This window comes from Rhinopithecus roxellana, chromosome 5 (genome assembly GCF_007565055.1).
Source record: "Rhinopithecus roxellana isolate Shanxi Qingling chromosome 5, ASM756505v1, whole genome shotgun sequence".
Classification (NCBI taxonomy): domain Eukaryota; kingdom Metazoa; phylum Chordata; class Mammalia; order Primates; family Cercopithecidae; genus Rhinopithecus; species Rhinopithecus roxellana.
The window spans coordinates 48691842-48980199 of record NC_044553.1 but is presented as its reverse complement, the minus strand read 5'-3'; the positions used below and the strand labels follow the sequence as shown (position 1 = coordinate 48980199).

General features: G+C 41.0%; 2 protein-coding genes, 1 non-coding gene and 4 pseudogenes across 7 annotated transcripts; 2 read left to right on the top strand and 5 right to left on the bottom strand.

Moving 5' to 3' along the window:
* The first annotated feature begins 1345 nt into the window (after positions 1–1345).
* LOC115897553 lies at positions 1346–1835 on the top strand (annotated as a pseudogene).
* A 17149-nt stretch (positions 1836–18984) lies between these two features.
* CFL2 (cofilin 2) lies at positions 18985–23336 on the bottom strand. 3 transcript variants are annotated; one of them, XM_010377375.2, is made up of 5 exons: positions 22948–23039; positions 22185–22415; positions 21765–22072; positions 21573–21649; positions 18985–21490 (listed from the first exon to the last, which is right to left on the bottom strand). In XM_010377375.2, the coding sequence occupies exons 2-5, from the start codon at positions 22185–22187 to the stop codon at positions 21378–21380; spliced, it is 501 nt and encodes a 166-aa protein (XP_010375677.1). In that variant the 5' UTR covers positions 22188–22415; positions 22948–23039; the 3' UTR covers positions 18985–21377. The 3 variants fall into 3 exon arrangements, with proteins under 3 accessions (XP_010375677.1, XP_010375675.1, XP_010375678.1); XM_010377373.2 differs by lacking the exons at positions 22185–22415; positions 22948–23039 and adding an exon at positions 23060–23336; XM_010377376.2 differs by lacking the exon at positions 22185–22415 and having other exon boundaries at positions 22948–23321.
* A 24796-nt stretch (positions 23337–48132) lies between these two features.
* Positions 48133–48705, bottom strand: LOC104673367 (annotated as a pseudogene).
* A 9547-nt stretch (positions 48706–58252) lies between these two features.
* On the bottom strand, positions 58253–189338 carry BAZ1A (bromodomain adjacent to zinc finger domain 1A). Of its 2 annotated transcripts, XM_010377369.2 has the most exons (27): positions 188829–189051; positions 188193–188363; positions 173322–173600; positions 138893–139036; positions 123857–123958; positions 119755–119842; positions 114814–114948; positions 113028–113127; positions 112176–112342; positions 103249–103344; positions 102333–102471; positions 100348–100494; positions 93839–93934; positions 93489–93713; positions 91834–91999; positions 91187–91300; positions 88303–88427; positions 83438–84034; positions 81868–82031; positions 81112–81266; positions 79053–79201; positions 70649–70896; positions 70335–70561; positions 67431–67897; positions 64694–64836; positions 60467–60554; positions 58253–59230 (listed from the first exon to the last, which is right to left on the bottom strand). In XM_010377369.2, exons 2-27 carry the CDS (start codon positions 188303–188305, stop codon positions 59034–59036), a joined length of 4671 nt encoding a protein of 1556 aa, XP_010375671.1. In that variant the 5' UTR covers positions 188306–188363; positions 188829–189051; the 3' UTR covers positions 58253–59033. The 2 variants fall into 2 exon arrangements, with proteins under 2 accessions (XP_010375671.1, XP_010375672.1); XM_010377370.2 differs by lacking the exon at positions 93839–93934 and having other exon boundaries at positions 188829–189338.
* Positions 75396–77467, bottom strand: LOC104659313 (annotated as a pseudogene). Its single transcript, XR_747574.2, has one exon. The product of XR_747574.2 is annotated as a serine/threonine-protein kinase 16 pseudogene (transcript).
* Positions 157753–157814, bottom strand: LOC115897840. Its single transcript, XR_004057620.1, has one exon. It is a non-coding gene; the product is annotated as a U7 small nuclear RNA (small nuclear RNA).
* A 53455-nt stretch (positions 189339–242793) lies between the features above and the next one.
* On the top strand, positions 242794–243804 carry LOC104673363 (annotated as a pseudogene).
* Positions 243805–288358: the final 44554 nt, after the last annotated feature.

Here is a 288358-nt window from a genome sequence, read left to right as displayed (position 1 = left end):
ACCAATAATAAGCTTGTAACTACTGTTTCTCTGTGACTTGTTTGTACCCCGCTATAAAAGAAACCCTAAAACAGCAGCCGGGGCCTCTCTCTTTACCTGCCATTGTATAAAGCGGAGAGGTCCGGGTTCGAACTCGTAATAAAGCGACCCCGGCTATTTGGCTTTGACTCTGGACTCTGGTGGTCACTTACTGGGGTCTCGTGACTTCAGGCACAACAAAATCAGTCCAGTTAGAGAAAGAAGAAAGTGAAGAGATTTATGAACCACTAGAGTCTTTTTATGCTAAAATATTATCTTAAGGTTTGAGCTCTATGGAGGTCAATTCTCTTTCTTCTGTGGTTATGGTGATATGGAAGGGGAGTGCTGGGAAGGGAAGAGCATGGTCCCTTTAAATGACACAGAAGAAGGGAAGGGAAGTGCTGCGGAGGGGGAGGGCGTGGTCTCTGGCTAGGGCTCCACCCCCAGGGACCTAGGTGAGGACTGGCATTTCCTGCCCAATTGTTGCATTTCTTAAGACCACCCAGGCCTGCCACGCCCCCATTCTGTGCCAGTAAAAACCCGAGACCCTAGCAAGGCAGAGACAGAAGCAGCTGGACCCGGAGAAGAGCACCTCGGTGGAGAAATACACAGGCAGCTGGACATCTAGAGGAAGGCACCTACAGGCACCAGCATGCAGGCAGGACACTGGCCAGCAAAATAAGGTGGAGTTTGGCTGGGGTAGTCGGAGGAGCATGCGCCAGACTCCAGGGGAAAACCATCTCCCTTCTGGCTCCCCCATCTGCCTAGAGCACTTCCACTCAATAAAACCTTGCACTCATTCTCCAGGCCCACTTGTGATCCGATTCTTCCCTTACACCAAGGCAAGAACCTGGGATACAGAAAGCCCTCTGTCCTTGCGACAAGGTAGAGGGTCTAATTGAGCTGGTTAACACAAGCTGCCTAGAGATAGCAAAACTAAAAGAGCAAAACTAAAAGAGCATCCTGTAACACCCACCCACTGGGGCTTCAGGAGCTGTAAATATTCATCCCTAGACACTGCTGTGGGATCGGAGCCCCACAGCCTGCCCGTTTGTATGCTCCCCGAGAAGTCTGAGCATGGGGGCACTGAAGAAGCGAGTCACACCCCCATTGCACGCCCTGCAAGGGGGACAAGGGAACTTTTCCCATTTCAATGGCTTGGTCCCAAACCTGATAGTCCTTTGTTAATGTATGCCCTTGAAGAGGGAAAGGAAGGTAAACCAAGAGACAAATCCATTACCAATTTTGAAAGAAAATCCTCAAAGTACAGTTCCTATTGAGCAAAGGTCAGTGATATAATTTTTGAAAACAGGACCCTTTTCACAAGATGGCGCCAAAAGCGAAGAAGGAAGCGCCTGCCCCTCCTAAAGCTGAAGCCAAAGTGAAGGCTTTAAAGGCCAAGAAGACAGTGTTGAAAGGTGTCCACATCCACACAAAAAAAGAAGACTCGCACGTCACCCACCTTCCAGAGGCCCAAGACACTGTGACTCTGGAGGCAGCCCAAATATCCTTGGAAGAGCGCCCCCAGGAGAAACAAACCTGACCACTATGCCATCATCAAGTTTCTGCAGACCATTGAGTCCGCGGTAAAGAAGATAGAAGACAACACCACACTTGTGTTCATGGTGGATGTTAAAGCCAACAAGCACCAGATCAAACAGGCTGTGAAGAAGGTCTGTGACATTGATGTGGCCAACGTCAACACCCTGATTTGGCCTGATGGAGAGAAGAAGGCATATGTTTGACTGGCTCCTGATTACGATGTTTTGGATGTTGCCAAAAAATTGGGATCATCTAAATTGAGTCCAGCTGGCTAATTCTAAAATATATGTATATCTTTTCACCCTAAAAACAATTTTTTTTTTTTAAACAGAGGGGAACACTTTAATGCACTCAAAGACTGTGAAAAAATGATGGGCCTCCCAGATGATTTCTCCCTGAGAAATCTCTGCCTAGAGGCAAAATACAGAGGCTAAGTGAGGCAGGATTTTCTACTGTAAAATCTAGAAACACAGGACCTCTTCTTCCATAGTTCACATGAAACTTCACTCATTTCTTCAAAAACCTTTTAATTTGAATACCTTCTATGTACCAAAAACTATTTTAGGTGCTGGAGATCCAAATTAAGGGTTGAAAAGGATGCAAAGCATGAAGAACATCAGGAGATACTCAGAGAAAGTAGCCACCTGGCATGGTGGCTCATGTCTGTAATCCCAGCACTTTGGGAGGCCAAGGTGGGAGAATCACCTGAGGTCAGGAGTTCGAGACCAGCCTTGCTAACATGGTGAAACCCCCATTTCAAGGCTGGGTGCAGTGGCTCATGCCTGTAATCACAGAACTTTGAGAAGCTGAGGCAGGTGGATCACTTGAGGTCAGGAGTTCAAGACCAGCCTTGCCAACATGGTGAAACACCATCTCAAGGCTGGGCACAGTGGCTCATGCCTGTAATCCCAGCACTTTGAGAGGCCAAGGTGGGTGGATCGCCTGAGGTCAGGAGTTCAAGACCAGCCTGGCCAACATAGTGAAAACCCATCTCTACTAAAAATACAAAAATTATTTGGGAGGCCGAGGCAGGCGGATCACCTGAGGTCGGGAGTTCGAGACCAGCCTGACCAACATGGAGAAACTCCGTCTCTATTAAAAATACAAAATTAGTCGGGTGTGGTGGTGTGTGCTTGTAATCCCAGCTACCCAGGAGGCTGAGGCAGGAGAATCGCTTGAACCCAGGAGGTGGAGGTTGCAGTGAGCTGAGATTACACCACTGTACTCCAGTCTGGGTGACAGTGAGACTCCGTCTCAAAACAAAAAAAAACTCACCAGATAAACTTTTTTTTTTTTTTTTTTTTTTTTTGAGACGGAGTCTCGCTCTGTCGCCGGGGCTGGAGTGCAGTGGCCGGATCTCAGCTCACTGCAAGCTCCGCCTCCCGGGTTTACACCATTCTCCTGCCTCAGTCTCCCAAGTAGCTGGGACTACAGGTGCCCGCCACCTTGCCCGGCTAGCTTTTTGTATTTTTTAGTAGAGATGGGGTTTCGCTGTGTTAGCCAGGATGGTCTCGATCTCCTGACCTCGTGATCCGCCCGTCTCGGCCTCCCAAAGTGCTGGGATTACAGGCTTGAGCCACCGCGCCCGGCCTAAACTTCTTAAAATAAAACCTCTGCTACTGTACAGAGTTGACAATAAGCATTTAGAAACTTTTACAGCCATTTGACATGGCCATGACATCCAAACCTGAAACCAGTGGACTTGTCAGGTTGAACAGACTATAGACCAATTTGATTGTTGCCCAGCTCTAGGGATACGTTGCATCTGGTGCAAGCTGCATACTAGTCATGAACAGTAGGACCCTGTTGTCAATCTATGACAGATTGAAAATTAAAGAAGTGCTTCATCATAGACATTTGAAAAGCACTGGTCTACACCACACTGTTCTGCTTCATCTCTTATTCAGTCTTCAAGCCATTTCAGCCTGGTATCTGCCCTTCACCTGCTGAAAATACCACAAGAAAGGTCACTGACCTTCGTAGGGCTAAATTCAGTGTATTATTTATTTGTCCCCATTGTATGTGACATCTCTGCAGCATTTGGCACCCTCTGCTTTATAACATCACAGAAGGTATGTTCTTCTCTTACCTCTTTGACAATTCTTTCTTTTTTCTAGGCTTCTCTTCCTTTGCCCACTCTTGGACTGTTTCTCTTCTTCTATGATACAGATTTTTTCTGCGTGTCTTATTCATGCTCCACGATTTTAACTATATACTGTTGATTTCCAATCTCTATTTCCAGGGTTATAAACTTGATGGTACATTAATGTGCTTAAGACATTTACAAAAGAAATCAGTTTAAAGGTGGTTTTTTGTTTGTTTGTTTTTGTTTTGCAAGATAAGCAGAGAATCAGGTTTTTTTTTTTCACTTATCTTTTTAAAAAGTGCTTACTTATTTTTTAAGAGAAGGGGTCTCACTCTGTCACCAAGGCTGCAGAAAAGTGATGCAATACTAGCTCACTGCAGCCTCTGACTCCTGGGCTGAAGTGATCTTCCCACCTCAGCCTTCCGAGTAGCTGGGACTACAGGTGGATGTGACCACATTGGCTAATTTTTTAGTTTTTGTGGAGACAGGGACTCATTATGTTGCCCAGGTTGGTCTTGAGGAGGATTACCTGAGCCCAGGAATATAATCCTCTCACCTCAGCCTCCCAAAGTGTTGGGATTATAGGCGTGAGCCACTGATCTTGGCCTATGATTGTTTTCAAAATTATACATTATTTAGCTCCAGAAATCATTTTTATTCCAAATAAAATCATATATGGAATTCTATATATAAAATGTAATAAAAGCAATTGTTTTAAACTGGAATGGATTTGAGAGGTCCTGAGCTCTATCCACTCAGTCTTTTACTTTCTGGGGCTTCTCAGGTAATTGCTAAGCCACAGAGATTCTTAACTTAGGGTCTCTGGACCACCAAGGAATCCATGGAAATAATTACATCAAAAATTCCATCTTGCTGGGCATGGTGGCTCATGCCTGTAATCCCAGCACTTTAGGAAGCCAAAGCAGGAGCATTGCTGAAGCCCAGCAGTTTGAGACCAGCCTGGGCAACAGTGAGACCCCTGTCTCTACACATAATTTAAAAAATTAGCCAGGCGTGGCACCGCACTCCAGCCTGGGTGACAGAATGAGACCCTGTCTCAAACAGACAAACAAAAATCCCCACAAAAATTACATCTTTATTTTAATTAACTACTGACCAAAACCTAGCTTTCCTTAAATTATGTGTATAGGCAATAAGCCACAGCTATCAGTAGTACCTATGGTTCCCTCATGGATAGAAATCCCTGACACAGGCCAGGTGCAGTGGCTCACACCTGTAATGCTAGCAATTTGGGAGGCCAAGGTGGGTGAACTGCTTGAGGCCAGGAGTTCAACACCAGCCTGGGCAACATAGTGAAACCCCATCTCTACCAAAATAAAATAAAATAAAATAAAATAAATATAAAAATTAGCTAGGTGTGGTAGCACACACCTGCAGTCCTAGCTACTCGGGAGGCTGAGGTGGCAAGATCACTTGAGCCCAGAAGGTGGAGGCTGCAGTGAGCTATGATTATGCCACTGCACTCTGGCCTGGGTGACAGGCAAGATCCTATCTCAAACAAAAAAAGAAAAAAATGAAATCTCTGACATATTCATGTCATGCTATGTTGTTGCAGAGTATCTCCAAGTATTATTTACGTTCATCCACATATTAATGGTAGTTATCAGACTGCCACTAAATATTATGTAATTTGTTAAAGAAACATAACGTATTGTGGTATCACAAGTTTTATATATTAATATAAAAATGTATATTATTCAAAAACATTATTCTGAAGAGGAGTTCATAGTCTTTATCAGATGGCCAAAGGATCTTTGGAAAAAGGTTTAGGAAGGCTGTAGAAACTCATGCCTCCTTGACAATACCCATGTGGAACACAGAGCTCTCAATTGGTTTTTACTGTGGCCCTAAGCCTTCTCCCAAATGATTCAATGGAAGTGGTGGTAAAAAGGTCCTTTTTGTTCTTGATATTAAGGAGATTCTTAGTGAAGAAAGCCTGTTGGAACATTTCAAATAACAATTCTAGGCTGGGGTCAGTGGCTCATGCCTGTAATTCCAGCACTTTGGGAGGCCAAGGTGGGTGGATCACTTGAGGCCAGGAGTTCAAGACCAGCCTGGCCAACATGGCAAAACTTTGTCTCTACTAAAAATACAAAAATCAGCTGGGCATGGCGGTGCTCACCTGTGGTCCCAGCTATTTGGGACGGTGAGGCGTGAGAATCGCTTGAACCTAGGGGGCGGAGTTTGCAATGAACCAAGATATAGCCACTGCACTCCAGCCTGGGGGACAGAGTGAGACTCTGTCTCAATAAATAAATAAGTAAATAAATAAATATTTGATATTTGAAGGGAAATGCCATTTATTTCCTCTACGTGCTGTTTAACACTCACTTCTAGGCTGGGTGCAGTGGCTCAAGCCTATAATCCCAGCACTTTGGGAGGCCGAGGTAGGAGGATTGCTTGAGCCCAGGAGTTCAAGACCAGCCTGGGCAACAAAGTGAGACCCCATCTCTAAAAAAATAAAATATACAATTAGCCAGGCATAGTGGTGGACTTATAGTCCCAGCTACTCAGGAGGCTGAGGTGGGAGGATCACTTGAGCCCAGTATTAGGTTGCAGTGAGCTGTGATGGCACAATCACACTTTAGCTTGAGTGATAGAGCAAGACCCTGTTTCAAAAAATTAAAAAATAATAATAAAATAAAACTCAGTTCTAGAAAATCTTTCCTCTTTTGGATCCTTCTTTTTTTTTCTTGCATTCCATTGCTGCTTATTCAATTGCTTATCACTGTATACTTGTTAGTTTACAGGTCTATTTTGTCTCTGGAACTGGATTATAAAAGTGCCCTTGAGAAGTTTATTTCTCAGGATGACCAGGACAGTGTTCTACAAATAGACACTCAATAAGTGCTTCCTGATGAGTGCAAGGCCTCTCAGAAAAGTGAACTTATTTATCATAAAAGCAAGATGAAAAAACAATAAGGTTAATTACAAGGAGGTAAAAAAGAGGAACCTTTGATTCTGGATGGTACTTGTGAAAGGAATTGTGTATTTATAAACATTGTGTTTATAAGTAGCTTGTATTTACTAGTGAGGATTAAAAATCTTCTTTAATAGAAAGTGATCTTTTAAATGACCTGAAAATTCCATTTTCTGTCACCAGCGAAGAGTAGGCCAGGTTTTGTCTAACGAGCAGATTGTATGATGAAAGAACATTGCTAAATTAAGTTCTTTCTAAAATATTTGATACGGGGCTGGGCGCGGTGGCTCGTGCCTGTAATCCCAGCACTTTGGGAGGCCAACACGGTTGGATTACTTGAGGTCAGAGTTCGAGACCAGCCTGGTCAATATGGTGAAACAGTGTCTCTACTAAAAATACAAAAATTAGCTGGGCATCGTGGTGGGTGCCTGTAATCCTACCTACTTGGAAGATTGAGGGAGGAGAACCACTTGGATCTGGGAGATGGAGGTTGTAGTGAGCCGACAGCGGGCCACTGCACTCCAGCCTGGGTGACAGAGCAAGACTCGTCTCAAAAAAAACAAAAAACAAAAAACAACAACAACAAAAAAAATCAAGTTTCTGAAAATTTCACCAGATGGGGAAATGCTGACAATATGCTAGTTAAATTTAGTATTCATCTCAATGTAAAATCTGTATTAATCTCCATGATGTTAAAAATGCATAAAAAAATTTGATAGAGGAATTCGGCCATGCCTTATATCTGGACAGACAAATTTTACAGTAAAAGCAAAAGCACAGAATAACAGAAAATATAACCGTGACTTTTTAAACTATAGGATATTCCATTTCAAAGATGCTATAGCTATGGTAGTTTTAAAAATTTCTTATCTATTGAAACCATTGTTACATGTTGCTGCAAAGCAGGCTTACCAATCTAAATTCAGATACAACACATGATTTTCCTAGTCAATGATTTATTTCATGCTATCAAAATGTTATCTTCATTAAAAATGTTTTTAGGCCGGGCCCGGTGGCTCACGCCTGTAATCCCAGCACTTTGGGAGGCAGAGACGGGCGGATCATGAGGTCAGGAGATTGAGACCATCCTGGCTAACACGGTGAAACCCCATCTCTACTAAAAATACAAAAATTAGCTGGGCGCGGTGGCGGGCGCCTGTAGTCATGGCTACTGGGGAGGCTAAGGCAGGAGAATGGCATGAATCCGGGAGGCGGAGCTTGCAGTGAGTGGAGATGGCGCCACTGCACTCCAGCCTGGGCGACAGAGCCAAACCTGTCTCAGAAAAAAAAAAAAGAAGTCTTTAATATATTTTTCTTTCACATTTATAAATTTCCTGACCCAATTCTGAAGCTTAGTTGATCCTAAATGTCGACAATACTAAAAATATAGTCAATATTTTCCAAATAATTATTAAAGCTCTGCATCCTTTCATTTAATTATAAAATTAATCAAGTCCTATCATTTCTCCTATATACCTCTCAAATCCACCTACCCCAAATGTATTTGCCACTGCCTTGATTCAGGCTTCTTAATCACCTCCAATTTCTTTCTCCTTACATGTATTCTTATCATGGTCATAAAACAATCAGGTTTGTATTTCAGAAAGATCATACCACTCCTTTGCTTAAAACCCTGCACCAGCTCCTTAGCACACAATTTTACATGGTATCCATGGCCCTCAATGATCCAGCTCATACCCACCTCTCCTGCACTTCTGTCATCATGGTGCCTCACGCTTGACTCAGCAGCTGTAATGAAACATTTGCAAGGCATCTGCGGTTTTTTTTTCTCTAGGACAATCCTTTCATACTTATTTCTGGTGAACTCTATCATCCTTTACAACCCAGCTCAAACATTACTTCTGGAAGGCCTTCTCCAAGCCCATCTCAACTCCAAAGTTAAGCACTCCCTCTTCTAAATCTAGTAGTAATATATGGTTGTACTTATCACATTGTATTATATCATAATTATTTGTTTATATGCTTGCTTGCCTTCCCTATATCATGGAAAGCTTTTTGAGACCAAGAAAGGTGCTTCATGTTTGTTGAACTGAACTGAATCTGATCTAATGATCTGAGCTGAGTAATTGGGAAACAGATGGGATGTTTCCAGAGTGATTCATAGTAGCCAGGATGATCATGTTTCTCCACAGCAAACATAAATCATGTTTCTTTAATCACAAGGATTACCAGACTTTGTTGGAATAGCACACAACATGCAACTCTCTTAGTTAAATGAAGACTGAATATCCACGAGCCAATTAGTCAATGTATGATCTGCATAATTTGAGCCAAATTAGTAAATATCACTTTTCCATCAAATATAGATTGAGTGCTTCTGGCTTAGTGCAAAATATATACATTTTATCTTACATTTTTATATGAAAGGGACAAAGTAGATTAGAGGATGGATTATTTACACTGTGCACCAGGAACTAGCAACTATTACATTTTATCATACAAATACAAGTGGAAAAGTAGAAAGCTGATATATTGGAAACTATTTATTTTGTAAAATAATTCCTTTGGGAAACAGTAAAAATAATGTATATTATCAATTCCCAATGTAACAAAAGCAGGTGGCACAAGAAACAGAAGAAAATTTTGTGGTTTCAGATATTAATGGTAGATGGCACTAAGTCATGCAGCGAGCATTCAGGTATGTGCAATGCATAATTTTCAAGATTCAAATCTGTTGTGACTAGAGCCATAACAGTTCTTTCTGGGATGAAAAACGCTAAGGAATCTGCACAAAGAATATTTGAGTAAAGTTTCTCTCTTACCAGCATATACTGATAACTTAAAACCAGTTTTAACTACAGGAATCTTCCTATTAGTCATAATAGCTTAACACAAGTAATTTATAGTGTTTAAAGCTAACTCACGATTTAGCTTTCTTATTTGTTCTTTTCTATATTTTGCAGAGGTTCCCTACCAAACATGTTATTTTTGAAATAAAAATAAATACAATTTTCTGAGAAATATGAATGATATTCTTCTTTCATATTATCATTCATATTACTTAATGATAGTAATCATATCTATCAGCCCATTTTTAGGATGTTATGAGAATGTCATTAGGCTGTGTTTTTAACTCAAGGGCCATTTTCTTTTTTTTTCTTTTTTTGAGACGGAGGTCTCACTTTGTCGCCCAGGCTGGAGTGCAATGACGCAGGATCTCGGCTCACTGCAACCTCTGCCTCCTGGGTTCAAGCGATTCTTCCACCTCAGCCTCCTGAGTAGCTGGGATTACAAGTGTTCACCACCATGCCTGGCTAGTTTTTGTATTTTTAGTAGAGATGGGGTTTCACCATGTTGGCCAGGGTGGTCTCGAACTCCTGGCCTCAGGTGATCTGCCTGCCTTGGCCTTCCAAAGTGCTGGGATTACAGGCGCGAGACACCACGCCCAGGCCATTTTCTAGAATTCTATTTACTTATTTCATATATTGCAAAGAGGAAATCAGAAAGAAAACATCCAGTTCAGAACAGGAAGCTGTTTTGTTTGTAGTGGCAATGATAATGAATGACACTTGAATTAACTCCAAAACATTTTCTTACAACCACAGCACAAGACACCTATCTAAATCAGTCACATGGTATTTCTTAAGAACTGCTATACTGTGATAAATATAATATAAAACATTTTCCTCTAGCAGGTAGATTAAAACAAGTATTTAAATGCTTTCAAAATAAAAATAAACAGAATCTGTTTTGAAGTTAAAAAAATAAGGAGAGGGCCAAGCGCCGTGGCTCATGCCTGTAATCCCAGCATTTTGGGAGGCCGAGGTTGGCGGATCACTTGAGGTCAGGAGTTTGAGACCAGCCTGGCCAACATAGTGAAACCCCGTCTCTACTAAAAAATAAAAACAATAGCTGGGCATGGTGGTACGCACCTGTAATCCCAGCTACTCAGGAAGGCTGAGGCAGGAGAATCGCTTGAACCTGGGAGGTGGAGGTTGCAGTGAGCTGAGATCATGCGACTGCACTCCAGCAAGGCTCCATCTCAAAATGGTAATAATAATGAGATGGCCGGGTGTGGTAGATCATGCCTGTAATCCCAGCACTTTGGGAGCCCCAGGTGGGTGGATCACTTGAGGTCAGGAGTTCAAGACCAGCCTGGCCAACATAGTGAAACCCTGTCTCTACCAAAAAACACAAACAGTAGGCAGGCGTGGTGGCGCGTGCCTGTAGTCCCACCTACTCAGGAAGCTGAAGTGGGAGAATATTCTGAGCCCTTGGAAGCGAAGGTTGCAGTGAGCCGAGATCACACCATTTTACTCCAGCAGCCTGGGTCACAGAGTAAGACTCCATCTCAGAAAAAAAAAAAAAAAAAAGAAGGCTAGGCACAGTGGTTCATGCCTGTAATCCCAGCACTTTGGGAGGCTGAGGCGGGCAAATCATGAGGTCAGGAGTTTGACACAAGCCTGGTCAACATGGTGAAACCCCAGCTCTACTAAAAACACAAAAAAATAGCTGGGCGTAGTGGTGGGCTCCTGTAATCCCAGCTACTCGGGAGGCTGAGGCAGGAGAATCACTGAAACCCAGAAGGCAGAGGTTGCAGTGAGCCGAGATGATGCCACTGTATTCCAGCCGGGGGGACAGAGTTAGACTCTGTCTAAAAAATAATAATAATAATAATAATGAGAGAAGTATTGCAGTCAACTTCCTAATAATAAATAATTCTACTATGGCAAATATTGAACGTAGACATATTACTCAATACATGATAGTATTTTTTAAAATTATTAATCAACAATTTTGTTTTCCTTTTCTTTTAAGCCTAAGAAAAAGGAAACCCACGTACTTTTTTTGCTTTTTAATTTTTTTTTTTTTTTTTTTAAAGACAGTCTCACTCTGTTGCCCAGGCTGGAGTGCAGTGGGGCCAACTCAGCTCATGACAACCTCCACCTCCTGGGTTCTAGTGATTCTTGTGCCTCAGTCTCCCGAGTAGCTAGGATTACAGGTGAGCACCACCGTGCCTGGCTAATTTCTGTATTTTTAGTAGATATGGGGTTTCGCCATGTTGGTCAGGCTGGTCTCAAACTCCTGGCCTCAAGTGATCCGCCTGCCTTGGCCTCCCAAAATGCTAGGATTACAGGTGTGAGCCACTGCGCCTGGTCCCCAGGTACATTTTTAAAACTTTTTTTTTTTTTTTGAGATGGAGTCTCACTCTATTGCCTAGGCTGGAGTGCAGTGGCATGATCTCAGGTAACTGCAACCTCCGCCGCCTGGGTTCAAGGGAGTCTCATGCCTCAGCCTCCCGAGTAGCTACGATTACAGGCATGTGCCACCATACCCAGCTAATTTTTGTATTTTCAGTAGAGATGGCGTTTCACCATGTTGGCCAGGCTGGTCTTGAACTCCTGACCTCATGTGATCCGCCCACCTAGGCCTCCCAAAGTGCTGGGATTGCAGGCCTGAGCCACCGTACCCGGCCACATTTTAAAATCTAAATATAACCAGGTGTGGTGGCTCATGCCTATAATCCCAGCACTTTGGGAGGCCTAGGCGGGTGTATTGCTTGAGCTCGGGAGTATAAGACTAGCCTAGGCAATATGGTGAAACCCTATCTCTATTAAAAAACAAAAAACCAAAAATAATAAAATCTGAATATATTTCAAATTAGGAAAATTATTAACACCAGTTTTGTTAGTTTATTATCCCTTTCCCTCTTACGTGTCTGTATATTCCTTCATAATATAATTATAATTGTCATCAATATAATTGTCATCAATAAACAGTCATGAATAAAGGGAATCTCACTTTTTCTCTCCATGTTTGATCTATTACTATTTTACACATAAAAGGTTAAAACATTAATCTTTACATAAAACTCTATTCCACTTATTTCATGAGTCAGGACATGAGACACCTTTCGTATCTTCTTATTTCTTGTGTGTATAGTAAAGTTTTATGATTTCTGGAACAAAATACTCTGTTGCCATTTCTACATTTTATATTTATTTATTATTTTTATTTATTTATTTCGAGATGGAATCTCACTCTGTGGCCCAGGCTGGAGTGCAGTGGTGTGATCTCGGCTCCCTGCAACCTCCACCTCCCAGGTTTAAGCGATTCTCCTGCTTCAGCCTCCCGAGTAGCTGGGATTACAGGCACAGGCCACCACACCCAGCTAATTTTTGTATTTTTAGTAGAGACAGGGTTTCGCCACGTTCCCTAGGCTGGTCTCAAACTTCTGACCTCAGGAGATCCACCTGTCTCCTGAGTAGCTGGAATTACAGGCATGAGCCACCACGCCTGGCCCATTTCTACCTTTTGTAAAACTAGGTCTAGGCCGGGCATGGTGGCTCATGCCTGTAACCCCAGCACTTTGGGAGGCCAAGGCGGGCGGATCACCTGAGGTCAGGAGTGGTGGCGTGCACCTGTCATCCCAGCTACTCGGGAGGCTGAGGCAGAAGAATCGCTTGAACCTGGGAGGCAGAGGTTGCAGTGAGCCGAGATCGGGCCATTACACTCTAATTTGAGTGACCAACAAGAGCGAAACTCTGTCTCAAATAAATAAATAAAAATTAAAAAAATAAAAATTAGAACTAAAACTAGGTCTAATTATGCCAATTTGAGAACTACCTTTCTCTTTGCCTGGTGATTTAGTTTGCAGTTTAAAAAAAATAAAGTCCCCATCAGCTCACAGGAACACATATTAAGGAGGCTTTGGGTTACATGCCCAAGATTTTTGTAATTCACTCAGTAACTATCAAGTTTCCAAGGGAAATATTTGAAATTCTACTATTAAGAACACATAAAATGAGAGAAAATGTGCCCCAATAATATACCATTAACATAAGTGCTTTTTCGTATGTAAGGGAAAAATGGCTACTCATTTGAATGAAAATGTTTCAAATTTTTCTGTAATGCCAGATAAACTACTAAATTGCTCTGTATGCATAATCAAATTAGCTGTCAGAAGTCAAGAGTAAATGAAAAATGTCTAGATAAAGGGTAATCAAAACTACTTCCTGGTGAACACGTCCAGAGTACGTGTAAGAAAATCTAGGCCTGGCGAGGTGGTTAACGCCCGTAATCCCAGCACTTTGGGAGGCTGAGGTGGGTGGATCACTTGAGGTCAGGAGTTTGAGACCAGCTTGGCCAACATGGTGAAACCCCGTCTCTACTAAAAACACAAAAATTAGCTGGGCGTGTTGGCGGGTTCCTATAATCCCAGCGACTTGGGAGGCTGAGGCAGGAGAATCGCTTGAACCTGGGAGGTGGAGATTGCAGTGAGCCGAGATCGCGCAACTGTACTCCAGCCTGGGCAATAGAGCGAGACTCAGTCTCAAAATAAATAAAATTAATAAATAAAAATACAAAAATTGGCCGGGCGCGATGGCTCACGCCTGTAATCCCAGCACTTTGGGAGGCCCAGGCGGGTGGATCACGAGGTCAGGAGATTGAGACCATCCTGGCTAACATGATGAAACCCTATCTCTACTAAAAATATAAAAAATTAGCCGGGCATGGTGATGGGCACCAGTAGTCCCAGCTACTCGGGAGGCTGAGGAAGGAGAATGGCGTGAACCCAGGAGTCGGAGCTTGCAGTGAGCAGAGATTGTGCCACTGCACTCCAGCCTGGGCAACACAACGAGACTCTGTCTTAAAAAAAAAAAAAAAAATTGGCCAGGCGTGGTGGCGCAGGCTTGTAATCCCAGCTACTCCAGAGGCTGAGGCATGAGAGATGCTTGAACCCAGAGGCCGAGGTTGCAGTGAGCCGAGATCACACCACTGCACTCCAGCCTGGGCAACACGGCGGGACTCTGTCTCAAAAAAAAGAAAAGAAAATCTAATACACTAAACTAAAAAAATAAGTCAACTGGCTTTTTTTTTTTTTTTTTTTTTTTTTTTTCCTGAAACAGGGTCTCGCTCTGTCGCCCAGGCTAGAGTGCAGTGGCACAATCTGGCTCCCCTGGGCTCAAGTGATCCTCCTGGCTTAGCCTCCCAAGTAGCTGGGACCATAGGTGTGCGCCACCTCACCCAGCTAATTTCTGTATTTTTTGTAGAGATGGGGTTTTGCCATGTTGCCTATGCTGTTCTTGAACTCCTGAACTCAAGCAATCCACCCACCTCGGCTTCCCAAAGTGCCGGGATTACAGTTGTTAGCCATCGTGCCCAGCTGGCATTTAATTTTTTTTAGAGTACTTTGCCTATCAAATTCTTGTTCTTACAACTTATTACTTGTTTCAATAATGTAAAAAAAAAAAAAATAGTTTGGGAGGCTGAGGCGGGCAGATCACAAGGTCAGGAGATCGAGACCATCCTGGCTAACACAGTGAAACCTCTACTAGAAATACAAAAAAATTAGCCGGGCGTGGTGGCAGGCACCTGTAGTCCCAGCTACTCGGGAGGCTGAGGCAGGAGAATGTCATGAACCCAGAAGGCGGAGCTTGCAGTGACCCGAGATTGTGCCACTGCACTCCAGCCTGAGCAACAGAGTGAGACTCCGTCTCAAAAAAAAAAAAAAATACAAAAAATTAGCTGGGTGTGGTGGCAGGTACCTGTAATCCCAGCTACTCAGCTACTCACGAGGCTGAGGCAGGAGAATCGCTTGAACTCCCAGGAGGTGGAGGTTGCATGAGGTGAGATCACACCACTGCACTCCAGTCTGGGTGACACAGCGAGACTCCCATCTCAAAAAAAAAAAAAAAAAGGAACAAATTTCTTTGTGAGCCTTTAATGATACAGGTACTGTCAACGGCAAGTATGAGTTCCCTAAATACTAATAATACTGCTGACACCTCCGAGATACAGTAATGCCTAGTTACAGTTCAGCTCTTTTATATACCTTTTATTTAAAACAAAAACAAAACCAAATCCTGAAAGTACACCACAAAGTTATTTAAACAGCGCCAAAAAATAAGGTTCATGTGTTCAGGCATTTTGCTCTCAAGCTTTCACTCTGGGCCTATTTATTTGCTTATACACAATTATAACAAACCTGGTTTTCGAAATCCACGAGACAAAAAGCAACTATTAGCAGAAGCTGCTATAGACAAAGCATACTGATAGTAGCAAAATATAATATCTGACAGTTTACAATTATGAAAGTCAAAAGGAGGTTCACACCTGTAATTCCAGCACTCTGGGAGGCTGAGGCGGGCGGATCATGAGGTCAGGAGATCAAGATCATCCTGGCTAACATGGTGAAACCCTATCTCTACTAAAAATACAAAAAATTATCCGGGCGTGGTGGCGGGCACCTGTATAGTCCCAGCTACTCGGGAGACTGAGGCAGGAGAATGGTGTGAACCTGGGAGGTGGAGCTTGCAGTGAGCCGAGATCGTGCCACTGCACTCCAGCCTGGGCGACAGAACGAGACTCCGTCTCAAAAAAAAAAAAAAAAAAAAAAAAAAAAAAAAGTCAAAAAAAAAAAAAAAGTCAAAAGGAAAACTATTAAAAAGGCTTAAAAAGCCAAATTCAATCTTTCTGAGGTTTACTTAAGACCACTCATATACTTCGTGAGATCCTCAAGTCAGTATGCTAATACATTATATAATTAAAATTAATAAATGATATTTAGTCTTTAATATAGTTCATTCTATTTAAATATTACATTTTAATATTAGCCTATACTTCTGGACGACACCTCCTGGTTTACTTGGGATTGGCCTATCTCAAACCTGTTGTCTTGGCATAATTAATAGCTCCCCCTTTCATTTTCAAAAAGTGTTCTGGTTTGGACTGTAAATCTTAGGATCATCCTACTGAGCCCTTATTATGTGCTAGGAACTATTCCAAGTGCTTTCAGTTATGCTCACAATCTTATGAGATGTAGTACAATTATCCCCATTTTATAGATGTAGTAACTAAGCTTCCAAGAGGTTATATGATTTGTCAAATCTATCCAATTACTAAGTGTTAAAGGGCTCTATGTAAACAACCAGGCAATCGAATACCAAAGTCCTAGGACTTAACCACTATAACATAAAGTACTATGTCTTCTTAGAAAGATGGGTAGGGGAGGGAGACATCCAAGTTTCTGGAAAAGGATTAAGAGACACCAGATTTCTGTGTCTATACAATCCTTGTTTCCCACAGATTCCATAAGTTTACAATACTGAAACATTTCAGAACATCTTTGAAATAAAAAACTTTTTAGATTTTTATGAGCATGAGCTTTTTAAGAAAACAATCTTAGGATTGTTTTTCAAATATTCTTGAAAGATGCTACTTTTAAAATATACTAAATAGGGCTGGTGCAGTCGCTCAAGCCCGTAATTCCAGCACTTTGGGAGGCCAAGGTGGGCGGATCTCCTGAAGTCAGGAGTTCAAGACCAGCCTGGCCAACATGGTGAAACTCCATCTCTATATATACACTAAATAGGCTCTGCCCAATGGTTCACACCTATAATCCCAGTGCTTTGGGAGGTTGAGATGGGTGGATTGCTTAAGGCCAGGAATTCAAGACTGATCTAGACAACACAGTGAGACTCCGTCTCAACAAATTAAAAAAAAAAAAATTAGTTGGGCAGGCCGGGCGTGGTGGCTCATGCCTGTAATCCCAGCACTTTGGGAGGCTGAGGCAGGCAGATCACCTGAGGTCAGGAGTTTGAGACCAGCCTGGCCAACACGGTGAAATCCTATCTTTACTAAAAATACAAAAATTAGCTAGGTGTGGTGGCATATGCCTGTAGTCCCAGCTATTTGGGAGACTGAGGCAGAACTGCTTGAACCCAGGAGGCAGAGGTTGCAGTGAGCCGAGATCACACCACTGCACTCTAGCCTGAGTGATAAGAGTGAGACTCTGTCTCAAAAAAAAAAAAAAAAAAAAAATTAGCTGGGCATAGTGGTGCATGTCTATAATCCCAGCTGCTCAGGAGGTTGAGGTGGGAGGATCACTTGAGCCCAGGAGTTCAAGGTTATAGTGAGCTATGATTGTGCCACTGCACAGCAGCCTGGGCAATAGAGTGAAACCCTGTCCAAAAAAAGAAAAAAAAATGTGTGTATATATATGTATACATATGTGTGTGTGTATATATGTACACACACACAGAAGTTATAAAAATAGAGGTTCAATGATTTATAATACATCTTACTTTTAACGAAAACATTTAATATTTATCTACTTACAGTTATTAACAATGAATAAACATATTATTACATTTACATAGCATTTTCCTGTTTTCAAAAACCATTTCCCTATTTAGTGCTCAGGAAACATATGGTAAACAGATATTATCGTTCCCATACTATGGGTTAAAAAACTGAGGCTTAGAGATTTAATTTGCCCAACTGCATTATGAGAGGAAAATTAAGTGGAGAGATGATTCCTCTAATTCTACATGGAAATAAAGCAATTAGTTGGATGCTCCAGAGCAAAAGAAAAGCCTCAGACTTCTTTATGGGCTAAGAGGAGACAGAACATCCATAAACTCATGCTGTCTTCAAAAGCAGTATTTGAGCAGGGCGTGGGAGCTCACGCATGCAATCCCAGCACTTTTGGGAGGCGGAGGTCAGAGCACAGCTTGAGCCCAGGAGTTGGAGATCAGCCTGGGCAACATGGTGAAACTCAGTCTCTAGAAAAGAGATACCAAAAAAAAAAAAAAAAAAAAAAAAAAAAAATTAGGCCTGGTGGTGCATGCCTGTAGTCCCAGCTACTTGCGAGGCTGAGGTGGGAGGATTATCTGAGCCGAGGAGGTTGAGTTTGAAGTGAGTTGAAATTTTGCCACTGCACTCCAGCCTGGGCAATAGAGTGAGACCCTGTCTCAAAAAAAAAAAAAAAAGGGCAACATTTACTGGGACCTGCCTGCACATCTCTAGTAGCTTTAATACTATTCATAGAAAAATGAACATTCACATTGTTTTGCATCTCCACTTACTATTAAATTTGCAAGCTAAAACAGGAACTATGAAGAGCAAAATGAGATTGTTTTTTCTGAGTGGCAAACCTAATGGAGTGCTCTTAACCTCTTGATGATTTACCATTGTTGAGATTATTCCTTAACAAGAAAACACTTTTAAAAGAATTTCCTCCCAAAGCTTATTTGCCAGATTCCATAAATTAGCTGCTACAAATGTTCTGTATCAAAGAAACTCAAACCCAGTAAGAGGCTTCTCTTCCAATGTACGAAAAAGGCACATTTCAATACACAATGCTGGCCACACTATTTTAGATAATGATGGAAAATGACAGCTGATAGCCAGTTTGGGACACATGCCAACTGTTCCTATTTGTCTGAAAATGCTAAAATTAATTGCTGTAATAGTTTTTAAAGAAAATTGGTATTGATAACTGAGAAATTATCAACTAAAATCCTTAAAAACAGAATATAGATGATGCCTCTTTGATCTGAAACACCAGTTTTTAAACTTTTAATGTTCTGAAGTGTAAGTAAACACATCTCAACAGCTTTAAATATTTTCATATATTTTATTTTTTAAACTCTTCATGTATTTTATTTTTTAAACTCTCATAACTTTGCAAGCTAGCAGTAAAATATTGCCTTCAATATTTTACTAATTAGCACCGTATACCTTTTAAAGCTAACTGGAACATTGATTCATTATAAATGATTGTAAAATAAAATGATCATTTCAAATGCCAAATTAATCTCAAATAACAAGGGAACTATTATTATCTTTTTTTTTTTTGGCTCTACGCACAAAGATGTATTTCAAAGATGAACTTAACTATATTAGTATCAGTTTTGCCAATCTAGCAAATCAAAGTATCACAGTTTAAAGCAATATTTAATCTCTGAAATTACTAAAGAGGCATACAAGAAAGTTAAGGAATCAGCTACAAAAACAAAAGATACTACATAACTGATTTATAGTCCCTTATTTTTTGAAAGAATGAGGAAATAACTCAATGAAAAATTCCATGGTGCAAGTATCAGTTACAGATATGGTTAAGTATACATCAGTATTCTCTGTTTTGCTTATTAGAGTTTGGCCTTACCAAAAACTACCGAAATGTCCAGGATAACTCACAGGGACAACTGGAAGCCTGAAATAAAATTGCTCAGTGCAAAAAGATCCCAAACCATTCATATAATTTTAAATGGAAGCCTATTTTTAATGTTCACATCTGAAAAATCTTTCAAAAATATGGGAAAAGATCTAATTATACTAAAATTACTTCCACACATTCAAAAAAGCTTTTTAAGGGATATTTTCTTTCCTGTTTTCTGATAAAAGCATTCCTCTGAGCTATGGGGTTAAGTTCTGAGCCACGACTGACTGCTTACTAGCATGCCTGTTTTGCATACCAGTAGAATCAAGTCCAGTTTTGCCATTTGTGGATAACTATGACAAGATACAAAAGCATGTGTTTGCCATAAATAGCCCTGGCTAACAGCAAACTGCTCACACTGAGCAGATCAAATTCTCTATAAGGAGCACAGTCTGGACCATAGCCAAATCCCACTACTAATGTTTAAGACTGCTATATCAATTCCTATTCCAATTCAATTTGCAAAATATATTCAGAAAGAGTAGGTGAAATGACTGTTCCGAAACATCGGAAGTATCATTAAACTTTTAAAGGAATTTTACAAATTATTTTCATTATGACCAAATAAGCAATAAGAGCTTCCTGCTCCTACTACACAACTACTTAGAAATGTTAATATGAATAAAAAAATAACTATGCTAATTTATCCAGAGAACAAATCAGATATTGAAAAGTATTTATGCCAAAGTGCAAAAAATAATTTCTGATCTTCACATTAACACATAGGAAATAAATAATGTTTATAAAAGTACCATTCTTTAACAATGGTATTTTATATTAGTTGGCTTTAAGATAGAATATTTTTTAAACCAAATAAATCCAACAAATCTGGAAAATATCACACATGAATGTTGTACAAAAAAAATTCTCAAATGACCAGTGCAGAGATTAATAATATTACCCTAGAAGTTGTTTCACATAACATTTTGCAAAATTTCCAAGGAAAACAAGGCAACGTTCTCTAATATGCCACAATTTTTATTGCAACGTGGCCATTTTTGGAAGGGTGGGGAGTTTGATCTCAAAACAATGTTCCATTTAAGGCTCTTTTATACAGAAATTGCCATCATGACTGATATTCAAAATATCTTTAGTGGTGCAGGACTCATATGGTAAACATAAAAGTCCTACACTTATTCAGTAGTGTACACTCAATGGAAAACAAAAAGGCATTAATAACAGCTATTTCTTTTAAGAAGGTATGCAGGTAACAGGAATGAACACTGAGGTACTAGGATAAGTTGATGACACAGTTAACAAAACAAAACTTAATTGGCATTCCTTTTAGGATATTAAACTTGTTACAAAAAGTGCTTTTAATGCATAGTGTTATATCCGTGCTGCCATGTCACAAAAATAGGCTTGCCAAGGCAGGTGAGGTGTATGAATGCTCAAGCCTCACAGAACTGCAATCAAGTGCAACTATAAATAATACTGAAAAAAGTTGACCATCTGACCAGTGGATAATACTTTCAAGGCATTCAATTAGCTTATCCTTTGCAGTATTCTAAGCTATTCACATTGACGATCACATACATTGTAGTGCTTGCTGCAAGGGAGGCATATAACCAGTTGTTTTGGCTAAAATATGACAGGAAGGCATTCCTTGGGTTCTGCATAAAAGTAACAGTATTAAACAGTCTAATGGCAATCACTGATAGGCTGCTTAAATAAATGATATTTCCTTCATTCATTGTGTTGGAAGGGCCCAGTGGAAAGGGGGAAAACAAAACAACAACAAAAAAAAAACCTAATACTATTCCAATGGACTGAACTGGAGAAATGCAAGCTCCTTAAGATCCAGATGGCACTTGACTGTCATTTTATAATGGTTTTCCTTCAAGTGAAACTACTACATTGCCTCCCAATTTCTCTCCAAGTGTCGAACGGTCCTTAATATCATCCAAGCCATTTACTTGCCACTCATGTTTAATACCTAAAAAGAAAAAACATTATGCTATTACTTTATTATAATGAATAAAGAATAATTTCTCTGCACAAAATAATCAAGATTGTACCTGTAAATTTCTTTTTAATGGCATCTTTAGAGCTAGCATAAATCATCTTGCTTTTTAAAGGTGCACTTTCAGGAGCCCTACAGAAAAAAAAAATTATTGAATCCCATTTATAAGAAAAACAAAGGTAAGACTGACTATGATAACAACAATCCTTGCATTTTAAAAGTACTTTTTTCTTTTGTTTTTACACACCAGAATATAAATACTAGGTCTTCTTTCTTAGACTCTTTTGTTTCGTATGTGGCATCGTACAAAGCATATCGGCAATCATTCAGAGGTAGCAACTTCACAAAAGATGTGTAGGGGTCCTCTACAGTATCACCAATGTCACCCACCAAGATCTGCTTTGCTTCCTCTACAATTATTTGTCTTTTGTCATCGCTTAAACAGAAGAGAACTGCTTTCTTTCTCTTTTTGATCTCCTCTTGTGTAGAAGATTTCCTTACTTTCATATCATTAAAAACTTTTATGACTTCATCATTCACTGTAACTCCAGAAGCCTGAAAATAAACACAGAACAGTAATTCAGAACACGTATTTTGGTTTTAACCAAAATTACTGTTTGCCTAGAGAAGACTCACTTTAGTCTGGACATCAAAAATTGCACCGTACCATGTAAGTCGTCCAATCAGATTTGTCACATTTTAAGAATCAGTAGACGATACAGCGAAGGAGTCTAACTCATCCTGCCCATTCATCCTTCTTAAAGGGGTTTGGACGTGGAAGCGAAAGGGACAAATACAAGTTGTCCCATCCCTGAAATGTTTCCTATTTCACTGGGTGATGTCAGAGCTTCAGGACCGGCAGCAAAAATACCTTCTGTATTGTGTCAACTCGGCTGGCCTTAAAAAAACACTTTTGGATTTCAGTTAATGCTTCTACTATTTTTTTCTTTAAAGTCATCCTAGCCACTGACGTTTCCTCATAAGGAAAGAGAATCAAGTGTAAACTCCAAACCGCCCACGGCCCACAGCTCACATGCAGACACTCCAAAACTAACGGAACGAGTGTAAAAGCATTTACGGCGAGAAAGCATTTTAAAAAGTGTTTTCCCTCTTCCCTAATCTCCCCGTAAGGGTTTCATTACAGGCCGTCCAGACCCTGACACACACAGCGTTCGCAGCACGTACCAATTTTAAAGCCTCGCGTGTTAAGTAAAATTAGGAAGCGAAGGGCAAAGGCGGCGCGAGCGGCTGCAGTCCGCAGACCCTCTCGCGCCCCAGCCCGCCTGGACCCAACCCCGACCCCCAACCTGCGCCGGCGCCCGGGCCCTCCCCGCTCCCCAAAATCCAAAGAGCAGCAGGGCAGGGCCTGACGGCCGGAGGGCAGGCCGGTCGGTTGGAGAGCAGCGGAGCCGCAGAGCAGAAGCGCCCACCTTGGAGGCCAAAATCAGGTTAAAATGGCGGCCCCACTCCCGGGCCGTGCGGGGCCGTGCGGGGGGCTTTTCTCGCCACGCCGCGGCCTCCCGGCCAGCGCGCTCGTCTTACCATAGTGCCCTCAGCTGTGGCTGCGGCGGCAGCTCGGGCTCCGGCTCTGTGGCACTGGGAGGAGAAGGAGGGGCGGGCGAGCGGGTGGGCAGCGGAGAGTGCGGGGCACGCCGGGAGCTGCAGCCCGAGGGAGGCGGCGGGGCTCGGCGGGCCGCAGGCGGCGGGCGGGGCGGTCACGTGGGCACGCCCGGTCCCTAGCCGGCGCCGCCCGCTCGCAGGCCGGCCCTCTGTCTCGCGGCCCCGGCCCCCCGGCTGCCCGCGTCCTCAGCCTGACCCCAGAGCGCGAGCCCTGCAGGCCCGGGGGGCGGCGCGGCGGTAGCGAAGCCCGGGAGCCTGGCAGAGTCGCCTCCAGCCCCCGGGCACCACCCGTCAGTCGGCGGGAGAAAGTGCTGAGCTCCCAGAGGGGCGTTTCCACCGCCTCCATGGGGCCCTGCGCCAGGGGTGTGTGCGTGTGAGGGTAACTCCTGCGAAGGTATCTTTCCTTAGTTACCTGTGGTTTCCCCGAAAGAGGTTGGATTTCGTCATTTTGAGTCTTTTTGGAAAACCCCCAGTTGTTTAGAGATAAATGAGAATAAACACTGCACAGGATTGCCCCAGTTGATAGTACTTAGCAAAAACAAAATGATACGCAGTTTTGGTAAATCACTTTTCAAAACTCTAGTTGAAATAATAATGATGGTAAAAAAAATTAGGTGGTAGCATTCCTTGGTAATATCCTTTTACATTTTAGACTTCATAGGAAATGGATTGTACTCTCTCTTAATAGACATTTCATGAAGCTCCAGCTGTGACAGCTGACATCAAATAAGCCGAGGCAGCCTCTTCTAGCAAAGTCCATACAACTGCGCCAAGGCAGTTTCTCTCTCTCTCTTTTTTCTTTTTTATTTTAACTCCTCCATACCTCAGGGTTCTTCATCTGTAAAACAACTGTTATTAAATTATCGTTAAGGCCCTTTCCAGCTTTAGATTTCAGTTTCTGAATATATCAATGTTCAGTAGGAAATGGTGTGTTTGTGGTGGTCTCAGGATTGAGGTTAGGCAGGAAAATCATGAGATGGTGTTTGCCCTAGATTGTGTGATAAGTGCTTTCAGCCAAAATTTACTGTATTTTAAATGGAACATGCTAGGCTTTGAAACATAGACCTACTTTTCTGTCTATATCTTGGGTTTGTTTTCTTAATTGGAAGATAGACTTCGTTTAGCGACAAAAATTGAGAAGGAATTTCCCAATGTCTAAGCATGAATCCCAAGCAAGTGGATAATACTTTATATCTAGCTGGTACATTACAATTTATGGAGCCTTTCACTTTATCTGTTGAACTTCCAAGAAGTCATGGAGAATGTCTCTCCAGACTCTGATCATCTGCTATGTGTAGGTATTAGCAAATTCCTGTTGGCTTCATCCTGGGGTCACCTTCCCTTCCCAACCTCAGAGATTTGCTGCAGCCTCAGCAGAGACCAGGTCTGATGACACTGGGACCTACAGTGGGTGTCAGAACCTTACTCACTAAAGCTGGGGATTCCAAAGATATTAGTCACCCCCTAGCTCGGACTTCAACCCCTTTCCAAGCTTCTCATTACCTCTTACCCTCCCCAGGCGGAGATGGTAATTCCTATGTTCTGGGATTCTTTTCCTGAAGTTATTTTTGTCTTGCATATATTTTGTTACCTTATAATAACTTGTTTATGTCTTCTGCCACCCTACTGTGCTGTAAGCTCCTTAAGGATCTGAGTCCTAGTTACCTTTGAATTTCTGGAACCTGACACATAGTAGGTGCTTAATAGATGCTGAAATAATAAATTTAAGATGCTTTAGTGCTATAAAGAGAATGAAAAGGAAGCTTCTGAAGGTTGTGAAGGCTTTCTACATGCCTTTGTGAGGATGGCTCTGAGAATGTCAGGGCCAGTAGCAGCTTCCTGCCTTCACCCCTGTGAGTTATAACCAGAACTTACCACCACTTGGTAAAGGGGCAGCATTGCCAATCATCACTGCATGAATTTTGGTCACTGTGTAGTGGAGGGATCTGAGTGTCAGATACGACGTGTATTAGTGTTCGCTTGTTGCTATAACAAATTACCACAAAATTACTTGCTTAAAACAACAAAAATTTATTATTTATTGTCTTACAGAGTCAGAGAAATAAGTCTCTCTCTATATATACATATGTTTTTAAGAGATAGCCTCTGGTTCTGTTGCCCACCCAGGCTGCTGGAGTACAGGGTGTGATCATAGGTCACTGCAGCCTCAAACTCCTGGCCTCAAGTGAGCCTCCCACCTCAGCCTCTTGAGTAGTTGGGATTACAGGCATGAGCCACCACAACTGGCAGAAATAAGCCTGATGGGGCTAAAGTCCAGAGACTGTAGTGGGATACTCCTTTGCCTTTTCCAACGTCTAGAGGCTTCCCATCTTTTTTTTTTTTTTTTTTTTTTTTTTGAGATGGAGTCTCACTCTGTCACCCAGGCTAGAGTGCAGTGGCGCGATCTTGGCTCACTGCAAGCTCCGCCTCCAGGGTTCACGCCATTCTCCTGCCTCAGCCTCCTGAGTAGCTGGGACTACAGGCATCCACTACCATGCCTGGCTAATTTTTTGTATTTTTAGTAGAGATGGGATTTCACCGTGTTAGCCAGGATGGTCTTGATCTCTTGACCTTGTGATCCGCCTACCTCGGCCTCCCAAAGTGCTGGCATTACAGGTGTGAACCACCGTGCTCCACCTGCCCATCATCTTTGGTCTGTGGCCCCAAGCAGCAATTGTATCACTCTGACTTCTGCTTCAGTCACCACCTTTCCTCTGACTCTGTCTCTCCTGCCTCCGTCTTTCACTTATAAGGACCATTATGGTTACCTTGTACCCCACTTGGTAGTTTAGGATAATTCCCCCTCTCAAGATCCTTAACTTAATCACATCTGCAGAGTCCCTTTTGCCATATAAGTTAACATTCAAAGACTTTGGAGGTTAGGACAGGAACATCTTGGTGAGGAGGGGTTGCATTATTCTACCTACCATACAACTGTTCTGAGCAATTTCAAGCTCAAGCAAACAATTAACAGGTGTGACAGAAGGACACCGAACAATCTAGTACTAGATACTTTGTGCTGTAAACAACTAAGCTATAATTATCCACTTACCAGACCACACATAGATGGCAGTAACAACTATTAGGAACTTTGTGAGAGTAACTTCTGAATGTAATCTCAGCTCAGATACTAGTAGTGGTGCAGTTTCAGGCCATTGATTTAGCTGCCGTAAGGCTCAGTTTCCAAATCATGTGTAAAATAGGGATTCTATGACCTCTCCCCTCTCAGGATTATGGGGAGGATCAAGAGAGATAATGTATGTAAAGCCCTTGTCCAGCACAGAAATAGGAACCCTGGAGCTATTATTACCACCAGTGCAGAGTGAAGATGAAAGCAGTGATTTTATCAACTCATAGGCAATAGTCATGAAGCCGTCCCAATCCTCATTGATTCTGAAGGCTCAGCTAAAGTTTGTTTACTCAAGATTCTTTAAAAAATTGGAAAGGTGATCATCCCTTAATATATATAATATATTCCTCCAAAAACAATCTATTTTTATTACATATGTATTTATTTACTTACTCACTTGTAGAGATGGGGGTCTTACTATGTTGCCCAAGCTGGCCTCAACTCCTGGGCTCAATCCTCCCGCCTCAGCCTCCTAAAGTGCAGTAATTACAGGCGTGAGCCACCACACCTGAGAAACAATGTGGATGGAGTTTCTGTGGCGTGTAAAAGTTTGAAAGAACTATCTAAAACAATGAATCTGGAAGATTATGGTGTAAGCCCTACTCCCTGTCAAGAGACATCACATTCTCAGCTCCCACAGCCACTTTCTGACAAAGACAAATGTAAGCATAAAGATACTACCACTTCAAAATGTACCTTTCTACTAACATGCCTTCCTAACTCTGACATATCCTTGCTAACCCACGCCTGAGCTAAAAGACTGATGAGGAGTCAAGTCGTGTATTTTTCTAAATCCAAGTTTGAATTTAGACCTAGAAAATAAACACAGTGGGAGGTGTTTTTTGGAGTCCAATCACTGTGACTCACTCACTGATCCACAAACTCACTTTGGGTCTTACATGTCCCGTCTCTGGTTCTTTCTAATTTAGGAGAATGACCTCACAATAAAGGAATTTATCAGTAATCTGTGTCACATGAAGTGGTAATGAAGAGGTAGCAGTATTGAAATGCAATAATTAGTGAAATGTAGTTCAAAATGGTCTCAAACTATAATTACCAACTTCAATGGTATAATACATACCAGCTTCAATTTATTAACTCAGACACAATTTATCAGATTCACCCACCAGTTATTTGTAAAACCTCAGTCACAATGTTAATTAATAATGCATTGATAGTAATTGAATTGTGATAGTAAATAGCAACTGGTTACCTAAATTATACAATCCATATAAAACATCATCTGATAAACTTGCTAATAATTTATTAAACACCCCTTTGTTTAACTTACTTTTTTACAAAAGCGGTAGATTTTGGCCGGGTGTGATGGCTCATGCCTGCTATCCTAGCACTTTGGGAGACCAAGGTGGGCAGATTGCTTGAGTTCGCGACCAGCCTGGGCAACATGGTGAGACCTTCATCTCTACAAAAAATAAAAATATTAACTGGGTGTAGTGGTGTGTGCTTATAGTTCCAGCTACTTGGGAGGGCTGAGGCAGGAGGATGGCTTGAACCCAGGAGGTCGAGGCTGCAGTGAGCTGAGATTGAGCCACTGCACTCCAGCTGGAGTGAGACTCTCTCTAAAAAAAAGTAGATTTTATTTTTGTTTTTATTTTTAAAATTTATTTATTTATTTATTTGAGACAGGGTCTTACCATCACCCAGACTGGAGTGTAGTGGTGCAATCATGGCTTACTGCAGGCTTGAGCTCCCTGGGCTCAGGTGATGCTCCCACCTCAGTCTCCTGAGTAGCTGGGACTACAAGCGTGTGCTACCACGCCCAGCTCATTTTTGTATTTTTTGTAGAGATGGAGTCTCCCTCTGTTGCCTAGGCTGGTCTTGAACTCCTGGGCTCAACGGATCCTCCTGCCTCAGCCTCCCAAAATACTGGGATTACAGGCATGAGCCATGACACCTAGCCAAAAGCTGTAGATTTTAAAACCATAGGCTAATCATACAGACATGAAAAATGTAACATATAAAAACTATATGTTAAGAGACATGAGTAAGAGTTGGAGAGAGATCATAAAATGAATACAGGCATGAAGAGTTTATTCATTCCATCCATTAATTCCTTTATTTCGTTTATTGAGCACCTCTGCTGGGTGTTGGGAATGCAAAGATAAACATAACATAGTCCCTGCCTTGAAGAAAGTCAGTCCTGTAGGAGCACAGCAAGGAAGCTGACATTTATGAAACAGTCCCATGCATGCTACAATGGCATATGCACAGGATGTCTTGTGAGCACTAAAGAGGGCCACCAGTGCAGTGTGGAGTGAGTTCGGTCTTAAGGGACAAGTGGGCATTTACTAGGCAGATGAAGGAAGGGTACTCAAAGCAAGGAGAACCAAATGTAGAAAGCTACAGTGCATGAGTGAAGCAGAAGAAACCCCAAGTAGTTTGTTGGAGCCTCTGGGTTTGGAGGGAATAAAGAAGGAGTAGTAGGAAGCATCAGATCTTATGAGCCTTATAGACAATCTTACAGTCAGAACTTTATTCTGCAGATCATGAAGGAGACATGATTTTTCAAATGTTTTTAAAATAATAGGTATATTGAGATACTCACAGACCAAGAAATTTGCCTTTTAAAGTATACCATACCATGTTTTTTAGTATTGTGCAATCCCATCACAACTATCTAATTTTGAACCTTTTTATCACCCCCCAAAAAAAAAACCCATACCTATTAGCAGTCACTTTACATTCTGTCTTCCTCTGAGCTCCTGGCAACCATTAGTCTACTATCTTTGCAGATTTCCCTGTTCTGGACATTTTATATGAGTGGAATTTTATAATATGTGATCTTTGTGACTGGCTTCTCTGACTTAGCCTGATGTTTTCAAGATTCGTCTAAGTTGCAGCATGTATCACTACTTCATTTTTATAATCAAATCATATTTTGTTGCATAGAAATACCACACTTCCTTTATTCATCAGTTGATGGACATTTCAGTTGTTTGTACTTTTTGGCTATTATGAATAATGCTGCCATGAACATTCATGTACGAATTTTTGTGTGAACATATATTTTCATTTCTTTGGGTATATACCTGTCAGTAGAATTACTGGGTCATATGGTAACTTTATATTTTAACATTTTGGAGAGGTCTCAAACTGTTTTCCAAAGTGACTGCCCCATTTTATAATCTCATTCATACGTTTTATAATCCCATTCATACATTTTATAATCCCAGTGTATGAGGATTTCAATTTCTCTGCATCCTTGTCAACATTTGTTATTGTCTGTCTTTTTTATTTTAGCCATCCTAATGGCTGTGAAGTAGTATCTCATGGTGGTTTTGATTTGCATTTCCCTAATGTCTAATGATGCTGAGCATCTTTTCATGTGCTGCTTGTATCTTCTTTGGAGAAATTCCTATCTTTGCTCCATTTTTAAATTGAGTTATTTGTCTTTTTATTCATTTGTAAAAGTTCATCATATATGCTGGATACAAGTCCCTTATTGGTTATTTAATTTGCAAAACATTTTTCCATTTTGTGGGCTGTCTTTTCACTTTCTTAATGGTGTGCTTTGAAACCAAAAAGTTTTGAATTTTGATGGAGTTTATCTAATTTTTCTTCTGTTGCTTGTGCTTTTGGTGTTACATCAAATAAATCATTGCCTAATCTAAGGTTATAAAAATTTATTCACATATTAAGGGTTTTAGAGTTTTAGCGCTTATATTTAAGTCTATAGTCTATTTTGCATTAATTTTTTAATATGGTCAGGTAGTGGGCCAACTTCATTCTTTTGCATATGTATATCCAGTTGTTCTAGCACCATTTATTGAAAAGGCTATTTTTTCTCTAATTTTTTTTTTTTTTTTTGGAGAAGGAGTCTCACTCTGTTGCCCAGGATGGAGTGCAGTGGCGGGATCTCGGCTCACTGCAACCTCTCCCTCCTGGGCTCAAGTGATTCTCCTGCCTCAGCCTCATGAGTAGCTGGGACTACAGGCACGTGCCACCACATCTGGGTCATTTTTATATTTTTAGTATTTTTAGTTGAGATGGGGTTTCACCATATTAGCCAGGCTGGTCTCGAACTCCTGGCCTCAAGTGATCCATGCACCTCGGTCTCCTCAAGTGCTGGGATTACAGGCATGAGTCACTGTGCCTGTCCTCTAATTTGTTTTTTAAAATGTCATTATAAGTATGCTGGCAATCACATTCTAAGATGCCATGAATTTTTAGATTTATAATTGCTTATTGATGAACTGAACTGCTAACAAGAAAGGAATTTCTCTTGTATTTCACAACTGGATTACTTATGCATCTGGAGATTAATTTATTAATGAATGTCAGTGGAAACATATTTTAATTAATTAATTTATTTTGTTTTTTCTTTGAGGTGGAGTCTCTCTCTGTTGCCCAGGCTGGAGTGCAGCGGTGTGATCTTGGCTCACTGCAACCTCTGTCTCCTGGGTTCAAGCAATTCTCCTGTCACAGCCTCCCAAGAAGCTGGGATTACAGGTGCATACCACCATGTCCAGCTAATATTTTGGATTTTTAGTAGAGATGGAGTTTCACTATGTTGGCCAGGCTGGTCTCAAACTCTGGACCTCAGGCGATCCACCCGCCTCGGACTCCCAAAGTGCTGGGATTACAGGCATGAGCCACTGTGCCGGGCCAGAAACGTATGTTTTTAAACCACTTGAGTTTCTACTGTGTGCCAGGAACTGTGCTAGACACTGGGTGTAAGATGGTCTAGAAAACAGACATGGTCCCTGCCTTCGTGGAGCCTGTAGGCTAGTGAGAGAATAACAGGGGTCCCTGATATAAACTAGAAGAAGTAAAGAAAGCTTTTCCAGTTGAAAAGTCCTCCAAATGAAGGCAAAGCATGAAAAAAGACTAAGAAGGAGCTTGGCTCTTTTGGGAAAATAAAAGGCCAGTAGAACTGGAGTGTAGTGAACAAGGAGAACAGTGGCAGATAAGGCTGAAGAAATGGTCAGGGGCCAGTTAATGCAAGGCCTTATAAACCATGTCCTAAACTGTGTTTTGAGGCTCCCTGGGGTGCCCCAGCAAACTCACCAGGATGCCTTGGATATTTTTAAAATTTGAGGGAAACACAGCGACATCTGTCGAACATCACAGGAACGACTACCTCGAGCTAGTTTCCACTTTAAATCCAGTTATGTTCCTTTGGATGTGTTTTTCCCTCCTTGCTGTGATAAAAAGCAAGACCTAAGGGAAAATCGGTGTGGAGCAAAAGATGAGGATGGCTGTGTCCAATACAGTTCTAAGGTTTGAAAAGTTATGCAGTGCCCAGTAGATGCTAAGTTGTTAGGACATGAATATTTATTGTTTGGATCTAACTACTTAATAGACCAAGATGTTAGTTATTTCTTTTGGCCTGCGTGGGCCTTGAAAAAAACTGCTGAGACACTGTGAGCACCTTGAGCCAAGAAAATGTGGGAGTCTTTACTGTTAAGGATTTTGGGGTTTTGTTCCAAGGGTTACAGGACGTTCTGGAAAGGTATATATGTATGTATGTTTTATTTATTTGACACGGTCTCACTCTGTCACCCAGGCTGGAGTGCAGTGGTGTGTTCTTGGCTCACTGCATGCAACCTCTTCCTCCTGGGCTCAAGCCATCCTCCTGCCTCAGCCTCCCGAGTAGCTGGAATTACAGACGAGCGCCACCATGCCCGGCTAATTTTTGTATTTTTAGTAGAAACAGAGTTTCGCTATGTTGCCTAGGCTGGTCTTCAGACTCAGTGATCTGCCTGCCTCGCCTCCCAGAGTACTGGGATTACAGACATAAGCCACCATGCCATGCCTGGCCTGGAAAGGTTTTGAAAAGAGGAGAGTGCTGTGGAGGCTTTAATATTTTCTAGTAAAACAATATTTTAAAAATCTGGACATTTTACCTAAAGTGATTTTTTCTTTCACTTATTTGTTCAGTTATCACAATGTCTTACTTAGGCTTGAATTTCAATACTCTAATTAAAGGCTGTAATGTTTTCCTCCTTAACAGATAATTTTGCCCCACAGCTAGTTAGAGACCAATCAAGAATGGAAGCAGAGTCGACTTACCTGGCTTTTAAATTGTTTCTTCTTCCACAAACTGCCTACAAAAGGGTGAGGGGGATGTGGGAAGGACTCACTACTTTTCTGATGTCCCTGGGGTCACTTAAAGTTCGAAAGGATAGAACAGATTTCCTAGGCCTACAAAGCTGTCTCCTTTCCAAGGTGCTTGACATTTTTATCCTCTCAAATGGTTTTTGTTTTTTAAAGGCAGCGTCTTCCTCTGTTGCCCAGGCTGGAATGCAGTGGTGTGATTATACCTCACTGCAGCCTTGCTCTCCTGGGCTCAAGTAATCCTCCCACATCAGCCTCCCCAGTAGGTGGGACTACAGGTACATGCCATCACGCCTGGCTAATTTTTAATTTTTTTGTAGAGACGGGGTCTCACTGTGTTGCCCTAGCTGGTCTCAAATTCCTAGTCTCAAGCAATCCTCCCACCTCGGCTCCCAAGGTGCTGAGATTGCAGGCGTGAGCCACTTTGCCCAGCCTTTCTCACATGGGTTTGAAACACTATAGCAGAGATTGCCGGGGCCACCAATGTCCATTCTTCCCTTGCACTTTAGTAAAAGAATGTCAGTCCCCACTTTATTTGGAGCTTATGTCCCCAGCTAGAAGATTGAATTTTTCCTCCTCTCTGACAAGAGATATGGCTATGTGACTAATTCTACCAATATCAAGTCAACTTCCTAGGAGGCTGCTTTAAAAGGAGCTGACTCAGTCCAGGTGCTGTGGCTCCCGCCTGTAATCCCAGCACTTTGGGAGGCCGAGGTGGGCGGATCACGAGGTCAGGAGATCGAGACCATTCTGGCTAACACGGTGAAACCTCGTCTCTACTAAAAATACAAAAAAAATTAGCCGGGCATGGTGGCGGGCGCCCGTAGTCCCAGCTACTTGGGAGGCTGAGGCAGGAGAATGGCGTGAACCCTGGAGGCAGAGCTTGCAGTGAGCCGAGATCGCACCACTGCACTCCAGCCTTGGTGACAGAGTGAGACTCTGTCTCTTGAAAAAAAAAAAAAAAAAAAAAAAAAAAGAGCTGACTCAGCTGGCAGGTGTGTTCTCTCTTGCCTTTCTGTTGTTCCTTCTTTTGGCTTGTGTCACAGACTTGATGGTTAGAGGGCCACCAGCCCTCTTGGACCATGAGGTGATCTTGAGAATCAGTGCCAGTAGTTAGGATGATGGAGCAGAAAGAGGGGACCCTGGATCTCACATGATTATGGAGCCACCATGCCAGTCCTGGACAGCCTTCCTGTGGACTTTAATGTGATAGGGAAATTTCTTTTCTTTTTTTTTTTTTTTTTGGCAGGTGGGGAGGGAAGGACAAAGTTTCGCTCTTGTCCAGGCTGGAGTGCAGTGGCGCAATCTCAGCTCACTGCAACCTTCACCTCCCGGGTTCAAGCAATTCTCCTGTCTCAGTCTCCCAAGTAGCTGGGATTACAGGCATGTGCCACTGCACCTAGCTAATTTTTTGTATTTAGTGGAGATAGGATTTCACCACGTTGGCCAGGCTGGTCTTGAACTCCTGACCTCAGGTGATCTACCTGCCTCGGCCTCCCAAAGCGCTGGGATTACAGGCATGAGCCACTGCACCCAGCCAGGAAATTTTTAAATTTTTATTTTTTTCACTCCTTGCAGAACTTCCAGTGTATGAAAGATAAATTTCTGTCTCATTCAAGACACTGTTACTTGGCTTGAACTCCTCTTTGTTTTATGTAAGCAGCTCTATCTTAATAGTTGTGATATATGATTACCTGAAATAAGGTTCTAGCCATTGAGCCCTCTGTCCAGGGTGGGGACTGACACCTGAACAGATGATTTATTTTGTATTAAAGGATAATTTTTTCTTTGGGCACAATTTCAGCCCCAAATTTATTCTCAACATTTTTAGCCAGGGCCCTTCTTTGGCATTACTTAGGCAGTTTAGCAGAGTAAATTTTTTTCCTCTCTCTTCCCTACCCCCATTTATATATATCCTGACCATAAAAATAATTTCTCAATTTATAGATTTTATAATCCATATCCAATAACAATAATTCTATAGCCCTCTTGAACCAGAAATGGAATTATAAATTGTCATGGATAGGAAAGGTAGATAGAGAGAGATGTAATATTTATCAGTATCATGTGGAAAGTGCAAAAGGAAAAACAAGTAAAGAACAGCTAAGGTAATCTTAAAGTGAGCACATTCAATCCTAACAAGGTAAATATTGTTATTTCCATCTTCACAGATGAAGAAACAGGCTCAGGCAGTTAAGTAACTTGTCCATAAGATATATGTCCATAAAAATCTTAAACTCAAGACTTGTTGATTCTAAAACTTATAAACTTTTTTTTTTTTTTTTTTTTTTTTGGAGACAGAGTCTTTCTCTGTCACCCAGGCTGGAGTGCAGTGGCGAGATCTTGGCTCACTGCAAGCTCCGCCTCCCTGGTTCACGCCATTCTCCTGCCTCAGCTTCCCCAGTAGCTGGGACTACAGGCGCCTGCCACCACGCCCGGCTAATTTTTTTGTATTTTTAGTAGAGATGGGGTTTCACCGTGTTAGCCAGGATGGTCTCCATCTCTTGACCTCGTGAGCCGCCCGTCTCAGCCTCCCAGAGTGCTGGGATTACAGGTGTGAGCCATCACTCCTGGTCTAAAACTTTTCCTATGAACCTTTTAATGTGTTAGTCATGTGTTTATAAAAATATATTGAAAGATTTTGTGATTAATTTCGACCCCACTGTAGAGGGCTACAGAGCTTATTCGTGAGAATAAGGTGTTAATTCACTCAGTTGGTGGATTGGTACACTCCCCAAATCTCATCCTCACGGGCCCACCAGGAGATGGGAAGTGATAGTTCCTGAGGCTGGAGGGGATCAAAGACAGGAAAGAGCGTATTTTATGTGGTACTGAGTGAAATCAGTTCTGTTTTATCATAATCCACCCAAATTTAGAATGTGTCATGGGTAAGGTCTTTCAATAGGAGTGCTGATAATGAAGCCTCTGTGGGAATGACATTTTAAGAACCTTTGTGTGTAAGACAAAAGGAGAAATCTATTCCCTCACCTAAAACATGCCAAAATGGCAATTTGTCTGTTCTCACGCTGCTAATAAAGACATAGCTGAGACTGGGTAATTTATAAAGGAAAGAGGTTTAATTGACTCAGAGTTCCACATGGCTGGGGAGACCTCACAATTGTGGCTGAAGGCAAATAAGGAGCCAAGTGATGTCTTACATGGCGCCAGGCAAGAGAGCTTGTGCAGGGGAACTCCTACTTATAAAACCATCAGATTTGGTGAGACATATTCACTACCACGAGAACAGTATGTAGGAAACCACCCCCCCATGATTCAATTATCTCCACTTGTCCCAGCCCTTGACACGTGGGCATTATTACAATTCAAGATGAGATTTGGGTGGGGACACATCTAAACCATGGCAGCAATCAAGTGTTGGTCCAATGTTTACTATGAAAACCAGACATTTGCTCTGAATCATGGAGTACTTGACATTGTATTTATTATATTCCCTCAGAAAGCAGGTATCTTTTCCCAGAAGGCATTTTTGTCTCTGAAGGAATAGTTTCAGTCCTAGAGATAGTTTTCACCTGAGACAGGCCACAGTTGAAATTCCGAGGTCTTTATATTACATCCAGGTTTACTGATTGTAGTATAAATATTCAATGTAAAACAGGGTCTTGCTATTTTGCTCAGGCTGGATTCAAACTCCTGGGTTTAAGTGATCCTTTTGCCTCAGCTTCCCGAGTAGCTGAGACTAGAGCCAAGTGTCACTGCACTCAGCTTCAATATTATTATTGTTGTTGTTTTAATGAAGAACATTCTATTATCTTCTAGTCTGTGACAGTTCATATTATTTACACATTTCTGGCGAGGCACAGTGGCTCATGCCTGTAATCCCAGCACTTTGGGAAGCTGAGGTGGGTGGATCACTTGAAGTCAGGAGTTCAAGACCAGCCTGGCCAACATGACAAAACCCCGTTTCTACTGAAAATACAAAAATTAGCCAGGCATGGTGGCACATGCCTGTAATCTCAGCTACTCGGGAGGCTGAGGCAGGAGAACAGCTTGAACTCAGGAGGTAGTGGTTGCAGTGAGCTGAGATCATACCACTGCACTCCAGCCCAGGCAACAGAGTGAGATTTCATCTCAAAAAAAAAAAAAAAAAAAAAAATTTCTAACTAAACATTTGAATCTTTTAAAATTAGAAAATAAACTTATAATACTTTTATGAGATTAATATAATCCATATCACTAAACCGTATTCTTCCAGTCTAGCTGAAACTTCGTACCCTTTGATCATCATCTCCTCTATCCCCATTCCCTTCACACACCCACCCCACCTCTGGTAATCATTTTTTTACTTTGTTTTTATGAGATCAACTTTTTTAGATTCCACATATAAATAAGATCATACAATATTTGTCTTTCTGTGTCTGGCTTATTTCACTTAACATAATGTCCTCCAGATTCATCTATATTGTTGCAAATGACACAATTTCCTTCTCTTTTGAGGTTAAATAGTATTCTTTTGTGTATATATGCACCACATTTTATTTATTCACTCATTTGTTGATGGACACTTAGGTTGGCTTCTGTGTCTTGGCTATTGTGAATAATGCTGAAATGAACATGGAAGTGCAGATATGTCTTCAACATACTGCTTTCAATTCCATTGGATATATACCCAGAAGTGGGATTACTGGATAATAAGGTAAATCTATTTTTATTTTTTTGAGGAACCTCGATGTAGCCCTTCTGACAGGTGTGAGGTGATAGCTCATGATTTTATTTGCATTTCCCTATGCTTAGAGATGTTGAGCGTTTTTTAAAAACATCTATTGGCCATTTTTATGTCTTCTTTTGATACACGTCTCTTCAGGTCCTTTGCCCATTTATTAATTGGGTTATTTGTTATCTTGGTATTGAATTGAGTTCCTAATGTATTTTGGATATTAGACCCTTTTCTTTTTTTTCTTCTTCTTTTTTTTTTTTTTTCTTTTTTGAGACGAAGTCTCACTCTGTCACCCAGGTTTGAGCGCAGTTGCTCACTGCAACCTTCGCCTCCTGGGTTCAAGTGATTCTCCTGCCTCAGCCTCCCGTGTAACTGGGATTACAGATGTGGACCGCTATGCCTGGCTAATGTTTGTAATTTTAGTAGAGACGGGGTTTCACCATGTTGGCCAGGCTGGTCTGAAACTCCTGCCCTAAAGTTATGCGCCTACCTCACCCTTCCAAAGTGCTGGGATTACAGGTGTGAGCCACTGGGCCTGGCCTAGCCCCTTTATTAATGTATGGTTTGAAAATATTTTTTCCCAATCCTTGGGTTGTCTCTGCACTCTGTTAAAAGTTTCCTTTGCTGTGCAGAAGCTTTTTAATTTGATATGAGCCATTTTGTCTATTTTTGCTTTTGTTGCTTATGCTTTTGAAGGCCTATTCAAGAAATCATTGCCCAGACCAATATGCTGGAGCTTTTCTTCTATGTTTTTTTCTAGTAGTTTTACAGTTTCAGGTCTTATGTTTAAGTCTTTAATCCATCTTGAGTTTTATTTTATTTTATTTTTTTTTGAGACAGGGTTTCACTGTTGTCCAGGCTGGAGTACAGTGGCAGAATCACAGCTCACTGCATCCTCAACCTCCCAGGTTCAAGCAGTCCTCCTGCCTCATCCCCACAGATAGCTGGGATTACAGGTGCACACCACCACACCCTGCTAATTTTTTTATTTTTTGTAGAGATGGTTTTGCCATGTTGCCCAGGCTGGTCTCAAATTCCTGGGCTCAAGAGATCTGCCCACCTCGGCCTCCTACAGTGCTAGGATTACAGGTGTGAGCCGCTGCACCTGGCTTTGATTTGATTTTTGTATGTGGTGTGAGATAAGGGTCCAGTTGCAGTTTTCTGCATGTGGATATCCAATTTTACCAAAATTTATAAAGAAACTATCCTTTCCCCATTGTGTGTTCTTGGTACCTTTGTAAAATATCAATTAACCATAAATAGTTCAGTTTATTTCTGTGCTCCTGTTCCAGTGTGAGTGTTTTTATGCCAGTACCATGCTGTTATAACAACTTTATAACATGTTTTGAACTCAGGGAATATAATGCCTCCAGCTTTTTTTTTTTTTGCTCAAGATTGCTTTGGCTGTTTGGGGTCTTTTGTGGTTCCACTTGAATTTTAGAATTTTTTTCTTCTATTTCTGTGAAAACTGGCATTGGAACTTGAGATTACACAGAATCTGTAGCTTTCTTGGGTAGTGTAGACATTTTAACAATATTCTTCTAATCCATGAACATAGGATATCATTCCATTTATTTTTATCTTCAATTTCTTTATCAATCTTTTATTGTCCTCAGTATACAGGTCTTTCATCTCTTTGGTTAAATTTACTCCTGACTTTTTTTTTTTTTGGTGGTATTGTAAATGGGATTGTTTTCCTATTAATTTCTCTTTCAGATAGTTTTTAGTATATAGAAATGCTACTGATATTTGTATTTTTTTTTTCTTTTTTGAGACAGAGTCTTGCTCTGTTGTCCAGGTTGGAGTATAGTGGTATGATCGTGGCTCACTGCAACCTCCACCTCTGGGTTCAAGTGATTCTCCTGCCTCAGCCTCCCGAGCAGCTAGGACTACAGTCGGGCACTACCACACCCAGCTAATTTTTGTATTTTTAGTAGAGATGGGGTTTCACCATGTTGGCTAGGCTGGTCTCGAACCCCTGACCTCAAGTGATCTGCCTGCCTCGGCCTCCCAAAGTGCCCTCCTTGGCCTCCCATGCCAGGCCTTATACCAAACATTTAAAGAAGAACTAATATCAACCCTTCTCAAACTCTTCCTGAAAATTGAAGAGGAGGGAATACTTCCAAACTCATTTTACAAGGCCAGCACTGCCCTTAGGCCAAAGGCAGAAACCTACAAGCCAGGCTGGGTGTGGTGGCTCACGTCTGTAATCCCAGCACTTTGGGAAGCCAAGGTGGGTGGATCACCTGAGGTCAGGAGTTCGAGACCAGCCTGGCCAACATGGTGAAACCCCATCTCTACTAAAAATACAAAAATTAGCCAAGTGTGGTGGTGCATGCTTGTGGTCCCAGCTACTTAGGAGGCTGAGGCAGGAGAATCACTTGAACCTGGGAGGCAGAGGTTTCAGTGAGCCTCAGTCGTGCCACTGCACTCTAGCCTGAGTGACAGAGTGACATTCTGTCTCAAAACAAACAAGCAGAAATCCTTGACAAAACATTAGCAAACCAAATTCAACAGCACATTAAAAAGTTTTTTCACCATGTTCAAGCATGATTTATCCCTGTGATACAAGAATGGTTCAACATACATAAATCAATAAGTGTGATACACCATATTGACAAAATGAAGGACAAAAACCACATGATCATCTCAGTAGTTGCAGAAAAAGCATTTAACAAAATTCAGTATCCTCTTATGATTAAAAACTCTCAACAATTAGGCATAAAAGGAACGTACCTCAACACAATAAAAGCCATATATGAAAAGCCCACAGATAACATCATACTTTTTTTTTTTTTTTTGATGGAGTCTCGCTCTGTCATCCAGGCTGGAGTGCAGTGGTGCGATCTCAGCTCATTGCAACCTCTGCTTCCTGCATTCAAGCGATTCTTCTGCCTCCACCTCCCAAGTAGGTGGGACTATAGGCATGCGCCACTACACCCCAGCTAATTTTTCTATATTTAGTGGAGACGAGGTTTCACCATGTTGGCCAGGCTGGTCTCAAACTCCTGGCCTCAAGTGATCTGCCTGCATCTGCCTCCCAAAGTGCTGGAATTACAGGTGGGAGCCACTGCATTAGGCCGCCTTTTTTTTTTTTTTTTTTTTTTTAAAAAAACGTGGGCATTTGTTGCTATAGACTTCCCTCTTCTCACGACTGCTTTTGCTGCATCCCTTAAGTTTTGATATGTTGTGTTTCCATTTTTGTCTATCTCAGGACATTTTAAATTTTCCTTTTAATTTCTTCTTTGACCCATTGGTTGTTCAGGAGCTTGTTGTTTAATTTCCATATATTTGTGAATTTTCCATGTTTCCTCCTATTATTGATTTCTAGTTTCATACCATGTGGTCAGAAGGGACACTTGTTATGATTCAGTCTTCTTAAATTTGGTAAGACTTGTTTTGTGGACTAACATGTGGTCTATCCTGGAGAATGTTTCGTGTATAATTGAGAAGAATTTATATTGTTTGCTAATAGAATCTTCTTTATGTCTAGGATTAGAAGCAATTTATTAGGTTGATGGAACTATAGGGTTTTTGTTTAAGTTTTTAAACTTTTTATGATACAAAATGGGAGAAAAAAGCTAAGTTTTTTATAGTATTAAATGATGCACAGAGATTTTGCATTTACATTTAGAACTCTTTTAAGAATTTCAGAGTGTAAGCATGAATGAGGCTTGTTAAAAGAAAAACCTTAGACAAATTAAATTTAACAGTTTAATTGAACAAAGAACTGTTTGTGAATTCGGCAGCCCCCTGAACCAGAATAGATTCAGAGAGACTCTGGAGCTAATGCATGGTCAAAGATTGATGGACAGGAAAAGGGAAGTGACATATAGAAAATGGAAATGAGGTACAGAAACAGGAGGATTGGTTATAGCTCGGTGTTTGTCTTATTTGAACACATTTGAACAATTGACCTCCTGTGATTGACTGAGACTTGGTGATTGGCATAGGAGTAGGTTGTGGTCTGTTTACACATCTAGTTAGGTTACAGTTCACTCTGTATGGAGCAACCTTTAGCCCAAACTTAGGATATGGAAGGAGGTAGCTTTAGGCTAAACCTAGTTTAACATGCTCTACTGATGTCATGAGATTAAAAAAAAAAAGAGCTGTGTTCCCTGTGTTCTTTTCTCATGAATATAGTTTAATATAGACTATTAGACCATTCATTCAAAGATACTGGCTTCCTAGGAGTATTGTACTTATTTTTCCAAAGGACTCGCATTGGGTACTCATTTTTGGCAGCCTCCCTCGTTATAGGACATCCCTTCAAAGTTACCCATTAACCAAATTCCATTTTGGAATCTGCAGTTATAAACCAGTCTTACTAGTGTAAGGATAAACTGCATTCCAAGAAACTGAGCCACAATAATAAAGGAATCCACAGCTCTTTGTTTCCCCAGATTTATAAATTTTCTTGGATTTTGGTGAACTCATAAATAGGATCTTTAGTTCTCTAGCAAAAAAGATTATGAAAACTATTTGTTGGCTTTAGTACCTGGGAGAGTGTGTTAGAGAGTTCAGTGTGGAGTGAATATTATCAACTCTTGAAAAAAGAATTATGTTGTTAATTATGGCATGAGCTTAATATCCATTTAATTTTATATCAAAATGCATTTTCCTGGCCCTGAGAGTTTTTCTGCACTGAATTCGGAATTGAAGTACAGTTGACCCTTGAACAACATGGGGATTAGGGGTATCAACCATCAGCCCTTCACACATTCAGAAATCCACATAGAACTTTTGACTCCCCAAAAGCTTAACTGCCAATAGCCTACTGTGGACCAGAAGCCGTACTGGCAACATAAACTATCACTTTTTTTAATATATGTGATATGTACTATATACTGTATTCTTACAATAAAGTAAGCTGGGGAATAGAAAATGTTATTAAGAAAATCATCTGGGGCACAGTGGCTTATGCCTATAATCCCAGCTCTTTGGGAGGCCAAGGCACGCAGATCACCTGAGGTCAGGAGTTGGAGACCAGCCTGGTCAATATGGCGAAACCCTGTCTCTAATAAAAACACAAAAATTAGCTGGCATGGTGGTGCGTACCTGTAATCCCAGCTACGTGGGAGGCTGAGGCGGGAGAATTGCTTGAACCCAGAAGGCGGAGGTTGCAGTGAGCCGAGATCGCACCACTGCACTGCAGCCTGGTCAACAGAGGGAGACTCCATCTCAAAAAACAGAAAAAAAAAAAGAAAAGAAAATGTTATTAAGAACATCATAAGGAAGATAAAAATATATTTACTATGTATTAAGTGGAAGTGGATCATTATAAAGCTCTTCATCCTCCTCATCTTCATGTTGAATAGGCTCCGGAAGAGAAAGAGAAGGTGTTGGTCTTGCTGTCTGTCTTGGGTGGCAGAGGCAGAAGAAAATCTATGTCTGATAGACCCACGCGGTTCAAACCCATGTTGTTCAAAGGCCAGCTGTATATTCTTCCTTTGAGTATTTTAATTAAGAAATTTGTTTTTAAATTGACTTACTTATGTTTTACAAATTTGCGTGCTAGAAATTTCAGCTAATAAAAACTCCACACCATACCTGCCATTATTTATTCCAAATCCTTAGCCCTGTTTGGTCTGTTGAACTTCTCTGATTTTGATTTTTAATTTCTGGGCAAATGGCTTTCCCACAGTTGACAACACACACACACACACACACACATTTATATATGTGTGTATATATACATATATTTATGTATTAAATGTATATATATATTTTATATGTGTGTGTATATTTATATATTTTTTCCTGCTGCTTGAATCAGCATACAACGTACATTTTTTTAAATGAAATATTGCACATACGGGGAAATAGGATAGCACATAGTATTCTCCTATTTTTCCAATTTGCATGGGAAATGGAGGGGGTACATTTGCACTTTCCATATTTCCTTTTTGTCATATTTGTGTGAGCTTTGTTTTTAACTACAGATACAGTTGAAGTCCACTTTGTACCTCCTCTAATCACAGAGGCAAATATATAATCTTCCTGTCCTTGATTTTACGCTTTTACTACAAATGTATTTTGTCCCTAAACATTTATTACAAATGCATTTTGCCCCTAAATAGTATGTAAAACTAGCCATTCATGGTGGCTCACGCCTGTAATCCCAGAACTTTGGAAGACCAAGGTGGGAGGATCATTTGAGCCCAGGAGTTCAAGACCAGCCTGGGCAATATGGCGAGACCTCGTCCCTATAAAAAAATCCAAAAATTAGCCTGACATGATGGTGTGTGCCTGTAGTCCCAGCTACCCGGGAGGCTGAGGTGGGAGGATCTTGTGGGCCCAGGATGTCCAAGCCACAGTGAACTGAGATCCCGCCACGTGCCACTGCGCTCCAGCCTGGGCAACAGAGCAAGACACCATTTCCCTACCACCATCCCCCTCACCAGCCCCCTACCCCCCAATGCCAACAAAGAAAATACTACAGTTGTTTGGTGTAGTTAAAAATTCTACATACACATGTATTACCTGCAACCCACTTTTCCCATTCAATATTAAGTCCTTAAGAGTCACCTACATTTACTTTTTTTTTTTGAGATGGAGTTTTGCTTGTTGCCCAGGCTGGAGTGCAGTGGCATGATCTCGGCTCACCTCACCCTCCACCTCCTTGGTTCAAGCAAGTCTCCTGCCTGAGCCTCCCGAGTAGCTGGGATTGCAGGCATGCACCACCATGCCTGGCTATACCTTTTTTTTTTTTTTAAAGACAGGGTCTTGGGATGGGCGCTGTGGCTCATACCTGTAATCCCAGCCCTTTGGGAGGCCCAGACAGGCTGATCACCTGAGGTCAGCAGTTTGAGACTAGCCTGGCCAACATGATGAAATCCTGTCTCTAAGAAAAACACAAAATTAGCCAGGCATGGTGGTGTGTACCTGTAATCCCAGCTACTTGAGAGGCTGAGGCAGGAGAATCGCTTGAACCCAGGAGGTGGAGGTTGCAGTGAGCTGCAATCGCGCCATTGCACTCCAACCTGGGCAACAAGAGTGAAACTCCGTCTCAAAAATAAAAAGAAAAAAGAGACCGGGTCTTAGTCCATTGACTAGGCTGGCCTTGAACTCCTAGGCTCAAGCCATCCTCCTGCCTCAGCCTATCGAGTAGCTGGGACTACAGGCATGCACCACTGTGCCTGGCACACATTCACTTTTGTAAATTTAATATATGAATTTGCATTTCACTGTGTGAAATTACCACCATTTATTCATTGTCTATTTATGGACATTTGGTACGAGTCCCCATTTATCACATTATTTCAGTGCTTCTTAATATTTGACTGTGATTTTTGCCAGTTTGGCTGTGTGGACCAGCATTTCACCATGATTTAAATTTTTGCTTCCCTGATTACAATGGTGAGGTTGACCGGTCTTTTTCTTTTCTTTTTTTTTGAGACAGAGTCTCACCCTATTGCCCAGGTTGGAGTGCAGTGGCGCAATCTTAGCTCACTGCAACCTCCGCCTCCCAGGTTCAAGCAAGTCTTCTATGTTAGCCTCCCGAGTAGCTAGGAGTACAGGTGTGTACTACCATGTGCAGCTGACATTTGTTTTTTTTTTTTGTTTTTTTTGAGATGGAGTCTCACTCTGTTGCCCAGGCTGGAGTGCAGTGGTGCTATCTGGGCTCACTGCAACCTCCACCTCCCAGACTCAAGTGATTCTCCTGTCTCAGCCTCCAGAGTAACTGGGATTACAGGTGCATGCCACCACGCCCAGCTAATTTTTTGTATTTTAGTAGAGACAGGGTTTCACTGTGTTGCTCAGGCTGGTCACAGACTCCTGAGCTCAGGCAATCCACCTGCCTCGACCTCCCAAAGTGCTAGGATTACAGGCATGGGCCACCAAACCTGGCCTAACAGTTGTATATTTTCAGTAGAGATGGGGTTTCACCAAGTTGCCCAGGCTAGTCTCGAACTCCTACCTCAAGTGATCTGTCCACCTTGGCCTCCCTAAGTGCTGGGATTACAAGTGTAAGCCACTGCGCCTAGCCCTGTATACACATTTCAATACATCATGTAATATATACATATAATTTGTATTAGTCAATTAAAAAAATAAGAAAATGAAAAAGAACCACTGCAAAAAAGAAAAAAGATTATGGCTTTTGAATTTCTCCCTTCAAAGTGACATACACATTTAGAGAGACTAAGAGCTTCTTCTGAATTTGGGAGGTGGAGTGACATACTTTTTAAAAAATTTTATTATACTTTAAGTTCTGGGGTACGTGTACAGAATGTGCAGGTTTGTTACATAGGTATACACGTGCCATGGTGGTTTGCTGCACCCATCAACACGTCATCTACATTAGGTATTTCTCCTAATGCTATCCCTCCCCCAGCCCCCCACCCCACGATAGGCTCCAGTGTGTGATGTTCCCCTCCCTGTGTTCATGTGTTCTCATTGTTCAACTTCCACTTCTGAGTGAGAACATGCAGTATTTGGTTTTCTGCTCTTGCGTTAGTTTGCTGAGAATGATGGTTTCCGGCTTCATCCATGTCCCTGCAAAGGACATGAATTCATCCTTTTTTATGACTGCATAGTATTCCATGGTGTGTATGTGCCGCATTTTCTTTATCCAGTCTATAACTGATGGGCATTTGGGTTGGTTCCAATCTTTGCTATTGTGAATAGTGCTGCAATAAACATATGTGTGCATGTGACTTTATAGTAGAATGATTTATCATCCTTTGGGTATATACCCAGTAATGGGATGGCTGGGTCAAATGCTATTTCTTGTTCTAGATCCTTGAGGAATTGCCACACCATCTTCCACAATGGTTGAACCAATTTACACTCCCACCAACAGAGTAAAAGTGCTCCTATTTCTCCACATCCTCTCCAGCATCTGTTGTCTCCGGACTTTTTAATGATTGCCATTCTAACTGGCGTGAGATGGTATCACATTGTGGTTTTGATTTGCATTTCTCTAATGACCAGTGATGATGACCTTTTTTTCATATGTTTGTTGACTGCATACATGTCTTCTTTTGAGAATTGTCTGTCCATATCCTTTGCCCACTTTTTGATGGGGTTGTTTGATTTTTTCTTGTAAATTTGGTTAAGTTCTTCATAGATTCTGTATATTAACCCTTTGTCAGATGGATAGATTGCAAAAATTTTCTTCCATTCTGTAGGTTGCGTGTTCACTATGATGATAAAAGTTTCTTTTGCTGTGCGGAAGCCCTCTAGTTTAATTAGATTCCATTTGTCAATTTTGGCTTTTGTTGCCATTGCTTTTGGTGTTTTAGTCATGAAGTCTTTGCCCATGCCTGTGTCCTGAATGCTATTGCCTAGGTTTTTTAACTAGGATTTTTATGCTTTTAGGTCTTTTTTTTTTTTTTTTTTTTTTTTTTTTTTTTGAGATAGAGTCTTGTTCTGTCGCCCAGGCTGGAGTGCAGTGGAATGATCTTGGCTCACTGCAACCTCCACCTCCCAGGTTCACGCGATTCTCCTACCTCAGCCTCCTGAGTAGCTGGGATTACAGGTGCACACCACCACACCCGGCTAATTTTTTGTGTATTTTTAGTAGAGACAGGGTTTCACTATGTTGGCCAGACTGGTCTCGAACTCCTGACCTCGTGATCCGCCCGCCTCAGCCTCCCAAAGTGCTGGGATTACAGGCATGAGTCACCGTGCCTTTAGGTCTTACGTTTAAGACTTTAATCCATCTTGAGTTAATTTTTGTATAAGGTGTAAGGAAGGGGTCCAGTTTCAGTTTTCTGCATATGGCTAGCCAGTTTTCCCAGCACCATTTATTAAGTAGAGAATCCTTTCCCCAGTGCTTGTTTTTGTCAGGTTTGTCAAAGATCAGATGGTTGTAGATGTGTGGTGTTATTTCTGAGGCCCCTGTTCTGTTCCATTGGTCTATATATCTGTTTTGGTACCAGTACCATGCTGTTTGGGTTACTGTAGTCTTGTAATATAGTTTGAAGTCAGGTAGCATGATGCCTCTAGCTTTGTTCTTTTTGCTTAGAATTGTCATGGCTATGCAATCTCTTTTTTTTGGTTTCATATGAGATTTAAAGTAGCTTTTTCTAATTCTGTGAAGAAAGGCAGTGGTAGCTTGATGGGGATAGCATTGAATCTATGAATTACTTTTGGCAGTATGGCCATTTTCACAACATCAATTCTTCCTATCCATGAGCATGAAATGTTTTTCCATTTGTTTGTGCCCTCTCTTATTTCCTTGAGTAGTGGTTTGTAGTTCTCCCCCTTGTAAGTTGTATTCCTAGGTATTTTTTTCTCTTTGTAGCAATTGTGAATGAGAGTTCACTCATGATTTGGCTCTCTATTTATTATTGGTGTATAGGAATGCTTGTGATTTTTGCACATTGATTTTGTATCCTGAGACTGCTGAAGTTGCCTTGCATCCCAGGGATGAAGCCACCTTGATCATGGTGGATAAGCTTTTTGATGTGCTGCTGGATTCAGCTTGCCAGGATTTTATTGAGGATTTTCACATCGATGTTCATCAGGGATCTTGGCCTGAAATTTTCTTTTTTTGTTGTGTCTCTGCCAGGCTTTGGTATCAGGATGATGCTGGCCTCATAAAATGAGTTAGGGAGGATTCCCTCTTTTTCTGTTGTTTAGAATAGTTTCAGAAGGAATGATACCAGCTCCTCTTTGTACCTCTGGTAGAATTTGGCTGTGAATCCATCTGGTCCTGGACTTTTTTTGGTTGGTAGGCTATTAGTTACTGCCTCAATTTCAGAACTTGTTATTGGTCTATTCAGGGATTCAACTTCTTCTTTGTTTAGACTTGGGAGGGTGTATGTGTCCAGGAATTTATCCATTTCTTCTAGATTTTCTAGTTGATTTGCGTAGAGGTGTTTACAGTATTCTCTGATGGTAGTTTGTATTTCTGTGGGGTCGGTGGTGATATCCCCTTTATCATTTTTTATTGCATCTATTTGATTCTTCTCTCTTTTCTTCTTTATTAGTCTGGCTAGCGGTCTATCAATTTTGTTGATCTTTTCAAAAAACCAGCTCCTGGATTCATTGATTTTTTGGAGGGTTTTTCATGTCTCTATCTCTTTCAGTTCTGCTCTGATCTTAGTTATTTCTTGTCTTCTGCTAGCTTTTCTAGCTTTTGAATTTGTTTGCTCTTGCTTCTCTAGTTTTTTTTCCCACCAGTTGTCAAATGATCCTTGTTGAAGTATTTTCCTTTGTGGTTAACTTGGCTGCGCATTCCATAGCACCACTGTTGATGTCATCTATGATGTCATGAGGGTGGCAGCCATCAACATTACAGCCCACGGACTGGGCGGTCCCCAGGATGTCTTTAATGGTTCCAGAGAGTTCTCTGGCTAAGGATCGGTGCCACATCTGTCGAGCAATGTTGATAGTCTCATCATAAGTGATATTCCCACTGTGTTTAATGTTTTTCTGTTTCTTTCTGTCTCTTGGTGGTTCATTGAGAGCTTTGATGATCAGGGCAGAGGCAGAAGGCACCACTTCACTCTGGGCCTGTCTGTTCTGAACGGTCAGTTTCACTGTAATCCTCAGGCCCTTCCAGTCACCCGTTGCGTTGGCAATGTCATCACCATCCTTTTATGGAGACAGACCCAGAGGGCCGATCTTGGGGGCCAGGGCAGAAGTGGCACTGACTTCACCTCTGGTGCACCTCAGGTATACGACTTTGATCTCGTTAGGGTCAAACTTTGGCAGCATGGTGGAGGCAGCTGGTGTCGGATGAACGCGGATTCGGGACGACCGAAGAAAGTTGCACCTTAGCCTCCTCTGAGCCAAAAGCTGAGACCTCTCTAGTTCTTTTAATTGTGATGTTAGGGTGTTGATTTCAGATCTTTCCTGCTTTCTCTTGTGGGCATTTAATGCTATAAATTTCCCTCTAAACACTGCTTTAGATGTGTCCCAGAGATTCTGGTACATTGTGTTTTTGTTCTCATTGGTTTCAAAGAACTTATTTATTTCTGCCTTAATTTTGTTGTTTACACAGTAGTCACTCAGGAGCACGTTGTTCAGTTTCCTTGTAGTTGTGTGGTTTTGAGTGAGTTTCTTAAGGGAATTGCTGGCAAGATGGTCAAATAGGAACAGCTGCGGTCTGCAGCTCCCAGCGAGGTCGTTGCGTAAGATGGGTGATTTCTGCATTTCCACCTGAGATATCTGATTCATCTCACTGGGACTGGTTGGACAGTGGGTGCAGCCCCCAGAGGGCGAGCCAAAGCAGGGTAGAGTGTCGCCTTACCCTGGAAGCACAAGGAGTCAGGGAACTCCCTCCCCTAAGCCAAGGGAAGCACTAAGGGACTGTGCCGTGAGGAACACTGTACTCCAGCACAGATACTGCGCCTTTCCCATGGTCTTCACTTTTTTTTTTTTTTCAAGACAGGGTCTTGTACTGTCACCCAGGCTGGAGTACAGTGGCGCAATCTCGACTCACTGCAACCTCCGCCCCCCGGGTTCAAGCAATTCTCCTGTCTCAACCTCCTGGGATTACAGGTGCATACCACCACGCCCAGCCAATTTTTGTATTTTTAGTAGAGATGGGGTTTCACCATGTTGGCCAGGCTGGTCTCGAACTCCTGACCTCGTGATCCTTCCGCCTCAGCCTCCCAAAGTACTGGAGTTACAGGCGTGAGCCACCATGCGTGGCTGAGTGACATACATTTTTAGCTCTATTAAGAAAGAGTTAAAGCTAAGAGTCTTTGATCTGCTAGGATTTCTAACATGTGAACTCTGCATGCTTTCTGTAAGTCTACCAGATGTAGCCAAATTGTTCATAGTGAGTCCATCAACTTCTGACTAGCTTTAGTTACAGATCCCTTGCCTCCTAATATTATACAGGATGGATTTTCAGATGCAGGTGTTCTTTTGATTTGTGGTTTGCCCATTTCCCTCTAAGAAGTTGTCAAAAATGGCCTGAACTGGTGGAACCTTTACCATAGTTTATGCTGAGATAGTATTATTATTATTATTATTATTATTATTTTTTGAGATGGAGTCTCGCTCTGTCACCCAGGCTGGAGTGCAGTGGCCAGATCTCAGCTCACTGCAAGCTCCGCCTCCCGGGTTCACACCATTCTCCTGCCTCAGCCTCCCGAGTAGCTGGGACTACAGGCGCCTGCCACCTCGCCCTGCTAGTTTTTTGTATTTTTAGTAGAGACGGGGTTTCACCGTGTTAGCCAGGGTGGTCTACGATCTCCTGACCTCGTGATCCGCCCGTCTCGGCCTCCCAAAGTGCTGGGATTACAGGCTTGAGCCACCACGCCCGGCCAAGATAGTATTATTATGCCAGTCAGTAAGTTAAACAAATGCAGTACTTTGAAGACTCTGACCTAGTTAGTTTAGACTTTAGAGTGAAAAAAGCTGAAATGAAATAGAGGAAGAGTATTAAGGAAGAAGCATATAGCTTGGGGAAAAAGATATCTATTTTTTCATTCTGTTTATTGTATTCTTTTTCTCTCTCTCTTTTTTTTTTTTTTTAACCTCCTCTTTGACCCACATATGATCCAAAAGTATTTTGTTTAGTTTGGAGATTTTCCTGTTATGTTTCCATTATTGATTTCTAGTTTGATTTCATTGTGGCCACAGATTACATTTTACAAAATTTCAGTTCTTTTAAATTTAAGGTTTGTTTGATGGCCCAGGATATGATCTATCTTGGTGTATGTTCTGCAGGAACTTGAAAAGAAATTGTGTTCTGTTGTTGGGTGGGAGTGTTTCCAAACCTAAATGTTACTGGTTGATGTTATTGTTTAGTTCTTTTATATCATTGCTGATTTTCTGCCTAGTTGTTCTAGTCATTGTTAAGAGGGAAGTGTTGAAGTCTCCATCTGTAATTGTAGGTTTGTCTTTTTTTCCTTTCAGTACTATCAGCTTTTGCTTCATATGTTTTGCGGCCCTAAATGCGTGCACACTTCAGATTAACATTCTTGGCTGAATGCCATCATTGCTTATGCCTATAATTCCAGCACTTTGGGAGGCCGAGGCGGGTGGGTCGCTTGAGCTGGGGATTTTGAGACTAGCCTGGGTAACATGGTGAAACCCCATCTCTACCAAAAATACAAAATCTAGCCAGGCATGGTGCTGTGTGCCTGTGGTCCTAGCTACTCAGGAGACTGAGGTGGGAGGGTCACTTAAATTGGGGGAGGTTGAGGCTGCAGCGAGCTGAGATTGTGCCACTGCATTCCAGCCTGGTGACAGAGTGAGACCCTGTATTTAAAAAAAAAAAAAATCCTTTGCACTCTATTTATTCAGCCCTCCCTACCCACAGTTCATAGTTCTTGGCCAGTTTCTTTCTTCTTTTTTTTTTTCAGACAGGGTCTCTGTCTAGTGTCCAGGTTGGAGTGCAATGACTGGATCTCAGCTTATTGCAACCACTACTTCCTGGGTTCAAGTGATACTTCTGCTTCAGCCTCCCTGGCAGCTGGGGCCACAGGCGTGAGGCACCACTCCTGGCTAATTTTTGTATTTTTTGTAGAGACAGTGTTTCACCATATTGCCCAGGCTGATCTCAAACTCCTGAGCTCAAGTGATCCTCCTACCTCAGCCTCCTAAAGTGCTGAGATTAGAGGTGTGAGCCACTCCACCCAGCCTAGATAACTTCTTTTTTAAATTTATTTTTGTTTTTTGAGACGGAGTCTCGCTCTGTCGCCCAGGCTGGAGTGCAGTGGCGTGATCTCGGCTCACTGCAACCTCCGCTTCCCGGGTTCATGCCATTTTCCTGCCTCAGCCTCCCGAATAGCTAGGACTACAGGTGCCCACCACCACTCCCGGCTAATTTTTGTATTTTTAGTAGAGACGGGTTTTCACCATGTTAGCCAGGATGGTCTCGATCTCCTGACCTCGTGATCCACTCACTTCGGCCTCCCAAAGTGCTGGGATTACAGGCGGGAACCACCGTGCTCGGCCTTTTTTTTTCTTTTCTTTTTGGAGAAAGAGTCTCACTCTTGTTGCCCAGGCTGGAGAGCAATAGTGTAATCTCGGCTCACTGCAACCTCTGCCTCTGGGTTCAAGTGATTCTCCTGCCTCAGCCTCCTGAGTAGCTGGGATTACAGGTGCATGCCACCATGCCCGACTAATTTTTGTAGTTTGAGTAGAGATGGGGTTTCACCGTATTGGCCAGGATGGTCTTGAACTCCTGACCTCAAGTGATCCACCCGCCTCGGCCTCCTAAAGTGCTTGGGATTATAGGCATGAGCCACTGCACCTGGCTGACAGTTTTGTTCTTGAACAAAACTTGAACAGTTTGTTCCTGAAAAATATTTTGCCATTTCTTTCTCCCACCATTTTCTACTGTGTTCTGATTGGTTTCCCCTTATAGGTAGAATGTCACTCATTTTATGCTGGCTATTTTCAACATTTTTTTGTCTTTAGTTTTCAGAAAATTAATTATAATGCCTTGGCATGGATTTATTTGGGTTTATCCTTGTCAGAGTTTGCTCAGCTTCTTGAATCTATGGGTTGTCTCTTGGGGAATTTTGAGTCATTTCTTTGAGGGCTTTTTTAGTCCCACCTTTTTCCTCCTCTCCTTCAGCAGCTCTGATGACATGAATGTTAGTTTTCTTTGTTGTAGTTCCCTGAGGTCCTGTTCAATTTTGTACAGTCTGTTTTTCCTCTGTTGCTCAGATTGGGTAATATGTATTGTTCCACTTTCTAGTTTACTGCTTCTTTCCTCTCTCTCCTCCATTCTCCTGTTGAGTCCATCCACTGAGTTTTTTTTTTTTTTTTGGTTATTGTGCCCTAAATTTTCCATTTGGTTCTTCTTCATATCTTCTGTATTCTGAGACTTTGTATTTCTTTGCTGAGTGCGGTAGGCAGAATGGCCCTCCAAAGATGTCCATGTCATAATCCCTGGAACTGTGAATATGTTACTCTATGTGACAAAAGAAACTTTAAAAATGTGCTTGAGGATTTGAACAGGGAGATTAGCTTGGATTGCCTGGTGGGTGCAATCTAATTACATGGGTCCTTAAAATAGAGAACCTTTCCTGGTTGTGGTTAGAGGAAGATGCGACAGAAAGGCACAGAGATGTAATGTTGCTGGCTTTGAAGATGGAGGAAGAGGGCCACATGCCAAGGAATGTGGGTAGGAGCTGGAAGGAGTGAGGAAATAGATTCTCCCTTAGGGTCTCTAGAAAGTGACAGCCTTGTGGACAAATTGATTCAGCCCAGTTAAGACCCATGTCAGACTTCTAATCTACAGCTAACAAATCTGCATTAAGCTGGTGAATTTGTGGTGATTTGTCATGGCAGCAATAGGAAACTAGTACACTGAAGCTACTTTATTTGTTTCAGGGATGTTCATAATTGCTCATTGAAGCATTTTCATCATGGCTGCTTTAAAATCTTTGTCAAATTATTCTAACATGTCATTTTGGTGTTGGCATCTTTTTTCATTCAGTTTGATATCTTCTTGGTTCTCGGTATGAATGATTTTTTATTGAAATGCAGACATTTTTATATTGTTATGAGCCTTTTATTTTTTGTTGCAAAAAAATAAAAATAGTCTCATGACAATATGAAAAATATGAAAATGTGTGGGTCTCAATCTGTCACTCAGGCTGGAGTGCGGTGGCTTGCTCTCAGCTCACTGCAACCCCCACCTCCCATGCTCAAGCGATTCTCCTACCTCAGCCTCCCCAGTAGCTGGGACCACAGGTGTGTGCCAGCATGCCCAGCTAATTTTTATATTTTTTGTAGAGACAGGGTTTTGCCATATTGACCGGGCTGGTCTCGAACTCCTGGGTTTGGCCCACTTTGGCCTCCCAAAGTGCTGGGATTACACTCATGAGCCACCATGCCCAGCCCATGATGAGACTATGTCTTATTTAAACCTAGTTTACCTGGCTTGCTCTGACACCATTCTGGCAAAGAAAGCTGGGTTGCCTCCTTGTGACTGCCAGATACAAGTAGAAGTCCAAGTTCTCCTGTCAGCCTCCTTGACACCAGAAAGGGGGTGATCCTTGCTATTGGTGGGCAGTTGTGAGAATCAGCCCCCCAGATGGTCTGTACTGACACTGGGAGGGATTGGGGGTGTCTCATTTCTACCAGCAGGGATGAAAGGCCTGGTTCCTTATTTGGCCTTTCTTGTTCCTTACTTCTCTGGCACCACCCCAGTGGGTGCACTGTACTGCCTCATTTTATGCTTCTGAGGATGGAAGTGGTAGACTCCCTGCTTGTTCTTTGTTGGTGTGGATATGGGTAGGGCCAGTTTTTTTTTTTTTTTTTTTTTTTTTTTTTTTTGTGGTGTGTGGCTGGGATAGTGGTTATTGTCTAGGTTTTCTGTCTTATTAGGCTGCCCCTGTCCTAGGTCTTTGGCTAGCGAGGCTTTTGTTGTGGCTTTACACTTTGTCTGTGCCACTTGGCTTTTTTAAGTTGCCCCTTCTTTAGCATCAAGTCTGATATATGAGTCAAAAAGAAAACTTAGGGAACTTACCACTGTCTTTCCTCTGGTCCCAAGGTCCTTTAGTCAGTCTGACTTATTGTCACCTTTCAGTCTTATTTTTGTTTTATATAGAACGTCCAGGGTTTTTAGTTATACTGAGTGGGAGGAATAGGAAAGAAGACGCCTACTTCGTCCTACCAGAAGTGGAAGTCTGTCTGAAGACCACTTACTTAAATAATTTTTTGAGATGGAGTCTTGCTCTGTCACCCAGGCTGGAGTGCCGTGGTGCGATTTCGGCTCACTGCAACCTCTGCCTCCTGGGTTCAAGTAGTGCCACCACACCTGGCTAATTTTATATAATAAGAGATGGGGTTTCGCCATGTTAGCCAGGCTGGTCTTGAACTCCTGACCTCAGGTGATCTGCCTGCCTCAGCCTCCTAGTGCTGGGATTACAGGCGTGAGCCACCGCACCCTGACCTGGGACCAGGTGTTTTTTTTTTTTTTTTTTTCTTTGCAGTGAGCCCAGAGTAGCCAGGACCACTTTTTAAAGCAGATTTTCTCCTAGGTTTTTGGACTACATATTGGCAGATTTTTTTCCAGCACACATTTTCAATAAAGGCATCCTCCTACGTGGGTTCCAGTTTTATGTGGGTTTTCAGTTCAATACTGATATGAGTGAGCCCAAGGGCCTATCTCCTGTCTCCACATGGGTTTTAAAACCTAAGTCCCTGGAATGTTGAGACTATCTAACTCCCCTTAATGGGGTGTGGCACCTGCCACTCCACAACCAGGAGAGCATCGGCTTCAGCTCATGTGAGTACTAGAATACTTTCAGTCTCTCAAGTGCACTTAGCTATGAATTTAATTAGATAAGATGCTTGTAGTATTTTACTTAGCATTTCTAGGTATTTAAAAAATTTAGGCTGGGCACAGTGGCTCATGCCTGTAAACCCAGCACTTTGGGGGGCTGAGGCGGGCAGATCACCTGAGGTCAGGAGTTTGAGACCAGCCTGGCCCACATGGTGAAATCATGTGTCTACTAAAAATACAAAAATTAGCTGGGCATGGTGGCGGGCGCCTGTAATCCCAGCTACTTGGGAGGCTGAGGCGGGAGAACTGCTTGAACCTGGGAGGCAGAGGTTGCAGTGAGCCGAGATAGCGCCATTGCACTCCAGCCTGGGGGACAAGAACAAGACTTTGTCTCAATAAAAAAAAAAAAAAAAAAAAATTAATTTAGGCTGGACATGGTGACTTGTGCCTATACTCCCAGAACTTTGGAAGACTTGTGCCTATACTGCCCAGAACTTTGGAGGACAGCTTGAAGGCAGGAGTTCAAGACCAGCCTGGGCAACATAGCAAGATTTCATCTCCACAAAATATTTTTAAAAATTAGCTGGGCATGGTGGCATGCACTTCAGTCCTAGTTACTGGGGAGACTGAGGCAGGAAGATTGAGCTCAGGAGTTTTGAGGCTGTAGTGAGCTATAATTGAGCCACTGCACTCCAGCCTGGGCAACAGAATAAGACCCTGTTTCATAAATAAATCAATACATTTACCACTTTAATTATCTTATTTTTAAATATTTTTTTTGAGATAGGGTCTTGCTCTGTTGCCCAGGCTGGGGTACAGTGGCACTATCACGGCTCACTGTAGCTTCAGCCTCCCAGGCTCAAGCAATTCTCCCACCTCTGCCTCCTGAATAGCTGGGACCAGAGGTGTGCACCACACTGGGCTAATTTTTTGCAGAGACAGGGTTTTGCCATATAGCCCAGGCTGATCTCAAACTCCTGGGCTTAAGCGATTTGCCTGCCCCAGCCTCCCAAAGTGCTGGGATTACAGGTGTGATTTAATCATCTTAAAGTGTACAATTCATTGGCATTAAGTATACATTGTTGTGCAACTATCATCACTATCATTTCCAGGACTGTTCATCATCTCAAACAGAAACTCTCTTCTGGGTGTTTTTAAGAGGTTTTTAGGTTATTTGCTTCCTCCTGGTGAAGTGGAGGTAGAAAGACATTTCAGGCAGAAAGCACAGCAAGTCAGAGGGCATAGTCTTACAAGAGTCCCAATATCCAGAAACAAAAGAGTCCAGTGTGCAGGAACTAATACATAGGTGATATGGCGCAAGGTGATAGATGAGGCCTGCAGAATGGTGTCAGATCATGCAGGACAAGATAAATCCCATTGTAGGTGATGGGGAAAAGAATTTTACAAATAAGTTGAGACGAGGTGCAGTGGCTTATGCCTCTAATCCAGCACTTTGGGAGGCTGAGGCAGGTGGATCACTTGAGGTCAGGAGTTTGAGATCAGCCTGGTCAATATGGTGAAACCCTGTCTCTACTAAAAATACAAAAAATTAGCTGGATGTGGTAGCACATGGCTGTAATCCCAGCTACTCGGGAGGCTGAGGCAGGAGAATCACTTGAACCTGGGAGGTGGAGGTTGCAGTGAGCCAAGATCATGCCACTGCACTCCAGCCTGGGCAACACAGCCAAGACCCTATCTCAAAAAAAAAAAAAAAAAAAAAAAAAAAAAAAAGGTAATGTCTTATTTTAACTCAGTCTGAGAAATGGTAAATAAATTGCATATTTTATGACTGACTTGCAGACTGAATAATTTCATAGTTGGTTGGAAATAGTTCCTTAGTGTTAATTGTGTAGAAGAAAAGCTAACATAAAAATTGCTTGTTATTAACATTAAAAAATGAAGAATATTGACTGGGCACAGTGGTTCACACCTGTAATCCCAGCACTTTGGGAGTTCAAGGCAGGCAGATCGCTTTGAGCTAGGGAGTTCAAGGCAGGCAGATCGCTTTGAGCTCAGGAGTTCAAGACTAGTCTGGGCAACACAGCAAGACCCTGTCTCTATTCTAAAAAAATTAAAATTTGGCCGGGCGCGATGGCTCAAGCCTGTAATCCCAGCACTTTGGGAGGCCGAGACGGGCAGATCACGAGGTCAGGAGATCGAGACCATCCTGGCTAACACTGTGAAACCCCGTCTCTACTAAAAAATACAAAAAACTAGCCGGGCGAGGTGGCAGGCGCCTGTAGTCCCAGCTACTCGGGAGGCTGAGGCAGGAGAATGGCGTAAACCCGGGAGGCGGAGCTTGCGGTGAGCTGAGATCTGGCCACTGCACTCCAGCCCGGGCGACAGAGCGATGAGACTCTGTCTCAAAAAAAAAAAAAAAAAAAAAAAATAAATTAAAAAAAATGAATATTAAGTAATCAGATAATTTACTATTAAAATGTAATTGTATTTCCAGAATTGTCTTGATATTTAAATGCTATTAAGTAAAATTTTCTAAGAAATTTAATTATGGCATATAAAATTATACAAATATACCAAAAGTTCTAGTTGTAGATATATTCATGTGAAGAATCTAGAAAACTGCTAATCTCAAACTATATGAGAAAGATGGATACACTTCCAAGTAAATTAATTAAATAATAATGCAGTATCCTCAGGATTTTAAGGAAATAGAGGGAAGGTTCTCTCCCGCCTACCAAAAAGTCCTAGAGAATAGGGAAGACACCTGCCTTTTGCATCCTCAAAAGGAAAAGTAGGCTACAAAACTGAAGCCCCTGTATGTCTTCCATACCTAAGAAATCTCTCCTTTTATGTGTATATATGCATAAAAACTTCAATTTCCAGAGTGTGTCTTAACTATGTAAGTGTATTCCAAACCTTCTCTCCTCTTTTTAATGAGAATCCATGCACATCAGATTGTTACTGTTTTTGATGAAATGGATCTGACTCCTCAAGGGTTTGGGCAGAAAAAGCAGCAAATTACTGATATAGAGACTCAGGTACAACAAAACGTTGGTTCCTATGGTCTGTTTGTATCACGTGCAAAAGTCCAAATCTGATTACAGAATTCCAGATTTCTTGAAAAAATGTTATTTTATTTGTACAGTTAAAAAGTTGTACATAGAAACTTATAATACAGTTCTGTAAAGCTGAAAGAACTGTCAGGGAAAATGGAGGGTGTTACTTTTTTTGATTGATCATTAAGGAAGTTAGAGGAATAAAAACACAGTAAAAGGTTTAAAACATTAAGGAACATTTTCCAGGTACAAATTTTATAAATACAAAACAAATTCACAAATTACTTTCAATACTAAATAAATATCTAGTTAACAAACTTGGACTTAATACCTGCAGCCAGCACTGGTACAGCACTTCAAGGATGTAAGACTGGATTCATTCATGTATAGTGTTGAAAGAATGTACTCATTAAACAATTAAGACATAAACACTAAACTGTGCTATAGCAGAAGACTCATCCATATAGATAACTCTCCCTTAATACCACAACTTTAAAAAAATCATCAATAACAAAATAAGTCATGGGTGAAAAAATATTTTCCAAGATCTCTGGACACATGAATGATCTCAAAAATGTACAACAACCTCTGTAAACCAGTACTGTATCCAATACATCTATCAAACTTACTAGATACTGAACAAAACTGTAGCAAAGGACATCTTTCCTACATTCTCCTGAGTGCTTAATATTAAAACTGAGAATACAGTGCAGGCCACACTTTCATGTGGTCGATCAGCTGTTATTGCTTTATACATATATGTCTGCTTTACAGCATGATTTAATGTTCCATTTTCATGAACAATTTGTTTTTCTTCAAATATATCCTTTAGAAGGACAAACTTAGATTCGTGACTTTTTCGCAGCCGGTGGTGTGCTAACTTGGTCCACATTACTGGGTGTGATGTGGAGTCCAAGCTTTTGAGCCTGAATATGAAAAAATGCTTGAAGTCTAGTTCCAGCTTTTGCCTCACTTGTGTTACGAGGGTTGTACTCAAAGCAGTTCGAAAACATTAACTCAATATCATCAATAAACTCAGCTAGAAAGGGAAAGAGAGCAAAAAAGATTACAATGAAACTACATAAATTACAATAAATATAATTATTGTATCATATCTGGAAATCTTAATAAAATGGAAGCCCACTTTTTTCTTTAGAAAGAGAAGACTCTGGCTAGACATGGTGGCTCACATCTGTAATCCCAGCACTTGGGAGGCTGAGGCAGGAGGATCACTTGAGCTCAGGAGTTCAAGACCATCCTGGGCAATATAGCAAAACCCCATCTCTACAAAAAAAAGAAAAATTAGCCAGTTGTGGTGGTTCAAGCCTGTAATCCCAGCACTTTGGGAGGACAAGGCGGAAGGATCATTTGAGGTCAGGAGTTCGAGACCAGCTTGGGCAAGACAGTGAAACTGCATCTCTACAAAAAATTAGCCAGGCATGCCAGGCACGGCGGCTCATGCCTGTAATCCCAGCACTTTGGGAGGCCGAGGCAGATAGATCACCTGAGGTCCAAGAGTTCGACAGCAGCCTGGCCAACATGGTGAAACCCCATCTCTACTAAAAATACAAAAATAGCCAGGTGCGGTGGCAGGCATCTGTAATCCCAGCTACTTGGGAGACTGAGGCAGAAGAATCACTTGAACCCGGGAGGCAGAGGTTGCAGTGAGCCTAGATTGCGCCACTGCACTCCAGCCTGGGCCACAGAGCAAGACTCCATCTCAAAAAAAAAAAAAAAGAGAGAGGCATGGTGGCCTGCACCTGAGGTCCCAGCTACTTGGGAGGCTGAGGTGGGAGGACAGCTTGAGTCTGTGGGGTCAAGGCTGCAGTGAACCAAAATTTTGCCTCCGCACTCCAGCCTGGGCAACAGAGTGAGACCTGTCTCAGAAAAAAAAAGAAGAAAAGAAAAAAGATTCTGAAACAAGGTAGCAGAACTGAGGCTTAAAACTGTTTAACTGTAAATACTTAAAAATTATTTTATTGAAAGTATCCAATTATGTGATCATATACATCATGTGATTATAAAGAACTTCTTTGAGTAAGATCAGATCTATAAAATATCTTGAACTTACTTGATCCTAATCCACCTTTTATCCCCACATACACTAATAAGTACTTGTGGAACCTCACGGGATGCCATCTACACAACTGCATCAACACACATCCTTTTAATAAGAGAAAAACAGCCTCTACCTCTTTAAGCAAAAATAAGTATCAAAGATGCTATAAGAGAATGCCTTAGAAAAATAAATATCAAAGAAAAACAAATTACTTACATGCTATTTTATATTCACATTTATTCACTTTTTCACGAATTATATTTAAGGCAATGGGCTTTTTGATGATGTCGTAGTAGTCTGGGACCTGCAAAATAATTCAAATATCTCTCTCCACACAGAAAACTTAACTGGAAAGAAGTGTTCAAATAACTAAAAGTTTTGCACTAAAAAAGCAACTCATTATTAACCTCTGAATACTAGTGGTCTGCTAAAATCATGTAATATATTTTCAGTAAATACCATATTGTAGAAGCCTATATGATATCATTAAAAATGTTAACAATTTATTGTGAAAAGAAAAAATGATCTTGCTCATGACTCTCTCCTTCTATGTAGATATATATATATACACACATACGTCTATATGTCTATAGATATCTTTCTATATATATCTCTCTATATGTATCTATATATGTATATATACACACACACACACTGTCGCTTGTGACCAAAAGAAAAAAAAAATTCTTCAATGAGCATTACTGCATTTGTAATAATAAAATGTATGTAGCAAAGTGTAACTTAGGACGAAAATTACCCAGGCAAAATGAGTCAAACGAGTCAAACTAAGATTTAATATTTTATGCTATTCAATATGTAATTAATCCTTCTCATTCTTGCTCTAGAAATCTCAAAGTAGAATTCTGATGATGTCATTTCTTCATTCAGAAACCTTGACCTCACACTGGTGAGTGAGGCCCTTTATAATACAGTTGTGTGTCTGAGACTTTCTAACCCAGCCTCATTCAAACCATCCACCATTCACCATATTCTCATTTCTGGGTGTCTACCGTATAGTATATTCCTTTTTCCCTGAAACATCCTTACTCCATTTCTTACTGTTGAAATTCTGTCTTTCTTCAATGACCAGTTCCAAATAGTTCTCCTTAAAAAGCATTCTGATTATTATTTTGTCCCTCTGAAATACTCAAATCACTCTGTCCTCTCTACTTCTGTAATACCATGATAACTTCTATTACAGGACCATAACACTGTTCTATCTTTGCTATATAACAGATCATATTCTGCCATATATATATAACCTAACTACAACACCATCTCATATCCTTCAGTTTGATTACGCCATCACTGTTACCTAAGAATACCTATCTTTTTTTTTTTCCTTTGGAGACAGGGTCTTGCCCTGTCACCCAGGCTGGAGTGTGGTGGTGTTATCTCGGCTCATTGCAACCTCCACCTTCCAAATTCAAGTGATCCTCCTGCCTCAGATTCCCAAGTAGCTGAGACTAAAGTCATGCACCACCACACACAGCTAATTTTTTTTGTGTGTGTGTGTTTTGTAGAGTCAAGGTTTGACCATGTTGGTTAGGCTGGTCTCAAACTCCTGGGCTCAAGCGATCCACTTGCCTCAGCCTCCTAAACTTTTTTTTTTTTTTGAGACGGAGTCTCACTCTGTCGCCCAGGCTGGAGCGCAGTGGCACAATCTTGGGTCACTGCAAGCTCCACCTCCCGGGTTCATGACATTCTCCTGCCAGCCTCCCAAGTAGCTGGGACTACAGGTGCCCGCCACCACGCCCGGCTAATTTTTTGTGTTTTTTTAGTAGAGACGGGGTTTCACCATGTTAGCCAGGATGGTCTCTATCTCTTGGCCTTGTGATCCACCCACCTCGGCCTCCCAAAGTGCTGGGATTACAGGTGTGAGCCATTGCGCCCGGCCCCAAAATGTTGAGATGACAGGTGTGACACATTGCACCCAGCCAGAATACCTATTTTTTTTTTTTTTTTTGAGACAAGAGTCTTGCTCAGGCTGGGGTGCAATGGTGTCATCTCGACTTACTGCAACTTCCGCTTCCTGGGTTCAAGCGATCCTCCTGCCTCAGCCTCCTGAGTAGCTGCGATTACAGGCATGCGCCACTATGCTCAGCTAATTTTTGCATTTTTAGTAGAGATGGGGTTTCGCCATGTTGGCAAGGCTGGCTCCTGACCTTGGGTGATCTTCCGCCTTGGCCTCCCAAATTGTTGCGATTACAGGCGTGAGCCACTACACCTGGCCCAGAATACCTTTTATATCAGTGTTTCTCAAAATGTGCTCTCTGGACCAGGACCATCAGCATCATCTGGGGACTTGCCAGAAATCCAAGTGTCAGACATCATTCCAGACCTAATGAATCAAAAACTCTGGGGCTCAGGAATCTATGTTTTTAGCAAGCCCTCCAAATGATTCTGATGCATGCAGTAGTTTAAGAACCACTGCTTTACATAAGAAAAATATGATTAATGGTACTCAGTTAACTCTATTCATATTCATTACATAGAACAAAAACATTGAGGTCATTGTAACACACCATCATTATTTATAAAGAATCAGTCCTGGCTGACTCATTACATGGTGGCTCACGCCTGTAATCCCAGCACTTTGGGAAGCTGAGACGCATGAATTACCTGAGGGTAGGAGTTCGAGACCAGCCTGGCCAACATGGTGAAACCTGTCTCTACTAAAAATACAAAAATTAGTCAGGTGTGGTGGCAGGTGCCTGTAATTCCAGCTACTCGGGGGGCTGAGGCAGGAGAATTGCTTGAACCCAGAAGGCGGAGGTTGTAGTGAGCCGAGATCGTGCCATTGCACTCCAGCTGGACAACAAGAGCAAGACTCTATCTCAAAAAAAAAAAAAAAAGGCTGGGTGCGGTGGCTCATGCCTGTAACCTCAGCACTTTGGGAGGCCGAGACGGGCAGACCATCTGAGGTCAGGAGTTCGAGAACAGCCTGTCCAACATGGTGAAACCCCGTCTCTAATAAAAATACAAAAATTAGCTGGGTGTGGTGGCAGGCCCCTGTAATCCCAGCTACTCAGGAGGCTGAGGCAACAGAATCGCTTGAACTCGAGAAGCGGAGGTTGCATTGAGCTGAGATCTCGCCATTGCACTCCAGCCGGGGGACAAAAGCGAGACTTCATCTCAAAAAAAAATCAGTCACAAAATTAGAAGGGACTGAGCTAACTCTATTGTTTTCTTTTTTTTTTTTTGAGATGGAGTTTCACTGTTGTTGCCCAGGCTGGAGTGTGGAGTGCAATGGTGCTATCTTGGCTCATTGCAACCCCTGCCTCCCGGGTTCAAGTAATTCTGCCTCAGCCTCCCGAGTAGCTGGGACTACAGGCGTCTGCCACCACGCCCGGCTAATTTTTAAAATATTTTTAGTAAAGATGGGGTTTCACTGTGGTAGTCAGTATGGTCTTGATCTCCTGACCTTGTGATTTGCCCATGTCGGCCTCCCAAAGTGCTGGGATTATAGGCATGAGTCACAGCGCCCAGCCAACTCTATTGTTTTCAATATAGGAACTGACGTTCAAGACCAGTCTGGCAATGAAGTGAGACCCTGTCTCTTAAAAAAAAAAAAGGGCTGGGCACGATGGCTCACGCCTGTAATCCCAACACTTTGGGAGGCCAAGGCGGGTGGATCATGAAGTCAGGAGATCGAGACCATCCTGGCTAACATGGTGAAACCCCGTCTCTACCAAAAATACAAAAAATTAGTCAGACATGGTGGAATGCGCCTGTAGTCCCAGCTACTCGGGAGGCTGAGGCAGGAGAATCGCTTGAACCCGGGAGGCGGAGGTTGCAGTGAGCTTAGATCACGCCACTGCACTCTAGCCTGGGCGACAGAGCAAGACTTAGCCTCACAAAAAAAAAAAAAAAAAAAGCTGGACCTGGTGGCATGTGCCTGTAGTACTAACTACTCCAGTGGCTAAGTTGGAGGATCACTTGAGCTCAGGAGGTTGAGGCTGCAGCAAATCAAAGTATGCCACTGAACTCCGGCCTGGGTGACAGAAACCCTGTCTCTAAAAACACCTAAGAAATAGACATGGTCAGGTGCAGTGGCTCACGCCTGTAATCCCACCACTTTGGGAGGCCAAGGTGGGCAAATCACGAGGTCAGGAGTTCGAGACCAGACTGACCAATATGGTGAAACCCTGTCTCTACTAAAAATACAAATATTAGCCAGGTGTGGTGGTGTGCACCTGTAATCCCAGCTACTCAGGAGGCTGAGGCAGTACAATCGCTTGAACCCGGGAGACAGAGCTTGCAGTGAGCTGAGATCACGCCACTGTACTCCAGCCTGGGCGACAGAGCGAGACTCCATCTCAGAAAAACAAAAAACTAGACAGTGAGTAACAGGTGTTTTAGGTGTTTTGACTACTTCAATGTTGTCATGTGGACTAAATCAGATAATATACATGAATACATTTTATCAAGTCTAGTAATTACCTGGATTTTAGAAACAAGTTTCAAAAAAGGCCAGCTGTCATCATGTCGTACCAATTCTACAAGAAGTTGTTCAAAAGCAGATAATTCATGAACTCCTCCCTGTCGGCCAGAACTCCTTCGACCCAGTGTCACAGGCGATGACTCTGAGTAAATAATTACAACATTTTAGGTGACAACAAAGCAAAATATTTGTTCACTACAAGCCAAACTGGATATATAAATACCAAATTCCAACAGAAAACAGACGCTCCATACACTGAGATGTTAACTATTTTCTGGGAGACACGAAAATCTGACCAAAATCGGACCAAATATTAATTATTTCCTTTTTGATCTTAAAAATGTCCAATTGCAATACACATTCATTGGGAACAGATTTTCAGAGTGTAATGCAAAAGAAAAATCTAGAACACAAAGTTTTTGGATTATTTTTACTCAATTTTATTAAAAATACTTTTCAGCTACAGTTAACTGAAACTAAGCAATTCTCTAGTATTTCCTAAAGCATATCCTTCAGAAAGTAACCTCTTCAGATCTAGAAACTAGGCTTACATATAAATTACCTTGCATAATGGAAAAGCAATTCTCACTGGTAAAGTAAAAGATTATTCTTACAGATCTTAATTTTATTTATTTATTTAATTTAATTTAATTTTATATTTGAGACGGAGTCTTGCTTTGTTGCCCAGGCTGGAGTGCAGTGGCATGATCTTGGCTCACTGCATCCTCTGCCTCCCAGGTTCAAGCGATTCTCCTGCCTCAGCCTCCCGAGTAGCTGGGATTACAGGTGCCTGCTACCACACCCAGCTAATTTTTGTATTTTTAGTAGAGACGGGGTTTCACCATGTTGGCCAGGCTGGTCTCCAACTCCTGACCTCAAGTTACCCGCCCACCTCGGCCTCCCAAAGTGCTGGGATTATAGGTATGAGCCACTGTTCTCAGCCACAGATATTAATTTTAATATCTAGATAATGTTCTAAAAGCAAAATGCTTTCTCACAAACCTCAGACAGGTATAGTATAATGACATCTAAAGTATATGCATTGGTAGAAAGGGTAGTATAGTCCATATATATATTCAGATGTATAAATTCTCTCCTTGCAGTGTAGATCCACACATTTCCCCTTTTATTTCTCCTTAGTACCAGGCTTAGCAATTTCACAAATCAATGAAAACAAAAAAATTTTCTTCCTAGGTTTTTGAGTAAAAATGTTTCAAGTATATTATTACTCCAAATAGCTTGGAGAATTAGGGAAAAGCAAAACAGATAAGGGGATAGGAAAAGCCAAATTAGATCCTGACTGGTGCAAAATTATGACACTTCCCCTAAAAAACTTGACAATCTGATGACTGCATTAACAGATTACGTGCCATTCTTTCACCAATGAATTCCTTAATCCTGCTGCATATCTGAATAATGCAATATAATGTTATCTAAAATTCTTTGAAGAACAGTGGTTTTTTTTTTTTTTTTTGAGAAACAGTGGCATTTTTTGTGTTTAACTTCATTTAAAAAACAACAACAAAAAAAATAGGGCCGGGCTGGGTGTGGTGGCACACACCTGTAATCCCAACATTTGGGAGGCCAAGGCAGGCAGATAACTTTGAGCTCAGGAGTGCAAGACCAGCCCGGGCAACTTGGTGAGACCCCGTCTCTACAAAGAATACAAAAGTTAGCCAGGCTTGGTGGTGCATTCCTGTAGTCCCAGCTACTCGGGAGGCTGGGGCTGGAGGATTGCTTGAGCCGGGGAAGCAGAGGTTGCAGTGAGCTCAGATTGTGCCGTTGCACAGCAGCCTGAGTGACTGGTATAATTAATAATAACAATAAAATTAAAAAATCAAAATTTTATTACCACTTACATTAAAAACAAGGGAAAGGAAGAGATTACAAATCTCTTCATGAATAAAGAGATTAGTCTATGAATAATGATTACTATAAATAAAAATGAGAATTAAAAAGACAGCTGAGGCCAGGCGCAGTGGCTCACACCTATAATCTCAGCACTTTAGGATGCCGAGGCGGGTGGATCACCTGAGGTCAGGAGTTCAAGACCAGCCTGGCCAACATGGCAAAACCAACCCGTCTCTACTAAAAATACAAAAATTAGCCGGGTGTGATGGTGCACGCCTGTAATCCTGCTACTTGGGAGGCTGAGGCAGGAGAATTGCTTGAACCCAGGAGGCAGAGGTTGCAGTGAGCCGAAATCACACCACTGCACTCCAGCCTGGGAAACAGAGCTAGAGCCTGTCAATCAATCAAATAAAAAATAAAAAGACAGCTGGTCATCGCTTCCTAAAAATATTACTGCTTCCAACTCTCCCTTTCCCCCAAATTCAGTATGAGATGGGAACCTTACCAAATAATCTGATGGAGCTTGTCTAGGTGATGCTGAGTTTGTGTGTTTTGAAGGAGGAAAAGGTAGGAGAGAGTGAAATGTGTTATAATGTAGTATCCTGACACTGGTGAAATATTGGCTAAATATCTCCATTAAAAACAGAACGTCATTTGCAAGTTTATTACCCTGCTACAGTAGTAGAAACACTAGTAATAAAATTTACCTTTATTCATTAAATAGTTGCCCCTTCAATGACTATTATACTTCAGGTCAGATTGTTCCCTAATAACTTTGTGTATCTTAGTGACAGACTTTAAAAAATGATCAAAAGTATCTCAACATTCAATATTTCCAAATTATTCAATCTTCCTAGGGAAGGAAGAGTTTAGATTTCTTCATACCTGGAGATTGTCTTTTTCTGCATCTTCTTGTGGATTCACTCTCTTGGAGAGAAAGTTTTGAAGCAACATTTAAAGATCTTGACTGCTCACTTGACTTTGTGGCAATGACTCTGAAGTTAGGGAAGTTGGGACTATTTTCTGGTGTATTATTAGCACTTTTCCTGCCTCTGCGTTTTCTACGAGGACTAAGCAATTCCACAAATACATCTGCTTGCAGTGGACCATGACTGTGGCGAGTAGAACGACTGGCAATTCTTAAAGATTTTGTTTCTGTAGGAGGAGCAGAGCTTATCTTTCTTAGGCTTCTACCAGTTTTAGAAGAAACAGTTGTTTTGGGTGTGCTCTGCTGACTCCTTGAAGGGTATCTTCCAGGTTCTTGTCGCTGGCCACGACTTGAGAAAGAAGAGCTAAGTTTCCCTCTTGTTTTAACGGGCAATCTAACTTGTGGTCTTCCTCGTTTGGGTAGGCTATAAATATTGTTAGAAAACACAATTATTGTACAGAGCAATGATGAACACATGATTAGCTTTATTTTCCTTGTTGTATTTAGCCAATGAGTTTATATAAATTTTCTATATAACAGACTTATCCTAGACTCAATTCCTTAAAGAGTCAGTAAGTTTTAAGTTTTCAAGGGAATCTAAAATGTGCTTTCATGTATTTCCTTGAAATGCGAAGAGAATTATCTGCAAAGAGAATATTTTATATTTTCTTTTCTTTTTCTTTTGAGACAGAGTATCACTGTCACACAGGCTGGAGTGCAGTAGCACGATCACGGCTCACTGCAGCCTGACCTCCCTGTGATCAGGTGCTCCTCCCATCTCAGACTCCTGAGTAGCTAGGTGTATACCACCATGCCTGGCTAATTTTTGTAGTTTTTTGTAGAGATGGGGTTTTGCTATGTTGCCCAGGCTGGTCTCAAACTCCTGGACTCAGGCGATCTGCCTGCCTCGGCCTCCCAAAGTGCTGGGATTAGAGGCATGAGCCACTATGCCCAGTTGATATCTTCTTGGTAACTTCAGGACATCATTATGAAAATTAAGTCCTAAATTCTGATAAATTGTAATAAAATGCTCAGGAGAACCAACAAATAGACTTAGTCAATCATGTTGGAAAACTTAAAGAGTAATGAAGTAATCTTAAAATGAAATTCTTTTGTTTCCTTTTGCTACAGGAGACTACGACTTTTCATTATCATTGATACTGAAGTAACCTACAGTTTTAGTCAATGGCTGCCAATGAAGTGGGCCTTGAACCTGTGGTTCCTGAATACCATGCCAAGAACCTCTCTGTTGTCTTCTGATTCTGACTATAAAACTGTATTTAATCTTTTAACTGTCCTTAATTAAAAGAATGCAACACCTCCATTAACTCATTATCCCTCTCCCCATATACCTGGACTTCCAGTTTATCCCATGTACTTGCAAGAATTTTCCACATTCTTTATTATCTTTATGCCTAACATAATACTGCCTTCACAAGCTACAGGGAAGATGGCTCTTCTAGCTGGTATTTCTTAAAACCTTGTTTAGAACAGATGGGGTGGCTCTATCTTAACTTCTCCAGCTGTGGTCCTTTTGTACTTTTGACAGTTCTAGATTGCTTTGCTTCATACTCATTTTCCTGCTTCCACAAGAATGGGGTTCAAATGTTTAAAAAAAAAAAAACAGCCAGGGGGAGGGAGATGATAAGAACAAGGAGCACAATGACTTCCCTGATGTGACTGGCTATGGTCAGGCCTGCTGACAGAAAACCCCTAGTAGATCTGTCTAGCTTATAGCTACCGGTTAGACACAGGCACACCTCATTTTATAGTGCTTTGTGCTTCACTGCATGCTACAATTATAAAGTTTTTCTTTTTTTTTTTTTTTTTTAAACAAACTGAAGGTTTGTGGCAATTCTGCATCAAGCAAGTTTATTGGCATAATTTTTCCAACAGCATGAGCTCACTTTGTCTCTCTGTCAGATGACTGTTAGCATATTTTAGCAATACATTATTTTTAAATTAAGGTATAGAAATGTAAGACATAATGCTACTGCACACTTAGGAGACTATAGTGTAATGTAAACATAATTTTTGTATGCCCTGGGAAACCAAATAAATTTGTAACTTGCTTTATTGCTGTGGTCTGCAATTGAAATGGCAGTATCTTTGAGGTATGCCTGTATATCTACCTTGTGGATATAAATATCCCTTTATTTCAGCCCTCAACCAGGGTCAAGTAAAGGGAGATTGCCCCAGTAGGAATATCCAGGCTCCACACTCATTCACTAGACCTGAATGACACAGCATGCTAAGCTGCAGAATACTTAGTTATATGGTAGTATAGAAACTGTTTCTAGGTGCTAAGGTGGCAGAAGTATAAAAATACAGTGTGCTTCTTGGCATTTATCACTCTGAGATTCCCCAAATTATCAATACTCCCTTGGGAATATTTTTGAATGTTTATAATACATAAAAAGCAAGGGTAACTTCAGGCCACTGTATGTTAGTTTTTTCGTTTGTTTTGAGATGGAGTCTCGCTCTTGTCACCCAGACTGGAGTGCAATGGCGTGATCCGTTAGCTCACTGCAACCTCCGCCTCCCAGGTTCAAGCAGTTCTCCTACCTCAGCCTCCCGAGTAGCTGGGATTACAGGTGCCCACCAACACCCTGGCTAATTTTTCTATTTTTAGTAGAGACGGGGTTTCACCATGTTGGCCAGGCTGGTCTCAAACTCTTGACCTCAGGTGATCCGCCTGCCTCGGCCTCCCAAAGTGCTGGAATTACAGGCGTGAGCCACCATGCCCAGCCTATATATTAGTTTTAAACTAAGTTACAGACCCTAACTATTCTATTTGTATTTGAATAGTGGAGAAATTGTCTAAGACCTACTGACTCATTTTATTGCATGTTAGGACTTACCTGACTTCTTCCTCTTCTTGAGAGTCATCTTCATCTTGTTCTACCTCATACTCTTCCTCCTCACTTTGACCTTCTTCTTCATCACCATCAACTTCATCATCCTCACCTCCCATACTGTCTTCCACATCTTCATCACTTTCCAAGGATGGTCTCTGTCTAGAGGAGAGTCTTCTAGGACGTTGCTTTGGTCTACATTCTGGACAAAACCAATCTCCTTCAGGCACAGTCTGAACAAATCACATAAATGATCATTAATCATCTGTTGCTCAAAATCTTAATGTCTCATTTCTAATCTGATAAGAAGAAAAAAATACCTTGAGCTTTGGTCGAACACAGTAGGTATGATGACCCCTATCACAGCCATCACAAAGAACCATGTTTTCAGCATCGCCTTTCTTTCGACATATCTTGCAGCGCGCATTCAGTATAGACTTAGACCAAATCACACTACGATCCAAGGTGGATAGGTGAAGAAAAACTTGGGACAGACTAGCAGAAGAAAGGAGAGACTCTCTCCAACGGTCCAGAACTGTTTTATAAGAACGCCCACTGTCACTGGCATCTTAAATGAAAAGGGAAAGTGATTACAATTTTTAGGCAAACCTAGTAATCTTCCTAGAAATAGTTGGTAAACACAGGTTAGATTTTACATTTCTTTTCTTCTGATACTTAACAAAAAGACCATGCTGATATTAAAAACAAAAATCTCATGGAAAATATTTGCTGAGCCACATCTCGTTTATGACATAAGGAATTACTTAAATTCATAAATCAAATGCTAAGGGATTTTAATAGCTAAAGAGAAAAATAATTCGGACAATGTGTTCTCAATCTAGTCTTTGTATCAAATCTTGATCTAATTTTAAAAACTGGTTACATATGATTCCAAGTCTAAGTTACTATTCACTTGAATGAAGTATGTTACTTCCTCATCTCATAAAAGATGAACTGTTCTCCAAATTAAATATCGTCTATCTCTAAGAAAATAGTTTTAAAATTGTGGTAAGTAAAAACAATGTGAATACTACCAAAAAGGATTTTTCAGCACTAATATTTATATAGAAACATTTGAAACCTTCTGTCAGTCAATATCACCATTCTTTATCTTCTGGGCTAAAAAATTTAATCATCTGATTAAATGCTATCAATCAATAGTCATTTTATACTGGTGTGTGATTTCCATTTCAATCTTCAATATTGTTACCACCTTACTGTTCCTAAAACATGCAAGGTATATAAGACTCCATACATAATCTGGTTCTATAATACCATTATTTCCTACTATTATCCTCAAATAAAACCTCTTGGGCAGTAGCGTAATAGTTAAGAAAATGCAGGCTTTGGAGTCAGTCTGCTCTGAGGTGAGTACTGGCTCCCCCATTGAACTTGGGCAAGTTAACCCATCTGTCTCTCAGGTTCCTCAACTGTAATACATGGAGAGTATCTGCCTCTAAGAGTTGTTGGAAACATTAAATGAGATAATACGCATAAGGCATATGAAGTGTCTGTCAGAGTAAATGCTAATATTACTATCGTTGTTTGTGCACGGTATAGCTCCCCCTATGTGCGGCACTTTAGAAAATATGAAACTAGTCTATTCTATGGTCCCTATACTTCAAGGAATGTTTAGTACAGCTGGAAAAGTGAAGAAATACACTATGAGTTAAAACCATAAAGCAAGAGACCTGTCAAGCACCAATGGACCTTGAGCTCCTGTTTGCCTGTTGGGCAGGGTGAGATTGACAGGACATGAAAACTAGGGCCCATCTAGGTGGTTAATCCCTCTCTAAAAAGCTAGGACCCCAGAAGGCTACCCCTTCAAGTGTCAGGGTGGAAACAGGTGCTACATAAAACATGGAGAGCAAGAAAATTGATTCACCTGGACTTTGGTGTTGGGTAGAAAGGGAACATAATCTTCCTGAGGATCAAGCAAAGCCTTGAACAGGTTTAAAACCGAAAAAACACAGGCTAAGATTTTAAAGTAGTCTAGGGTTGCTAGTGACCTCAAGTGAATGGCTGAAACAAGTACAATTTTTTGCAAATTCTCTCTGAAGACATTTTCAGATCAAATCTGAGGAATGAGAGTTAATCAAAACCACAAGGCACATGTGGAAACAAGACATTAAGTGAAAGCCAGCAGAATCAAACTCATAAAGACTTCAGATACTAGAGTTAGAAACAGAATATAAAATAACTGTTTAATATGTTTTAAGAAGTTTAAAATATGAATAACCAGGCAGTTTGAAAAAGAACCAGTTGGAACTTTTCAAAATGACTGAGACTAAAAACTGAGGCAAAAACACGATGGATGAGTCAAATGGCTCTTCAAAGCTGAGATGTTAATGAAGTTGGGAAAATACAAAGATATTACTTAGAATGCAGCATCAATATTTTTCTGTCTTTACGTTGTTTTGTTTTAGGTGTGTCTTTTGTAGACAGTACATAAAACCAACTAGATTTTATGTTAATACAGTCTTTTCTTCTATTTTCTTCACTCTCCTTGTCAACTATTCAAAACTGTATCTAACTTTTAATTGGAGCCAGATGTGGTAGCTCACACCTGTAATCCCAGCACTTTGGGAGGCTAAGGCAGGTGGATCACGTGAGGCCAGGAGTTTGAGACCAGCCTGGCCAACACGGTGAAACCCCATCTCTACTAAAAATACAAAAATTAGCCAGGTGTGGTTGCAGGTGCCTGTAATCCCAGCTACTTTGGAGGCTGAGGCAGGAGAATGGCTTGAACTCGGAAGGCAGAGATTGCAGATTGTGCCACTGCACTCCAGCCTGGGTGACAAGAACAAGACTCTGTCTAAAAAAATATGTATATATAATAATTGGAGAGTACAGTCCACTTAAATGCATTTGATTTATTTCTCCCCTCTCATTGTGAGTGTTTTAGTTATCTTGGTTTTTAAAATGTAAGCCTTCATGAAAAGTTCTGGCCTGAGCAGGGCCTCCAAGGAATGAGGTAGCAAGAATAGCTAGTTCAAAGATCATGATCTTCCTGGGTAAATCAGAGAATATTCTCATTGGTAATGGCAAGGGATAAGGTTGCAGAGGTCAATGTGAAGGAATGGGAACAAAGACAAATTATAAGGACTTTTAGAATCTTGGAAATTAGTTTGAATGATTTTTTAATGAAAAGGTTGGTGAAATGCTATGGGATTTGATTAACGAGATGGTTTAAGAAAATTAAACCAGCAGTAACTCAAGGCCCAATTCTTATTCTAGTCCATAATGAATGTGCCTATTTTTCTGTGTTTGCATAGTACTGATATAAGGATAGAAAACAGTATATACAATTGATTCAATTTTTCTGTTGTTTCCCTATCTTAAACCTTGCTTTTCCTCCAGATTACACAACCATAAAGTGCAGAAAATGTCTTGTTTATCTTTTATTTTCCATTATGCTAGCATAGATAAATTCCTCAATAAATTATTAAAAGGATCTTACTAATATAAAATATTGGCAGTCATGTGATCAAATATTATAGTAGGAGACTTCATACTGTTTAATGGCCACTATACAGTAATCCATGTGACCAGGACAGGCTTCTCTAGGGGACAAAACATAAAAACATTTGTCCTATGTCTCTCCAAGCTAGTAAAAGAAAAAAAATGCTGTGAATAAATACTTTACGTGAAACAGGTAAACATAAGTCCCATAGCCATTCATTCTTTTCACTGATAGCTAAGTATACAAAGATTCACCAGTGTCAGCTTTCTGTATGCCAGTTTAGAAGAGTGATTAGCTGAGGTGTGCAATATAGAAAGGGAAATGCTAGGAAGACATTATTTTAAGCTTACCCCCAAGTCCATTCCCTTCCAAAAAAATCAAATCCAAGGTTTTCCTTCAAAAGGTAAATATGCAAATGAGTACTCAGCCATAGAGAAAGTAAAATCATAATTCTTTAAAAAGACAAAACATAAATTTCTTTAAAAAGTTAAAAATTTACCATCTCTCACACTAGATTGATCTTCCTCTCTCTTTTTCTTGTCTTTTTTTTCTATCTCCCTTTTGTTCCTTATTAATTTCTGTGTTACCTAATTTCAAATTGATACAGTTAGTTGAGGATTTTTTTTTATAGCTTAAGGGTTTAACCATAAGTATGACTTTAAAAATAACGGAATTATCAATCTTAAAAAAATCCTCATGTATCTTACCTAAAACATTTAAAACATTTTATCTTCCCCAAATGAAAAGTCTACTTTTATCAGTATGATTAATCTCTAGAATAAAAGGGACATATTAGAGAAGGTAGAACATAAGTCAAATTTTTATTTCTTACATGCTTCCTCAAGAAACTGAAATGATTTCTGAAGCTAAATTGGGAAAATGCCTGCTATGATTAATTTGCTATCCTGAAATATTATCAGGTGAATGGAGAATTTCAATATATATTCCATCTCAAATATTCATAAAGTAAAACCTGCTTTTCTCTCCCCAATTAATGATATTCTTGATTACTTTATTTCAGATAGCCTATCTCCATCTCCTGCTGTCCTGTGCAAAACAGACCTTTCAAAGGCTTAAGTTATTCTAATAACTTTTTATGGAGCATCAACAGTAGACAACCATATTATAAATGACCAACATTTGACTTCAACCAATATTTAACTTTGACACTACCAAAGTAACCAACTTTTCTTATTTCACTTATTTCTTAAGATCTTGAATTATAATTTTCCATCTTTTGGGATGAAATTAATGTTTGAAAACCACTGTATACAAACCAGCATAAGAAACAGTCTCTCTCATATAACCTACTAGACAAGTTGTAACAACTCTCAGTATTAACCTGTTTGTCTAAATACTTAATTTGTGCAGATGAAAATACAGACATACTAAACAATTAATTTGATTTTCCCCCCTTCAACTTATAAAAAACTGTAATGAAAATTTCAGAAGTGGGAAAATAAGCAGTACTGTGTCTTATTCTTTTACTCTTTTGGAATCAGTGTTAGTAGTAACAGTATCTTACATTTATAAAAGCCGCATGATTTACAAATAATTTTAAATTGAAATTTTAATTTAGGTAATTGTGTATTTTTTTTTCCCCCACACCAATCTGCTTCCACTTTATTCTTGTTTATACATTCTCCTGCTCCCAGATTTGGAGGCAGAACACTATGTGAGCTCAACAGTCCTGCTCAGAGCCATGCCCCGTATCCCACCATTTCCCTTTTCCCAACCCCCACCCACTCCCACTCAGTAAGGCCCCTTGCCCAGGTTTTGCTCTTGGAAGAAAGCAGAAGAGCAGATGCAGGACTAAGATGATTCTCCTGACCCCGCTACCCCCAAGTGTAAGAGCAGTCCTGGATGGAATGGGTAAAGTTTCCAATGAGGGATGGGAACCTCTTTCCGAGGCACGAGGGGCCATCTTCTCAACCTGCTGCTTTTTCAGATTTGGGTAGTATGCTGGCCAGGAGCTGGGGGCTGCAGCGCCTCCAGCTGACTGAGGAGGAGAGGAATGTGAGGACGCTGATGCGGGTCCACGGTCATCATAGAGGCCAGGAGTTGCCGTAATGCTGAAGAATGCCTGGGGCTTTGTGGGATGCTGAGTTGGTTCTGCACAGCAAGGGCCACACTGTCACCCTTTTGGAACACCATGTCGTAAGGGCCTTCTCCAAACATCATGGCATATAGCACGCAGCCTAGGGACCAGACATCAGTCCGCGCATCGATGACACAGTGACCCTGCACAGAGAAGAGCTCTGGGGCTCGGTAGGAGATGGTGCACCGCTGGGCTGCCCAGTCCTGCAGAGTCAGAGCCTGGTGGGAGCCCTCCACATTGATGCATGCTTGATTCATAGAACCCAAGTCCATTAAAACTGGTTGCCCCTCATCTCTGAGCAATATATTGGTGGGCTTCAAGTCCCTGTGGGCATAACCCTTGGCATGAATGGCCTCAAGGCCTCTGCAGATCCCCAGCAGCGGCCAAAGGATTTGATCCTCGGTCAGGAAGTTGCCTTTGTCCTTCAGCCTTTCTATCTCATTCCACAGCGTACCTCTCTTGAAGAACGGTAGCAGCAGCCAGGCCTCATGCTTAGCACACCGCTCCCTCAGACAGTAAGCCACGAGGCGAAGGATGTTGGGGTGACTGAAGAGGCGATGCATGTCGGCTTCTCGCTGGGCCTCCTCCCGGTCCTGCTGCTTGTGACACAGGATTCCCTTCAGGGCGTAGAAGTGTCCATCATGTAACCCTTCCACTAGGTCCACATAGCTGAACCCACCCTCCCCCAGTTTCTGGATGAAGAGGTAGTGCTTATTGTCAATGATGACAGTTCCCCGAGAGCAGACACACAGCGCGTGGCCCATAAAGTCTCAGTCATCCTCTTCAAGGACGGTCTGAGGCTACCGAAGAGCTCGTTCAGGGTGAGTGGGCTCTTCCAGGAGATGCACTGGGGGCCCAGCGGATCATGACGATTGTCTAGAGAAAATGGGCCTTGCTCCTTCGCCAGCTTCAAGCGGGGGGGTCAGGGGCCTTAGGGCCTCAGGACACACAGCGGCTACCGGGCCACTTCCTCCAACCCCAGCCCACCTTTGGGCAGGCCCCGCTCCCACGCCCGTCGCGCCACAAAGACAGAACACAGCGTAGTCTCAGAGGACGTGCGAAGCTCACGCCCACTCCTGGCAGGGCCCACCCCCGGCCTAGGAGCCCAGAGTCCGGAATGGGCCAGCCTGCACTCCCCGACTGACCTGGCTCAGGCGGTAATTGTGTATTAATATGGGGTTGTAATAAATACAGAGTGATCCCTTGTATATAAAAGATCAGAAAGAAAATAATAAGAAATGCTGAAGACTGGGAAATAAAAGTGACATAGCAAATACCAACTGTGCTGTCTTTGGGAGCTGTGAGTATACATATTTTATTTCTTACAATTGCTACTTTCAGTGTGGCCAGTGGGTTATTAAGCTTACGGTAGGATTATCAATTTACAAAAGTGTGAATAGACTTAATGTGATACTGTCCACAAACTCTTCAATTTAAAAAGTTTACAAATACATTCACATTTCAAAACTGCTCTGATCGCATTGTCTATGAAAACTTTGTTCTAATACTCAATGAGATATCAACAAATTATTATTTTTATTTTTTTGAGACAGTTTCTCTCTTGTTGCCCAGGCTGGAGTGCAATGGTGCAGTCTCAGCTCACTGCAACCTCTGCCTCCCAGGTTCAAGTGATTCTCCTGCCTTAGCGTCCCAAGTAGCTGGGATTACAGGCACGTACCCCACACCCACCTAATTTTGTATTTTTTTTTTTTTTTTTTTGAGACGGAGTCTCGCTCTGTCGCCCAGGCTGGAGTGCAGTGGCCAGATCTCAGCTCACTGCAAGCTCCGCCTCCCGGGTTTACGCCATTCTCCTGCCTCAGCCTCCCGAGTAGCTGGGACTACAGGCGCCCGCCACCTCGCCCGGCTATTTGTATTTTTTAGTAGAGACGGGGTTTCACCGTGTTAGCCAGGATGGTCTCGATCTCCTGACCTCGTGATCAGCCCGTCTCGGCCTCCCAAAGTGCTGGGATTACAGGCTTGAGCCACCGCGCCCGGCCTAATTTTGTATTTTTAGTAGAGTCGGGGTTTCACCATGTTGGTTAGGCTGGTCTCAAACTCCTGACCTCAGGTGATCCACCCGCCTCAGCCTCCCAAAGTGCTGGGATTACAGGCATGAGCCACCACTCTCAGCTAAAACAATTATTTAAGGATTTTAGTCAACTCAAGTAGTTCTTTCAATATGAGACCAAAAAGATACGGTTTAAGAAAGTTATTTCTTCCATGATCTCATTACAAGAATATAAATATCTCAACATGATGAGTTATAAATTAAACATCTCAAAAAGGCAACAGGGAATTAGAGACAGTTCTGATATAAACATTGATTTAGAATTCTGAAACAGGTATTTTCCCAAAAACATAATGATTAGGTTCCTAGATTAGTCCCTAAAAACCCACTAATTTCATAATTTGTGAAAAAGTGATAGATAGTATTATTCCTCACTATAAATTATAGAGCATTTCCTCACCCGTGTTCCGTTTAACACTTGGTATTTCTGATTTAGCATGTGGGTCAGTGACTCTTATCATCAAACTATGCCCCAAATGGTAAACTTTTAAGTCACTTACTTCGGGTTCTCTTTCAAATAACAGAAAAAAAAAGTTACACATAATCTTTGATTATTCAAGGTCTGACTACTTATAGGTTTTGGTGATCTTTTTTTCTTTTAAAGAGACAGGGTCTTACTCTGTCACCTAGGCCACAGTGCAATGGTGTGGTCACAGCTCATTGTAACCTCAAATTCCTGGGCTCATAGGATCCTCCCACCCCAGCCTCCGGACTACAGGTGCACGCCACGATGCCCAGCTAATTTTTTTTTTTAATTTTGTAGAGATTGGGTTCTTGCTATATGATGCCCAGGCTGGTCTCAAACTCTTGGACTCAAGCGATTCCGCCTCAGCCTCCCAAATTGTTTAGATTACCGGCATGAGCCACTGTGCCTAGCTGGTAATCTTTCTTTCGGTGAAACTCTTCACAAAAGACTGTGTTACTCTAAAAATAAATCTCACCTTAAAAGAACTCATTTAAAAATGAAAACATCTCAAGTTTTTAAGATTAGTTTATCAGTTTCATTATGTCAGACAATAAAATTCTATTAGTTAAAGGCCAACTCAAAATTACTTATAACACAACTAATATTTTGAAATAAAAACAGATACTTACCAAGTGGAGCTTTCAGAAAACGTCGCTCAATGCCCTGCTCTATTTGAAAGAGTGCCATTGCCAGATAATGAACCACACTGCTCACTGACTGTGGTGTACTTGCATTCGTTGATACAGTACTTGGAGTTTCTGTTTTTATCCCCAAAAGTCTACAATTAAAACAATTCAGAGTTTATGGTACTTAAAAACACTATTAGGTAAAACTTAAGACCATTCATTGGTTCAAATGCTTATTTATACCTTTGTAAAAAGCCATTTCCTCAGTCTCAAGGAGTTGCAGTAAACAGTAGGGAAGGGAGATTCATTTAGAAGGACTAAGGGTAAATATTTGAAGGAGAGAGAGAGAGGAAGAGGGAAGGCTTATAGGAAAGGTTTTAGAGAGGTGACATTGTGATGGGCCTTAAAGCCTAAGTATTTCAGGCAGCTTATCTCTATTTCTCGTTTTGTTTTGTTTTTTTGAGACAGAGTCTCACACTGTTGCCCAGGCTGGCGTGCAGTGGCATGATCTCAGCTCACTGCAAGCTCTGCCCCCCCGGGTTCACACCATTCTCCTGCCTCAGTCTCCTGAGTAGCTGGGATTACAGGCGCCCACCACCATGCTCGGCTAATTTTTTGTATTTTTAGTAGAGACGGGGTTTCACTATGTTGGCCAGGCTAGTCTCGAATGCCTGACCTCATGATTCACCCGCCTTGGCCTCCCACAGTGCTAGGATTACAGGTGTGAACCACTGCGCCTGGCCGAAAATGATCATTTTAAAGAGCAAACTCATTCACTCAAAGCCTTTGTACATGGTTTTTCTTCCCAGTGTCCTATTTTTCTCAACTTTAGGGCTCAGCTTTGCAGTCACTTCCTCTTGCACTTCCTTTACTGTCTCCCATGTTCCACTAACACAAGTAGCCTGCCCATGTACTTCATTTGCACTGGGTTTAACCTTCTGTCAGAACCCCATTCTAGTAAATATAATGCTAGCCTCATGTTTCTCCATTGTTCCTTCTAGATGACAAACTGCTTAAAGGCATATAATATCCAAAATAATCTTGAAAAAAATAAAAGTATCTACAGATATAAGATATAGATTCTCATTAGTAATAATATTTAATACATATATATACGTATTTAGAGATGAGGTCTCATTGTTGCTCAGGCTGGAGTGCAGTGGCACAATCATTATTAGCTCACTGCAGCTTTGAAGTCCTAGGGTACAACAATGGAATAGATGGGACTACAAGTGCATGCTGATCAGGCGTGGTGGCTCAGGCCTATAATCCCAGCACTTTGGGAGGCCGAGGCGGGTGGATCACGAGGTCAGGAGATCAAGATCATCCTGGCCAACGTGGTGAAACCCTGTCTCTACTAAAAATACAAAAATTAGCTGGGCATGGTGGCACGTGCCTGTAATTCCAGCTACTCGGGAGGCCGAGGCAGGAGAACTGCTTGAACCAAGGAGTAGGAGGTTGCAGTGAGCTGAGATTATGCTATTTTACTCCAGCCTGACAACAGAGCAAGACTCTGTCTCAAACAACAACAACAACAACAAAAACCAAGTGTATGCCACCATGCCCAGCTAATTAAAAAAAAAAAAAGAGACAGGGTCTCACTATGTTGCCCAGGCTGGTCTCCAACTCCTGGCCTCAAGTGATCCTCCTGCTTCAGCCTCCCGAGTAGCTGAGACTACAGGCCCAAGCCATCTTGCCTGGCTCAAATAATACTCAAGTCTACCAGAATTTACTAATTTACTAAGTTTTCCTATAGAAAAGAAGAATGATAGTATAATTACTTTCCGAAATTAATAAAACCTTAAGTTCAAAGATTAAAAAAAAGAAACTTTTGAGAAATTATCATTATTTGAATGAATTGTCTCTTGGTTGCAGTAGTACAGAGTGGAGTAACAGAGATCCTGAGGTTTAGAAAATGATCATTCCAGTGGTTACAAATATCAAGGTCCTCATGACAAGTTTTTAAGATAAGAAAAAGCAACATATTTACTTAAAAAAAAAAAAAAAACACCTTAAAATGGCAAGGAAAAGTAATGGTTACTTTAGAAAAATCCTTTTGTACCTGTCTTTTACTATGACCTTTGTTTGTTCATCAATTTCCATCTCTTCTACATCTTCATTCACAGTTTTAATTATCCCATTTTCCTTGTTTTCCTCACTTAACAGCTCATACCGTCCACTTTCTAATGCTGATCTCCAGATATATCGATCTGTAACCTGTAACAAAATTCAAACTTACTAACCATGGAAAATGGAATATATTGTTTCTGAGAGGTATGAAGTTCAATATACATATAAAATCAATTCATGGATATTTTAGAAATGATTATGAATCAAAAAGGTATCTAAAAATAAGGTTACTAAGTGGCCAAACTGGAATTCATATTCTTCACAGATGAAAACCATACTACCTTACTTTCTGTATAAATAAATCATAAACAGTTCTAAGATTGGTCACTTGATAGCAGCAAAAAAGTGATAGATGATGGCCAAGGGATGAACAGAATACATTATAAGCCACGAATTACAGATTTTTAAAAGGTAAACAAAGAAACAAACCAATCAACCAGACTCAGCGGAGAAGGCAGGGGCTAGTCAAGGAAGAAGAAAATATCCTTACACATTTCAACATCTAATGAAAATATCAGAAAAAATATTTTGATGCAGGGGAATAAACTTAAGTTTTCATAAAAAATTTATCATTCTCTGGTGTTTATTCAAAACACATATGCCTTGTCTATGCCATATAATTAACAAATATGACCAAAATTCTGGACCAAGTAGATTAGACAAACTAAAAATGGGAACAAGTACAAACCTTAATTGCTCCTAATGTTCCTTGGTAGATTCTATCTTCAATATCTAAAAGAAAATCTCTCAGCCTTAGTTCAAGTTGCTTTTCTGCACACATTTGAGATGGATCATATGCACTGGAAGATCTTCCCCGACTATATGTTGGTTTGCTATCAGGCTGAGGTTTATCTGAAATAGTAAATAATTTTATTATGATTTTCTTATTAAAAACTATAATTACTCCATGTGGCTGTTATGATCTTGAAATAATGGATATAAAAGTGCTTTGTAAATCCTCAAGTGCCACAAATGAATGAATATCATTTATCTTATAAAGCCCTTGTACAGCTACTCAGGAGGCTGAGGCAGGATTGCTTGAGCCCAGGAGTTTGAGTCTGCAGTGAACTATGATATGCCACTGCAATCCAGCCTGGGCAACAGAGCGAGACTCTGTCTCTAAATAAATAACTAAAGCCCTTGTGTCCAGAATATATAAAGAACTCTTACAGCACAATAAAAAGACAACCCAATTTAAAAATGGGCAAAGGATCTGAATAGATATTTAAGGAAGATATACAAATGGCCAATGAGCACATGAAAAGATGCTCAACATTGGCCAGGTGCGGTGGCTCATGCCTGTAATTCCAGCACTTTGGGAGACCAAGGCGGGTGGATCACCTGTCAGGTCAGGAGTTCGAGACCAGCCTGGCCAACATGGTGAAACCTCATCTCTACTAAAAATACAAAAAATTTGCTGGGCGTGGTGGCAGGCGTCTGTTATCCCAGCTACTTGGGAGGCTGAGACAGGAGAACACACTTGAACCCAGCAGGCAGAGATTGCAGTGAGCCCAACAGCCTGGGCAACAAAAACAAAATTCTGTCTCAAAACAAACAAAAAACCCCAAGAATTGTGATCTATAGTTTTTAATCCTGAAAAAAACTGAAGTGGTCATGGTAACATGCCCCTAAATTTAAGCAATTGTTTTTTAAATTTTGATTTAATTTAAAATGTTTTTAGCTCTATTTTCTCCCCCACAGGAAACAAGTAAGCAATTCTTTACCTAGAGAATCTCATTTATTAATATAAAAACGCACATCTAAAAATGCCTTACTGCTTTTTCTTATTTGTCATCAGTGGAGAAACCATCAAGCAGGAAATGCTGCTATTCGACCTGCCCTTGCAGCCAGGCTCCAAAGAAGTGACCATTAGTGGACCTTCTCCCTGGACTCTCAGACAAAACCCTTAATGAGTAACCTCACTCACCATAATCTGTCCAAAACTGATGGCAGCCTTAGAGTCTCTTGGATTTCAGAGTCTACTGACCAAGGAATAAGGAGATCAGGGAGAATATGTATTTTGTTATACCATAGATGTGTTCCTCATAATTCAAATAGAACCCAGTGGAATTTAGAGAATCTTGTTTCTATAAAGAATCACATTCCCAAACTCTGACTTGCAAACTAAAAGGATAGCCTAAATCAAAGATAAGGTGCTGTAAATGTATATCTAATAGCTTGAAAAAATGCTTAATCCTGAATGACCAGAGATTAGGGGGAGGAAAAAACAGTAAAAACAATTTTCATTGAAAATTTACCTGAAAAATGAAATTTCTCTTCAGAAAAACGGGCTAGCTGTGCACATATTCTGCTTTTCTCTTGTAACAAAGTTTCTTTTAAGGCACTTTCTCTATGTCCTCTAGAATTAAGAGCTTCAATAAGCTGGTCTAGCTGTTCACAAGAACTGTAAAAGCACCACCGATTTGGCTTATGCACTGGTTTTGGCAGCTGCACAGAATGGTCACATGGACCTTGGTCAATGTTGGAGGTAGATTCAGACATCAAAGGCTCTCCAGTTTTAGTGGATACCTGAGGATCTTGAGACTGTACATTATTCTGAAATGATGAAGGTCTAGGCAACAGCATGTCTTCAGTAAGACCAGAATAATCCTCTTCAATAAAGAGTCCAGGAATAGAAGGGAAAATCCAGTATCGTCTATACATGCGGTCACGACCCAAGGGAAAGATATTGGTACAGGCTATGGCACTTTGGATTTTTTCCAAGAGCTCTTTCTCTTTTCGTTGGTGTTCCTGTTTTAATGCTTCATCCTCTTCAGCAGTAAGAGGCTCTCTTGTCACACAGTTGATTTCTTCTTGCCTTGTAAATTCTTTAAATCCATTTTGTCCTCTTTTCCCTGTAGTTAAAATGTTTCATCATCATATTTCAAGTTTCCATTAGAAAAATATGAGATACAAATTTACCCCAAGTTATTAGGTGTTACAGACTAAACTGTGTCCCCTCTCCACAACCCAAGTTCATATGTTGAAGCCCTAACCTCCAATGTGACTGTATTTGGAGATAGAACCTTTAAGGAGGTAATTAAGGTCATAAAGGTGGGGCCCTAATCCAACATGATTGGTGTTCTTAAAAGAACAAGAGACACGAGAGATCTTGTTCTCTGACATGCACAGAGAAAAAGCCATGTAAGGATATAGCAAGAAGGCACTGTCTGCAAGCCAAGAAAAAGCCTCTTCAGACACTAACCCTGCTTGATCTTGGACTTCCAGACTCCAGAACTGTGAGAAAACAAATTTCTGTTTTTTTTTTTTTTTTTTTTTGAGACGGAGTCTCGCTCTGTCGCCCAGGCTGGAGTGCAGTGGCCGGATCTCAGCTCACTGCAAGCTCCGCCTCCCGGGTTTACGCCATTCTCCTGCCTCAGCCTCCCGAGTAGCTGGGACTACAGGCGCCCGCCACCTCGCCCAGCTAGTTTTTTTGTATTTTTTAGTAGAGACGGGGTTTCACCATGTTAGCCAGGATGGTCTCGATCTCCTGACCTTGTGATCTGCCCGTCTCGGCCTCCCAAAGTGCTGGGATTACAGGCTTGAGCCACCACGCCCGGCCGAAATTTCTGTTGTTTAAGGCACCCCAGTCTGTGGTATTTCGTTATGGCAGCCCAAGCAGACTAATACTCTTATGTTATTAAGAAATCAATATACTTAAATCTAAAGGGGCATACAAAATCTGTAATTTCCATACTGGAGAGTGCAGTAGAGTATGTTAGTTATCCTCCAGTAGTCATCCCAGTCCTTCCTCTAAGGGAGGAATAACAGCAAATTACTTCTGGAGAAGACCAGCTTATAAATATTTGTCTTTGTGGATCTTTTGGTCTTCACAGCTATTCAATTCCACTGTTGTGGCCCAAAAGCAATCACAGGTAACATGCAGACAATCAGCATGGCTGTGGCTCAATATAACTATTTATGGACAGTGAAATCTGAATTTCATATAATTTTCACTTATCACAAAGTATCATTCTTCTTTTTTCCAGTCATTTAAATTGTAAAAATCCAGCCGGCGCAGTGGCTTACGCCTGTAAATCCCAGAACTTTGGGAGGCCAATGTGGGCGGATCACCTGACATCAGGAGTTCTTGACCAGCCTGGCCAACATGGTGAAATCCCATCTCTACTAAAAATACAGAAATTAGCTGGACGTGGTAGCAAGCACTTGTAATCCCAGCTACTCAGGAGGCTGAGGCATGAGAATCACTTGAACCCAGGAGGTGGAGGTTGCAGTGAGCCAAGATCATGCCACTATACTCCAGCCTGGGGGATAGAGTGAGACTGTCTCCAAAAAAGGGGGAAAATTCCTTTTTAGCTTATGAGTTATACAAAAACAGGGCAGGGCAGGGCACAGTGGCTCACATCTGTAATCCCAACACTTTGGGAGGCCGAGGTGGCTGGATCACTTGAGGGCAGGAGTTTGAAACCAGCCTGGCCAACATGACAAAACACATCACTACTAAAAATACAAAAATCAACCAAGTGTGGTGACGTGCACCTGTAATCCCAGCTACTCAGGAGGCTGAGGCAGGAGAATCGCTTGAACCCAGAAGGTGGAGGTTGCAGTGAGCCGAGATGGCGCCACTGCACCCCAGCCTGGGTGACAGAGCGAGACTCCACCTCAAAAAACAACAAAAAAAATGAGGCCGGCCAGATTTGGCATACAAACTGTTATTTACTAACCACTGGTTGAAGGTAACAGAACCACTAGTTTTCATCTGGGCACTTAGCAACCCAAAAGAAGGACAACATTTCCCAGAGTAGGCACGAAAAACTTTTGTTCAAAGAGATGGGATCAGAAGCAGTGTGTGTACCCTCTGGACTGTGCTTCCCTTTCCTCCTTCCCACTTCCAAATAGCTAGAATGCAGACATGGTGATAAATCATTTTGGAACATGAGAATGGCAGCAAAACCCTAAGGATGGCAGTACCAACAAGACAGAAAGAGCTCGGACCCCTGATAATCTGCCTTGACTTTGATAATATGTTGGAATTAAATTTCTCTGTTGTTTCAGTTGCTGTCAAATTGCTTTGATAGTTGGGAAGTATTTTTTCATTCTATTTCTTTTGCTTGAAAGAGTTTGTGTAAGACTGGAATTATCTGCTTTTAAAAAAAATTTGGCAGAATTCACCTTTAAAGTTGTCTAGGACTGATGTTTTCTCTGCAGAAAGATTTTAGTACTGATTCAAGTTCTTTAATCGTTTAAGACCATCTACATTAACAAATTTCTTCATAAATCCATTTTGATAATTTGTATTTTTCTAGGATTTTATTTTTGCATACATTTTCAAATGCATCAAAAAATTGTGTATTATCTCCTTAAGTTTCTACTCTATCCATAGTTAATGTTGCTCCCCTTTCAGTCCTAACTTTATTATGATCTTTATAAAAATCAGTTTCAACAAAGGTTTGTCCAGTTTGTGTCTTTCTCAGAAGAACACACTTTTGGATTTGTTGTTGTTCTTTACTATATTTTTATTTTATTTTTTTAAGAAAGGGTCTTCCTCTGTTGCCCAGGCTGGAGTGCAGTGGCATAATCAGGGCTCACTGCAGCCCTGATCTCCCAGGCTCAAGTGACCCTCCCACCTTAGCCTACTGAGTAGCTGGGACTACAGGTGCATGCCACCATGCCCAGCTTGCTTTTTGGGTACTTTTTGTAGTGATGGGGTTTCACTATGTTGCCAAGGCCGATTTTGAACTCCTGGGCTTAAGTAATCCAGCCTCCCAGAGTGCTGGGATTACAGGCATGAGCCACTGCACCTGGCCCTACTATATTTTTATTTTCTATTAATTTCTACTCTAATGTATTATTTCCTTCAGACTTGGGGGGATTATTCTTTTTCCCCCACCATCTTCTTAAATAAATGTCTAGCTCAGTTTGTGTTTCTTCTTTTCTAATATGTATTAAAGCTATACATTCTCCCCTAAGTAGAGGGACTGTATTCAACAAGTGTTAATATTCAGTAATCTTTAGTTTGATTCGTTTTAAATATTTTTTAGTTTCCATTATAGTTTCTCTTTTGACCCAATATTTAGAAGTCTGTTTTAAAGCTCGAATCATATTAGGTTTGCTTTAGATTTTGAAATCAATTGCATTGTAATCAGACAATACAGCTTCCATGATACGGGAAATTTTCCATCTACTTAGAGTAACCATTTAGAAAAAAATACAGAAAAAAGACCCCATCGAAATTACAGGCACAGAATTAACTTAAGGATTTCTTTTGATAGTCATTAAATAAGGTTGCTTAAGGATCCTCAAAAGAAATTTGTATTAAGAGCTTTTAAAAGATGTATTCGCTTTGATCTAGCAATTTATGAAATAATTTTAAGGTAGGTGAGCGTTCCACTTTCATCAATATGATACAAATTATGTGCATTATTGATCTTTATATCTCTGGTGTATAGGAGGCATCCAATGCATGCTGAATGAGTCCATTATAGAATGCAAATTTCTATTTGGCCCAAATAAAGTAGTAAATGTAAAAATTCAACAAAACTTGCTGACTAACCAAAAGTTAAAGTCATGAGAAACTGTCCTATTAAAGACATAGGAACATTATCTCTTTTTTTCTGAAGTATAGATGATGTTTAAATAATGACCCTTGGCCGGGCGCGGTGGCTCAAGCCTGTAATCCCAGCACTTTGGGAGGCCGAGACGGGCGGATCACGAGGTTAGGAGATCGAAACCATCCTGGCTAACACGGTGAAACCCCGTCTCTACTAAAAATACAAAAAACTAGCCGGGCGAGGTGGCGGCGCCTGTAGTCCCAGCTACTCGGGAGGCTGAGGCAGGAGAATGGCGGGAACCCGGGAGGCGGAGCTTGCAGTGAGCTGAGATCTGGCCACTGCACTCCAGCCTGGGTGACAGAGCGAGACTCCGTCTCAAAAAAAAAAAAAAATAAATAAATAAATAATGACCCAATCATAAATGTACTAATAGGACTTCATAACACATTTTACAACTCATCACAGCTATGAGGTGGGCATTTAAAAAAACAAACACAGCCTGGAATCACAAACGAAAGCAATCAATATATTTCAGAGGAGCTGAATTAATAAAGTGCTTTATCAGTAAAAAACAAACAAACAAGAATGCTCTTAAGAAATTTCAGTATTACCCCTTCTGCCTCTTTTATGTGATCCTGGGTCATCTTCATCTTCAGTGACCATATCTTGATCTAATTCCTTTTGCTCTGTGTCTTTGCTCTCAGTGCTAGTATCAAAATCTTCCCTTTCTTCCTCCCTTAAGGATAAAAACAAGGATGACATTTACTAATGAATATATAATTCCGTTTATGAAATATTTATTGCTTGCTTATGAAGTCCCAGGCATAGGCTTAGGAAGTAGTGAACAACATGACACAGTTTATGGTCTTGCAGAGAAAACAGATAATTACACAAATCATTTAAAAAATATGTAATAAGTACTAAAACAAGAGCAGTTCAAGGTATTATGAAAACATTTCAAGGAGAATGAAACTGACTCTTAGGGATCAAAAAGGCTGGCTTGAAGAAGTGACATTTTATAATTTGAGACCAGGGAGATGGGGAGGAGTGTGTGCTACAGAGGAATAACATACACAATGGAACAGAGCTCAAGAGAAACAGAAGCTTATAATTTTGAGAAAAGTGTAACGGAGAAAGCAGTAATCCAAGAGGTAGATGAGAAAAAGGCAGGGTAAGATTAGGCTGGGCCTTGTAAGGCCTTATCCAAAAAGCAATAGGAAAAAAACCAGAAGAATTTAGAAAGGGAAATGGTATTAGAAAGTACTGTAGCCACTGTGTGAAAAATTACCTGGGAAAGAAAGTAGATGAGGGGCCAGTAATAATAGTAACAGATCAGTAGTGGTCTAGGTGGCTGGCTAGGCGGTGATGGTGGCTTAGAGTAGGAAGGAGAGAAGATGACAAATAGTGGAAGAGAGAAATTCAGAAACAGGCAGAATGAACACAATATAGCTGTTTAATTCATTATGTTATCCAAATTAAAACTAAAATTATATGAATCTTGAAATAAATTACACCATTATGTTCTAAATCCAAAGTTGGGTTTTGCAAGCTCTAATATAAGGAGAGCCAGGGATAATGTAAATGAGTGGGGCTGAATGAATATTTAAAAAATATGAAGACGTGAAAGTCATACAATGTTACTTTTCTTTTTTAAAAAACTGAGCTTATATACCATAACAATCACCATTTTAAAGTGTACAATTTAGTGGTCTTTAGTGTATTCACAAGGTTACACAATCATTACCACTGTCAATTCCAGAACACTTTCATCATACCAAAAGGAAACACCATATCCATTAGTAGTCATTTCCCATTTCCTCTTTTTTGCTGCCCCTGGCAACCATACATCTACTCTCTACTGATTTGCTTATTCTGGACATTTCGTGTAAATGGAGTCATACAACATATAGTGTTTTGTCACTAGCTGCTTTTTTTGAGATAGAATCTCACTCTGCTGCCCAGGCTGGAGCACAATCTCAGCTCACTGCAACCTCCACCTCCAGGCCTCCAGGAGAATCCAGGGCAATTCTCCTGCCTGTACAGGTGTGTGCCACCAAGCCTGGCTAATTTTTTGTATTTTTAGTAGAAACAGAGTTTCACCATGTTGGCCAGGTTGGTCTCAAACTCCTGACATCAGGTGATCTGCCCGCCTCAGCCTCCCAAAGTGCTGGGATTACAGGCGTGAGACAGTGCGCCCGGCCGTAACTAGATTCTTTAGCATACATTTTCAAAGTTCATCCACGTTATAGCCTGCATTAGAACTCCATTCCTTTTTATTGTTGAATAATATTCTCCTTTATGGACATACCATGGAAGAGATAAACCATTTGTTTATCCATTCATCAACGGATGGACATTTGGGTTGTTATCACTTCTGGCTATTAAGAATAATGCTGCTATGAACATTTGTGTATACATTTTTGGGTGAAGGTATGCTTTTAATTCTCTCAGGAATATATCCAGGAGTGCAATTGCTGGGTCATACAGTAACAAATGGTTTAATTGTTTGAAGAACTGTCAAACTGTTTTCCAAAGTAACTGCATCATTTACATTCCCACAAGCAATGTATGAGAGTCCTGATTTCTCAACTCCTCATCAAAACTTGTTATTGTTTGTCAATTTGATTATGGCCAGCCTACTGGGTGTGAAGTGTTATCTTACTGTGGTTTTGATGTACATTTCCCTGATGATTAATGATGTTGAGCATCTTCTCACGTACTTATTGCATATCTTCTTTGGAGAAATATCTATTCAAATCCATTGCTCACTTTTTAATTGGGTTGTTTTAAAAAATTGTTTTTTCTTTTTATTATTTCTTCTTTATTTTTTGACATTTAAAAAATTAACTCCCTATTCTGAATCTTTCAATTTTTTATTGTTGAGTTGTAAGAATTATTTTATATTCTGGATACAAGTCCCTTATCAGATATACGATTTGCAAATATTTTCTTCTATTGCAAGTTTGTGACCTAAGATCTTAAGGCTTATTAATGGGTATTTTTACACACAAGTATTAAAAAGTCAAAGTCAATATACTAATTTTGGAATATTGAGTTTTTTCAGAACTTTCCTTTGCAGATTTCTTTAAAAAAGAAAAAAGATGATTTCTGTCACATTCCTACTTGTTTTCATAGACAGTCCTATCTCAAATATTCTAAAATGCAATAAAATACTTAGGTATCTCTAAATTACTTAAGGTGCAGTCATCCTCTCCCTATATCATCTACCAAAAAACATCCAATCTCAACCCTGTTCTTCTATATAGTGCAGAATAACTATGAAATACAGTATACACCTGTGATACTGGTGGAAGGGACAGAGAAATATATTATTGGTTAAAAATAGCCTATTGAGTGTTTTTCTGGGAAGTTATCATGTACCTATAATAAAAGACAACTTTTCTAAAAATCTGAGAGCATTTTTAGAGTTTAACATGTCTGGTTTTTATTCTTTATGTATGGTAAAGCAGGTGAACAGTGTGATTCACACCATACCCAACAGATGTATCTGCTGTTGAATTTCTTTGCTCATCTTCTTTCAGTTTTTCTTGTTTCTCTTTCATTTTTTGTTCTTGCTCCTTAAGTTTTTCTTCCTTCCTTTTACGAATTCTAAAAGTTAAAATGAAATATGGTAGTCTATCTGATGCACATATACTTTTCACTTTTAGCATCTTGTCTTTAATCAAATCATGGAAAGTACTCCAAACATTATTATAAAACTATAATGTAGTAATCATTCATAAGCTTTTTTTTTTCTTTTTTTTTTCTTTGAGACAGTTTCACTCTGCTGCCCAGGCTGATCCTGCTTCCTAGGATCAAGTGATTCTTGTGCCTCAACCTCCCGAGTAGCTGGAATTATAGGCATGCGCCTCCACACCCGGTTAATTTTTATATTTTTAGTAGAGACGGGGTTTGGCCATGTTGGCCATGCTAGTCTCGAACTCCTGACCTCCCAAATCCGCCCTCCCAAAGTGCTGGGATTGCAAGCGTGAGCCACCACGCCTGGCCTCATTCACAAGCTCTTAGTAAAGCCATCAAACATCGGTATAATCAAATCCACATTATAGCACCATGTGAAATATGGTTTTAAATGCAAAGAAATAAACAGTTTCATTAACACAACTATTACAATTCTTTCTTACCTGGCAGCTGCTTCTTCCCTCTCTTTTCGATGTTGTTCTGCTTTTAATTCCCGGAACTCCTGCTTTGCCTGTCGTAATATATCAACATAATCTTCAATAAAATCCCTAGTCGAAACTAGGGTCAGTAGCTTTCCACAGAGAGCATGGAGTATCTTCATTTTTTCTCCTGTCAAAAATTGGTAAATACTTCTGTATTATCAATCACAACAAATGAATTGTGTTTGAACTTTTTAAATTTGTGGCTCAATATGAAAATGCCTAATAAAGAATAGGGAGTAGTCTCTCAAACATGTCAATGACATGTCTTCAGAAAAAAGCAACTATGGGCCAGGCGCAGTGGCTCACATCTGTAATCCCAGCACTTTGGGAGGCTGAGGCAGGCAGATCACCTGAGGTCAGGAGTTCGAGACCAGCCTGGCCAACATGGTGAAATCCCATCTCTACTAAAAATACAAAAATAGCTGCATGCGGTGGCATGTGCCTGTTAGTTCCAGCTACTTGGGAGGCTGAGGCTGCAGAATCGCTTGAACCTGGGAGGTGGAGATTGCGGTGAGCCAAGATCGCACCACTGCACTCCAGCCTGGGTGACTGAGACTCTGTCTCAAAAAACAAACAAACAAAAAAGGCAACTCTGAATCCAGTTTAACAGCTATTGATATATGAGGCATTTCAAATGTGTGTCTTGTATACTAGTAGTTAAATAAACATGAGAAATTTTGTAATTACAAAGAATTGTTTTTCAAGTTTTTTTTTACTTATTTGAGATGGAGTCTTGCTCTGTCACCCAGGCTGGAGTATGGTGGCACCATCTGGGCTCACAGCAACCTCTGCCTCCTGCGTTCAAGCGATTCTCCTGCCTCTGCCTCTGAGTAGCTGGGAGTACAGGCACATAGCACCACGCCCAGCTAATTTTTGTGTTTTTAGTAAAGATGGTGTTTCACCATGTTGGCCAGGCTGGTCTCGAACTCCTGACCTCAGGTGATCTGCCCACCTTGGCCTCCCAAGGTGCTGGGATTACAGGCATGAGCCACTGTGTCTGGCCCTCAAGTTTTAATTTTTTGGCTGAGTAACTGAAGTTCAAATCAATACTAAACTGTAATCACATGAATTAAAAAAAAAGACCATGGTAAATTACTATTTCTAAAAGACTGCACAAAAAAACCACCATTAATTATAAAGACTGCAAATGTTAGGAAGTAAGGTATTCTACTTTATTGTATGTTCTCTAAAGTATACTAAACTCTTTACTTGTACATGTAATTCTTTAAAAAAAGGAAGTAAAAATAGCTTCATCTTAACCTTATATACTGTTTCTCATACCTCAAACACTTATTCAAGTGAATGGCAGGATTTAGCAGCCATTTAAACTTCTGATACACTAATGAATACAAGAGAAAGCTAATTTTCTAGCTAATTCTCACCCTTTTAAACTCAGTAGCTGTAGTAGATTAATCATACATTTAAAAATATTAGAAAATCCAAATAAAAAAGACAATCATAAATAATTGAAGTTAATATGAATAATAACAATAGTCTGCTTTATCTTTTTCTCTTTTAATACTGATTTAACATAAAATTTCTCATCAGCTCCTTAGTTTTCTGGGCATAAGAGGGTAGGAAGTGGGCAGGTACAAATTCCAACTTGCAAAGCTTACCTGGTGTCAAATCATACACTGAGGTGCTTGACAGTTTCTTCACTAGACTGGGATTGCTCAAACGAAGTTCCATACAAGCATCATCTGTAGCATCAAATCCTCCTCGTTTTTGATATCTATACTTTGCATTTGCCGATGTTACATCAGCACCTGAAGCTAAGATGTGCAGTCTGAGGATTTCTGAAAGAGTGCAGCTATCAAGATCCAAACTTTTCAAACTGCAGCCTATAGTTGTTAAAAATGAAATAGTCATTTAGAATATAAACAATAAATACTCAGCAATGTAAATGTACCTTTATAAAATTAAAAATAAAAAGCCAAACAAACAAAAAAACAAAACCCACACATACCCTGGTGTAACTGTGGCCATGCAGCTGCCAAAGATGCAACTGCAGACAGTGCAGATTTTGTGGGGTCTGCATCTTCATCCAAAGCCTCTGTTAAATCTTTAAGGAAATAAATACTTTATTCTAGTGCAAATCAAAGCTTGAATATTTGGGAATAATGCCCGTTTTAAATGGTGAAAAAAACAGCAAACAACCTTAACATTCAGAACCTCAAAAGAACAAACACTAGGTACAAGCATTATTCACATTCTGCTTCATCACCACCTACAGCTATAAATCCTAAACCATGCACTACACAGACATTTTCATAACTTAACAGAAAAGACAATTTCCAAATTACCAATGAGACGCACATAAACATTCCCCCCAAAAGATAAAATGCACTTTAGAATTAAAAACAAATCTCCTCACTCAATATAACCTTAGAAAAGTCTACCTTGAAAATTGGAATCCATTTAAAGATACCCTAATCTTTTATGATTTTTTTTTTTTTTTTGAGACGTAGTCTTTCTCTGTCACCCAGGCTGGAGTGCAGTGGCACGATCTCGACTCACTGCAACCTCCACCTCCCGGGTTCAAGCAATTCTCCTTTCTCAGTCTCCTGAGCAGCTGGGACTACAGGCACCTGCTACCATGCCCGGCTAATTTTTATATTTTTAGTAGAGACAAGGTTTCACCTTGTTGGTCAGGCTGGTCTTGAACTCCTGACCTCAGGTGATCCACCCGCCTTGGCCTCCCAAAGTGCTGGGATTACAAGCGTGAGCCACGGTGCCCATCCCTTTTATGAATATTTTAAGATTAAGTCGTAACAAAGTATAGGTTATAGTCATCACAAAATCATCACAGAAAATGAGCTAAAAGAAGTAAAAGATGGCACTACTGTAATTTAACTATTGAAATATCTTCATCAAAATTTGACATTTTTATTTTGAAAATTTTACAGGCCAAGTGCGGTGGCTGATGCCTGTAATCTCAGTACTTTGGGAGGCTGAGGTGGGCAGATCACAAGGTCAAGAGATCCAGACCATCCTGGCCAACATGGTGAAACCCTGTCTCTACCAAAAATACAAAAATTAGCTGGGTGCGGTGGTGCGCGCCCGTAGTCCCAGCTACTCGGGAGGCTGAGGCAGGAGAGTCATTTGAACCTGGGAGGCAGAGGGTGCAGTGAGCCAAGATCGTGCCACTGCACTGCAGTCTGGTGACAGACCGAGACTCTGTCTCAAAAAAAAAAAAAAAAAAAAAAAAAAGAAAAATTTCCAATCCAAAAACCAGCAGGGGCCGGGTGCAGTGGCTCATGCCTGTAATCCCAGTACTTTGGGAATCCGAGGTGGGCGGATCACCTGAGGTCAGGAGTTTGAGACCAACGTGGCCAACATGGTGAAACCCCGTCTCTTCTAAAATACAAAAATTAGCTGGGCGTGGTGGCACATGTCTGTAACCCCAGCTACTTGGGAGGCTGAGGCATGAGAATCGCTTGGACCTGGGAGGCGTAGGTTGCAGTGAGCCGAGATGGTGCCACTGCACTCCAGCCTGGGTGACAGAGTTAGACTCCGTCTCAAAAACAAAACAGAACAGAACAAAACAACAGGAAGATTTCCCTGAATTTTCTAAATAAATTGCTTTAGCTTTAAAATAGTGCTTAGCTTACACATAAAACTAAACAACAAATCTACTGGTATAAATGTGTGTAAAGCATTAGTATATCCAGTTATTCCTAAGTATAATACATAGATTGATCAGTGTCAAGCTATGAAAAACCCTTCTGTTATATCATAGTACAGTGTACACAGATTCAGACTAAGAGTCAGATAATGTATATTCTAGTATTAGCTATGCTAGTGCCTCATAATGTGCCCTTGAGACAAGTCACTTAATCTGGGGTTCATTTTTATTTTTTTTGAAGATAGAGTCTCACTCTGTCACCAGGCTGGAGTGCAGTGGCGTGATCTTGGCTCACCGCAACCTCTGCCTCCCAGGTTTAAGCAATTCTCTGCTAATTTTTGCATTTTTAGTAGAGACAGGGTTTCACCATCTTGGCCAGGCTGGTCTTGAACTCCTGACCTTGTGATCCACCGTGCTTAGCCTCATTTTTCTTTTTCTTTTTGAGACAGGCTTTGAATCTGTCGCCCAGGCTGGAGTGCAGTGCTGCGATCTCACCTCACTACAACCTCTGCCTTCTGGGCTCAAGCCATCCTCCCACCTCGGCCTCCCCAGTAGCTGGGACTACAGGCGCATGCCACCATGCCCACCTAGTTTTTGTATTTTTTGCAGAGGCAGGATTTTGCCACATTGTCCAGGCTGGTCTCACATTCCTGAGCTCAAATGATCCACCTGCCCTGGCTTCCCAAAGTGCTGGGATTACAGGTATGAGCTGCCATGCCCGGCCCATCTTTCTTAAAGGAATGAGTCTGGATCAGCCATTTTCAAATTCTTCCAAAAAAATTTTTTTTTTCTTGAAAACTCAATATAAAAGAGATAAAACATGCTCTTGTTAAAGTGAGATATGGAGATAAGAATTCTGCCTTTTCATCTTTCCAACTCTCCTGCAGTGGCACTGAAGAATTTCTGAACAATTTGTAGGGTGCCTTGGATTAGAGTTTGAAAATCACTAGGCTAATCTTCCGTGGTTCTTTAGCCTTCTACTATATGACTCTCCTACCAAAGTCCAAAGCCTGACAAAATTAACCTTAGAAAACAGTCCCTTACTAAAGGAAAAAGGCAGCTCTGGGATCGTATCTAATTACAATCATTGACAATTTCATGGCATTTCAAGCATACGTAGGGCCACACAGGAGAAGCTATCTATAAAATCTGCATATATGCCAAAAGTCATTCCTACCAGACCTAATCTAGCCCAAATGACAGAAATCATATTCTTCTGTAGCAGAAAAATACTATATCTAAAATTTCCTCAATGTTCATTTTACATATATATAAAGCCAAACAAATTTAATTGATGAGCACTCCAAAATTAACAACAGTCCTAGATACAAACTGTAAAAGTGTGTTGGCTCTCATCCTGCAGCAATCACCACATTCAACCTATACCATCTATAGAAAGTTATAATTTCCTAAGACAAAGGCTATAAAAAGGCCTTTAGGAAATGAAAAACCAATGAAATGCATTTTTAATTGTGTTAAAGTAATATGCTAAAATATATTCTTTAACTCTTTATCGATCATATGGCATTCTTAAGAAACTAAATACCATTCTAGGATTTGCTTAGTGATAGTCACTTGGGTACATCACACCAAGAGAATATAGCCAAATTATATCCAGTATTTTATGACTAACTGCAACAGATATATTTATTGTCATCATAATCTAGAATTAGGTGCATACAATTCTAACACTAGACAATGATCCAACAAATACACAAAACTATTCTATATAAAGAGGATGCTCTTGTTCCCATACTTTGAAGGGCTTTTTAGTTCATAAGACTAAAGAGAGGAACTGATGTATTAAATATAAGATTTTTAAAATTGGTAGTCAAAATCTCTCAGGTTTGATATAAAAACAGGGAGACCAAGGGCCAAAGAAATTAGATCTTCTCAAAGACAGATAATTTTACAGGCAATGCCAGAGGAAACATATATTCAAAAATTCAACTTCTTTACCATATTATGAAGCAACATAGCACAGTTGTAATGAGTCTCTAGATCAGACTGCATGTGCTTGTATCCCATCAATTCCTTATTAGCCATGTTTCTTCAAACTAAGCCTCAGTTTCTTTATATGTAAAATGCAGAAAATAGTATCTACCTCAAAAGAGTAGTATGAGAATTAAATGAAACAATGTGTAGTCTCTTACATCACTTATTTTACATCACGTAAAATGTGGTCAGTAATAAATAATAGGGAAAGTGAGAAAACAGTGAAAAATGCCAGACTTATTTTTTTCCTCCCTAACATTAAAAAAAAAATATATATATATATATATATTTTTCTCCTTCGAAACAGGGTCTCACTCTGTCCCAGGATGGTGTGCAGTGGCACAATCACAGGAAACTGCAGCCTCAAACTCCCAGGATCAAACAATCCTCCCACCTCAGCCTCCCAAGTAGCTGGGGCTACAGGCATGTACGACTACACCTGGCTAATTTTAATTAAATTTATTTTCTTGAGACAGAGTCTCTCTCTATTGCCTAGACTGGTGTCGCGATCTCGGATCACTGCAACCTCTGCCTCCTGGGTTCAAGGGATTATTGTGCCTCAGCTTCCCAAGTAGCTGGGATTACAGGCATGTGCCACCATGCCTGGCTAATTTTTGCATTTTTAGTAGAGATGCGGTTTCACCATGTTGGTCAGGCTGGTCTTGAACTTCTGACCTTAAGTGATCCGCCCACCTCAGCCTCCCAAAATGCTGGGATTACGGGCATGAGCCACCGCGCCTAGCCTTGTTTTATTTTTTGTAGAGACAAGGGTCTCACTATGTCACCCAGGCTAAATATTTTCAAAGACAGCATTAAAACTTTTATTAAGTAACCAATATTATTTAGAGAGATACATCTTATATTTATACACAGTCCTATATAGGCAGTAGTTATTTTAAAAACTCACAGATCAATCATGAAAGTGTAATGGCAGCTGGGCGCAGTGGCTCAAACCCAGCACTTTGGGAGGCCGAGGCAAGCGGATCACCTGAGGTCGGGAGTTCAAGACCAGCCTGACCAACATGGAGAAACCCTGTCTCTACTAAAAATACAATATTAGCCGGATATGGTGGTGCATACCTGTAATCCCAGCTATTCAGGAGGCTGAGACGGGAGAATCGCTTGAACCCAGGAGGCAGAGGTTACAGTGAGCCAAGATTGCGCCATTGCACTCCAGCCTGGGCATCAAGAGCGAAACTCCGTCTCAAAAAAGAAAAGAGATGAGAAGAGAAGAGAAGAGAAGAGAATGTAATGGCAATTCAAACACCAACCATTGCTTATATATATTTTTCCTTTATAATACTAATTTTCCCATACCATTTCCTTTTTACCACACTTTTATTTTCCACCATGACTTCTAAAACTACACAATTCAAATCTGGAATTAAATACAGCTTTATGTCTTGTACTGTTAGAATTTGATCAATAACCCTATAATATTGGCCATTAATAAATATAATAGCTAAAAGAATATCATTTAATCGACTAAATTATCTGAGATGACAATAGGGGTCATATTGTTTAAAATGGTCTTAATAAGGGACCTATGGTGGTTAGCACTCAAGCTAGATACAAATATATTTTTGCTTGAACTCAGGCTGTAAAATCAAAAGGCAACAAACATCAATGCATACTCATCAATATCCTGTTGCTTCAGAGACCAGGCATAAAGGAAGATGACCTTGAATTATCTAAGGTCAACAAAACTATCTGACTGGAGGAATATCCCATCTTTCTGTACCAATATTCTGATATCAAGATGTCTCCTAACAGTTCTTTCTTATTGTGAATTTTTACGTAACACACTCAAGTATTGTTTAATCAAGTTTCTGGTCCTAAATCTCATATATGGTAAAGTCCAGGGTATTATTCAGGAGGCCAAATCAATCTCTTATTAGAAATGCTTAACATTTCCTCTGACTGAGGTAAATCCTAAACAAAATAGTGAACGTACTGTTTTAAAAATATGTAAGGGTTTGCCCCAAGAATTATTCCTGCATTAACATGTAGCATACAACTGACTCTAGATATTTAAGCGTACAGAACTTAAAGGGCAAATTATCTAGTTCGAACTATTAAGTAAAATTTTACTTAACTCTGATGTAAAAACTATCAGATCTAAAATGAAATCAGCAGTAGTATTTTCATTTTAAAATATTAATTACAATTAAAGTATTTCCTGGCCAGGCGCAGTGGCACATGCCTGTAATCCCAGCACTTTGGGAGGCCAAGGCAGGTGGATCACCTGAGGTCAGAAGTTCCAGACCGGCCTGGCCAACACAGTGAAACCCCGTCTCTATTAAAAACAATACAAAAATTAGCTGGATGTGGTGGTGGGCGTCTGTAATCCCAGCTACTCGGGAGGCTGAGGCAGGAGAATCGCTTGAACCTGGGAGGCAGAGGTTGCAGTGAGCCAAGATCATGCCAATGCACTTCAGCCTGGCAACAGAGTGAAACTCCATCTCAAAAAAAAAAAAGTATTTCCTTAGTTAGGGGCCAAAAGAACCCCCAAAAAACAAAGAAACGGTGCTACAGTGCTAGTTAGCAGAATCTCTTGGAATTACAGATACTGGTCAATGAAATCTATAATGCTCCTAAATCATAGGAAAAGTCTAAAGGAATAAAAGCAAGATAGATCGAGGGAAAATATCTTTAAGGTTGTCAGACACAGGTTATATCAAAACAAAATTTTTATAACATAATTCGTATGTTGTTAGCATATGATTCAACATCAGGTAACCTGAACAACTATATTTTATAAGCATAAAAGCCAATTTAATTTAAAATTAGCCTTCAAAAATTAGTTTCACTACAAAACTACTATGGTTCAATCAGCAATAATGTTGAACTCTGACCTTTGGTGTCAGCATCAGTTAGTTGCTCTTTGGCTACTTCCTCTTCTTCTTCAGCTATTGCCTGGAAGATTGCAGTCAGGAAGAAAAAAAGCAATTCACACAGTGGGCCTTCACTGTCATTTCCTACAAGAGCTTCCTCTAATACTTCTGTGAATAAAATGTTTAAAATGAATTTAAAGTTCTGTTCATGTACTGAAAAAACAATTCCACTGGAAGAAACATGTAATCAACAATAGTATGTGCACCTATTTTCTTAAGCATCAATTTATGAAAGTATAACCAAGTATTATCCAAGCCAAAATAAGAAACAATTTACATAGATTACAATAAAATACAATAAAATCATAAGCCAAAGTCACCTCATTCAAGTAAGTCAAAATAGCCTCAATAGATCAACATATTTCATTTAAATTTAAATTTAAGGCACGAATTAAGGCACATTTTAAAAATTATAGTTTTATTCTAATCTGAACAATGCAAATATTTGTTAATTGTGCCACTGTTCTTGAGGGCTATGTATGTGCAAATAGTGAACAGGAGAGGTCATTATCCGCATTAGGTTTTAATCCTAATATTGTGTCTAAGTCATAAATAAATGTTTCTTATCTAATTCATCTCACCTAAACCAGCACTGTTTAGACCTCCTTGATCTATAAGGCACAATGATTCTTGCCTCATCCGGCTCATAAGGAGAAATAAAATAATTTGAAAGCCCCCCTAAAGAATACACTTTTATTAAAATAAGAGTGGCATTATAGGCTGGGCACAATGGCTCATGCCTATAATGAGCCAAGGCTGAGGCAGGCGGATCACGAGGTCAGGAGATTGAGACCATCCTGGCTAACACGGTGAAACCTCATCCCTACTAAAAATACAAAAAAATTGGGCCGGGCGCAGTGGCTCACGCCTGTAATCCCAGCGCTTTGGGAGGCCGTGGTGGGCAGATCACAAGATCAGGAGTTCAAGACTAGCCTGGCCAAAATGGTGAAACCCTGTCTCTACTAAAAATACAAAAATTAGCTGGGCATGGTGGCGGGTGCCTGTAATCCCACCTACTCGGGAGGCTGAGGCAGAGAATTGCTTGAACCTAGGAGGTGGAGGTTGCAGTGAGCCAAGATTAGGCACTACACTCCAACCTGGGTGACAGAGCGAGACTCTGTCTCAAAAAAAAAATAAAAATAAATAAATAAATAAATAAAAAAGAAAAAGAAAAAAATTAGCCAGGCGCGGTGGCAGGCGCCTGTAGTCCCAGCTACTTGGGAGGCTGAGGCAGAAGAATTGCTTGAACCCTGGAGGTGGAGCTTGCAGTGAGCTGAGATCTCACCACTGCACTCTAGCCTAGGCGACAGAGCAAGACTCTGCCTCAAGAAAAAAAAGAGTGGCATTATAATTCTCTATTTCAAAGTCTCTACATAGATTTTAAGAAAATTATTTTTCCATGTGACAGCCAAAAATTCAAAATCTGATCCAAATCTCTCCTTATACTAAATGCATTATAAATGTTTATACAAAGTAAAAGTATATAAGTACATAGGCCAAAGAGAATTACAAATTAAAGGTGGGCAATAACCTATCTGCAAACACCCATATACCACTCCCTGCTCAAGAAGTGGAGTCTATTCCACCATCCTGTTGAATCCCAAGGTGGCCTCTCACTGCTCTGACCAATGGAATGTGGCAGAAGTAAGGCTGTGCCAATTCCAGGCCTAGGCTTTAAGAGGACTAGTAGTTTCTGCTTCCTGCTTCTTAAGAGTCCCCAGGTGCCACATAATAAGAATGAGATACTCTGATGAAATGAAAGGCCACATGAAGAGGACCAAGGCACCAGAACCTGTGTAAGAAGAAGCCATTTTGAACACCTAGCTAGACCAGAGAGATCCCAACTCCAGTTGGGATCTACAGAACTTTACAAGATGGCTTGTGTTTTTAAAGGCACTAAGTTTAGGATGAACTATAATGTAGCAATAGCTAACTAGAGCACTTGCCTAGGGTTACTCCATCAGGAAACTCATCTTGAAGATCAAAAAGTTCCCCAAATGCATTAAGGAACTCCAAAACCATCAAAGCATCACCAAAGATTTCAGGAGGTAGTCTAGTTTTCACTGGTGTTGGTTCTGGAAGTTCCTGAAAGATTAAACAATTTATATAACTATGTGAACCACGAAAAGGAAAATTTAAAAGGTAGAGATGACATACTTTTTACCTAACTATTAAGCATTATTCTTTGTAAGCTACTGGTTCTCAACCCTGGCTGTTTATCACAATCACCTTTGAAACTTCTAAAATTATAGATGTCCTGAACTTGTTCCAACTTTACTAAATCACAGTTCCTGAGAAGGGACTGGGAGAAAGGAACATTTTCCTTCCTTTTACTAAGAACATAGCTTTAGGCTGAGTGTATTCCTGACTATATTTCCTAGTAAGAGTCTCTTAAGCCACATTTTGAAGTCAAATCAGCTGTGAGATACTACCTTCAATGTACTATCTCCTTATGATTTGGAACATAATTAATCTACCATCTACTGATTTAGAAACTGTTCTTTATAAACCAAGTTGAATGAGTTTGATTTGGACACTTTGGCCATTTCTGGAAACAGGCAGAATCCTTACCTAGCAATCAAGCTAAATGCATGCCTGGCTACAGTGGTTTTTGGATTATTAAGGATTACACAAACTGACCTATTATTTCTACAGAATAAGATCCATTATCAAAGCTGATTATAAAACACTAACAATGCTACCTTGGAATTCTAAGTGTGAACATTTGCTTAACTAGCTATTTTCTCTCGGTTAAATATAAAGAAAAGAGGCTGCTATTAAATAAAAGAATGATTTCATCAGCAAAGCCACATAAGGCATGTAAAACCTATGTGTGCCAAACATCACATAACATGTTTATACCTTAAGGTCATCACATTCCATATCTTCTCTAGGTTTACTCCACTGTTTTAAGTATTCCACATATTTTCGCTTTTCTTCACGTAACTTCTCTCTTTCCTAAAAAATTTTAAAAGTTAGTAACAATTCATGTAAGAAATTTATATGGCAGCATTGGCATCTCCTGAGAACTTGTTAGAAATGCAAATACTTGGACCTTATCCCATACCTACTGAAGCAGTAACTCTGAGGTTAGGACTTAGCAATTGGTGTTCTAGCAAGCCCTCCTGGTGGTTTTTAATACATGCTAAAGTTTTAGAACCACTGATCAAAATAATACCTATCAAAATAATGCTATAAAGACTGAAAATGGGCTGAGTGCAGTGGCTCACACATGTAATCCCAGCACTTTGGGAGTCAGAGTCAGGTGGATCACTTGAGGTCAGAAGTTCGAGACCAGCCTGGCCAAAATGGCGAAACTCCATCTCTACTAAAAATACAAATGTATATATATAAATAAGCTGGGCATGGTAGCACGTGCCTGTCATTCCAGCTACTCGGGAAGCTGAGGCAGAAGAAGCACTTGTACCCAGGAGGAGAGGGTTGCAGTGAGCTGAGATCATACCACTGCACTCCAGCCTGGGCAGCTCTTGAATAAATATTAATTTAATCTGACTTGATCTATAGCTTTCCCTCTACTTCCTATCAATAAGATCCTAGCAAAATAAATTATTAGACGGCCTGAAATGAAACTTCCCCTTATATTTGTAATACATTTGTTATTTTCAAGATTCATTTGAATCTGGTAACAGCCTAGAGACACAAAGAGGGAACAATAATTAAAAGCAACAATATTAGAATAGATGGACTTCTTTCTTGTAATTTAGGCTATTTCTCTTACTTGGTCTTTTGAAACTCTTACTTTTTGATTCTGGTGTTTGAAATTGCAAGATAAATATTAACTGCTAAATGTCTCTAATAAAGCAGTATACATAAAATATTTTACTATTTTTTCCAGTAAGTATATTTAATATGTTATTATATTATTCTCTTCTTTGAAATTTAGGAACAACAGAGGTAAACAGATGTGCACTTATCAAATTTTCAACATAAAATGGCCTAGATAGTTACGGAACTTGCTGTAACTTGAATAGTCTGCTTAAATAAATTACCACCCCCAACCTCAGAAATAATTCTTATAGGATCAAGTAAGGTTAGCATTCTAATTCATTGTTGTGAACAGTGTAAATAAGCACATGCTTGGGAAATACTTAGTGATGTATATGTATAGAAAGTTTTAAAAATATTTTTACCCTTTGATTTATTCTACTTCTACAAATTTATCCTGGGACATAGTCCAAAAAAAAGAAGACTTTATTCAGAAATTTGAACACAGCAGTATTATTTAAAGCACTTGGACTATTTAATGAGTTATGCAGTCATTAAAAATTCCACTTAAGATTATTTAATAACATGGAAGAATGTTTATGATCATGTTAGATTAGAAAAAGCATATAAAACTTTAAATGGTGAGTGATCTGTTTTTTTAAGGCACAGGATAAAGACTAGAAATTAACAAATCAAAGTGTTAATTCTATCTCTGGCCAGGTGCGGTGGCTCATGCCTGTAATCCTAGCAATTTGGGAGGTCGAGGCGGGCAGATCACTTGAGGTCAGGAGTTTCAGACCAGCCTGGCCAACATGGTGAAACCCCATCTCTACTAAAAATACGAAAATTAGCCAGGCGTGGTGGTGGGCACTTCTAATCCCAGTCACTCGGGAAGCTGAGGCAGGAGAACTGCTTGAATCTGGGAGGCAGAGGTTGCAGTGAGCCCAGATCAAGCCACTGAACTTCAGCCTGAGCAAGAGAGTGACACTCAGTCTCAAAAAAAAAAAAGTGTTAATTCTATCTCTAAATGTTACCATCAGATTTCTGGTGATTTTTCTGTTCTCTATGTTTTCTGGTGTAAACTTATATTAGACCTTCTACACCAACTCAATGGTCTATTTGACAAACATTTGGTTTCCGTTCCAAGATGGCTGAATAGGAACAGCTCCCGTCTGCAGCTCCCAGTGTGATCGATGCAGAAGATGGTGATTTCTGCATTTCCAACTGAGTTACCTGGTTCATCTCATTGGGACTGTTTGGACAGTGGGTGCAGCCCATGGAGGGCGAGTTGAAGCAGGGTGGGGCATCACCTCACCCGGGAAGCGCAAGGGGTTAGGGGATTTCCCTTTCCTAGCCAAGGGAAGCCGTGACAGACTGCACCTGGAAAATTGGGACACTCCTGCCCAAATACTACGCTTTTCCAATGGTCTTAGCAAATAGCACACCAGGAGATTATATCCCGTGCCCGGCTCAGCGGGTCCCACACCCACAGAGCCTTGCTCACTGCTAGCGCAGCAGTCTGAGATTGACCTGCGAGGCAGTAGCCTGGCTAGGGGGAGGGGTGTCCCCCATTGCTGAGGCTTGAGCAGGTAAACAAAGCAGCCAGGGAAGCTCAAACTGGGCAAAGCCCACTGCAGCTCTGCAAAGTCTGCTGCCTCTGGGGGGCAGGGCATAGCTGAACAAAAGGCAGGAGAAACTTCTACAGATTTAAACGTCCCTGCCTGGCAGCTCTGAAGAGAGCAGTGTTTCTCCCAGCACAGTTTTTGAGCTCTGAGAACAGACAGACTATCTCCTCAAGTGGGTCCCTGACCCCTGTGTAGCCTAACTGACACCTCATACAGGTAGGTGCCCCTCTTATAGGATCAAGTAAGGTTAGCACTATATAGCAAGTAAGGTTAGCAGAGGAAGCATCAGGCAGCAATATTTGCTGTTCTGCAGGCTCCGCTGGTGATACCCAGGCAAACAGGGTCTGGAGTGGACCTCCAGCAGAATCCAACAGACCTGCAGCTGAGGGACCTCATTCTCAGAAGGAAAACTAACGAACAGAAAGGAATAGCATCAACATCAACAAAAAGGACATCTACACCAAAACCCCACCTGTAGGTCACCAGCATCAAAGACCAAATGTAGATAAAAACCACAAAAATAGGGAGAAACTAGAGCAGAGAAGCTGAAAATCCTAAAAACCAGAGCACCTCTTCTTCTCCAAAGGATCACAGCTCCTCGCCAGCAACAAAACAAAGAGGGACGGAGAATGACTTTGACGAGCTGATGGAAGTAGGCTTCAAAAGGTTGGTAATAACAAACTTCTCTAAAGGAGGATGTTCAAACTCATCACCAAGGAAGCTTAAAAACCTTGAAAAAAGATTAGACGAATGGCTAACTAGAATAAACAGTGTAGAGAAGACCTTAAATGACCTGATGGAGCTGAAAACCATGGCATGAGAACTATGTGACACATACACAAGCTTCAATAGACAATTCAATCAAGTGGAAGAAAGGGTATCAGTGATTGAAGATCAAATTAATGAAATAAAGCAAGAGGAGAAGTTCAGAGAAAAAAGAGTAAAAAGAAATGAACAAAGTCTCCAAGAAATATGGGACTATGTAAAAAGACCAAATCTATGTCTGATTGGTGTACCTGAAAGTGATGGGGAGAATGGAACCAAGTTGGAAAACACTCTTCAGGATATTATCCAGGAGAACTTCCCCAACCTAGCAAGGCAGGCCAACAGAGAACACCACAAAGACACTCCTCGAGAAGAGCAACCCCAAGACACATAAATGTCAGATTTGCCAAGGTTGAAATGAAGGAAAAAATATTAAGGGCAGCCAGAGAGAAAGGTCGGGTTACCCACAAAGGGAAGCCCATAAGACTAACAGCGGATCTCTCAGCAGAAATGCTACAAGCCAGAAGACAGTGGGGGCCAATATTCAACATTCTTAAAGAAAAGAATTTTCAACCCAGAATTTCATATCCAGCCAAACTAAGCTTCATAAGTGAAGGATAAATAAAATCCTTTCTAGACAAGCAAATGCTGAGAGATTTTGTCACCACCAGGCCCGCCTTTAAAGCTCCTGAAGGAAGCACTAAACATGGAAAGGAACAACCGGTACCAGCCATTGCCACTGCAAAAACATGCCAAATTGTAAAGACCATCAATGCTAGGAAGAAACTGCATCAACTAACGGGCAAAATAACCAGCTAACATCATAACGACAGGATCAAATTCACACATAACAATATTAACCTTAAATGTAAATGGGCTAAATGCCCCAAGTAAAAGACACAGACTGGCAAATTGAATAAAGAGTCAAGACCCATCAGTGTGCTATATTCAGGAGACCCATCTCACATGAAGAGACACATATACGCTCAAAATAAGGGATGGAGGAAGATCTACCAAGCAAATGGAAAGCAAAATAAAGCAGGGGTTGCAACCCTAGTCTCTGATAAAATAGACTTTAAACCAACAAAGACCAAAAGAGACAAAGAAGGCCATTACATAATGGTAAAGGGATCAATTCAAAAAGAAGAGCTAACTATCCCAAATATGTATGCACCAAATACAGGAGCACCCAGATTCATAAAGCAAGTCCTTAGAGACCTACAAAGAGACTTAGACTCCCACACAATAACAATGGGAGACTTTAACTCCTACTGTCAATATTAGATAGATCAATGAGACAGAAGGTTAACAAGGATATCCAGGACTTGAACTCAGCTCTGCACCAAGCGGATCTAATAGACATCTACAGAACTCTCCAGCCCAAATCAACAGAATATACATTCTTCTCAGCCCCACATCACACTTATTCCAAAACTGACCACATAGTTGGAAGTAAAGCACTCCTCAGCAAATGTAAAAGAACAGAAATCACAACGAACTGTCTTTCAGACCACAGTGCAATCAAATTAGAACTCAGGATTAAGAAACCTGCTCCTGAATGACTGCTGGGTAAATAACGAAATTAAGGCAGAAATAAAGATGTTCTTTGAAACCAGTGAGAACAAAGACACAATGTACCAGAATCTCTGGGACACATTTAAAGCAGTGTGTAGAGGGAAATTTATAGCACTAAATGCCCACAAGAGAAAGAAGGAAAGATCTAAAATTGACACCCTAACATCACAATTAAAAGAACTAGAGAAGAGGAAACAAATTCAAAAGCTAGCAGAAGGCAAGAAATAACTAAGATCAGAGCAGAACTGAAGGGGATAGAGACACAAAAAACCCTTTAAAAAAAATCAGTGAATCCGGGAGCTGGTTTCTTGAAAAGATCGACAAAATTGATAGACCACTAGCAAGACTAATAAAGAAGAAAAGAGAGAAGAATCAAATAGACATAATAAAAAACAACAAAGGGGATATCACCACCGATCCCACAGAAATACAAACTACCATCAGAGAATACTATAAACACCTCTACGCAAATAAACTAGAAAATCTAGAAGAAATGGATAAATTCCTGGACACATACACCTTCCCAAGACTAAACTAGGAAGAAGTTGAATCTCTGAATAGACCAATAACAGGTTCTGAAATTGAGGCAATAATTAATAGCCTACAAACCAAAAAAAGTCCAGGACCAGACGGATTCACAGCCGAATTCTGTCAGAGGTACAAGGAGGAGCTGGTACCAGTCCTTCTGAAACTATTCCAATCAACAGAAAAAGAGGGACTCCTCCCTAACCCATTTTATGAGGCCAGCATCATCCTGATACCAAAGCCTGGCAGAGACACAACAAAAAAAGAGAATTTTAGACCAATATCCCTGATGAACATTGATGTGAAAATCCTCAGTAAAATACTGGCAAACTGAATCCAGCAGCACATCAAAAAGCTTATCCACCATGATCAAGTGGGCTTCATCCGTGGGATGCAAGGCTGTTTCAACATATGCAAATCAATAAAAATAATCCATCACATAAACAGAATCAATGACAAAAACCACATGATTATCTCAATACATGCAGAAAAGACCTTCAACAAAATTCAACAGCCCTTCATGCTAAAAATGCCCAATAAACTAGGTACTGATGGAACGTATCTCAAAATAATTAGAGCTATTTATGACAAACCCACAGCCAATATCATACTGAATGGGCAAAAACTGGAAGGATTCCTTTTGAAAACCAGCACAAAACAAGGATGCCCTCTCTCACAACTCCTATTCAACATAGTATTGGAAGTTCTGGCCAGTGCAATCAGGCAAGATAAAGAAATAAAGGGTATTCACAGTTAGGAAATGAGGAAGTCAAATTGTCTGTCTGCAGATGACATGATTGTATATTTAGAAAACCCTATCATCTCAGCCCAAAATCTCCTTAAGCTGATAAGCAACTTCAGCAAAGTCTCAGGATACAAAATTAATGTGCAAAAATCACAAGCATTCTTATACACCATTAACAGAAAAACAGAGAGCCAAATCATGAGTAAACTCCCATTCACAATTGCTTCAAAGAGAATTAAATACCTAGGAATCCAACTTACAAGGGATGTGAAGGACCTCTTCAAGGAAATCTACAAACCACTGCTCAACGAAATAAAAGAGGACACAAACAAATGGAAGAACATTCCATGCTCATGGATAGGAAGAATCAATATCGTGAAAATGGCCATATTGCCCAAGTAATTTATAGATTCAATGCCATCCCCATCAAGCGACCAATGACTTTCTTCACAGAATTGGAAAAAACTACTTTAAAGTTCATATGGAACCAAAAAAGAGCCCGCATTGCCAAGACAATCGTAAGTAAAAAGAAGAAAGCTGGAGGCATCACGCTACCTGACTTCAAACTATACTACAAGGCTACAGTAACCAAAACAGCATCATACTAGTACCAAAACAGATATATAGACCAAAGGAACAGGACAGAGGCCTTAGAAATAACACCACACATCTACAACCATCTGATCTTTGACAAACTTGACAAAAACAAGAAATGGGGAAAGGATTCCCTATTTAATAAATGGTGCTGGGAAACCTGGCTAGCCATATGTAAGAAAGCTGAAACTGGATCCCTTCCGTATACCTTATACAAAAATTAATTCAAGATGGATTAGAGACTTAAATGTTAGACCTAAAACCATAAAAACCCTAGAAGAAAACCCAGGCAATACCATTCAGGACATAGGTATGGGCAAAGACTTCAAGACTAAAACACCAAAAGCAATGTCAACAAAAGCCAAAATTGACAAATGGGATCTAATTAAACTAAAGAGCTTCTGCATAGCAAAAGAAACTACCATCAGAGTGAACAGGCAACCTACAGAATGGGAGAAAATTTTTGCAGACTACCCATCTGACAAAGGGCTAATATCCAGAATCTACAAAGAACTTAAATTTACAAGAAAACAATCTAACAACTCCATCAAAAAGTGGGCAAAGGATATGAACAGACACTTCTCAAAAGAAGACATTTATGCAGCCAACAGACACATGAAAAAATGCTCATCATCACTGGCCATCAGAGAAATGCAAATCAAAACCACAACGAGATACCATCTCACACCAGTTAGAATGGTGATCATTAACAAGTCAGGAAACAACAGATGCTGGAGAGGATGTGGAAAAATAGGAATGCTTTTACACTGTTGGTGGGACTGTAAACTAGTTCAACCATTGTGGAAGACAGTGTGGCGATTCCTCAAGGATCTAGAACCAGAAATACCATTTGACCCAGCAATCCCATTACTGGGTACGTACCCAAAGGATTATAAATCATGCTACTATAAAGACGCATGCACATGTATGTTTATTGCTGCACTATTCACAATAGCAAAGACTTGGAACCAACCCAAATGTCCATCAATGATAGACTGGATTAAGAAAATGTGGCACATATACACCATGGAATACTATGCAGCCATAAAAAAGGATGAGTTCATATCCTTTGCAGGGACATGGATGAAGCTGGAAACCATCATTCTGAGCAAACTATCACAAGAACAGAAAACCAAACACCACATGTTCTCACTCATAGGTGGGAATTGAACAATGAGAACACTTGGACACAGGGTGGGGAACATCACACACAGGGGCCTGTTGTGGGGTGGGCAGCAGGAGGAGGGATAGCATTAGGAAAAATACCTAATGTAAATGACGAGTTAAAGGGTACAGCAAACCAACATGGCACATGTATACCTATGTAACAAACCTGCACGTTGTGCACATGTACCCTAGAAATTAAAAAAAAAAAAAAAATTCAAGGCAGACTACAGACAACTAAAATGAGCACGGAGCATGTAACATGATCCTCTAAGGCTACTTGTGAATATCCCAAGAAATCTCCGAAAATGACTGACTTTGGAGGAAACCAGCTATAGAATTCTCTAAGGAATATGTACCACTCAAGACCACAATCAAAGATTTGATGAAACACTATTATTACACCTTATTTTTCAAATAGGATAAGAACACAGTAATACATTCTTGTTATTTCTATTTATTTATTTATTTATTTATTTATTTGAGATAGAATCTTGTTCTGTCACCCAGGCTGGTGTGCAGTGGCACGGTCTTGGCTCACTGTAACCTCCACCCATGTTCAAGCGATTCTCCTGCCTCAGTCTCCTTAGTAGTTGGGATTACAGGTGCGTACTACCATGCCTGGCTAATTTTTGTATTTTTAGTAGAGATGGGGTTTCACCATGCTGGCCAGGCGGGTCTCAAACTCTTGACCTCATGATCTGCCTGCCTTGGCCTCCCAAAGTGCTGGGATTACAGGCGTGAGCCACTGTGCCCGGCCTATTTTATTTTTCAAACTGTGTATTTTACCTCTTAAAGTTTTACATATAAACTTTTACATATATAATCTTCCCTAAATTTGGAAGTCTAAACAATGAAATCATTTAGAACTGCGTTCTAAAAGAGGTTTTAAGTATGTGTAAAGGCATGTTAAATGTTCCAAAGCAAAAGGGAGATAAACCAATCAGCTTTCTATGCATATTCATAAATGTGAATGAAAGTAGAAAAGCATTTGAAAATCAACCATGGAGGTAGATATGTAAAGTAGCAGTACTATATGTAGAGTATAGCTAGTATACTCAAATGAATACCTTTTCTCTTTCTACTTTAAGCCTCTCTTTTTCTTCTTTTTTCTTTAGTCTCTCCTCTTCAACAATTTTTTTCAGTTCTTCTCTCTTTTTCTCTTTATCTTCTTTTTCTTTTTTCTTCGCTTCTAGGGCATCTGCTTTTTCTCTTTTTAATTTAGCCTTTTCAAAAGCTGTGGAGAAAAATCAAACTTAGAACTATATATAGACAAAAAATAACACTTGGCAATTTTTTTGATATAACAACAGAATCCTTGAAATAAATGAGATTAGTAGAGACTCTCAAAATTCCTAGAGGGAGCCAGCAGGTGATTAAAATAGGAAAAGCAAATTGGCTAAGTTTATGACAAACTACAGTACTGGGACAAACATATATGTGCCTTTGGAAGCCCTAATACCCAAAGTGTGATCTGAAGACCAGCAGCAAGGTTATCATCACCTTGTTAAAAAATGCAGAATCTCATTCCCCAACCAGACCTACTAATTTAGAATCTTCATTTTAACAAGATCCCCAAGTGATTCATATGTATATTCAAGTTTGGGAAGCAATGTTTTAAAAGGCTTTGTGAATCAAACAAAATAGCCCCAGTTTGTAAGCTCCAGAAACTCAAACTTCTGCTTAATCTAGCACTAAGCAATTTAATAGGGCATATGCAAGACTGTGAAATTTTAAGAGATGAAGTGGTCTTATTTATAAAACAAGCAAACAAATAAACAATAGTTATCTGATAGAAAAAATAACTGCACTTCAAAACAATTAACCAGAAACATGCCATTTCAGAAACATCCCCCACTCAGGCACAGAGAAATATTCTTTCTTATTCCTAATCAGCTTTTGGAAAGAATGTTAAAACTCACCCAGTGACTTCATTTCTTCTTGTTTCAAAAGTTTATCTCTTTCTTTAGTAGCTTTGTTCCTATAACTTGCAAGAGTCTGTTTATTAGCAACATTGTCCTCCTAAAAAAACAAACCACAACAGTATGCCTGGTTCTTATAGTTAAGAATAAAAAGCAAAATATTTAAAACTCTCACCAATTACACTTTCTTTATACTAAAATGATTTTTTTCTTTTCTTTTTTTTTTTTTTTTTTGAGACAAAATCTCGCTGTATCCCTCAGGCTGGAGTGCAGTGGTGTGATCTCGGCTCACTGCAACCTCTGCTTCCTGGGCTCAAGTGATTCCTGTCCCTCAGCCTCCTGAGTAGCTAGGATTACAGGCACGTATCACCACACCCGACTAATTATTTTTTGTATTTTTAGTAGATACGGGGTTCTGCCATGTTGGCCAGGCTGGTCTTGAACTCCTGACCTCGAGTGGGCTACTCACCTCAGCCTCCCAAAGTGCTGGGATTACAGGTGTGAGCCACCATGCCCAGTCTAAAATGAGTTTTTATTCTAAAGTATAATTGGGCCGGGCACAGTGGCTCATGCCTGTAATCGTAGCATTTTGGGAAGCCAAGGCAGGCAGAATACTTGAGGTCAGGCGTTCAAGAGCAGCCTGGCCAACATCATGAAACCCCATCTCTACCAAAAATGCAAAAATTAGCTGGGAGTGGTGGCATGCACCTGCAGCCCCAGCTACTCAGGAGGCTGAGGAAGGAGAACTGCTTGAACCCAGGAGGTGGAGGTTGCAGTGAGCCAAGATTGTGCCACTGTACTCCAGCATGGGTGATAGAGTGAGACTCCATCTCAAAAAAAAAAAAAAAAAAAAAAAAAAAAGTGCAACTGAACTGTTAATAACTCTAATCTTAGTAATACACAGAACATGAGTTAACTCTGTAGCTCTATAAATTACTACAAGAATATCTCAGGAAAAATTGGCAATACATAGAAAGAGCCTTAAAAATGCATTAGAAAAACAAACTTTCAGCTTACTTTATAAACTAGATGGTGTAAATATCAAATATGAAAGATGTAGAAAAAAGACATACCAGAAACATTCTTGTGGCCAATGTCAAATTTTATTTTTATTTTATTTCTTCTAAGAATAGTGTCTCTAACCTAATTAACTTGTGTAGGTTTTTTTTGTTTTGTTTTTTAAGACAGAGTCTTGGCTTTGTTGTCCAGGCTGAAGTGCAATGTGGCATGATCTCGGCTCACAGCAACCTCGGCCTCTGTCTGCCTTCTGGGTTTGAGCAATTCTCGTGCCTCAGGCTCCTGTATTTTTAGTAGAGACAGAGTTTTGCCATGTTGGCCAGGCTAGTCTAGAACTCCTGGACTCAAATGTCTACCCACCTCAGCCTCCCAAAGTACTGGGATTACAGGCAAGAGCCACTGTGCCCGGCTGCATTATTGCTTTTTAAAAACCCCCTATAACTTCCTCCTGTCAGAATTTATTACTATTTTATACTTCAATCCCATAGTTTACTCCCTGCTTTACATTTCAGTAATTGCTTATGTGCTTGCTTCCACTTTGGTATAAAATCCTTGTGGTATGAAAGTCATATCTAATTCACACCTGAAACTTCTACAAGCCTCATTGCTGAGCAGTTATCAACATATAGTACATACTCACATATTTTTTGGTGAGGTAATGAGTTTCTTCCTCTAGGCTATGGATGTGAGGGGAGACAAACATACTTCTTGATTCTGAATACTGTTTTACTAACAGTGAAAATGTAGTTTTAATCAGTTCTCTACTTACCTGACTAATAGGTATTCGTTTGGGAGGTCTCCCTCTTCGTCTGTTAGCAGGACTGAAGATAAATGTGGGCGGATCATCAGGAAAGAAATAAGAAAAATCTTGTTCTGCTATTTTATACGTTGAAAGAGATGATGCCTTAATTAACACAAAGACATAGGGTACAATAATAACACATTAGTAAACAATATACAGATATGCCCTACATGTCATATGGCCACTATTAATGCTGTTAAAAGACCAGGATAGGCTGGGCACAGTGGCTCATGCCTGTAATCCCAGCACTTTGGGAGGCCGAGGCAGGCAGATCATGATGTCAAGAGATTGAGACCATCCTGCCCAACATGATGAAACCCCATCTCTACTAAAAATACAAAAATTAGCTGGGTATGGTGGTGCATATCTGTAGTCCCAGGTACTTGGGAGGCTGAGGCAGGAGAACTGCTTGAACCTGGGAGGTGGAGGTTGCAGTGAGCACAGATCATGCCACTGCACTCCAGCCTGGTGACAGAGTAAGACCTCATCTCAGAAAAAAAAAAAAAAAATCAGGATAAAAACATTAGAATTTTATGCATTATTGTGTAGTAAATACATCTTAGTTGGTTTAACCAATCCTTTTTCCACTATATAATTAATTAGGCTTACCAGAAAGAAAACCACAATTCAAAGATTACATTATAATAAAATACCTCAAGAATGGTTGTACAGTTTCTTATATTTCAAAATTATATATTATACAATACTTTATTTTGCTTTGACAAATTTTGTGAGATTTTCTATGTAAATGAATAATCAATCCATATATTTAACATTAAAAATCCACTGTATTAACCCGATAAATTTTTCTTAACCATTTGCCAACTGCTGAACATTTATTCAGATATTCCTCCCAGGGTAGAGTAATAACTTAAATACTTAATGTATCAAATTTCCCATTACATCCCTCTAGTCTTGATAAAAGCAGAAATACTTGCAAATTCCTATAAAGTTTAAACAAAGAAGTTCAGAAGTCAACCTTATTCTTGCCAGAAATGGTGTGGTTCTAGAATAATTACTAAATCCAAGAGTTTATCTCCTTTTACCTTGTATCTAGAATTTGTTTGCCTTTTAAAGTTTTTTTATTTTAATTTTATTTATGTATTTATTTATTTTGAGACAGAATCTTGCTCTGTCACCCAGGCTGGAGTGTAGTGACATGATCTCGGCTCACTGCAACCTCTGCCTCCTAGGTTCAAGTGAGTCTCCTGCCTCAGTCTCCCGAGTAGCTGAGATTACAGGTGCGCGCCACCACATCCGGCTAATTTTTGTATTTTTAGTAGAGACAACATCTCACCACGTTGGCCAGGCTGGTCTCGAACTCCTGACCTCAAGTGATCTGCCCGCCTTGGCCTCCCAAAGTGCTGGGATTACAGGCATAAGCCACTGTGCCCAGTCTTGCTTACCTTTTATCCATGTGCAACCCTAGACTTTTTGTTATTTTTGACCTAATGGCCAAGATCATCATTCTTCCTCTCAAGCAAATGAAAACAAGTGCCATTTACAGAAATACCTTTCAGGAAATGTGTGAGAAAATAATGATACAAAACACAAAAAGTTAACAAAACAGAAAAGGGTATTTTGTGTATAATTATTTTTGTAGGTAGAGCACAGCTTTAAACACCTAGAATTCAACCAGTTCTGGCCATGTAATAAATCAAGAATCTATCAAAATTTCACATTAAAGAAGATTTCATTAAAATGATCATATTCCATCCCACATAATCTCTGAATTATGTGGGATAACAGGATTATCTATGGAATAGAATTATGTAATTGTCTACAGAATTGCACCTTAAATATGATTATAAAGCACATGGGTGGTTTCGTCTCAAATATATATACACTCATAAAGGCCAAAATACGTTTTAGTACATTAATTGCCAAAGTTCCTTATTCAAACACATAATACACAAGACCCACATCTTTCTGTACTTGTAGGTACTCCTAACAGCAGTCTATGCTCACCAAAACTGGTTATCAAACTTTGTGTGCTTGCTCACAAAGTGCTGTGCTGATATAATTTGGTTCTGTGTCCCCACCCAGATCTCATGTGGAATTGTACTCTCCAGTGGTAAAGGACAGGCCTGGTAGGAGGTGACTGAATCATGGAGCGGACTTCCCCCTTGCTGTTCATGAGATCTGGTTGTTTGAAAGTATGTAGCACCTCCCACTTCACGCTCTCTCCTGCCAGCCATGTGAAGATGTGCTTGCTTTCCCTTTGCTTTCTGCCAAGACTGTAGGCTTCCAAAGGCCTCCCCAGAAGCAGAAGCATGTACAGCCCATAAAACTATGAGCTGATTAAACCTCTTTTCTTTATAAATTACCCAGTCTCAGGTATGTCTTTGTAGCAGTGTGGGAATGGATTAATACACCAGCATATCCATTAATAATCTTCTATTATACTCTAAGTGAAAAATGTTTATTGTGACCTTAATTCCCATTTATTTATTAAGTAAAGTTGATCTTCTTTCCATGTTCACTGACTTTTTCCTTGGTGAAATATTTGCTGATGTCTTTTATCACCATTTTCCAATTGGGTCATCTTTGCTCACTGATGTGTAAGAAATCTTTATAAATTAGAGAAACTGGCCAACTGGCTGTTTACAATACACATATACAACTATTCACATATATCGACTGCCTACCAAGTGTCAGGCACTGTTCTAACCATTTATTGCAAGTATCTAAATCATTAAAACTTTTTGTAAGCATCATTTAATATGGCTACCTGATAATGCTATAGATAGAGCATAATTGAATCTTATCAAGGCAGATACATAAATATGCTCACATTTTAAAAAAATTATTTTTCAGATGACGCTATCTTACGTTTTCAAGTTTTTATATTTCATCCACTGTGAATTTTAATCATATCTATTTGACCATTTTCCTACTGGGGTGCATATGTTTTTCTAGTTAATTTGCACTCTTCATTGTATTTACTCAAGGTATTTTTTCCCCAGTGCTTGCCCTTGAAATCTATGCATGACTTTTTTTTTTTTTCCTGAGACGGAGTCTCCTGTTGCTCAGGCTGGAGTGCAGTGGCACGATCTTGGCTCACTTATGCATGACATTTTAAAACCTATGTTTATGCTCAATCTCATCCTTGGTATTTTTTTTTCTATTTCGTCATGTTTAAGTACCTCGTCATGTTTAACATTAAAATTTGTTTCATTTCTTTTGAGTTAGATTTAACTTTATTATTCCAATAGTTAACCAAGTGTCCATTTTTTTAATCAATCTTGTCTCTAGAGACCTGAAATGTTAACTTTTCGCATAAACTCATTGTTTTTTTAAAGTTTCTCTTCTTTTTAAACATTTATATACAGTGAAATGCACAAATCTTACACATGCTGGAGATGATTTGTGACAAATGCATACATCTCTCCAACCCATTCTACTGCCTTTTTAAACTTTCAAGCTCAGGGGTGCATTTGCAGGTTTGTTACACAGGTAACATGTGTCATGGGGTTTTTGTTGTGCAGATTACTTTATCACCCAGGTTTTAAGCAAGTACCAACTAGTTATTTTTCCCCATCCTCTCCCTCCTCCCACCTTCTGACAGGCCCCACGTATGTGCTGTTTCTGCTTTTTTTTTTTTTAGAGACAGGGTCTTGCTACGTTCCCCAGGCTGGACTTGAAATCCCAGTCTCAAGTGATCTTCCCACCTCAGCCTTAGGAGTAGCTGGGTCTACAGGCATGAGGCTCCATTCTATTGCTTTTTTTACTTAGTGTGTCTTTATCCCAATAAAAGTTGAATATTTTGCATTTTAAAAAATTATTTTGGGCCTGGCGTGGTGGCTCAAGCCTGTAATCCCAGCACTTTGGGAGGCCAAGACGGGTGGATCACAAGGTCAGGAGATCGAGACCATCCTGGCGAACACGGTGAAACCCCGTCTCTACCAAAAAAATACAAAAAACTAGCCGGGCGAGGTGGCGGGCGCCTGTAGTCTCAGCTACTTGGGAGGCTGAGGCAGGAGAATGGCGTAAACCTGGGAGGCGGAGCTTGCAGTGAGCTGAGATCCGGCCACTGCACTCCAGCCTGGGTGACACAACGAGACTCCATCTCAACCAAAAAAAAAAATTACTTTGAGTTTTACCATTTAACTTTTTACTTGGTATGCAATGTGAAATCTCTAAAACTTGACTTTTTCCTCTCTTAATGGTTATTAACAAAATATAATCTGTCTGCTTAGTATTAGCATGATACATTATTATTATTATTATTTTGAGACAGGGTCTCACTCTGTTGTCCAGGCTGGAGTGCAGTGGTAAAATCACAGCTTACAGCAGCCTTGACCTCTCCAGGCTCAGGTGATCCTTTTACTTCGGCTTCCTAAGTAGCTGGGACTACAGTTACCACCACCACACCCAGGTAATTTTTGTAATTTCTGTAGATACAGGGTTCGCCATGTTTCCCAGGCCGGTTTCCCGGGCTCAAGCAATATGTACACTTTGGCCTCCTAAAGCGCAAGGATTATAGGAGTAAGCCACGGTGCCCAGCCAATGCTCTTTTTATTATACATTGTTCTCTCATCTAGTAGGCTCTGTTTAGCATTGTTCTTTGAATCTGTCTATTCTTCATAAGCCAGAACCACACTACAGGTATTAGGAAGCTATAGCTGCCCCACTTGATAACTTTTCTTTTTCCAAATTTTCTATTTTCACCTGTCCTTGTTGATCTTTTTTATAAGTGGTAGTAACTGAACCACCTAGCAATTCTAGCAATTTTAAAAATAGTAATTAATCTAAGAAATCTTTTCCAGAAGTACTAAAAATTGGTTCCAGATTTAAAAAGAGCAATCTTTAATCATCTTTGAAATAACATTTCAGCAATGTTGTAACTTTATAACACTACCCATTTTGTTTTCTGTCTTCCAACAAATAATTTCATTATTTGATTACCTTTATTTTAATGATTCCATCTTGTGGTTCACAGTGTTGCTTCAGAAAAAGCTTTAGTTTATCACGAGAAAATAGGTGTTTTCTCCGGCTACAGGAAGCAAGGAAGTCAAAGAGGGTAGTGTTAGCATCAAAGAGTTCAACCCAAACTCCATAATTTCTGTAAATTTATAACCTGAATTTCAAGCCTAGGAATCAAAGGATACTTCATCTTCTAACAGTATTTATGTAGAAGTTACAAGAAACTTTTACAGAGGTATTTATGTAGGAAGTTATAAGAGCTACATGAGTGAATCTATTATAAAAAGTCTATTACAAAAACAGCATACGCATTTGTTGTTTAGGGGCCACTGAGAAAACAAACTTCAAGGGCCAGGTGCGGTGGCTCACGCCTGTAATCCCAGCACTTTGGGAGGCCGAGGTGGGTGGATCACGAGGTTAGGAGATTGAGACCATCCTGGTTAACATGGTGAAACCCTGTCTCTACTAAAACTACAAAAAATTAGTGGTGGTGGTGGGCACCTGTAGTCCCAACTACTCGGGAGGCTGAGGCAGGAGAATGGCATGAACCCAGGAGGCAGTGAGCTGAGATCACACCACTGCACTCCAGCCTGGGCAACAGAGCAAGACTCTGTCTCAAAAAAAAAAAAAAGAAAAAAAGAAAAAAGTAAACAAAAAAGAAAACAAACTTTAAGGAAAATATGCTATAGAGAGTAAATCAAATTTTATAAAATTAGATTATTACCCCTACAAGTATAACCATTAAAATTTTCTTAAAAATTAAAATCAGGCCAGGCACAGTGGCTCACGCCTGTAATCCTAGCACTTTGGGAAACTGAGGAGGGTGGATCACTTGAGGTCAGGAGTTCGAGACCAGCCTGGCCAACATGGTAAAACCCCATCTCTACTAAAAACACAAAAAGAATTAGCTGGGTGGTAGTGGCAGGCGCCTGTAATCCCAGCTACCTGGGAGGCTTAGGCTGGAGAATTGCTTGAGCCTGGAAGGCGGAGGGTGCAGTGAGCTGAGATTGCACTGCTGCACTCTAGTCTGGGAGACAGAGTGAGACCCTGTCTCAAAAAAACAAAGCAAAACAAAACAAAACAAAAAAAATTAAAATCAGTAGACTACCAGAAATCATATTAAGTGCTGCATATCAAGTGGATATTGTAAACAAAGTTGAACATAGCTTATATCAAATTTTAAAACATTTTGTATTTAAATCTCATGACAACCAACAAATCAGTGGGATGAAAATTAAAAGAGGCTTAAAATTAATATTCTAAAACATACTGTTTTTTATTCTCCCTTGCCCCCAATTAAAAACAACCACAAGAGTAACCACCACCACCACCACAAACAAAACAAAACCAATAGAAAAGAAATAGAAGTATTTCTGGAAAAAAGTAAATGTTTTAATTGAGTTCAATGTATTCCTTTCAAGAAAAAGCCAAGTTAAAAGCTCCAGTAAGTGAATAAACCATATATGATTTTTAAGTAGTGGCCTTCCCAAAAATGTATAGTTAGCCCTCCATATCTGTAGATCAAAAGTATTTGGAGAAAATAAAAAATTGTTTATTCCCTAAACAATACAGTATAACAAGGAATTATACTTCATTTACATTGTATTAGGTGTTATAAGTAACCTGGAGATGATTTAAAGTATATGGGAAGATGTGTGTAGGTTATATCCAAATACTACACCATTTTATGAAACTTGAACATCCAAAGATTTCCCTCCCACACAGATAACCAAGGATGACTATATTCTTTTCCTAGATTTAAAGCTCCATGAGAACAAGGACTCCGCTATATCTCTGTGCCATACAGTAGGTGGTAAAGAGAAGGTAATTACTTGTTGACTGCTGAAGAAACTAGTCCTCAAGGACTACATTAGTTTACGTGGTAGCTACTAGCCACATATTGTTTATTTATAAATAAAATTAAAAACTCAGTTCCCTCATTCTTTCTAGCTACATTTCAAATTCTCAATAGTGACACATGGCTGTTGGATAGCATACATATAACATTTCCATTATAAAAGAAAGTTCTGCCGGGCGCGGTGGCTCACGCCAGCACTTTGGGAGGCCAAGGTGGGTGGATCACGAGGTCAGGAGATCGAGACCATCCTGGCTAACAAGGTGAAATCTTGTCTCTACTAAAAAAAAAAATACGCCGGGCGCGGTGGCTCAAGCCTGTAATCCCAGCACTTTGGGAGGCCGAGACGGGCGGATCACGAGGTCAGGAGATCGAGACCATCCTGGCTAACACGGTGAAACCCCGTCTCTACTAAAAATACAAAAACTAGCCTGGCGAGGTGGCGGGCGCCTGTAGTCCCAGCTACTCGGGAGGCTGAGGCAGGAGAATGGCGTAAACCCGGGAGGCGGAGCTTGCAGTGAGCTGAGATCTGGCCATTGCACTCCAGTCCGGGCGACAGAGCGAGACTCCGCCTCAAAAAAAAAAAAAAAAAAAAAAAAAAAAAAAAAATACAAAAAATTAGCCCGGCGTGGTGGCAGGCACCTATAGTCCCAGCTTCTTGGGAGGCTGAGGCAGGAGAATGGTGTGAACCCGGAAACCAGAGCTTGCAGTGAGCCGAGATTGCGCCACGGCACTCCAGCCTGGGCGACAGAGCAAGACTCCGTCTCAAAAAAAAAAAAAAAAAAAAAAAAAAAAAAAAAAAAAAAAGGAAAGTTCTACATGTCAATACTACTCTAACGTATCAAGTCTTCTTTTTTATTAGAGGAATATTACCATCACTTTATTAAAAAAATAGCATTGTACTATTTTTTGATGCTAACAAAGACCTATAAGTCATTTAAGTCTTTTATTATGAAGTATAACTTTCTCACCTTGTAATTCTTTGGCTTACCAATTAGGAAAAAAATGAGCTAACCAAGACTGTAATCATGGTCTAGCAGAATAATTAAAGTATAAGTCAAAAAGTAAATAGAAAAATGAAAAATATTAAATAGGGAATTACATTATGTAAATAACATCCTGAACTAAAGGCAAAAGAAAAAAACTCAACTGCGAATGAGGAAAATATCTGTAGTCTCAACAGTGCTATTCATGAGCCCATAAACAAAATTTTAAAAGTTTGAATAATCAAACATTAGTTTTGGAATATTATTTTTGAATATACAGTAAAATGTAGAATGCTCTAGAGATCTTAAACTAATGACGAGCCCCCCAAAATCAACAAACCAACAAACCACACATACCTCAATATAGCCACAGAAAGTGATATATCTATCTCAGGATTCTCTTAATACTTATATTATTATTACCACTTTTGTTTGGACACACGAATATATATGGAACAAAAGCAATGAGAACACAAGCAAAACTTATTTTATGCAAGACTGACTCCTAGGTGGCAGGTTGATAGCTGGCTGATATCTTCTTACTTTCAGATGACTAAGAGCCTAAACCCAACAGGCAACAATAGGGATTTTCCTAAAATATATCTGTATAACCTAAAGCCAGTTATTTTATGTATTAACTACTCACTAAAGCAACTTCTTATATTAACTTCTGTCTCCTCTGATTAGGCCTCAAACAAGAACTTTTTAAAGATACTCATTTTTTATGATTTAACTTTCTTAACGAATAGGAAAAAACGGATCAAATGTTTGTCTAATGAATACTACAAACATTAACGTTTATAAGCACCTTCATTAATATTAAAAATTGAGTTATCTCATGAAAAGCACTTCATAAATAGGACCCTTTTTAATTCTTTAGATAGAAGACTATTTGGGGTTAGTCATCTAAACGAAGGGCTCAATCAGTCCATTAGGATTTTTTTTTTTTTTTAATAGAGACAGGGTCTTGCCACATAGTCCAGACTGGTCTTGAACTCCTGGCCTCAAGTGATCCTCCTGGCTTGGCCTGTCAAAGTGCTAGGATTACAGATGTGAGCTACTCCACCTGGCCTTCATCAAGATTCTTAGGATTTATTTTAATCAATCTATGAACATATAAATGTACATTTACTTTTTAAAAGGAAAGCAATCACAGTACTTCCTATTTCTTCTACATCAGACCTTTTTAATCTTACATAATTATTTTACTTTAAACTACTATTGAGAAGATAGTGAGTTTTACCTGATTTGTGCTGCTCTAACAATAGCAGACTCATATAATTCTTTTTTAGTGGGTTGCACTTTATACTTGAATAGTAAGGGATCAATTGCATCTTTTTTCTTCCTAAAAAGAGGAGGGAAAAGACAAGTCAGTTAATAATTTGGAAAATGAAATTTTAAATGGAAATCTAGTAAGAATACACTATAACAAAATCACATATTTCAAAAACTTTGTTTGTTTTTGAGATGGAGTCTTGCTCTTGTTGCCCAGGCTGGAGTGCAATGGCACATCTTGGCTCACTGCAACCTTTACCTCTTGGGTTCAAACTATTCTCCTGCCTCAGCCTCTTAAGTAGCTGGGATACAGGCATGCACCACCAGTTAATTTTGTATTTTTGGCAGAGGCAGGGTTTCACCATTGGTCAGGCTGGTCTCGAACTCCTGACCTCAGGTGATCTGCCTACCTCGGCCTCTCAAATTGCAGGGATTACAGGCATAAGACACTGTGCTTGGCCACATATATCAAAATTTTAAATTTTTATTGTTTTTTAGAGACAGCGTCTCGCCTTGTCACCCAGGCTGGAGTGCAATGGCATCATCAAAGCTGAGTGCAGCCTCAAACTCCTGGTCCCCAGATATCCTCCTACCTTGGCCTCCCAAAGTGTTGGCATTATAGGTATGAGCCACTGTATGTAGCCATGTATTTTCACTTTAACTAGGGTTTTATAAGTTACTGATCCCTGCCTCCACCATTCTATTAGCCAAAGCAGAAAAAAGCACTATTTTGTTTTAGGTAGGTATTTTAGCTACTCATTCAATACATTTTCCTTGGGTGAAGAAAGTAACTAGAGATGAAGCATAGAGTACCCAGTTTAAAGAGTAAAAAATTAAAAAAAAAAAAAAAAAAAACAGTTCTTGGATTTGCTTTTAAACTTTCTTTACAGCTATATAATCCAAGAATAAAAATGGAGATAATGTAGTTTAAATTGGCCAAGAGACTACACATTTAATCCCTACCCCCCATCAACTTCACATCTTTTCTTCCCTTTGAGGGTGTATTCATTCATTTATTCAATAGTTACGAGTCTGCAATGTGCCAGATACTCCTCTAAATAGTGAAGATTCAGTAGTCGACAAAATAGAAACAGTGAGGAGATACAAGCAAACAAAAACTTACACAACAGGAGAAGTGATAAGTTCTATGAAGAGAACAGAGTACAGGGTGGGGGAGCCACTATTTTATAGAGTGATCTCTGATAAGTTGACCGAGTATGCTTTCAAAGAGGTTGATATTTAAGCAGAGATCTGGAGGGGGAAAAACAACAACAACAACAACCCAGGGAGCAACTCATGAAAAATCTTGGGGAAATGAATTTCTAAAAAAAGAGAAAAGAAGTAAAAACCCTGAGGTGGGAGGAGGCATGCACAATTTACAAAAGTAGCAAAATGAATTAGGAAAATGAAAAAAGATTCAGAGATGTAGCAGCAGTGCCAGATTACAAGGCTTTGGATATTACTCTGAATAAAGTCACTAGAGGATTTTTAATAATAAAGTGATAATAACTTAACTTACACTTCAGAAGGATCACTCTGGCTGCTATGTGGAAAAGACAATCTGGGGCAGGAGTGTAAACAGGAATACCAGTTGGAAAGCTACTGAGAACTGATTGCAGCATGGACTTAAATGGAAGTAGCAGCAATAGAGAGAAGAGGTAGGATTCTGAAAATGCCACCTCTGTGAATGTAAAGAGGATGTAAGTGGGGGTTATAGAGAGAGCAGAAAATGATATGGTAAGATGATTAAGAAAAGCACTGACAATGAGAATCAGATTTAAAGTTACATAAATATAGCACACACAAAGCAGGGGAAGTGTTTAACACAAAAGGGATATGACACAATTAAACGAGTAAAACTATTTACCTACAATAGCATTACATTCTAAGTTGGAAGGCCAAGTATCTTTACACTAAGACTCAGTATATACGTAAATCAGTAGATGTATTTAAATCTGCACCTGTACTATATAGAATATCTAGTATTTTCTATTCTATTAAAGTTCATTACCAAGTTAATTTCACAACCTACATGGGGCCATAACAACCTGTGGTATGAAAAGCACTGTTCCAAGAGAACAGATCAAAGAGAGAATTCTAAATGTAAAGAAAGAAGCAATGCTGGCTGGGTGTGATGGCTCACACCTGTCATCGCAGCACTTTGTGAGGCCAAGGCTGGTGGATCACTTGAGCTGAGGAGTTTGAGACCAACCTGGGCAACATGGGGAAACCTACAAAACACACACACACACACACAAAACCGAGTTGGATATGGTGGCATGCGTGTGTGGTCCCAGCTACTTTGGAGGCTGAGATGGGAGGACCACTTGAGCGTGACTGGAGGCTTCAGTGAGTTGTGATTGTGCCACTGCACTCCAGCCTGGGTGACAGTGCAAGACCCTGTCTCAAAAAACAAACAGGCTGGACGCAGTGGCTCACGCCTGTAATCCCAGCATTTTAGGAGTCTGAGGCAGGTGGATCACCTGAGGTCAGGAGTTGGAGAACAGCCTGGCTAACATGGTGAAACACCATTTCTACCAAAAATACAAAAAATTAGCCAGGTGTGGTGGTGTGTGCCTGTAATCCGAGTTACTCAGGAGGCTGAGGCAGGAGAATCGCTTGAACTGGGAGGCAGAGATTGCAGTAAGCCGAGATCGTGCCATTGCATTCCAGTTTGGGCAACAAGAGCGAAACTCCGTCTTCAAAATAATAATAATAATAATAATGATAGTAATAATAATAATAATATAAAATAAAAAACAAATGAAGCAATGAGAGGAGTTCTCAATAAGAAAATTTCAGCCAGGTGTGGTGGCTCACACCTGCAATCCCAGCATTTTGGGAGGCCGAGGCAGGCAGATCATGAGGTCATTAGTTTGCAACTAGCCTGGCCAATATGGTGAAACCTCATCTCTACTGAAAATACAAAAATTAGCTGGCCTTGGTGACCTGTGCCTGTAGCCCAGCTACTTAGGAGGCTGAGGCAGGAGAATTGCTTGAACCTGGAAGGCAGAGGTTGCAGTGAGCTGAGATCGCACCACTGCACCCCAGCCTGGGCAACAGAGCGAGACTCTGTCTCAAAAAAAAACAAAAGAGACAGAAAATTTCTTGAAATAAAGGAAAAACAAATGAGTTTTAATGAATTAGCAGCAGTTTAAGAACAAGAGAATTAAGTTAACTTAGTACTTTTTGAATAGGTCTCAACTTAGCACTAACCACTACCATTTTATACATAAGAGATTGATCAAGTATATTAAGTTGCACTTAAAATTATTACCAGTGGCAATATTAATTACAAATGTTATAAATATATATTTTACTATGCATTATATATTAACATATAAATATATTTTATATAACCAATTAAATACACAAAAAAAATTAGTTCCCCCACATTTTAGTAAATTATAAAATAATTAATATACTAACAGGAGAGAAAACCAAGATGTGAGTAATAATTCCTAAAAATTTAGATTCTAACTGAGTATTCAGCTATTGGTATAGAGTCTAGAAAACTTGTATATGGACCTTTTTGGGGGAGACAGGGTCTCACTCAGTTGTCCAGGCTGGAATACAATGGCGCGATCATGGCTCACTGCTGCCTCAACTCCCAGGCTCAAGTGATCCTCTTATCTCAATCTTCTGGGGAGCTGGGACTGCAGGCATATGCCATCCATGCCCGGCTAATTTTTTGTATTTTTTGTAGAGACAGGGTTTCTCCACATTGCCCAGGCTGATGTATAACTCCAGGGCTCAAGCAATGCCCCCACCTCAGCCTCCCAAAGTGCTGGGATTACAGGTGTGAGCTACTGTACCAGAACTTATCTTTTTTTCTTTTTGAGACAGAGTTTTGTTCTTGTTGCCTAGGATGGAGTGCAATGGCACAAATCTCGGCTCACTGCAACCTCTGCTTCCTGGGTTCAAGCGATTCTCTTGCCTCAGCCTCCTGAGTGGCTGGGATTACAGGTGCCCGCCACCATGCCCAGCTAATTTTTGATATTTTTAGTAGAGACAGGGTTTCACCATGTTGGCCAGGCTGGTCTCGAACTCCTGACCTCAGGCAATCCATCCACCTCGGCCTCCCAAAGTACTGGGATTACAGGCATAAGCCACTGCGCCTGGCCCCAGACTATATCTTAATGGATTTAAGGCTGTAAAATGTGCGAGTTTATATGTGCAAAGAATTATCTTTTACTGTTCTTGCTGTACCATGAAATTTATTTGTGAAGATAAATAGAAATTTTTTTCTAATCAGTGAAAATATTCTTACTGGGGCTTTGCTATCTATAATCCTTATGCAAAATTCTATATAAAATAAAATCCTAATTGCATTCTTCCCAAAGAAGCACAATTACTGGAGACCAAGAAAAACTGCTTCTTATAATATGAATTCACCTACAAGATAGAAACTACAAGGATAATATTAAAAAGAACTTACATTTTAATCTTTTTTCTTGCTACCCAAAGCCTTGGCCTAAATAGTTGAATCAAGTTGAATTTAGTGATCTCCATCATTATGGTGACTCACCATTTTATTACCAACAAGTGTAGATCTGTGTTTAGTTCCACAACAAGCAAACATCAAATATTGTACTTATAAAATCAGAACACCATTCCGATTATTTATTCACAACAAAATTTCACAAATGTTTATTTCAATATGCCTAGTTATATATGTAAATTTTAATTCTACTTTGATTTTTACCATAATAGAAGTTGTTTTTCCTAATATATTATGAACATTTGACAATAAAGTTATAAAAAATTAAACAATATTCTATATCAGCACAACAGAAATGACGAAAAAAAACTCCTATACTTTCAACATAAAGGTTTCCATTAAGAGAAATCATCAAATTGGGTTCATAACTATTCTACAATGACAACCCACTAACTGATTAGGCACAGGTGGTTACTTATGGTGAGAGAGAGATATATAAAAAAATTTAAAATGCTAATGTTATTTCTCACACATTAATTTTTCATCCATGGAACTACAAATAGCAAAACAATTAGGTCTGCTTCTTTGAAAATAACACTCAGATTCCATTATCTTACTAACAATTAGTCAAGTTATAATGACAGCTAGACTATATTGCATGAAAGTACATATAATATTTTGAAGCTAGATACATATTATTGCAGACTTCTGTTTTTTTTTTTTTTGAGAAAATGTCTCGCTCTGTCGCCCAGGCTGGAGTGCAGTGGCGCAATCTTGGCTCACTGCAACCTTCGACTCCTGGGTTTAAGCAATTCTCCTGCCTCAGCCTCCCAACTAGCTGGGACTACAGGTACGTGCCACCACGCCTAGCTAATTTTTTGTAACTTTTTTTTTTTTTTTGGAGACAGAGTCTCGCTCTGTCGCCCAGGCTGGAGTGCAGTGGCACGATCTCTACTCATTGCAAGCTCTGCCTCCTGGGTTCATGCCATTCTCTTGCCTCAGCTCCCAAGTAGCTAGGACTACAGGCGCCCGCTACCACACCTGGCTAATTTTTTGTATTTTTAGTAGAGACGGGGTTTCACCATGTTAGACAGGATGGGCTTGATCTCCTGACCTCATGATCCACCCGCCTCGGCCTCCCAAAGTGTTAAGATTACAGGCATGAGCCACCATGCTCTGCCCCAGACGTTTCTAAAACAGTTTGCCCTTGTGCTCCTGCAAATCACCACCAGGACAGGATAGGTAACCAAAAGCATACTCATGTATTTATGTACTATTTTCAGGTCAGGCTAAAGGTTTTTTTATGATGTACTTCAACTTTTGATATGTGTTTAGAGATGGTTCCATAAAACTTGATCCATTGTAAAAAAAAATAGGCAGCAGTCTGATAGCTTTAAATCACAATAACAGATTATATTATTAGAAAGCATCATTCACATACTAATTCGAGCTGCTACAAATACCATATTTGGTTTCTTTTACAAATTCTAAAAGCAACTACACAAACTCACCTATACCTGGCACATCTGGCTACTGAAATCAGATGGTAAACTAGTGACTGTTTGAGTCAGGACTGTCTATCAATTTAGTTCAGATTCCAGAGAATTTGTGATTGCAGATGAACTTCATTATTTGGCTGTTAACAGGGGAAACCTGTATCAAGTAATTACACACAGTGTGGTCTCACCAAGTTGTAAGGATATTCACACATAAATTTTATTTAAAAATCTATTAGTAATTTTTGAGTGAAAGGAACAATAGCAAACAATATAACATTACTGGGCCAATTCTTTTTTTTTTTAATTATTATTATTATACTTTAAGTTCTAGGGTACATGTGCATAACGTGCATACTGGGCCAATTCTTGAACAGCAAACATTAAGAGTAAAAAAAAAAAAATTATTGAAAGCAGACACAATACATATGTAAAATTTCAGAGAGAAAGACTAGGAGATAAAACCCTAATCCTCTTTACCTCAATCTTATATAACAAAATATTGTTTCTAAAATGCAGTCCAAACTCTCATCTAGTCCTATTAAATAATAGCCAAGAAGTAAATTTTTAAATAAAATTTGCTTTTACTTATAAATATAAATATGCCCCCCCCCCAAATATATCAAGATATTTTTAAAACTCTGGTAGTCAGAATATATTATTTAAAAACTCTGTAACTTAGGCTGGGCACAGTGGCTCACGCCTGTAATCTCAGCACTTTGAGAGGCTGAGGTGGGCAGGTTACTTGAGGCAGGCGATTACTTGGGACCAGGAGTTCGAAACCAGCCTGGCCAACATGGCAAAACCCCATCTCTACTAAAAATACAAAAATTAGCTGAGGGTGTTGGCGCACACCTGTAATCCCAGCTACTCAGGAGGCTGAGGCATAAGAATCTCTTGTGCCTGGGAGGCAGAGGTTGCAGTGAGCCGAGATTGTGCCGTTACGTTACAGCTTGGCAACAGAGCCAAGAGTCTGTCTCAACACAAAACAAAACAACAACAACAAAAAAACACAACTCTATAACTCAACAACAAAAAGACAACCCAATTTAAAAGCAGGCAAAGAACTTGAATGGGTATTTCTCCAAAAAAATATACAAATGGCCAGTAAGCACATGAAATGATACTCAACATCATTAGTCATCAGGGAAATGTAAATCAAAACCATGAGATACCATTTTACACCCGATAGGATGACTATAATTTTTAAAAACCACAGTATAACAACTCATGGCAAATGTATGGTGAAATTGGAACCCTCTGATAATGCAGGTGAGAATGTAAAGTGGCACAGCTGCTGGGAACAGCAGTTTGGCAGCTCCTCAAAAAGTTAAGCATAGATTACCATACGACCCAGCAATCCACTCCTAGGCATATATCTGCATGAATCTCAAACACGGACTCAAGCAGATCCCTATATGCCAATATTCAATGCAGCATTATTTACAGTAACCAAAAGGTGGAAATAATCCAAATACCTATCAATAGATGAATGGATAAACAAAATGTGATATACACATACAATGGATTATTCAGCCATAAAAAGGAATGAAGTTCCTAATTGTGCTACAACATGGATGAACCCTGAAAACATGTTAAGTGAAATGAGCCAGATGCAAAAGGGCAAACATAACCTATCTCTATCTATACAAAATATCTAAAATAGGAAAATTCAAAGCGACAAAGTAGATCAGAGGTTCCTAGGGGCTGGGAGGAGGGAGAAAAACAAAGTTATAGCTTAATGGATACAAAATTTCTATTTCAAAGTAAACAGTGGTGATAGTTGTACAACACTGTGAATGTAATTGATGCCCTTTTAACTATTTTTAAATTAAAAAAAATTTTTAAATTTAAAAATAGTCAAAAGGGCATTAAATATACATTTTTTTAAATTACTAAACTTTATTGACACATAACTATCACCCAAAGTCAACAGTTTACATTAGTGTTCACTCTCAGTGTTACATATTCTATCGGTTTTCACAAATGTAGATAATGACAGGTATCCTCTTGTGGTTTGAAAACATTAAAGAAAAAAATTCCAGAAATAAATAATTCATAAGTTTTAAATTGCATGTCATCCTGCCCCATCCCACCAGGACATGAATCTTCCATTTGTCCTACATATCCACACTGTATACACCGTGTATATGCCAAAGAGAAGCCATAAAGTGCTTCCTTTAAGTGAAAAGGTAAAATTTCTGGACTTAATAAGGAATAAAAAATTGTATGCTGAGTTTCCTAAGTTAATCTATGATAAGAATGAATCTTCTATTCATGAAATTGTGAAGAAGGAAAATGAAATTTGTGCATAGTGTATATAGTGTGGTATTACCTGTGGTTTCAAGAATCCACTGAATGTCTTGGAACATATCCCCCATGGATATGGGAGCACTACTGTATTGTACACAACAGTCTCAACGCCCCAGAAACCCCTTGTGCTCTGACTATTCATCCCTCCCTTCTGAAAACCCCTGGCAATCACTTATTCTTTTACTGTCTCCATAGCTTTGCCTTTTCCAGAATGTCACAGTTGGAATCATACAGTATGCAGCCTTTTCGGATTGTATAATGTATATAGGCATATACCCACATGAGTTTAAATATATAGTACATTTCTTTCAGTTAGTACATATGCATTTAAATTTCCTCTGTGTTTTTTCATGGTTTAATAGCTAATTTCTTTTTAGTGCTGAGTAATATTCCATTGTCTTTATGTACCACAGTTTATCCACTCACCTACTGAAGGACATCTTAGTTGCTTCAATGTTTTGGAGGTTCCAGATAACACTACTATAAACATCCATGTGCAGGTTTTTGTGTGAATGTAAGTTTCCAGTTCATTTGAGTAAATACCAAAGCATGCAATTGCTACATCATATAAAAGTATGTTTGGTAGTATAAGAAACTGCCAAACTGAGCTCCTAAGTGGCTATGCCATTTTTCATTTCCACCAGCAATATAAATGGAGTTCCTGGTGCTCCAGACTCTCACTAGCATTTGGTGCTGTCAGTGTTCTGGATTTCGGTCATTCTAATAAGTACACAGTCATATCTCATTGTTGTTTTAATTTACAATTCCCTAATGACATATGATGTTGAATATCTTTTCATATGCTTACTTGCCATCTATATGGCTTCTTTGGTGAGGTACCTGTTCAGATCTTTTGGCATTTTTTAATTGGGTTGCTCGTTTTTTCGGGTTTTTTGAGGCAGGGTCTGGCTCTGTCACCCAGGCTGGAGGGCAGTGGCTCAATCAGCTCACTGCAACCTCCACCTCCTGGGTTCAAGCCATCCTCCCACCTCAGTCTCCTGAGTAGCTAGGACCACAGGCCCGCACCACAATGCCCGCCTAATTTTTTTGTTTTTTGTTTTTTTTTTGGTAGAGATGGGGGTTTCACTATGTTGCCCAGGCTGGTCTCGAACTCCTGAGCTCAAGCAATCCACCCCCCGTTGGCCTCCCAAATGTTGGGATTACAAGCATGAGCCATGGTGCCCAGCCCTCATTTTCTTAATATTGAGATTTAAGAGTTATTTGTATATTTTGGATAACAATCCTTCATCAGATTATCTTTTGCAAAACACTCTGTGGCTTGACTTCTCATTCTCTTGACAATGTCTTTTGCAGAGTAAAAGTGCTCATAATTTTAAGGAAGTCCAGTTTATCAATTACTTCTTTCATGGGTTATGCCTTTTGTGTCATATCTAAAAAATTATCACCATATCCAAGGTCATCTGGGTTTTCTTCTGTTTTCTAGGGGTTTTACACTTAGGTCTACAATCCATTTTGAGTTAATTTTTGTAAAAAGTGTAAAGTCTATGTCTAGATTTTTTTTTTTTACATGTGTATATCCAGGTTTTTCTAGCACTATTGATTGAAAAGACTATTTTCTCTACTGTTTTGCCTTTGCTGCTTTGTCAAAAGTCAGTTGATTACATTTATGTGGGTCTATTTCAGAAGTGTTTATTCTGATTCATTGATCGATCTGTCTATACTTTCACCAATACCACACTTTATGGATTACTGTAGTTTCACAGTAAGTCTTGAAGCTGGGTGGTGTCAGTTCTCTGACTTTGTTTTTCAATACTGTGTTGGCTATTCTGGGTCTCCCGTCTTTCCATATAAACTTTATAATCAGTTTACTGATATCCACAAAATAACTTGCTGGGATTTTGATTGGGAATGCATTGAACCTACATATTAAGTAGGGATAAGCCTACAGATCAAGATAGGAAGAACTGACATCTTGACAACACTGCGTATATCTTGTAGACATAATGAGCTATGTGATGCTGGGTAAATTTCCTAACTCCGAACTTCCATTTCTACTAAGCGATATGAGGATATGTCCATCTACCATTACAGAATGATTCTAAGAAATAAAACAATTTATGTGACTGTTGTTATAAGCCTAAATGAAAAAATATTAATGAATAAATGAATAAAAATAAATAAGTACTTGTTCCCTTCCCTTTTCTTTAAACAACCTACAGAAACATGAGAAAATCCACTTCATGTTTTGATGGCAGGGAAAATTACCTGGAAGTCAATTTATTACTCAAATTAGAGAATTTTTAAAAATTAGGGAATTAATTTAGAAATAGTAAGGTCCAAAGACAGCTATGTTTCACCCTTCCTGTGGTATCTGATGATGTCTACATACAGCAGTAGCAATCCACAAACAAATAGGTATTTTATGATATTGATGTATAGTGAAGGCTGAGATTCTTTAATCATAGACAAATTAGTTAAAAATAACTGTGAGCCAGGCGGGGTGGCTCACGCCTGTAATCCCAGCACTTTGGGAAGCCAAGGCGGGAGGATCACCTGAGGTTGGGAGTTCGCAACCAGCCTGCCCAACATGGAGAAACCCCGTTTCTACTAAAAATACAAAATCAGCCAGGTGTGGTGGCACATCCCTGTAATCCCAGCTACTCGGGAGGCTGAGGCAGGAGAATTGCTTAAACCTGGGAGGCAGAGGTTGTGGTTAGCCGAGATCACACCATTGCACTCCAGCCTGCCCAACAAGAGCAAAACTCCGTTTCAAAACAAAAATAAATAAAAATAAAAATAAAAATACCTGTGAATAGGCCAGGTGTGGTGGCTCACATCTGTAATCCCAGCACTTTGGGAAGCCAAGGCAGGTGGATCACCTGAGGTCAGGAGTTTGAGACCAGCCTGGCCAACATGGCAAAACCCCATTTCTACTAAAAATACAAAAGTTAGCTGGGTGTGGTGGCATGCACCTGTAATCCCAGCTACTTGGGAGGCTGAGGTGGAAGAATCACTTGAACCAGGGAGATGGAGTTTGCAGTGAGCTGAGACTGCACCACTGCACTCCAGTCTGGGCGACAGAGTGAGACTCTGTCTCAAACAAAACAAAACAAAAAAATCCTGTGAATAAATAATTGATTAGGCCAGGTGTGCGGGCTCAATGCCTGTAATCCCAACACTTTAGGAGGTTGAGGTGGGTGAATTGCTTGAGCTTAGAAATGCCAGACCAGCCTGAGCAACATGATGAAACCCCATCTCTACAAAAAATACAAAAAGTTAGCTGGGCATGGGTGGTGTGCACCTGTAGTCTCAGTTACTAGGAAAGCTGGCTTGAACCCAGGAGGTCAAGGCTGCAGTGAGCTAAGATCACGCCATTGCACACTCCAGCCTGGGTGACAGGGTGAGACCCTGTCTCAAAAACAAAAACAAAAAAACAAAAAATAATTGATCAGCTTATTCACTTTTCTCATATCAAGGGTCTATTCCAAGTTAACTGTATACAAGGGATATGGCACAGTCTATTTAGTCAGGAAATTATGACTGATTGCTCTTATGGCCAAATTCAATCATACTTTGTAGTAAACTTCCTACAAATGTCACAAGTAGGATTCACCAATGGAAGTCTTCTTCAAAATGCTACGTTATAACAGGCAAAATATTTACTAATACTAACTGAAATTTTGAATTAATGTGCTTTGTATTCAAAGTTACAAATTAGCCAGAAAATATGCAGGTAGCTCATGTTCAAATCTGAAAAAGGGGCATTCATGAGCTGAATAACAGCATGCTGACACCCAGAATCTACACAGTCCTCATCTCAAATCACCTCACAGCACTTAAAAGAATTAGAAAAGTATATGAAAAGTTACTACATGGGGCCAGGCATGGTGGTTCACGCCTATAATCCCAGCACTTTGGGAGGCCAATATAGGCAGATGAACTGAGGTCAGGAGTTCAAGACCAGCCTGGCCAACATGGTGAAACCCAGTCTCTACTAAAAAATACAAAATCTAGCCAGGCGTGGTGGCACGCGCCTGTAGCCCCAGCTACTCAGGAGGCTAAGGCAGGAGATCACTTGAATCCAGGAAGGTTGCAGTGGGCTGAGACTGCGCCACTGTACTCCAGCCTGGGCTACAGAGTGAGACTGCATCTCAGGAAAAAAAAAAAAAAAGTTACTACATGGGTTGGGTGCAGCAGTTCACACCTGTAATCCCAGCACTTTGGGAGGCCGAGGTGGGCGGATCACTTGAGGTCAGGAGTTTGAGACCAGCCTGGCCAAACTGGAGAAACCCCGTCTCTACTAAAAACACAAAAATTAGCTGGGGGTGGTGGCATATGCCTTTAATCCCAGCTACTAGAGGGGCTGAAGCAGGAGAATCACTTGAACCCGAGAGACAGGGAGTTCCAGTGAGCCAAGATCATGCCACTGCACTCCAGCCTGGGCAACAAGAACGAAACTGTCTAAAAAAAAATTCAGATAAACAAATGCTTACCATATTTAAACATGAATTTTAAAAATATCTTGCATATACAAAATCTGTGTTCAATCCTTTAAGACTGGGCTTAGTTTTTATACCTTGAATTAAAATTTTCAAGAGGCATTCCAAAAAATTAGAGACTTTATTTGTACTTATTGTTAATGAATACTTAAATGTTTACTTATATTTGTACCTATGCACACACTCATCTGATTTACAACTAACTCCATTTAAAGGTTACAATCTTTGACATAGTCCAAACAAAACACATGAAGACATGCTCAAGGACATACATTTACTACTATAATTCCCACAAATTTTGCATCCTGAACCCTATACTTAACAGAAGACATGAACAAGTAATACAGTAATTTATTTTTCTGGTTAATAGTAGCAAGTTGGCCAGGCACAGTGGCTCCTGTCTGTAATCCCAGCACTTCAAGAGACTGAAGTGGGAGGAGCTCTTGAAGCCAGGAGTTTGACACCAGCGTGAGCAATATAGCAAGACCCTGTCTCTACTGTAAAAAAAAAAAAAAAAAATTTTTTTTTAATTAAAAATTAACCAGGCATGGTAGCATGCGCCTGTAGTCCTAGGTACTTGGGAGGATGAAGCAGGAAGACTGCTTGAGCCCAGGAGTTTGAAGCTGCAGTGAGCTACGATCTCACCGCTGCACTCCAGCCTAGGCAATAGAACAAGATTCCATCTCTTTAAAAAAAAAAAAAAAAAAGCGAGAGATGTATCAAAAGGCTTATACAGGAGCATGTCATGCTTCATTCACTCACTTAAAAATTACTCTGTCAGACAATGTGCTAGTTAGATGACATTGTACAAAGCCAATTAACCTTCCTGAGTCTCAGGTTTTTCCTTGTCAAATTAGAATTACAACACTTTTCCAGAACTGACCAAAATGCATATAAAGCACTTAGCACAGTGCCTGATCATAGTCAATTCTCAAATGCTAGTTATAGCTATAATAGTTAATGTCAGGTAAAATGAGAACTTGAACAAAAAGTTTCTGAAAGAACTTATCGACACTGGTGTTTCAAGAGCAAAGTAAAAGAAGTAGGTAAGAGTGATCTCAGATTTATTTTTTTTAACATTATGGTACTGTTCACTAAAAATAGGAAACCAAGGAAGACACAAGACAGGTGGGAGAAAGCATTTTGAAGTCTGAGATGCCTAAAAGGGACCAGAATGGAGACATAATGATTTAGAATAGACATTGTGGAGAACAGAAGAGGTTGCTGAGCTAAAACATGTAAAAGAACTTTTAACTGGTTGCAGACTCAGCTGAGATTTTAAATTCCTAGCTATATGTTTGTGTGATTTTTCTCCAACAGCACCCAGCTGACACAGACCATCAACTGTCTGAATTTTAGGTGGTCACAGCGTTTCTTTATTGTGTGTGCCAAAGGGAATGACTGTTAAAGTACAGAATGGATTTTTTCAAGTAAACAAAAGTAGGGACCAGGTGCGGTGGCTCACGCCTGTAATCCCAAGACTTTGGAAGGCCGAGACAGGTCGATCACCTGACGTCAGGAGTCGGAGACCAGCATGACCAACATGGTGAAACCCCGCCACTACTAAAAATACAAAATTAGCCGGGCGTGGTGGCACGTGCCTGTAATCCCAGCTACTTGGGAGGCTGAGGCAGAAGAATCACTTGAACCTGGGAGACTTCAGTGAGCTGAGATCGCACCATTGCACTGCAGCCTGGGCAACAAGAGGGAAACTGCATCTCAAAAAAAAAAAAAAAAAAGAGGCGGGGGGATGTATAAATGACTGAATGAGAGTTAGCATCCATTGCTCTTCAGCAGCTGAGTAGTGTTAACTAGGTAAATTTCAGTTTTGAAAATTCTAACATCATTGTTGAACTAGATTGTTTAGATGAGTACTATACCACAGTATGACTAGAAGGAAAAAAGGATGAAAGAAAAGTTATTTCGGCCAGGCGTGGTGGCTCATGCCTGTAATCCCAGCACTTTGAGGGGCCAGGGCAGGCAGATCACCTGAGGTCAGGAGTTCAAGACCAGCCTGGCCAACATGGTGAAACCCAGTCTCTACCACAGATACAAAAATTAGCTAGGCATGGTGGAGGGAGCCTGTGATCCCAGCTACTCAGGAGGCTGAGGCAGGAGAATCGCTTGAACATGGGAGGTGGAGGTTGCAGTGAGCTGAGATCGAGCCACTGAACTCCAGCCTGGGCGAGAGAGCGAAACTCCATCTCAAAAAAAAAAAAAAAAAAAAAGTTGTTTCAATGGAGTATCAGTAGGCAATTTGCCAAATAATTTAAAAATTAATAAAAACCACTTACCCATTTTGAAAAGAACAGCTTTGTGTTTCTGAATCATCACTATCACTGATGATAATAGTTTCTCCATCCACACTGTTAACATGTCCATTAGCAAAACCATTTTGATGTGATGGAGGGAGGACTTCCAAAATCCTACACTGCAACCTGAAATAAAATGATACATTTAAAAATGCAAATCATTTGATATTTTACAGCCAAACATTTCAGAGCAACCGATTTGTTTTGAACCAGTTATTTTGTTTTCCAGAGTCTATCAGCTGATTTAAACAATTTAATTAAAAAGAAAATCTGTGGGGCCAGGCGCGGTGGCTCATGCCTGTAATCCCAGCACTTTGGGAGGCCGAGGCAGGCGGATCACGAGGTCAGGAGATCGAGACCATCCTGGCTAACACGGTGAAACCCCATCTCTACTAAAAAGACAAAAAATTAGCCAGGCGTTGTGGCGGGCACCTGTAATCCCAGTTACTTGGGAGGCTGAGGCAGGAGAATGGTGTGAACCCGGTAGGCAGAGCCTGCAGTGAGCCGAGATCATGCCACTGCACTCCAGTCTGGGAGCCAAAGCGAAACTCCATCTCAAAAAACAAAAAAAAGAAAATCTCTAACATTTAAGCAAATATTAGACATAATTTAAAGCTGTAAAACTATTTTAAAACACAATTTATCAAGATTATACAAAATTATCTGATTTCCTTCCTTCTGCTAGCTCTGGATTGTTTGTTCTTCTTCTAGTTCCTTAGGTTGTAAAGTTAGGTTGCTGATGTGAGATCTTTCTTGTATTTTAATGTAAGGATTTATAGCTAAAAACTCCCCCCTTAGCACCGCTTTTGCTGTATCCCATAAATTTTGGTATATTTTTGTTTTCATTCATCTTTAAGTTATTTTCTAATTTTCCTTAGGATTTCTTCTTTGCTCCACTGGTTGTTTAAGAGCGTGTTTTAAATTTTCATAAATCTGTGAATTTTCCAGTTTTCCTTTGTTAATGATTGTGAAGTTCATGTTGTTGTGGTCAGAGAAGATACTTTGTATGAGCTCGTGATGCTTAATTTTAGGTGTCAACTTGACTGCAAAAGCAGATAGTTGCTAAAGTATTATTGCTGAGTGTGTCTATGAGGGCGTTTCCAGAGAAGAGTGGCGTGTGAGTGAGTGGACTGAGTCGGGGAAGATTCTCCCTCAATGTGAGCAGGCACCATCCAATTAACTGGGGGCCCAGACAGAACAAAAAGGCAGAGAAAAGACAAGTTCATTCTGATTCCTGGAACTGGGACACCTCTCTTCCCCTGCCTTTGGACATCAGCAACTCCAAGTCCTCCAGCCTTTGGATTTTGGGACTTGTACCAGTGTCCTCTCCTCCATACTCTCTCCCCATCCCTTCTCCTATCTCTCTCTCTCTTGATATGTATCTCCTGTTGGTTCTGTCTCTCTGGAAAACTCTGTCTAATATAGATATCTACCTTCTAAAATCCAATGAGACTGAATTTGTGACCTAGCATAAGGTTTATCCTGGAGAATATGCCATGTGCACTTGAGAAGAATGTGTATTGTTGTTGGGTTGAGTGTTTTGTTTGTATCTGTTACAGCTAGTTGATTTATTGCATTGTTCAGATCCTCTGTTTCTTAACTTCTGCCAGGTTGTTCCATCCATTATGGAAGATGGAGTACTGAAGTCTCCAGCTATTATTGTGAAAATGTCTGTTTCTCTTAGCAGTTATATTCCTAACTAAAGTTAACTGTTTAGAAAGTCATATATTGGCACGGTATCTTATTTTACAGATTTGGGGCCTCGTAATTTTTGAAAGTATCCAGTATTTTAAATTCTAAAATTCTTCAGACTATAACCTTTTTATTCTCACGAATTTTGTTGTGACTTCTGATCTCTGGAAAGCTTCCTATTCACTAACTCTATCACCCCTATTCTGGCTTCCTTTACTCTGCATACTGTATCTGGATTTTATGGGCCATGATTTTAGACTCATTCAACCACAATTAAAATATTCCTTAATCCCATCTCTATTGTGCCAATTTTCAATGCTAGAAAAGACAGCACCTGTTTTCTCTCCACACTCACTCTTGTTCCAAATTCTTTACTTCCTGCCTTGAAACCATGAGTCTCCTATGAATTCAAGGTTAGGATCTCACTGTTATTGTTGAGATAATTTTGTTCGTTCTCAAAACAGATTTCCAAAACTTTCTCCTTTCCTCAAGTCCCAGTCTCAGTGCTTTAACATTAGAAAATGAAACAGATCTTGACTTAGGCTCTTTGACTTCCTTCTCAACATCAAATGTCCATATCCTTTATAACTGTTCCAGTCCGTAACCTCTTCTCTTATCCCGCTGCATTGTGTTTCTCCTCCTGTGTATCTTCAGTTTTCCTCTGCTAAGAAACATACTCTTCAATATCCTAGAAAGTCTACATCTATCTCTAGCTTTCTAGAGACTTCAGGGTATGGTCTCTTCTCACTCCCTAGAGGGACCTCCCATTGCTGAAGCCAAAGTAGATTCCAAGAACAAAAACAATCCAATTTTTATAAATATTCCCTTATATGGAAGCATAGTGATTGCCAAAGCAAGGGGAAGGCCAAACAAAGATAATCTGCATCTGTACCTGCTCTGTGGACATTTTGCTTCTTGTAAAGACCATTTGCACGCCTGTAATCCCAGCACTTGGGGACGGTGAGAAAGGCAGATCAATTGCTTGAGGCCAGGATTTCAAGACCAGCTTGGCCAACATGGCAAAACCCCATCTCTACTAAAAATACAAAAATTAGCTGGGTGTGGTGGCACGCACCTGTAATCCCATCTACTTGGGAGGCTGAGGCACAAGAAGTGCTTGAACCCGGGAGGCGGAAGTTGCAGTGAGCCGAGATCATGCCACTGCACTCCAGCCTGGGCAACAGAGTGAGACTCTGTCTTAAAAAAATTTTTAAAAAGCCAGGCGTGGTGGTGCTGCACACCGGTAATACCAGCTATTCAGATCCTGCAACTGCATGCACCCCAGCTTGGGTGACAGAGTGAGACTATCAAAAAAACAAAACAAAACAAAAACGAAAACAAAAAAAAAAAAATTTCATTGGCTAAAAAATAAATTAATAGCAACTTCCTATCAATTTATAATCTGCTCTTTAATGTACTCTCTTCTCCCAGGACTTATTCACCCATCAGTGAAGTCTTCTCTCCTTCCATTTACTGTCGTGTGGTTCAAAAGTGTGACTTAGATTGTCTCTCCACTTCCCTACCCTTCTTACAATTTTGGTCATCATGTAAAAAACTTGTCCCAAGAAAGTCACAGTAATCTAACTATTGGTCAATAAATCCAAAGTCTTGTCTTAGTTGTCTTAATCTTCTGTAAACCATTATCCATCCCCATACTAAAAAATTCCACCTCTATTTTCATGGTACAAAATCTTCCCTATTTATCATCTAACCTACCTCCCTGACTATACTTTTTCCTGTCTTTGCCTGCTTTATCTCCTCATACTACCAAAATATACACTGATTTCCCCAAAGTGCTACTGCATATCTCTTGGTTGGTATATAGTTTCCCTTGGTGATTCATCTCAGCTCTAGATAACTGATTGTCTGACTCTCAACTTCTAGAAATGTGGTCAAAAAAATCCATTTCTTCTCCAGAGGGAGTTTATGTAACCAATGAGGTTTCATCTCTATTAAGAGAGTCACCATAATAGTGTTGGTGAGGATGTAGAACCACCTTGAAAAACAGTATGACAGCTCCTCAAAGATTTAACATATGACCGTGTGATTCCACTTTTAGCTATATACCTGAGAGACATGAAACATATGTCCACACAAACTTGAACATAAATGTTCAAAACAGCATTACTCCTAAGAGCCAAAAATTATAAACAATCCAAATATCCATCAACTGATCATTAAAATGTGTTATATACCATACAATAAAATACTATCCAGCAAAAAAATAAACAAGAATGAAGTACTGATACATGGTACAATATTTATGAATCTTGAAAACATTATGCTAATGAAAGGGGCCAGACACAAAAGACCACCTATCGTAGGAATCCATTTATATGAAATATTCAGAAAGGCAAATCTCTAAAGAGAAGATAGACAAAGTAGGTACCAGAAACTTGGTGGCAGGGGGTGGGGCGGGCAGTGTAAGGGGACAGGAGAGCCATGGGCAGTGACTGCTAATGGGCAAAGCTTTCTTTCTGAGATTTTGAAAATGTTTGAAAATTAAAACTACATTTTAAATGGGTGAATTTTATGGTATGTGAAATATAACTCAATGAAGTCATTAAAAAAGTTGCAAAATATAGTAGGTAGTAAATATAAAGGAGAGAGAGCATTGCTGGGATTATATTTATGGTATTGCTACAACTCCTTTTTTTTTTTTTTTTTTTTTTTTTTGAGTCTCGCTCTGTCCCCCAGGCAATGTGCAATCTCTCAGCTCACTGCAACCACTGCCTCCCGGGTTCAACTGATTCTCCCACCTCAGCATCCCAAGTAGCTGGGACTACAGGCACATGCCACCATGCCCAGCTAATATTTTGTATTTTTAGTAGAGATGGGGTTTCTCCATGTTGGCCAGGCTGGAGCCGCTGTAACTCTTATGCAATCCTGGGGAAGGTTTTATTAACTACAAATATTCTAAGCACATAAATACCTACCGTTGGGCTAAATCTCTATTCTCTGAGAAAAAGTGGTTCAAGATTAGATACTCTGCTGTCTGTATCATTCATTTGGTTATCCCATACCATTAACAAATTTTGATATACTGTGGGCATCCTGTCTCATTTACCAACTCTACTCTCCTAGGAACTTTATTCTTCCCATGTTCTACCCTCTGCCAAATGGCTAATAAAGAGCTGCCATGTTCTCCCAAAATAATGGCCAGAGTTAGCTGATACAGGGTAGGCTCTACTTTGCTGAGCTCATATATCTTTTCTAAGATTTTTAAACTTGGAATCTAGAAGGTAAAAATCAGTCCTTGTCTCCCATCATGAAACCTGTAAGACAAAATTCTGGTGCTGTCGGCAGCCATATATCATGGAGGAGACAGTGTGCAGTGAGAGGTGGTAAAATCTGTAAGACAGAAGAGATGGCAAGGGTACTAGAGGCAATTAGTTCTTTTATTTCTGTTCTTCCTCAGATTTAGCTGCACCTTGCCCATTCCAGGCTTAGCTGTTTAATCTTTCCTTCCATTTAACAAACTAATAATTCTACACTCAAACAAAAGAAAACATAACTGGTTCCACAGCATCCTAAAGCTTAAGAATCAACAAAATGTATACTATATGGGTCAACCCAAAGTCCTCAAAGCATCTGATCTTCTACCTTCTGCTCATTCCCCCTCACTGAGATTTACGTAAGTTCAATTAAATTTAAACATCCTAGTCCTGGTCTTTTCAAGCTGCTCTTTTTAAAAAATTGAGGAAAAAAAAAGACTCACTAAAATCAGAAGTGAAAGTAAGAATATTACTGCTGATTTTACAGAAATAAAAAAGGTTATAAGAGAACACTGGCTGGGTGGGATAGCTCACACCTAATCCCAGCACTTTGGCAGGCTGAGGGGAGATGACTTGAGCCCAGGAGTTCAAGACCAGCTTGGGTAACATGGAGAAACCCTGCCTCTACAAAAATACAAAAATTAGCCAGGCATAGTGGTGTGCACTTGCAGTCCCAGCTACCCGGGAGGCTGAGGTTGGAGGATCATTGAGTCCAGGAGGTAGAGGCTGTCTCAGAAAATATATATATGTATGTATGTATATATGTATATATGTAGGTATGTATATTTCCTAACAAAGAAAAGCCCAAGAACAGATGGCTTCACTGGGGAATTCTATTCAACACTTACAGAAGCATTAACATACATTATCTCAAAATCTCCAAAAAACTAAAGAAGAGGGAATACTTCCTAATTCATTCTATAAGGCCAGCATTACCCTGATACCCAGGCAGACAAAGAGGTGGCAGAATATATGAAGAACTCTTACAACTCAAAAAAAAAAAGAAAATCCCCAAACCACTCAATTCAAAGATGGGCAAAAGACTTGAATAGACATTTCTCCAAGAAGATACAAACAGCAATAAGCACACGAAAGATGCTCAGCATCATTTGTCATAAGGAAAATACAAAATCAAAACCACAATGAGATACCACTTCACACTAAGATGGTTATATATTTTTTCTTTTTTTAAAACACAGAAATTAACAAGTGTTAATGAGAATGTAAAGGAATTGGAACCCCAGTGCATTGCTGGTAGCAATATAAAATGGTACAACTGCTGTAGAGAACAGTTTGGCAATTCCTCAAAAAGTTAAACATCTAATTACTATATAGCCCAGCAATTCCACTTCCAGGTATATATCCAAAAGAATTGAAAACAAGAACTCAGATACTCATACACCAATGCTCATAGCAGTATTATTCACAATAGCTAAAAGGTGGAATCAACCCAAGTGTCCATCAACAGATGAATGGATAAGCAAAATGTGGTATATATATATATAATGGAACATTCAGAAATAAAAAGGAATAAAATTCTGATACATGCTACAATGTGGATGAACCTTGAAAACATGTTCATAGGCTAGGCAATAGAGTGAGACCCCCAACTCTACCAAAAAAAATTTAAAAATTAGCCAGGTGACCAGACGTGGTGTCTCATGCCTGTAATCCCAGCACTTTGGGAGGCCGAGGTGGGCCAATCATAAGGTCAGGAGATTGAGACCATCCTGGCTAACACAGTGAAACCCCATCTCTAATAAAAATACAAAAAATTAGCCGGACATGGTGGTGGGCGCCTGTAATCCCAGCTACTTGGGAGGCTGAGGCAGGAGAATGGCGTGAACCCAGGAGCTAGAGCTTGCAGTGAGCCGAGATTGCGCACTGCACTCCAGCCTGTGTGACAGAGCAAGACTCTGTCTGAAAAAAAAAAATAAAAGTAAAAATAAAACTTAGCCAGGTGTGGTGGTGCACACCAGTGGTCCCAGCTGCTAGGGAGGCTGTGGTGAGAAGATTGCTTGAGCCTGGGAAGTTGAGGATGCAGTGAGTTGTGATTATACTACTACACTTCAGCCTGGGCAACAGTGTGAGATACTGTCTCAAAAAAAACGCCAAGCTTGGCCAGGCATGGTGGCTCACACCTGTAATCCCAGCACTCTGGGAGGCCGAGGCAGGCGGATCGCAAGGTCAGGAGTTTGAGACCAGCCTGACCAAACATAGTGAAACCCCGTCTCTACTAAAAATACAAAAATTAGCTGGACGTGGTGGTGCGCGCCTAAAATCCCAGCTACTTGGGAGGGTGAGACAGGAGAATCGCTTGAACCTGGGAGGTGGAGCTTGTAGTGAGCAGAGATTGCGCCACTGCACTCCAGCCTGGGTGACAGAGTGAGACTCCATCTCAAAAAACAAAACAAAACAAAACTCCCAAGCAAACAAAAAAGAAAACATTCTGTTCAGCGAAATAAGCCACAAAAGGACAAATATGATTCCACTTATATGAAGTATCTGGAATAGGCAAATTCATAAAGAACATAGAATAAAGGTTACCAGAAGCTGGAGGAAGGATAGAATGGGGAGTTATTGCTTAATAGGTGCAGAGTTTCTGTTTGGGATGATGAAAAAGTTCTGGAAATAGTGGTGATATTTACACAATACTGTGTACAACATTAAGTACACTGTGAATGTACTTAATGTCACTGAACTGCACACTTAAAATGACTAAAATAGTAAAATTTTTATGTTTTACTAAAATGAAAAAAAAAAAAAACTTTTTTTATTCTAAGAGAAAAGCTTGAGAAGAGGCTCAATTACCAATCCTACATTAGTAGCAAACGGAAATGATGTCTACAGAACTATAGGCTGACTTTCACCACTGACTGGTAGAAATAAACCAGTGTTTCTCAAGAGGAACAACTACAGGAAATCATATCAAAACCTGTTAGGTAATTATGTAGCCTATTGATAAAAAGGTTCTGTACTTTTGTAACATGAGCTGTACAAAAATATGAAAGAAATCAAATGGATCTGCCTTTGAAGGACTTAGATATCAGATCTATCAGGGCTCATAATATTACTAAGGCTTCTGGGAAGTAATGAAGGAAGCTTTTCAGGGACCCTATAACAAGGTTTCTCAAGTTAGAAACAGAGATGATCTTTGCTGGCAGAGCCCAGATGAATGCCCTTTAAGTGGTAACAGTAGTGGTGGTCATGAGGCAAATACAGGGTAAATGAGTCCACTTGGAACCCAAGTACAGTTGATGTGAGGCCTGACAGTCATCAGTGGGAACAACTGACCACAGTAGGTCCCACAGGGCTACAATAATTTGAGGACTAATATATTTAAAACCAACATAAAGAAATACAATTCCCTGACATTGAATTACAGAGAAGGAAACCAGTGCAACACAGGGACATTGCCCAGAAGTAAATTATATAAATTGCAGTAGTTATTGTCAATGCTACTATTAACTTTGTAGCACACCCAAACCACCGGTAGCATTCCTTGCCAATCTAATCAAGGCTAACCCTTCCCATAGGTACTTAGGTAAACTTACGTTACTCAAGATGTCAAGTCAACATCTAATAGATTTCCAGAGACTTAGTCTATGTCTTTCATAGCTACTTGCTACCATTTCTTGATTCTAGGGAGTCCAAACAAGTTTATAGGGGTGTATGTAAAAAACAGAGAATCATGAATTAAGACCCAGCTAGAGGATCTTCAAGAGCATAGAAACTATTTGAATTAAAGTTATGCTCCATTATTTGAAAATACAGTGGAAGAATGATTAAGAGTCCTTATTATTAGCGTTCATGTGCGCCAGATTAAGTATGTAATTTACATATATGTCTCTCCTCATATATCAATCAACTCCCTAAGTTATACATTTTCTAGAAGATGAAATTTCGGCTCAGATTTTTTTTTTCTTTTCTTTCTTTTTTTTTTTTGAGATGGAGTCTCGCTCTGTTGCCCAGGCTGGAGTGCAGTGGCGCAGTCTCGGCTCACTGCAACCTCCACCTCCTGAGTTCACACCATTCTCCTGCCTCAGCCTCCCCAGTAGCTGGGATTACAGGCATGCACCACCATGCCCAGCTAACTGTTGTATTTTTAGAAAAGACAGGATTTCACGGTGTTAGCCAGGATGGTCTCGATCTCCTGACCTTGTGATCCACCCGCCTTTGCTTCCCAAAGTGCTAGGATTATAGACGTGAGCCACAGCATCCTGCCCAGGGTCAGATTTAAATAATCTGATCTCAGTCACACAACCAGTAATGGTACAGCCAAAACTTTAACCGTGTGACTCTCAAGCCCATATACTTTCTAATTTTCCACTCTACTACTAGAGTTGAAGGGAATGGAAGGATTATGTTGACCCAATGGCATTTCACAACTTTAAGCCCAGGCAATGTGAGGCTCCTTAAAGTGCTAACAACTTAAACATTTCAGAGTGAAAGCAAGACTGTGGAACGGGAATAAGTACAGTATAAGGGCACAACATTAATTAGTCACAAATCTATAATAAGCTGAATATGGAAAGAGCTTTTTTTTTTTTTTGAGATGGAGTTTCACTCTTGTTTCCAGTCTGGGATGCAATGGCCGCGATCTCAGTTCACTGCAACCTCTGCCTCTTGGGTTCAAGCAATTCTCCTGCCTCAGCTTCCCAAGTAGCTGGGATTACCAGCATGTGCCACCATGCCCAACTAATTTTGTATTTTTAGTAGAGATGGGGTTTCTCTATGTTGGTCAGGCTGGTCTCAAACTCCTGACCTCAGGTGATCTGCCCACCTCAGCCTCCCAAAGTGTTGGGATTACAGGCGTGAGCCACTGCGCCCAGCTGGAAATAGCTTTTTATAAGGATAGTCTTTTTATAAGGATATACTTTCCCATAAAAAGCTATTTTTAGTAGCAATTTAAATTTATATCTCAAAAATTCAATGAAACAAAAGCAAATTATAAAACTTTCTATAACTGAGACATATGCAGAATTTCTACAAGGTATTTGAGGTAGAAGGTAAATAGTTAACAGCAAAGGGAAAGAAGATCTAGAAGCCTGGGAAGACCTACTTGAAATAAGAGACTGACCTTCTGTTTGGGTCTCCAAAAATGGAATACGCTGAATCTATAGCATACTTCATTCACATCTGCTCCCCATTCTGCCTCATTAACCTTTATTTTCCAGTAATACAGGTGCAAGAATATTTATAAAAAATACTATGCTTGGACAATTAAGTCGATATTTTCTAACAGTGAACTGATTAATTTGAAGTTTAGAGTTAAAAAACAAAAACCTTAAATTAAGGTTATGTGATACCTCATTTTTTTTTTTTTTTGAGATGGAGTCTTGCTCTGTGGCCCAGGCTGGAACGCAGTGGCCAGATCTCAGCTCACTGCAAGCTCCGCCTCCCGGGTCCACGCCATTCTTCTGCCTCAGCCTCCCGAGTAGCTGGGACTACAGGCGCCCGCCACCTCGCCCGGCTAGTTTTTTGTATTTTTTTTAGTAGAGATGGGGTTTCACCGTGTTAGCCAGGATGGTCTCAATCTCCTGACCTCGTGATCCGCCCGTCTCGGCCTCCCAAAGTGCTGGGATTACAGGCTTGAGCCACCGCACCCAGCCGTGATACCTCATTTTAAGTGGAAGAAACCACAGCATTCAAGCGAGTCAGCTACTCACACAAAAAGACTGTGAATTATGTTGATTACTTGTCAATGAGAAAAAAGAAGTCAGGAAAAGATTGCTTTGTTTATAATTCCTCACTTGTTTAAAGAAATACATCAATGTAGCTCAAAGAATGTTTCTTTTTAAAAATTTATTATTTTTAGTAGACACAGGGTCTTGCTATGTTGCCCAGGCTGGCCTCAAACTCCTGGGCTCAAGCAATCCTTCCACCTCGGCCTCCCAAAGTGCTAGGATTACAGGCATGAGCAACCATGCCTGGCCTAAAAAGAATGCTTCATTTTTAACTGTTCCGAGACCCTTTATGGACTACAGAACCAGACCTTATTATTTCTCCAACTGGCATGACCTATTATAAGTCTAAATATCACAAGATAATAATCACTAGATTCTTACTGAAGACTAAATCCATTATTAAAGATATATTTAATACAAATAAGTCTTTTTTTTTTCTTTTTGAGACAGGGTCTTTGTTGCTCAGGCTGGAGTGCAGTGGTGTGATCTTGGTTCACTGCCATTTCTGCCTCCCAGTCTCAAGCAATCCTCTAACCTCAGCCTCCTAAGTAGCTGGGACTACAGGTGAATACCACCATCCCCAGCTAATTTTTTTTTTTTTTTTTTTTTTTTTTTTTTTTGTAGAGATGGGTTTTTGGCATGTTGCTCGGGCTTGTTTTGAACTCCTGGCCTCAAACAATCCTCCTGCCTCAGTCTCTCCAAGTGCTGGGATTACAAGCATGAGCCACTGAGCCCAGTCACAAAAATCTTTAGAAAGAAAATTCTACACACAAAATCCATGGATTAAACCCTACATATTTCTAATTAGTTTCCAAACATCTGGATATTATTAACATCCTGCTTAACCTCCTTAGTATTCAAAAGTATCTTATTAAAGCCTTATTAATTAGTGTGGCTACAGAATCAACCAAATTAATTAAAACTACCAAAAACTTTAAAATTCCAACTAGTATATTCAAATAAATAGGTATTCAATTGTTTGTGGACTCAGCTTTATGTCAGCCAGCACACTGGCACAAACACGTAAGACAGTCTTGCCTCCTTACAGCAAGGTTAACATTTTATGATCAGAGACAACAACACATTAAATATGAAAAGCCACCACAGATTTGACAAGTGATCTTTTGTTTCAACATAGTAACAGTATTTTCAAACTAACTGGCCTCAATGAAAAAGGCATAGGAAAAGGCTTCTTGTCTTTCCCCTATTTTGAGCCATCCTGAACACTGAAAACGATTGTTATAACATCGGGATGATGAAGCAGAAAACAAGTAAAACCCTGAGTTCCTGACAACTTTGTGGACCTATCATACCAGTCCTACACTACACACTTCTGGACTCATTTTACACAAGAGAAAAACTCCTATTTTGTTTATGCCATTAAACACTTCAATTATATGCATCCAAGGCAAATCCCACTGATAAGGAAAGGCAATCTACTATTAGGTGTGCTAGATATTTATTAAACACTGATCACTTTATAAACATTTGCGTATGTTAAATTCACTTCATGAATCACAGAACCTCAATAAGGTTTTTAAATTTGAAAGTTACTGGCAATACAGATTTCAAGTCATATTTGTTTCAGAAAATTGAAAATCTGAAGAGAAACAGCAATGTGAGGAAGCCCTGCAGTGATAGAAATGTTCTGTATTATAACTGTATCAAGGTCAATATTCTGGTTGTGGTACTGTACTATAATTTTGCAAGATAACATCATGGGGGAAACTATTTTTTTCTTTTTTTTTGAGACAGAGTCTCCCTGTTACCCAGGCTGGAGTTCAGTGGCAAGATCTTGGCTCACTGCAACTTCCTTCACCTCCCAGGTTTAAGTGATTCTCCTGCCTCAGACTCCCAAGTAGCTGGAATTACAGGCACACACCACCACGCCTGGCTAATTTTTGTATTTTTAGTAAAGACAGGGTTTCACCATGTTAACCAGGCTGGTCTCGAACTCCTGATCTCAGATGATCCACCCACCTCGGCCTCCCAAAGTGCCGGGATTACAGGCATGAGCCACCATTCCCCGCCGGGAAACAATTATTTTACAACTACATGTGAGCCTACAGTAGTCGCAAAAAAAAGTTTAATTTTAAAATACTAATGATAAACATTAACAAAATATTAACTCAAATTTAAAATATTCATTCCATAAGAGCAATAAATACATGATGAAAGTAATAAATACTACATAAAGCTATAGTAATGATGACACTGTAGTATTGGTGAAAGGATTGCCAAATAGATCAATGGAAGAGAATAAAGTCCAGAAATAGTCTATAATTCCATTTATATTTTATTCTGGAAAAGGCAAAATTTTGAGGACAGAAAACAGATCAGTGGTTTGTCAAAGGCTAGAAGGTGAAGCAAGGGTTGACTACAAAGGGGGCACAAATGAATTTTGTGGAGGTTCATAGAAATGCTCTATGTCCTGACTGTGGTGAATTATACGACTGTGTCAAATTTCAGAACTTGGCTGGGCGTTGTGGCGCAAGCCTCTAATCCCAGCACTTTGGGAGGCTGAGGCAGGTGGATCGCTTGATGATCAGGAGTTCGAGATCAGCAACACGGTGAAACTCTGTCTATAAAAAATACAGAATTTAGCCAGCGTGGTAGTGTGTGCCTGTAGTCCCAGTTACTTAGGAGGCTGAGGCGAGAGGATGACTTTAGCCCAGAAGGTTGAAGTAAGCTGAGATCACACCACCACACTCCAGCCTGGGCAACTTAGCCAGAACTTATCTTTAAAAAAAAAAAAAAAAAAGGCTGGGTGCGGTGGCTCACGCCTGTAATCCCAGCACTTTGGGAAGCCGAGGCGGGCAGATCACGTGGTCAGGAGATCAAGACCATCCTTGCTAACACGGTGAAACCCCGTCTCTACTAAAAATATGAAAAATTAGCCGGACGTGGTGGTAGGTGCCTGTAGTCCCAGCTATTCGGGAGGCTGAGCAGGAGGATGGCGTGAACCTGGGAGGCGGAGCATGCAGTGAGCCGAGATTGCGCCACTGCACTCCAGCCTGAGTGACAGAGCGAGACTCTGTCTCAAAAAAAAAAAAAAAAAAAAAAAAAGTAAAAATGAACATTTCCTAGTTATAAAATTAATTTTTTAAAAAAGAAAAAAACAAAAAAATTTTTTAAGTCAGAACTCTATTAAAAAGGGTGAATTTTAGCTTAGGCAAATTCTATAAATCTGATTTTTAAAATAAGACTGAAAGTAATACATTTAGCAGAGTTTTATTAGTTTAAACTACTTAGAATAATAGCTTATCTGAATACAAGTTATTATTTGATTTAAATTATTCTTTAACTTAAAAAAAAAAATTACCACTTTTCTAAAAACATGGCTAATTGAGGTAGGTCTACTTGTTAGATCTTATTGAAGTATAGATTGGTCCTGCCTATTCTTATCAGAAGAAAAGCCAGAGAGTTGTGTGTAATGTGGAAAATATGCAAAGTGAGTCCTAAAGCTTGTCTCCATGTCAACCATAAGCATATAAAAATCAATCTTAAAAATCCCTATTTTTTCAGAAAGAAGCATTATACTGGTGTGTTCTCTCTTACAACCTGAGTTAGTCAAATCAAAGTCAGGTGATTTATATACATCAAAATAAAGTACATAAAAACAACTGAAAGAATTTACAATGAAATTATTATATATACAACTACTTAAGATAATAAAATTAGGCTGGGCAAGGTGGCTCCCACCTGTTATCCCAGCACTTTGGGAGGCCAGGGCAGGTGGATCACCTGAGGTCAGAAATTCATGACTAGCCTGACCAACACAATGAAACCTCGTTTCTACTAAAAATACAAAAATTAGTCGGGCATGGTGGTGGGCTCCTGTAATCCCAGCTACTCGGGAGGCTGAGGCTGGAGAATTGCTTGAACCTGGGAGGCAGAGGTTGTGGTGAGCCAAGATCACACCACTGCACTCCAGCCTGGGTGACAAAGTGAGACTGTGTCCAAAGAAAAAAAAACACAAAACAAAAAACTTATTACTCCCTTCTCAAATTCTTCTAGCTGGTATTTTCTAGCTAGACCACCTACTTGTAGATCCCTTTTGGGGAGCTCAAATATAATAACCTTTTTTCTTTGTTTGTTTAACCATCCTTAGGGTACAGTTATAACAACAAAATCAGTTTTTTTTTTTTTTTTGAGATGGAGTTTCGCTCTTGTTGCCCAGACTGGAATGCAATGGCACAATCTTGGTTCACTGCAACCTCTGCCTCCCGAGTTCAAGCGATTCTCCTGCCTCAGCCTCCCAAGTAGGTGGGATTATAGGCACCCGCCATCATGCCCTGCTAATTTTGTGTTTTGAGTAGAGATGGGGTTTCACCAAGATGGTCAGGCTGGTCTCAAACTCCTCAAAATCAATATTGTTAACTGACTCACTGACTGGAAGGAGATGAAGAAAATTGCAAGCATATCTTTGGAGAGAAAACTAAAATGTAAATATCAGCCCATTCTAGTTGCCAATCATAGCAAATTATTAATGCAGGGCTAAATTATTGGGCACTACAGTGCCCTTTATTCATTCTATTTGAATAGTGGTGACATAATCACTAGCCAAATAAGACTTACCTATGTTTTTTTTTTTTTGGAGACAGAGTCTCGTTCTGTTGCCCAGGCTGCAGTGCAATGGTGCAATCTCGGCTCACTGCAACCTCTGCCTCCTGGGTTCAAGCGATTCTCCCACCTCAGCCTCTCAAGTAGCTGGGATTACAGGCATGCGCCAACATGCCCAGCTAATTTTTTCTATTTTTAGAGACAAGGTTTCACCATGTTGGTCAAACTGGTCTCAAACTCCTGACCTCAACACACCTGCCTTGCAAAGTGCTGGGATTACAGGTGGTGAGCCACCACGCCCAGGCTTATTTACGTTTCCTTAATGCATTTACCTTATTCAGTCCTATATTAGTTATTCACATGTATTTCACTTATCCTTGCCTTGCAAACTCTATCCCTACTACAAATATAAACAATATAATGTCTGAGAACAATTAAGTACTAATCATTTACTCATATTTAATTATCCTGTTGCATCTAGCACCATGGTTTTCAAAGAAGATACTTAAATGGCTGAAATAAAATGATTCAAGACTCCATCCTATCAAGTTTTATTTTTTTAAAAATTGTTTTTTTAACTTTTTAATCATTTGGCATGCAAAGTTTTGTTTATAGTACCAATAAATATCTAAAATTATCCTTTTGTGTTTATGTCCCTTGCACTAGAATCTAAGTCGTAAGTCCTTGTCTTTTTTTTTTTTGAGACGGAGTCTCGCGCTGTCGCCCAGGCTGGAGTGCAGTGGCTGGATCTCGGCTCACTGCAAGCTCCGCCTCCCGGGTTCACGCCATTCTCCTGCCTCAGTCTCCCGAGTAGCTGGGACTACAGGCGCCCGCCACCTCGCCCGGCTAGTTTTTTTGTATTTTTTAGTAGAGACGGGGTTTCACCGTGTTAGCCAGGATGGCCTCGATCTTCTGACCTCGTGATCCACCCGTCTCGGCCTCCCAAAGTGCTGGGATTACAGGCTTGAGCCACTGCGCCCGGCCAAGTCCTTGTCTTATGCATAACCCTTTTCTCAATGCCTACCTACAATAGCAGCCAGCACACAGTACTTACTGAATGGATTATATAAAATTTGCCTGTGTGTACTTTAAAGTACTAACTCAGAATACTCTCTACTACCTTCAAAGAAAAAAAAAGACACAAACAATTGCATTTTTCATCCCTGGAAATTCAAGTCAAAAGACAGAACGACAACAAATAAATGAAATATCTGTTTCCCCCATGCTTGCTGTCACCTTTTGTTGCCACTAGATAGCATTCTTTTAACCTGAATCATTCTTAAGAGTGAATGACCAAAAGCTTAATCTGACCACACTTTGACAAAAATTATAAAATAGGTAAATAAAGTGAAAACTAAATCGTGGGTGTTCAATAAATGCATTTAACTATAATATCTTTTAATCCTGCTTAATTGCTATCCTTTAGTATGCTGTCATACACACTTATTCCTCCCAAACAAGCACATAACAGGGCTCTGGTTCTGATACTGCCTGTGCTTAAAAACATCATCACTCATGACCTTGGGCAAATTTTAATTAATTAACCTCTGTGTATGGGCTCTTCAAACTGTAAAATAACCAAATGAGCAACTATCACATGGCTATCCTGGGAATTAACTAATAGTACATGCATGCTCTCCCAAGGCACTAGGGCCCATTCACATTTGAGGGATACCTACTCACTGAATTTATGGGGGGAAAAAAGGATATATGTCAAAAACCTAGAATAGTTCCTGTACATGGTCAGCTCTCAAAAGTTTACTAGTATTGTCTTCATCTCCCTAAAATGACATATAGCAAGCTTTCAAGAACAGTGACTATAATGTAAGAAAACTAGGGATTGGCTAAAAAAAAAGATGAGTCATCACAGCTGGCAGATTCTTCACTTGTCTGACAAAAGGAGGCTCTAACATTTACTGAGTTCTTTAGGTGCTAGGCACTGTGGCAGACTGTTGCAATTACTGAACTGAATCACACCTTTCTGATCCCTTCCCACATTAACTCTGGATTTACTCATGTGACTTCCTTTGGCCAATGTAACAAACATACAGCATGCTGAGGCTTGTACTTTCTTGCACTTTGGGGCTTGCTCTCTCTTACTGCTGGGATCTTTCTACCATCTTGTGAACAAGTTAGGTCTAGTCTCCTGTAGAATAATAGGTCACATGGAAATGGACTTTAGGCACCTCAGTCTGAGGCCCCAGACATGTAAGGCTATCCTAGATTCTAGGACCTAGACAATCTAGTCCTATCTAGGTCAGCCCAGACTCTAAGAACATTCCAGCCAACTACAGAATTTTAAGAGTAATGTTTACTGATTTAGGCCACTAACTTTTAGGGGTGGTTTGTTATACAGCAAAGGTAACTGCTACAACCACCATATAAATATAGCTATTTTTCTCCAGTTTTAAACAGATCAGGAAAGAGGATTCCTAAAACTAGCAAGTCAGTTTGGCCCCAAAGACTCTTTCTGCTATATCAAGCCATCTTTGCATGCCACACTCTGAGGTTTTAGGCTCTGGTGGTTTTATTCTACAACCCTTATTTAACCCTTTCCTTTGTACCAGGAGACCGTATACTATGGTCCATGGCCAAATCCAACTCATCACCTTTGCAAGCTAAGAATGGTTTAAACACTTATTATCTGAAAAAGAAATCAAGAGAACAATAGCTATAAAAATATAAAATACTTAGGAATAAATTTAACCAAAGAGGTGAAAGACTTGTATACTGAAAACTATTAAAACATTGATGAAAGAAATTGAAGACACAAATAAATAACTCGAAGAGTTAATATTGTTAAAATGTCCATCCTACCCAAAACAACTTACAGATTCAATGCAATCCCAACACTGGCTGGGCGCAGTGGCTCAAGCCTGTAATCCCAGCACTTTGAGAGGCTGAGACAGGAGGATCACGTGAGCCCAGAGGTTTGAGACCAGCCTGGGCAACATAGGGAGACTGTTTCTACAAAAAAAAATTTTTTTAATTAAGGCAGGTGTGGTGGCATGTGCCTACAGTCCCAGCTACTCGGGAGGATAACCTGAGCCCAGAAGTTCAAGGTTACAGAGAGCTACTACACTCTAGCCTGGGCAACAGAGCGTGACCCTATCTCCAAAAAAAAAAAAAAAAAAATCCAACATTATTTTTCATAAAAATAGAAACATAATCCTAAAATTCCTATGGTTAAAACATTTTAAATGGTTCAAAATAAAAATCAGAAGACTATTTTGTGATGTGTAAAATAATATGTAACAAATTTTAGTGTTCCTTAATAAAATATTTTTGGAATACAGCCATACTCATTCATTTATCTATAATTTATGACTACTTTTGCATTATAATAGCAGAGTTGGGTAGCTGTGACAAAGACCATATGGACCACAAAGGCTATGATTTTTACTATTTGAACCTTTGTGTTTTTAAAATGTGCCAACTCCTGCTCGGAATTATTCACAGCATATGTTTTTAATTTTAAAAGATTTTGCTCAGCCTTTAGTGATGAGTAGTTTTGTATTTTTTCATACTTTTACTACTCTCTTCATTTTATTTAAAATTATTTTACATATTATTTATCTTAATTATCCTTTAACTTTTTTTTTTTTTTTTTTTTTTTGGAGGGGAAGGGGGCTTTCCAGCAAAAACTGGAAAGCCTGCTAGACAAATTCTAAAAGAGCTGTAACACTTCCCTCCTTTAACTTTTATCTTTGGATGACCTCTGAATTTGTCTAAGAAAGACAACCCCAATTTTAAAACTAATTCAGATGCACAGGTCAAATGAATTCCACTTGCATGCAATAAATACTACAAGCCTCCCAGGCAGCATGGAAAACAAATGCTAGTTTTACCTTATCCTCAAAATTATTTCAAGTTTATCTATGAGAAAAGTTTTTCATTAAAAACTGTGATCTTGGCTGGGTACGGTGGCTTACGCCTGTAATCCCAGCATTTTGGGAGGCCGAGGTGGACGGATCACGATGTCAAGAGATCGAGACCATCCTGGCTAACATGGTGAAACCCCGTCTCTACTAAAAATAAAAAAATTAGCTGGGCGTGGTGGCACGTGCCTGTAGTCCCAGCTACTTGGGAGGCTGAGGCAGGAGAATTCCTTGAACCCAGGAGACGGGGGTTGCAGTGAGCCGAGATTGTGCCACTGTACCCCAGCCTGGCGACAGAGCAAGACTCTGTCTCAAAAAAACAGAAAACTGTGATCTTATATGGGCCAAATGGAATGGATTATGATGGAGGCAGAAAAAGATGTGGAAGATATTATTTTATCCAGAAGAGCCTCTAATTCCTCAGATCTGCAACTGTAATAACCATGTAGATATGAAATCCCCAATGAAGATTTAAGGTCAGAATTAGCTATTCAGTCTCACTTCTTTGGTGTGATGAGCCTATTATAATATTTGCCTGCCACTGATAACTAAGAACTTCAGAATCACTACTATTCTGCCTCACCACCCTGCTGCTAATCAATTCAGAAAGACAGAAAATGAAGCCAACACTGAATATCCTTTCACATTAGAAAGGAGGTGAACCTCAATTTACTTGCCACTCCCCATTTTTATCATCTTTCTTATGATAAGATCCCCACAGTAATGACTGTAAGTCCTGGTGGAGACCCAGCTGACTGCATGTGGCATCAGTGTAAAGAATAAAGAAATTGCCATAAAAACTAACCACTCACCCCAGCATTCACCAAAGACTTTCTTATGAGGCATTACACAGATGCTCCTAATAGCCACTACAATTTGGAAGCCCTTAGAACACTGAAGAAATTTGTATGGTAAGTCTAAACTTCATTGAAATTTTTTTTTTTTTTTTTTTTTTGAGACGGAGTTTCGCTCTGTCACCCAGGCTGGAGTGCAGTGGCGCGATCTCGGCTCACTGCAAGTTCCGCCTTCAGGGTTCACGCCATTCTCCTGCCTCAGCCTCCTGAGTAGCTGGGACTACAGGCGCCCGCCACCTCGCCCGGCTAATTTTTTCTATTTTTAGTAGAGATGGGGTTTCACCATGGTCTTGATCTCCCGACCTTGTGATCTGCCCGCCTCAGCCTCCCAAAGTGCTGGGATTACAGGTGTGAGCCACCGTGCCTGGCTTCATTGAAATATTTTGTGAAGCATAAAGCAGTTGAGTCCATGCAAAAACACAACATAGCTTTATATGCTATTTGAATTAAATGTTTAGAAAAAGATTCATTTTCTATTTTCATGTTTTTGTGACTACGTATGAATTTTTAGCGTATTAAAAAAAGGTTTCCCAGAAATGACTTCCCAATTTATACTATTATACATAAGGGTTCTAAATGTTAACTGTAATTTGCAATGACAATCCAGGAGCCAACAGTTATCTCTACCTATGTAACAAATCTGCACATCCTTCACATGTACCTCGGAACTTAAAAAAATAAATATATTTAAAAATAAAATAATTTTTAAAAAAGAACAGTTATCCCAAATAACCCTTTTTTAAGAAATTAAAAATTGTTATCATTGGCTGGGCATGGTGGTTCACACCTGTAATCCCAGCACTTTGGGAGGCCGAGGTGGGTGGATCACCTAAGGTCAGGAGTTTAAGACCAGCCTGGCCAACATGGTGAAATCCCGTCTCTGCTAAAAATACAAAAATTGGCTGGATGCAGTGGCGCATGCCTGTAATCCCAGGTATTCAGGAGGCTGAGGCATGAGAATGCCTTGAACCCAGGAGTTAGAGGTTTGCAATGAGCCGAGATCTAGACTGGGCGACAGCGAGACTCAGTCTCAAAAAAAAAAAAACCAAAACATTATATCAACATATTAGGGTCATCAGAGTTTACTGAAAACAATGCTGAGATGTTGCTTAGGACTTTTTTGTACTGGAACTAGCAATTTTGATCTTACAAATTCAGTAGTATATACATAAGGAGCAGGATTGAGAAAAAAAAAAAAAGGCAGTGTAAGCTGACCAAATGAAAGCTTTCTTTCTGAAAAAGAACTACAATAAATTTAATGTGTTGCTAAAAATCTATACTATCTTTGAGCCTAAATAAGAAGTCTCCCTCCTGTAATCCTTTCTGCTAACCTGTATTTTTTTCTTCATATTTCTACTCAACCCTTTCTCAAAAACTTCTACTTGATTAATCCCACATGTACCCAATCACTGGCATCCAACCATGCATATTTAAATCAAAATAACTGTATTTGTTTCTCGCTTGAATCTTTTATGTTCATCTTACTGCATCAATATATTTAGCAGCTCTCTTTTGTCCTGAACATTAATGCATTTTATGATTCACTGACAGCATTTAGGCTAGCAATACAAAAGAACCCAAAGATAAAGTCAATTTTCTCATTTTCCATTCTAATATACCCTGAGTACTTAACACTCTGTATCACAGGTTTTTGTGCAAATTTTCTCTCTCTTTTTTGAGATAGCGTCTGGCTCTGTCACCCAGGCTGGAGTGCAGTGGCACAATCTTGGCTCACTGCAACCTCTGCTTCCTGGGCTCTAGCAATCTTCCTACCTCAGTCTCCCAAGTACCTGGAACTACAAGAACGCACTACCAAGCCCAGCTAATTTTTGTATTGATTTTATAGAGACGGGGTTTTGCCATGTTGCTCAGACTGGTCTTGAACTCCTGAGCTCAAGCCATCCACCCACCTTGGCCTCCCAAAGTGCTAGGATTACAGGCGTGAGCCATTGCACCCAGCTAATTTTCTTTTACTTCATCTAAATTGCTTAAAGCAATCTACCAATGCAACACAGAAAGTCCACAGGGAACATACTTTAATGGTTGAATAGTTAAGAGCTCTAATTACCACTACCAATAGTTAAGAGTTTATTACCACCTGATGCCTAAACTGATATCAGCTTATAATATTAAAAATAATTAAGGCCAGGTGTGGTGGCTCATGCCTGTAATCCCAGCACTTTGGGAGGTCAAGGCAGGAGGACCACCTGAGGTCAGGAGTTCGAGACCAGCCTGACCAACATGGTGAACCCTCATCTGTACTAATACAAAAATTAGTCGGGCATGGTGGCGGGCACCCGTAATCCCAGCTACTCAGGAGGCTGAGGCAGGAGAATCACTTGCACCCAGGAGGCGGAGTTGCAGCCAGCCGAAATCGTGCTACTCCAGCCTGGGTGACACAGCGGGACTCTGTCTCAAAAAAAATAATTATATAATTTTCATTTTACAAAGCAGTTCTAAAAATAATACTGAATCATAGTCCTGTGCTCACTTCGGCAGCACATATACTGAACAATAGTCTCTTACGTTTCTTGACTTGATAACATTTTATAAATTTTAAATCCAAATACTACAGGGATATTTGGGGAAACCTAGCTATAAAGGAAACTCTGATGCAAATCCAATTCGGCCATTTTACTGATTTAACCTCTATCAGGGAAAAGGTCTGTTAGTCAAAGCTGAAAGAAAAGGCAGCTTTATTATCTTCAAAGAGAGAACTCACACCAGGCTAGCAAAAGAAACTCTATCCGTCCTCAGAAAAAGGCAATATTACAAGTAAGCTTTTTAGGAACAGTTTAACCAGTTCATGTAAAACCAATCAGAAACAGCACACGTGGCTAGGTGTGGGGGCTCACACTTAGAATCCCAGCACTTTAGGAGGCTGAGGCAGATCGCACAAGGCCAGTTGAAGACCAGCCTGAGAAACACAGGGAGACTCTCTATAAAAAATTTTAAAAATTAGCCAGGTGTGGTGGCACATGCCTATAGTCCCAGCTACTTGGGACGCTGAAGCAGAAGGATTGCTTGAGCCTAGAAGTTCAAAGCTGCAGCGAGCTACGATCACTACATTCCAGACTAGGTGACAGAGTGAGACTCTCTCTCAAAAGCAGGGAAAAAGAAAAGAAAAAGGAACACATCTGTATGTTCTGATATGAGAAGACATCCAAACCATTACTAAGTGAAAAAGCTGCTTGCTACTTTTTTATGTTAGTATAGTACAGAAAAAATGGTCGAGAAATATGCACTAAATTTCTGATAGTGGTTATCTCTGAAGGGAATATTTGGAAAACGAACTCCAGGCTTTCATCTTTTGCATTTTTCTCTGATATATGAATCTTTTACTTTAACAGAAAAAAACAGATTTTAAAAAATTTATAAACTTTACTTCTGATAAGTGGAGCAAATCACATTTGAAAGTTCTGGGTCACTCATTATGATTATAAGGACTGAAATGAAAGCATCTAGCCCACTGCCTAGCATACAGGAAAAGTTCAATAAATGTTAGTGTACTTCCAGTTCTGCAATGTCTTCTAATGTAACCAAGTTTTATACTGACCCGCCAGTATAGTTTTGTAACTGCTGCTTATTCCAGCTTCTTCTTTGCTATTAGGTCCCACTTCTTGCTGCTGTCAGGATACCCACCTTTAGAAGTACCTTCTACCACATATTGCTTCAAATCTGCCACAAAGTCTTTCAGCTCCCAGAACATCTTAACTGTGTCTCCTTTATAACAACTTATTCTCTTTCAGTTATTCATCAACTTTTATTAGCTCCTTCAAACTTTGAGTGTCTACACAGAAAAAGACTTGTATTCATTTTTGTATCCCCCATCAGAGCCCTACTGTGGCAATCACTCAAATATCTGTATGCACAAATAGACAAAAGCTATCCCTGTGACTAAAAAAAAAGTTCAGGCTGGGCATAGTGGCTCACGCCTATAATCTCAGCACTCTGGGAGGTCGAGGCAGGCAGATTGCTCTAGCGCAGGAGTTTGAGACCAGCCTGGGCAACATGGTGATACCCCACCTCTATAAAAGATACAAAAATTATCCAGGTGTGGTGGAATGGGCCTGTAGTTTCACCTACTTGGGAGGCTGAGGTGGGAGAATTGCCTGAGCCCGGGAAATGGAAATTGCAGTGACCTGAGATCCCACTACTGCACTCCAGCCTAGGCAACAGGGCAAGACTCTGTCTCAAAAACAAACAAAAAGTTCAAAAGGATCCCAAAATAACTTGGGAGTGTTTAACACCAATGTTTCAATTTTGGCTCTTGAATAGCTTTTATAGTCTAGTCAGAGGTAAAGCACATGGATGAACCCTGTGGCAGTTACTTTCCTACCCAGTTTTAGATTTTCAGCTTACTTTTATGTCTGAAGTTGTATTCCAAAGAATTGGAACTATTAAGTAGTCTGTACACTAGCTAAATAGAAGATTATGTACTACAATATTACAGAGGTTCCTTAAGGGTAGTGCTGACTCTCCAAGTAGGCAAAATTTTAGAATCTCTGCCACTTCTCTGTATCAAGTATCTTTTCTCTTGCATATACTCAACTTTCTCCCAAATGGAATTAGTATGTATTCCATAGCCATTCTGTGGTTGCAAAATGTAGACTTTCACAGACCCTGAAGATATCTATGTTTTGACAGATAATGTAGATTCCTTCCAGACCCAAAGAACAGTAGGTAGAACTGGTGAAGTAGAAGAGGTTAAAGGTGGAAATTATGCAGAAAAACAGCTACCTATCCAGAAATTAACTGTTTTCAGTATCTACTTCAAAGACTACATCAACATGCCAATTCTTATTTAAAAAGAGATGCTTGTAAAAAGGTCTGAAAATGGCTAGGTACAATGGCTCATGCCTATAAATCCCAGCACCTTGAGAGGCTGAGGCTGGTAGAACACTTGAGGCCAGGAGTTCAAGACCAGCCTGGCCAACATGGCAAAACCCCATCTCTACTAAAAATACAAAAATTAGCCAGGCATGGTGGCAGGCACCTGTAGTCCCAGCTACTCGGGAAGCTGAGGCACAATAATCGCTTAAACCCGGGAGGTGGAGGTTGTGGTTGCGGTGAGGTGTGATTATACCACCGCACTCTACCCTGGGCAACAGAGTGGGACCCTATCTCAAAAAAAAAAAAAAAAAAAAAAGTCTGATACTGGGTTACCCAAAGCCCACTTTAATTTTAAAAATTACCAAATTTATGATTATATTTTGACTCAATTTTTCAGATTCTCTCAAACTCTAATTCTATCTTTGGACTGAATGATGACTACATAATGAGTCCAAAATGTTTCTTGGTTGTATGATTTCCACATCTTTTTTCCTGATTTAATTCTCTAGTTCCAGGGGAGGGGACAGAAGATGGGTGAATCACCCAAGTATTTGAGTTTCAGCTCACCATCCTTCCAACGTTTCATTAAACAATGATTGTGTTTGCTCAAAAAAAAAAAAAAAAAAAAAAAAAAAAAGAGTGAGAACCAGGCACAGTGGCCCGTGCCTGTAGTCCAAGCTACTCAGGAGGCTAAGGTGGGAGGGAGGATCCCTTGAGCCCAAGAGGCCATCTGGGCAACATAGTGAAGTAAAAATAAATAAATAAATTTTAAAAATAAAAATAAAGAAATAATACTTAGATGCCCTAAAATCTGTTTGCATGGCATTCTTAGAAGACCACATAGGCTGGGTGCAGTGGCTCACGCCTATAATCCCAGCACTTTGGGAGGCTGGGGCGGGCAGATCACAAGGTCAGGAGATCGAGACCATCCTGGCTAACATGGTGAAACCCTGTCTCTACTAAAAATACAAAAAATTAGTCGGGCGTGGTGGCGGGTGCCTGTAGTCCCAGCTATTCGGGAGGCTGAGGCAAGAGAATGGCATGAACCCGGGAGGTGGAGATTACAGTGAGCCAAGATTGTGCCACTGTACTCCAGCCTGGGCGACAGAGCAAAACCCCATCTCAAAGACAAAAGACAAAGAGAGATAGTTAAAAGTAAATGAAACAATAAGAAAAGAATACTGAAGCAAGCAGATCTGAGTACCTATACCAACTAATTCAACAAAAGAATGGTCTCTATCTCATTTCTCTGTAATTCTGCATGCCTTTTACTGGAAATCTAGGAGATAAGTGATGTTAAATAACTTGCCAAAAAGTTATACAGGTAGTAAGTATGTGGTGAAGGCACAATTCAAACCAAAGGAAATCTAGTCATTTTAGGCAAGTTTATATCTTAAAGTTATTTTAACTGAAATTTAAGTGAAAAAGGTAGAGAGAGATAAGGATATATGATGAGGAACTCAGGATCTAAAGTTAAAATTGTGGCTGGGTGTGGTGGCTCACAACTGTAATCCCAGAACTTTGGGAGGCCAAGGCGGGTGGATCACTTGAGGTCAGGAGTTTGAGACCAGCCTGGCCAACATGGCAAATCCCTGTCTCTCTAAAAAATACAAAAATTAGCTGGTCATGGTGGTAGGCACCTATAATCCCAGCTACTCAAGAGGCTGAGGCATGAAATTCACTTGAACCCGGGAGGCAGAGGTTGCAGTGAGCCGAGGTCGCGCCACTGCACTGCAGCCTAGGTGACAGAGCGAGACTGTCTCAAAATTAAAATAAAATAAAATAAATAAAAAATAAAATAAGATAAAATGTTAAAATTACAAGTCATCTTTGAAGTTTAATTATAAAATTTAATTTTCAATAGAAAATTAAAGAGTCAAAAGAAAAAAAAAATTAACTACCATATAAGCCTCAAGTCAACAAGAGTATTATTCCCCCAATAAAATGCTACCATATTCTACAGCAATTCAAAATGTGTACAATACACACATACATATATATACATTTTCATTTTAATCTCGCAATAACTCAAAGGATATCATTTGTCCAACAAAGTCTAACTCCAAAGTCTGCCCTTCACTATCACTATCTGCCTCCCATAAAACTTTTCTCAAACTATAAACAAAAAACAGAGATAAAGGTATCCTATTAAAACCAAGTGTGGCTAGGCACAGTGGCTCACACCTGTAATCCCAGCACTTTGGGAGGCTGAGGTTGGCGGATCACCTTAGGTCAGGAGTTCGAGACTAGCCCTGCCAAGATGGCAAAACCCCATCTCTACTAATAATACAAAATTAGCCGGGCTTGGTGGTGTGGGCCTGTAATCGCAGCTACTCAGGAGGCTGCGGCACAAGTATCGCTCAAACCCAGTAGGCGGAGGTTGCAGTGAGCTGAGATCGCACCACTGCACTCCAGCCTGGGCGACAGGGTGAAACTATGTCTCAAATAATAGTAATAATAATACCAAGCTTTAAGTTTAGCCTAATGCTGCTTCCCTATATATTTTAAGTTCAGCCTAAAGGTTTCTCTGTATATGGTTAACTATAATCTAACTGGGTGTTTAAACAGACTATAACCTATAACCAACTCCTGTAACAAGTAGCTAAGTCACAGCAGCCATACTTCAACCACTCACAGGGAGCAAACTGTTCAAACCATGTTCAAATAAGGCAAACAACAAGCTGCAACCAATCTGGCTATTTCTGTACCTCACTTCCATTTTCTGTATGTCTTTTTCCTTTTTCTGTTCATAAATCCTCTTCAACCATACAGCAGCACCAGAGTCACTCTGAACCTATTTCTGGTTCAGGGGGCTGCCTGATTTGCAAATCGTTTTTTGGTCAATTAAGCTCTGTTAAATTTAATTTGTCTTAAGTTTTTAACACGTGGAGAATGCATGGATGTTTATTGTATTTTTATTCTTTATTTCTTAATTATTTGTTACATATATTTAAAAGGTCTGGCCGGGCGCGGTGGCTCAAGCCTGTAATCCCAGCACTTTGGGAGGCCGAGGCGGGCGGATCACGAGGTCAGGAGATCGAGACCATCCTGGCTAACACTGTGAAACCCCGTCTCTACTAAAAAATGCAAAAAACTAGCCGGGCGAGGTGGCGGGCGCCTGTAGTCCCAGCTACTCGGGAGGCTGAGGCAGGAGAATGGCATGAACCCGGGAGGCAGAGCTTGCAGTGAGCTGAGATCCGGCCACTGAACTCCAGCCCCAGCGACAGTGAGACTCTGTCTCAAAAAAAAAAAAAAAAAAAAAAAAAAGGTCTTAGGCCAGGAATGCTGGCTCACACCTGTGTAATCCCAACATTTTGGAAAACCAAGGCTAGCAGACTGCTTGAGCCCAGGAGTTCAAGACCAGCCTGGACAACACGGCAAAACCCTATCTCTACAAAATACAGAAAAATAAAAAGGTAGCTGGGCGTGGTGGCACACATCTGTGGTCCCAGCTACTCAGGAGGCTAAGGTGGGGGGATCACCCAAGCCCAGGAGATCAACCATGATCACGCCACTGCACTCCAGCCTGAGTGACAGGAGTGAGAAACTATCTCAATAAATAAATAAATAAATAGATAAATAAATAAATAAATAAAGGGTTTTTTTTTACCCTTATTGCACACTTAAGAAAAAAAACAAAAAATGAAACAGAAACATACTCGTAGCAGTATAACAAAGAGCTTAATATGCCTAGTATTTAATATAAATCTCCCACAAATATACTGATAACAAGCCAAAAGAAAAATGAGCAAAGGACTGGAACAAGCAAGCTAAACACTGAGATATCATCCAATGTAGCAAAGGTTAAAAGACTTATTCAGTGTTAGGTAAGTGTGGGGAAGCTAGGCCTAGCCTCAATGCCACACTGAATTTCGATGCTCTTGAGTTACCTTATTCATAACTTTAATATTTAGCAAGTCTGCATGTTTGTCTCTCTCCTAACTGAACTCAAGAGCATCTTTTTTTTTTTAAATGTATTTATTTTTATTTTTTTAGAGACTTACTGTCACCCAGGCTGCAGCACAGTGGCACAATCATAACTCACTGCAGCCTAGAATTCCTGGGCTCAAGTGATCCTCCTGCTTCAGCCTCCTGCGTAGCTAGGACTACAGGCACATGCCACCATGCCTGGCTTTTTCTTTTTCTTTTTTTTTTTTAATTTTTGTAGAGACAGGGTCTCACTATGTTGCATAGGCTTCTTAGAGCATCTTAATTCTTTCCAAAACCCCAATATACCTACCCCACTATCTAGCCTGTAAGAGGCAATTATGAGGCCAGGCGCGGTAATCCTGTAATCCCAGCACTGGGATGGGTGGATCACCTGAGGTCAGGAGTTCAAGACCAGCCTGGTCAACATAGTGAAACCCCGTCTCTACTAAAAAATGCAAAATTAGCTGGGTGTGGTGGCGGGCACCTGTAATCCCAGCTACTCGGGAGGCTGAGGCAGGAGAATCGCTTGAATTTGGGAGGCAGAGGTTGCAGTGAGCCGAATCTGCACCATTGCACTCTAGCCTGGGCAATGAGAACAAAACTTCGTCACAAAAAGAAAAAAAAAAAAGTCACTTATGAGTAACATAAACATGTCCATGAAACACAAAATCAGAGTAATTAGAAAATAACGGGGCCTGATTTGAGTGCAAAGATGGCTAAACTGATACATTACTTCCTGAGGCTTCCGCATCTTTTTTTTTTTTGAGACAGAGTCTCAGCTCTGTTGCCCAGGCTGGAGTGCAGTGGCGCGACCTCAGCTCACGGCAAGCTCCACCTCCCGGGTTCACACCATTCTCCTGCCTCAACCTCCTGAGTAGCTGGGGCTACAGGTGCCCGCCACTACGCCTGGCTAATTTTTTGTATTTTTAGTAGAGATGGGGTTTCACCATGTTAGCCAGGATGGTCTCCATCTCCTAACCTCATGATCTGCCCACTTCGGCCTCCCAAAGTGCTGGGATTACAGGTGTGAGCCACCGCGCGCCTGGCCTTTTCTTCATTTTAGAGACAGGGTCTCGCTCTGTCACTCAAGCTGGAGTGTAGTTGGCATGATCATGTAGTTGGCTCACTGTAACCTTGCATTCCTGGGCTCAACTGATCCTCCTGACTCAGTCTCTCAAGTAGTTGAGACTATAGGCATGAGCTAAGTTTCTCCATTTTACCATCCACTAAAGGCAAAAAATTAAGATCATCCATGATTTCATCATCCATAATGTCTCCTTTCCCCACACTTTCCCCTGCCCAACCCAGCATCCATCCCATCCATTAATAAACTGTGTTAGTTCTCCATCCAAAATATCCTGAATCCATCCAATTTTCTCCATTTGTACTGCTGCCATCTGATTCAAAGTTCTTATCTGCACTAGAAAGCCTGTTGTAGTAGCCTCCAAACTGGTTCCTGAATTTCCATGCTTGACCTCCTTTCAATCATTTCACCAAACAGCAGTCAGAGCAATATTTTAAATTATTTGCACTTCAGGCCTTTCCCTCTGTCTAGAGAGTTCTTGACATGTTTGGTTCCTTCTCCTTCATTCTGTTCTCAGAGTTAATGTCACTTCCTCCACAGCAACATTCTCTGACCACCCTAGCTCAAGTGCCAACCACTTCCTCCTCTCACTCTCTACCATACCACTGCCTTCAAAGCACTTCTATTTGAAATTTGTTTTGCATTATTTATACTTCAACAAATACCTGCTCTGCTCACATACTATATGCCATTTTAAGTGCTAGCAATACAGTGAACAAAAATTCCTGAGCTCATGGAGCTTACATTCTGCTGGAGGAAACCACCAACAAAAAAAATAAAGAAAATATAGTGCCAAGGTGAACAAAAAACAAAGCAAGCAAGATAAATATAAAATGTTGGTGCGAGGACTGAACTGTATTCTTAAAAATGGTTAAGATGACTAATTTTATGTTAAGTGTATTTTTCCACAACTAAAAAAAAAAAATTTTTTTTTTTGAGACAGACTCTCGCTTTGTTGCCCAGACTGCAGTGCAGTGGTGTGATCTCGGTTCACTGCAACCTGCACCTCCTGGGTTCAAGCAATTCTGCCTCAGCCTCCCGAGTAGCTGGAATTATAGGCGCATGCCTATAGTTGACTATTGACTACTCCCTTGTCAGTAGTGCTCACGGCAAGTTACAGAGAAGACAAAACACCCAGCTAATTTTTATATTTTTTGTAGAGATGGGGTTTTGCCATGTTGGCCAGGCTGGTCTCGAACTCCTGACCTCGGGTGATCCACCTGCCTCAGCCTCCCCAAGTGCTGGGATAACAGGCTTGAGCCACCACACCTGGTCCACAATTTTAAAAATTTTTAATAAAAATGTTTTAAAAGTTGGAGCAAGGGTGGGGAGGCAAAAAATAAATAAATTTTAGAATAAAATAAAATAAATAAAACTTGGGGCAAGAAAATGCTAACTTTCACATAGGACAGAAGGCTTCAATGAAAGGTGATATGTAAGAAGACATGAAGTAAAAGAACTCACCATGTTGATATCTGGGGAAAAAAATTCCAGGCAAAGAGAAGAGTAATGCAAAGGCCCTGAGGCAGGATCATGCCTGGCATATTTGAAAAGCAGCAAGTATGTATGGCTTTGTGAGTTGTGGAGCCATTAATCCATAGCACCTAAATCAGTGTCTGGTATAAAAAAGGAACTCAAATATATGACTATCATATAGCAGCAAGATTGGTATAGGTACATCCCTTTAAAAGGTAAATTATGTTGTTATTTCACACTTCATAGGACAGTGCAGTTGATTTATAAGATCCATAGAAAAGGCCAGGTGCAGTGGCTCACATCTATAACCCTAGCACTTTGGGAAGCCAAGGTGGGATTACTGTTTGAGCTTAGGAGTTTGAGAGCAGCCTGAGCAACATAGCCAGAACTCATCTATACTAAAAGTTAAAAAAATAAATAAATCAGCCAGGTGTCGTGGCACATGCCTATAGTCCCAGCTACTCAGGAGGCTGGGGCAGGATGATTGCCTGAGCCTGAGAGATTGAGGCTGCAGTGAGTTCTGATTGTACCACTGCACTCCAGTCTGGCCAACAGAGCCAGACCCTGTCAAAAAAAAAAAAAAAAAAATCCACAGAAAAACAACAGTATAAATCTTAAAAGGGAAGGAAGTTTTCAGTTATTTCTAAATACTTTTCCTGATGATTTTCTGCTATTGGTTGAAAAAATTTAATTACTTAGCTAAAAAACTCACTCGATTATCCACTGGCATCTTGAGACCCCTTTTCTACTTAACTCTTAACTGAGCCTCCTTTAAATCATGATTTCCGTATAATTCATCATCCCCAATTAATCTCCTTTTTCATATGCCACCTCTTAGTATTTTGTTTTTACTATTCTTACCTTACCTATTACTCCCTTGTCAATAGTGCTCACAGCAAGTTACAGAGAAGACAAAATAGCTATGTAAAAGATGCCAACCTTAAGGATATTTTAGTAAAATACACATACGAACTCTAATTAGTGCTGTCTCCAGTCTTTAGAGGAGTTGAGGAATTGGGGAGTCTCTAGTCTCAAGTTCCACAACCTCCACCCTCCCCAAAAGCCCCCACCTATGGTACTTATAATCTAAGTGATCATGGGAACAAAGGACCTAAGGAGTGGATCTAATAACTGTAACCATTCTTAGTTTTTAGATAAAAATAAAGTACTGTTCTCTTGTTCTTACAAGCACATTTCAAATTAACCCAATTCTATGCTTAATTATTTAAATGTATTAGAACAAGAGTTCCATTTTTTTTTTTTAAAAAACAAGAGTACATTCAGAATGTTGTACTTAAGGGAGGAAAACTTCAGGCACAATTGCCAATTACGAATGGCCAATATAGGTGAGGCTCAGTAGCTCAGCTTGTAATCTCAGCACTTTGGGAGGCCAAGGCAGGTGGATTACTTGAGTTCATGAGTTTGAGAGCTGCTGGGGCAACATGGTGAAACCCCATCTCTACAAAAAATACAAAAATTAGTTGGACATGGTGGAATGCACCCATAGTCCCAGCTACTCAGGAGGCTGAAGGAGGAGGATGGCTTGAGCCTGGGAGGTAGAAGTTGTAGTGAGCTGAGATAGAGCCATGGCACTCTAGCCTGGGTAACAGAGCCAGACCTCATCTACACCAAAAGTTTAAAAAACAACAACCACCACCACCACCACAGAGCCAGACCTTGTCTCAAACAACAACAAAAAGAATAGCCAATATATTAAGAAATTAAGCCTTAGGCCAGGCGCAGTGGCTTACATCTGTAATCCCAGCACTTTGGGAGGCCGAGGCGGGTGGATCACCTGAGGTCAGGAGTTCAAGACCAGCCTGATAAAGTTCCGTCTCTACTAAAAATACAAAAATTAGCTGGGTGTGGTGGTAGGTCCCTGTAATCCCAGCTACTCAGGAGGCTGAGGCATGAGAATCACTTGAACCCGGGAGGCAGAGGTTACAGTGACTCGCGATCTTGCCATTGCACTCCAGCCTGGGCAACAAGAGTGAAACTCCGTCTCAAAAAAAAAAAAAAAAAGAACTTAATTACTTCCCAAAAATCAAACCCAAATAAGTTAGTTCTTAATATAAACACATTTGCTTGCTTGGCTTTGTAAGATTCAAGTAGGGTAGCACCTAACAATTAAAATGGATTATATTAATTTGTTAAGACATTAATTCTAACATTACATATAAACTTACAATGATTCTCCAAATAAGATAACAGTAACAACATAAATAACTTTTGGCTTCTAAAGTTTAAAATCCAGAAAAAAAAATTTGTATTCAGGGCATCCAAAACAGTTAATATCCTAAAAGTCAAGAGGCTACAAAAGGTTTTAATGCATATAAAGTTTATTATTATAAATGTCAGTGACTAGTCAATCACAAAGCTTAAGACTTCAGGAAAACACTGATAATTTTTAATTTATTGCCATAGATTATGTCATTTTCATTGTTCATATAAAAATCCACTTTATTTCTGAAGAGCTCGGTAAAAAGGAAAAGCACTAACACTGCATTTGTATACTACAGAAAGGAGAAGTGTATTGTATGTGAGTTATAGCTCAATAAAGCAGTGTGAGAAAGTATGAAAGAAAGACAACTTAGTGGAGTATATAAAATTCAATCCTGGTTTTGTTAAATAAAATACTAAAACCAATCAATAAATACTGGCATATTTAAACTATTAGGTGACATAATGAGGACACAGTAGATACCATTAGCTAAAGAGTTCTACTCTTAAAGATGGAACTTCCATATAATGGAACTTTATTATACAGTAAATTAAAGAGAAGGAAGGTGGCTTATGCAACAGTAGACTAACCTTCAAGATCTTTTAAGTGAAAAGGGATCTAGAGTATATATGTTCTTTTGCATTAAAAAGAGAAGGAATTTGTGCATATATATTTGTTACATAAGACACGTTATATATACACATACAGACGCATGCATGTATATGTTTTTGGTGGCATATGTATAAATTAGCTTTGGAAACATATACAAGAAACAGCTAACACCAGGGCTATCTGTGGGTTAACAGGATAGCTGGAGCATAGTAAAAGGGAAGATTTCTTAGGTTACCATTTTGTGTGTTTTGAATTTGAGCAATGTGAATATAAACTTACCAAGAGGAAAAATTAAAAGTACTTTACCTTGCACCATTGCTCCTAATGACTTCCACAGTTTCTTCAACGAAGTATCGATCCTTGACATATGCAAAGATATCATCACAAATTTCATGTAAGCGTGAACGATGGGTAAGGCTGGTCAAGTATAAAACTGGAATAATTAGTGGTTCTGGAAAACTCTGAAGATTCTGTCTTGCTTTTTTTTCTGACTCAAGTGCTTCCTGATACGTCAGTCCAGGTCTACCCGTCACAGCACAACTCCACACAAGGCTGTTGCACAGAATGGTTCGTTCAAAAAAGTCACTGATTAAAAAACAAAAACAAAAACCCATTACCTATCATTTCACAAATTTTACATTAAAAACTGATAGCATTATCAGGTTATTTTCGTGCCTTTAATGCAAAATTTTATGTAGACACACAGAACTCAAGGGTGTGGTAACTGGTCAACTTATAACATTAATACAAACGTAAGAAAAAGTATATTTAAACTAAATATTTATATTTTGCAATTTAAAGGCACATCAGTCAAAACTAGACTTTGAGTTCCATCTGTTTTTCAGTGAAAAACTGAAAACTTTAAGCAGCTAACAAGAGAAAAGCTAAATAAACTAGTACTTCACATAATGAAAAATCAGTCATTAAAAAGTATAAAGTTCTTAATTAACATTCCATTAATGTTAATAGAAAAATACCTATTTTCAGTTTGATCTATCCTGTATTTTCTTGAAACTATACGATGAGCTCATTTGTGTTTAAAAAAAGAAAAAGAAAATAAAAAGTACCTACAGAAGCATAGATTTCTGGAATGTCATTCAAAACTCAAGGTAACAGGCAGTAGGGATAACTGGGGAACCATTCTATTCAGTGCTCTTCTATTCTGCTGGAATTCCTTAATATGCGCATTTACTTATTTTCAAAAATTCTATCCATTTTTTTGGAGACAGAATCTCACTCTGTCGCCCATGTTGGAGTATAGTGGGTGGATCTCAGCTTACTGCAACTTCCACCTTCCAGGTTCAAGTGATTCTCCTGCCTCAGCCTTCCGAGTAGCCCACCACACTCAGCTAATTTTTTTATTTTTTATTTATTTTTTGAGATGGAGTTTCGCTCTTGCTGCCCAGGCTGGAATGCAATGGCGCGATCTTGGCTCACCACAACCTCCGCCCCCCAGGTTCAAGGATTATCCTGCCTCAGCCTCCCTAGTAGCTGGGATTACAGGCATGTGCCACCACACTCAGCTAATTTTGTATTTTTAGTAGAGACGGGGTTTCTCCATGTTGGGCAGGCTGGTCTTGAACTCCCGACCTCAGGTGATCTGCCTACCTCAGCCTCTCAGAGTGCTGGGATTACAGGCATGAGCCACCACGCCCGTCCATGCTCGGCTAATTTTTATATTCTTAATACAGACGGGTTTCCCCATGTTGGCCAGGCTGGTCTCAAACCCTTGACCTTGTGATCCACCCACCTCAGCCTCCCGAAGTGCTGGGATTACAGGTGTAAGCCACCACACCCAGCCCTATCCACTCTCTTTTAAAATGCAAGAGATCTATATTATAGAAAGATTCCTAAGGCATAATGGGTAGGAAAAACATAAATCAATGAATACACAATCCCATGTACATTAATTATAATAATCACAAAAATGTATGTATTTATATACATACTGTAAAAAGATATTCCCTATGGAGAAAGAGGGGGAGACTGGGAAGGAAGGAAAAGGAAAACTTTTTTTGTGATTATAAATAATTCTATATTGTTTGAATTTTTTTTTTTTCTTTTTTGAGAGAGTCTCACTCTGTTGTCCAGACTAGAGAGCAGTGGTACAATCACCTAGGATCAAGCATTCTGTCTTGCCTCAGCCTCCTGAGTAGTTGGGACTACAGGTACACACTAGGACAATCACCAATTTTTTTTGTGGGGGGTAGAGATGGGGTCTCACTATGTTGCCCAGGATGGTCTCAACCTCCTGGGCTCAAGCGATCTTCCCACTCTGGCCTCCCAAAGTGTTAGGATTACAGGAATGAGCCACCATGCCCAGCCTGTTTGAATTTTTATTTTTATTTATGTATTTACTTTCCTGAGACAGAATCTCACTCTGTCACCCAGGCTGGCAATGCAGTGGCATGATCTTAGCTCACTGCAACTTCTGCCTTCCTGGTTCCGGCAATTCTTGTGGCTCAGCCTCCCAGGTAGCTGGGACTACAGGTACATACCACTATGCCTGGCTAATTTTTGTATTTTTAGTAGAGATGGAGTTTCACCATGTTGGCCAAGCTGGTCTCGAACTTCTGGCCACAAGCAATTCACCACCTCAGCCTCCTATAGTGCTGGGATTAGAGGTGTAAGCCACCGCATTCAGCCCTGTTTAAATTTTTTAAATGAGCATTATTCATATATCATTTTGCAATAATTTTTTTTTATTTTTAGGTGGAGTCCCACTCTGTCACCCAGGCTGGAATGCAGTGGCGCGATCTCAGCTCGCTGCAACCTCCACCTCCCAGGTTTAAGTGATTCTCCTGCTTCAGCCTCCTGAGTAGCTGGGATTACAGGTGTGCACCACCACACCCAGCTAATTTTTGTATTTTTAGTAGAGACGGGGTTTCACCATGTTGGTCAGGCTGGTCTCGAACTCCTGACCTCGTGATCCGCCCACCTCAGCCTCCCAAAGTGCTGGGATTACAGGCGTGAGCCATGGCACCCAGTGCAATTTTTTTTTTTTTTTTTTTTTTTTTTTTTTTTTTTTAATTAAAGACAGAGTCTTACTCTGTCACCCAGGCTGGAGTACAGTGGCGCGATCTCGGTTCCCTGCAACCTCCGCCTCCCAGGTTCAAGGGATTCTCCTGCCTTAGCCTCCCAAGTAGCTGGGACTAAAGGCACATGCCACCATACCGGCTAATTTTTTGTTATTTTCAGTAGAGATGGGGTTTCACCATGTTAGCCAGGATGGTCTTGATCTCCTGACCTGGTGATCCACCCACCTCAGCCTCCTAAAGTGCTAGGATTACAGGCGTGAGCCACCGTGTCTGGCCAATATAATATTTTTAAAATGTAAAAAGTTAGCCCACTGTGGTGGCATGAGCCTGTAATTCGAGCAACTCTGGAGGCTAAGGCAGGAGAATCGCTTCAGTCCAGGAGTTGAAGGCTACAGTGAGCCACAATCATGCCATTGCACTCCAGCTTGTGTAAGAGACTGAAAAAAAATTTTTTTATATATATGCATACGGTTATACATATGCAAAAGGGTTAACAATGGCTGCCTCTAAGTGGTAAGACACAGGTAAAATTTTTTCCTGCTTTATACTTTGTTCTACTTTTCTGTAATTATATGTAACCATATAAATAATTATTCTTCAATTTTTTCTCCTTCCTGAAATCTTTACTTCTCCCATCATTCTAAAAGTACTTCAACTGTTATATGCCTATTTCCTGGTTAGTACATCTATCTGTGTAGGTTATCTCTATTAGCTTGATCTCCAAAAAGTGGGGGCAATTCCATTTAGATTGTTTCCTTTGTACATGTGTATAGAACAACTTTTTAAAAAGGTATCTATGGAAATAAAGCAAGAGAAACTAATCATACCTTAACATAAATGAGATCTACAGAAATAACATGCATATGCCAAGTTATATGGCTCTTAATTCAGTAAAAAGAAGATTCTTTTGAAGTATCGTTTAGTTCAGGAAATAATGGGTGCATATCATCAAAAATACAAAGTAAAAAGCAGTTATCCTTATAAGATAGAAGGCAGATATCCTAAGAATTCAGAGAAAGGGAAGGGAAGAATTCAGAGGGCAAAAAAAGATTTTTAAAAATACTATTAGAACTTTTTTGGGGGAAAGTGATGTTAAGAGGTAGGTCTTGGCCGGACACGATGGCTCATGCCTGTAATCCCAGCACTTCAGCAGGCTGAGGCAGGAGGATCACTTGAAGCCAGGAGTTCGAGACCAGACTGCACAACAAAGCGAGATCCTGTCTCCACCAAAAATTGAAGAAAAAAATTAGCCAGGGGGCGCACATCTATAGTCCTCGTTATTCAGGAGGCTGAACCCAGGAGCTCAAGGCTGCAGTGAGCTATGATTACACCACTGCACTCCAGACTGAGCGACAGAGCACAACCCTGTTTCTTAAAAAAGTTCTAGTTCAGGCACAGTGGCTCACATCTGTAATCCCACTTTGGAAGATTGAGGCAGGAAAAATGCTTAAGCCCAGGAGCTCAAGACCAGCCTGGATGACATGGCAAAACTCAGTCTCTACTAAAAATAGAAAAATCAGCCAGGTCCACGTGGTGACACATGCCTGTAATCCTAGCTACTCAGGAGGCTGAGGCAGGAGGAGCACTCCAGCCTGGGAGGCCGAGGTTGCAGTAAGCCAAGATTGCACCATTGCACTCTAGCCTGGGTGACAGAGTAAGACAATGTCTCAAAAAAAAAAAAAAAAGAAAGAAAGAAAGAAAAAGAAAAAGAAAAAAGAAAAGAAAAAAAAGTTCTAACTTTTTCCTATAGAAACAAACGTATCTGTAAGATTTAGCTTCTCAAGCCAATACATAATTAGCACATAATGTACACAGGTACACTTTTTTCCTCTTTTTTAAATTGATATATAACAGTTGTACATATTAATACCTGTATACAATGTGTAATTATCAAATCAGGGTAACTGGGATATCCACCACATGAAGTATACTTTTAATAACTTAAACAATACTAAGTACTGCTCAAGAAAATTATACTTCAAATTTAAATATCTTATACTTCAGTCCGTAAGCCAGTGCCAGTAGAAATAGAATGGTTAGTCACATGTATAATTTAAAATTTTCCAGTGGTCACATTTAAAATTTTAAAAATAAAAATAACTCAATATATCACAAAATAATTTCATTTCAATATGTAATAAACATTTTAAAAATCGAGATACTTTACTTATATTCTTCTTTAAAAAAAAAAAAAAATCCGCCAGGCATGGTGGCTCACGCCTGTAATCCCAGCACTTTGGGAGGCCGAGGCAGGCAGATCACAAGGTCAGGAGATCGAGCACATCCTGGCTAACACGGTGAAACTCCATCTCTACTAAAAATACAAAAAATTAGCTGGGCGTGGTGGCACACGCCTGTAGTCCCAGCTATTGGGGAGGCTGAGGCAGGAGAATCGCTTGGAACCCAGGAGGCAGAGGTTGCAGTGAACTGAGACTGTGCCACTGCACTCCAGCCAGGGCAACACAGCCAGACTCTGTCTCAAAAAAAAGAAAAAAAAAAATCCAATGTATATTTTACACGTACTGCCTATCTTAATTCTAACTAATCATATTTCAAGTACTTAATAACCTATCTGGCCAAGTAATGGCTCCTGTTCTGGACAGCACAGCTCTAGCCACAGCAGCTAAGTGCCTGAGGTACTGAGTAGGAAATATCCCACACATGGGATATTTCGTGCCATGGCAGGGGGACAGCTAAACGCAGTGAATTGCAACAAACACAATTTAGATTTAACACTGCCTAAAAATACCAAGGAGAACAATGGCACAAATGCCAAAACCAGTGATATATAGCTGCCCTTTTACACCCTAAGGTTTCTACTATCTCCTACAAAATGTTTGTGCCATTTGTTTCCTTTGTGTTTATTTACTCTACAAAGTTATTGTTACATTATAGCTTCACTGTGCACAAAGACCTACCCTAAGGAGGCAGGACACACTACCACAGTGGCCATTTTAAGGGAGAAAAGTCCAAGGGTCATCTCTCCCCTACTCATAACCCACGAACGGCACAGCACCATCTCTAACATTACGCACCTTCACTTTCTCCCACTTCTGTCATTCTACTCACACTTTACCCATTTATCATACACATTTAAATGTGCAGAATTTGTTAATACTGAATTCTAGGTGGTTGGTTACAATGCCTCTTCAATTTCTACATTATAAGAAAATAACTATTGAAACAAAAAATACATTTTACTATTTTGAGTAAAAATAACAAAGTATTTTTATATGAATGTAAATCTAGGCTAATACAGGTTATTAACGTCAGATTTATGACTGCACTCTTTCAATCATCCTCTTCACTAAAGGTGGGCATCCTACTGGCACAGAGACCAAATCCTGCCCTCCACCTGCTTTTGTAGTTTTTTTTTTTTTTTTTGGGAACACAACTATACCCACATTTTTAGATGTTGTCAGTAACTGCTTTCTCACTACATTTGCACAGTTGGATAGAGAGTTGGATAGGTAAAAGAGATCCTATGGCCAAGCAAAGCCTAAAATACCGATTATCTGGCCCTTTGCGGAAAAAATTTGATGACCCCTCCTCTTTACCATTATTTCATAAGGAAAAATTGCTGAGTGACAAAGGACTTTCTTAAAAACACACCTGTAATATGAAGTCAACCAACACTCTGGTGAACAAACTGAGGAACAAAGTGCAACATACTATTAATTTGTTGGGTATTGGGAAAACTAAAAAACTAAAAACCTAGTAGGGGAAGATTGCATTGTGACATAAAAATCAGAAACTAGGCCGGGCACAGGGGCTCACGCCTGTAATCCCAGCACTTTGGGAGACCGAGGCGGGTGGATCACGAGGTCAGGAGGTCAAGACCAGTGTGGCCAAGATGGTGAAATCCTGTCTCTACTAAAAATATAAAAATTAGCTGGGCACGGTGGCAGGAGCCTGTAATCCCAGCTACTCAGGAGGCTGAGGCAGGAGAATCGCTTGAACCAGGGTGGCAGAGGTTGCAGTGAGCCGAGATGGAGCCATTGCACTCCAGCCTGGGCGACAGAGTGAGACTCTGTCTCAAAAAAAAAAAAAATCAGAAACGAAGTACAATTCAGATAAAAAACAAAGTGTACTCTACTTAGGGGCCAAAACATTCTCTCTCTCCATGTATGTATGCATGTGTGTGTGTGTATGTATGTATGCATATATGCATATATATACGAAGGAGAGAGAAAATGAATCCCAGCTTTACTCTTTGAATGCAACTGGATAAGTTACATAACCTTTCTAAATTTGGTTCCTCCATGAATGTTAATGTGAAAATCAGGCCAGGCGAGGTGGTTCACGCCTATAATCCCAGCACTTTGGGAGACCGAGGTGGGTGTATCACGAGATCAGATTGAGATCATCCTGGCTAACACGGTGAAACCCCGTCTCTACTAAAAATACAAAAAAATTAGCCGGGCATGGTGGTGTATGCCTGTAGTCCCAGCTACTACGGAGGCTGAGGCAGGAGAATGGCATGAACCCGGGAGGCAGAGCTTGCAGTGAGCTGAGATCGCATGACTGCACTCTAGTCTGGGCGAGAGGGCGAGACTCCATCTCAAAAAAAAAAAGAAAAGAAAAGAAAATGAGATAATTCTTAGCAAATGCCCCTAAAATGTAAGTGCACTCAATAGATATTATCAATTCTTATTGTTCAGGTACGACATGCGCAGAGAGATCCTAGAATAACAACCAGTATGGTAGAGAAAACAATGTCAGAAAAACACGTATGTTTTCAAGAGAGAAAGTTAGACATCTGGAAGGGGAGCAGAAAGAGACAGAACCATCTCAAACATCTGAAGATATTTCTTCTTGTCAGCTCCTGAGGGCAAGTACAGGAAACGAGAAATTCTAGGAAGAAAGAGTTTTTGAATCATTATTATAGGTAGTATGGGGCAAACAACAAGGTATGTCCACAAGTTCTTATGATGGTTTTCATTGTGTTTTGATAGATAATATATATTAGATTATCAGTGAGCACTCAAAATCCAATCAGGATGACCCGACTATAAAATTCTAGCAACTGCTTGTGGTAGACTGTTTGCAAAGAGGACTAAAGATGTGCAGGCTCCTTTGAAATATGACATTCACGCTCTTCTTACCAAAAGCTGGAGTCTATTTCATGACCTCCTGAATCTGGGCTGACCTTGTCATCTGTTTTGACCAAAATAATAAAGAAATTATGGCCGGGCGCGGTGGCTCAAGCCTGTAATCCCAGCACTTTGGGAGGCCGAGGCGGGTGGATCATGAGGTCAGGAGATCAAGACCATCCTGGCTAACATGGTGAAACCCCGTCTCTACTAAAAATACAAAAAAACTAGCTGGTCGAGGTGGCGGGCGTCTATAGTCCCAGCTACTCGGAGGCTGAGGCGGGAGAATGGCGTGAACCCGGGAGGCGGAGCTTGCAGTGAGCCGAGATGGTGCCACTGCACTCCAGCCTGGGCGACACAGCGAGACTCCGTCTCAAAAAAAAAAAAAAAAAGAAATTATATTGAGTGACTTCCATTCTCACCCTCTTGAAATTCTAAGACCACCATGTGAAACAGCCTCTTTCTGAGGTTGAAAGACCACATGGTAACTAAAACCATCCCAGCTGAGTTCCCAGACCTGTGACTGAGGCTATCTCTTACTCCAACCAGCTTCAGCCTAGCCTCCAGCTGACTGCAGCTAAGTGAGTGAGCACAGAGGAAACCAGCAGAAAACAAACTGGCAATCCACAGAATAGAAAGCAAATAAAATGGGTTGTTATTTAGAGCCACTAAGTTTTGGGGTAGGTTGTTACTACAACCTACAATATTGCAATAACTGATAAATGTATCCTGTCTGAAGAAAAAATGTATTTAAAACATCTGAAACTAAGTACATGTCTGCTAAGCAGACAAAACATAAAACTCAAAAAGAAAAGCATTTAGGAATCTCTGCTATACCAACCAGGAAAAAAGAACTCATGGATCCAAGTATCAGGACCATGTGGCAGGCTTATTCCTTAAAGAGGAGCTAAACATCTCATTTAAAGACACTAGCTATGAAAAATTATCCAACTTCGTTTGAAAACCCCATGCTCACTAAACAGCCTTTGATTATAACTAGATTTCACACATAACTGACCATCAGTATAGGAATTCGTCAGTATGAAAGACATTCTTCCCTACTATAAATTGATCATGTTCTGATGTGTCCACTGAATACCCAGAGCTTAATCACTTGGGGTATAGTAAAAAACCAAATGTCTAAGAAGACAGTACACAGCGGTATCTACACAAAAATCTAGGCAGCCAGTTTAAATTCCAGGCAATGCCCCTATTATCTTAGTGCATACTTCAACAGATATTAGGAAGAATTTTCCATAATAGCACTATGTGATAGTAAACAGTAAAAAGAGCATAAATTCTAGAATAATTGATGTGAGTTAGATTCTAGCATTATCAGTTACTAGAAAAATAATTTTGGACACTGTAATCTTGGATTTACTCCCCACCCCAACTTCAGTTTCCTCATCTGTAAAAGAAGGCTGTTGAAAGGACTGACTTATTAACAAGAGAGAGCAGATGAACAATGAAAACAGGCTGCCTTATAAGCTAGTCAAACCTCTTCCAATGAAAAGCCAGGGTGAAACATAATTTCAACCACCTGTTAGTGATGTTGTGGAAGAGAGTCATACATTTTGTATGGAAGGCTGGACTCACTCAAAGTTGGGAAATATATTCCAAGTGTCTATATGGCTAAAAAAAAAAAGTTATTTTATTTATGAGATTAAGTCACCAGGTAATACAACAAATCGTTTCCCTATCCCACAAGTCTAGAAATTCTGGTATTCAGACCTGACTGTTCCATTTTTTAACAATCCACAGCAAAAATAAACAAAATTGTTGTCAGCTCGCCAAAATTACAGAATATTTTTGTTTTTGTAGAAACAAGGTCTTACTATTTTGACCTGGCCGATCTCAAACTCCTGGCCTCAAGTGATCTTCCCACCTCAACCTCCCAAAATGTTTGGATTATAGGCATGAGCCACTGCACGCAGCCAGAATAAATCGTATTTAAGAGACTAAATTGACCGGGTGCAGTGGCTCACGCCTGTAATCCCAGCACTTTAGTAGGCTGAGGCCGGCGTATCACCTGAGGTCGGGAGTTCCAGACTAGCTTGGTCAGCATGGTGAAACCCTGTCTCTACTAAAAATACAAAAATTAGCCGGGCGTGGTGGCACATGCCTGTAAACCCAGCTACTTGGGAAGCTGAGGCAAGAGAATCGCTTGAACCTGGGAGGCAGAGGTTGCGGTGAGCGGAGATCGCGCCATTGCACTCCAGCCTGGGCAACAAAGCGAGACTCTGTCTCAAAAAAAAAAAGAAGACTAAATTATGCACCTTAGCTTATGCATTTGTCTACAGTTGATGTGGTATTGAGTCTTCTTTACCTATGAAAAAGCAGGTCAAGGCCGGGCGCGGTGGCTCAAGCCTGTAATCCCAGCACTTTGGGAGGCCGAGACGGGCGGATCACGAGGTCAGGAGATCGAGACCATCCTGGCTAACACTGTGAAACCCCGTCTCTACTAAAAAATACAAAAAACTAGCTGGGCGAGGTGGCGGGCGCCTGTAGTCCCAGCTACTCGGGAGGCTGAGGCAGGAGAATGGCATAAACCCGGGAGGCAGAGCTTGCAGTGAGCTGAGATCCGGCCACTGCACTCCAGCCTGGGTGACAGAGCGAGACTCCGTCTCAAAAAAAAAAAAAAAAAAAAAAAAAAAGAAAAAGCAGGTCAATCAAGAGTTAGCAATTAGTTAAGGAGAATGTAGTAAGGAGTCTGTGCTATTTAATCACTGAGGATGTATCCTGGTCAGTCACTGTCTCAAAGAGTTCAAGTTCTTGGAGAAGACAAAATGTGAGGCAACAGGCCAAGTGCAGGGGTTCACGCCTGTAATCCCAGCACACTGGGAGGCCGAGGCGGGTGGATCACCTGAGGTCAGGAGATCCAAACCATTCTGGCCAACGTGACGAAACATCTCTACTAAAAATACAAAAATTAGCTGGGTGTGGTGGCAGGCACCTGTAACCCCAGCTACTCAGGAGGCTGAGGCAGAGAATGCCTGAACCCAGGAGGCAGAGGTTGCAGTGAGCTGAGATCGCACCACTGCACTCCAGCCTGGGCAACAGGGCAAGACTCCATCTCACAAAAAAAAAAAAAAAAAAATTAGCCGGGCGTGGTAGCGGGCACCTGTAATCCCAGCTACTTGGGAGGCTGAAGCAGAGAACTGCTTGAATCCGGGAGGTGGAAGTTGCAGCGAGCCAAGATTGGGCCACTGTCTCCAGCCTGGGAGACAGCGTGACTTCATCTCAAAAAAATAAAAATAAAAACAAAAATAAAAATAAAAAGGTGAGGCAACAAATACATTGCATGACAAGGCAATAAAAAGAGATGCTACACTAGATAAAATGGAGGGGGTGACCATTGCTGCTTAGAAGGACAAAGAGGAAGCAGGCTATAATATCAAGTAAGATAGAGACAGAAAACCAGGAATTAAAAGGTCACTGGCAAGCAGGAGCGGTGACTCATGCCTGTAATCCTAGCACTTTGGGGAGGCCAGGGCGGATAGATCACTTGAGGTTAGGAGTTCGAGACCAGCCTGCCCAACATGGTGAAACCCTGTCTCTATTAAAAATATAAAAAGTTAGCCGGGCATGGTGGCAGGCGCCTGTAATCCAGGTACTCTGGAGGCTGAGGCAGGAGAATCTCTTGAATCTGGAAGGCGGAGGTTGCAGTGAGCCAAGATCATGCTAATGCATTCCAGCCTGGCAACAAGAGCGAAACTCCGTCTCACTAAACTAAACTAAACTAAACTAAACTAAACTAAACTAAACTAAACTAAACTAAAATAAAACAAAATATTAAAAAAAAAAAAGGCACTGGCAACCTCTACTAACCACATTTACAGGCAAAAGTTACTTTGTATTGTGTTGGGAAGCGAATAAGGCTAGGAGGTGTAGAAAACCTTTTAGACTGATTAGAGAAACTTATATTCAAGAAATAAAAAATGCAAGCAAATAAGCAAGCATAGTGGTCTTCAGGCAAATACAAAAGAAAAATATTCAAAATAATGCACTGAAAGGCTAGTCTTCAAACAAATTCACATAAACCGATTGGTGATTTAACAAGTGAAAACAGAGAGTTTTTTTGTTTTTTGTTTTTTTTGTTTTTTGTTTTAGGGCTACTCCATAAGCAGTGTTAAGAGTAGCCTGCAGCCCAGCGGGGCATGGTGGCTCATGCCTGTAATCCCAGCACTTTGGGAGGCAGAGGTGGGCGGATCACGAGGTCAGGAGTTCGAGACCAGCCTGGTCAACATGGTGAAACCCCCATCTCTACAAAAGATACAGAAAACAAAATAAGCCGGGCGTGGTGGGACGTGCCTGTAATCCCAGCTACTCAGGAGGCTGAGGCAGGAGAATCACTTGAACCTGGGAAGCAGAGGTTGCAGTGAACCGAGATTGCCCCATTGCACTCCAGACTGGGCAATAGAGTGAGACTCTGTCTCAAAAATAGAGCAGCCTGCAGAGGTTTCCTTCATAGTTTTTCCAGAGTTGTTTCAAAAGTCAGGTTACCATACTACAGACCACTATATACTACTTACCACAAAAGCATTTTTGGAAAGATCTCTTTGTAATCATTTGTGAGAAACAGAAAGTAATTAAAAATTTAACATCATTAAAAGGCAGTCTTCTTCCAATTTTGTCAAAATTCTTTCCGTTCAGTCATAGAAACCTAAGAACATCAGCAATACTCCTTAATTCAGGGTAAATGGTCAAATACCTTTGCTCCCAAACCAATAATCTCTCTGAGACTGCTTGTAATTTCCAAAAGCCCAAACACTTCAGCACAAGGGAAAAAAAAAACAAAAATTGAAAATAAAAATCTAGTTATTTAAAATGTTTAAATGCCCTAAGACTACAAAGAATACAGTTCCTTGATATTAATGGAAGATACGGCTGGGCATGGTGGTTCATGCCTGTAATTCTAGCACTTTGGGAGACCGAGGCAGGCAGATCACCTAACTCAGGAGTTCAAGACCAGCCTGGGCAACACAGCGAAATCCTGTCTCTACATACAATACAAAAATTAGCCAAAGTGGTGGCATGCACCTGCAATCCCAGCCACTCAGGAGGCTAAGGTAGTAAGGTGGGGGGGATTGTTTGAGCCCAGGAGGTCAAGGCTGCAGTGAGCCAAGATTGTGCCACTGCACTCCAGCCTGGGCGACAGAGCGAGAACCTGTCTCAAAATAAGTAAATAAAAATAATGGAAGATAGGTAGTTCTGGAATGCGAAAAATCTTCTGTATTTCAGCATTTCAGATTTCTCCAAGGTTAGAATAATTCAGCTCAAGAACCAAAGTGCATTAAGAATGTTTAATTCACAAAGGATAACAGCCATATTCATCCTACCCTCTAAGGTGAGAAAAGCCCCTTTAAAAGATTGCTTATATGGAAGGAGAAAACAATTTGAAATGTAAGCCTATTTACTATTTTGTTGGTACTCTCAATTTTTTTTTAATCATAATTGTTAGCAAGGCCTGTAGCTTTAAAATCCTTAAAAAAAAAATCCTTATCCAATTACCTAATCCAAGTTCACTTAACTAGTTATGAGAACTCTATTTGAGTAACAAAACAAGTCTCTACAGGAGCAGAGCCAGACGTGCACTCCTACTTAAAAGTACTGTCTGATGAAAAGCACTCTATCTACTTCTCTATATATAACATGTTTAATGTGAAACCCTTTCTGTGGAGCTGAAGAAAAAGGTTTACTTAAAATAAATGCTCAAAGGAACTTTTCTAACCTCACTATTGATTTCTTAGGTGCAGTTTGGCCAAAACCCTTTCTCGGTCAACCCCCGCTCAGAAAAGGTGCCTTACACGCGACGTTACTTGGTTGCTATTACACTTGGTTTCCAAGTCACAAAGAGATTCCTTTTGAGGGGAGAGGATAAAGCATAAGAAAAAGAGAGGATCACCCTCTTGGAGTGATTGATCAAGTCAGGTTCTCACTTAGAGATCCTGTTTAAACACAAGACGCTAAAACACACCATCTTGCTCCGTGTCACAGGACCAGATCTCTCGGGATAAATTAAGCGACGGGCTGAAAATGTAGGAGCTGAAACTACACCAGCAGCAGCTCCGCGTTCTTATCAAAACAATAGCGAGTGGCACATGTCAGGCAGCCCACATGCGCAGGGGGATAAAGCGGCGCCTGGCAGAGTCTGGAGTTGAACTTGTCTTAACCCCCTCCCCCAACACCGTCCACCGCGCTCCCGGCTACGCGAAAGTGAAAACGAGGGGCGCCTAAGGCCCTGCTTCTTCCCCCTTCCTCTTCCCCTTGCCCAGCCGCGACTTCTTCCTCACTGATCTCCCGGGGGCGGAGACGCTGAGTTCCCCAGAGACGAGAGTTAGTCACCAAGAAGAGGCGGTGACACAGAGCGCGGCTCCCGTCGCACTCCGAGGCCTAGCAGCGCTGGACGGGAGGCCGCCTGCGGAGGCTCTCGCGTCCCGCGCCCTCCACCCCTGGCCCGCAGGGACGCTCCCTCCTTCCCTTCTAGAGCGAGTCTCAACTCCGCTCCTCTCCCCTACCCCAGGCAGCTCCAACGTCAGACCCCACTCCAGACTGAGAAAACGAAGCCCAGCCCAGCCGTTTCCTGCCCACCGGGGCAGGAATTCCCTCCCCCGACCCATGGACTGCGGCCCCACGTCGCTGACCCTAGCGGGGATCCCCTTGGCCGCCGGGAGGGGATCCCGGAACTGGCCCCAGAGTGCGCGTGTGGCCGCGGCGGGGAGGGGCGAGGCGGGGAGTTTCCGCCGCCCCGCGGCCAGGAGGGCGGGAGGGCGACAGCAGAGGCTAAGAGCGGTCCCCGAGGCCGGCCGGGGACCCCAGCCTCCTCCGCCACGACCAACCCGCGTTCCCCACGCGAGCCGCCGCCAGTTGGCCCCGCGCGTTCTCCAAGTGGAGGCTAGGAGGCAAAGAACCGCGGACCTGGGGCCACCCGTCACTTTCAAGTCACCCCGCCAGAAGCCCAGGGCGAGGAAAAGGAGAGAGACAAAAGGGCGCTGGGGAGGGAGTCCCCACACCCCCCGCGGCCCCGCACCCTGCCCGGCTCTTACTCGTAGTGGCGGAAGATCTCGTTGGTGACTTTACAGTAGAAAACTTCCTCGTCGGGCCGCAGGTCCGCGGGCGGCTTCTGTCTCACAAACGGCTTTCGGTGTAGCAGCGGCATCTCCCGTCCGCCCGCGGGCTCGCCCGGACCCTCGGCCGCCCGCGCCGGCCCCGCTTCCCTATCAAAATTGGAGGGAAAGGAAAGCCGGTAAGGTGGGGAGCGCTCGGCGGCAGCGTGGGCCGGTCCGCGCGCCGGGAGAAGCTCGGCTGCCTTTTGTGTGACTGACGCGCCGCGGCCGCTATCGGAGCCGAGTTCGTTCCTGCCGCTGCCCGGGCGTCGAGCGAGCGGAGCTGCCGCCGCCCCTGCCCCCCGAGCGCGTCCTGCCTCCTCTCGCCCTGCCGCTGGCTCACAATGGGGCAGGACGCCCCGCCGCGGGGGGCAGTGCGGGAGCGGCGGCGGCCCCCTCCCCCAGCGCCGGCTCCCCGCCAGCCGCCGCCGCCAGGCTCACAACGTGCTCGGCGCGCAGCCGGCCGGCCGGCCAGCCCAACGCCCGCAGGGCGCTCGCCGCGGGCGGACCCCGGCGCCGCTCCGCTTTGTTTCCGGCTTGCCTCCACTTCCCGGCCGGCTCCCGAGCGACCCTCACCTGCGAGCACGCCGACTGCCACTTGTCCACCTTCTCCACTACAAAGGCAACGAGGGGAGACCCCGTCCTCCCAGGGGACCGCCTCTCTCCGGCCCCGCCGCGCCCCTGGCCGCCACTTCTCCTGCTGCCACTGCCCGACTCCGCGCGGGGAACTGCGTCCCACCGCCACTTCCCCGCCTCTCGGAGCTCCTGGGAAGTTTCTGATCTACTTTCGGCTCTGAAGGAGGAAGAGCTGTTGGGAGGAGCTTTTCACTCCTCGCTTCTACCTTTTTATTGGCTACTCGATGACTTTTACAGCCTGTCACTGATACAGGAAGAGACAGCGGAGAGCCTGGGAGAGCTACATTATTAATTAATGGAGCAACCCCTTGTGAAGATTCAGAAGCATCCTCCATGTTTGAGATTATCAGCCAAAAGATCTAGGGAAAGCGCTGGCGGTTCATAAACACATGGCTAACAAAGTAAATCCTTCAAGTCTGCCACCGACGCTTGACTACACGATGGGAAAAGGGATTCCAATTACGATTTAACTTGTATTTTAAAGATGAGAAAAGAAATGAATAAGAAAATTTGTTGCTATTTTTCTTCTTTCAAATTAGAATCCATATCTCTAAAAATACTTTGCATGTTTAGTAAACATCCGTCTTGAACTAGAAGATACCTTGACATCAGTTCTATTTAATACTTATGGCAATTAAGAGGTTTAGAGAGCAGAGGAAAAGACCAAAAAAAAAAATGTGTTACAAAGTGTCATCATGCTTGTAGGACCCCAACATTCTTGAAACTAATACACCTTTAAAAAGTAATATTTACAATGCTGTAAATATTTGCAAAGTATCAATGTTTAATTCAATTAGAATTTTAAGGATTATGGATTTACTAGCGAAAATTCCCCTAAAGCAACTTTCCCATATCAGTAATTTTTACTTAGGGAAACAATTTTAATGTACATAATACATGTGACCTTGGAATTCAATACAATTTTCGAAACTACAAGTGACTCAGAACATTCACTGTATGTGTTTTAAAGTCTTTTTTGATACTGTCCTTAACATTTGCTTATTTGAAATTAATATGAAAGAATGAAACAAAGTTAGTTTTAAAAACGGTTATTCGACAGTTAGTTTTAAGAACGGTTATTCGACAAAGACGTTATTCCTATTACCAATACTGCGAAATGATAATTACAGAAACAATGTGGGATCCGTTTTATAACTTCAAATTTAAGTTCATTTGTACTTTGGAGCAGAAAATGTAAGAAATCTAAATCAAGAGTTACTATTTTTTATCTTTCAGGCTGGTTTTAATTGTTCATACACCTAACAAAATAAACATTTGTGAAAGGCGTTATTCTTTGGGTGTTTTAAAATTTATTAATACTATTAATGCACCTTATTATACAGAAGTCACAGAAGTTAGAAATGCTCTCAGTAAGTAGTAAGTATGTACTTTAGTATCAATAAACTCTTCAAATAAGAGTTTACAGATTTGATTATTTTTCTTTTCTGTTTTTGGAGACAGTCTCACTCTGTGCCCCAGGCTGGAGTGCGGTGGCGAGATCTCATCTCACTGCAACTTCTGCCTCCTGAGTTCAAGCGATCCTCCTTCCTCAGCCTCAGGAGTAGCTGGGATTACAGGCGCACACCACCACGCCCAGCTAATTTTTGTATTTTTAATAGAGACGGGCCAGGGTGTTCTCAACCTCCTGATCTCAGGTGATCCGCCCGCCTCAGCCTCCCAAAGTGCTGAGATTACAGGCGTGAGCCACGGCGCCCGGCCAAGATTTGGAGTTTTAAACCTGTCTCCAACCAGTATACTGAGTGACAAGTTAGAATTCCCTGCTTAGAAAGTATTTATTAGGCTGGGCGTGCTGGCTCATGCTTGTAATCCCAACACTTTGGGAGGCCGAGGCGGGCAGATCATCAAGTTAGGAGGTCGAGACCATGCTGGCCAACATGGTGAAACCCCGTCTCTACTAAAAGTGCAAAAATTAGCTGGGCATGGCAGTGGGTGCCTGTAATCCCAGCTGCTCGGGAGGCTGAGGCAGGAGAATCGCTTGAACCCGGGAGGCGGAGGTTGCAGTGATCTGAGATGGCAACACTGCACTCCAGCCTGGGAGACAGAGACTCCGGCTCAAAAAAAAAAAAAAAAAAAAAAAAAAAAAAAAGGAAGTATTTTTATTGATCTATCAGGTGAAAAATTTAGAGCCCACAAAGGTAAACTCAAAACGGGGACTGGGAGAATGGATAATTTTCAACCTATATTTAAGCATCACCCTCACAACTCAAAATCCCAACTTAACAGTTAAGCTAAATAAAGACGAAATTCTTTCTGAATACTTCAGTATTTATATTTACTAGATCTTACTGTTCAATAAGTCATTCAAATCATGATCTAAAGTCGTTATTTTCTTATTAAATACAAATATTTAAGTTGGATTTTTTCTTATACTAGCTTAAAATTTTATTCCATCAAAAGCTATCATATTCAGTTTTCTCACAATCATACTCAAATTTCAATACTATCATAACTCATTTCTCTGAATTATATACATAGGGTTTATTTTAATGAGTGTGACATTTAATGAATGGTAAACCGTTGTTCATTGTTATTTCAGAACAATGTAAGTTTAGAAAATTATAATTAACATGTTCAAAAGTTTAGTTTTAATGTGTTTATAATAATCAAATGAATAGACTACCTAAACTACCTCATGAAATAACATTTAAAATATTCTATGCCTTCACAACTAAAAGCTTACCTAATTTATGATCTACTTCTGCATTTTGGTATCATGATTTCTTCCCTGCTTTGCTAATTACTACTTCTTGGCTTTTGAGAATAAAAAGCTCATTGCTGTATTCAGAAAGTAGTTAAAGGAGCCTGTCATAACATAGGACTTCGTGTAAATAAATTTTTTGAAAATATTGTCAAGGAAACCGAAAGCTAAAGTGGCACAAAAAAAGAGAAAGCAATGATATTAAAATTATTTAATTTTTAACAATTTAATTAAACATTTGTCAAGCTCCTTTTGTGTGCCAAGACACTGTACTAGCTCATGTAAGGGATACAATGTAAATAAATGTATCCTGGCTTCAAAAAATGTATAATCTTATAGGAAAAAGACAATGCAAATACAACCAATACAAGAATTATGTGAATCCTGATGATCATGAATAATATAATGCAAAAAGAGAAGTAGAAAAGTTTAGAATAAAATGTAGAAGGAAGACCCTAGGATCAGTCCTAAATGAAGTCATCCACAGGGCATGATTTGAAGGGCAACAGAGAACTCATGCTCCAACATATCCTCACCGGTCTCAAGCAACAACCCCATCAATCTCCATTAGTCATCCTTCAGCATGAAGACACGTAAAATGTGAATATTCTAGTTAGGCAGGACATATATTAATATAATACTATCAAGACATAGTTTGACTAAAATATCAATTTGGAGACACATGCTGCCTTAGAAGTAAAGACAAAATAAGACTAGGGGCCAGGCCAAGTGGCTCACACCTGTCATGCCGGCACTTTGGGAGGCTGAGGCAGGTGGATCACTTGAGGTCAGGAGTTCAAGACCAGCCTGACCAACATGGTGAAACCTCGTCTCTACTAAAAATACAAAATTAGCTGGGCGTGGTGGCACACACCTGTAATCCCAGCTACTTGGGAGGCTGAAGTAGGAGAATCACTTGAACCTGGGAGGCAGAAGTTGCAGTGAGCCAACATCACGCCATTGCACTCCAGCCTGAGCAACAAGAGCAAAACTCCATTTAAAAAAAAAGACTGGAATTTAAGTTTTATTTTTTATTTTTGAGGCAGACTCTTGCTCTATCACCCAGGCTAGGGTGCAGTGGCACAATCTCAGCTCACACAACCTCTGCCTACTGCGTTCAAGTGATTCTCCTGACTCAGCCTCCTGAGTAGCTGGGATTACAGGCGCCTCCCACCACACCCAGCTAATTTTTGTATTTTAAGTAGAGACGAGGTTTCCCCATGTTGGCCAGGCTGCTCTCAAACTCCTGATCTCAGGTGATCCACTTGCCTTGGCCTCCCAAAGTGCTGGGATTACAGGCATGAGCCACCGCATGTGGCCCGGAATATAAATTTTAAAAGTTGGAGCTAGAACAATTTTCCTGCAGCTTCTATTAATATTGACTGATTAACATAAGAAAGCCTTTATATTTAGGTGGTTTAGTGAGATAGTAATCACTTACACCTGAAAGAAATATTTGAGAACTCTGTTAATTCTTCCATTTTGCATCTGAGGAAATTGACACTGAGGAACTGGAATCCAGGCCTCCTGAGTCTCCTTGTCCAGTCAGTCTCTTTAGACCACAGTGCTCTTTCTTTGGATTCGATAATAGCTAATTTTCTTATATACCCTACTCCCACCCCATTAATGAGCTAAAATACCATTATACATCCTTCTTAAAGTGCTCATATAGGGAGAAGCTATATTACTGATGATTAGAAATAATTATTTTTGTTGCAGCTGTGTCTTTAACATTAAAAAATAAAAAGTAAAGAAATAATTATTTTTGAGAATCATCCAGGAAAGCAATGGGGTAATAAAAATCATAGGCTGGGTGCGGCTACTCATGCCTGTAATCCCAGCACTTTGGGAGGCTGGGGCGGGCGGATCACCTGAGGTCAGCAGTTCAAGACAAGCCTGGCCAACATGGTGAAACCCCGTCTCTACTAAAAGTACAAAAATTAGCTGGGCGTGGTGGTATGCGCCTGTAATCCCAGCTACTCGGGAAGCTGAGGCAGGAGAATCGCATGAAGCTGGAAGGTGAAGGTTGCAATGAGCTGAGATCATGCCATTGCACTCCAGCCTGGGCGACAGAGTGAGACTGTCTCAAAAAAAAAAAAAATCATAAATTTGTCTAATTGGACAGCTGACATGAGACCTATCGCCATGCTTCCATTAATGCATCTAACAGATAGAAACTTTCATTTCCCTTACCTCTTAGCAATATTATAAAAGTACTTACAGTAGAGCTGCCCTAAGCTTTTCTGAGAAAGATGCCTTACAAATATATACAAGGAACATCTTTAGTTTTGTAATTCCTTTTCTCATGTATCTCTAATATTTGTCTCAAGTCTTCTATGTTCTTTTTAATGTCTTTCTAATGAATTCATGGTATTTTACCCATAAAAGATTTCTATATACAGTACTGTTATTTAGAAGCAATGAATGTATTTTCCTTTGTATCTGAAACCACTGGCCTAGTGTTAGAATAGTGGTTCTAGAACTTGGCTGCCCATTGGAATCACCTGAAGGGTTTTTGAAACCTACTGATGCTTGGGCCATATCCAGGCCCCAGGTCTCTGGGATAGAGACCCAGGCACTGGGAGTTTAAAAATCTACTCAGATAATTTAATGGACTGCCAAGGTTGAGAATTACTGTGCTTGGACTGTTGATGTTGAAGTGGTAATGTGAGCACATTGGGAATACATCTTTTTATTCAACCCCTTTTGATTAGAGTCATGAATTATGGGATGGTAGTAAAAGTTGAGAGAGTAGTCTATGGTCATCATCTTTATCACAGTAATACTTTACATTTAATGAATGTTTTCAACTCGTCAAGGATTGTGCTAAGGGCTTTAAGGGAATCATCTCATCTTGTGCAATTTTCACCTCAAACTAAGATGTACTTATCACCATTTTACAGGTGAAGCCAGTGAGGCTCTGAGAGGTTAATTAAGTAGCATGCCCCAAACCATACAGTTCAGAAACAGGAACACCTGAATTCAAGTCTTATCAACTCCAGAATCCAAATTTCTTACTACTATTCTATATTTCCATAGGACTGACTTGCTAATCTAGCTCAGATATAAACTGAAACAGGGAACTCAATACTATCCACTGAACAATTTAGAACTTGTAATGACTAAGGTTTGTTAATCATTAAAGTACTAACGAAAACCATGGAAGATTAAAAAAAAATTATCTCAAAATAAGGAAAGTCTACTTATAAGAGAAAATACACAATATATAATTCTACAAAATAAAAACTTAGGCTGGGCTCAGTGACTCATGCCTATAATCCCAGTACTTTGGGAGGCCGAGGCAGGTGGATCATTTGAGCACAGGAGTTCAAGACTAGCCTAGGCAACATGGTGAAATCCCATCTCTACTGAAACACAAAAATTAGCCAGGTATGGTGGCACATGCCTGTGGTCCCAGCTACTCAGGAGTCTGAGGTGGGAGGATCACTTGGGCCCAGGAGGTTGAGGCTGCAGTGAGCCAAGATCTCACCACTGTACTCCAGCCTGGGCAACAGAATGAGACCCTGTCTCAAAAATAAAATAAAAATAAAATAATAAAGTTCCGCATATAAAAGTTAACATAGGCCAGGCACAGTGGCTCACACCTGTAATCCCAGCACTTTGGGAGGCTGAGGCGGGCAGATCACCTGAGGTCAGGAGTTCAAAACCAGCCTAGCCAACATGGCAAAATGCTGTCTCTACTAAAAATACAAAAATTAGCCAGGCTTGATGGTGGGCTCCTGTAATCCCAACTACTCAGGGAGACTGAGGCACGAGAATCACTTAAACCTGGGAGGCAGAAGTTGCAGTGAGCAGAGATCGTGTCACTGCACTCCAGCCTAGGCGATAGAGCAAGACTCCGCCTCAAAAAATAGCAAAAACAACAACAAAAAGCTACCACAAAGTTGAAAGACAATAGCAAGTTGGGGAAAAAAACTTTTGTAACTCACTGACAAAGGGCTAATTTCCCTAATATATAAAGAGCTCCCATAAATAATAATAATAAATCACAATAACCCAAGAGAAACAGAAAAGGAAGCACAAATGACTTTTCAAACATAAAAAACACTTTGAGAGGCTGAGGTGGACAGATCACTTGAGGTCAGGAGTTTGAGACCAGCCTGGCCAACATGTCGAAACCCTGTCTCTACTAAAAATACAAAAATTAACCAGGCGTGGTGGCGTATGCCGGTAGTACCAGTTACTTGGGAGGCTGAGGGTGGAAAAATCGCTTGAACCCGGGAGGTGGAGGTTGCAGTGAGCTGAGATCACACCACTGCACTCCGGCCTGAGAGACAGAATGAGACCTTGCCTTAACAATTAAAAAAAAAAAAAAGATTTTTAGTAACAAGAAAAGTGTAAATTAAAACTACACTGAAAGGCCAGGTATGGTGGCTCACGCCTGCAATCCCAGCACTTTGGGAGGCTGAGGCAGGTGGATCATGAGGTCAGGAGTTTGAGATCAGCCTGGCCAGCATGGCGAAACACTGTACCAAAAATACAAAAATGAGCTGGACGTGGTGGTGCGTGCCTGTAGTCCCAGCTACTCAGGAGGCTGAGGCAGGAGAATCACTTGACCCTGGGAGGTGGAGGTTGCAGTGAGCCAAGATCGCACCAATACACTCCAGTGTGGGTGACAGAGCAAGATTCCGTCTCAAAAAAAAAAAAAAAAAAAAAGAAGAAAGAAAGAAAGAAGTAAAAAAAACACACATACAAGGTAGAGAAAAGTGTGTATGTTTTTTTAAAAATATAATATATATTTGCCTGATACATAAAATACATCTGGAAGGATATATAAGAAAATAACACACTGGTTGCCTCTGAGAAAGGGGTGGCTAGGAGACAAGGATGATAGAGAAACTTTTCACTATTGAAAGATGAATAAAAAATTTAAAGGTACAGAGGTTAGAAGGTAAAGAGGGAGGTCAGGACAGATAGCTGATGTAATAAAATATTTCATTTCACAATTAGAAATATAAAGTTTAGAACTGCAAATAGAAAGTAAAAAATGTCTGTGTTAAATATTTTACAGGGCCTACCATAGTGTCTTTCCCAAGAGAGGAGTTCAATACATATCTGTTGGATGGATGAATGGTTACATGGATATATAAATTACAAATTTAATTTGATTATAGTGAGAGAAATAGAGTCAGATAGCTGCTTTCATCTTAACCTGAAATAGAATTTAGATTACACATTTCTGAAAAATTCTATCTAGATTACCTACGTTTATAGTTATTTACCAATTTACAAAACAAATCATACTATGTTCAACCAGATAGATTTATTATTGTTTTTAAAAATAAGACATATAAGGAATAATCAGACATAAAAACTGTTTTGACTCCAATAACTTACAATGTGCTTTACGAAGAAGAGTCCTCACGTTGCAATGCCTGTATCCACAGACTACCTGGCCATTATGGAAGGAGAGATAGAACTAAGATAGAATTCAGAACCCAGGTCTGAAAGTATTTTTGCTAAATTCTAACCTAAGAGTTCCTGGTAAAACGTGCTAATGCTACAGGTTCCTATAAAATAAAAACATTTAGGATTTTCTCCTTTTTTTGTTGCCATCATTATACCTGGAAGCCAGGAGTCATAATAACCACTCTATTTTCTCTAATTCAAATGTTTGGCCTGGGTGCGGTGGTTCACGCCTATAATACTAACATTTTGGGAGGCCAAGGTAAGAGGATTGCTTGAGGCCAGGAGTTCAAGGCCAGCTTGTGCAACAAAGCGAGACTCCATCACTAACTCAAAAAAAAAAAAAAAAAAAAAGAAAAAAAAAGTTTGTGTTGAAACACCATCTCATTTCCTTACCACAACTGAAATTTCTTTTTTTCAGCTGAAAAAAGATCATTACATTTCAAGCTACCAGTAAACTGTTTCTCAATCACTTCTCAGCATGTAGACACCACATTCATGGCCTCTAGGAGCCAGTTTATCTACCAGGATAAGCGTCTTGCCCGATTCAAGTACAAAAACCAAATTTCTCTTTACTAAGCACTTTTCTTTTTCCCATTTCTTTTCTTTTTCTTTTTCTTTTTTTTTTTTTGAGACAGAGTCTCATTCTGTTGCCCAGGCTGGAATGCAGTGGCGTGATCTCGTCTCACTGCAACCTCCGCCTCCTGGGTTCAAGTGATTCTCCTGTCTCAGCCTCCTGAGCAGCTGGGATTACAGCTGCGTGCCACCACACCCGACTAATTTTTGTATTTTTAGTAGAGACAGGGTTTCATCATGTTGGTCAGGCTGGTCTCGAACTCCTGACCTCATGATCCGCCTGCCTTGGCATCCCAAAGTGCTGGAATTACAGGCATGAGCCACCACACCTGGCCCCTCTTTTACCCATTTCAAACTATCCTCTTAAAATAAGGACTTCACACTCAGTTCCAGTGTAGTAGGCAGAGTAACAGCCTTCAGAGATGTCCACATCCTAATACCCATAACCTGTGAATATGTTATCTTACATGGCAAAAGAAACTTGCAGATGTGATTAAGCTTAAGAACTTTAAGGCCGGGCACGGTGGCTCACACTTGTAATCCCAGCACTTTGGGAGGCCTAGGTGGGCAGATCATGAGGTCAGGAGATCAAGACCATCCTGGGCAACATGGTGAAACCCCATCTCTACTAAAAATACAAAGGCCGGGCATGGTGGCTCACGCCTGTAATCCCAGCACTTTGGGAGGCTGAGGCGGGTGGATCACGAGGTCAGGAGTTCGAGACCATCCTGGCCAACATGGTGAAACCCCGTCTCTACTAAAAATACAAAAATTAGCTGGGCGTGGTGGTGGGCGCCTGTAATCACAGCTGCTTGGGAGGCTGAGGCAGGAGAATCGCTTGAACACGGGAGGCGGAGGTTGCAGTGAGCAGACATTAAGCCACTGCACACTAGTCTGGGCGACAGAGTGAGACTCTGTCTCAAAAAATGAAATAAAATAAAATAAATAAAATAAAAACACAAAAATTAGCTGGGCATGGTGGCATGTGCCTGTAATCCCACCTACTTGGGAGGCTGAGGCAGGAGAATCACTTGAACCAGGGAGTCAGAGGTTACAGTGAGCCGAGATCGTGCCACTGCACTCCAGCCTGGCAACAGAGACAGACTCTGCCTCAAAAAAAAAAAAAAAAAAAAAAAAAAGAAAAAGAAAAAAGAAAAAAGAACTTTGAGATAGAGAGGGTAGCCTGTATTACCCAGGTGGACCCAATCTAATCACATAAATCCTTGAAAGTGAAGAACATTTCCTGACTATGGTTAGAGAGAGATGGGATGGTTGAAGAAAAGTCAGAGATGTGACATTGCTCCTTCTGAAAAAAAAAGGGGACCACACACCAAGTCTCTAGAAGGTCTTCCAGCTTCTAGAGACCCCTTCAAACTGCAAAAAGTCATCTAGTCATTTCATAATACACTATTACCTTAGCCATATACAACCATAACATATATACAAAGTTTGCATGTATATAGTAAGAAGATGATATAAATGGACAAAGACTTTTTTCCTGATTGGATTCTATCTCCTCAGACCTCTTTAGGGATCTTGCTCCATCAGTCAGTTTTCCTCTAACTCATATCAACCTCTTCTTCACCCCTAAGATCTCTGCCCTTAGGCTGTAAACTAGTGTAGGCCTATTTCATTGCAATTCTCAGCACTGTTTTTGTTCTCAACCAACATTTTAAGAAGGAAATCTGTGTTCTTTATTTCTCCTTATTTTCCAACTCACTATAGCCTTTCTACTCCCTACATCCCCCTGAAGCTGCTCTTGATTCTGACACCCTAATTGACAAATCCAAAGAACTCTTCTCCAGGAAAGAGTCCACCTTAGTCACTCAATCTGCTCCTTGGCATCCTGTCCTACCTTGGTCTCTGTGATACAGATTGTCCTGATTCTCCTCCTACTCCCTGAACCGTGCTGAGTCTCCTTGGCATCACCTCTTCTCCCTCAATCTATTCCCTAAAGCCTGGTATTTCCCAGCTTCCTCCCATCCATTCTCTTCTCTTGTCATTCCTCAGGGAGGCCTTCCCTAAATCAACATCTCTTCCTCACAACATTAATTGCCTCCATTCTCATTGGAATATGAGCTCCTCTGGGGTCTTGTTCTTTCCTTGAGGACTCTGCCACAGTTCCTAGAAGATTTTTGAGATGATGAGTGATACCCCAAACTGACATTTTATGAAGATTAATCTGGGAGGGAGTGGTGTGTAAGACTGACTGGACTGGGTAGTGCCTGGAGATAGGAAAACTTATTGAGAAGGCATAGAAGTACAAGCACAAAGTGAAAGGAAGCCTGAATTATTGCCTTGACAATGCAAGGAAGAAAAGTCAGGAGAAATATTTCAGAGGAAATATTTGGTGACATAATTTGATGATACACTAAGGAAGAGAGAGGAAAAGTCTGAGATGATTCAAAGGTTTCAGGCTTGGGAGACCAGAAAGATAATAACATCATGAACAGAAATGGAGTAACAAGGTATTAAATTAGGTTTGGAAGGGAGATGAAGCATTCAGTTTTAGATATAAAGCATCAAATCAGACCTGCCCTGTAGGCAGCTGGAAGATAAGGCTCTGAAATCAAAAGAGAAATCAGGCCGGGCACAGTGGCTCATGCCTGTAGCACTTTAGGAGGCCAAAGTGGGTGGATCGCCTGAGGTCAGGAGTTCAAGACCAGCCTGACCAACATGGCGAAACCCACCTCTACTAAAAATACAAAAATTAGCCAGGTTTGGTGGCACTCACCTGCATCCCAGCTACTTGGGAGGCTGAGGCAGGAGAATCTCTTGAACCAGGGAGGTGGAGGTTGCAGTGAGCCGAGATTGTGCCACTGCACTCCAGACTGGGTGACAGAGCAAGACCCTGACTCAAACAACAACAGAAAACAAAACAAACAAATAAAAAACAAAAAACCAAAGAGGAATCAAAATTCAATCTATAGATTAGGGGATTGTTTCCAGAAATGTGATAACAAAATCTACTAGAGTTGATGGATATACAGTAGGTAATTATTTGCTTTTCTTTATACTCTTCCCTCTATTCAGGCACCCAGCTCAAGTACCAAGACACTCAAGATCCTCCTCAGCACTCCAGAATACCTCACTGAGCCACTGAGTAACCACCAGCATTTGTTTTCTCCGTTCCTTCTTCTGGGTTGATCATTGTTAGATAGCACAACAATGTGCTCTCTAATCTTAGGGGCCTTTGCTGACACTCTAAACTTCTTTTACATCATCTCATATTGACATTCTGTTGAACACCCTATAACAGGTTTTCCGAACTTCTTTTCATTTTTCTCAAGCCTCCAACCTAGCCTTCCTTTCTTAGCCTCACCTTTGCTCTCAGCAATCAATCACCTTGCCTCCTAATTTATTTACAAAATCTGAGCCATTCAATAGAACTTCTGTTCTCAACCCAATTTTTTTTTTCACCACATCCCTTTTTCCTTCCCTATTGTTTTCTCCTCTCCAAGGCTATATCTATGCCTTTGATCGTATTTGTTTCAACCTCTAGGAGCTTATTCCTTGACTTCCTTAGTATCTCCTCCCTTTGGTTGCTCTTTTCTTTTGGCCTACTAATATATTCACGCTTCCCTGATCTTCCAAAAATGTTTTTCCTTCACTTTGATTCCCTCAGATGTATCATCTTATCACTCTCCTGTTTTTATCGCTAAGTAATATAAACTTTACAACTATGTGTAGTTTTGATTAGTAGTTCGAATTCTTGCTATAACAGTTTTGTGTTGGTATGTTCTATATATTGTGTCAGAGTCTCCAAAATGTAAGTTTCTATAGGGCAGCAATCATTGTATAAATTAATCTTAAAATGTTTTCAGCTATGACTAATCAAATATTTGTACCATTTGGGATGCTGACTTTCAAGAAGCAACAAATAATCTAATACTACTTTGCTTTTATTTGTTTCCAAGGAGTTGGAATTGTAAATGCACTTAGAGTTATCATATGATTATCTCTTAGTCATAAGTCAGGATTTTTCGCTTTATAACAATAGCAGTTATACTCATTTAAGGCTGTAAGCAAGAATCTTGGGCAATTCCTATGGCAACAAACTTGGGTGTTAGCATGAGAAGTGGGCAGTAAAGTTTTAATTCAGAAAGCGCCAATAAGAACACTGCATTTTTCCATTATTAATTTAAGTACAATCAACCTTACTTCACAAAATATATTTATGTTTTAGAACTTTCTAGCAGGAAACTTAGCAATGCCTTCCCCTCTGTCCTCTACACATATACCTACATTTCTCCTTCAAACATAAAAAGCTACCTCATTCCATCATAGCTACCATCTTAATGGTTGATAAAATTAGAGAAAACACCAGAATGTGATGCCAGATATTTGGATCTAAGAGCTAAATAATGAGATATTTAAAACTTAAATGCATCTTTATAACCAACTTTTAGAAAAACTTATTTTTGGCCGGGCGTGGTGGCTCACGACAATAATCCCAGCACTCTGGGAGGCCGAGGTGGGAGGATCATTTGAGGTCAGGAGTTTGAGACCAGCCTGGTCAACACAGTGAAAGCCTGTCTCTACTAAAAATATAAAAATTAGCTGGGCTTGGTGGCAGGTGCCTGTAGCCCCAGCTACTCCGGAGGCTGAGACATGAGAATCACTTGAACCCAGGAGGCAGAGGTTGCAATGAGCCAAGATCATGCTACTGTATTCTAGCCTGGGCGACAGAGCGAGACTCCATCTAAAAAAAAATACGAAAAACAAAACAACAATAAAAAAAACTTATTTTTGTGATTTTACAAAAACCAAATATGTATTATATCACAACAAATGAAGGTTCCACAACTAGAAAATTGCTGAAAATATTTAAAGATACTGTAATTTGTAGTAAAGCAAATGTATTCCTTACATATAAAAATTAAATGAAAAAAATTGCAGAGCAACCTTGCCAATCACTAAGAACAAGAAAATCATAATGACTCAGATTAAAAATCTGACAGGCCATAGTGGCTCATTCCTGTAATCCCAGCACCTTGGGAGGCCAAGGTGGGTGGAATGCTTGAGCCTGGGAGTTCAAGACCAGCCTAGGCAACATGGCGGAACCCCATCTCTACTGAAAATACAAAGATTAACTGGGCATGATGGTGAGCACCTGTAGGCCCAGCTACTTGGTAAGCTGAGGTGGAAAGATCACCTAAGCCTAGAAGCTCGAGGCTGCAGTGAGCCATGATCAAGCCACTGCACTCCAGTCTGGATGACAGACTGAGACCCTGTCTCAAAAAAAAAAAAAAAGTCTATGTCCCAAACATTCTGTGTTATTATTCTCATTTTATAGATAATAAGAGTAAGGCTTACACTCTTACTATAAAATACTAAGAGTAAGGCTTAGCAAGGGAAAGAAAATGTCCAAGATTCCACAGTATGCAAGTAGAAGAACTGGGATTCAAATTCAGATTGATTATATGTCAAAGTCTATTTGTTCAACAAATATCTCAGTGTCTTCTATCTGCCAGACATGGTTCTAGGGCCTTGGGATATATCAGGGAAGAAAACAGAAGATCCCTACACTCTGGGTGATTACATTCATTAGGTGACAATTTCTCTATATTCTCTCCATACTGTTCCTTTCAGTATCACCAACACAACTGAACATTACTTTTCTTTTTCATTTATAAGTCTTTCTTTCTATTAATGATAATGGTTATTTCATTTAGAAAAAATACAAGGAAATGACTAAAAAATTACTGCTCTAGTAAATTAATTTGATCACTGGAAGTCTAGTGGCTAGCACAGGTCAAATGACCCTAAGCACTGATAAGAAACTTCTCTAGTCTGCAAATTGTTTGTTTTCAATGAGAGAGTTAATTGTTACCTTTCAGAGAAAGTGCCTAAGCACAGTGCCTGATCCATAACAGGCACTTAGTGTTCCCCATTCCCCTCAAGCAGTGTGTTCATGTTTATCCAGACCCTGAAGGGCCCAGCATGGTGACTCACACCAGTAATCCCAGCACTTTGGGAGGCCGAGGCAGGAGGATCACTTGTGCCCAGGAATTTGAGACCAGCCTGGGCAACATAGCGAGACCTCATCTCTATATTTTTATAAATAAATAAATAAATAAAACCCTTCAGGAGCCTTTCTTTCTTTTCTTTTCTTTTCTTTTTTTTTAAGAGAGAGTCTCATTCTGTCGCCCAGGCTGGAGTGCAGTGGCCTGATCTCGTCTCATTGACGTCTCTACCTCCCAGGTTCAAGTGATTCTTGTACCTCAGCCTCCCAAGTAGCTGGGATTACAGGCATGCACCGCCATGCCCAGCTAATTTTTTGTATTTTTAGTAAAGATGGGTTTTTCCGTGTTGGCCAGGCTGGTCTTGAACTGCTGGGCTCAAGTGATCCTCCCGCCTCTACCTCCCAAAGTGCTGGTATTACAGGCTTGAGCCACTGCGCCCAGCCAGGAGTCTTTCTAAACAGCAGCAAAATCAAACTGGCCAATATTTTTATTTAGTCTTCTACCGAGGAAGACTGATCATGCCTTATCTCTACAACCTGAGAGACCTCTCTTGTACTTTCAGACTTTGATGTTCTTTTTTTTTTAAGAGACCAGGGTCTTACTATATTGTTGAGGCCAGTCTCAAACTCCTGGCCTCAAGCGATCCTCCTACCTCAGCCTCCCAAAGTGCTGGAAAAACAGGTGTGAGCCACCACATCTGGCTGATTTTCTCTTTAAAAAGCCTGGGTGGGTGCTCAGTATAACAGCATCTAGGACCAAATCTCAATACATTATCTTGAACTTAGCCACTCAAAGTTATGGCACCACGCACACATTTAATCTCCATTCCTATGCTATTTGTTGTTTTGGTTCTTTCCCAGAGCTCATGTAGGCCACGTGATCTCAATCTAACTCAGTAAAACATCCACTCTGATGTCTGTACGCTACAGCAATGGCAATACTCGAGGCTTCATTTCAGTTCTCTAGGAAGGTCCCTGATTCATATGGTAGCTCTATCCCACTCACTTTAAAGTTCTCGGCTGGGTGTGGTGGCTTACACCTATAATCCCAGCACTTTGGGAGGCCAAGGCGGGCAGATCATGAGGTCAGGAGATCGAGACCATCCTGGCTAACACGGTGAAACCCCATCTCTACTAAAAATACAACAAATTAGCCAGGTGTGGTGGCGGGCGCCTGAGGCAGGAGAATCACTTCAACTGGGGAGGCAGAGGTTGCAGTGAGCCAAGATGGCACCACTGCACTCCAGCCTGGGTGATAGAGCAAGACTCCATCTCAACAAAACAAAACAAAACAAAACAAAAATTAAAAATTAAAGTAAAATTATCTGGGATTTGCTATCTACGGAGTCTTTATTCTCTTTCTTAGGATTTAGCTTCCCAACAAGAAGTGCATTCTCCTTGTTCTAACAAAGTAGCAAGTTTTGTTTTAGCCTGAATATTTCTTCTCTGGCTTTTGAATGACTTCAGTCTCATAAATTATCTATTAGATAACACAATGCTTTTTATGTATATCCTCAAGGACAGCCTTCAAATTTTTATTTAGCTGTAATTTTGTTGTTCATAATAACGTGGTTACAGCTAAGTAGGGCCCCTGTATCTTCTGGAGTCCACTCCCTACTCCATGCTTCCACACTGGGAAGTATATTCAAATGTTAAAATTCCCAAGAAGCAATCAACAAAGAAGGTTCTCTGCAACTGGTACTTATCAATTTCTTGCATTATCTGTGTACAGTTTGAAGTTTGAAGCAAAGTAGCAGACCTAATAAAAAGCCAGTTTTGAACTGTAGCATTTTGTCTTTTTGTTTGTCTCTTAATTTGACAAACACATTCCAAAGCTGTTGCAACAGTCTGTGCAAGAACAGTGTGTTGTTCCTTAGTGTGTCTCATCATTCAGATAAAACATATATTGCATTATGTAGAGCTCAAATTTATAAAATAAGTAGGACCCAGAAAAACTTAAGGGGTCCCAAAGTTCTACATAATTTTAATTAGCCAGCATAAAAACTACTATTGTCCCTAAATTATATTTTGTACAAGTCAAATATCATTATGTGGACCATTGCTTTACAAATACAGATTAAGAATACATAGTAGACTAAACACATATTTTATTCTATAGGAAACACTTCACACCTTCCCAGCCCCACAAACACCCGTAACACTCATGGCTTCTTTCTTGGTACTCCTATTCGCCTACGTATCTCCTATAACACACTGTACCAATTTGTTTATGTGTCAATAATCCTGGGATGGGAATAGGCAAGGACAGTGTCTTCCTCCTCTAAAACAATACCTGACACTTTGTAGTTCTTTATTTATATATTCTCAATAAATGAGTGAATGCTTTGAAGAATCTGGATTGCGTTTTCTGCATCTTTTTTTTTTTTTTTTGAGACTAGCTCTGTCATCCAGGCTGGAGTGCAGTGGCACAATCCCGACTCACTACAACCTCCACCTCCCGGGTTCAAGCAATTCTCATGCCTCACCCTCCTGAGTAGCTGGGATTACAGACATGCACCACCATGCCAGGCTAACTTTTGTATTTTTAGTAGAGACGGGGTTTCACCAGTTTGGCCAGGCTAGTCTTGAACTCCTGGCCTCATGTGATCCGCCCACTTAGATCTCTCAAAGTGCTGGGATAACAGGTGTGAGCCACCGCACCCAGCCGGTGCTGACAATTCTTATGTATGATTGTGTAGCCACCTCTAGCACAGTGCCTGATACACAGTGGGCCTCCAAAAATATTTTTTGAGGAATGAATTTTTAATATTCTAGGTTTATCTTAAACTCATTCAAACATAAAGTTTCACACATTTCTAAAGTAGGTCTATTTTTAAACGTAGAAGTTTTTTTCATGGTTACTTTAAACTGCTTTGTATTTCTCTGGGGCTTGTGCCATTATTGCTGCTATTTAAAATTTTTATTTCATTTGAAATATGTAAAAGGGTATTAACTAAGAACTGATTCATAAATCAAGTGGGTAGATCACAGAGTTTAATTACCTATAAACTGTCTGTCAGGGGTGTTATGAACTTTAATACCCATAAAGGCTTCTACCACGCTGGGATGAAAGACGTTCACGAGTAATGAGTAATTATCAACAGTGCAGCCACAATTTGAAGATTTAAAAATACATCTGAAAAACTATTTCAGGCCGGGCATGGTGGCTCATGCCTGTAATCCCAGCACGTTAGGAGGCAGAGGCAGGCGGATCACTTGAGGTCAGGAGTTTGAGACCAGCCTAGCCAACATGGTGAAACTCTATCTCTACCAAAAATATAAAAATTAGCCCGGCATGGTGGCTCTCGCTTGTAATCCCAGCTACTCAGGAGGCTGAGGCAGGAGAATTGCTTGAACTGGGAGGTGGAGGTTGCAGTGAGCTGAGATTGCACCACTGCACTCCAGCCTGGGCGACAGAGTGAGACTTCGTCTCAAAACAACAACAACAACAACAACAATAATAATAATAATAAAATAAAAATAAAATAGGCCAGGCGCAGTGACTCACACTTATAATCCCAGCACTTTGGGAGGCCGAGGCAGGTGGATTACTTGAGGACAGGAGTTCAAGACCAGCCTGGCCAACATGGTGAAACCCTGTCTCTACTAAAAATACAAAAACTTAGAGTGGTGTGGTGGCAGGCATCTGTAATCCCAGCTACTCAGGAGGCTGAGGCAAGAGAATCACTTGAACCTGGGAGATGGAGGTTGCAGTGAGCCGAGACCTCGCCACTGTACTCCAGCTTGGGCAACAGAGCAAGACTCCATCTCAAAAAAATAAATAAACAAAAATAAAATAAAATAAAAAATAAAAATACAAAATTAGCTGGGCGTGTTGGCGTATGCTTGTAATCCCAGCTACTTAAGAGGCTGAGGCAGGAGAATCACTTGAACCCAGGAGGCAGAGGTTGCAGTGAGCCCAGATCACGCCACTGCACCCCACCCTGGGTGACAGAGTGAAACCCTGTCTCAGAAACAAACAAACAAAAAACAACAACAACAAAAACTCTTTAACACAGCCTTCAAAACATTGGCCATTCTGTCTGTCATCTACTCATTAGCTTCCTATACATTCTCTTGGCTTCCTTCTTTAGCATCTAGCCACACTCCCCACTCCTTTCCCTGCCCCCTGGCTTTTTTTTTTTTTTTTTTTTAAGGCAGGGTCTTGCTCTGTGGCCCAAGCTGGAGTGCAGTGATGAGATCTTGGCTCACTGTAACCTCCGCCTCCCAGGTTCAAGCGATTCTCCTGCCTCAGCCTCTGGAGTCGCTGGGACTACAGGCATGTGCCACCATGTCTTGCTAGTTTTTTTTTGTTGTTGTTTTGTTTTGTTTTGGTAGAGATGGGGATCTCACTATGTTGTCTAGGCTGGTCTTGAGTTTTTGGCCTGAAGCAATCCTTCTGCCTCAGCCTCCCTAAGCTCTGGGATTTCAGGAATGAGCCATCAAGCCTGGCCAACGGTAACATTTTTACTAGAATATATCAATATCACTTTAAACTGCTATTATAAAATCACAACAAAAATAACAGATAGCAAGTATTGAATGCTTACTATGTGCTGGGCACTGTGTCAAGGGTAATACATACAATACCTTATTTAATCCTCTGAGTATCCTTTGAAGTAGGTATTACTAAGCACATTTTACTCAGAAGAAAATTAAGGCCCAGAGAAGTTAAGATGTCGTGCCCAAAGTCATACAACTATTAAGTGATAGAGACAGTATGGCCAATATTCAATCCAGGTCTATCTGACTCGCTCCTGAATTCCCTCTCCATCCTTTCTTAACCACAAGTATCTGTATGCTAGGACTCACTAGGACATCACAAGTTATTTGAGATAATAGGCTGTTAGAGAAGGAGCGCGGGTTTTGATGTCAGACCAGCTTTGAATTTGAGACCCAGCTCTGGCACAGACCAGCCATTTGATCTTAGACAAGTTACATAATCCTCTCCTTCCACTCCTACCCCAAAACCTTAGGCTCTATATCTATAAATGGAAATAATATCAGCCATCTTGCAAGATTGCCATAAAAATTAGGTATAATATATATATAAAGTGCTTGACACATCAATAAATTGTCATGTATGTATTCAATAAATTACTTTTTATCATTGTCTTCTACAATGACTTTATTTTTTCAGTAATTTATATGTTTGGCAACATTGTGTTTTAGATTTTCCAGGATAGTCCATTCTGTGATTCAGAAACACTGTCACCAGAGATACATTTGTCAGAGTATGTATCCTTTTTGTTGTTGTTTAGAAACTAAAATTATCTGGCCTGGCGTGGTGGCTCACACCTGTAATCCCAGCACTTTGGGAGTCCGAGGCAGGCGGATCATGAGGTCAGGAGATTGAGACCATCCTGGCTAACACGGTGAAACCCTGTCTCTACTAAAATTACAAAAACAAAATTAGCTGGGCGTGGTGGTGGGCACCTGTAATCCCAGTTACTTGGGAGGCTGACACGAGAGAATGGCGTGAACCCGGGAGGTGGAGCTTGCAGTGAGCCAAGATCATGCCACTGCACTCCAGCCTGGGCAACAGAGTGAGACTCTGTCTGAAAAAAAAAAAAAGAAGAAGCTAAAGTTATACATTTCTCTTAGCCAATAAAACATAGGTAAGTCTATAAAACATACCTAGTAAATCCATAATTAATAACTGAATGATTATCATACAGCATAAACAAATGCATGAAGAATCCACAGGTTATCAGAAAGATCTACTTTTTTTTTTTTTTTTGAGATGGAGTTTCGCTCTTGTTGCCCAGACTGGAGTGCAATGGCGTGATCTCGGTTCACTGCAACCTCTGCCTCCCGGGTTCAAGCAATTCTTCTGCCTCAGCCTCCCAACTAGCTGGGATTACAGGCATGTGCCACCACGCCCGCCTAATTTTGTATTTTTAGTAGAGATGGGGTTTCACCATGTTGGTCAGGCTGGTCTTGAACTCCCGACCTCAGGTGATCCACCTGCCTCGGCCTCCCAAAGTGCTGGGATTACAGATGTGAGCCACCTTGTCCGGCCAGAAAGATCTACTTTATATGGATCAGAAAGAATAAGTAGAGTTCACCAAATTACTTGAGTTTTATCTCTGATTTATTAAGTTCTGATACACAGGTACAATTTAATGTTCACAATTTAACCAAATAATGAAAAGGGAACATCACTGTCTGCACCCTTAAATGCATAGTTACCAGTCAAAAAGTTTCGGTCACCATTTATATAAGCAAAATAAGTGAGCAAATATGTTTACTAAATGATGCACAATATATGTTCATATTCATGTGGAAATTTTAAAAATTTATTTAATTGAAAAGAATAGACCAGGTACAGTGGCTTACGCCTGTAATCTTAGCACTCTGGGAGGCCGTGACAGAGTGACAGACTTGAGGCCAGGAGTTTGAGACCAGCCTGGCCAACAGGGTCAGGCCGTCTCTACTAAAAATACAAAAAAATTAGCCAGGTGTGGTGGTGCACGCCTGTAATCCCAGCTACTTGGGTGGCTGAGGCACAGAATCGCTTGAACGCAGGAGGTGGAAATTGCAGTGAGCCGAAATTGTGCCACTGCACTCCAGCCTGGGTGACAGAGTGAGAGAGACCCCGTCTCCAAAAAAAAAAAAAAGTATATATAGGATATCCAGCAGCAACAAAGCTAGTAAAAAAGATGAGTTTTTGAATCTGTGATTTTGGAACTAGTCTCCTAATGCTCACTTCAACTCTGAATTAAAAAAAAAAAATTTCCACATGGAAGACATAAATCTAAACAATAACTAAATAAAGAACTACTTTCTGTTTAAGCAGTATAATCTTTCTCACTGTACAGTATTTGTCAATTAATTTGATTAGGAACACTCTTGGAGATAAGCTAATTAAGTTGTTGCCCAGATGGGAATTTCAAAGTTGGAGGGAGAGTCCTTTCCCCAAACCTTGTCTAAATCCCCTGGCAGCTGTCAGTCATTAATATGTAAATGTGAATCGGTTACCAAACTCGTATAAGACTTGTAGGAAACAAGACATGGGAGGTCTGTGGGGAGAGGGAAAGAAAGGGCAATTGCCAGGCTAGTAAGTCTGCAGTGGACAACAATAGGCAGTTTGGGGACTTGCAAAAGAATATAAGTGCCTGGAAGAATAGAAGAGGCAGGCCAGGCACAGTGGCCCATGCCTGTAATACTAGCACTTTGGGAGGCTGAGGCCTCAGGTGATCTGAGGGCAAATCACCTGAGATAAGGAGTTTGAGACCAGCCTGACCAACATGGAGAAAGCCCGTCTCTACTAAAAATATAAAATTAGCCAGGCATGGTGGCGCATGCCTATAATCCCAGCTACTCAGGAGGTTGAGGCAGAAGAATCGCTTGAAGCCAGGAGGCAGAGGTTGTGGTGAACCGAGATCGTTCCATTGCCCTCCAGCCTGGGCAACAAGAGCAAAACTCAATCTCAAAAAAAAAAAAAAAGAAGAATGGAGGATGCAGAAAGCCACCCCAGAAAAGAGATAAAGGATTCATGGAGGTGGGGGGAAGCTTTGCCTATTTCACAATTTTTCAAAAAAATCTGGGGTCATTTATACAGTTGATTCCAAACAGTATTCAAATGAGATAGTCAGGTCTTAAATGCCAAATACAGTTACAGACAACAAAAGTTCTGAATAGCTAAGAAATACTTAAATAATTACCGTTTTTAGGCAGTGTTGGAAAGTTATAGGTTGAATTTCATATTGCTATGAATATGTTCTATTTACTGGCTTTTTCCTTCCAGCAGTTAAAAACCAGTAACCTACAGGAAAACAGTAGTATAATCTCAACATTCTATTAAACTTGGTCACGGCCGGGCGTGGCGGCTCACATCTACAATCCCAGCACTTTGGGAGGCCGTGGTGGGCGGATCACCCGAGGTCAGGGGCTTGAGACCAGCGTGGCCAACATGGTGAAACCCTGTCTCTACTAAAAGTACAAAAATTAGCTGGGTGTGGTGGCGCATGCCTGTAATCCCAGCTACTGGGGAGGCTGAGGCAGGAAAATCACTTGAACCCAGGAGGCAGAGGTTGTGGTGAGCCGAGATTGCACCACTGCACTAGTATTTGAGCCAATACTGAAGTGGTAAGGTCAGTTATTGTAATTTATAGTGAAGTAAAGGTGTATGTGTGTTTTGTAAATTTTTCTTCTTTTGAATAGAGATGGTGGGGGTGGGGGGGGTCTCACTGTCTTGCCCAAGCTGGTCTTGAACTCTTGGGCTCAAGTGATCCTCACGCCTTGGTCTCCCAATGTCCTGGGATTACAGACCTGAGTCACCATGCCTGGCCAGGTGTGGCATGTTTTTAATCCCTTTTATTACAGAAGATGAAATTACTGAACGTTTAAATAAATTATTAGAGAAAAACATATTCTCCTTTCTATTATTCACTGTATGCAATTCTAATAAATGGGCCATAATCAGGTATTGAGTTCAAAATCTGAAAATGTAATATAAGAGTACTTGGGGGAGGGTACATGTCCATATTTCTGTCTGTTTCAGATATATACAGGGATGTCAGGGACAGGAAAAGAAAAGCATATATTCAAATAGGTCCTGGGGGGACAAATGAGTCCATAAACCTCTCCTCAAAGAGCAAAGGCCCCTCACTGTTTTTGGTTTTTATTTTCATATATCACTGACAGAAAAACATGGGGCTTTAGAAAACCACCACCACAGACACATGATAGGGATGAAATTGTTTAGTTAAGGGCTTCCGAGCATCATTTCAAGTCTGAATCTGGAATATCCTGTTGGCAATTTGAAGAAAGGTAGGAAGGTGAACTTTACCTAACAGTGTAGCAAAGAACGATAAAAAGATAAAACAGATAAAAAGAGCAGTTTTTATAGTGGTCACTCATTTATCCCCTGAGATCAGGTAGGCTTGGATTTAAATTATATCTCTGGCACTTCATGGCTACAACTAAACAGTGTGTGTATATCACTTAACGTCCATGCCTATTTCCTGATCTGTAAATGGAGTTAATAATAGTGCCTACCTCAGAGGGTTGTTTTGAGGATCAAATAAAATAGGTGCCTGGCATGAGCAAATTTTATTTATTTTATTTACTTTTTTGAGATGGAGTCTCGCTGTGTTGCCCAGGTTAGAGTGCAGTGGCACAGTCTCGGGTCACTGCAATCTCCACTTTCCAGATTCAAGCAACTCTCTGCCTCAGCCTCCCGAGTAGCCGGGATTACAGGTGCCCACCACCATGCCCAGCTAATTTTTGTGTTTTCAGTAGAGACGGGGTTTCACCATGTTGGCCAGGCTGGTCTTGAACTCCTGACCTTATGATCTACCCACCTCGGCCTCCCAAACTGCTGGGATTACAGGCATGAGCCACTGCACCCAGCTCACAAATTTTATTATTAATTATTTTCCCTACCTCTGTTCTTAAGTTGGAAAAGGCAGATTTTAAGGCAGATCGTAAAATATGTTACAGGTGACTTGTTGGTAGATATTTCTTTTTTTCCTTCTTTCTTTCTTTCTTTTTTTTTTTTTTTTTGAGGCAGAGTCTCACTCTGTTGCCCAGGCTGGAGTGCAGTGGCATGATCTTGGTTACTGCAACCTCCGCCTCCCGGGTTCAGGCGATTTTCCTGCCTCAGCCTCCTGAGTAGCTGGGATTATAGTCGTGCCCCACCGTGCCCGGCTAATTTTTGTATTTTTAGTAGAGACAGGATTTCACCATGTTGCCCAGGCTGGTCTCAAACCCCTGGTCTCAGGCGATTCACCCGCCTCGGCTTTCCAAAGTGCTGGGATTACAGGCGTGAGCCACTGCGCCCAGCCAGGAGAGATCAAACTGTATCAGATTCGTGAACAAGAATATTTAAGTATATGTAAGGCAGAAGAACAGGAACACAGGCAGATACAAATCTGTGGCTCCTCATTAAAGTGAGTAGGCAAGTTAGAACATTTTATTGGATGTCAGAACGAACATGAAGAAGTGGTTATCAGGAAAGAAGAGTTGTCCATCAAGGAAACCAAACAAATGGCAAAGCAAAAAGCCAAGCCAGGCAGGTACAATAGCTAAAAAGTTCTGGGAATGCAAGTTGCATGGATAAGGCTTTCACATCATTGTTGTTTTCTGATGATACCTCATCAGATGATAAAGGTCCTCTTCCTAGTTTTAAAGTAACAAGGACCCTCACAATGGCAAGCTGTAATTCTAGAGCACTGTTTCTCAACCATGGCTGCAATTAGGGGTTTGTAAATATACCAATGCCAAGGGTTTCAACCCCAGGCCAATTAAATCAATCTCTGGGGTTGCAACTCAGTCCTCAGTATTTTTCAAAAACTCCTCAGGTGAATTTAATGTAAGCGAAGGTGATGGATTATTATTCTAGAGATAAGTCTCTATAGTACACTGCTTTCAAACTTTGATGTGCATGCAAATTGCTTCGGGAGTCTTGTTAAATTGCAGGTTTTAAATTAGTAAGCTTGAGTTACTAATCTCAGGCCTGAGATTCAGGATTTGTAATAACCAAGAAATATTGGGAGGCTGGACCACAGACCACATTTAGAGTAATAAGCATCTAGGAGAATGCTGCAAGACTCTCTTTCTAGCCATGTTTTGTTCAGAATCTTAGATTATATTAAGATCTACAGGTATGGTTATTAAATATGATTATGCAAAAAGAGAGATGGCAAAGTTTTATTTTAGAATTGATTCAAAAATATTTTCACAAGTTGAAATAAGACAAAATATACTCTTTTTTTTCCTTTTAAAAAATCAACGTGATTCCAATTGTATTCCTTAAAACAAAACAAAACAAAACTGAGTCAGGATCTCACTGTCACCAAGGCTAGAGTGTCATGGTACAGTCATAGCTCACTGTAACCTCAAACTCCTTGGCTCAAGCAATCTTCCTGTCTTGGCCTCCTTAGGTACTGAGATTACAGGTGTGAACCACTATGCCTGGATCAAAGTTTATTCCTTATTAGGGACAATTTAATATCTATCATATAAGCTAATTCTGAAAAAAAGAAGATACTAAGATATAAAGCAATAATAATTTCACAGTGCGGTAATCGGTTATAAGTAGATTAATTACATTGAATAGTTAGTAGAGAGATACATATTAAAACAAGAGAATTTGTAATATGACAAAAGTGTTTAAATGAGGGAGGATTATTCAATTAATTGAATTGAAGCAAAAGAAAAAATATTCATCTGGGGGGAAAAGTGAGATCCATATTTCACACCTTACCCTAGGATAAATTCCACATGGATCAAGGATTTAAATGCAAAACAAAACCATGAAAGTGTTAGACAAAACCATGGAAGGGATTTTTTTTCTGTTATGTCTGAATGTGGAAACCCTTTCTAAACACGATACAAAGGCAAAGGGTCATAGAAGACTGAAAAATTAACCAGAAAAAAATTTGCATGGCAAAAACCTTTATGTGAGAAGTTTAAAAATAAAGAACAAGCTGGGGAGAAAACATGTCTCATTCATAGCCTAAGATGAAGAACTAATTTTTCTAATATTAAAGAGCTCCTACAAAATAGTAATTTAAAAAAAGATCTACAAGCTCCTTGCCCACAAAAGATCAACAAAGTATATGACTAAATTGTTGATAGACAATGACATAAAACACCTCTCATAATAATTCCTATGGCAGTGTTTATTCTACTAAGGCATGCTGATACCATCCACTTATTTGTGGGTATGCTTTGTATAATCTCTAAAGCAGGCATAATTCTTATGATGCCAGGTAATTGAGCAGAGTCACAGAAAAAGAGTATTTTAAAAGGAGGGAGTCCCAACCTGGCCAACATGGTGAAACCACGTTTCTATAAAAAATATAAAAATTAGCTGGGTGTGGTAGTGCACACCTGTAATCCCAGCTCCTCAGACTCAGAGGCAGGATTGCTTGAACCGGGGAGGCAGAGGTTGCAGTGAGCTGAGATCATGCCACTGCACTCCAGCCTGAATGACAAAGTGAGACTGTCTCAAAAAAAAAAAAAATAATAATAATAATAAATAAAAAGAGGGAGTGATCAACGGAGTCAAATGCTGATGAGGGGTCAAGTAAGGTAATATAGAAAGTGCCCACTGGACCCACAGATATAAGGCCAATTGATCTGCCACCAGGGTGCCAAGAGAATTCAATATGGTATGAAGTTTTCCAACAAATGGTGCTGGGACAACTGTATGTCCACATGCAAAATAAAGTTGGACCCATACCTCATACCATATGTAAAAAATTTACTCAAAATAGATCAAAGAGTTAAAATTGCAAAAGCATTAGAATAAAAATAGGTATAAATCTCCATGCCTGGGTGAGCTGGCTCATGCCTATAATCCTAGCACTTCTGAGGTAGGCAGATCACTTGAGCACAGGTGTTTGAGACCAACCTGGGGAACATGCAAAACCTCGTCTCTATTACAAATACAAAAAATTAGCTGGTGTGGTGGCACGCACCTGTAGTCCCAGCTACTCCAGAGGTTGAGGTGGGAGGATCACCTAAGCCCGAGAAGTGGAGGCTGCCATGAGCTGAGATTGCACCACTGCACTCCAGCCTGGGCGACAGGAGTGAGACCCTGACTCAAAAACAAACAAACAACAACAACAACAACAAAACCTTTGTGACTTTGGATTAGGCAACAGTTTCTAAAATATAATACCTAAAGCCTAAGCAACCATAGAAAAAATAGATAAATTGGACATCAGAAAAATTAGAAGCTTTTAGGCCAGGCGTGATGGCTCACTCCTGTAATTCTCAGCACTTTGGGAGGCAGAGGCGGGTGGAAAACCTGAGGTCAGGAGTTTGAGACCAGCCTGGCCAGTATGTGGAAACCCTGTCTCTACTGAAAAAAAAAATACAAAGATTAGCTGGGCGTGGTGGTGTGCACCTGTAGTCCCAGCTACTTGGGAGGTAGAGACAGGAGAATTGCTTGAACCCAGGAGGTGGAGGTTGCAGTGGGCCAAGATTGTGCCACTGCACTCCAGCCTGGATGACAGAGTAAGACTCCATCTCAAAAAATAAAAATACAGGCTGGGCACGGTGGCTCACGCCTGTAATCCCAGCACTTTGGGAGGCTGAGGTAGGCAGATTACCTGAGGTTGGGAGTTTGAGACCAGCCTGACCAACATGGAGAAACCCTGTCTCTACTAAAAATATAAAATTAGCCAGGCATGGTGGCATATGCCTATAATTCCAGCTACTCAGGAGGCTGAGGCAGGAGAATCGCTTGAACCCGGGAGGTGGAGGTTGCAGTGGGCCGAGATTGTGCCATTACACTCTAGCCTAGGCGACAGAGTGAGACTCCATCTCAAAAAATTAAAATACAAAAATTAGCCGGGCATGGTGGTGCATGCCTGTAATCCCAGGTACTCAGGAGGCTGAAGCAGGAGAACCACTTGAACTGGGGAGGCGGAGGTTGCAGTGAGCCAAGACTGCGCCACTCACTGCACGCCAGCCTGGGCAACAAGAGCAAAATTCCATCTCAAAAAAAAAAAAAAAAAAAAAAAAAAAATTAAAAATAGGCAAAGGACTTGAATAGATATTTCTCCTAAGATGATATACAAATGGCCAATAAGCACATAAAAAGATGTTCAACATTGTTAGTCATTAGAAAAATCCAAATTCAAAACCACAATTGGATACTACTTCACACCTGCTAGATCACCTGGGAAGAAAAACTCAGATAATAGCAAGTGGTGGTGAAATTAGAGCTATTGTATGTTAACAGTGGAAATGTAAAATGGTGCAGGTGCTTTGGAAAACAGTTTGACACTTTCTCAAAATTTAACCCTTTTCCAGTTTAGATTAAAAAAAAACACAGCTTGCTGCCAGCACTCATTTAATTTTACATAAACATGTTCTTTGAGGCTGAAGAAAATCTGACTGATTTTCATGTGAAAATAAAATACAAAAACTGTTCTTGGAGTTATTTCTAAACAGAACTAACATCAGAATTGTCTGAATCACCAAAATCTTCTATTTCAGAAAAATCAGATCCATCAAATGAATCTTCAGCCAACAACTGTTTGAGAATGATGCTACATTTTTTAGGATTTGACATTTTCAGTGATCAAGAATTACTATATTTTATAAATGGAAATACAACTAAAAACGGAATGCTATAAGTAGAATAATGTCTTTTGTTTCCAAAGTCAATATACTAAAGCAATGTGAAAATAATAAATATTAATATGCTTACTAAGATATTAATAAAACAATAATATTTCGTGGCAAGGTTATCTTGGAGTAAACGCTGCAGCTGCAAGCACTGCCAGTGGGTATTCTTGGGGCAAAGGGGTTAAACAGAGTTATCATATGACTTCGTAATTCCACAATTCCACCTAAGAGCATTGAAAACATATGTCCACACAAAAACTTGTACCTGAATGTTCATAGCAACATTATTCATTATAGCCAAAAAGTGGAAACCACCCAAATGTCCATCAACTAATGAATGGATAAACAAAATAGCATAACCACTCTGAGGTATATCCATACAACAGAATATTATTGCACAATAAAAAGGAGTGAAGTGCTGACACATACTACAACATGGATGAGCCCTGAAAACATTACACTAAAAAAGAAATCCCATTTCAGTAGGTATAGCTATAAATAGATAAATAAATAAGTAAATAAAATATCTTTAATGAAAGAAGCCAGTCACAAAAGGTCACATGGTGTATGATTCAATTTATATTAAATGTCCAGAAAAGGAAAATCCATAGAGGTGGAAAATAGATTAGTGGTTGTCAAGGGCTGTAGGGAGGGGGAATTGGTAGTGACTGCGAAAGGATACAGCAGTGATGAGAATGTTCTGAAATTAAATGGTAATGTTGAATGAATTTATGAATATGCTAAAAAACACTGTATTGTAAACTTTAAAAGATACATTGTACACTTTGAAAGGTGAGTCTTAACGAGATTTTATGAGTCTTTATGAGATGTGAATCATATCTCAATTTTTTTTAAAGTGTTTATTGGATTTCTGAGACTTGGATGTCGTTAGTGGCCTTGTAGAGGAATGTTAGTGGTCAAAGGCAGCTGGCAGTGGACCAAAGAATGAGTGGGAAGTGAAGAATAGTGAGTGCATACAGTTCTTTCAAGAAGGGTAGGTGAGAAGAACAGGGCAGTATCTGAGAGAGATAAAAGATCAAAGAATATTCTGGTTTTGTTTTTGGTTAGAGAAGCTTAAGTAGGTTAAAATGCTAATGGAGGCTGGGCGTGGTAGCTCACTCCTATAATCCCAGCACTTTGAGAGGCCAAGGTGGTCAGATTGCTGGAGTTCAGCAGTTCGAGGTCAGCCTGGGCAACATGGTGAGACCCCTTCTCTACAAAATATACAAAAATTAGCTGGGTGTGCTGGTGCCTATTGTCCCCGCTACTTGGGGGGCTGAGGTGGGAGGATGGCTTGAGCTTGGGAGGCCAAGGCTGCAGTAAGCTGTAATCACGCCCCTGCACTCCAATGGACCTGCCTCAAAAAAAAAAAAAAAAAAAAGATAGTAAGATCTAATTGGGAAGAAGTATATTGGGGAGGAGGATGATAAATAATAGAATAAGTAAGAGAGCACAAGGTGGTTAAAAGGGATTAAGAATACAGGTAACTGTTAAATAGGAAGTAAGGTGCTGACTGGGGGAAGTGCAATTATATATATTGAAGTAGTTTAATTTGAGGAAGTTAAGACGCATTTTATCTGAGGACATCTGTTTTTAGGTGAGTTGATGAAAAGTAAGGAAGTGCAGGGGAACGGTCAGAAATGTGGGAAGACTAGAAAATGTTGGATGTGCTGGCACTGTGTCTCACGCATGTAATCCCAGCACTTTGGGAGGCTGAGGTGGGTGGATCACTTGAGCCCAGGAGTTTGAGACCAGCCTGGGCCACATAGTAAGACTCCTTCTCTATTAAAAAAAAAAAAGAAAAAATCTATCTATCTATCTATAGAAATTGACACATCTGGTCTTAAAGCTTGAAACATACATTTATTTTATCTGAGTTACTTTCTCAGGAAAGGACCCCAGGCCTCTGGGAAAGTATCATATAACTGAAACTCACTGGATCATCTCATCCAAGGAGAGGCCAGGCCCCTCATTCATCATGATTACTTCCTTAACCCTCCCCAAGTTCTTGTTTTCCTACACATTGTTATATTTCTTACCTGCTATATAAACCCCTAATTTTAGTCAGCAGGGGAGATGGATTTGAGACTGATGTCCCATCTCCTCCACTGCAGCACCTAATCAAAGCCTTCTGCCTTGGCAATACCCGTTGTCTCAGTCATTGGCTTTCTGTGTAGCGAGGAGCAGGACGTAGACTGAGCCATGGTGTTTTGGTAACAGTCTCAGTACAAAACCACAAACTTCTACTACCGGGACAATAGTAACTCAGTCTCTAGTCCCTGATGATTTGGGAGGTTTAGGACATCTAATCTGGTCAGTTGTTATCTAATGTATCATCGGGTTGTACTTAAATTCCAGAAAATCCCCAGGAAAGGATAATTCTAGTGAAATAAAAAACCCAGTTTGGTCCTGTTACTCCTTAAACTTATGGCAGTTGGAATCCCCTGGTAGCACATACTGTCTGAAACTTAGCAGAACTCCTAGGAGAATCTATAACACATCTATCATTTTGGTGATAAGAAACCCCAACTCGCTTGAGCTGAGTCCCTTAGACCTGTGCTAATCCTACTCTACACCTCCGGAACAACCCAGGATTCCAAAGATAGACTGGCAGTTTCTCCTCAGTCTGATGAAACTGTGGTTTGGACTACATGTGTCAGCTACTTTCCACTAATGTCTGAGTAGGGCTAAGCCACAGGAAAATATTGTTTCAAGTATTAAAATAATATTTAAATAGTACAATTATAATTATTCTAGCTGGGCGTGGTGGTGTGTGCCTATTAGTTCCAGCTACTCAGGAGACTAAGGTGGGAGGATCACTCAGCCCAGGAGTTCGAGGCTGCAGAGAGCTATGATCATTGTGTCACTGCCTTCCAGCCTGGGTGACACAGCAAAACCCAGTCTCTATTGTAAAAAAAAAAAAAAAAAAAAAAAAAAAAAAAAAAAAAAAAAAAAGAATAATTAGTCTAATAGGATAGAATAAAAATAATTAAAATTTCTTGATTAGTTTCCATATTGTGTTAGGCTTACATTTATATATATATATATCATATATCATATACATATATATGATATATATAAATGTAAGATATATAGATATGTATCTCGTTTTGTCTTTCTCCCTCTCCTTACCATGTTTTTTGTTTAGAACTATCGTTATTAACAACAATAATTATAAGTGTAGCATGCAATGCTTTCCAAAGCACTTACTCATCCATTATTTTACTCTATGTAAACTTCCATCTTAGCTAGGTTGGAGATGTATTATTACCTCCAGGTTGCTGATGAAGAAACAGTGGTTAAGCAGTGATTAGTGACTTGTTCAAGATCATATAATTTGTTGGTAGGTGAGTTGTTTTTAGACTTAAGATATCTTTTGTTACTTCCTAACATATACTTTCTATTCATTATAAGGTTAGTGAGAATTTTGATAAAGGTTTCCTTTTCTTTATTAAAATTTTTTTTTAGTCTGTGTCCTGCTGAAGATAAAGGTTTCCTAGTAAAACTATTCTAAACTTTTGTTTGTTTGTTTGTTTGTTTGCTAGAAAAAGGGTTTCAATAGACTTCTTCTTCTTCTTTTTTTTTTTTTTCAGAATCTCCCTCTGTCCCCCAGGCGGAGTGCAGTGGTGCAATCTCGGCTCACTGCAACCTCCACCTCCTGGGTTCAAGTGAATCTCCTGCCTCAGCCTCCTGAGTAGCTGGGATTACAGGTGTGTGCCACCATGACTGGCTCATTTTTGTATTTTTAGTAGAGACGAGGTTTCACCTGACTCGTGATCCACCCACTTCGGCTTCCCAAAGTGCTGAGATTACAGGCGTGAGCCACCATGCCCAGCCTGGACTTCTTTTTTTAAAAATGTATGTTGAACATTCAACAAAGGAAAAATGACCATGATTCAAAAATTACTCATATTTAATACTTCTCAACTTTCCAAAACAATGATAGTGATGATATATTTTAATCACATAAGGGGCACTAGTTTTAATATGTCTTTACCACTTTATTTTATTTATTTTTGAGACACACTCTGTTGCCCAGGCTGGAGTGCAATGTTTCGATCAGGTCTCACAGTAGCCTTGACCTCCCTGGGTTCAGGTGATTCTCCCACCTCAGCCTACTGAGTAGCTGGAACCACAGGCTCACACCACCACATTTGGCTAATTTTTAAATTTTTTGTAGAGACAAGGTTTTGTCATGTTTGCCCAGACTGATCTCAAACTTCTGAGCTCAAGCAGTTCTTCCTCCTAAGCCTCACAAATTGCTGGGATTACAGGCGTGAGCCACTGTGCCCAGCTATTTTATTTTTCAGATAGGGTCTCACTCTGTCACCCAGACTGGAGTGCAGTGTCACCATCGCAGCTCACTGCAGCCTCAACCTCCCCAGGCTCAGGTGATCCTCCCACTTCAGTCTTCCAAGTAGCTGCACCACCACATCTGGCTAATTTTTTGTATTTTTTGTAGAGATGGGGTTTCACCATGTGGTGGTCTCAATCTCCTGGCCTCATGTGATCTGCCCGCCTTGGCATACCAAAATGTTGGGATTACAGGTGTGAGCCACTGCGCCCGGCCACCACCTTATTTAGTGCTGACTAAACAAATTTCCCTTTGCCAAATGTGATAATAATTTCTTGTAGAATTACTGTTCAGGGTCAACGTTCTCTCTTTTTTCTTTCTTTCTTTTTTTTTTGAGACGGAGTTTCGTTCTTGTTGCCCAGAATGGAGTGCAATGGCACGATCTTGGCTCACTGCAATTTCTGTCTCCCGGGTTCAAGCAATTCTCCTGCCTCAGCCTCCCAAGTAGCTGGCACCTGCCACCATGCCCAGCTAATTTTTGTATATTTAGTAGAGATGGGGTTTTGCCACGTTGGCCAGGCTGGTCTCAAACTCCTGACCTCAGGTGATCCACCTGCCTTGGCTTCTCAAAGTGCTGGGATTACAGGCATGAGCCACCACACCTGGCCAGGGTCAATGTTCTGAAATAACCTTCAGCATTTGCCAGTACTCACCAAGATCAAATAATCAGCTTTGCTAATTTTTTGTTGTTGTTGTGTTTGAGATGGAGTCTCGCTCTGTTGCCCAGGCTGGAGTGCAATGGCGAGATCTTGGCTCACTGCAACCTCTGCCTCCCAGGTTCAAGTGATTCTTCCGCCTCAGCCTCCTGAGTAGCTAGGATTACAGGCACTCACCATCATGCCCGGCTAATTTTTGTATTTTTGCATATACCGGGTTTCACCATCTTGGCTAGGCTGGTCTTGAACTCTTGACTTCAGGTGATCTGCCTACCTCGGCTACCCAAAGTGCTGGCATTACAGGCGTGAACCACTGCGCCCGGCCCACTTTGCTAATTCTTTTTTTTTTTTCTTGAGACAGAGTCTCACTCTGTTGCCCAGGCTGGAGTGCAGTGGCGCGATCTCGGCTCACTGCAACCTCTGCCTCCCAGGTTCACACCATTCTCCCGCCTCAGCCTCCCGAGTAGCTGGGACTACAGGCGCCCTCCACCATGCCTGGCTAATTTTAAAAATATTTTTAGTAGAGACGGGGGTTTCACTGTGTTAGCCAGGATGGTCTCGGTCTCCTGACCTCGTGATCCACCCACATTGGCCTCCCAAAATGCTGGGATTACAGGTGTGAGCTACCGCACCTGGCCCCATTCTGCTAGTTCTTAAAACATTTAAAGCTAAACCTCAAGGAGTGTGAAAAAGTGGTTAGGGTATCCATAAACAATCTGGTGCTGGGGCACTTCTGACCCTGGGGAGGAATTAAGTGACTCAGTCAGTGGTCATGTGGCTGAGAGGCATGGCCAGCAGGGACTCTGACACTCACCTTTTTTCTTCCTTCAACCAATCTCCAGGTTAGAAGGTGAAGGAAGTTATTTGCAGCATCATTAGCAATTTCTTTTCCACCTCCACCTGTAACAGCCAAGGCACAGGATACTGAAGAAAAGAAGCAAAGAGGCCTGATGCTTCTGGTTAATCAGTCGGAAGAAAAATCATATCTAAGGTAGACAAGATATCCAAGACATCCACTGTCTACACACACACAAACACACAACTCTAACTAAATTCACATTTGTATCTGGTGTTTCCATGCTATAGTGGCTTAACTGGTAATTCTGTAACACAAACATGGAGGTCATAGAGGCTTTCAATAATAGAGCTAAGGACTCATATTTCCTATGCTTTTAAAATTATCTTTTTAGGCTGGGCACAGTGGCTTACGCCTGTAATCCCAGCACTTTCTAAGGACAAGGTGAGCGGATTGCTTGAGTTCAGGAGTTTGAGACCAGCCTGGCCAACATGGTGAAAACCCTTCTCTACAAAAAATACAAAAATTAGCCAGGCAGGGTGGTGCAGGCCTGTAGTTCCAGCTACTTGGGTCAGGGGGTGGGGTGGGGTAAAAAGGCAGGAGGATCACTTAAACCCAGGAGGTTGAGGCTGTAGTGAGTCAAGATCATGCCACTGTACTCCAGCCTGGGTGACAAAATGAGACCTTGCTTAAAAAAAAATACACTTTGGGAGGCTGAGGCGGGTGGATCACTTGAGGTCAGGAGTTTGAGACCAGCCTGGCCAACATGGTAAAACCCTGTCTCTACTAAAAATACAAAAATTAGCCAGGTGTGGTGGCAGTGCCTGTAATCCCAGATACTTGGGAGGCTGAGGCAGGAGAATTGCTTGAACCGGGAGGCAGAGGTGGCAGTGAACCAAGATTGCGCCACTGCACTCCAGCCTGGGTGACAGAATGAGACTCTGTCTTAACAATGATAATAATAATAATAATGCAAATAATAAAATAACATATGTATATTATAAAAATTATCGGCATGGTGGCTTGCACCTGTAATCCCAGCACTTAGAGAGGCTAAGGCAGGAAGATCACCTGAGCACAGGAGTTCAAGATCAGCGTAGGCAACATAGAGAGACTTCCTCTCTACAAAAAATTTTCAAAAATAGCTGGGCTTGGTGGCATGTGCCTATGGTCCCAGCTACTTAGGAGGCTCAAGTAAGAAGATCACTTGAGCCCAGGAGGCTGTAGTGAGCCATGATTGTGCCGCTGCACTCCAGCCTTGGGTAACAAAGAGACCCTGTTTCACTAAAAATTTTTTTTTTCAATTTAGTTTTTAAAATGTGGTAATGGCCGGGCGCGGTGGCTCAAGCCTGTAATCCCAGCACTTTGGGAGGCCGAGGCGGGTGGATCACGAGGTCAGGAGATCAAGACCATCCTGGCTAACATGGTAAAACCCCGTCTCTACTAAAAATACAAAACAATTAGCCGGACGTGGTGGCGGGCGCCTGTAGTCCCAGCTACTCGGGAGGCTGAGGTGGGAGAATGGCGTGAACCCAGGAGGCGGAGCTTGCAGTGAGCTGAGATCCGGCCACTGCACTCCAGCCTGGGCAACACAGTGAGACTCTGTCTCAAAAATAAATAAATAAATAAATAAAAATTGTGGTAAAATATATATAACATTAAAATTTACCATATGCAGCTGGGGTAGATATCATAAGTCATAAGCAGTACTGGGGAGTAGTCTGACAGTAACTGAAAATGAAAGAGCAGAAAAGAACCTCAAAAGATTATTATGCCTAAAAATCTGCTGCCAGATTGGTTAAAATTATGTAAGACATATGTGCTTCTTGAAGATTCCTCAAAATGAAGATTTACAAGCCTATCTAGTTAAGTTCTTCTACGCATTTAAAACTGTGTCCCATGTACTAGGTGAGGCAGCATGATATCATGGGAAAAGTCCAGGACTTGGAATCAGGGCAAGTGTAATTGTGTCCTGGTTCTGCCTGTTTTTAAGTGGGTGAACACAGACAAGTTATCTAACCTTTCACACTCACTGTGTCTCCCCATGTTTTTTTTTTTTTTTTTGAGATGGAGTTTCGCTCTCGTCGCCCAGGCTGGAGTGAGTGCAATGGCGTGGTCTCAGCTCACTGCAACCTCTGCCTCCTGGGTTCAAGTGATTCTCCTGCCTCAGACTCCTGGGTAGCTGGGATTACAGGCGCACGCCACCATGCCCAGCTAATTTTTGTGTTTTTAGTAGAGACGGGGTTTTGCCATGTTGGCCAGGCTGGTCTCAAACTCCTGACCTCAGATGATCTGCCCGCCTGGGTCTCCCAAAGTGCTGGGATTACACGAGTGAGCCATTATGCCTGGCGGTAATTTCCTCATTTTAAAAATAGGAACAATAATAGCACCAACATTAGAATACTGTTACAAGGAACAAATGAGGTAGAGTTTAAGAAAAGTATATTGTGAAGTGCTATGTAAATGTTATTTTTTGATGAGGTTATAGTTTGTATACATCTTCCACAGAAGGTTATCCCTTTTACGGCCATTTTTTTCTATAGTTTTTTTTTTTTTCCATTTTTTATCTTTGTAATCAATATTGACACTTTTTCTTTTCTCAACATACATTGTATTGGTCCTTGGACACCACTTTTTTTTTTTTTTTTTTTTTTTTTGAGACAGAGTCTCACTGGGTCACCTAGGCTGGAGTGCAGTGACACAGTTTTGGTTCACTGCAGCCTCTGCCTCCCAGGCACAAGCAATTCTCCTGCCTCAGCCTCCCAAGTAGCTGGGATTACAGGGGCCCACCACCACGCCTGGCTAATTTTTGTATTTTCAGTAGAGGTAGGGTTTCACCATGTTGGCCAGGCTGATCTTGAATCCCTGGACTTCAGGTGATCTGCCCGTCTCAGCCTCCCAAAGTGTTAGGATTACAGATGTAAGCCACTATGTCCTGCCTAGACACCACTTTAAAATGGTTGTTTCATGTCACAGATTTAACTTGGGGGAGGCCAGCCTAATGAAAATTTATTATTTTCTGTGAGTCACTGTATTTATAACTCAGGTACTGCCTACCAAGTGAATGGTGGTGCCTGGTTTATGGTTTTGTGGGCTTACTGTCTAGTCTATTATCTGATTTGGGTAAGAGAATACAGATTTGCCCATAACTTAGCTAAATTTTAGAAAGCATACCTATTTATTAGAAAGAAAAAGTATTAAAGTATGACCTATCAAGCTAGTAATCGCATACGTTTGTAACGAACTGTAGAAATGATCCCTGAAAGTACAGTCTTAATGGCATATTTTTGGGCATCATATTCAATAAGATTTAGAGAAGCACAAATACATATAAGGCCCCTCTTCCTTGCTCAATTTCAACACCTTTTTTTTTTTTTTTTTTTTTATTCACTAAAGGGGAAAATGGTGGGGTGGTCAGTCAGTGCTAGGAAGGTAGGTAGTTCATGATGGTTATGCTAATTTAGAATGAAAAACTTTCATTCTAGATAGGACAATGAATCCAATACTCTTTTTTTCCTCCCTAGAAACAGGGTCTCACTCTGTTGGAGTGGAATGGTGTGATCATAGCTCACTGCAGCCTTGAACTCCTGGGCTTAAGCAATCACCTCACCTGACCTTCCTAAGTAGCGGGCACGGTGGCATGAGCATGGTGGTGTGCACCTGTATTTTTTGTAGAGAGGGGTTCTTCTTGTGTTGTCCAGGCTGGTCTTGAACTCCTAGCCTCAAGAGATCCTCCTAAAATGCTGGGATTTCAGGCAAGAACATCCATGCCTGGCCTCAACACCTCGTAATAACAACTTGCTAGAACCACAGAAGTTCTTCTGGAACTTAAGTCAGAACTGGAACATTGCTCTGTTAGAATGAATGAGCAGTAAAGTCAATAGAGAGCTACCAGAGTGTGCATTCCTGAAAGTCCTGAAGAATAGGTGAGTCCAGTTGCCAACACAGAGAAGACAGGGTAGGAACCAAAAAGGGGTTGTGGTTTGCTGAGAATCAGTCACTAGAATGTCAGGAAGAACATTCACATCAAGTCAGGGCCAAGTGAGCCAGAAATTAAGAGACTAAAAAAGATGTCTTACCAGGTCAAAAATTAGAGACTAAGATGAGTCACGCTGCCACGGGGAAAAAAGTGTATCCTTGGGTAAAATAGTGTATACAAACAAATGCTTCCTGGAAACTAGACTCTCCTTTTGGGTTAATGATCAAGAGTTTTCCATAGTCATTGTCTTTTTAAAAAAATCAGGTATTTATTGAGCATATGTTGTATGCCATCACCATTTTAAGAACTGTACTTGGACGTGCATGCACCCTATCCCTCAACCACTGCTGCTGCCTCCTTCTTCTGTCACTCCTGGTGCTGCACTGTGTGTTCGTTCAGTGAGGAGCTGGTACCTCTTTTGTGAAGCGGCAGCTGAGAAGACTCTGGCATTTGCCATGGCCGAGGAAAAGCCCAAGGCATTGTTAATGAGGCAGATCAGATTCCCATTTGACAGTCAGCCAATCAATGAAACAGCCACACCTGCACAGGTGGAAATGGAGGCTGTAGATATAATTGATGTGTTCCACCAGCAGATAGGAGGTGTCTACTGAAAACGGAAACTGCTTCTTTACTCCAGTTCCCATTTTTTTATTGTACATAAAGTAATTGGTATATGTGGATACACGTATTGCATTATTTATTTATTTATTTTTTTGAGATGGAGTCTTGCTCTGTCACCCAGGTTGGAGTGCAGTGGCGCGATCTCGGCTCACTGCTACTTCCGCCTACCAGGTTCAAGCAATTCTCCTGTCTTCGCCTCCTGAGTAGCTAGGACTACAGGCACCCACCACAACCGGCTAATTTTTGCATTTTTAGTAGAGACAGGGTTTCACCATATTGGTCAGGCTGGTCTCGAACTCCTGACCTCAGGTGATCCACCCACCTTGGCCTCCCAAAGTGCTGGGATTACAGGAGTGAGCCACCACGCCCGACCCATATTGCATTTTTTAAACTAAATAGCAATGGTATGTTTTGATTGACATCAAGTGGAAGTGGGATGGGAAAAAATACTGATTCTGTGAAAATACTCGCTTTCTCCATTAGTGGCATGCTGATTTAGCTCTTATCTTTATATTCCAGTAAGTTATTTTGCTCTCACTGTTTTAACAAAACAACATAAAAATCCTTGTATACCTTGTTCAATTGGAGAATTTTAATGTTTTTCATTTATTCTTGTTAAACCAAGGACAATTTTATAACCTTTATGTATGCACCTGTTACACACAGGGCAATCTGTCTTGAAGTAGGGATAAATTACTCTGAAAAAAAAAATCATAGTTTTTCCTTCAAGTGTTTTGTTTAAATAAACTTCTTGTTTAAAATGAAAAAAAAAAAGATATTTACTTGTATTATCTTTTAATCTTTACAACAACCCTATGCAGTAGATACTTTATCTTCATTTTATTTTATTTTATTTTTTTGAGATGGAGTCTCACTCTGTTGCCCAGGCTGGAGTATAGTGGCATGATCTTGGCTCACTGCCAGCTCCGCTTTCCAGGTTCACAGCATCCTCCTGCCTCAGTCTCCTGAGTAGCTGGGACTACAGGCGCCCACCACCATGCCTGGCTAATTTTTTCTATTTTTTAGTAGAGACAGGGTTTCACAGTGTTAGTCAGGATGGTCTCGATCTCCTGACCTCACGATCCGCCTGCCTTGGCCTCCCAAAGTGCTGGGATTACAGGCTTGAGCCACAGCACCCGGCCTATCTTCATTCTATAGATGAAGAAATGGAGGCAAAGGAGGATAACAAGATTTTCCAAAGTTACTCATCCAGCAAATATTAGAGCTACGACTCCAAACTACCTAACTCTAGTGCTTGCACTCTAAACCATAATGGTAGGTGGCTCCCTGTAGTTTTAATTCACATTTATTATTTATCACTTCACTGGGCTCAGCCTACTCTTGAAAGAGATGGCTGAAGACATGCATCTATGTCCGGATATTATATTATTATTATTATTATTTTTCGAGACAGAGTCTCATTCTGTTGCCCAGGCTGGAGTGCAGTGGCGCAATCTCGGCTCACTGCAAGCTCCGCCTCCCAGGTTCACACCATTCTCCTGCCTCAGCCTCCCGAGTAGCTGGGACTACAGGTGCCCACCACCACACCTGGCTAATATTTTGTATTTGTAGTAGAGATGGGGTTTCACCGTGTTAGCTAGGATGGTCTTGATCTCCTGACCTCATGATCCTCCTGCCCCGGCCTCCCAAAGTGCTGGGGTTACAGGTGTGAGCCACCATGCCTGGCTTCATGTCCAGATATTATTAAGTCTCATTTTTCTTGTTAAGAACATAGTATTTGGGTCAGGTGCAGTGGCTCATGCCTCTAATCCCAACACTTTGGGAGGCTGAGGCCAGTGGATTGATTTAGTCCAGTAGTTTGAAACCACTTTGGACAGCATAGGGAGGCCCTGTCTCTATAAGAAATTTTAAAAATTAGCTGGGTGTGGTGGCACACTTGTGGACCCAGCTGCTGGGGGTGTTGAGGGGAGGATCACTTGAGCCCAGGAGGTTGAGGCTACAGTGAGCCATGATCACACCACTGCACTCCAGCGTGGGCAACAGAGCGAGACTCTGTCTCAAAAAGATAGTATAAATAATAAAAAGAAAAAAGAACATAATATTTAATAAAATTTTGAAAAAGGACAATTTAAGGAAAAAAATCTTTAACTTTATCCCATTTGGAGTTTAAAAGCCTCTATGTAGTTTGCTGCACAAAAGCACTTGCAATTTTGTCATCAGAATTCTTCATGGTCAATTTTGCTCAATTTTGGATTTGTTTTTTGTAGAAAATAAGTTGGCCGGGCACGGTGGCTCACGCCTGTAATCCCAGCACTTTGGGAGGCTGAGGTGGGCGTATCATGAGGTCAGGAGATCAATACCATCCTGGCTAACACAGTGAAAGCCCGTCTTAACTAAAAATACAAAAAATTAGCCGGGCGTGGTGGCACGCGCTTGTAGACCCAGCTACTCAGGAGGCTGAGGCAGGAGAATCACTTGAACCGGGAGGCAGAGGTTGCAGTGAGCTGGGATCACTCACTGCACTCCAGCCTGGAAAACAGAGCGAGACTCCGTCTCAAACAACAAAACCAAAACAAAACTAAACAAAACATTCTTGGACTATTTTGAGGAAGTAAATATATTCATGATCTTGATTGCGTTACTGATACAGGTGTATACATGTCAAAACACATCAAATTGTACAGTTTATTGCATGTCATGAGCTTAAACTTTTTTTACAATTTTATTCTCTTAAAATTTTATTGTAAAAAGATTTAAGCCCATGAAAGAATGAGTGAACTATAATTATATAAAACAACACAGATTAACTTCACAAACATAATGTTGAACAAAGATTGGAAACAGGCCAGGCGAAGTGGCTCACGCCTGTAATCCCAGCACTTTGGGAGGCTGAAGTGGGTGGATCACCTTCGGTCAGAAGTTTGAGGCCAGCCTGGCCAACATGGCGAAACCCTGTCTCTACTAAAAATACAAAAATCAACCAGGCGCGGTGGCGCATGCCTGTAGTCCCAGTTACTCAGGAGGCTGAGGCAGGAGAATTGCTTTAACCCGGGAGGCGGAGGTTACAGTGAGCCGAGATTGCAACATGCATTCCAGCCTGGGTGACAGAATGAGACTCCCTCTCAAACAACAACAACAACAAAAATTAAAAAAGAAAGAAAGAAGCCGGGTGTGGTGGCTCACGCCTGTAATCCCAGCACTTTGGGAGGCAGAGACGGGCGGATCACGAGGTCAGGAGATCGAGACTATCCTGGCTAACACCGTGAAACTCCGTCAGGAGGCTGAGGCAGGAGAATGGCGTGAACCCGGGAGGCGGAGCTTGCAGTGGGCCGAGATCGCGCCACTGTACTCCAGCCTGGACGACAGAGTGAGACTCCATCTCAAAAAAAAAAAAAAAAAAAAAAGAAGAGAGAGAGAGAGAGAGAGAGAGAAAAGAAAGAAAAAGAAAGAAAAAAAGAAAGAAAGAAAAAGGAAGGAAGGAAGGAAGAAAGGAAGGAAAGAAAGAAGAAAGAAAAGAGGCCAGATACAAAGAGTACACCAATGTGTGATTCACTCTTTTTTTTTTTTTTTTTTTTTTTTTTGAGACAGAGTCTTGCTCTGTCACCCAGGCTGGAGTGCAGTGGCCGGATCTCAGCTCACTGCAAGCTCCGCCTCCCAGGTTTACCCCATTCTCCTGCCTTAGCCTCCGGAGTAGCTGGGACTACAGGCGCCCGCCACCTCGCCCGGCTAGCTTTTTGTATTTTTTAGTAGAGACGGGGTTTCACCGTGTTAGCCAGGATGATCTCGAACTCCTGACCTCGTGATCCGCCCGTCTCGGCCTCCCAAAGTGCTGGGATTACAGGCTTGAGCCACCGCGACCGGCCGTGATTCACTCTTAAAAGATGGTAGTATGAGGCAGTCTTCTGGGGTGGTAGTGATTTTCTGTTTCTTGAGCTGGATTATCACATGGGTATATTTACGTCATGGAAATTCATTGAGCTGTGCAGTTAAGATTTGTCCACTTTTCTGTATGTTTTTCAGTAAAATGTTTACCATAAAGAGTGAGGCACATGTGCTATAATAAAAGGGAAATAATATGAAAATCAACTGTCTCAATAAAAAATTTACAACTGATATTGCACAATAGTTATGTAAGACCTGACCATTAGGAGAAACTGGGTGAAGGGTACAGAGAACCTCTCTGCACTAATTTTTCAACTTCCTGTGAATCTACAATTATTTCAAAATTTAAAAATACTATCAACACTGATATTTTAGTGTGTGAACCCCAATTAGATTTTCTTGTTTTTTCTTTTCTTTTCTTTTTTTTTTTTTGAGATGGAGTCTGGCTCTGTTGCCCAGGCTGGAGTGCAGTGGCACGATCTTGGCTCACTGCAATCTCTGCCTCCCAGGTTCAAGCCATTCTCCTCCCTCAGCCTCCAAAGTAGCTGGGACTAAAGGCACATGCCACCACGCCCAGCTAATTTTTTGTATTTTCAGTAGAGACTGGGTTTCACTGTGTTAGCCAGGATCATCTTGATCTCCTGACCTCGTGATCCACCTGCCTTGGCCTCCCAAAGTGCTGGGATTACAGACGTGAGCCACTGCACCCAGCCTAGATTTTCTCTCCTTCCTTCCTTCCTTCCTTCCTTCCTTCCTTCCTTCCTTCCTTCCTTCCTTCCTTCCTTCCTTCCTTCCTTCCTTCCTTCTTTCTTTCTTTTCTTTCTTTCTTTCTTCCTTCCTTCTTTCTTTTTCTTCTTTCTTTCCCTTCCTTCCTTCCTTTCTTTTTCTTTCTTTTTTCTTTCTTTCTCTTTTTCTTTCTTTCTCTTTCTTTCTTTCTTTCTTTCTTTCTTTCTTTCTTTCTTTCTTTCTTTCTTTCTTTCTTTCTTTCTTTCTTTCTTTCTTTCTTTCTTTTCTTTTCTTTTCTTTCTTTCTCCTTCCTTCCTTCCTCCCTCCCTCCCTCCCTCTCTCTCTCTCTCTTTCTTTCTTTCTTTCTTTTTTTTTTTGGAAATGGAGCCTCGCTCTGTCCTCTGTTGCCCCAGCTGGAGTACAGTGGTGTGATCTCAGCTCAGTGCAACCTCTGCCTCATGGGTTCAAGTGATTCTCCTGCCTCAGCCTCCCGAGTAGCTGGGATTATAGGCACGTGCCACCACGTCCAGCTAATTTTTCTGTTTTTAGCAGAGATGGGGTTTCACCATGTTGGTCAGGCTGGTCTCGAACTCCTGACCTTGTGATCTGCCGGCCTCGGCCTCCGAAAGTGCTGGGATTACAGGCATGAGCCACCGTGCCCGGCCCCAGCCTAGATTTTCTACTTATATCCTCCTTCTAAAAATTTCTCTTTCCTGCCTACTCCTCAGAATTGAAGTGAAAATCATTTTCAATAGAAGCTGTCCCAACTATAGATGACAGCTGATAAGCCCTGGGATGGACATCTGCCCCAATGTGGGCCGGTTGGAGCCTTTTCCTGGGACATGGCGTTTGGACTGAGAAACAGCCATCTCTCTTCATGTGTCCACACTATAATTTGTAAACTGAAGAGCTGCCAGCACGTTCTGTTTTCCACCTTGTGGTTCGGGGAAGCAGAAGAACTTGATGGACAGAGAGAAGGTGGAATGAAGCTGATGTACAAACAGAGGAGGACACATGAGATAGAGTCTCTTTGACATTCACCTTCCTGGCTTCTTATGTCCAGTTCAATTTGTGTCCTTGGGTTCTGTGAGACTCTTTATGTGTTTAAAATACATTCACCTTGTTATCTAAAAGAAATCAAGATCCATTCAGATTTCTATTACTTGCAACCATAATCCTAACTAGCACATCTACGAAGATGCACAGTTTTTGTCCTGTGGCTTATACTTAGAATATGTCTTTTTTTTTAAATTTATGAAGTATGAGACCAGGAGCAGTGGCTCAAGCCTCTAATTCTAGCACTTTGGTAGGCAGAGGCAGGAGGATTGCTTGAGCCCAGGAGTTTGAGATCAGCTTGGGCAACAAGGTGACATCGTCTCTTAAAAAAAAAAATTAGCTGGCATGAACCTGTGGTCCCCACTACTTGGTAGGCTGAGGTGGGAGGATTGCTTAAGCCTGGGAGGTTGAGTCTGCAGTGAGTCATGATTGTACCACTGCATTCCAGCCTGGTGAAACAGTAAGACCCTGTCTCAAAAGACAAACAAACAAATATAATAAAGTATGACTTTACTGTATGTAAGATAAAGATTGGCACTCGTGCATAGTACAATCACAGAAGATATACTAAAGATCACTTAACCCATCCCTCTTATTTTCAGGTGAGAAAACTGCAGGTTAAGGGCCTTAGCCAAAGTCATACAGCCAGCTGCTAGAAGCATCAGACCCAGCATCCTGTCACCTTTCCCACGGTAAGTCCTGGAGAGAAATATCAGGATGCTCCACTGAGGGTTTTATTTGTTTGCATATAGTATATTAACTGCATAATGAATTAATCAGAACATAGTCAACAAGGACCTACTTGAGAGATCAAATGAATAAGAGATGATGTATAGGGATATAAATAGTTATAATTATAGGTACTTAATTCTAAAAACAATCTTTAACTTTTATCATTATTAGTCATGGAGGTATTCCATGTGTCACTTAGAACAGATATAGTCTATTGAGAGTTAAAAAAAAATTTGAGGACAGATTACTCAAACATTTTAATTCAAATAGTATCTAGAATTGAAAAAAAATAAGACTATATTCAACAGGATGTAAATACTAAGTTTGACGTAAACTTCCTGAGAAGTGGAGGTTTGCTCGGAAACTTCCTGCTCGGTCATAACAGAGAGCTAGAACACATCAGTCTACCTCTCTTGATCTGGTCTGATACTGTTGGTTCAAAATGCTGATTTGGGATTATTCTTAGCCAAAGTAGCCAAAGCACAGCATTGTGTTGACTGTATTTTGGGAGATAACTATAAGGTGGGAAAGAAGTATTATCCAGTTTTTAAATAAAAAGGAGTCTAATGAACATATGACTTCCTGGAAAGCAAAGCACAGAATGGAAAACGTGTAATTAACAGCTTTCAGTTTTCTGTTCTCTTTATTGAAGTAGCTGTTCCTATCACTGCCAGACCTTTGGCCATCCACAGTTGCAGCTGTCTACTTTTTGTTTATATTTTGTTAAGGCAAAGTTTCACTCTGTCACCCAGGCTGGTGTGGATATGGATGTCCTATACCTAATCAATCTCCAGCTACTGGACGTTTAGGTGGTTTCCAATTTACTACCATTATAAAACAACACTGTAGTAAATCATCATACATAAATCATTCTGCAAATATCTGATTATTTTCTTAAGTTTTTAGAAACTGAACTCTTTAGTCAAGGTATTTAATCATTTTTAAGGCCTTTGTGACACTGCTGTAAGCAACAGATGAGGATTTCCTATTTTGATGGGTGGAACTTTTCTAGGGGTGGTAATATCTCTTACGTGAAGACTTGTTTTGTTTTGAAGATGCAGGAAGTGATCTAACAGACTTTCCTTGCTGGCACACTGTACCAGGAAGGAGACACAGCACTTTATCCACCCTACTTGGCCAGTTTGGTATTTGAATGGAAAGCGCAAGTTTGTGTTTGAGGTGGTGTGTCACACTAGTGTCATGTGAGACACAATACATAGATCAAAGAGGAGAAAAACCTTTGGACAGTTCTATTAGTCTCCAGTGTGCTTTTGCTAAATATCTTCAATTAAGCAATCTAATACAGATGGATGGTACTCATCTTTCTTCCCTGAATCCTCCCTTCTTCAAAGGTGACAACTAATATCATTATTTTCATTAAATATCCATAGACTGAAAGTTCACGTTCTCAAAGATAGTTTCTTTCTTTAATTGTAATTTTTACTAAAACAAAGAAAAAGAAAACCAAGTGTCATTAACTTTGATTTGAGTATATGTGTGATGAGGGTTAATCCTTTCCTGTTTTAATGTGTATGATACTAAGTGTATCTGCCCAATTTTTATTTATTTATTTTTTGAGACAGTCTCGCTCTGCCATCCGGGCTGGAGGGCAGTGGTGCAATCTCAGCTCACTGCAACCTCCACCCCTGGTTCAAGTGATTCTCCTGCCTCAGCCTCCTGAGTAGCTGGGATTACAGGTGTGTGCCACCATGCCAGGCTAATTTTTATATTTTTAGTAGAGATGGGGTTTTGTCATGTTGGCCAGGCTTGTCTCAAACTCCTGACCTCAGGTGATCCACCCACCTCGGCCTCCCAAAGTGCTGGGATTATAGGGGTGAGCTACCATGCCCAGCCCTGTCTCAAATTTTAGTGCAGTGCAATCTATCACTAAGAAATTTCAAAGCTGTTATTTAAGATGTTAATTATATAATATACAAATATCACAGTTGTGTGGTTTAACCTGTTAAGACATGCTTAGAAAAGAGAGCGTGAGTATACTGACTTTATTACAAGCCTATATTGGAAGATATATAGTAATATATAGGTACATATAACTCCCTGTAACAATAGGTTATGCGTTATTTAAAAACATAATGTCAAACAACATTACAGTTGGTAATCTATTTAAAGACCACAGGCTTGCCTGTTCACTGCTGCATTTCTATCCTGGACATTTGTGGATATATTACTATATATCAGGTTTATATACTTTTACTATACTTTTACTATAGGTATGTAAATATTTGCTGAATGAATAAAAAATAGGAAGATAATTTTAAAAGGTAAAAAATGGCATTTAATTTACAAAACATAATAAACAAAAGTTCTAAGTGGTATTAAGTTCTAAAACAAACCAGATTTGTCAATATAGTTCCAAGTTTAATCTAATTCCAAACTTAAAAATGATGGCATGTAATATCAGTTCATTGAATATTGTAATTAGATATTAAAAGTTCAGAGATGAGTAGTAAAGGCAGAGTGGGACTTGTAATACCAGGGTCAAAGGTAGCGCTTGGGGTCTGACTAAACATTTGAAAAAGGACATCAGGATGAGAAAGGAGGCAACTTCTTTTTTTCTCTGGTTCTGTGGGCTTCTCTTTAACGTTTGTTTTTTCACTCTTTATCATCCAAAACTAAAGGATTAATGAACTTTGGAGGATCTGAGCAACTGATTTTCAGTAAATAGGTAACTTGACACAGTCTTAGGGGAATTAATGATAGTATATGATAGACTTAATGGAAGCTTAGAAAACACTCTTTTTTTGGTTAACTACCATATGTACTCTATTTATTTACTAAAGGTAGTCAAGTGAAGCAGTGCGAGTAGAAAAAGAACAAAGAAATCTGTAACTGGTTGTGATCAATTAGTCATAAACACCACTGCACTCGGACCAGCCCACATGCACTCTTTAAAACTTAAAACTTTTTACCAAAATCTTAAATATCAGAACAAGTCAGAAAGCTTGTTTTTTTAAAACCTTTCTTATGAAATGTATTACACATAACAAAGGCTGTATAAAACATATATATAGATTTAAAAATAATAAACATTTATGTATGTACTCACCAGCTTAAGAATAATTTTTTGGTTAGGCACAGTGGCTCATGCCTGTAATCTCAGCACTTTGGGAGGCCAAGACTTGAGCCCTGGAGTTTGAGACCAGCCCGGGCAACAGAGACCCCATCTTTACAAAAAATAAAAAATTAGGCTGGGCGTGGTGGCTCATGCCTGTAATCCCAGCACTTTGGGAGGCGGTGGTGGGTGGATCACAAGGTCAAGAGATCAAGACCATCCTGGCCAACATGGCGAAACCCTGTCTCTACTAAAAATACAAAAATTAGCTGGGTGTGGTGGTGCGTGCCTGTAATTCCAGCTATTCAGGAGGCTGAGGTAGGAGAATCACTTGAACTCGGGAGGCGGAGGTTGCAGGGAGCCAAGATCGTGCCACTAAACTCCAACCTGGTGACAGAGGGAAACTCTGTCTAAAAAAAAAAAAAAAAAAAAAATTAGCCACGTGTGGTGGCTCACACCTGTAATCCTAGCACTTTGGGAGGCTGGGGTGGGCAAACGACTTGAGCCCAGGAGTTTGAGACCAGCCTGGGCAACTTCGTGAAACTCTGTCTCTACAAAAAAATTTAAAAAATTAGCTGGGCATGGTGGTGTGCATCTGCAGTCCCAGCTAGTCGGGAGGCTGAGGCTGCAGTGACACATCATTGTGCCACTGCACTCCAGCCTGGGCAACAGAGTAAGACCCTATACAAAAAACAAACAAAATTTATTAAATTAACTATTTATGAGAATTGTCAGGTTGACTGTCTGTTTTCCAGCTGAGTTTCACAAAATGGAGCCTGCTTAATGAAACAGATAGATACATTCAAATCCACAGTCTCTGGTAATTTGTACTGAAGAATACTTATTTCCAGAATTGACCAGAGTTATCACAGAACTAGGAGTGTATTATTTTACAGAATAGTAGAGAACTAATTAAGTACCTATGACTTGTAAAAATAGAACCTCATGGTTTTTAAATGGAAAAGTCTGACTGGAAACTATAGTCCTTTAATATTAATTTCTAAACTCAGAAGTGAGATTATGATACAATCAGTTGGCAACTATCTAAGTTTTTCCTAGGCAATACCTTCCTTGGCTGGGTAAAGAATGTATCTTCTCACATGCATATTAATTTCTTTGAGTGAAATCTGAGTTAGGTATAAGTTAATATTTATCAAACAGAATCTGTATTAGTTATCTCTTGCTGTATGAAAAATTACTCCCAAACTTGGTGCCTTAAAGCAATAAACAATTATTTTCTTACAGAGTCTATGAGTAAGGAAGCTAGGCAAATGCTACTTGGGTCTCTTGGCTCTGGGTTTCTCATAAGGCTATATAAAAGGTGTTGAGCGGGTGCTGCAGTCATCTTAAGGCTTGACTAGGTGTTGATGTTGGTAGGACTTAGTCCCTATCAGGGTGTTGGACTCAGGGCCTCCTTTCCTCACTGGCTGTGGACTAGAGGCTACCCTCCTTTTTTCTGCCACATGGACCTATCCTTTGGGCAGTTCGCAACATGGCAATTTCCTTTGTTGGAATGAGCAAGTGAGAGAGCAAGAGAGAGTGAGAGGAAGATGAAAGTCAGTCTTTTGTAACCTAATCTCAGAAGTGACATTCTGTCACTTTGCCATATTTTATTCTTTTGAAACAGGTCATTAGGTCCAGCCCATGCACAAGAGGAGGAAATTACACAAGGATGTGAAAACCAGAAGGTACGGTACTTAGGAGCCATTTTAGATGCAGCCTACCATAGTAACTCTAGAAAGAAGGAAATACAAAAAGTAAAAATGCTTCAAAAGCAAGTGGTGCTAAAAAAAAAAAATAAGAATAGGCTGGGCACGGTGGCTCATGCCTGTAATCCCAGCACTTTGGGAGGCTGAGGCGGGCAGATCACTAGGTCAGGAGATCAAGACCATCCTGGCTAACATGGAGAAACACTGTCTCTACTAAAAAAAAAAAAAAAAATTTGCCGGGCGTGGTGGTGGGCGCGGGTAGTCCCCGCTACTCAGGAGGCTGAGGCAGGAGAATGGCGTGAACCAGGGAGGCGGAGTTTGCAGTGAGCAGAGATCGCGCCACTGCACTCCAGCCTGCGTGACAAAGCGAGACTCTGTCTCAAAAAAAAAAAAAAAAAAAAAAAAAAAAGAATAGAAAAAGGAAAAGTGAAAATGCTAACTCAGCTAAGAGTCATCATTAAAGAATATATTTTGTATGCAGAGATGGCATTATTGATGATGATTCCTTTAGGATAGGTGGTCAGGAATAGAAAGACTGCTAATTTAAGTAAGAATACTTCTCACGCTGGGCGCGGTGGCTCACGCCTATAATCCCAGCACTTTGGGAGGCCGAGGCGGGCGGATCATGAGGTCAGGAGATCAAGACCATCCTGGCTAACACGGTGAAACCCCATCTCTACTAAAAAATACAAAAAACTAGCCGGTCGAGATGGCGGGCGCCTGTAGTCCCAGCTACTCCGGAGGTTGAGGCAGGAGAATGGCGTAAACCCGGGAGGCGAAGCTTGCAGTGAGCTGAGATCCGGCCACTGCACTCCAGCCTGGGCGACAGAGCGAGACTCCGTCTCAAAAAAAAAAAAAAAAAAAAAAAAAAACAACTTAGCCGGGCGTGGTTGCCGGCGCCTGTAGTCCCAGCTACTCGGGAGGCTGAGACAAGAGAATGGCCTGAACCCGGGAGGCGGAGCTTGCAGCGAGCCGAGATCGCGCCACTGCATCCAGCCTGGGCAACAGAGCGAGACTCCCTCTCAAAAAAAAAAAAAAAGAATACTTCTCACAAAAACAAAGATGGTTCTATGATTTATGGCCATTGTTCACCATTTGTAGAGTTTCTTGCTGTTTTTTACTTTACAATTTTTATAGTGAAGCAAACATTAAACATGAATCAGCAAAGCGGTACTGTGATTTACAACTCAAAAACAATTCTGGGATACACCAATCAATCGGTAAGAACTTACTGAGCACCTACATGTGCTAGAAAGTTACTGATACTAGAAAAGTATAAAACAGTATCTGTCCTCAACTAGTCTGTGGCAGGTCTCAAAAATCTATGCAATGGGAATTAACCCCTTACTAGGGTATTGTATCCGATCCTGGGCTCTAAATTCAAGAGATGAAGAAAATGGGAAAAAATCCAGAGGCATGATTAACCAAAGGATTAAAAATTAGAAAACACAAAACAGCGAAACAACAACAACAACAACAACAAAATTAGAAAACAGAATTTATGTGGAAAGGTTAAAGGCACAGTGCTTATTTAACCTGAGAAAGGTGAAAGTTGCTCCAGTAATCATCTTTAAGTTTATGAATAGTTACACAGGAGATGGAAATAAATGTTTGTGCCCTCAATGAGAAATCTACCAAGAGAACGGGATTTCTAATATAGTATGTACATTAAAAAGTCTTAGAATATATATATTAAGAGAATTGTTTAGGAAGGGTCAATGACTTTTTTTTTTTTTAGGGCTTCTTTAAAAAATGTTTCCTCACTGTTTTGACAATTATCATGAAAAAAATTCAGTTTAGAATCTAGAACTGACCTGGATGGGATTCAAGGATAGCTGGCAGGGGCTGCACAGTTCCTGATTCCTCCCGGGCGGTGGGAGCTAACCTACTAGAAACAGGAACTCAGTTGGTTTCTCAAGTCAGACAAGAAAGGGAAGGCCAGGCCAGAGGCGCCACAGAACTCCCATTAGTTTTGAATGACAACTTTTAAACCTGCAAGGTCTTTGCTCTGGAGACATTAACTTTATTATACAGGAAAGTAAACAAGCCTGATCTCTGCTCTGAAGGGAAATACTATCACTAAATTAAAGATCACCTGTAATCCCAGTGCTTTGAAAGATCAGGGCAGTGGCTGGTTGTGGTGGCTCACACCTGTAATCCCAGCACTTTGGGAGGCTGAGGCAGGAGGATCCCTTGAGCCCAGAAATTTGAGACCAGCCTCGGCAACACAGGAAGACCCCATCTCTACATAAAATTAAAAAATCAGCTGGGCATGGGGGCACGTGTCTGTGGCCCTAGCTACTCAGGAGGCTGAGGAATGCACCACCGCACTGCAGCCTGGGCAACAGTGAGATCGTGTCTCAAAAAAAACCAAAAAACTTTATTTGACTATTCTGAATATACCATATTGAGATAAACTAGCTGTTCTCAAGAGCCCCTTTACATAATAAGATCAGATAAATTATAATTGTTGAGGTTTTTATACTTTTTTTTTTCTTTTTTGAGATGAAATCTTGCTCTGTCACCAGGCTGGAGTACAGCGGTGCAATCTCAGCTCACTGCAACCTCCACCTCCCAGGTTCAAGTGATTCTCCTGCCTCAGCTACCCTAGTAGCTGGGATTACAGGTGTGCGCCACCACACCCAGCTACTTTTTGTATTTTTAGTAGAGATGAGGTTTCACCATGTTGGCCAGGATGGTCTTGATCCGCCCACCTTGGCCTCCCAAAGTGCTGGGATTACAGATGTGAGGTGCCATGTCTGGCAACCCCTGCCCTTTTTTTTCTTTGAGACAGAGTCTCACTATGTCGCCCAGGCTGGCGTGCAGTGGCATGATCTCGGCTCACTGCATCCTCTGCCTCCTGGGTTCAAGCGAATCTCCTGCCTCAGCCTCCTGAGTAGCTGGGACTACAGGCGCCTGCCACCACACCCGGCTAATTCTTTGTATTTTTAGTAGAGATGGGGTTTCACTGTGTTGACCACGATGGTCTCCATCTCTTGACCTTGTGATCCGCCCGCCTTGGCCTCCCAAAGTGCTAGGATTACAGGTGTGAGTCACTGCGCCCAGCCAGGGTTAAAATATTTTAGAATAATTATTATGCTGCTATATTAGGAAAGCACATCCTTCCCACTTAGTAACTATCCCATTTAGCCTCCAAAAGGACCAAAAGATGCTTTGTTCTTAGATGATTAGTGGAAGATGATAACCACATCTGTGCCCATTGGCACTCTTACACAGTGACATTTCCGCTGTGCCTTCCTTTTTGTCAGAGATAGCCTTCTGGGATCATTTCATCCATTTGACAGAAGTGCTTACAAGAAACTCTTAGGTGATCAGGATCTAATAAGCCTGTGGGAGAGGTGGTTGTGTTAAAACCCCTTTTCAGTTGTACCTCCTTTATAAAAACTGTTTGAAACTTTCCACACCTCTTCTTGGCCCAAAGGTGATTATTTTTGTTTGGAAAATGTGAGATAACTCATCTAAGTTGAGGTTTTCTTTTAGTACTCCCAGGAGAAGATATATTTCTCTTTTCACTTTGAAAGTTTTCCTTTAAAAATAATTTCTTGTTCATCCCTCTCCAAGATGGCTGCTGAAGACGAGTTACTGCTGCCACAGCTCCCCGAGCTGTTCGAAACCAGCAAACAGCTTCTGCATGATGCAGAAGTAGTGACTGAACCTGCCGGTTCCCGGACAGTCCAGGAGAAGGTGTTCAAGGGCCTGGACTTCCTTGAGAAGGCTGCCGAAATATTATTGCAGCTCGACTTGTTCAGCTAAAATGAAGATTTGGAAGCAATTGCTTCCACCGACCTGAAGTACCTGTTGGTGCCAGTGTTTCAAGGAGCCCTCACCATGAAACAAGTCAAGCCCAGCAAGCGTCTAGATCATTTGCAGTGGGCTCGAGAACACTATAAACTACTTAACTGTGCCATTGATGTCATGTGGCAGAGTTTGAGCTGCCCAAAACCAAGAACTCAGCTGAAAATCACACTGCTAATTCCTCCATGGCTTATCCTAGCCTCATTGCTATGGCGTCTCAAAGACAAGCTAAGAGAGAGACACAAGCAGAAGAAGGAGTTGGAGCATAGGCTGTCTGCAATGAAATCTGCTGTGGAAAGTGGTCAAGCAGATGATGAGCGTGTTCGTGAATATTATCTTCTTCGCCTTCAGAGGTGGATTGATATCAGCTTAGAAGAGATTGAGAGCACTGACCAGGAAATAAAGATCCTGAGAGAAAGAGACTCTTCAAGAGAGGCATCAACTTCTAACTCATCTCGCCAGGAGGGACCTCCAGTGAAACCCTTCATTCTCACTCGGAACATGGCCCAAGCCAAAGTATTTGGAGCTGGTTATCCAAGTCTGGCAACTATGACAGTGAGTGACTGGTATGAGCAACATCGGAAATATGGAGCATTAGCAGATCAGGGAATAGCCAAGGCAACACCAGAGGAATTCAGAAAAGCAGCTCAGCAACAGGAAGATCAAGAAGAAAAGGAGGAAGAGAATGATGAACTAACACTCTACAGAGCTCAGGAGTGGGATGACTGGAAGGGCACCCATCCTAGGGGCTATGGCAGCTGACAGAACATGGGCTGATCTTCCCACAACACAAGAGGACTGGAGGGTGCACGCTTCCCAAGCCAAGGAAAACCATGCAGTCCTCACCTCCCTGGGTTTCCGCTTCAGCTGTGTACAACAAAGGCAAAGATGCTAAATCTTGTTTTGCATTCAATAAAGTGTTCACTGATTAAAAAAAAAAAATTCTTCTGAGATGCCTTCTCTGTTCTGTCATTCTGCAACTTGGGCTGGAAAATGATACTAATTATTTTTGGCTTGATTGGAGTAACTACTGGCCACTTGAAAATTAAATTTTGGCTAGGCACAGTGGCTCACACCTGTAATTCCAGCACTTTGGGAGGCTGAGGCGGGCAGATAACCTGAGGTTGGGAGTTCGAGACCAGCCTGGCTAACATGCTGAAACCCCATCTCTACTAAAAATACAAAATTAGCCAGGCATGATGGTGCATGCCTGTAATCCCAACTACTTGGGAGGCCAAGGCAGGAGAATCACTTGGACCTGGGAGGCAGAGGTTGCAGTGAGCTGGGATCGTACCACTGCATTCCAGCCTGGGTGACAGAGTGAGACTCTGTCTCAGAAAAAAAAAAAAAAAAATTAAATATTATGCTCAATATCTCCCATATTTAAAAGCAAAATTTTCGGCCGGGTGCGGTGGCTCAAGCCTGTAATCCCAGCACTTTGGGAGGCCGAGGCGGGCGGATCACAAGGTCAGGAGATCAAGACCATCCTGACTAACACGGTGAAACCCCGTCTCTACTAAAAAATACAAAAAACTAGCCGGGCGAGGTGGCGGGCGCCTGTAGTCCCAGCTACTCGGGAGGCCGAGGCAGGAGAATGGTGTGAACCCGGGAGGCGGAGCTTGCCGTGAGCTGAGATCTGGCCAGTGTACTCCAGCTTGGGTGACAGAGCGAGACTCCGTCTCAAAAAAACAAACAAACAACAACAACAAAAAAATTAAAGCAAAATTTTCAAATTTTACTTAAGAGCAAAATTGCAGTGGAACAGTGAGTTTTCAAAATGTTTCTAGTCCTGGAATCTGTTTAAGACTTGAAGCAGTAAAGTAGAAATATAGTAAGTGTTTGTGGGTGTGGTGTCTGCCACCTGTAATCCCACCACTTTGGAAGGCTGAGGCAGGTGGATCACTTGAGGTCAGGAGTTCAAGACCAGCCTGGTCAAATGGTAAAACCCCATCTCTACTGGAAAAAAAAAAAAAAAAAAAGAGCTGGGAATGGTGGTGAGTGCCTGTAATCCCAGCTACTTGGGAGGCTGAGGCAGGAGAATCACTTGAACTCAGGAGGTAGAAGTTGCAGTGAGCCGAGATTGCATCACTGTACTCCAGCCTGTGCAACGGAGTGAGCCTCTATCTCAAGAAAATATAAATAATAAATAAATAAATAATAAGCATTTGGGCCAGGTGCAGTGGCTCATGCCTGTAATCCCAGCTCTTTGGGAGCTGAGGCGGGCAGATCACCTGTTAGGAGTTCAAGATCAGCCTGGCCAACATGGTGAAACCCTGTCTCTACTAAAAATACAAAAATTAGCCAGATGTGGTGGTAGGCACCTATAATCCCTGCTACTCAGGAGGCTGAAGCACAAGGATCACTTGAACCCGGGAGGCGGAGGTTGCAGTGAGCAGAGATTGCGCCACTGCACTCTAGCCTGGGTGACAGAGCGAGACTCTGTCTCAAAAAAAAGAAAGAAAGAAAAAAGAAACATAATAAGGAATTAAAATAATTTTTTACGCACGTTTTCTAAAAGCCTTCGAGATATTACCTAAGTTGCTTAATAATTAGCTAGTACAATATCTTGGTAAAGTATCATGATTTTCTTATTTGTCAATTATTCATTTTACACCTTTTTTTGCTTTTCTACTTTTAAAGATTCCTCCAACTTATAAAATGATTGAAAAAATTAAAATGCAAAATATATTCTTATTAAACATTTGAATTGTCCATATAACTAAGAAAACATTAGGAAATAAAAACTTTATGCTGTGACTTCTGCTACCATCCAGGATGGTGTAACAGGGACCAGAATTAACCTCCCACTAAAATACTTAAAAAACTGAACAAAATATACTATTTAATTGTTTTCAGATATCAGACAGGAGGCAGTGCAGGACAGTGATTTCTCAGAGAAGGAAACAAAAACGTTGAGTCCTATGATTGTTGTAGGATAATTTCCAGGCTGCAGCACAGGGAGGAGCAACCCAAACAGATGTTGGCCATCTCTTTGAGTTGAGCAAACAGTATGAAGATCTGGGAGGTGAAGGCATCAGAATTTACATGGTAAAAATCAGAGGAGAAAACTACACAATAGAAGAGCTCAGAAGGGTTCTCCTTGAGTCTTCAGCTGAGTTCTGATCATCAGAACATGCATGTGAAGAAAACGACCAAGATTTGAGAAAGAAGCACTGGAGAAGAACAAGTACAACAAAACTTGAATTTAAACAGGACCAGAAACTGTGGTCCAACCAGATAGAGTGGAAAAACCTCCTAAGATGCAAGGCATTGAGTAGAGTCTTGAGAAGGTATTGCTTCAGTAGCTGAGCCAAATAAACCCCATATTAAAGGCTGTAATGGACCTTCCTACAGAGATTCAAGGCTGGGCATGGTGGCTCACACCTGTAATTCCGGAACTTTGGGAGGCCGAGGTGGGCGGATCACCTGAGGTCAGGAGGTCGAGACCAGCCTGGCCAACATGGCAAAACCTCATCTCTACTAAAAATACAAAAATTAGCTGGGCATGGTGGCACATGCCTGTAATCCCAGCTACTCAGGACGCTGAGGCAGGAGAATTGCTTGAACCTGGGAGGCAGAAGTTGCAGTAAGCCTAGATAGTGCCATCACACTCCAGCCTGGGTAACAGAGACACACTCCATCTCAAAGAAAAAAAAAAAAGGCGGCTGGAAGCGGTGGCTCATGCCTGTAATCCCAGCACTTTGGGAGGCTAAGGAAGGTAGATCATGAGGTCAGGAGTTCAAGATCAGCCTGGCCAAGATGGTGAAACCCTGCCTCTACTAAAAATACAAAAATTAGCTGGCATGGTGGCAGGCACCTGTAATCCCAGATACTGAGGAGGTTGAAGAAGGAGAATTGCTTGAACCTGGGGGGGGCAGAGGTTGCAGTGAGCCAAGATTGCACCACTGCGCTCCAGCATGGGCGACAGAGTAAGACTCCATCTCCAAAAAAAAAAAAAGAAAAAGAAAAAAAGGCTGGGTGCAGTGGTTTACACCTGTAATCTCAGCACTTTGGGAGGCCTAGGCAGGTGGATTACCTGAGGTCAGGAGTTCAAGACCAGCCTGGCCAACATGGTGAAACCTCATCTATACTAAAAATACAAAAATCAGCCAAGTGTGGTGGTGGGCACCTGTAATCCCAGCTACTTGGGAGGCTGAGGCAGGAGAATTGTTTGAGCCCGGGAGGCAGAGGTTGCAGTGAGCAGAGATCGCGCCACTGTACTCCAGCCTGGGTGACAGAGTGAGACTCCACCTCAGTGGGGGGGAAAAAAAAAGATTCAAAGTAAGCCTTGAAACAACTAATCAAACCGTTTCCAAGTAATACAACTGCATCCCAGAACAAAACCCCAAACATTTAAATACAGAAAACTCCAGCACAATGGAATCCAAAAATTAGAAGGCTTTTGAACAAGAAAATACAACCTATAACAAGGAGAAAAAACAATCAATAGAAACAGACCCAGAAGTGACAAGGACAATAGGATTTGTTAGTTAAGAACATTAAAACAGCTATTCTAACTATACTCCATATCTTCAAAAAGGTAATGGAAAGTTTGAGTATGATAAGAAGAGGAATGTAAGATATTTTTAAGACTCAAATAAAACAGCTAGAGAAGAAAAAAGAAACAATGTCTAAGATGGACAATATACTAGAGGGGATTAACAGCAGATTACTGCTAAAGAAAGGATTAAGGCCGAGCACGACGGCTCACGCCTGTAATTCCAGCACTTTAGGAGGCTGAAGTGGGTGGATCACCTGAGATCAGGAGTTAGAGACCAGCCTGGTCAACATGGCAAAACTCTGTCTCTACTAAAAATACAAAAATTAGCCAGGTGTGGTGGCCTGCACCTGTAATCCCAGCTACTCAGGAGGCTGAGGCAGCAGAATTGCTTGAACTCGGGAGGCAGAGGCTGCAGTGAGCCAAAATTGTGCCACTGCACTCCCGCCTGGGTGACAGTGTGAGACTGTCTCAAAAAAAAAAAAAAAAAGAAAAAGGATTAATAAACTTGAAGGCATAGCAATAGAAATCATCAAAAATGAACCACAGAAATATAAAAGATGGGGTTGAAAAAAATCAGATCTCAATGATCAGATCTCAGATCTCAATAATCAGATCTCATTGCACTGTGGGAAAACATTAAGCAGCCTAATACATGTGTAGTTGGAGTCTCAAAAGAGGGAGAAAAAATGGAGGGATAGAATAAATATTTGAAGAAATAATAGCCAAAACATTTTCCAAATGTGATCAAAACTATAAACCCACAGATTCAAGAAGTGCAACAAACTCCAAACAAAAGAAACACAAAATAAAACACACCAGTGCACAAATGAAAGTCACAAAAAGAATATATTAAAAACAGGGCCAGGTGTGGTGGCTCATGTATACAATCCCAGCATTTTGTGAGGCACAGGCAGTAGGATTGCTTGAGCCCAGGAATTAGAGACCAGTCTGGGCAACGTGGCAAAAACCTATCTCTAAGAAAAATAAATAAATAAAAAATAAAAATCAGCCAGGTGTGTTGCTGCATGTCTGCAATCCCAGCTACTGGGGAGGCTGAGGTGGGAGGAAAACCTAACCCTAGAACGTCAAGGCTGCAGTGAGCCATGATCACATGACCACACTGCAGCCTGGGTGACAGAGTGAGACCCTGTCTCAGAAAAACAAAACAACAAAACAAAACAACAAAACAGCCAGAGAAACAAGCTACAAGTGCTGAGGAAGAAAGGCAAGAATGACAGAACAGTGTGGCTCACACCTGTAATCCCAGCACTCTGGGAGGCTGAGGCAGGTGGATTGCTTCAGCCCAGGAGTTCAAGCGGCCTAGGCAACATGGTGAAACCACATCTCTACAAAAGATACAATAATTAGCTGGGTGTGGGGATGCATATCTATGTCCCAGGGACTCAGGAGGCTAAGGTGGGAGGATCACCCAAGCCTGGAAGGTAAAGGTTGCAATGAGCCATGATCATACCACTGTACTCCAGCATGGGTGACAGAGAGAGACTCTGTATCAAAATAAAGTGTAAATTCAGTGGTTTTTAGTATCATCAGTTGTGCAAGTATCACCAAAATCTATTTTTAAATTATTTTTATCACCTCATAAAGAAACCCTGTACCTATTAGTAATCACTTCCCATCTTCTCTTACTCCCATCCCAGCTCTAAGCAACCAGTTATGTACTATCTCTGTAGGTTTGTGTATTCTAAACATTTCATATACATTGAATCATATGATCTTTTGTGACTGGCTTCTTTACACAATGTTTTCAAGATCATTGGGTTGTAGCACGTATTATTACTATCTTTTAACCTACGTAAAATTTCATCATATGGATATACCACATTTTATTTATCCATTCATCAGTTGAGAGACATTTGTCCCCACCTCTCCTTACTTTCTGGCTTTTATACATAATGTGCTGTCAATGTTTATGTACAAGTTTTTGTGTTGAATATGTTTTCCTTTCTCTTGACTATGTATGTAGGAGTGAGATTGCCAGGTCATATAGTAACTCCATCTTTAGCATTTTAAGGAACTGTCAAACTGTTTTCCAAAGCATTTGCACCATTTTAAATTCCTACCAGCAATGTAGGAGTGTTCCAATTTCTCAACATAAACCTAAAGTAATTTTCAAGCTTCATTTTATCCCATAAATTGTGGGTCCCATGTTGTCAGAATGCAGATAGGTTTTAAGGAAGTTGCTTTCACTCATTTCTTTGCAAAGAAGCTCCAAATGCAATCTTTTTTTTTTTTTCTGTAAGAAAATGGAGTTGGACTAGTTTGTTCTGAGACATTTTCAAACTTAAAAAGTCTGTGCTTCTCTGAATTCAAACAGAAAGAATTTCTCTTATTTTTGCACCTTGCAGTTTGGCTTAAATATTAATGCCTGTTTGACAAGGAAAATAATGTTTGTTTGGCAAGGAAATTAAACAAAAGATTGAGTCCAAAAATTGAGTCATTATAAGCAAATCATGTATAGTCTCTATGAGTTGTCCCTTCCTGCCTGTTTTCAAGTCAAAAACTTGTCATATTTTCTATTTCTTCAGCTGCTTTTGAAAAGTTCAGGTATTATTTTATTAATGTATGAACAATTCAGTAAATGAAAAAAAAAAAAAGAAGACAAGAAAATGAACCCACTTTCTATATAGGTAACTTTCAATGTAAAAAAAATTACGTCCATAATTCCCATTTAGGTTACTAGGTTCATAGTATTGGATGATACCAATTACAGTATTAAAGCTATGTTGTACTTTTATTCACAAAAGTCACAAATTTTGAACCTTTATTTTTTCCTCTTGGCTTAAGCACCCAGCAGATTTATAAATCATCTCATACATTTGACAATTACTCAAGCAACTCTCACATTATGAGGGAATGCAAAACCAAAATAAGGCAAAACACATTCTCTATTAGAATCTATTGATTTTTTAGTTAATATAGTAGGTTATGAAATTTAAAATACAGACGCAGCATAACAAAATAGCATGGTCTTTGGAGTTCAGATAGGAATAGGGTTGAATCCTGACTGCCTGGGATTACAGGTGTGAACCACTGCGCCCAGCCTGTATGCAAGCATTTTAACAGAGCCTGCTTGAGATGATTTCATAGCTTATGACCTTTTTCTGTCATTAGGTACAGTTGAGATTTTACACTTTTTTTTTTTTTTTTTGAGATGGGAGTTTCACTCTTGTCGCCCAGGCTGGAGTGCAATGGTGCAATCTTGCCTCACTGCAACATCCACCTTCTGGTTTCAAGCGATTCTCCTGCCTGAGGCTCCCAAGTACCTGGGATTGCAGGCACGTGCTACCATGCCTGGCTAATTTTTTATATTTTTAGTAGAGACCAAGTTTTATCATGTTGGCCAGGCTGGTCTCGAACTCCTGACCTCAGGTGATCTGTCTGCCTTAGTCTTCCAAAGTGCTGGGATTACATGTGTGAGCTACAGCGCCTGGCCACCTACTTTCTTTTCTCCTCAGTCTACATAATTACATTTTCATTAATCCATAATTCATAGTTAATTTATTCCTAAAAGGTTATATTGGGGCATTTTTTCCTTATCTCCCTCAAAGAAAGTAGAAATTTGAGAATACCAATTAGTGTTGGAGAACTTAACAACTGGATGATCATCGTTGTTGGCAAAGAGCAACTTGAAGTTGAATGCTCTTGGAAATGAGGATCCTTGATACAAATACGATTACTGTATCTATTAATGTGGTTGGGACATTTCTTCTGATAAACAGATCAATTCCAATTTGTATTCTGTTTATGTGCGTTTCCATATGTGTATCTGAAGGAGTGTTTATCATTCTCGATGTACATAATACTCTGGTGAAACCCATGGTCAGAAAAGATGAATTGTTTTACAAGTGGATAAAACTGCAGCCTAAAGTGGCTGAGATGCTTAAAGCATAAGCAATACCCCAGGTTCCAAGGCCTGCCTAAACAATACTGTATCTATGGAAAAAGTTACTTTTAAAGTAGGTGTCTGGGCAGGCATGGTAGCTTAGGCCTGTAATCCCAGCACTTTGGGAGGCTGAGGCAGGTGGATCATTTGAGCCCAGGAGTTTGAGACCAGCCTGGAAAACATGGTGAAACCCTGTCTCTACCAAAAAATACAAAAATTAGCTGGGTGTGGTGGTAGATGCCTATAGTCCCAACTACTTGGGAGGCTGAGGTGGGAAGGTCACCTGAGCCTGAAAGGTTGAGGCCACAGTGAGCTGAGATCATGCCACTGCACTCCAGCCTGGGTGACAGAGTGAGACCATGTCTTAAAAAAAAGAAAAAAAAATTAAGCCAGGAGTGGTGCCTCATGCTTGTAATCTCAGCATTTTGGGAGGCCAAGACAGGTGGATCGCCGGAGTTCAGCAGTTTGAGACCAGCGTGGGCAATATGGTGAAACACTGTCTCTACAAAAAATTAGCCAGGCATGGTGGTGCACAGCTGTAGTCCCAAGTACCTGGGAGACTGAGGTGGAAGGACTACTTGGGCCTGGGAGGCTGAGGCTGCCATGAGTTAAGCTCACACCACTGCACTCCACTGTGGGAGACAAAGCGAGACCCTGTCTCAAAAAAAATTAAAAATAAAGTACATATCTTTTACTATACTAGCATGTCCCCAGTGAAACCCTGATGTTTGTTTTCTTTCCGCAGCAAGATTCTTTTTTTTTTTTTTCAGTTTATCTTTATCTTTCTTTTTTTTTTTTTTCACTTTATTTTCTTTTTTTCTTTCTTTTTTTTTTTATTATATTTTAAGTTCTAGGGTACATGTGCATAACGTGCAGGTTTGTTACATATGTAAACTTATGCCATGTTGGTGTGCTGCACCCATCAACTCGTCAGCACCCATCAATTCATCATTTATATCATGTATAACTCCCCAATGCACTCCCTCCCTCCTCCCCCCTCCCCATAATAGGCCCCAGTGCGTGATGTTCCCCTTCCCGAGTCCAAGTGATCTCATTGTTCAGTTCCCACCTATGAGTGAGAACATGCGGTGTTTGGTTTTCTCTTCTTGTGATAGTTTGCTAAGAATGATGGTTTCCAGCTGCATCCATGTCCCTACAAAGGACGCAAACTCATCCTTTTTTATGGCTGCATAGTATTCCATGGTGTATATGTGCCACATTTTCTTAATCCAGTCTGTCACAGATGGACATTTGGGTTGATTCCAAGTCTTTGCTATTGTGAATAGTGCCGCAATAAACATACGTGTGCATGTGTCTTTGTAGTAGAATAATTTATAATCCTTTGGGTATATACCCAGTAGTGGGATGGCTGGGTCATATGGTACATCTAGTTCTAGATCCTTGAGGAATTGCCATACTGTTTTCCATAATGGTTGAACTAGTTTACAATCCCACCAACAGTGTAAAAGTGTTTCTATTTCTCCACATCCTCTCCAACACCTGTTGCTTCCTGACTTCTTAATGATTGCCATTCTAACTGGTGTGAGATGGTATCTCATTGTGGTTTTGATTTGCATTTCTCTGATGGCGAGTGATGATGAGCATTTTTTCATGTGTCTGTTGGCTGTATGAATATCTTCTTTTGAGAAATGTCTGTTCATATCCTTTGCCCACTTTTGGATGGGGTTGTTTTTTTCTCGTATATTTGTTTGAGTTCTTTGTAGATTCTGGATATTAGCCCTTTGTCAGATGAGTAGGTTGCAAAAATTTTCTCCCATTCTGTAGGTTGCCTGTTCACTCTGATGGTAGTTTCTTTTGCTGTGCAGAAGCTCTTTAGTTTAATTAGATCCCATTTGTCAATTTTGGCTTTTGCTGCCATTGCTTTTGGTGTTTTAGACATGAAGTCCTTGCCCATGCCTATGTCCTGAATGGTACTACCTAGATTTTCTTCTAGGGTTTTTATGGTATTAGGTCTAACATTTAAGTCTCTAATCCATCTTGAATTAATCTTCGTATAAGGGGTAAGGAAAGGATCCAGTTTCAGCTTTCTACTTATGGCTAGCCAGTTGTCCCAGCACCATTTATTAAATAGGGAATCCTTTCCCCATTTCTTGTTTCTCTCAGGTTTGTCAAAGATCAGATGGCTGTAGATGTACGGTATTATTTCTGAGGACTCTGTTCTGTTCCATTGGTCTATAGCTCTGTTTTGGTACCAGTACCATGCTGTTTTGGTTACTGTAGCCTTGTAGTATAGTTTGAAGTCAGGTAGCGTGACGCCTCCAGCTTTGTCCTTTTGACTTAGGATTGTCTTGGCAATGCGGGCTCTTTTTTGGTTCCATATGAACTTTAAAGCAGGTTTTTCCAATTCTGTGAAGAAACTCATTGGTAGCTTGATGGGGATGGCATTGAATCTATAAATAACCTTGGGGAGTATGGCCATTTTCACGATATTGATTCTTCCTATCCATGAGCATGGTATGTTCTTCCATTTGTTTGTGTCCTCTTTGATTTCACTGAGCAGTGGTTTGTAGTTCTCCTTGAAGAGGTCCTTTACATCCCTTGTAAGCTGGATTCCTAGGTATTTTATTCTCTTTGAAGCAATTGTGAATGGAAGTTCATTCCTGATTTGGCTCTCTGCTTGTCTGTTACTGGTGTATAAGAATGCTTGTGATTTTTGCACATTAATTTTGTATCCTGAGACTTTGCTGAAGTTGCTTATCAGCTTAAGGAGATTTTGGGCTGAGACGATGGGGTTTTCTAAATATACAATCATGTCATCTGCAAACAGGGACAATTTGACTTCTTCTTTTCCTAACTGGATACCCTTGATTTCTTTCTCTTGCCTGATTGCCCTAGCCAGAACTTCCAACACTATGTTGAATAGGAGTGGTGAGAGAGGGCATCCCTGTCTTGTGCCAGTTTTCAAAGGGAATTTGTCCAGTTTTTGCCCATTCAGTATGATATTAGCTGTGGGTTTGTCATAAATAGTTCTTATTATTTTGAGGTACGTTCCATCAATACCGAATTTATTGAGCGTTTTTAGCATGAAGGGCTGTTGAATTTTGTCAAAAGCCTTTTCTGCATCTATTGAGACAATCATTCTTTTTTTTTTTTGAGATGGACTTTCGCTCTTGTTGCCCAGGCTGGAGTGCAATGGTGCAATCTCGGCTCACCACAACCTCTGCCTACCGGGTTCAAGCGATTCTCCTGCCTCAGTTTCCTGAGTAGCTGGGATTACAGGCATGCGCCAGCATGACTGGCTAATTTTGTATTTTTAGTAGAGATGGGGTTTCTCCATGTCAGTCACGCTGGTCTGGAACTCCCAACCTCAGGTGATCCACCTGCTTCGGCCTCCCAAAGTGCTGGGATTACAGGCGTGAGCCACAGTGCCCATCTCCCCAGCTAGATTGGTATTTACAATGTTTAGAACTTTATTTTATGCCCTACCCTAATCCTTGTCTTCAATACAATTATCCTTGTTTATCTCATATGTGTGTTTCACCCTTGGCAGGTTCCTGTTCAAGTTATTGCTTTAATGTTGGCCTCCTGGCATTCTTTTTTGGCCATGTACTTAGTATTTAACTATTTTTTATGTTGTTAATATAAGATTCCATGCAGCAGATTTCTTGCTATTATCTTTTGACTTAATGGATTTGCTGTAATGCCTCATTTTCTCAAGTCTCTTCGTAAATGTAATTATTAAAACTATTCACTTCCAGATTTATCTACTCCCCGCAAAGTGATCGGCCCTCCTAAATACTTCATGATTCCTTCTTTCTCCCTCCATTCCCATTGCTGATGCCTTAGTTCTTTACTACTGGGTTTCCTGGACCACTCCAGTGGCTGACTTATTTTCTTTGCTGTTGCTTTGCCCTTTTATTTTGTTTTTGTTTTTGAGACAGAATCTTGCTCGTCGCCCTGGCTGGAGTGCAATGGCACGATCTCGGCTCACTGCAACCTCCGCCTCCCGGGTTCAAGCAATTCTCCTGCCTCAGCCTCCTGAGTAGCTGGGATTACAGGTGCCTGCCGCCATGCCCGGTTGATCTACAACTCCTGACCTTGTGATCTGCCTGCCTTGGCCTCCAAAAGTGCTGGGATTACAGGCGTAAGCCACTGCACCCAACCTTGTTTTGCCCTTTTAATCCATCCTAAATAATGTCTTCAGAATTATGTTTCTATAATTTTATTCTGTCTATATCAGCATGCTAATGAATCTTGGAATGGCTCCCCCTTTCAGAATACAATGTGATCTTTGTTTGCCATGCCATGTCCTTCCCGATCTGGCATTCGTCTGCTTCACCAACCTCATGTAATCCTAGCCTGGGCACTGGTCATACTAAAATACTCTCCTCTATGCCACTGCATATGCCATTCCCTCTACCAGGGACATCTTTCCTTACTCTGTATCTAAACATAGCCCCTCTCCCCTTAGACTGTGAGTTCCTTCAGAGTGGACCCAAGTGTTCCATGTTTGTATCCAGTCTGGCAGAGTGCTGGATAAACAGTGGATACTTAGTACATGCTTGCATAATTAGTGCAATTAATAGCCGAATGGCTGTGGAATTCACCATCAACAAAAATATCTCATAACGTCTACTAATGATGAAGTTTTCATCAAATTTTGGCATGTTTAAGCTGTTGTATCCCAACATGGGACGAGGCTGGGACATCTGGGGCATCTGCATTACTAGACAGCACTGCAGGCTGGGTGAGGGAATAAGGTGATAAAAAAATGAAGAAGCTGTATGAAGTTAATTTTTTTTTTTTTTTTTTTTTTTTTTTTTTTTTTTAGACAGAATCTCAGTCTGTCACCCAAGCTGGAGTGCAGTGGCTTGATCGCAGCTCACTGTAACCTCTGCCTCCCGGGTTCAAGCGATTCTCGCACTTCAGCCTCCAGAGTAGCTGGGTCTACAGGTGCATGCCACTATGCCTGGCTAATTTTTTGTATTTTTAGTAGAGATGGGGTTTCACTGGTCTCAAGTGATCTGTCTGTCTTGGCTTTCCAAAGTGCTGGGATTACAGGCATGAATCACTGTACCCAGCCATGTATGAAGTTTAATAATTTAAAAAAATCATTGGCTGAAAAAAGTTCCAGAGTTCTAATAGGTTTGTTTTCTATCAATTTAATTTTTATCAAATCAATGTAAAATGGTAAAGAGCTAAGTAATTAGGACATTTACTAAAATCTTAATGTTTTTGTTTGAGTACCAGTAATGCTATATGAAAAACTGGTTTTGTTTTGTGTATTTTTCATTTGGCTGATGAAATACGAGACCGTCTTAACTCTATTTTTCTCCTTTCCCACAAACCTTCTGAGATGCATTGTGTAACACTGGAGGAGAGAGAGAGGGAGGTTGAGGTCAAGCTAAGGAGTGATAAATTGTGGGCAGTATAAAGCTTCCAACAGTAAAAATTCTTCTAAAGTAAGAAACTAGATTTTTGGGTTTTTTTGTTTACGTTTTTTTTTTAGACACAGCCTCACTCTATTGCCCAGGTTGGAGTGCAGTGGTGCAGCTTCCTGAGCTTAAGTGATCCCCCACCTCAGCCTCCTAAGTAGCTGGGACTACAGGTGTGCACCACCACACCCAGCTAACTTTTGTACTTTTTGTAGAGATGGGGTTTTGCCATTTTGGCCAGGCTGGTCTTGAACTCCTGGACTCAACTGATCCTCCTGTCTCAGCCTCCCAATGTGCTGGGATTATAGGTGTGTGCCACTGCACCTGGCCTAGAAACTAGCATTTTAAAAAATAACAGGCTAGGCATGATGGCTCATGTCTGCAGTCCCAGCACTTTGGGAGGCCGAGGCGGGTGGATCACCTGAGGTCATGAGTTCGAGACCAGCCTGGCCAACATGGTGAAACCCCATCTCTACTAAAAATACAAAAAAATCAGGTGGGTGTGGTGGCATACACCTGTAGTCCCAGCTACTAAGGAGGCTGAGGCAGGAGAATCGCTTGTATCTGGGAGGTTGAGGTTGCAGTGAGCCAAGATCACGCCACTGCACTCCAGCATAAGCTACAGAGGGAGACCCCACGCCACATGCACAAATAATAAAAATAAATAAAATAAAATGACAGTTAGTTGTCTCTAGGCAAATATATAGACATTTAAATATTAAGTTGAGGCCAGGCGCGGTGGCTCACGCCTGTAATCCCAGCACTTTGGGAGGCCGAGGCAGGCGGATCACGAGGTCAGGATATTGAGACCATCCTGGCTAACATAGTGAAACCCCGTCTGTACTAAAAATACAAAAAATCAGCTGGGCGTGGTGGCGGCCCCCTGTAGTCCCCGTTACTCCGGAGGCTGAGGCAGGAGAATGGCATGAACCCAGGAGGCGGAGCTTGCAGTGAGCTGAGATCGTGCCACTGCACTCCAGCCTGGGCTACAGAGTGAGACACCGTCTCGGGAAAAAAAAAAAAAAAAAATTAAGTTGAATAACTCCACATACAGAATATTGAAGCTGGTGGTAGTAATGTCTCCTTGGTATCCTACAGTATGAATATTTGCCTCATATTTATTAAAAAATGTGGTAAGCATATAAAGTGATCCCATCCCCCCTTAGCCATGGTTTTGCTTTCTGTAGTTTCGATTACCTGTGGTCAACTGTAATCTGAAAACAGCACACAAAAATTTCCAGAAAAAAACAACTCCTGTTTTAAATTGCATGCCATTCTGAGTAACATGATGAAATTTCATGCCATCTTGCTCTGTATCCCAGAAGTGAATCATCTCTTTATCCAGGGGATCCACACTCGTCTCCACTACCCACCTGTTAGTCACTTAGTAGTGTCGTCTTTGTCAGATCAAGTCCTTTGTCTCCCTATCGAAGGGCTGGTGGTAAAGTAAGGCTTATTCCTCATTCTTTTTGTTCATTTTTAAAAATTTAATTTATTTATTATTTATTTTTTTGATACGGAGTCTTGCTCTGTCGCCCAGGCTGGAGTGTAGTGGTGTGATCTCGGCTCACTGCAAGCTCCACCTCCCAGGTTCACACCATTCTCCTGCCTCAGACTCCCGAGCAGCTGGGACTACAGGCGCCCGCCACCATGCCTGGCTAATTTTTTGTATTTTTGGTAGAGACGGGGTTTCACCATGTTAGCCAGGATGGTCTCGATCTCCTGGCCTTGTGATCCGCCCACCTCGGCCTCCCAAAGTGCTGGGATTACAGGCATGAGCCACCGTGCCTGGCCTTTATGTATTTTTTCAATTTTCATTTTTTTGTTTTTCAAATGATGCTTATTTTACTTAAGAATGGCCCCAAAGCACAGAGTAGTGATGCTGGCAAGTTAGATATGCAGAAAAGCCATGAAGGGCTTCCTTGATTGGGGGGCTGAGGCAGGTGGATCACTTGAAGTCAGGACAGAGTGAGACCCTTGAAGTCAGGAGTTCGAGACCAATCTGGCCAACATGGTGAAACCCCATCTCTACTAAAAATACAAAAATTAGCCGGGCATGGTGGCGGCATACTTGTAATTCCAGTTACTCGGGAGGCTAAGGCAGGAGAATTGCTTGAATCTGAGAGGCAGAGGTTGCAGTGAGCCAAGATCACGCCACTGCACTCCTGTTATTTTAATTTCTCTGTGATGAAAACCTAAATGATGCAACAATCCAAAAATATTAGTGTAAGTCTCTTTCAAATATATTGAAAGGAGCTTTCTTGTATCTAGAATCCATATATGCCATATAAAAAGTAAGAAATCAGCAAGCCTGATTTCAGGGTCTCAGACTACAGACTATAGGAATTTTCTTTTCTTTTTTTTTTTTTTTTTTTGGGACGGAGTCTCGCTCTGTCGCCCAGGCTGGAGTGCAGTGGCCGGACCTCAGCTCACTGCAAGCTCCACCTCCCGGGTTCACGCCATTCTCCTGCCTCAGCCTCCTGAGTAGCTGGGACTACAGGCGCCCGCCACCTCGCCCGGCTAATTTTTTATTTTTTACTTTTTAGTAGAGACGGGGTTTCACCGGGTTAGCAAGGATGGTCTCGATCTCCTGACCTCGTGATCCGCCCGTCTTGGCCTCCCAAAGTGCTGGGATTACAGGCTTGAGCCACCACGCCCGGCCTAGGAATTTTCTAATTAGAGGATCCTACAGGTCCTGATGCATCAATTGTGGCAGGGAAGTCAGAAAAGTGATCACAGACTTGCTAGTTTTTCTACTATTTGAATAGCAGAATAAACTCCAGGAACCTATTATTCATACCTTAAGAAATTTTTTAAAGTTCAATAATTAATCAGTTTTCCAGGTTAATATTGAGATGGAGTCTTGCTCTGCCATGCAGGTTGGAGTGCAGTGGCACCATCTTGGCTCACTGCAACCTCTGCCTCCTAGGTTCAAGCAATTCTCCTGCCTCAGCCTTCCGAGTAGCTGGGCCTACAGGCACTCACCACCACGCCAGGCTAATTTTTGTATTTTTAGTAGAGACGGGCTTTCACCATATTGGCCAGGCTGGTCTCGAACTCCTGACGTTGTGATCCACCCACCTCAGCCTCCCAAAGTGCTGGAATTAAGGTGTGAGCCACCGCGCCCGGCCAATATTCTTATATCCATTTAATATTCATTTATAAGCCATAGTTAATTCCCATTGGTTTATAATAGGATAGCAATATGTTATTTCACAGAAAATAAAACTGAGGCAGAAAAGAATAAGTACAGGCTGGGCGCAGTGGCTCATGCCCACATGCTAGCACTTTGGGAGACTGAGGCGGATGGATCACTCGAGGTTAGGAGTTCGAACCAGCCTAGTCAATGTGGTGAAACCCCATCTCTACTAAAAATACAAAAATTAGTCGAACATGGTGGCATGTGCCTGTAATCCCAGCTGCACATACCCAGGAGGCTGAGGCAGGAGAATTGCTGGAACCTGGCAGGCGGAGGCTGCAGTGAGCTGAGACTGCACAAGTATAAAGGCCCACTGAGAATTGGTATTTTATTGTATCCCTCACTGCTAAGGAAATGTTGGATCATGAAATCATTTTATCTGTCAAAAATTAGATACACTGGGTGTCATTGCTCATGCCTGCAATCCCAGCACTTTGGGAGGCTGAGGTGGGCAGATCACTTGAGGTCAGGAGTTCGAGACCAGCCTGGCCAACATGGTGGAACCCCATCTCTACTAAAAATACAAAAAATTAGCCAGCCACGGTGGCACCCACCTGTAATCCCAGCTAGTTGGAAGGCTGAGGCGGGAGAATTGCTTGAACCTGGGATGTGGCAGTTGCAGTGAGCTGAGATTGCGCCACTGCACTCCAGCCTGGGTGAGACCCTGTCTCTAAAAAAAAAAAAATTAGATACTATGTTTTACAAAGTTAGACAATCAATGTTTTCATTTTATAAACGGCACTTTTCCTTATAATCTGTAAGGAGATTATACTCCTTATAGTTGTCTGAGGAGTTGTCTTAAAAAAGTTTAACATGAAAACATTTCTCCCCTACTAATCTCTTTTCATATCTTGCTGGATATATTTTAATGACAAATTTCTTGCTTGATAAAATAACATACCTGGCCCGTTCTGCCTTATTAATATTCAAAAGCATTATTCATGATAACAACATCAGCATTTTACACAAGTAAACCTGGTGTACAGATGTCTGCATGAAGCACCTAAATAAGAATGAGTTCACAGACGAGAACAAGGATACTATAGCATACAAACACGTAAGAAGTATCTATTGGTTCACTGATGTTGTGAAACAACACGACAGGTTAACACTTCTAAAAATTGGAGAAAGAACAGTATAATACTAACGCTTATGGGAGATGCTTATTATCTAGTAAAACCCATGAACCTGGCCAGGCGTGGTGGCTCACGCCTGTAATCCCAGCACTTTGGGAGGCCGAGGCGGGCGGATCACAAGGTCAGGAGATCGAAACCATCCTGGCAAACACGGTGAAACCCCGTCTCTACTAAAACTACAAAAAATAATTAGCCGGGCGTGGTGGCGAGCGCCTGTAGTCCCAGCTTCTCAGGAGGCTGAGGCAGGAGAATGGTGTGAACCCAGGAGGCGGCGGAGCTTGCAGTGAGCGGAGATTGCACCACTGCACTCCAGCCTGGGCGACAGAACGAGACTCCGTCTCAAAAACAAACAAACAACCAAACAAAAAAAAATCTATGAACCTGTCAATATTTATTTATTTATTTATTTTATTGTCAAGGAGTATTTTATTGTCAAGCAGTTCTAGGGTACATGTGCACAACGTGCAGGTTTGTTACATATGTATACCTGTGCCAATATTTATTTCAGAAGCAACTATTCACTTAGTCATAACTATGCTCTTTGACTTCCAGTTCAGTTTTTCCCACTATAATTATAACACTAGTTGTAAGAGTCAAAGGACCTAAGTTCAAATTCTGGCTCCATCACCAACTAGGTTTATACTCTTAGGTAATCAGTTTCTTCATAATAAAATGAAGTAGTATATTCTAATTCACAGAATCAAATAGGACCATACAAACATTTTTAAAATGGGTTATAAAAATTATAAAATGTGAATATATGTTAACTTTCTTTGCCTACAACTGTCTAAATTCTTACCACCGGGGCCACCAGCCCAGATAGACACCGATCACCTGCAACACCTGTCTGATGGGTATTGTGAATATATGTGAATATATGTGAATATATGGTCTTGTTTGGCTTTTCATCTAAAAATCACTTACGCCGGGCGCAGTGGCTCACACCTTTAATCCCAGCACTTTGGGAGGCCAAGGCAGGCGGATTACCTGAGGTTGGCAGTTCGAGACCAGCCTAACCAACATGGAGAAACCCCGTCTCTACTAAAAACACAAAATTAGCCGAGCGTGGTGGCACATGCCTCTAATCCCAGCTACTCGGAAGGCTGACGCAGGAGAATCACTTGAACCCGGGAGGCGGAGGTTGCAGTGAGCCAAGATAGCGCCATTGCACTCCAGCCTGGCAACAGAAGCAAAACTCCATTTCAAAAGAAGAACAAAAAAAAAAAAAAAAAAAAAAAGAAAGAAATCAGTTAAATGTATCACCTATCCAAGAAAGTAAACACAACAATTTATTTAAAAACTATAGGAGAGGCCAGGCATGGTGGCTTACGCCTATAATCCTACCACTTTGGGAGTCTGAGGCAGGTAGATCACTTGAGGTCAGGAGTTTGAGACCAGCCTGGCCAACATAGTAAAACACCATCTCTACTAAAAATGCAAAAATTAGCTGGGTGTGGTAGTGTGCACCTGTAATCCCAGCTACTTGGGATGCTGAGGCAGAAGAATACTTGAACCCGGGAGGCGGAGGTTGCCGTGAGCTGTGATCGTGCCACTGTACTCCAGGCTGGGCAACAGAGAGAGACTCTGGACACTTGAGTTGGCAGAGAGATGCTCAGAGGAGTGGTAAGGGCAGCAAGCCACCTGATGTGGAGACCAGAGGGTTTGCTGCAGGAGCATTCTGTAATGGAGCACAGCCAGGGACTGCCATGCCTCTAGGCTCAACTTGCTTCGATAGGAGAGTTTAGCTCTAGGGGAACTGTCAGACTTCAACTCTGCCGGGCAAGACAGGTGTTGCAGGTGATCAGTGTCTATCTGGGCTGGTGGCCCCGGTGGTAAGAATTTAGACAGTTGTAGGCAAAGAAAAGCAGATTTAGCCAGGCATGGTGGCTGATGCCTGTAATCCCAGAACTTTGGGAGGCTGAGGCAGGTGATCACCTGAGGTCAGGAGTTCAAGACCAGCCTGGTCAACATGGTGAAACCCCATCTCTACTGAAACCACAAAATTAGCTGAGTGCAGTGGTACATGCCTGTAACACAGCTACTTAGGAGGCAGGAGAATTGTGTGAACCCGGGAGGTGGAGGCTGCAGTGAGCCGAGATCGTGCCATTGCACTCCAGCCTGGGCAACAAGAGTAAAACTCTGTCTAAAAAAAAAAAAAAAGGCAGATTTATGGCTGGGCCTGGTGGCTTACACTGGTGATCCCAACACTTTGGGAGACTGATGCAGGTGGATCACTCAAGGTCAGGAGTTCCAGATCAGCCTAACATGGTGAAACCCCGTCTCTACTAAAAGTACAAAGAAATGAGCCGGGCATAGTGGCAGCCATCTGTAATTCCAGCTACTTGGGAGGCTGAGGCAGGAGAATCGCTTGAACCCAGGAGGTGAAGGTTGTGGTGAGCCGAGATCGCGCCATTGCACTCCAGCCTGGACAACAAGAGCGAAAACTCCATTTCAAAAAAAAAAAAAAGGCAGATTTATTAGAGTATGAAAATACATTGCAAGGGTGGAACAGGTAGGTCAGCAAGAAAAATGCTGACTGAAAAGAGACAAAGCCTTGCTGTGAGTTTCATAGAATGGTGCTTCTGCTGTGTGTTGAAGAGGGCTTTGCGCAGTACTGATAATGCCAAGGTTTCGGTGACCTAACTTGCAGGTGTCTGGAGATAAGTTGGGCACACCAACTTGACTTATTTGTGCAGGAGGGCTATGTGTCTTTTTTTTTTGAGATGGAGTCTTGCTCTGTTGCCCAGCTTGGAGTACAGTGGTGCAACCTCAGCTCACTGCAACCTCCACCTCCTGGATTCAAGTGATTCTCCTGCCTCAGCCTCCCAAGTAGCTGGGACTACAGGCGTGTGCCACCACGCCCGGCTAATTTTTGTATTTTCAGTAGAGACGGGGTTTCTCCATGTTGGTCAGGCTGGTCTCGAACTCCCGACCTCAGGTGATCCACCTGCCTTGGCCTCCCAAAGTGCTGGGATTACAGGTGTGAGCCACCGCGCCCGGCTGAGATAGGGTTTCACTGTGTTAGCCAGGCTGGTCTTGAACTTCTGACCTCATGTGATCTGCCCGCTTTGGCCTCCCCAAGTGCTGGGATTACAGGCGTGAGCTACTGCGCCCAGCCAGGTTTTATTTTTTAACTGTTCTTTGCTGACCAGGGTCACAGAGTTGGCCTTACTTGTGATTGTGGGTGGTTAGGAGGTTACATGGGCCTCAGTCTCTGAATTGGGAGTTACACTGGCAGGGTCGCTGTTGGACCATGGGGGAGCAGCATTTATAGCCTAAAAAGACACATGCACATGTATGTTCAATGTAACACTATTCACAATAGCAAAGACATGGAATCAAACTAAATGTCCATCAATGGTACACTGGATAAGAAAACGTGGTATATATTTACCGAGGAATACTATGCAGCCATAGAAAAGAACAAGATCATGTCCTTGGCAGGAACAGAGATGGATCTGGAGGCCAAACTAACACAGGAACAGAAAACCAAATACCACATGTTCTCACTTACAAGTGGGAGCTAAATGATAAGAACACATGGACACATAAAGAGGAACAACAGATACTGAGGCCTACTGGAGAGTAGACGTTGGGAGGAGGGAGAGGATCAGGAAAAATAACTAATGTCATACTTACCACCTGGGTGACAAAATAATCTGTACAGCAAACCCCCGTGTCACAGCTTTATCTATATAACAAACTTACAAACATATCCCTGAACTTAGAAGTTAAATACCCCCAATACTATATACCTAAACAAATTAATTTAGACTACAATCAATAAATCTTATAGACAACAGGAAAGATAGTAAGAAGAAACATATTTGCTCAAGAGCAAAACAAACTTTCATTTTAAAAATAAGATAAAACTTTACTTTGTATCATACGATTTCTTTTCAAATAAGCACATGATCTTATAAACGTATAATATTCAAAATGTTTTGGGGTCTGATTTTTTTTTTTTTTTTGAAAAGGAGTCTTGCTCTGTCACCCAGGCTGGAGTGCAGCAGCACAATCTAGGCTCACTGCAACCTTCGCCTCCTGGGATCAAGCGATTCTCCTGCCTCAGCCTCCCAAGTAGCTAGAACTATAGGCACGCACCACCGCGCCTGGCTAATTTTTGGAGTTTTTTTAGTAGAGACAGGGTTTCACCATGTTGGCCAAGCTGGTCTCGAACTTCTGACCTTCGGTCATCAGCCTATCTCAGTCTCCCAAAGTGCTGGGATTACAGGCATGAGCTACCATGCCTGGCCTGGGGTCTGATTTTTAAAAAATATTTTCCTTCTTTTTTTAAGTGTTAAGAATACTAAAATATGGGCCTGGTGCAGTGTCTGTAATCCCAGCACTTTGGGAGGCCAACGTGGGCAGATTGCCTGAGGTCAGGAGTTTGAGACCAGTTGGCTAACTTGGCGAAACCTTGTCCCTACCAAAAATACAAAAATTATCTGGGTGTAATGGCACGCACCTGTAATCCCAGCTACTCAGGAGGCTGAGGCAGGAGAATCGCTTGAACCCGGGAGGTGGAGGTTGTGGTGAGCCGAGATCACACCACTGCACTCCAGCCTGGGCAACAGAGCAAGACTCTGTCTCAAAAAAAAAAAAAAAAAAAAAACCTAAAATAATAAATTTAAAGTTGGCCTGGAGCCTCTAAACATATTACTCAACACAAAGAAAAAGTCAATCATTTCAAACTTTTGAAACATGTATGAAATACATGAAATAGACATGTAAATTAACTTCCTGATACATCATAGCTCTCAAACAATTCCCCCCTTTTCTTTTCCATCTCCGTTCACTCTTTTCTCCCCATACCCCACAACTGTACAGACAGTGTAAAAGAGAATCAGGTGGATCAATTAATTAGGACCACAGAGGTGCTCCTAAGGACCACACCTTAGGACCACAGAGGTGCTCCTAAGGCCCCAGGAAAACCCTAAGGAATAGCTCTGGGCAAACTCTGGAATGCTAACAATGCAGAGGCCACAAGATAGCTCAAATCAATTTAACCAGTATTTAATGGGCACCTCCTATGCACAAGATACTGTGCAGAGATATACACTGTGATGAATGAGACACAATATTTACTCTCAAATATGTTATCTAGTAAGGGCATTAAAAAAGCTACGTTAGTAAGTTCATACAGCTGCCATCAAAGGAATAAGCTAACACCAGGGATATGAATGAGGGAAAGTTTACCTCTAGCCTGGAGAAAAGGGAAAAAACAATTTCAATCTATAGGCCTTGCCTGTAAAGACAGTGGGTAAGAGACATGCGTGTACATTAGTGAAATCCCATTATAATGACAGAATAGGGGTTTTTAAAAGAAGGTGTAAACCTTCAAGGATGGATAGAATGGGAAAGGGAATAACAGATATAAAAATTTGTTAAGTTAGAGAAAAAAGGAGAAGTGATAAGGAATTCAGGAGACCTGAGAAAATTGATTTCAAAGATAGAAATATTGAGAGCTAAGACTCAAATCTGACTTACGCTACAGAAACTCCAAAAGGCTAATAATCGGTGGTACCGGATGAAGTAGTAGGGAGAAATGCTAAAAATAAGAGAATCTAGCTGAAAGTCAGATTAAGACGCAGTCAGATCCCTATTTCCCTTTTTCCTACTCCAGCAAATGAATAGAGGTTTATTCTCTGGAGAGGGTTGAACAGGATAACCAGGGGATTCCAGGCCTCGCTGAAGGAAAGGGTAATGTACTGAAAACCGGGGAATTAAGGAAATATGCATGCAGAATGCGGAGAACCCTGCCTCTTCAACCCTTTTGCTCTACCACTCTGTTCCCAGTATGCTGCTTGCTATTCGGCTAGAAGATTGGAAAGGTTTTTTCTAGGCAATCAGATCAGCCCAAGAGGAAAAATCTTAAGATATTTCATTAGGTATTTCCCAACTAATAAACTACCCAGCAAGATCACTTAATAATGAAGTCCACAGTTAACAATCCCCACTCAGAACTTCAATCAGCCTTTTTGTTACTCATTCTTAAGTATGAGCAGAAAACCAAGGATTCAGAGAAAAGCCCCATACAAAAAGATGAAACAGGCCAGGCGCAGTGGCTCGTCTGTAATTCCAACACTTTGGGAGGCTGAGGTGGGCGGATCATTTGAGGTTAGGAGTTTGAGGTCAGCCTGGTCAACATGGTGAAACCCAGTTACTACTAAAAATACAAAAATTAGCCAGGCTTGGTGGCACGTGCCTGTAATTCCAGCTACTTGGGAGGCTGAGGCAGAAGAATTGCTTGAATCCAGGAAGAGGAGGTTGGAGTAAGCTGAGATCATGCCACTGCACTTCAGCCTGGGCAACAGAGCAAGACTGTTTCAAAAAAAAAGAAAAGAAAAGAAAAGAAAAAAAAAAGGAAAGAAAGAAAAACAAACAAACAACAAAAACAAATGAAAAAGTAAAAATTGAACCTTGGAGGCTAGCTAGATTTCAACAGATACAATAAAAAACAATCCTAGAATCCTTTCTGTTAATTTTAAGATCCCTCAAATCCATTTGTCTATAGCTTCAAGGAAGGAAACTGTTAAGGTTTCTAAAAGTCGTAAGGTGATATAAAAATACCGGGTGCAGCCAGGCGCGGTGGCTCACGCCTATAATCCCAGCACTTTGGGAGTCCGAGGTGGGCGGATCATGAGGTCAGGAGATTGAGACCATCCTGGCTAACATGGTGAAACCCCGTCTCTACCAAAAATACAAAAAATTAGCAGGGCATGGTGACAGGTGCTTGTAGTCCCAGTTACTTGGGAGGCTGAGGCAGGAGAATGGCGTGAACCAGGAAGCGGAGCTTGCAGTGGGCCGAGATCGTGCCACTGTACTCTAGCCTGGGTGACAGAGTGAGAGTGTCTCCAAAAAAAAAAAAAAAAAAAAAAAAAAAAAAAAAAAAAAAAAAAAAAAAAAATTAAAAAAAATAAACAAATAAAAATAAAATAAAAAAATAAATACCAGGTGCAGTGACCGAGGCCTGTAATCCTAGCACTTTGGGAGGCTGAGGTGGGCAGATCACTTGAGCTCAGGATTTCAAGACCATCCTGGGCAATGTGGTCAATCCCTGTTTCTACCAAAAAAACACAAAAATTAGCCAGGTATGGTGGCACACACCTGTAGTCCCAGCTACTTGGGAGGCTGAGGTGGGAGGATCACCTGAGCCCAGGGAGGACCCTATTTCAAAAAACAAAAAAAGATGGTATTAAAAAAGTTTTGTTTATTTATTTATCTGAGATAGAGTCTTGCTGTGTTGCTCAGGCTGGAGTGCAGTGGCATGATCTCAGCTCACTGCAACCTCCACCTCCTGGGTTCAAGCAATTATCCTGCTTCTGTCTCCCAAGTAGCTGGGATTACAGGGCAGGCACCACCACACCTGGCTAATTTTTTTATTTTTAGTAAAGATGGGATTTCACTATGTTGGCCAGGCTGGTCTCAAACTCCTGACATCAGGTGATCTGCCCGCCTTGGCCTCCCAAAGTGCTGGGATTACAGGTGTAAGCCACCGAGCCGGCCTTAGAGTTTTTATTTTTTTAAGAGACAAAGTCTAGCTGTTATCCAGGCTGGGCTGCAGTGGCATGACTGTAGATCAATGAAGCCTCAAATTGCTGGGCTAAAGGAGTCCTGCCTCAGCCTCCCAAGTAGCTGGGACTTACAGGTGTGTGCCACCATACCTGGCTAATTTTTTTTTTGGGAGAGATGGTTTTTCAGGCTGTTACTGAACTCCTGGCCTCAAGCAATCCTCCCACCTTGGCCTGCTAAGGCACTGGGATTACAGGCGTGAGGCACTGCACCTGGCCAAAAAGTTTTTATTGGGTTGCTGATGGCCACAGAAGCTACAAGCCAGTACGTGTATGGGTGTCTGTCTGCATATTTTCCTTTGAAAAGGGGTAAAAAAAATCTTCAAAAATGTAAATAAGGCTGGGCGCTGTGGCTCACACCTGTAATCCCAGCACTTTGGGAGGTTGAGGTGGGTGGATCACAAGGTCAGGAGATCGAGATCAGCCTGGCCAACATGGTGAAACCCCGTCTCTACTAAAAATACAAAAATTAGCCAGGCGTGGTGGTGCTCACCTGTAGTCCCAGCTACTCAGGAGGCTGAGGCAGAAGAATCGCTTGAACCTGGAAGGCAGAGGTTGCAGTGACCCAAGATCATGTCACCACACTCTAGTCAGGGCGACAGAGTGAGACTACATCTCAAAAAAAAAAAAAAAGTAAGTAAATATGTGTTTTGTACACCTTTATTATCTTCTTTAAAAAGAAACCAACAAAAATTACTTGGTTATCCATTTATAAACCATGATTTTTAAGAGTTCATAATTTTTAAATCTCAATTTTCAATTATATTGATTCTATTAGTTACGTGATTCTTATGTAAGAGCAAGGTATTATTGTTCACCACATATGGGATAGTGAGAAAATACCATGAACTTATTATTGGACAATGAATTTACTCTGATCATTTGTCTCTCTACCTCTAATGTGAGCAATTGGGGGAGAGAGAGAGAGGTGGGAAAGAGGAGGGAATGAAATAATTTCCTTCTATAAAAAAGGGGAGGCCAAGCGCGGTGGCTCATGCCTGTAATCCCAGCACTTTGGGAGGCTGAGGCGGGTGGATCACGAGGTAGCAGATCGAGGCCATCTTGGCTAACACGGTGAAACTCTATCTCTACTAAAAATACAAAAAATTACCCAGGCGTGGTAGTGGGCTCTTATAGTCCCAGCTACTCAGGAGGCAGAGGCAGGATAATCACTTGAACCCAGGAGGTGGAGGTTGCAGTGAGCCGAGATCACGCCACTGCACTCCAGCCTAAGCAGCAGAGCGAGACTCCAACTCAAAAAAAAAAAAGTGGGGGGGAAGACTACATCCTTAATCTTACTGAGGTATGTCTTTCCACATTAGATTGCACTTGACATCAGAGATACTCAATATTTCTCTGCACTTGCCATCAGAATTATAGAACTATTAGTGAAATGATAAAGATTACTGCATTAACCAAAAAAATTCCGTTCCCCTTTTTTGTTATTTTTCTTCTTAAATATGGGAAAAAGAGAAAACCTCTGTTGTAGCCTAACCTATGGCATCATTCCCCCATGAACTGCTATTCTGTGGCATACACAATACCTGCTGAAAAAGAGGTATTGTGAGCATTACTTAGGCCTTTTATGTATTTTCAACATTCAGAGATTAAATACACTTCTAATCAACCTCTAGAGATCCAAAAATGCTGCTACCAAAACTGTATCTGGTAGGAAGACAATTCAAAAAATTTTACTTTCCCATAAAATCAGCGAAGAGAGAAATATGTGAATAGGATATAAGCACAACAATTCATCTCTGTTAATGTTTTAAAATATTTAAGATCATTCAATCTGTTTCTATACAATGGCAACCAAGAACAGATTGGAAAACAATGCAAAAGAGATTTGGCTAAGTTAAAACGTACCTTTATTCTGTTAGTGAACAGGTATTTTTTTATGACCATTTCCTGCAATTGGGGAAAGTCTCCTTTCAATTCTACTCCATAGAGTTGCACTGCTGAACTGGAAAGATAACCCTAAAATAGGAAGATATACTGTGATACAAATGAATGAACTCTTACTGGTGGGTTTATTTCTACTTGAAATTTTAAAAAATCGAGCTTTAAAAAATATAGTTTGGTCAGGCACGGTGGCTCACGCCTGTAATCCCAGCACTCTGGGAGGCCAAGGCAGACGGATCACCTAAGGTCAGGAGTTCCAGACCATCCTGGCCAAGATGGCAAAACCCCAACTCTACTAAAAATACAAAAAATTAGTCAGGCTTGGTGGTGGGCACCTGTAATCTCCGCTACTCGGGAGGCTGAGGCAAGAGAATTGCTTGACTTTGGGAGGCAGAGGTTTCAGTGAGCCGAAATCGCGCCACTGAACTCCAGTCTGGGCGACAGAGTGAGACTGTCTCAAAACATATAAATAAAAATAATTCAATAAAGTAAAAATAAAATGAAAGTAATATCTTGTAGTTTATCTAAAACTTACAACTTCCTGAACTGAAAAAGGCTCTTACTGATCAAAGCCTTGATTATAGTTTATTAATTCCCATTATCTAAAAGTTGCATTTTTAAAGATGGGTTTCCTTTTTGAGACAGGGTGTCCCTCTGCCGCCTAGGCTGGAATGCAGTGGCATAATCACAGTTCACTGCACCCTCATCTTCCCCAGGCTCAGGTGATCTTCCCACCTCAGCCTCCCAAGTAGCTGGGACCAGGAGTGTACACCACCATGCCTGGCTAATTTTTGTATTGTTTTTGGAGAGACAGAGTTTAGCCATGTTGCCCAGGTTGGTCTCGAACTCCTAGGCTCAAGTGATCCTCCAGCCTTAGCCTCCCAAAGTGCTGGGATTACAGGCATGAGCCACTGTGCCTAGCCGGCCACATGTTTTAATAAGTCTCCTAATGACAACCAGAAATCATATTTCGGATTTTGGTAAAACCATTTAAGAACCTAAGAAATAAATACTCACGATTTAATTTTTAGAAGTCCACACTGAAGTGATGTTTTAGAAACAAGCATTGAGGCCGGGCGCGGTGGCTCAAGCCTGTAATCCCAGCACTTTGGGAGGCCGAGACGGGCGGATCACGAGGTCAGGAGATCGAGACCATCCTGGCTAACATGGTGAAACCCCGTCTCTACTAAAAAATACAAAAAACTAGCCGGGCGAGGTGGCGGGCGCCTGTAGTCCCAGCTACTTGGGAGGCTGAGGCAGGAGAATGGCGTAAACCCGGGAGGCGGAGCTTGCAGTGAGCTGAGATCCGGCCACTGCACTCCAGCCCAGGCGACAGAGCGAGACTCCGTCTCAAAAAAAAAAAAAAAAAAAAAAAAAGAAACAAGCATTGAAACTGAGGATCACAAAAACTTGGAGCAAGATGTGTCCTTGGATAGCATTTAGTTTGCTCATTTACAAATGAGGAACTAGAGGCCTAGAGGTGTTAAGTGGTTTGCTTATGGCCATACAGCAATATCCTAGGTCAAGTAAATTTGTCAGCTTTATAAAAGCTCTTATCAACATACTATTTTAGTATAGTACCAAAAAAAGAAGGGTTTAGAAGGCAGGCAATAGTGACAAAATAGCAAGTGTTACAAGAAAGAGTCATATACTTCTGTTTTGTAGATATTCCTTAATCTGCGTTGCAGAGACAAAGTAGTAAAGGAAGTAAAGGAAAATAGTAAAAAGGAAATCAGACAGCTTGTCTTTGAAATCCCAGTTGTCATCATAAACTAGAACGTAAGTGTATACCTATGTCATATTTTATTCTTTTACTTTAATAAAGCCACACTGTCACCTTGGATGGTGGCAGGCAAAGCTGTTGCTAGCAGAAGAAAATATTTTCCAAATGTTGATGTCTGCAAGTGAGAGGTGACAATGTGCTAGCAGCCCTCACTTGCTCTTGGTGCCTCCTCAGCCTTGGGATCAGCTCTGGCCGCGCTCGAGAAAGCCCTTCAGCCCACCGCTGTGCTGTGGGAGCCCCTCTCTGGGGCTGGCTGAGGCCAGAGCCGGCTCCCTCTGCTCGCGGGGAGGTGTGGAGGGGGATGCGCCGGGCGTGAGTAGGGGCTGCGTGTGGCGCTCGCCGGCCGGCGCCGGTTCCAGGTGGGCGCGGGCTTGGCGGTCACCTCACTTGGCGCAGCAGCCGGCACCTGCTGGGCTTGATTGGGGGACAAGCTCCCTCTGGGCTGCCGGAGTGCTGGGGTGCGGGGGGAGTGCCAGTGAGAGGTGAAGCTGGCTAGGCTTCTGGCACTGGTGGAGACTTGGAGAACTTTTCTGTCTAGCTAAAGGATTGTAAATGCACCAATCAGCACTCTGTGTCTAGCTAAAGGTTTGTAAATCACCAATCAGCACTCTGTTAACATGGACCAATCAGCGCTCTGTAAAACGGACCAATCAGCTCTCTGTAAAATGGATCAATCAGCTCTCTGTTAAAATGGACCAAGCAGCAGGATGTGCGTGGGGCCAGATAAGGGAATAAAAGCAGGCCACCTGGGCCAGCAGCAGCAACCCTGGGGTCACTTTCCACTGTGTGGAAGCTTTGTTCTTTCACTCTTTGCAATAAATCTTGCTGCTATGCATTCTTTGGGTCCACACTGCCTTTATGAGCTCTAACACTCACCGCCAAGGTCTGCAGCTTCACTCCTGAGGACAGCGAGACCACAAACCCACTGGGAGGGACAAACAACTCCAGACGGGAGGAACGAACAATTCCAGATGTGCCACCTTAAGAGCTATAACACTCACTGTGAAGGTCTGCAGCTTCACTCCTGAAGCCAGCCAGACCACGAAACCCACCAGAAGGAAGAAACTCTGAAGCCAGCGAGACCACGAAACCCACCAGAAGGAAGAAACTCTGAACACGTCCGAACGTCAGAAGGAAGAAACTCCGGACACACCATCTTTAAGAACTGTAACACTGCAAGGGTCCGTGGCTTCATACTTGAAGTCAGCAAGACCAAGAACCTACCAATTCCGGACCCACAAGCTGGACAGTACCCCATAAAGGACTATGCTGGGCCTGCAGCTGATGTCAACTAAGACCTTTCCTAATATGTCAGAGAGTATAGGATGATAAATGAATTTCATTTCCATGAGGGAGAAGTAATGAGAAATAAATCCCGGAGAATTAGAAGAGTGAACATCAAATTTTGCTTGGGTATAAGCAATTGCATTCTGGACTTCTAATTCTTTCATCTATATTTCATCTATAAAGTATATTTCATGTTTTTTTCTTAATGAAAATCATCCAGAAGTTATTTAGAAAAAATTTGTGTGATAATTTTTTACTCATCCACTCTGACTTACATTAGAGAGAACAAATATTAAGTCTGACATTTAAAAGGCCTTTAGGAACAGCTACTTAGAAGACTGTCTCTATTCCTGTGCCCCTCATCTCCTTCTTGCTGCTGCTTTAGAGATTCTGACTTTTTCCTTCCTCTACTTCCTATGGCCTGTTGCTGCCTGGGACAGCGTCATAACTTCCATACCATCTGGCTTTCTCACCTTATCCCAGAACTAACCTTAGAAGTACTATGTATTGCTGCATAGACTGTAGACTACCAAATGTATGACTGGCTCTGGAGCTATGCTGAGTGGCAGCCCTAATCAACCTGGAATAGATTCTGGAGGGCAAGAAAGGAGTGATGTGAAAGATTCACATACACCCATAAATTGCTTTTATCCCACTTAGGTTTACCTGCCACCATTTCTAGCCTCCTAATCTATCTTCTCACCTTAGTTTCTGTCATGAAATATCTGAGATAGCCTGAGTCTGGTTTTCTTCTGATACGTAGGTAACCCAATGACTTATTATATTATATTCTATGTAATAATAATGATTAGGAAGGGGGAAAACCTTAGTCCTAACAGAGGGTGAAAAGTAAAATGGAAGCAGGTAGGCCAATCCCTTAGAAGAGAATAAAAGGTGTCAGTAGGCCTCTGAAGTCATTCTTGGGGGTTGGGCTGTAAGCAGTGTAGTTGTTATCTCCCTAGGATCCTCATCTTCTCTACCCTCTGCCACACTGGTGCTTCTTTGGGTTACAGTCACCACCACAGTCTTGTAGCTAGACATGCCCCTTGTCATAGAGAGGGGGAAAGTCCCTCATGGTGATAACTGTTTCAGATTCATTATAGTTCTCTATAATGGGGAGGCTGGCTTGTTTACCCAGTAATTAAAAATAAGATTTTTATGGGAAGACACATCCTAATCTTTAAATTTTTATCTGTCAAACATAGCTCTTCTATACATATTTTTAACACGATATTAGTTATTAACTGTTCAATAATATAGGTACAATATATTTGTATTAGCAATATATTCCAAATTGGTAGTTAATCTTTGATAATGATATTATCTAAGATCAGTAATATAAGCACAAGATTATTTACCCAGAGGGGTAGCCCACTCTATGTAATAATCCTAAATGTAAGTGAGCAGGGAAATACACGTCTCAAGTAACAGACTAGACAAATCTATCCAGTCTGAACAAAGAAGACTTTCTGTCACTAGAGAAGTTCTCTAATATGGATTGGGATGCTTCACTCGGTCAAATTATAGCCTGAATGAATGATTTCTCAAGATTATCTATCTCTGTCTTCTGTGTCCATGCCCACCCAATAATATCTGATCACTATCTGATTTCTTAAGTAGATTTTTTCTTTTAGACAGTCTTGCTCTGTCACCCAGGCTGGAGTACAGTGGTGTGATCTCAGCTCACTGCACCCTCCACCTCCTGGGTTCAAGCAATTCTCATGCCTCAGCCTCATGAGTAGCTGGGATTACAGATGTGTGCTGCCACACCCTGCTATTTTTTTATTTTTAGTACAGATGGGGTTTTACCATGTTGGTCAGGCTGGTTTCAAGCTCCTGGCCTGAAGTGATCTGCCCATCTCGGCCTCCCAAGTGCTGGGATTACAGGCATAAGCCACTGCGCCCAGCCAGATGTTTTTCTTTTAAGTGACTGGGTCTCCTGTTGTCCAGGCTGGAGTGCAGTGGCTATACACAGGCCCAATCACACTGCACTGCAGCCCTGAACTCCTGGTCTTAAGCAATCCTTCCACCTCAGCCTTGCAAGTAGCTGAGACTACAGGTACACACCACCATGTCCAGCTCAAGTAGATGTTTTTATGGGGAGAACATTTCAGTCTCCTTGGAAATTGTATTTCTCATTCTAAATCAATCAGTGTATGGTTTATCAATCTTTGTTCAGCATGCAGAGTATGAGTCAGTTCCTTTGTATTGTTGCCTCTGTTTAGCTTCTGAACCTGCAGAGTCGCCTTTGATTAAATAGTTTCTAGATGTGAAAAACATCTCACTGCCCTACTTGACTAGGAAAAAAAAATTGTGAAAAACAGTTTCTAGGCTGGGTGTGGTAGCTCATGCCTGTAATCCCAGCACTTTGGGAGGCCAAGGTGGGTGGATCACTTGAGGTCAGGAGTTCGAGACCAGCCTAGCCAACATGGTGAAAACCTGTCTCTACTAAAAATACGAAAAAATTAGCTGGGTGTGGTGGCGGGCGCCTGTAATCCCAGCTACTTGGGAGGCTGAGGCACAACTGCTTGAACCCAGGAGGTGGAGGCTGCAGTGAGCCGAGATTGTGTCACTGCACTCCAGCCTGGGTTATAGAGGGAGACTCAGTTTCAAAAAACAAAACAAAACAACAACAACAACAAAAAAGTTTCTAAATATATCCTGGGGGACATTAAGTGATCTACCTATTCTCCTAATATTCGTTTACCCTCCCTAACTGCAGTATTTGGTAATAACCATGCCACAGGTTGGCCTTTTGCTTTCAGAAAACACTGAATAGCTTAGTCCAAACTGCATACTCATGACTTGTAAGAAAAAATACACATAAAGTCATCAGATTTGCACACCTAAGGGCCTACCTAAAGGTGCTGTCTGGTGTGAGCTGCACATCATACAGTAGTTTCTGCTCATTTTTCCTTTCTCATATAATGAATCAATAAGTCTTCGTCATAAAGGAATGCACCAAGGTGAACTGTCGGTTCCGGCTGCTGCTGCATCTGGTGGAGAGAAAAATATCAAAAGAAACAAAGTACAAAGAAGTATCTTTTTATTGCTAAATAAAGTAAAATGTCAGTGGTCTATATGCTAACATTCTGAGAGCAACAAAAAGGCACAGTAAGACATTGTTTTGCTTATGCAAGTAACTGCTCCACTTTCGTTTTATTTCTGAGACCTTAGAAATATATAAAACTCTAGTTGAAAGGAATCTCATAGATCATTTTGTCTATCCTAAGTAGTATATTTTACAAATAGTTACCCAGAAAGATTTCTTCAAAGAAATTATATTAGTTAATAATAGGGGAAAAGTTCAATACCAGGTCTTCGGAGTCCTGCATGTCAGTGACTTACCATTAAAATATTTAACAAGTAATCTTTTCCCAGAGTGCAGTTTTCAAATAATAAAATGCTATTAAAACTTCGTGCTTATAAATAGTAGTCATTTATCAATATTAGTGGTATAGGATATACTAGCAAATGGCTACAAAGAAATAAATGTTTGATTCCTTTTACCTTAACGGTAATAAACCACTCTGCTTGAATACCTAAAAATGTGTCTACATTTAAACAGAGAAACCTTGGTTGGATATATAAGGATCAGAAGGAAATTTAAGATAAAAAGTTGGGCCAGGTGCCGTGGCTCATGCCTGTAATCCCAGCACTTTGGGAGGCCAAGGTGGGTGGATCATGAGGTCAGGAGATCGAGACCATCCTGGCTAACATGGTGAAACCCCATCTCTACTAAAAATACAAAAAAAAATTAGCTGGCCTTTGTGGCACGCACCTGTAGTCTCACCTATTCAGGAGGCTGAGGTAGGAGAATGGTGTGAACTCGGGAAGCAGAGCTTGCAGTGAGCCAAGATCGTGCCACTGCACTCCAGCCTGGGCGACAGAGAGAGACTCCATCTCAAAAAAAAAAAAAAAAAAAAAAAAGATAAAAAGTTGAAGTTTGTGGGTCAATTATTAACATATAAGGATTACTTTTCTCATTGTATATACTGTGTATTTCACAAAACTGTTTATATGCATAGCACTATTAAGAATGTGCCGATGGCTGGGCATGGTGGCTCACACCTGCAATCCCAGCACTTTGGGAGACCAAGGTGGGTGGATCACTAGGTCAGGAGTTTGAGACCAGCCTGACCAACATAGTGAAACCCCATCTCTACCAAAAATACAAAAATTAGCCAGGCGTGGTGTCGGGTGCCTGTAATCCCAGCTACTTGGGAGGCTGAGGCAGGAGAATTGCTCAAACCTGGGAGGCAGGGGTTGTGGTGAGCCGAGATCGCACCATTGCACTCCAGCCTGGGCAATAAGAGCAAGACTCTTCTCAGGAAAAAAAAAAAAAAAAAAAAAAAAAAAAAAAAAGAATGTGCAGAATTTAGCTCCTTTATTCAGTCATTCACAGTCTGAAAACCACATGGAGAATTGCTGTTTTCAGGTTAGTGGGTGGCAATTTTTTTTTTTTTTTTTTTTTTTTTTTAAATAGAGATGGGGTCTTGCTATGTTCCAGGCTGGTCTTGAACTCCTAGGCTCAAATGATCCTCTCCCTTCAGCCTCCCAAAGGGCTGGGATTATAGGTATGAGCCACCACACCCAGTCAAGAAGAGATCATTAGCACTGCTTTACAAAACAATATTCATAACACAGGTTTCCCATTAAGGGTTAGGATTTGAAGGAACTTGAAAGAGAGGGCTGCCTGGAGAAGAAAAATGAGAACTTTTTTTTTTTTGAGATGGAGTCTCACTCTGTCACCCAGGCTGGAGTGCAGTGGTGCGATCTTGGCTCACTGCAAGCTCCGCCTCCTGGGTTCAAGTCATTCTCCTGCCTCAGCCTCCCAAGTAGCTGGGACTACAGGTGCCCGCCACCATGCCCGGCTAATTTTTTATATTTTTAGTAGAGACAGGGTTTCATCGTGTTAGCCAGGATGGTCTCGATCTCCCGACCTCGTGATCCATTCACCTCAGTCTCCTACAGTGCTGGGACTACAGGCGTGAGCCACCGTGTCAGGCCAAAAATGAGAACTAATTCTAAAAATAAAGGGATAGAAGAATAAGTAAAAGTGTAAGGTGCAAATGTAGGAGAAGGAAACAAAAAAGTGAGCTTCATCCTTAATACAACTGAGGGAAATGGAATGGAGGAAAAAACAGGGACATGGATGTAGTTAGGATCACATCATTGGCCCTTCTTGGGCTTTGTTTTTCCAGAGCCTGGCAAACAGGATACTCTCAAAAAGTATTTGTTGAATGAATAGTACTGATGAGTCAAAGGGGTGAGGACTCAAAAGAATTGGGGACATGGTTGAAGCACTACATGAAAAACTGTTTAAAACCAAATTTAGGGCTGACTAGGCTGAAGAGACTGGGGGGTTAGGAAAAATAGGAGAACCTTTAAGAAACACTCAGAGTAAATTTAACATATTTACTTTTATTTATCTCTTCATGAACTATCCTCAGTCAATGATGTCAGACATTCACTTCTCTTGCTTTATGATCTAAGTGTTGCATTATCAGACTGCACATCATGTGCATTCTGATGTGACACCATGAGCTGAGACTTTCCCATTGCTCATGAGTGAATGCTAACTGACCTGATTTCTTAATTTTCTTTCTGTATGCTCTCTGCAGCGTGGTCTCTGGAATCCCTGCTGGTGTCGGCCAATCCTGGTGGTAGTTTTGCATAGTTGAGCTGGTTTCTGCAGCATGATATAATGCTGCGGAGGCAAACTGTGGCAATGTTGTTGCTGTTATTTTTGAGGAAAAAGGATGACTTGGCATTAGGAAAAAATTGGGCCCGCCTGCTCTCTCAAATGACTTCCGTGCCTCTCTGAACTTCAATATCTCATCTATTACCCTAGGGATTTAGATTAAAGCAGAACCAAAATACTAAAGAAAATTTTTTTTTATGAACAGCATAATCATCTGGGGCTCTTTTGTGACTGATGAATCTGAGCTATGAATGGTTGCACAGTTCCACTAACCTTAGTGGAAAGTATCCTGATGACAGAATAGTGGCACCACCTATACCCTGCCATTTTAGATACATAAGTAGCGATGTCAATTCAAGAGTAGTAGACATGCAGCCGGGTACGGTGGCTCATGCCTGTAATCCCAGCACTTTGGGAGGCCGAGGCGGTTGGATCACCTGAGATCAGGAGTTCAAGACCAGCCTGGCCAACATGGTGAAACTCCGTCTCTACTAAAAATACAAAAACTAGCTAGGCGTGGTGGTTGGCACCTGTAATCCCAGCTACTCGGGAGGCTGAGGCAGGAGAATCGCTTGAACCTGGGAGGCAGAGGTTGCAGTGAGCCGAGATTGTGCCACTGCACTCCAGCCTGGGTGACAAGAGCAAAACTCCATCTCAAAAAAAAGTTGTTATGCTGTATTTCTAAAAATATTATATTACTATTTTTGAAATGCTTTCAATTCTCTGCTGGATCAATCTACAAATGTAGAATCTGTGGATATGGAGAACCCACTGCATATCCTAAGCATTTATGCTACGTCATTAAAATTAAAATTTGTGGAAACTTTATTTTTGAAGGTTGTGTAGTCTCTATTTAACCATTCACTGCTACCCCGAGACAGTTAAATATAGTTATAATTGTGAAAAACTGAGAATATTGCAACAAACATTTTGACAAACATCATCTCTTTGCATCTTCGATTATTTCCTTACTATAAATTCTTAGAAGTGCTTCAATATTTTAAAGCCTTTTCCTACATATTTGCACATTTCTTTCTGTCTTGAAGGACATCAGTTTAACAGAAATAAAAAAGAACATGAGCCTCTGGCTGGACGTGGTGGCTCACGCCTGTAATCCCAGCACTTTGGGAGACTGAGGTGGGCGGATCACTTGAGGTCAGGAGTTTGAGACCAGTCTGTCCAACATGGTAAAATCCTGTGTCTACTAAAATACAAAAATTAGCTGGGCATGGTGGTACATGCCTGTAATCCTAGTTGCTTGGGAGGCTGAGGCAGGAGAATTACTTGACCCGGGGAGCTGGAGGTTGCAGTGAGTTGAGATGGCTCTACTACACTCCAGCCTGGGCATGAGACTGCCTCTCAAAAAAACAAACAAACAAAAAAGAAAACAAGTCTCATCAAACCCTCACAACACTGATTATTATTATAAAAACAAACTTGGGCAGGTCATGGTGGCTCACTCCTGTAATCCCAGCACTTTGGGAGGCCAAGGCAGGTGGACTGCTTGAGTCCCAGGGTTTGAGACCAGCCTGGGCAACATGGTGAAACCCCATCTCTACAAAAAAAATTAAAACGTAGCTGGGTGTGGTGGTGTATACCTATAGTCCCAGCTACTCGAGAGGCTGAGGTAGGAGGATCACCTGAACCCGGGAGGTCAAGGCTGCAGCGAGCCGTGATCACGACTGCATACCAGCCTGGGCAACCAGAGTAAGATCCTATCTGGGAAAAAAAAAAAAAAAACAACTAAAAACAAAAACTGGTTGTTTTAATTTGCATTTATTTAATTACTACTGAGGTGGAACATCTCTTAACATGTAAACAGCGAATGTGTAGTAATACTATGTTGCTTGGAAAAAGATTAAAGGAAGGTGCTAATCAGCTGCCTAAAGGACAGTAGAGTTTTTCTCAAATTACGTATGTAGAGGGGAAGGGAATGGAGAACAAGAGCTTCTCTAAAGGGCAAAATCAATTCTTTAAAATTTCCTACTTACATCTAGTTAAATATATGGGGAAAGAAAAGTCCTCAAAGCTGACAGCCTATGAATCAAACCTCACTTTTTATATCTAGTCAGGTGTTCAGTCCCACCACTTTTTCTTTTGAAACCTATTTTCCCTTCATTCCCAATTCAACTATCTCATAGCCACAGTCATCACCTCACAAATGGAATACCATCAAACTCATAACCAGTTCCTCAGTATCGGCTTCTCCCCACTATAAAATACCTTGTTCACCTAAGCTAATCTTGCTTAAACCTCACTTTTGTATCACTCCCTCTCCTTACAAATTTTTAATGATTTTCTATTTTTCTTTTTTTTTTTTTTTTTTGAGATGGAGTCTCTCTCTGTGGCCCAGGCTGGAGTGCAGTGGCCGGATCTCAGCTCACTGCAAGCTCCACCTCCCGGGTTTACGCCATTCTTCTGACTCAGCCTCCCGAGTAGCTGGGACTACAGGCGCCCGCCACCTCGCCTGGCTAGTTTTTTGTATTTTTTAGTAGAGACGGGGTTTCACCGTGTTAGCCAGGATGGTCTTGATCTCCTGACCTCGTGATCCGCCCGTCTCGGCCTCCCAAAGTGCTGGGATTACAGGCTTGAGCCACCGCGCCTGGCCTGATTTTCTATTTCTCAGTGCATCAAATCTTGAGATTTTTAAGGTCCTCCATATTACAAGTCTACTCATCTATTTTCTTAAAATTTTATTTTTAATTGACAATAATTGCATATATTTACGGGGTACAGTGTATACATTGTAGAATGATCAAATCAGGCTAACATATTCATCATCACATATTTATTATTTCTTTGTTTTTCTTGAGACGGAGTTTCGCTCTTGTTGCCCAGGCTGGAGTGCAATGGCGTGATCTCAGCTCGCCGCAACCTCCGCTTTCCCGGTTCAAGCGATTCTTCTGTTTCAACCTCCTGAGTAGCTGGGATTACAGGCATGCGCCACCACACCTGGCTAATTTTTTTTTTTTTTTTTCAGTAGGGACAGGTTTCTCATGCTTGTCAGGTTGGTCTCAAACTCTCGACCTCAGGTGATCCGCCTGCCTCAGCCTCCCAAAGTGCTGGGATTACAGGCATGAGCCACTGCCGGCCAAATTTATTATTTCTTTGTGTCAAGAACATTTAAAACCCACCCTCTCAACAATTCTGAAATACAGTCACATACTACATAATGATGTTTCCATCAATGACAGACTGCACACACCATGGTAGTCCCATAAGATTACAATGCCATATTTTTATTGTACCTTTTCTATGTTTAGATACACAAATACTTACCATTGTGTTACAACTGCCTACAGTATTCAGTACAGGAACATGCTGTACAGGTTTGTAGAAAGTACAACAGGCTATACAATCTAGGTTTGTGTAAGTACTGTATATTCCCTGATGCTCGCACAACAATGAAATGGCCTAACAATGCATTTCTCAGAACCTGTCCTTGTTGCTAAATGATGTATGATTGTATATATCTTTTAGCAAATTTGGTGAATTACATTGATTTTCTAATTTTAAACCAACAGGGCATTCCTGAAATAAACCCACTTGCTAATGATGTATTATTCTTTTCATATATCCTGGCCATTTTTAATACACAACAAATGTGATTGAGAGAAAAGTACAATTATTTTTATTCATTTAATAGAACCTACAAAAGCTCTGTAGCTACTGCTCAGCAACATGTTCAATTCTACTCAATGAAGAGGTGTTTACAATAAAGGATACAGAGAATCTCCTGTAAGTTTCTAGTCGCCTATTGTTATTTTTAAGCATTTAAATATTTTCTTGATTATCTGGTTAATTTCCTTCCTGCAAACCTTAATTTTCTACCCTTTGTAACTTGATCCTTAATAGAAACTGTATAAGCAGTTCCACGCAGTGGCTCACACCTGCAATTCCAGTGCTTTGGGAGGCTGAGGTTGGTAAAATGATTGAGCTCAGGAGTTTGAGATCACCCTGGGCAACATGGCAAAACCCTGTCACTACCAAAAAATGCAAAAATTAGCCAGGTATGATGGCACGCACCTGTAATCCCAGCTACTTGGGCTGAGGGAGGAGGCTCACTTGAACTTGGGAAGTTGAAGCTGCAGTGAGCCCTGTGTTCACACCACTGCACTCCAGCCTGGGTGACAGAGTGAGACTCTGTCTAAAAGAAGAGGCCCAGCACGGTGGCTCACGCCTATAATCCTAGCACTTTGGGAGGCCAAGGCAAGCAGATCATTTGAGGTCAGGAGTTCGAGACCAGCCTGACCAATATGATGAAACCCTGTCTCTACTAAAAATACAAAAATTAGCCAGGCAAGGGCCAGACTTAATGCCAGAGGTTTAAAATTTATTTAAAAACTATAGGAGAGGCCAGGCGCACTGGCTCACACCTGTAATCCCAGCACTTTCGGAGGCCGAGGCAGGCGGATCACCTGAGGTCAGGAATTCAAGAGCAGCCTGGCCAAAATGGTGAAACCTTACCTCTACTAAAAATACAAAAATCACCCGGACTTGGTGGCATGTGCCTGTAATCCCAGGTATTCAAGAGGCTGCACTCCAGCCTGGGCGACACAGCGAGACTCCGTCTCAAAAAAAAAAGAAACAAAAAACAAACAAAAAACTTCCCCAGGAAAAAGGAAATCTAACTAGGAAAATGAAAAATGGTTGTTTAGAAGAATCATTTGTGCTGTACTTAGACCACTTCATAAAAAGGTATACTAAGAGATTCAGTGTGGGAAGACAAAAAAGTTCTGGCAATTAATAGTGATGATGTTTACAAAACAATGTGAACACATTTAATGCCACTTAACTATACAGTAAAAAATGGTCAAAACAGGCCGGGCGCAGTGGCTCACGCCTGTAATCCCAACACTTTGGGAGGCTGAGGTCGGCAGATCATGAGGTCAGGTGCTGGACACCAGTTTGGCCAACATGGTGAAACTCCATCTCTATTAAAAATACAAAAGTAAGCCAGGTGTGCTGCATGCCTGTAATCCCAGCTACTCAGGAGGCTGAGGCAGGAGAATCGCTTGAACCTGGGAGGCGGAGGTTACAGTGAGCCGAGATTGTGCCAGTGCACTCTAGCCTGGGCGAAGAGCAAGATTCTGGCTGAATAAAAAAAAAAAGGTAAAAACGGTAAATTTTATTTTATATATATTTTACCACAATAAAGAAGGTATACTAATACACTACTTTTTAAAAAGAATTATAAATAACCATACTCCTTTATTTTAAGCTCAGTGATACCCTCACTTCTTTCTTAAAATTTTTTTAAATTTAATTTAATTTTATTTTTTTGAAACAGGTTCTCGCTATGTTGCCCAGGCTGGTCTCACATTCCTGGGCTCAGGCAATTCTCCTACCTCGGCCTCCCAAAGTGCTAAGATTACAGGTGTGGGCCACATACCTGGCCTCACTCTTAAAATATTCGTGTTAATAAACATTCTTCAGAAACTCAAGTTATTTTTTTAAATTGTTTAACAAATTGCTTGAGCTTCCTCACTACAGGGTCTGCTGAAGAGAGGCACAGGAAGTACCTGTAGGTCAGGTACGATGGCTCACGCCTGTAATCCCAGCACTTTGGGAAGCCAAGGTGGGAGGATCTCTTGAGGCCAGGAGTTTGAGACTAGCCTGGGCAACACAGTGAGATCCTGTCTCTACAGGAAATTTTAAAAAGCTGGGTGCGGTGGTTTGCACCATAGTACAGCCACTCAGGAGGCTGACATGGGAGGACTGCTTCAGCCCAGGAGGTCAAAGCTGCAGTGGGCTTATAATGGTGTTACGGCACACCAGCCTCCAGTCTGGGTGACAGAATGAGACCCTGTCTCTAAAAACAACAACAAAAAGTACCTTTAAAAGAAGTAAAAACAGGGCTGAGCGTGGTGGCTCATGCCTGTAATCCCAGCACTTTGGGAGGCACAGGCTGGCAGATCATGAGATCAGGAGATTTGAGACCATCCTGGCTAACACGGTGAAACTCCGTCTCTACTAAAAACACAAAAAAATTAGCCAGGCGTGGTGGCATGCACCTGTAGTTCCAGCTACTCTGAGAGGCTGAGGCAGCAGAATCGCTTGAACCCAGGAAGTGGAGGTTGCAGTGAGCCAAGATCGTGCCATTGCACTCCAGCCTGGGTGACAGCAAGACACTGTCTCCAAAAAAAAAAAAAAGTAAAAATATATTCTTTAGCCAGTGATATTGGCTCTTGTTCACAAAATTATCTAAACATTGTTTCAAGTCTTCCTGATTTTGAAAAATAGAGTCTCAACTGATATCTCTAAAATTTGAGGCTGAGTACAGTGGCTCATGCTTGTAATTTGAACACTTTAGGAGGCTGAGGTGGAAGGATCCCTTGAGGCCAGGAGTGTGAGGCTATAGTGAGCTATCATGGTGCCACTGCACTCCAGCCTGGGTGACAAAGACCCCATCTCAAAAACAAACAAAACACAGGAAAAAAAAAATAAATTCAAGATTTACATTACAGATGGCTCCACAAAACAAATCTTGAGGGCAAGGATGTTTCAGTAGTTTTACAATTGCCAGCTCTATGCAGTATGCGACATTTTTGTAGGCACTCAGTGCTTTTAGAATAAATGACCTTGTGCTGAGGAATGTGAAAAAAGATGTAAATTGGTGCAGTTTTGTTGACAAATGGGATATGAAGAATGAAATGTGCAACACAGGGTTTAGATGAAGTGACAGGAGACTCAGCATATTATGGAAATTCTTATCTTGATTTTGTGTATATAGAAATAAAGATGTATTGGGCTGGGCACGCAGTGGCTTACGCCGGTAATTCAGCACTTTGGAAGACTGAGGTAGGCAGATCACGAGGTCACGAGTTCAAGATCAGCCTGTCCAACATGGTAAAACCCCGTCTCTACTAAAAATACCAAAATTAGCTGGATGCGGTGGTTCGTGCCTGTAACCCCAGCTACTCCAGGGGCTGAGGCAGGAGAATTGCTTGAACCCAGAAGGCAGGGTGCAATGAGCCAAGATCGTGCCACTGCACTCCAGCGTGGCGACAGACTAAGAATCCATCTTGATAAATAAATAAATAAACAAAGCTGTACCTCTGGTTTTCTATACTTCCCAGGTCAAATCTCACTATCAGATGTTCCTGTTAACTTCAGTTTGACATCTTATCTAAAATGACTCCTAAAATATGTAATAATGATCATTACAATCCCTAAACCTACTGACTCTAACATCACAAAGAATTTTAAAAGGTCAAGGTTAAAAATCTAAAATTGGAAGTCATCAGCTAACAATGACATTTCAAGTCATGAGTTTGGATAAAAATAACCGTGGAGAACAACATTCAGCAAAATACAGGCATAGTGGCCAGGCGTGGTGGCTCGCGCCTGTAATCTCAGCACTCTGGGAGGCTGAGGCAGGAAGATCACCTGAGGTCAGCAGTCTGAGACCAGCCTGGGAAACATGGTGAAACTCCGTCTCCACTACAAATACAAAAATTAGCCGGGCGTGGTGGCGGACGCCTGTAATCCCGGCCACTCAAAATCCCTCGAATCTGGGAGGTGGAGGTTGCAGTGAGCCTGATGGCACCACTGCACCCCCGCCTGGGTGACAAGAGTGAAACTCTGTCTCAAAAAATAAATATACATACACACACACACACGCACACACACACACACACACGCATAGGATAGTTTGCTACAGTTACCAAACATAAGAATATCCTTTTTTTTTTTTTGAGACGGAGTCTCGCTCTGTCGCCCAGGCTGGAGTGCAGTGGCGCAGTCTTGTCTTACTGCAACCTCTGCCTCCCGGGTTCAAGCGATTCTCCTGCTTCAGCCTCTCGAATAGCTGGGACTACAAGGGCATGTCACCACGCCCGGCTAATGTTTTGTATTTTTAGTACAGGTGGGGTTTCACCGTGTTAGTCAGGATGGTCTCGATCTCCTGACTTCATGATCCGCCCGCCTCGGCCTCCCAAAGTGCTGGGATCGCAGGCGTGAGCCAACACACCCAACCAAGAATATCCTATTTTCTTGAGGTTTCATCAGGCTTTACTTTGCCAGAATACATCTATCCCAGTTTTCAATAACTAGATCTGGCTACCACATTTCCTCAGTTTTAACGTGTGTGTTTAAAGAGGGTCTTGTGTCGTTCAGGCTGGAGTGAAGCAGCGGGATAAAAGCTCACTGCAGACTTTTTTCTGTCTATAAACCTTCAACACTTGGCTGCGCTGCAATCTCTCTGAGCCTGCCCGATTCGCGAATCGTTCTTTGCTCAAACTGTTAAATTTAACTTGGCTAAGGTTTTTCTTTTAACACTTCCTACTAACGCTACAGCCTAAAACCTCTCCTGCAAAGTGCTTTTTCAGGTGGCAACGTACCAATCCCAACAAGTTTGTGGGAGTAATGGGGAAGAGGACTAACCCTCTATTTTCTTTCAGAAAAAGGGTTACGCACAAGGAGCTCTAAAGGCTTGTCCGAAGTCTGCTGCAAAGTCACAAACCACTCAGAACCAGGTCTTCCCACACCCAATTAATTCCAAGTGGTACTGTATCCGATTACCCCCATTTTCCAAGAGATAGTTTATTTTTTCCCTCTTTTCCCCTCCCCACTACACTTCCCACTTAGCCCTTTTTGAAAAACAAAATAACCTCTCAACTCCCCTCAACAGAGCAATCTCTACAGAGCAAATTCATCTACGAGATCCAAGACGCAACTCCCACCTCCGGGTGTAGCTTCAGAAGGGTAAGCCTTTTAAAGCATGCCCACTTGGCCACTTTTACAACTTATTTCTGCTCAGAAAGGCGTCAACTACCCAGTAGATAAGGCACCAGCTAGCAGAGACCTCTTGCTCATTTCCTCTCGTACCTTACAAAATGCCCGCTTTTTTGCTCCAAAGGCGAAGCTGCACAAATGTGCTGCTTCCTCCAGGCTGGCTTCGGAAATAAAATCCCTCTTATTGTATATCAGGGCTCGCTCTTGTT

Excerpts from the sequence above, each read along its gene's own strand:
- CFL2 (XM_010377373.2), bottom strand. Across the intron at positions 21,650-21,764 it reads GACCTAGTATTTATATTCTG|GGCTCCTGAAAGTGCACCTT; the intron begins GTGTGTAAAAAC and ends TTTTTTCTGTAG. Across the intron at positions 21,491-21,572 it reads CATTAAAAAGAAATTTACAG|GTATTAAACATGAGTGGCAA; the intron begins GTACAATCTTGA and ends TTTTCTTTTTAG.
- BAZ1A (XM_010377369.2), bottom strand. The coding sequence starts at position 188,305 with ATGCCGCTGCTACACCGAAAGCCGTTTGTGAGACAGAAGCCGCCCGCG. Across the intron at positions 114,949-119,754 it reads ATGGAATCATTAAAATAAAG|GCATCATCTCTTTCAACGTA; the intron begins GTAATCAAATAA and ends GTGTTAATTAAG. Across the intron at positions 91,301-91,833 it reads AGGGAAGAAGCAGCTGCCAG|AATTCGTAAAAGGAAGGAAG; the intron begins GTAAGAAAGAAT and ends TTTAACTTTTAG.